This window comes from Balaenoptera musculus, chromosome 1 (genome assembly GCF_009873245.2).
Source record: "Balaenoptera musculus isolate JJ_BM4_2016_0621 chromosome 1, mBalMus1.pri.v3, whole genome shotgun sequence".
Taxonomy (NCBI): domain Eukaryota; kingdom Metazoa; phylum Chordata; class Mammalia; order Artiodactyla; family Balaenopteridae; genus Balaenoptera; species Balaenoptera musculus.
In genome coordinates this window covers 33,715,883-34,001,216 of record NC_045785.1, presented here as the reverse complement: position 1 = coordinate 34,001,216, position 285,334 = coordinate 33,715,883, and the positions used below count along the sequence as shown (strand labels likewise).

At 51.3% G+C, this 285,334-nt stretch overlaps 2 protein-coding genes and 1 pseudogene across 2 annotated transcripts; all 3 read left to right on the top strand.

Moving 5' to 3' along the window:
- Positions 1–93,688: 93,688 nt before the first annotated feature.
- HIVEP3 (HIVEP zinc finger 3) lies at positions 93,689–225,803 on the top strand. Its single transcript, XM_036833782.1, has 8 exons — positions 93,689–93,757; positions 124,317–124,514; positions 164,513–170,113; positions 173,975–174,120; positions 208,049–208,224; positions 214,619–214,705; positions 219,036–219,934; positions 221,048–225,803. Exons 3-8 carry the CDS (start codon positions 165,044–165,046, stop codon positions 221,858–221,860), a joined length of 7,191 nt encoding a protein of 2,396 aa, XP_036689677.1. The 5' UTR covers positions 93,689–93,757; positions 124,317–124,514; positions 164,513–165,043; the 3' UTR covers positions 221,861–225,803.
- Positions 225,804–248,531: 22,728 nt separating this feature from the next.
- EDN2 (endothelin 2) lies at positions 248,532–254,393 on the top strand. Its single transcript, XM_036823887.1, has 5 exons — positions 248,532–248,600; positions 248,949–249,111; positions 250,698–250,820; positions 251,794–251,892; positions 253,808–254,393. Exons 1-5 carry the CDS (start codon positions 248,537–248,539, stop codon positions 253,899–253,901), a joined length of 543 nt encoding a protein of 180 aa, XP_036679782.1. The 5' UTR covers positions 248,532–248,536; the 3' UTR covers positions 253,902–254,393.
- A 12,397-nt stretch (positions 254,394–266,790) lies between these two features.
- LOC118905472 lies at positions 266,791–268,063 on the top strand (annotated as a pseudogene).
- Positions 268,064–285,334: the final 17,271 nt, after the last annotated feature.

The window sequence follows — 285,334 nt, the reverse complement described above, 5'->3', positions numbered from 1 at the left end:
CTCCTGCTCTGAATGTCATCCCATCAACCCTCTGGCTCTTAGGGGTCCTCCCTGTTGTCCAAACGTCTTAAGAAGGTCCTCACTTTAAACATAGTATCCTCAGTCCTTGGGAATTGTTCTGGGGCCTCATAAAACCTGTGCATTCTGGGGCAAGCAGACATGGCTGGATGTGGCCCAGTTGTACTAACCCCAGATTTGTCCAGTTTGGACTGGAGGGTTCCACAGAACATTCTACACTTAGTTTGTGATTGTTTACTTTTTAAAAATGTATTTCTTGAACAATACATAATTGTTATTAAAGAGCAGAAAATACAAATTAGCGAAGGGGGATGTAATTAATTATTCCAAATCCCTCTACTCTTAGATAACTATTATTAATATTTTGTTGATAACTTTCTAGACTTTTCCTATGCAAATGTGTGTGTGTGTGTGTGTGTGTTTTATGTGTTTATTCAACAAATATTTATGGAGTGCCTACTCAATGTCAGGCACTGTACTGGGAGCTAAGAATACTGGTATAAATGATACAGACAAAAATCCCTGCCCTTAAGGAGCTTGCAGTATATACATTTGTTTAAACTTTAAAAAAAAACCAAAACTGTAGGCAGCTTTTAAGCAATCTTTTTCCCTTAATAGTATATTGCGAATGTCTTTCCATGTCTATCAATGAATATAGATCTGTATCATCATTGTAATGATCGTACACTATTCCATTGGCTATATTTATGATAATCTATTTAACCAATTATGTATAAAGTGGTTTGGCCTAGTTTTTCACTATTATAAACAACTTTGAGATGATCATGTTTATCTAGTGATCTTTGATGCCTTTAGACATTACTAATTTAGATATTACTGTTTACTTAGAATATATTCATAAAAGTGGAATTTTGAGGTCAAGGGGCATGTACTTCTTTTTCTGTTTTCAGGAAAGCTCTTTTTTTAAAAGACTTTTTATTTTGAAATAAAAATACAGGTTCACAGGAAGTTGCAAAGATAGTACAGAGAGGTCCCATGTACCGTTCACCCAGTTTTCAACCCTATGTTTGCATCTTACATAACTATAGTACAATATCAAAACTAGAAATTTACATTGTGACAATGTGTACATGTAGTTCTTTATGATTTTATCACATGTAGATTCATGTAACCATCACCAAATCAAGATACAGAACTATTCCATCACCCAAAAGATCTCCCTCCTGCTAAGCCTTTATAGTCATTCTCACCCCTCTCCCTCCAACCTTCCCAAATGCTGGCAACCACTAATTCGTTCTCCATGTCTGTAATTCAGCCATTCTGAGAATGGTATGTAAATTGAACCATACATTATATGAACTTTTGAGAATGTTTTTACTCAGCATAGTGCCCTTGAGAGCCATACAAGTTGTTATGTGTATCAATAGTCTCTTCCTTTTTACTGCTGAGTAGTATTCCATGGTATGGATGTACCACTGTTTAACTCTTCACCTATTGAAAGGCAGTTGTTGGCTTTTTAAAAGTAAGACTGCTATGAATATTTGTATACAGGTTATGTGGGCAAAAGTTTGCATTTCTCTGAGATAAATGCCCAGGGATACTACTGTTGGATCCTATGCTAAGTGTATGTTTGGTTTTTAGAAGCTTCCAAACTTTTTCAGAGTCGGTCTACCAGTTTACATTCTTACCAGCAATGTACGAAAGACCAGTTTCTCCACGTCCTTGCCAGCATTTGGTATTATCACTATTTTTTTTATTTTAGCTGTTTCAGTAGTTGTGTAGGGATATTTCATTGAGGTTTTAGTTTGCTACTGGCTAATGGCTAATGATATTGAGTATCTTTTCATGTGCTTATTTACCTCCTGTATATCCTCTTTGGTGAAATGTTTGTTCATATCTTTTGCCCATTTTCTAACTGGATGTTTATTTATTTTCACTGTTGGGTTTTGAGAGTTTTTTTTTTAATATGTTCTAGATACTAGTCCTTTGTCAAATATGTGGCTTGCAAATATTTTCTTCCAGTCTGTAGCTTGTCTTTTCATCTTCCTAATAGAGTCTCTTGCAGTGGAAAAGTTTTTCATTTTGATGAGGTCCAATGTATTGATTTTTTTTTTCTTTTATGGATCATGCTTTTGATGTTATGTCTAAGAACTCTTCACTGAGCTCTAGGTTTTGAAGATTTTTCTCCTATGTTATCTCTAAAAGTTTTATAGTTTTACATCTTATTTTTAAATCTGTGACCCATTTTGGGTTAAATTTTGTATAAAATGTAAGGTTTGTGTTGAGTTCCACTGTTTTTGCCCATGGCTAGCCAATTGTTCCAGCATCACTTGTTGAAAAGACTCTCCTTTCTTCATTGAATTGCATTTGCTCCTTCGTCAAAGATCTGTTCTCTTGGGACTTCCCTGGTGGTCCAGTGGTTAAGAGTCTGCCTTCCAATGCAGGGGGACGTGGGTTCAATCCCTGGTCAGGGAACTAAGATCCCACATGCCACGGGGCAACTAAAGCCTGCATGCTCTAGAGCCTGTGCACCACAACTAGAGAGCCTGCGCGCCTCAACTACTGAGCTCATGTGCTCTGGAGCCCTCACGCCACAACTAGAGAGAAGCCCACACGCCATAACTAGAGAGAAGCCCGCCCACGCGCCGCAACTAGAGAGCCTGCACGCTCTGGAGACTGTGTGCCGCAACTAGAGAGAAGCCTGCGCGCCACAAGCAGAGAAGCCGGAGCGCCGGAACGAAGGATCCTGTGTGCTGCAGCTAAGACCCGACACAGCCAAATAATAATAAAATGAGATTTGAAAAAGAAAAAAAAAAAGATCTGTTCTCTTGTGGAACTATTTCTGGGTTTGCTACTCTGTTCCAGTGATGTGTATATCTATGCTTCTGCCAATACCACAGTCTTAATTACTGTAATTATATAATAAGCCTTAAAATCAGGTAGAGTGATTGCTTGCACTTTAATTTTTCTTTTTCAAAATTGTTTTAGCTGTTCTAGTCCCTTTGGCGTGTACCTGTGAAAGGCCTTTGGTAACATATTGCCCAAGTGCCCCCAAAAGGTGGTACTAATTTAAACTTCCGCTGGTGGTGTGGGGAAGTGCTGTTTCCATACACCCACACCAGCCCTGGCTGTTATCATTCTTTTTAAATCTTGGCCTATCTGATAACTGAAAAATTATATCACATCCTTATTTTCAATTGCATTTCTTTGGTTACCTTTGAATCTAGGAAGGCAGCCAGTGCCCCCAGATCTTAGGGTATAAAAGTTTGGTATTCTTGTGAGAGGAAGCTTCACATTGAAGATTTCAGAAATGTCCAACAGAGAAAGCAGACAGGTTTGTGTGGCATCCATTGGTGACTCCTTTTCCTCCGATGAAGGCATTTCATACCCTCTTCCTAACGTGTTCTTCTCAGCTTCTAGAGATGAAATAATCTGTTCAGGCAACCGCACATGCCCATCTCCAGGCAGGCATCCCTCCACTGAAAAGCCCAAATGTACCTTCAAACCACATTCAAAAGTTGACCACGTCTCACCTCCATTGTCACTACCCTGGTTTGCATGCTGCCATCTCTAGCTTGGATGATTGCCAGTGGCCTCCTAACTGTGTCCCCACTTCTACACTTGTCCCCTAGCATCTGTTCTCAATAGAACCAGAGGGTTGTCTAAACACAAGTCATAGTCTCTCCTACGCTCAACCCTCCCTTCTCCCCGAGAGTAAAAGCCAGAGTTCCTGGGTGGCCTGCCCAGTCATCGTGCCCATGTCCTCACAGCCCCCGGTCAGTCACTCTGCTTTAACCACCACGGTGTCCCTGCTCTTCCTGAAGCACCCAAAAATGCTCATACACATTCTTGATTATTTTCTTAGGATTAATTTCTAAAATCCAGTTGCTGGGTCGGGGGATGTACATTTTTAAAAGCTCTTGGCAGTTATTTCTGCAGGAAGGCAGTATCAATTTCCATGCTTACCAGAAATGTGTGAGTGTGCCTTTTCCCCTACACACTCACCAACTCAGGGTGTTGTCATTTTTAGAAAGCCTTTGCCAAGTTGTTCCTTGCCACTGTACTCTCCATGTGAGTTTTATAGAAAGAGCTTTGTATAGCTGGATCAAAAACAACCATTTTACAGCAACTGAGAGATGGTCTTCCTGTGGATGTTTCTTGTAACCATCCTTGATATCAGCCAAGGGCAAGAGCCCAGAGATGGAACCAGTGGAGGAGTGACAAGCTGTCCAGACACAGAGCTTTCCAGGAGTCTGATACATTGTAAAGGGGGCACTTAGGGGTCTAGGGGAGAGAATGGAGGGCATATATTTTATATGCCACTTTTCTGAATTGTGGCTTTTCCCAGCCAGGCTCTGGAGAGGACCTAGAGAGCCGACGATTCAAGGTTTTGCTGTCTTCCAAAGGCCTGCCCTAGACCAGTGCTTCTCAAACTGAGACAGCCTCAGAATCACCTGTAGGGCTCATTAAAACACAGACTGCCGAGTCAGTAGGTCTGGGATGGGGCCCAAGAATTTGCGTTTTTAACAAGTTCCCAGATGATGCTGATGCTGTAAGTCCAGGAACCATACTTTGAGAATTGCTGGCCTAGAGTCCTGACGGTTGTTTTGTCTTTTTCCCACTGGTTCTTTTCCCTTCAGGCGAGATTAGGCACCAGCCTCTGTGCCCCGTGGAACCTCCATTAGGCATGGACCACATTGTAAGGCTGTGCTGTCTTTCCTGGGCCTTTCTCTCCTAGTTGGAGGTGGACCCTAGAATGGGGACCACATTTTAGTTCAGTCCCTCCGGTGCCTGTTGAACTTCTCAGCACACAGGACTTCACTGAAAGTTCCCCAGAAGAATGAGGAGGGATGGAGTGATCTCCACTGGTGACTGCGTAAGAATCGTGTGTGCTGGCCAGCAGATAGGCAAAGGGTGGAGATCACCCTGTGGTTTGAAAGTTGGAGGATTATCCCAGGATTCAGTCTCACTTCCTCTGGCCATCAGATCCTGATGTCATCAAGAAGACACTCAGAAATGAAACAGAAAACTCAGACAGTGGGCTTGTTTTACAGGTGAGGCAATTAAGGCCCCTAGAGGGGAGTGCCTAACTCAAGGTCACAACCCTGAGTGATGACACAGGTGAGACTTGAGCCCCTGGCTTGCTGGATAGCCCCCTGTAGAGGAAGGAGGTGGGGTGAGAAGGGGAGTGTGGTCTGGACACGGAGCATAAACTTGGCAACCGGCCTTGGCTCTTCACCCATCCCAGGCTTTGGACACCTCCCTTCATCCCTTTGGGCCTCTACTTGGTCACCTGTATCCTGAGTATGATACCAACCCAAGGATGCTTTTGTGTGAATTGAACTTGGCCAATTGTTGTGTATGGGCCTAGCATCGTGCCTGGTACCCGGAGGCTATTTGAGACGTTCCTGCCTCAGGTGACTTCTGCTGGGCTTTCCAGCAGCCCCCTCACCCCCTACTCAGTGCCATTGTTCTAAAGGGCACTGTGGTCTCTGGCTGCACTTTGTGAGTCTTACTCTCCAAGAAGGGGACAGGGGAGAAGCTGAAGAACCTTTCCAGTTTCTTCCAGGAAGAACACACACCTGAAGGTACAGATGGGACCTCATGTGATGTCAGCCCCCGATCACACTTTGTGAACTTCCCTTCCCTCCTCACCACATCCTCCTGGGGTTTTCAGTGTCAGAGCTCAAGTGGAAGGTGCAGGCAGAAGTTAAATATAGAAAGGCACCTACTCACGGTGAAATGCGTGGGCTGAGCCTCGGGTGAGGGGGCGTAAGCACATGCTAAATTTAGCTGCCCGACTTCCTCTCCTGGCCCCTTACAAGCCATTATGCAAACACGGATGCTTGTCAGTTTCCCGCCGAGGAGGACTTCAAGGGCTGAAGATGAGAACTTGGAAATGAAGCCTGCCCGTTAATCATGGCCCTCCACCCCTCCACGGCCCCATCTGTTATCACTTTTCACCCTCCCAGCAGTTCTGAGACCTGGGCATGGAGGGTGTTGGTGATCTCACTTCACAAATGAAGAGGCCGGGGGACTTGCCCAGCATCCTCGTGGGGTAGAGCCCAGATGTAAGCTCAGGGTTTCACCCTGACTCCCCTCTCAGTTCCTGAGAACCCAGCACAAGAGTGCTCTGGGCTTGGTTGTCCAGCGGCCGATAAATAACACCCAGTCTGCAGATGTTCCCCAGGGTCCTGAGGGGTTTGCTAACTGCATGTGGAAAGGCTGCACACTAAAGAGTATGACCAGGGATGGACCGAAGCCTTGCTACTCAAAGTGTGGTCCGTGGCCCAGAGGCATTGGCCTCACCTAGGAACTCAGAAATGCCGAGGCCCAGCCCGACTCCAGACCTGCCTAACCAGAGTCTGTATTTTAATAAGGTTCCCATGTGACTCACGTACATATTTAAGCTTAGGAAGCGCTGGCCTAGTACTTTGAGTGGTGCCCACTTAGAGAATCAATTCGTGGGATTTTTAGACGCCGGAAATGTGTTCTTTCACTCACTCCCTCATTTATTCAGCTGCCATTTATTGATTAACTTCCACATTTGAGGGCTTGTGTTAGAATCTGAGACAGAAAATAGCTAACACTTATAATTATTTGCCGTGTGTTTAGAGAGCTGTTTTAGATTTATTTGTTTGTTTTTAATTGAGATATAATTGACATATAACATTGTATTAGTTTCAGACGTAGGACATGATTCAATATTTGTATACGTTGCAAAATGATCACCACAGTAAGTCTAGTTAATGTACATCATCACACACGGTTACACATTAAAAGTAGAACTTTTAAGATCTACTCTCTTCACAACTTTCAAATATACAGTATAGTATTATTAACTGTAGTCACCATGCTGTATATTACATCCCCAGGACTTATTTATTTTGTAAGTGGGAGTTTGTACCTTTTGACCACCTTCACCCGTTTTGCCTGTCTACCTATCCCTTGCCTCTGATAACCACCAATCTTTTCTCTGTATCTATGAGGTCCATTTTGGGTTGCTTTCCAGTTTTTGTCTTTCTGATTCCACATATAAATAAGATCATATGGTATTTGTCTGACTTATTTCACTTTGCATAATGCTCTCAGGGTCCATCCGTGTTGTCAAAAATGGCAAATTTTCCTTCTTTTTTATGACTGAATCGTATTCTTTTGTATATAAATACCACATTTTCTTTATCTGTTCATTCATTGATGTACACTTAGGCTGCTTCCCTGTCTTGGCTATTTTGAATAATGCTGCAATGAACATGGGGGTGCATATATCTTTTTGAGTTAGTGTTTTTGTTTCCTTTGGATAAATACCCAGAAGTGGAATTACTGGATCACACGGCAGTTCTATTTTTAATTTTTTGAGGAACCTGCATACTGTTCTCCACAGTGACTGCACCAATTAACATTCCCACCAACAGTGCACGAGGGTTCCCTTTCCTCCACATCCTCACCAACACTTATTATCTCTTGTATCAGTTTATTTAATCATCACAGTGGCCTATGAGGTAGGTATGTGCAGTTCATAGATGGGAAGCAGGAGACTTCAGGCAACATGCTTGAGGTCATGGTGCTTAGCAAGTGGCAGAGCCAGTATTTGCTCGAGCATCTGGCTCTTAACCAGGAGGCTTGACCTCCTCTAAGGATTAAAGAAGAACCAGAGCAGAAGGACCTGAGCAATCGGCTGTGCGGGGGCTTTGTTTTAATTGTGGCTTTAAGCTATAGGGCCGTTTATTCAAGTAGCATCTCGTGCAGGTTCTGTGCCCTCTGGAGCTCCCTAGAGCACAGGCTGAAAGCTGCTCAGAAGACCAACTTCTTCATTTTGTAGATGCGGGAACAGGGGCCAGAGAGACGAGATGCCTTGTCCAAGATCACATAGCTAATGAAGACAAAGTGAGTCAGGGCTGTGTGGGGCAAAGGTGAGCTCTGTTCCACACAGGGGCCATTCCATTCCAGAGAGCGCGTTTCTGACTTCTGTTGTAGTGTTTCTAAATTTCCTTAGAAATTTAGGAACCCTGATGAGATCATGTTGACTGCTACAGGCCTTCCCCCCAGAATTATTCTCATTCATCTGTCTGTCTGTCTGTCTGTCTCTCTCACACACACACACACACACACACACACACACACACACACACACACACACACGGTATGTCATAAGGTCAGAGAGCCCCTGAAGCCCAGAAGGAACCCGGAACCCTGGGGTCAGGAATCCTTGTCTGGGTTTCCTGTCTTTGCTGAAACCTGTGCAGGGGAGGTGAGAGGAGCTCAGATAGGTGCTGGGTGAAGGGCCAGCCATGGACACCAGAGGGTGACCCACCGGGACCAGCAGTGCTGAGTGGGAAGTCACACATTTCAAACAAACCTCTTTTTACACCCACACCTCCCAGATGGTGACATTCACTACTTAGAACTTGTTGGAAGTTTGGAAGGACCCCCTGCTGGGACTGAAAATAGACCCCTCATTCAGTCTCTGGCCTGAGTGGAGGAGAGAAGGGCGGTGTGTGTTGACTGGAGCCTATCACCTTTGCACCAATATCAGGTTTTGCTAAAAGCAGGCAGCCCTCTTTATTGCTCCTGTCTGGGGTTCTCTGCCGGGAGAAGACCCACCCACTCTGCATGGGATAAGGGCTGAGCAGTACCCCCCCGCCACCCCATGCTCCTGTGCGTGTCCGTCCACAGAGAGTCCTCCACCAATCAGTGTCCCCAGGTTACAGGTAAGGAAACTCAAGTTTCAAAGAGGCTGAATCAGCGACCCAGAGGACCCCACTGGTAGGTGGCAGAGGGCGTTTTGCATTTGGATTAGTGGCCCTGGCTCAGAATGCGGATACTGGGTTTAGACCCCAGCAATGTTAGCAGGCCAGCTGGTGGGCCAGCTGAGTGACTTCTCGCTTCGCATCTCCAGTATCTACGCCACGTAATAGCGTCAACGCCAGAGAGCTAGCTTGAAGGTTAACGTGACCAAAACACTTAGAACAGTACCTGGTGGATAAAGAATACTCAACAAATGTTAACTGCCTTTATTATGGTTGCTGTGATGATGATGACGATGATTGTGTTACTTTAGAGTCTATATAGACGATCCCCGACTTACGATGGTTCAACTTATGATTTTACAATGGTGCAAAAGCAGTATTCAGTAGAAACTGTTTTTCTTGTTTTGAATTTCGATCTTTTCCCGGGCTAGTGACATGCAGTACGTGATGTCTCCTGATGCTGGGCAGTGGAAGCTGCAGCTTCCAGTTAGCCATGCGATCACCAGGGTAAACAACTAATACGCTTACAGAAAGTGTTGTTCACTTTCAATACAGCATTCAGTAAATTACATGAGATAGTCAACATTTTATAATAATGGGCTTTGTGTTAGGTGATTTTGTTCAACTGTAGGCTCATGTAAGTGTTCTGAGCACATTTAAGGTAGGCTAGGCGAAGGGATGAAGTTCAGTAGCATAGGCTTATTAAATGCATTTTCAATTTATGGTATTTTCAATTTATGATGGGTTTATCAGGACATAACCCCATCATAAGTTGAGGAAGATCTGTATTCAAATGTTACCACCCTGATTGCTTTTTGTAGGTGGGTGGACCACAGTTTCCCATTCAACAGTTGAAGGAAGTGGGGCAGGGAGAGGAGGAGTGGGTTCTCTATGATCAGGGACAAAGCAAGGATGCATCTGGTTTTGGTGTGTCATTTTTCCATAAAGCCAGGGCTTCTGCTCACCTGCCTGGCCCTTGGCCTCTTCACTGCTCTCCCTGAGACTGTAGGCCCCTTAGAACCTGAGGCCAGTATGCCGGGGTCCTAGTGTCAAGTCAATCTTTGCAAAGACTCAGACTTTTAACTAGGTTCCCACTTTGCATTTGAGACCAATCTCATACTTCATTCCACATTTGTAAAGTGCCAACTCCATGCCAGGCACTCAGGACAAAATTACAAGTGATATTTACATAGAAGTCATGTTCCTATCCTGGCCCCAGCCTCAAGAATGATGTCCTTCCATTGCTGCCTTGGTCCCTGTGTTGATAACACACCTGGTTCTCCAGGCCCTCTGGGTTCTCCATGCCAGCAGCCTTCTCTCGTCTGATTACTTTCTAAGGATGAGCAAACACTCCTGAGTGGAATCACTGGGTCAAAGGAAATGATATCTTTTTAAGACTTTTGATTCATGTTCTTAATTGGCCCCCAGAAAGACACCATCTTAAAGATGTTCAGGGGCTTCCCTGGTGGCGCAGTGGTTAAGAATCTGCCTGCCAATGCAGGGGACACGGGTTCGAGCCCTGGTCCGGGAAGATCCCACATGCCGCGAAGCAACTAAGCCCGTGTGCTCTAGAGCCCTCGAGCCACAACTACTGAAGCCTGCATGCCTAGAGCCTGTGCTCTGCAACAAGAGAAGGCACCACAATGAGAAGCCTGAGCACCACAATGAAGAGTAACCCCCGCTCGCCGCAACTAGAGAAAGCCCACACGCAGCAATGAAGACCCAGTGCAGACAAAAAAAAAAAAGATGTTCATTCCAGCATTGTTTACTCTACACCCAGCCATAGTCTATCAGTAAGGGATGATTTGCATTAAATGTGATCAATCTACACAGTACAATACCACACAGCTATTGAAGGGGGTGACATAGGTGGGCATTCAATGACTTGAAAAGGCACTGATATGGATAAATGAAAAACTTGGTACATCTAATAGACATAAGAAATAAACCCAAACTGCATTGTGCACAGAAAAGTGTATATCAAGAAGGACACCAAGTGTGAACAGTGGTGATCTCTGGGGTGGGATTATAAGTCATTTTAATTTTCTTTTTATACTTTCTGAAATACTCACAATATGTACTATTTTTATAATCAAGAAAAAAATTGATTCCTTCCCCTTTCCTCATCCCCCCGCCAGAAATGTGGGTGGGAGTTGCCAGCGGCTTTGGTGGTGGGCAGCTGCCAGATGAGGTCCTGGGTAACCAGCACCAACATGGGCGCATGGTGGAAGCTGATGGGATCAGGCCTGGGGGTGGGGCGTACCCTGCACAGCACCCTCTGGGTCCCAACTGGCCCCATGTGTCCTCAGCATCAAACATCTTGCTGGTCCAGGGTTCCCTCCCCATCTTTGGCCTTGGTTCTCATGAGCGGGGCTGAAGCTTCCTCCTCACTCCATCTTCTCCCCTGTCCCCTCCCCTCTCCTCTTCCTAACCCTGAGGTCTGCACATTACAGTTTACTGCTTACCTTACCCCCTTCCTTAACCTTCCCTTCCCTTCTCCTGTGGCAAGCATTTGACCTTTAAATCAGGCAGACCTGAGTTCACATCCTATTGCAGTCCTCAGTTTCCTCATCTGCAAAATGGGAGTCATAGTGTCCTCTTTGTAGGGTCGAGGGGTGATTAGTGCTGAGTGCGCTCCCTGGCCCACAGCTCCCCTGGCCTGCGGTTACGCCATTGCACCAGGTCGCATGCTGGCCCTGCCTGACTTTCTCATTACCTGGTCTGAGTGTCTGAGAGCTAGCCAGGGTATTTATACCGTGCGTCCATCAGCCAATAGTTAGGAGCTGGCCCCTGGGCGGAAGCACACTGACTCCCAGGCCCTTCCAGCCCTCTGCGCGGGCAGGAAAGTGAGTTCCAGTGGCTGAGCGCAGTGCTGGCTGCAGAAGTCAGGCTGGTGCACAAGGAAATGACAAAGGGGCCAGGTGGGATGGGCAGAGCACCGACAGCATCTGCTCCAGACCTGGCTGGTTGCCTTAGCCCGTGCCATCACCCCCATGGGATGACCCCACACCAGGCCACCTGTGGGTTACAGCAACCTAGGGAGAGGCGGGTGCCCTGAGGCAGGCGCCACCACAGCCCAACTGAGACCTGCCACCTTCATGTATAGCTTCCCTGGACAGTAGCTTTTGTGTCCCATGTTCGGGGACTTAAAGAATACTAAGTCCCTTAGACCATTCTTATCAGGAGGAGTGTGACCAGGAGGCTGGAATGGGAAGGGGGGTCGGTCCCATTGCTCTTGCTTTCCACAGCCACGCAGAGGACAGACTGAGGACTTCAGAGCCAGTCCCAGGCCCTGTTTCCTCAGCAAATGTGCCACCTGGTGAAGTCCCAGGTTTCTAATCTGAAAATGGGGTTGATGACAAGTTGGCGTGAGAAGTAAATGGATAATGGATGTGAGGTGATTAGTAGAGGCCCAGGCATTTGGTACCCATTATTACTGTTGTCTTTACGGAAGATAATTTTTGTCTAAATGTAATTAGTGGTTTATAATCTATGGCTCTTCTTACTGCATTAGCCACAGAGAGAAACCATGGGGCCAGCAGGCAGTACATCAAATTACTTATTTAGATTGGGGACAGGAGGGGTGGTGTAGCCACCTCAAATATTCTATTTAGGGCCAGAAAGGATTAGCATCATCTAGGCTGAGGGGAGTCACTAGTTCTTTGTGATGCAGCCATTTATTCATTCATTCACCATTCATTCATCTATCCATTCAACAAATGTTGATCGAGGATTATTATGTGCCAAGCACCATGCTAGGTACCAGATCTCCTAGAGGTTACTGGCAGTTGTTGATCCCCAGCTAGGAGGCCTGTGACACAGGTGCCACATCCCCCTTCTTAGGGGGTTTGTTGTATTCCCTCCAGTGGAGAGGGGAGAGCCTCTGGCCAGGACATTCTTCCCATATCCCCACTCTCGCAACCCCAGTCTCATTCAGGCTTTTGGTCCTCCACGTCATGCTGCCCTCCCTCTACTGGGGTCCTCCAAGTCATGGGCTGCCTTGAAAGGTGGGACCGAGGGCCACAACAGCCCCTCCCTTTGTTCAAGGAAAGCCACAAGGTGTGTCCATAGCAAGTTATGACTAGAACCCCAGGCCAGGATTCCTCTGCTTTGTGCTTCTCAATTGTGGGTGCCCATGTCCCTGGGGTCCATGCAGGGTGCCAAAGTCCTAGGGAACCACACGTAAACTTGGCTGATCTTTCAGTTGAAGAATTAAATGCATGCATATTTCATCACATGGAGAGATACATGCGTAGACTATGGAGCAGAATTGTATATGTGCATGGATTTTAGGGATAAAACAGGAGACTAAAGGCGTTTTGGCTTGTGGGGCCTGCTTTGGGTCATATCCCTGGAACTCCCGGGGGGGAACATTTTGGTGTCCTCCCCCCTTAGGGTTGCTTTGGTGGAAAGATTTGAGAACTTCACCAGGGTGATATTCAGGTGATGGTGACCCTGTGCTCCACCTCCTTGGTGGGGTGAGCATGGAGGAAGGGTGCCAGACTTGTGAGAGGATGGAAGGGAATCACTGTCTAGGGGTCATTTGGACTGAAAGTCCACAGAGAGGAGAAACTTAGGAAAAGAATCCAATCCCTTCTTTGGTTGGTGCTGGAGCCCCCAGCTTTTGACCAGAGCCCAGCACCTTCCAGAACTAGAATTCATAAGACCCTGGCTGATGTCGAAGCTCTTTTGAGATCTATGCTGCTGGCTCTTTCACTCCCTTCAGGCTCTGCGCCCATGGCACCTGATCAGAGAGAGCCTCTCCAGCCACCCTTCCCCCTTCACCTCGCCGTCTACCCTGTTATCTTCAAAGAAAGCTGGCCTGCTTCACGGCACTTGGCAGGTTAGATAGGTATGTGTTGGGATGTAAGCTCTGCAAGGGCATGGACTGTCTTCTTGTTCACTCCTTGAATGAACACACCTTATAAAACCAGGCTTAGCCGGGATCTTACTGAGCAATACCATCTACTGAACAGAATTTGCAGAAAAACAAAACCAAGACAAACAAGAAAATGCAGCTCAACACAAGAATATAAGCTCCTATTAAACATTTAGCCCCTAAAACATAGCTTCCGAGGAGTGTCAGGAACTCAGCCCCCTTTGACATAATCTCCTAAAGCTTCTTCATCCTGCGCGTCTGGCCACATTCAGATCACGGCTTTACTTGGTACCTGGCTCTCTCCCCAAAGACTGGGAACCTCCAGCATCAGGGACCTGGTTTGATTCAGCGCTTTCCACTGCATCAATAGGCACTTAGCAAAGGTTCAGTGACATACATTTCAAAAGGCTGTCTGGCCTCTGAGCTCCACACGATAGGGAAGGGCTCTATTTGTTACCAAGGAGGAGAGGAGACTAAAGATGGGAAAATGTTTGATGAGAGTTTTCTGGTTAATCCATTTCTGCTCAGAATATCCCCTCGCCCCTTCCCCTTCCGTTTCCCAAGGACTCTGCTTGATCGGGTGCATTCACATTAATGTGATGGTGCCTGATTGCATCCATGCAGGGAAGGGGAGAAAAATGCAACTGCTCAGATATCTGCCAAGCCTTACTTAGGGTCAGGTCCCCTGTGCCCAGGAACAGAGAGGGAAGTGAGGAGGATCCTACCGCCCATTCTGGTGGGGGAGAAGAGAGAAACCTTTATGAGCAGACAGTATTCACCAGTGAAAGACAGCTACCAGCCCCCAGGGACCGTCTCCAGCAGGCTCAGGCCTTGAAGGAAGGGTGGGACTAGGCATGCAGGGTGGGGCAGCTGCTCCTCCACCATCTCCCCTTATCCTGTGGTTTGGAGTTGCTCCTCAAACACTCATTGTGATTGGAATTGACGTGTTTCACCAAATGGCCACACACCGATTATTGATTGAACAGATACCATTCGTTTGTTTGTTTGTTCATCCAGGGCCTGCCATATGTTGGGCCCTGTCCTAAGTGCTGAAGATTTGGCAACACAGAACAAGACAGACAAGGTCCTTTCCTGCTCTTACGAAGCTTCCACAGCAGGGGACAGTAAACGAGTCACAGCTCACGTTGGGAAGATGTCTGCCACGTCAAGGCATTTTTTGTACAGAGCTCCTCAGTGGGGTACCGCTGACACTTTTAGGGGCAGCTCTTTATTGTGCAGGCTGGCTAGAATGTTGCAAGATTTAGTATCTCTAGTTCTGTGCTCTACTGTCAGTGACACTCTTCCCCGTGACCCACTCCAGTCATTGGAACACCCAAGTACCCATGCACAGTTAAATACGCCTTATCAGGTTATGGTCCTGCCCCCCAGTAGAAACACGACACGATCTCATTTCATCCTCACAACTACCTCGTGAAATTGGTTCTGTTACCGATCCCCAGTTTTACAGATAGTGAAACTGAGGCACAGAGATGTTCAGCACCTCTTTCAAGATCATGCAGTTGGAGTGATGGATTTGAACCCCAGGAGCTTGGCTTTGGGAACTGTACTCTAGACTGCTGTATCACATAGCCTCTCAAACAAGCACAGACATGGGAGATTCTAGGCTGAGAGGGATACAATGCTAAAAATAAATGAAGATGTTGTGATTATGAGATGAAGTGTTTCCTATGTGAAGCATTGTTTTAACCCACTGGGGAGAAAGGACAGAGTAATGAGAATCAGCCTCGGGCTCCTCACTATGCTTTGCACACAGGCATTCTGAACACACCACTAAAAGTGTGTGTGGGGGTGGTATGTGTGTGCACATAAGTGATCTGTACTTTAGTGAAACCCTCTCCCTTGTAGGGAATATCCTGCTCATTGAGGAATAATTATTCATGTGAAAGTCACTCACCAGGAGACTTACACGTGGAACAGAGGAAAGGCAAGGTTGAGCAAACCAGACTCTGGGAAGGGAGGCAGCCCTCTTTCTCTCTCCATATCCAATCAGTGGAAAAGTAATTATTAACTGCCTATGGTGTGGGTCTGAGCCATCAGTAGTGAGGGAAGCTTTGGAAGCTCGTTTTTGTTTAGTGCCCCCACTGTGGCTGGCATATAGTAGGTATTCAAACGTCGGAAGGATGGATGGATGGATGGATGGATGGTTGGACAAACAGAAGAACAGAAGGATGGATAAATGATGGATGGAAGAGTGCCGGATGGATGGATGGATGGATGGATGGATGAATGGGTAGGTGGATGGATGTGTGGGTGGGTAGATAGATTGATGGATGGACAGATGGACAGATGAAATTTGGTGCCAGTACCACACGAAACTTCTCGTTTCAGAGGCCAGATGTGTTCAGGGACCAATTCAAGATGGTATAGAATTAAGGGCTAAATTACAAATCAAGATCAATTCTAAAAAGCATTTGTTTATCTTTCCTCAAATCAAATCAAGAATAAGGAGAACATTTTCTATCACTTTTCTTGGCTGACCAATGTAAACGAACACCTGGGCCCTCAGTCCTCTTAGTACATCTTAGGCAGTTGAAGGGAACATCTAAGACTTGCTGAGGACCTACTTTGTGTCTGTCATTTAACAGACATCATGACTTTTAGTTTTCAAAGTAGCCCTGCATTTGACAAATCAGTAGGTTTAGGCTACTCAGATAACCCAAGCAATGGGCACAAGGTCATATCATCACTGGCTGAGCTGCAAATCAAAGCCAGCGTTGTCCATTTCTACAGCCCCACCTCCTCCCCTGGCATGAACAGGAAAGCAGACAAATAGGGCAATGTTTCTTCAAGCAGCAGACCTGTGTGGTTGCAACTTCGTGTGACTCACCTGTATTGTGGGTTATCTCCCAATGCAATGCAGCGCCTTGCCAGAGACCCAAGGTCAAGGAATTGGGGGTGAGGATTAAAGAGGAAGGAGCTTGGGTTTATTTCCACTGTGGAGGGCAGAGAGGGCAGCTTCATCAGCCCCAGCGCTAGTCAGTCACTGAGGCGAGGGTGGATGGGAATGTGGGGATGGGTCAGCATCGTGGGAGTGAGCAAACTCCCAACACAGAAAGCCAGCTGGGGACCCAGACTCTGCTTGGAGAGTGCAGGGGGGCGGGGTGGGAGAATAGGGGGTTCCCCTCTGGTTACGGCACTGCTCCTCCAGTTCTGTCTAACATGGTTTAGCTGTGGGGAGGGAAGAGGGGGAGGGCCGGGAGACAAGAAAGAAGGAAAGAGAAGAGGCGGCTTACCGTCTTTCTTTGAAGGCAAACAGATCTGTGTGCCTACTGCAGCCCCTCCCTGTTCCCGCTGTGTGATCAGGGGCCAGTCACTCTCCCTCTCTGAGCCTCAGTTTGGGCCTCCCTGGGTTATCTTAGAAATTAGACAAGATACCATATGGAAAATGCTTGGCCAGAAATTGGCTCCCCTTCCTCCCCTCCCTTCCCTGGCGAGTCTGATGAAGAGAGAAAAGCACCAGCCTTTGGCTGGGCACAGTGGGGACTGAGCACTCACTCCCTCCAGCTGCCCCCGCTCCTTCCTGCCTTCTCGTGGGCCTGGCTGCCCTCACCAAGGATGCTTCTGCCCACCCGAGGGCAGAGACCATGAGTCATGCCAGGTGGCATCAGAGAAGGGGCTGCTTCATGGACTCTGCAAGTGGACCCTCCAGAAGCCTCAGAGCTGACCCCATGGCCTCATGAGGGCATGAGGTTCACGTGGGCCACACAGTGGGGAATGAATGGCAGCGCCAGGCTAGCCCCAGGACCACCAAGTCCTCCCGTAATGCTCGCTTCCCGGTTTCTCCTGCCTCTCTGCCCTCTCGGCCTCTGTGTGGTTGGAGGCTTCTGGCTGCTGCTGGCAGGAGGAAACGCGAGCGCTCCTAGCCCAGGCCCGTGCAACGAGGGTGTTTATTAATGTTTGTAGAATGAACGAATGAATTAAAATGACCCCTCACCTAGAGCCAGGCTTGCTGTTCGTGTTAGTTTTCTCCTTCTTCCCCATTCTTTGCCCCCCAGAATGCTGTTGGGGGTTCACCCTGCCGGGACTGGAGAGAGAAGCGGACAGTGTCATTCCAGAACCTTGTTGAGCATCCCAAGGTCTGTTCCCTCCTCCAGGTTCTCCGGGTGTAGCTGCGTGGGGGTGACGGCCGAGCTGCAGAGGCCGGGGAGCGACGTCGGTGGTCTTGCCCAACCTGAGTGCCCTTGCCAGCACCTGGCTGCCCCACCCCCAGCAGGACTTGCAATCGCTGCTTTCTGGATGGCCTTGGAGGCAGCAGAAGCTCAGGGCCGTGGGGCCCGGGAGCACAGGGGAGGGGGGTCACACCGCCACCAGGGCCCATGTCTTCATCCCACCTCCTGGCCAGCAGTACGTTTCGGTGGACAGAGTATGGGGGAACTGGACGATATAGGCTTGAGTCCTAGATCTACCACTTTTAGCTGTGTGACCTTAGGCAAGTCATTGTTAACTCTCTGATCCCTTTTTGTCATCTTTAATGTGAGAACAGACAATTTCCCGCTTACAACAGGGTTGTGGGTTGGAAGGGGCTGTCCGTGACTGGATGTTGGGGTGACTGTGAAGACGCTTTGGGAACACCTGAGTCATGGTCCTGTGGGCATGTGGTTTCCTTGCCATTGTGCTGTTGCTGGTGGTCCCTCTTCTGAAGCAACCTGGGGAGCCAGACTAGAGAGCCGGAACTTGAGTCTTGGCCATAAGAAACTCACATGGTCTCTGAGAGCCTCAGGTATTCTCATTTGTAAAGTAGGCGTGATGACCCTGTCTGCCTCTCCAGGGTCATCTGTAAGCACGTGAGATAAGACTGCGAGTCTGTGGTTGAGAAGTACTTTTTAAACAGTAGGTGGATTTGGGTGCAGTTGGGGGAGGGTCTGAAGAAGCCCAGACTTCCTTCAGAGAGAGGCGGACGGGGGAGGGGGGAACCCTGACTCTTTCTCTCACGAGCTAAGTAACTACCGAGGTTCCATTACTCACACAGCCGGAGCCTCTATGTTCCCATCTGACAAGACTTACATGTGCCCAGGGCTCAATGGGCAGTCTCTAGGACAGCCTGTCGTGCTTGCCTCTGCTTCTGGAAGGAGTGGCCCGCTGACCCTGGGCCTCCCTCTCTGGCCACCACCCTAGGTCAGCAGAGTCTCTCTGACCTCACTCAGCTCCTGCCAAAGTGCTCCCCCAGCCTGGCTTCCTGGAGTTCCCTGGTCACCACCGATGCTCTGCTCATGTGATCTCCAGCTCGAGATGTCGAAATCCCACACCAGGCTGCCCGGAAACCCCTAGCCGGTGGGGCCGACGGGGCAGGGGCAGTGAAGGCTCCTCGGGTATTGCCACACGGGGAATCTATGCGGACACTGTTGTCAGAAGTTCCTGTTTCCTCTCCTAGGAGCAGTGGACGGCTGGGAGAATTTGGGCTTCTGGTGGCTCTGAGATTATTCTGAGCACAATATCATCCTAGGGATGCTGTATCTGGGGGCCCTCGTGAAATGCTGTGGTGTAAGGGTGCCACATTCCATTACAAGCAGAAGGAAGATGCTGGAATCCACCTTCTTGGGGGTCTGAGTGCTGATACGGGCATTTTTCTGCTCACAGGTTTCTTTACACTGTTCACAGGGACAACAGAGGGCAGGGAGGCTGGCTGTTTGTGGTGAGCCTATGAATCCTTACAGCATTAGCTCACGTGCTTCTGAGACTGTTGCCCCATTTTATTGATGAGGAGACTGAGGCATGGCTAAGAGAACTGACCAACCCCAGGCAGGACAGTTCATAAGCAGCATCACCTTAACTGGAATCCAGGGTTGTCCAACCACGGATCCGTTGGGCTCAGCCTGGGTTTGCTAGTTTATGTCCTATTCCAGGTGCTGGGAGCGAACTGGCTGTGTGACCTTGAGCCAGTCACCTGATATCTCTGAGCTCCAGTTTCTTTCTCTGTTTCATGAGAGGATTGGACTAGCTCACTATTTCTCAAACTTTTTCACAAAGAAGGTTAAATGAATTTCTTGGGAGTCTTGTGTTTTCCCTTAAACATTCTCATAACATTTTGTGTTCTCCATGATTCTATCAGGGTTTATTTTCATTTTTTAAAGTGTTGTGCTTGTTTCTCCCCTAAACCTTTAAGTAGACTTGTTGTTCTGAGATGTGTCGTGTGCTCCTGACACAATGCTGAGCTTCCCCCTTGGGCTGACCAGCTCCTCCTTCCTAGAGGGAAAGGCCTGGGGCAGGCCTGCTCCATTGGGCTTCCCTCCCATCAGCAGCACAGGACTCGGGCCTGGGCCAGAGCAGAACGGACGAGGACCCTGCCCTCCGGAGAGGTGGCCAGCACCAAACTTGAGTCTCAATGTTACCAGCTGTGGCCTTAGGCAAATCACATGCCTGAGCTTCCTGGTCCTCTACAGACACAGGCATGGATCCAGATCCTTCTTCACAGGATTATGGTGGCACAGAAGAGAGCAGGGGTGGGAGAGGTCCCAGTACGGGCCTGGCATGAGGGATGTGCCAGGACAGGTTAATGACGCCTGCTATATTTTAGGACCGCAGAGCCTCACAAATCTGTAAGCCATTTCCCCATAAAAAGCCCCTTTTCCAAAAATATCTCCCTCCCCAGTTTCATCACCGGCCTGAGGTCCTCAAGGTCACCAAGGCCTTAGGTGAAGGCCTGAACAGCCCTTGTTAAAATGCAATTGTTCTGCAGAAATGCTGGCGCAGAGTTCCACACCCCACCTTCCGTGTAATTAGCCACGTGGCCTTGGCAAGTCATCTGCTCCTTTGAACCTCTGTTTCTTCATCTGTGAGCCGAGGGTGCTAGAGCAAACAAGTTGCTGTAAACTAGGCTCATTTCATGGCGCCCAGAGGTTAGGGGACAACAGATGAGTCAAGGGGCCGATGCAGCCCAAGACAGTAAGTCCAATGACGGGGCATGTCACAGGCCCTTTGGGGGACACAGAGACACACCAGCCAGGCTTGGAGAGTCAGAGGCCTTTCAAAGCAGAGGTAGGGGTCTCCTCTGGGATACAAAGGATGGCAGGAGGTAGCCAACCAAAATGGGGCTTTGGGACATCGCAGACAGTGGGAACAGAGGAATGTGGGCCAAGGCACCACACTGAGCTCCGCCCTGAGCACTCAGCATCTTAATTAAGGCTCCAGACATCCCGCCGGTAGTTACCGTTCACCCCACTTTGCAGATGAGGAAATGGGGCTGAGATCCATTAAGCAGCTTGCCCGAGGCCACCTAGCTTGTAAGCAGCTCAGATGGGCTTCAGACCCGGACTGCTCAGATGCCAGAGTCTATGCTCCTAAGCGGGTAGCCCCTTAGAGCTGGAAACAAGGGGCCGTGTATCTCAGCAGATAAAGGAAAAAGTGAAGAAGGCCTCACTTTGTGCTTGGTGCCGGGAGGGTGGGTAGGGGTGGGCACCGGAGTCTGGGAAGTAGAGGGTGGCTGGAGCCTGGAGGGGTCAGTCCTGGGGGTGGACAGAGGGCCTCGGGTAGCCACATTGGCCTCTCTGTGTAGAGAAAGAGCCAGAACTCCTTCTGGTCCTTCAGTGTTTCCCCTCAAGGCCTCACTGTCTGATGGGCTGTTATGTCCGAGCTGCTGAAGGACACACATGTGGTCCTCTCTGTGTCTTACCCCTGCGCATCCAGGACAGGGTCTCGGAGTCAATGAATGTTTGCTAAAGGAAGCCACAGATGTGTATGCTGCTTTTCCAGTACTGCCTTTGCCCGTGGTGAATGCTCACAAAATTTTGGGGGCGTGAAAGGTTCAGCCTTCTCATTTCACAGATGAGAAAGCTGGGATCCAGAGAGTGAATGTTCTTAAGACCGCTGTTCAGATTACAGTGTTCCCGGGGTCTCCCTGTTTCCCTGGGGGAGAAGGAGCTGGGCGAGCAGTGAGCCCACCTCTCTCCTCTTGAAGCCAGGGTGCCTTGCCATCCCCGGGACCCCACCCCTTCCAGGGGGAGCTGAGCATTTGGCGTTTTGCCCAGGGAGCTTGACCTGATGTCATCCATGGGAAATGCACCTTCTAAGGTTCTGCGGGAAAGCCACCATGGGGTGCCCAGCCCAGAGCTGGACAGTTCTCAGGCATTAAGCCTGGGCGCTCCTTACTTCTAAGCAGGGTGGGATCAGAATTGCAGGCCCCTCAGTTTGCCCCTCATGTGGGAGCGTGAAGCTCCCAGACACCCCGGGCGGGTACCGGCTGTGATGCTGCCTCGTTAAACGGGGAAAGGAGGCTCCTCGGAGGCAACATGTCCCCCACGCAGCCTACAAGTCATTTTTCCAGTGAGTTGTCACTTGGACGATGGGGCTGAGTCTTGGCCCTGATTCAGTGTTGTTGCCTTTTCTCCTGCCTCCCTTCTAGGTTTTTTTTTTTTTTTTTTTCCTTCTACTTCTTCTTCTTCCTTCTCCTGCTTGCTTTCTTCTCTCCCCAGCCTCCACTTACTGGAAACGAAATCTCTCAGTGCGTGAATGGCAGGGAGGGAGGGAGGCACGAGGACAAAGAGGAGGCTTTGTCTGGCGGTGAATTTAGATAGCACGTGGGTGGCAGGGAGCACGCAGACGTCCTCCATCCGCCTGTCACGGAGCTTGCCTTGTGTTGGCAGAGGATCGGCAGATGGGTTCGATCCTCTGGCAATACCTGGGTCCCAAGGTACGGGGCTGGTAAGAGAGCCCCAGCAGGCAGCCCCTCGTGGGAGCAGGGCGCAGTGGTAGCAGGCTGCTGGTTGCGGGGAGGGACGCTCCTATTTTAGAGCAGTGAGCAAGCCCTGGGGATGATGCAGGCCTGTGTGTGTGACCTGGCCTCAGCTCCTCCTGACGCACGACCTCTCGGGCCTTTGCTGCCGTTTCCCCATAGTTAGGGGACCCTAACCCCTCACAGGACTAAATCAAAAGAGAGAAGTGGATTCTCAGCCCCACCCCCCTCAGCGCTGTCATCTTCCTCACCGTCATCACCACCATCATCACCACCATCATAGCAAGCATTTATATGTCGCCTACTGTGTGCCATTGTTAAAAGTGCTTATAAAAAGAAAGAATTGCCTGTACAGTAGGAGCGCAATCGAAATTATTTGCAGCTGACTTCAGTTTTCTGCTTGGTCGGTAACTTGTTGGACAAGATGATATCACCTCTCTGGGCCTCAAGTTTCTCAACCAGTCAAATGGAGACAATAATAGAGCTCTCTGCAAAGGATTGTTGGAGGATTAAATGCGTTGAAGCACATAGAATGCTTGAGAGAGGTCACGGTGCTGGTGAACTATTCACTAGCGTTAGAGCATGTTGGTGGGCAGTCACTTGATACTGGACAAGGGATGCATCTGGTGTCACAAACATCGTGCCTCACAGGCCGCAATTCGCCCTTAATGCCCTGCAAGCATCCTCTTAACACTCCCAAAGCCAAACATACCATTGCATCATCTTTACTGCCCACAGCCCTGAATTTGCTTTTCTTCTACATCCTACACCTCACCCCGCAGCCTCAGCAGCCACCGTGTCAGTGGATATTTTCCTCTCTTCTTCCCCCCCCCTCAACTCCATCCCAGTCCAGGGGGCCCAGGTACCGTTTGCTTTTGCCCCTAAGTGTCTCTAGTTAGGCTGCCTTCTGTCCACCCTGCCTGCCCAGCCTCCGTCAGGACCCCCTCCTCTCCCTGGGAGCAATGAAGCCACCTCCCCCCTGGTCTCTTGGCCTCTGCCTCCCCTTTCCCAGGCTGCCCCCCACCCTGGTAGCCCATGGGTCTTTCTACGGCACAGATATGGCCCTTAACTCCCCTGCTGAACGCCCTTCAGTGAAAACAGGTGATCCGTCGTCGACAAGCTGAGTGGCTGTCAGCTGTGTCCCACACCAGCCTGGGCCCCGAGCACGGGAGGGGATGACTGGAGACATTTGCCAACAACCCACTCGCTGCCCATTCACGGAATGAATGCTTATCGTTTGCCTTCTCTGGGCCAAATGCTGCGCCGTGCACATGCCCGCCGGCTCGTTCATCCTACCTGTCAGGGAGGCGTCATTGCTTCATTTTGCACATGAGAAACTGAAGCCCAGAGAGGTTCATGGGCTGGCCAAGGCCACACAGCTAGTCTGTGGGGTGGAGCCTCGATTCTGGTGCCCTGGTCTCTGAAGCCAAAGGCACCATCCACTCATTACTGCAGACAGCACAAGTGAGCCACAGAGAGACCCAGGGGCCTGGCGGGTGTAACCTCTGCCCCCTGTCTGAAAAGGGAAGGAGGGCTGGTGTGTGAGCAATGGTGGGATTAGGGCATGAGCTGGGGTTGTAGGGGCAAAACCGTGCCCTGACCAGCTGCAAGGCAGGGAGGAGCGTGGGTGAAGGGTGTGAGCTGGGCGGAGTGGGGGGTGGATTCTGCACCCACCGAGAGCCAGGGGCCCTTCCCCAGGTGACAGAGAGGGGGCCGGGGTCAGGACGGAAGGGCAACCGGAGATGATGAGGGTAAGTGTGCATGCAGGGCACCTGCCTGGTGGCTGAGTAGGAAGTTACAAGGATGGTAGAGGGACAAAGAGAGTGAGAGGCGACGGAGGCCTGCCCACCCTTCTCCAGTTCTGTGTCCTCCATGAAGAATCCCTTCGCGGCCACTGTCCCGCTGTTCCTTGCATTGGCAACGCGAGTTCACCTCTTGGGAAGCCTGCCTGAGCCCTCTCCCCGGGCACAACCATGCCATTCTGCGTCACTGACCCTGCAGCACCCGGGCTCTCTAGGCACAGGCGTGCCCCCCGCAGGGGCTGAGGCCGAGTCACGGGTCCCAGTTCCTGGCACAATCCATGTTTACTGAGTGATGGACAGGAGACAGGAGCTCCAGCTCCCATGTCTGGCTCCACCACCAACTCTCGCATGACCCTTGAGAGGCTCTGCCCTGGCTGGGCCTGAGTTTCCTCTTAGGTACAGGGAGGGCTGGGTGGTAGCCCCTGAGGGCCCTTCCCACCAACACCGAGGCCTGCAATGTGAAAGCAAGCGGTGGAGGGGGACACAAAGTGAGGCATTCCACTCCACTCTCACTGTCAAGCTTCTTGCTTTTTACAGTAATTACCACTTAGTACCTGGGTGTCGGGCAGTTGGCTGTCAGCGCTGGGGTTTCAGAATCCAAGGACATCCCATCCCTTGGCTCTCCCTCGGCTGTGTTCTCATCCTCCATGCTCCCACCCCCATCACTTGGTCTCAGCACAGCCCGTATGGCCTGCTGCCCAGTGCAGCCAGGAAGATACCAGCAGTCCCGGCGGGAGATGACAGAAGAGACTTGGATGGTCAGGGGCCAACATGAAAATTCACTGCCACGGCATTTCCTCTGTGTGATTTCCCAGAATGCTCTGAACGCTTTGTGTTTGCAGGATGGAGATTTGCTGCTGTGAGTTCATTCATTCCATGAACACGAATTGGACACCTGCTCTGCACCAGGTCCAGGGCTGGGTCCTGGTAACCCTGGGAACTAGGCAGGCTGGGGTGCTCTCGCCTTCTGTGGGGCTGGAAACCTGGATGCCCTGTGCCCTCCTGCCCACCCCAGGCCCCGTCTAACCCCAACAGGAGCTCTCTGGAGAAGACGGGGCTCTGGGCAATATAACTTGCTGTGCTTGGGGTTCTGTTGAGGGGCAGGCCTGAGCCAAGGGCCTGCCCTTGGAGGATGCAGCTTCCTGGTCCAGGTACTGTGTGATGGGAGTGGGCAGAGCCGTAGAAGAGAATTGTTCAGCCCAGGCATAAAGTTCAGCAGGAACAAATGGTGGGCATCCTGCAGAGAGGTAGAGCTCAGGTAGAGCTGAGGCTGCGCCTGGGGACAAAGCCACCCAGCCCTCGGTTCCTCACCCATCCGCTCAAGGCTGTGAAGCTCACAGGCTCACAGGGGCTCATGGGGCCCTGGGTGGGCTCAGGGCTTCTGGTAGGGGTTTTGCCACTGCGGTAGGCCAGAAAGCCGGACAGGTTGGTGGCCTGGAATTGCTAGAGGACAAAGAGGACCCTCAGGAATAGGACTCAGGACCTCTGTCTCTCGTGTCAGCCCCTTTATCCAGCTTCCTCGCTCACCCAGCCAGCACTCAGTGGCGCTTGCTCTCTGGACTGATGTGTGCAGCTGCCTCTTTCCACAGTCAGACCTGCTCAGAGACGGGCTGTGTGTCATTCTAGGAGGTAGTGAGCGCCCTGGCCCTAGGGGTATGCAGGCACTGGCTTCAGAGCCACTGTGCAGACGGGCCACCAGGGGAGATTCTGACAGGGCTTCTCTCAGCCCTGAATTTCTAAGATTCCCCACTTTCCTTGTGACCCGTGTACAGGGGTTGGGCCCTTGCTCTTCTTCACAAACATGCCCAGCCCCCATGCAGGAAGCCTCAGCTCACCCCCATCTGACCCCCTGAACGGGGCTCTGGGCTATGGAAGTTGCTCTCTTATACCGCCACCCCCTCCCCAACCTCCCACCTGTAGGATCTAAGTGCCCGGAATCCTGGCTTCCCGCCCATGCTGCCCACATCCCACTTGGGAGCCTTCCCCACATAATCAGGACCATTAGAGGCCTCCTAATGCCACCTGACCTCAGGTCTCTGATGGGCCCCACGCCGGCTGTCCATGCATTATTGATGTGCAGAGAGCAGAGAGAGCCGCGTGGATGTATTACACCCTGGCGTCCCCCGTGCATTAGTTTGCAGCATTGGTAACATCCGTCTGGGGGCCCAGTGATGCCCCCTTCCCAGATCGGCCCCAGGAGTGAGTGCAGATGGGGGAGCTGGCTTTCTGGGTACTGGGCACCTGCAGCAGCTGGGAGCCGGCAGCATTGACACCAGAGATGCCAGACTGGGCAGGCCTGGCACGTCCAGGTCAGGGAGGGGAGCAGGTTGAAGGGTCAGCTCTTCTACTTCTCACCTCTGCAGGGAAGGAGGGCAGAAGCCTCTGGAGGGAAGCAGTCTGTTCGAGGTCACATTGAGGTGGGGCAGAGGCCCAGGCTCCTGGTGCTCCCCCCACATTGAGCCCCCCTTGAGCAGAGCCATGTCAGCCTCTGAGCCTTAGACCAGGCCTCGCCAGGTGGACAGAGGGGAATTTCGCGCAGGCGGGGGCCTTCCTCATCTCTTCATGAGGAGCTAAGATGAAAGCCCCCTACTCTGCCATTGCATTTTCTAAGGTTAAAACCGACTGGCTGTAGGACCTTGGCCTAATCACTCTCCCTCTCTTGGCCTTAGTGTCCTCATCTGGAAAATAGGCACAATAATCCCTGCCTCCCTGCCTCCCTCCTCAGGCTGGTGTGAGGCTCAGCAGTGGTGAGACTGGAGGCTCATGTAACATACGATTACACATCGAAAGCAGGAACATATCTTCTCTGTCCTGGTTTCCAGTGCCTTGTACCTTTCAATGAAAAATCAGATGTTGAGCTAGTTGACCTATAGTTGAATTGAAATAACAAGAGGAATTGGGGCAGGGGCTGTGAGGCTCCAAGGACCGTAACATTTGGGAGGCCTTGGTCTCAAGTGTAGACCTGCTACTTACAAGCTACAGTCACAGCCTTTCTTCTCCCTCTCTTCTCAATTTCTCCTTCTGTAAAATGGGTATGGAGTCAGGAGGGGGAAGATTAGAAGCCTTCTAAAAATATTCCAACTCAAAAGGCATTGGGAGCTCATTTAGACTGAAAGGTAAATGACTAACCTCAGGTCCTTTTCTAACAGCAAGTTTGGGAAAGGGGTTCAGAGTCCTGGAAAGCACCTGGTTCCTGGAGGCAGAAGGAGGGGATGAGAGGATAAGCTTGTCACCTGCCTCTTTTTGCCTGAGGGCCAGTGCCGCTCAGTTTCTTCCCCACTTTGCAGATGAGTAAGCTGATGTATAGATGGTGGAGTGAGTTGCCTCAAGTCACCGGGCCAGGGTGAGGGAGAGAATGGGCCCGGGTCTGCCCAGTCCCTCCAGTGTGGTGGAAGAAGTAGATGGGCGAGGAAGGGAAGGGGCCCCCCCAGTGACTGATCCCCTCTGTGGGTTCTCTGCAAAGTGCGTTCCCTTCAGGACCTCCTGGGTGGTGGGTCTGGTTATTGTCTCCGTCTCACGGATGGAGACCCTGATGCCTGGGCAAGTGAGCGGAAGCGCTGAGGGTGATGGAGCCAGTGGTCTGATTGCTGGTTGTTCCTGGATGACTGTGTGGGGGGCCACGTGGCCACAGCAGCCTGGGTAACCCCCAGTCAGTGTGAGGGGCTGTGACCGAGAGCGAGAACGCAGCCACACGGAGGCAGGTGATGTGGCCCTGGAGCAGCAGCTGTCCTCTATGCAAACAAGGCCTTCAGCAGCAAGCAAGGGCATGGCTGATAAACCCCCTCCTTCTCCGCCTCCATGACCCCAGCCTGTGCCTTGTGACACCTTCACCACAGCAGCTGCCCTCGTTCTCGGCCTTGAGTCTCAGGCCAGACCAGTTCACAAGAGCCATGCGCATGCCCTGGGAATTCCCTGGGCCCATCTGGAGGCAGTCATAGCCCGAGCAAACGTCTGGCTAAAGGAGCCAGCCCTAGAAGCCTCTCTGCAGTCAGGGGCTGACCAGAGCATCCCCAGCAGCGTGTCTGTTTCACTTCTGGGGCCAGCCTGAGCACTGTTGGTGGAGCCTTGGCTTAGAGAGCTTCTTCCCCTGGACATACCCAGCTTCGTGCATCACCGCTGTACGCAGACACTTCACCCTCTGCCCTGCTTCCGGGCCTTTGCTCCTGCTGTTCCCTTTGCTGGACCCTTCCTGCCCTGTCCCCTCTCCATCTGTTCTGATACCTTTGCAGAGCCAGCCCCACATCCCTGCCCAGCCCTGCGTGCCCCGGCCCTTGGGGTTACCGGTCATTACAATGCTGCCCTTGTAAAACGCCCAGCTCCCCACCAGCCTGGGCGCTGCCTGGCTGAGGCTGATGGATTTGTTTCTGGCTCTGGACTGAGTGCTTTCCGCACAGTCTCACTGAATCCTCACAACCAAGGAGGTAGGTATGCTTCTCGTTCTCGCTTTACAGATGAAGAAGGGTGGTCAGAGAGGTCAAGTCACTTGCCCGACATGGCACAGCTACCAAGTGGAAGAGTCAGGATAAGGAGCTGGGAGTCCCTCCGCAGACCCTGTATTGGGACTAGACTGGCCCTTGTCAGCCTTGTATTCCCAGGGCCAACAGAGCACAGAGTGATTAAGGACCAATAGACGCCCAATAGATAAATGCTCAAGAATGAGACAGCAGATGCTTCCCCCCGTGCTCCCCACCAGGAGTGCCGACTGCACATCCTGCCTCTCCCTCGCCTCCCACGTGCTCCCCCAGGCCCAGGCAGGGCCCCCCAGCTGCCATTCTCCCCGCGCCGGGCTTTGGCTCGGGAAGTCCTCCTGGCAGTGTTGTGGGCTTGGGTGGTTATACCCATTTTATAGAGAGGAGACACGCCCAGGGAGGTCTAATCGATGTCCCGGAGCAGCCGGCAGGACACGGTCGGTCCAGCCTCCGGCCTGGGGTTCTGGGCTCTGTGTCGGTGCCCTATCGCCGGGCTGGCGGGAGGAGACCTTCCTTACCAAAGCCTCCCGGCTGCCTCTGGCCCGAGGTGACGAGGTGATAGCACAGCTGGTCAGCTGGCCCCCTAGCCCCAGTCTCTGAGAAGAGAGGAAACACCAGGCAGTGGGGGATTCCTCCGGCGGCGACACGCCCCCTGGCCACTTCCTCTGGACACTCTCGTTTTCTTTGTCGCTTGTTTTAGTTTCTGCTTTTCTTCCCTCGTTCCTTTTTTTCGAGGCCACTTTCATTTCCGTCTGTCAGTGTCTCCCCACACCACTCCCACCCATCCTTTCTGCTCGGCTGGCCACCCCAAACCCTCCTACCACCTTGGAATCCCCAGTGGCCCAGCCTGCCTGGGCCTCTGTTCCCGCAGTGGGAACACTGAGGCGGGGGGGCTGGGTCCCCCCAGGCTCTCTGCTTAGCCTCTCTGGGCTCCTCTTCTGTGTACTGAGGGTAAGAATATCAACCTCAGAGGACGTGAGGAGAAAAGGAGGTGACACATGTAAAGCTCAAATAACTAGTATTTAGCACAACTCAATAAATACCAGCTCTGTGTCTCCAGGGTCTGCCTCTGAGTTCACTCCCCTGTGTTTGTGGTCATCTCTCCCACAGCACATCTTCACGGGGCCCCACATCTGGCCAGAAGCAGAAATTACCCTCTGTGCCTTCTGTACAAGCCACCAAAGCCTGCACAGAGGAAGGTCTGGGAGAGGAAGAGAGTATTATCAGTTTTGCCCTCTACTCAGTACAGCCCTCGATCCAGTGCAGGAATTCCCTCCACCCTGCCCAGCACACAGGCCTCCTTCCTTGCCAACTGCCTATGGCAAGGAGCTTGGTACTGCCCAGGGCAGCCCATCCACTGCCAGACAGCTCTGCTCGTTAGGAAGTTCTTCCATCCGGTGAGCAGAGACCCGCCTGCCTTTACTTCCATTTCCACCTTTGGTCATCCCCAAAGGGACCACTGTTTTCTCCCCCATTGTTCCAGATGCTTGAATGTTGTCCTTGGGCCGCTCCAGTCTAGCCCTCAAATCCCTCTGCCCAAGCCTGAGAGGCAGTGTGGCAGAGTGGTTAAGATCTTGGACTCTAGAGCCTAGCTCTCCCAGTTCAAACCCCAGCATGGCCCCTTGCTACCTACATGCCATTGTATCTTCTACGCCCCAAAGAGGCAACTGTGGGACTTAGGTGAGAGGATGTATAATGTGCTAGCATATTATAAGCACCTGGTAAACATCACCTGCTACCGTTATTCTTGTTCAAGACCAAACATCCACAAATTCTTAACAGCTACACAAAGCTATATCAAAGGATATCATTCCCAGACCCCTTCTAAGCCGTATTATCTGCTGGGTTCTACTTGGCAAGTTCCCTCTTACAACTTGGATAAGGTGCCTTGATTCCCAGAGGGAGCGTTTCATCAAAAATAGATCCCTGGTTTGGGAATGAGACCTGTGTTCATATCCCAACCCCCACCCTGGACCTAAGCGCTAAGACATGAAAAGAAAAAGTTTGGATTACAAAATATGAAAACTGCTGATCAAAATGAATGTTTAGTTAATATATTCAAACGTAATTAATTGTTTGGTTTGATTTTTTTTTTTTAAACGGCCCTTCCTTTGGGGGTTCCAAGTGCTTTGCCTTGCCAAGGTTCCTGATTACAGACAGCGATTGCACAGAAGTCAGAGCCAATTGTTAATTTTACAAGTTACTCATTGCAAATAATTTCAAAAGAAAAATTATTGCAAAAATTCAGGGTTTCTTTTCAGCCAAAGAATACTTTCAGAATGGGATGTGTTTTATATCATGTGGGAGAGACCTCCAAAAGCATCAGCACTGAGTCTTAAAATGGCCCCGAGACAGGTCACTTTGCCTCTGAGTCACTAACTCCTCACCTGCAAGATGGGGACAATACACCTGCCTCCCAGGGTGGTTGATCCTCACCTGGATCTCTGGAGGTAAGTTCCTGTCTTTTGGGAACTGCTGGGGAAGGGGGCAGAGGACTCGTGACCCTGGCTTCCCAGCAGTTTCCATACAGACACTGGCTCCTTAGCTTTATTTACAGTTCTGTGCATCTGGCTCTTTCATCCAGGCTGCCACACATCCTACTTGGAAAGTAGCAGCACCATCAGCAGCAGTTAATAACTTGGGCTTCGGATGGTTCTGGGAGATTCTCAGTTATCCCTTTGCTGCTGCATCAGCTAGTTCCACACAAGCCCTTGAAGGCCAGATGTCCCTCCCCAGCCACAGCGGAATTCAGCCAGAAGACTTGTCTCTGCTCCCTCACCTCTCAACAGCTTTTCCTTGTAAGAAACCGTCATCCCTTTGTCTTTGTAACTGGGAGAGGCTCATGGCAGAGGCAGGGAGATGCCAGCTGGATGGGTGGTACCAGGTTAGAGACCCAGCTGCGTTTCTGCCTCTCCTGAAACATTCTTGGCCCAGGATGGCTATTCAGTGACTGAGAGGTGCTTTTATATGTGCCCAGTCTGCCTAGGGTGGGCTGTTTCATACAAAGAGGGTAGAAAACGTTGAGTCCTGGGTTTCAGTTCTGCCTTTCTCACCACTTGCTGTGGGACTTTGGACAAGTCACTTGGCCACTCTGAACCTCGGTTTCCTCCTCTGTAAACTGGGGAAACAAACAGCTGGCCCACCTCTTCCCTGGGTTGATGTGGGATTGTGAGTGGGAAAGGCTCGGTAGACCAGCTTTGTGAGGCTGCAGGGAGAGATGCCCGTCCTCTTCTTTGTCTTGGTGTCAGGGCCCAGCTTCCCTGCTTTCTGCTGGCCCCAGCCTGACTCCCACCCCAGGCTGGCCCAGGCCTGGGGGCTTGCCCCCATCAAGGAACATGTGTCCCTCCTGGGATGGAGCTTTTGGCCTCAGACAAGACCCAGCAGGTGACCTCAATGCAGACCAGGTGTCAGCACCTCTATTTACAACTCACAGATCCAGCCGCCTCCCCCTTGTCCCCCGCAGAGACTGTGTCTTTAAAAGTAGAATATGAATAATCACCAGGAAAAAAATACATCTCACAGATCAGATAAAAATAGTCATTTCTACTGTTCCCTTATCACCCCCTGGACATGCCCATAATCAAAGACAGGGATTTGTTAAACCAGAGAAGATCTTTGAAGTGATCCCGTGTAACCCAGCCTTTGTTCCCAGTCTATATTTGCCAACTGAAACCAAAGAGGTTAAGTGACTTGCCCAGGTTTGTGCAGGGCGTGTGTGTGAGAGCTGGGGCTGGGGCTCTGACCTCTGATTCTTTACACAGCACCAGATGCCTCCCAGACTGTGACCTCCGCTCAGAGCGGGGTGCCTCCAGCCTCCGCCGTGTCTCAAAGGGCCAGGGAGGGTGGATGTGGCCAGATGTTCAGGAAACCCCTGAGTGTGGTCATCTGGTGCAAGTCTCCATTCTCTGGTCCTCATTCTCCCATCTGCAGAATGGTGTTCTTCGATGAGCACTTTTTTTTCACTTTAGTTGGCAGCAGTTGTACCGCATGAAGCAAAAGCCCAATCCTTTTGTTCATTCAGTCCTCGGCCTTACATGTGAAGGTAGCCCCCTTCTCCCGGGGGAACCAGCCTCCCCCTCCCCAGCAGCTGTTCTCTCTCAGAGGAAGATCATGCAGGCAGTGTTCTGGTGGAGGTGAGAGCATATCGATTTATCTTAAAGCTGCATTTGCAGAGTCAGCACACTTTTTACCTAGATTTTGTGTTTGTTCTATAGATTGAATGTGTTCCCCTAAATTCATATGTTGAAACCTAATAAATGTAATGGTATTAGGAGGTGGGGCATTTGGAAGGTGATGAGGTCACGAGAGTGGAGCCCTCGTGAGCGAGATTAGTGTCCTTATGAAAGAGAACCAGAGAGCTCCCTTGTCCCTTTCACCATGTGAGGACACAGCGAGAAAACTGCCGTCTGTGGACCAGGAAGTAGGTCCTCACCAGGCACCGAATCTGCAAGCTCCTTGATCTTGGACTTCCCAGCCTCCAGAACTGTGAGAAATAAGTTTCTGTTGTTTATAAGCCACCTGGTCTCTGGATTTCTATTACAGCAGTTCAGACGGACTGAGACAGTTTGTTTTCTTGGAGTGGCTTTGGAAGGTGACAGTGGTGGTGGAAGGGAGGCAAAGGTCCACCCCAAGGCACTACCTGATGCTACCCCTGCAAACCTGGAGAGGAAGGTTCATGTTGGGGCTGCCCTGAGGCTGCTGTAATCCCAGGAGAAACTAAAGGCTGTGTTCTCTGGGTGGACAGACAGATGATGGCCTTCAGAGAAGCGGGGAAAGCTACTTGCTCTCCGTCCCTAAACCAAGCTGCTCATACCACCAGGAGGGGTCAGAGTACCCTGCTGGTCATTCATTCTTTAGCATGAACTACTTAAGCAGATTGCCCTCCAACCCTGACCAAGAGAAATCTATTGGAGGGCTTCGGCTCATGTTCTGAAAGCTGTGCTGAGATGTTCCACAGCTAAACTAAATTGATATCTGTCTCTTCCCAATTTGTATTAGAGAACAAAATTACTACTTAGAATTATCTCAATTTCACATTTTTCTCCCATTGAATTTCCTTAAGTTCCTGGCACCTGCTACTGCTTGACTGCTAATGAGTGCTCACAGGCAATAAAATGAAATGTACAAGTTGCCAACAAATATTAATGAGAATTATCAGAATCAGCCATTCTGCTGAGTTTCGCAGCATGTTTTTTTATGATGGATGTGCATGTGTGGGTTATGATTTCACAGTGTGGGTGCATTTTCTGCTAGTAAAGTTGTTCCCAGTTCATGGGACGGAGCAGAAGTTTAGTGTTGCATGGAGTGCCCCCAAGAATCCCGTGACTTCCATTTTCGGCAATGGAATGAGGATGGAGATGGTGGCAAAGAGAAGATGGGGCCCCCAGAAGGGATGGGAAGCCCCAAACTCAGGCTTCATCTCTGACACACCCTTCACCCCATCCAAGGTAGTCAGGTCCTGGTGACTCAAGATCTTTCAGGTGTGTCCCCTCCCTCCCTCCCCCACTGCTAACAACCTTGTCTTACTGGGATTTCTGCAGCTGCGTCTAACTGCCACCACCGCATCCCTGCATTCTGTTCTCCACAGTGCACCAGGGGGATCTTTCAAAAACACAAATCTGGTTGCATTGTCCCTCGCATAAAATCTTTTAGTAGCTCCCTGTGGCCTCCAGGGTTAAATGCCACATTCCTTTAGAGTGAGTTGCAAGGGCCCTTGGGATCTTACCCCACTCTTTTCCATCTCCTTTTCCACCTTCGTGCCATACCCACCCCAGAGCACAGTTCTGTGCCTCTGGGCTTTTGCAAATGTGGTTCCCTCTTCCTAGAAAGCTCCGGGCTTCACCTCCCTCCCCCTACCTGGCAGGCACATGCATATGCACACACGCATGCACACACACACACACACACATACACAGGAACTCAGGCTGTAGATTCCTACAGACCTCAGTTTAGATGCCACTTCTAGGAGGTAACTTGACTGCCTCTCAGCACCTAAGGTTGCCCATCCAATGTGCTCCCATGCCCCCTGGATTCACCCCATGCCAGGACTAGTCACACTGTAATTGTCTTTTTGCTGGTCTCTCTCCCCCACTGGACTGTGTGTCCCTGGAGAATAGGAATTGTCCTGCCATATCCCAGCTGTTTCATGTAGGGGATACTCAACAAATACCTGTTGAAAGTGAAAGGAAGGAAGGAAAAAAGAGGAGGTCAAATTTGTTTTGCCAGTGTCACAGTCCAGTCAGCGCCAGCCTGGGCATCTGCAAGAAATTCATGTCAATTCAACAGGTATTTCACAAGCACCAGCTACATCCCAGGTCTGTGCTGGGAGCTGGAGAAGGCAGAAGTGGGTGGAACAAGGGCTCTGCTCTGGAGAGAGTTGAGACAAGCCTACAGCTGTGACAAAGCAGACGGTGTCCACCCTGCAAAGGACACACACAAAGAGCCCTGGGAGCTTGCAGCTGGAGGAAGGGGACCTGACTGGATCAGGGCGGGGAAGGTAGGGATTGCGGGGATAGGGGCTCCTCCTGGGGCTCGTTCTCTACTGGCTTCCTTAGTCTTCAAGGGTGATGGGGCTTCTTCCCCACTGAGAGTCCAGGTCAGGCATCACTCCCTCGGATGGGGTCATTCACGCCTGCCTCTATACTGCCCGACGCACAGCTCTGTTTGGGAATATACTTCTGCTGATCAAGATGCTGCCAGTGTAGGGCTAGGGGCACAGCCTTGGAGCTGACTTCCTGGGTTCTGATCCCGGCTCTGTGCCTGTGAGCAGAGTGGTTGTGATGGTGGGTAAGTTACTCAACCTGTCGGTGCCTCAGTTTCCTCATCTGTATAGTAGAGATGATAATAATCCATCCTTCATAGTATCATTGGCAGTGTTAAATGAGTTAATGCAGGTTAAAAACTCAGAACCGTGCCTGACACAGGATACAGGTTATATGCATCTTTGCCACTAGCATTATTAATTAACCTGTGCACCTGTGAATCTATTGTTCTAGTTTATGAGCTTTTTTTTTTTCATTGTCATAAGAACACTTAGCATGTCTAACAAAATTTTCAGTGTGCAATACAGTACCGTTCACTAGAGGCATGATGTTATCCAATAGATCTGTAGGACTTATTCACCTTGTTTAACTGAAACCTTATACAGCAACTCCCCATTTCTCCCGTTCCCCACCCCCTGGCAATCACCATTCTGCTCTCTGTTTCTGAGTTTGACTATTTTAGTACCGCATGTAAGTGGAATCAACAGTATTTGTCCATCTGTGACTGGCTTCTTTCACTTAGCATAATGTCCTCCACATTTATCCATGTTGTTGCATATGGCAGGATTTCCTTTCTTTTTAGGGCTGAATAATATTTCATTGTATGTATATACCACATCTTCTTTATCCATTCACCTATCCATGGACATTTAGGTTGTTTCCACATCTTGGCTATTGTGAATAATGCTGCAGTGAACATGGGAGTGAGATCTTGATTTCAATTTCTTTTGGATAAATACCCTGAAGTGGGATCGCTGGATCATATGGTGGTTCTATTTTTATATTTTTTGATGAACTGCCACACTGATTCCATAGTGGCTGTGCCATTTTACACCCCACCACCAGTGCACGAGGGTTCCAATTTCTCTACTTACGAGCTTCTTGACATCAAAGCCTGGTTCCGGTTCCACCTGTGGCTCCTTCAACACCTGGCATAGGAATTGCACAGAATATGTTTTGGAAAAAGTGGAATAATAATAATAGTAATTCAGCGCTTGAATTGAGTGAGCCAGGACTGAATGAACACACTTTTTTTCCTAGAGGGACTCAAAGCTATTCTGAGTGTGTCCAAATGGAATCAACCTATGAATGAACCATCCTATCTGTGGGATGTTTCCGGTGAAGAAAACTACAGCGTCTCCCTTCTTCTTAGCCTTCAAGAGTTGCTGTCTGCAGCCTGGGAGCAGCCCTGAGGGCCTGCACAGAAGTGGTGTTGCAAGCGCATCAGGTTTAGCGAGCTGCTCTGGGAATGGAATTCCCTGGCTGCTCTGGAGACTTTCCAGTATCTGGGCCATAGAGGAGGTCCTGGGAGGATGTTTGAGGGTAGACAGGGGCAGCATAGGAAGGTCCAAGATGGCTTGGAAGGGACACTTGGCTGAAACCAGGGCCAGAGTCGAGGCTGGACCTCTGGCATGGTGGGTGTGGCTGGCCCCCAGCCAGCCTCCAAAGTCTGAGTCCTGTGTGACTGGGAATAAATTGCTTCCACCCTGAGCTTCTACTCTAAGGGAGGCTTGGGAATAGATATGGAGGTACTCTGTATGTGGCGGTGCTCCCAGCCTGGGCAACTTAAGGCAAGAAACAGCTTGGCCTGATGGAGAGGACTTGGGGGCTGGGAGTCACACTGTCCTGGGTTCAGACCCTGGCTCTGCCACTTAACCAGGTGGAAGACTCAAGCAAGACACGGCGCTTCTCAAAGGTTCACTTCCCCGGTATGGTGTGGACGTGAGTTGTCCCACCTGGGGCTGCCGTGAGGTTGAGGTGAAGCTCAGGAAGGATTCTATGTGTTCCTCTTCGGAGCCTGGTCACTGCCTCATCCTTCACTGATACTGTGGCTTTTGCCCCAGAAAGATGGATGTCTCGGGAAGCCCAAGGCTTTCAGATGAGCTAAGCCTTCCTGATGGGGACTTGGCCACAGGCCTCCTGAGCAGTACGGGCCAGCAAGGCCTGTCCTTTGGTCAGGAACAACTGCTCTGGGGCAGTCTCCCTCCCATGACAGGGATACACCCATTTGGGAGATGGAAACATTGAGGCACAGGAAGGAAAAATGACTTGCTTAGGCTGCCTCAACTTTTTTTAGATAGGCGAGTTATTCCCATGAATGAAGGAATAACTGTTCGCTCAAGGTAAGGTGAAAAGTGGAGGCGAAAGGTCTTCTTGCTCCACCTTCCCCCTCACATCTTACTTCCAACTTAGAAAAAACCTAGGTCGTCAATGGAGGCTCACTGTTGTTCTCCACCTCTGTGCTTTTGTACTTTTGTCTTGTTTCATTTTGCTTTCTGCTTATAATGCTATTTCCCATATTAAACAATGAAGTCTGTTTAGCCAAATCCTCCCCATTCTTCAAAGCTCAAATGAAACCCTCCTCTTTTTCCTCCTCCTCCAGGAAGTCCTCTGGGGTGCCTGGTTGCCCTTGTGCAGGCTACTCTCCACAGCTGCTGCAGCGCACTCTGACCCCTCTGTTGCAGCTGTCTGGCTTTGGTCTCTCACCATACCAAGGGTGTGTTTCTTATCAGTTCCACTTGGCTATGGGCTCTTTCCCCCCCAAACTTCGGGTAGGCCCTAGTCCCATCAAGGCTAGTTTCAGCACAGCCAAAAGGGAGGGTTGGAACACGCACCTAGATCCCTGGCTAGAATCCACCGGAAACTTCTTTGCTTCCCTTTGGTCTCAGCTCCCACTGCCCTGAGGTGGGTCAATGTCTTAGGGCTATAATTGCAGCACATGCCTCTGTGTGTATGTGTGTGTGTGTGTGTGTGTGAGAGAGAGAGAGAGGGAGAGAGACAGAGACGGAGACAGAGGAGGGAGTAGAAAGAAAGGGAGGGGAGGGGCAGGAGCAAGAAGCAGGCTCGTGCCAGGCCGCACGCACCATGTTTCTGTTTCGAGGTGACAGTGAAACAATCCTTCTTTTCCATCAGCTGTCATGCCTGGTAGACCCTCTTCAGGATACTAAGCCTGCGAGCTGGGGCAGGCCAGCCATTCTGATTCCAGAAGGGTCCAATCTCTGTCACCTACAAAGGTAAATACCAGTGTCCTTGAAGGTTCACTAATAATTATAACAACTGCAAGCATTTGGGGCATTTACCATGCTAAGCATTTTACATGTGTTATTTTAATTTTTGCAAGAATTACTTGAGGTAGATGCCCTGTTAGTCCCATTTTTCAGATGAGGAAACCAAGGTTCAGAAAGATTCCATGCCACAGCAAGCAAGGGGTGCAGATGCACAACCAGACTGTCTGGCCCCCAAGCCCATATGCTCATCTCCATTGCCCACAAACATCATGTTGGCCCAGGAACCTGGACTCCTTGGTGTAAAGGTCCTGGCTCTCCCTCTGGTTGCCATCTGTGGGACATTCAATGCACCAGGCCTCAGTTCCTCCCTCCTTAAAATGGACCAAATGCTGCTGAAGGGCCCTGCCAACTGTCATATGCTGAGAAGCTGATTCTGAATTCTCTGATGTTAAGATGCAATCATTTTCATTCTGCAGTTCCCAGATTCTGACCATAAATTCTAGGATCCTGGAGTCCTGTGATCCCCATATCCTCCAATCTTCACTAGAATGTGGGCTCCATGAGGACGTAAACTTCTGTCCATATATGCCCTGCTAGATGCCAGGGCCCAGCACAGCCAGCACTTGACATGTAGGCCATCAGTCAATATTTGTTGGCTGAATGACTGACCCACTCCCAGGTCTGCTTCCCCCTCACAGTCAGTAGTCCGTGCCCACACCCTGGCTCTAGCCCACATCCTGAAATGTGGCCATTTGCCTGTTCAGTGGTGGACAAGCCCTCAACCAGCAGGCAACAAACGTGCCCTCTGGCCCTGCTTGGCCACTAATCAGCAACGTGACTCCGGGAAAGTCACTTAACCTCTCTAAGCCTCTCTTTTCCCCAAGACTCTAAGATGAGGAGTCAGAGAAACATACCAAGCTCTTGCCTGCCTCATGACCTGTGCATGTACCATTCCCTCTGCCTGAAATACTCTTCCCCATTATTTGTTGACTGTTGTCTGTTTCTCCTATTCGAATTTAAGCTCCAAAAGGGGTTTTGTTTATCTGATTCAATGCCTAGAACACTGTCTGACACATAGTAGGTGCTCAATTATATTTGTTGAAGGAGGGAGAAAAGATAGAGACTAAGATTTTTGGGGTTGCCCCGGCCCTGAGATCTCTGCCCAAGTTCTGGTTCCCAGAACGCTAAGCCACTTAGCGTCAGCTCTCTGCCCATGGGCTAACTCAGCCTGAACTCCTATGAGGCCCAGGTTGAAAACATACCCATTTTCCATGACGTGCTGCTTGAAGTCTGGTGTCTGTTGCTGGCACTCACACAGCTGGGGAAGAAGAAGCATCCTATATTTGAGGGTTGGGGAAAGGAACGAGGAATTCGGTGTCTGACCCAGACTGGCTTCCTGAAACTGCTTTGTTCACATCTCCCCATCCTGCCTCAGCCCTTCTCAGCTCCCCACAGGTCTTCACTGCCCATAGGAGAATGCAGACTCAGCCTGGGATTCATGGCTTTCCTTGATCTAACACTGCCCGCATCTCCAATCTGCTTTCTCCCAACTCTCCTACAGGAGGCCTCAGCTGCAGTGGGTCCTGGAGCTACTTTCCCCAGTGCACTAGACCAGTCCCCTCGTCAAGCTTTAATTGTACCATACCGTCTGCCTAGAAGGCTCACCACTGCTCCTCCTCCAGGAAGCCCTCCCTGACCACGCCCACCCATGAGAATTCTTCTTTGTCTGGGCCTCTCCAGCTCTCCTGGACTTGCCTGCTTCTAGAGGATGCTTGGCAATCAATATGTAGCTATTCTCTACATGGTGGGTGACCCCAACCTATGGGAAGCCCTGTAGGCAGGGATGGGAGAGAGCTTGTCCCCTCTGTCCATCCTGGCTTGATCAAATGAGGTAATGGGCATGGGTACACCCTGTAAACTATAAAGCCCTGTCCCGCCTTAGCCCAGGCCCCTTTATCGCTGACCTTACTCTTGCACCAGCATCCCTGCCTCCGGTTCACCTGACCCATCTAGCTTCCCTGCTGAGCTAGACACGGGGTCCTTCTGAAACACAGATCTGATCATTTCCCTTCTCTAGCGAGCCCTCCTTGCCAGTAGGTTCCAGCCCAGTGAGCTTGTCCCCTGCTCTCAGACCCTCCTTGTGCTCTCCCTTCTCCCTGCCTTTGTTCGAGTCATTCCTCTGCCTGGAATGTCTTTCCTTCTCCCTCTCCTCCTTATTCTGCTAGACCATCCCCTTCCTTCAGAATCCCCTGACCCCTCCAGGCACATCCGGCCACCCTGGGGGCCTCCCTGGCCATCTCTCTGTGATGGCACCTCCCCAACTGTACCTCATTCCTCATTTATTCACACAGGTACCTCCATGGTCTTCGGGGTTGGCTTGAATAGAAAAGCGCTGAAGTAAAGGTTTCTCCTGGTGGGAGGCGCCATCCACTGAAGATATTCTGTGTGCTAGGCCCTGAGCTTTTTAAACTCCAGTTTATTGAGGCCCAACCACTGTCCTAAAAAAAAAAATCATTGTCTTTTTACCTATGGTAGGATTGAGGCCCAGAGATGCTAAGGGCCTTGCTTGAGGTCACACAGCAGTATGTGGCACATGAACCCTGGTCAGGCCGATTTCACAGCTTCCCTCCAAATTGCATGACCATGACAAAGGTAAAATTAACAGATCTCTTTCCAGAACGTGACTGTTATTGAACTGCCCTGAGGATTTTGTTTGTTCATCTTTTTGCTGTCTAGTTCTTCCATGTCTCCCATGGGTGCTTCCATCTCAGCCCTGACAAGCAGCTGGCTGGTGTACAAGGGGTCACAGTCGCCATCCACCTTCCTGCCCTTGGTCAGGCCTGCTGTGGGTCCCCTCCAGGTCACCTGGGCCCAGGCTCCAGACCAAGGTTAGACCTCGTGCTTCTCTCCAGGGCTCCTCAGAGAGCCGGGGCCACCCCGTGCCCGTGTCTGCCCAAGCCTGACATCCAGCCCTGACATCCAGGCTGCAGATCAATAAATCTGTCTCCTGCTCTTCTCTCCCGACCATCTGTTTTCCCTGGTGGTCCCCAGGGAGTCTGCCAGGCTGGCTGCAAGCTCCCAGGTTGGAGAGAAGAAGCTATTTTGGGGCCATCTGTTTGAGAGGTGCCTCCGGCTGGGGTTCCACAGCTGAGGGAAGCTGCCCAGGCAATGGGGAGCTGCCAGGAGGGGACAGCAATTAGGGAATGAGAACCACCTTTATCTTTAGGCTCGGGGCTGGGAAGTGCCAGCTCTCACAGGTAGACCTGTGAGATCCCAGGCTGGCTACATCTTGGACATGTCACTGGGGCAGCTGGTGCCAGAGGGAGCAGAGAAAACAGTCTGAACGTCGCCACCTCCCTCCTCCCCACACCCCCCTTTTAAAACACATACACACACCCTTAAAACTGGGTTGCCAGTGACAACCTGGCATATCATCTTCTTTTTATATTATTCTTAGCCCCTCTGTTGCCATAGCAACCGAACAATGCTTTTAAATATAGCAGTTAATTTTTTCATCTCCAGAAACAAAGTTCTGGCGCTGTCCAGAAGGCCAACAACTAGTTTCTCTCCTTGGGGCAGAGTCCTCCAGACTCATCTCACCAGATGTCAGCCCCAGAGTGTGAGCTGGGGCTGGGTATCCTCAGGCTGGCAGGGACCCACCTTCTGTGTTCCCTCACCTGATTACACTCCCGAGTCAAGGTGTGGCAGACAGAACCTAGGTTCTTTCTATATCCCCTCAACCCCTGAAACCCTCACTTTTCTTCTCTGAGCCTCAGTTTCTTTATCTGGGTAATGGGGATGATGGTATCTGCTTCACAGATTTCAATGGGACTTAAAAGGAGCTAAAGGAGGTGAAAGTGGCACCCGGGAGACAGTCAGTAAATACATCTGTGCTTTTTTTCCTTTCTCCTTCCCCTCCTCCATCCCTTTTCTTCCCTTCGCTTGCTTTTTCTGTCCTTACCTCCCTCTCTCTTTTGCATTTTTCTCAACCCCTCCTCCCCACTGCTTTGAATTATTGATGTTAAATTCCCAGCCAGTAACATCAGAGGGTTAAAATCCATAACCAGCCTTCCTCTGGCCTCCCCTCAGATCGACCCTCCCTCCATGGGCTGGTGAGCTCATCAGAGTCATTAATCATACATCATGGCTTGAGAACCCAGGGCCCTGTGGTCCAGCCGCTGAGCAACCCTAGGCAGGAGGCAGCCCGGACAGGATGTCTTCCGGAAGGGCTGGGCTGGCTCTGAAGCCTTGGGCAGAGTAGACACCATTAGTGGGAGCTTATCTGGGAAGGAGGAGCTGACCACTGTGGAGGGGCTTACATCAGAGAGCCTCCCTGGCCCAGTGATTACAGGTGTTATTTCCAGGTCCGCACCTCTCCCCAGACCCTCCCCCCCAGGCTTGCTCACCACCCACTCATCTCTCTGCATTCCAGAGCTCAGCATGGCAGGTCTTCAAACAACAGGCAGCAACGTTTCTAATGCTCAGTAACAGTCAAAACATGGCAGGGACTGCCCAGCAGGTAGTGAGTTCCCCATCATTGGAGACTTCAACTAGAGAAGGAAGCCCAGGGGCAGGATGTTGTGGAAAGGATTGTAGTACCGGGTTACAAGTGGAATAAACTCTGGTCTCAACCTATAATTCTATAATGCAAACAATAGTATTAAAATCACCGTATAATTTTGCAGAACCTTGGGCACTGATTATTATCCTCATTTACAAAAAAAAAAAATTGCCCAGGGTCATTAGGCTGGTAAGGAATCTGACTCTGAATCCACTGTTCTACCTTCCCCATGATTCTTCAAGTTCAGCTTTCCTGGCTGGAAGCTGCATGGTGGGGGGTGTTTATGGAGCAGTGCCGAGTGTGACTTTAAGCTGAGTCCACAGCCGGTGGCCTGGAGACATGCAGGAGCCAGCAGCTGCTCCGGGTGCTGGAGATCTTTTTCAGGGACCAACAGCAGACACAGGAAGAGAACACGAGTGCTCTGAGGGCTGTGGGAGCCTTGAGGAGGGAGGGATGCTCTGGGATGCGGGCCAGGCGCAGGGCGGGAGGGAGCCGATGCAGGAAGGGAAGGTGGCCGCCCTCTCCAGCCCACTGTGGGCCATGGACTCTTGTGGACACTTCACACCTCGCTTTATTTAATCCCCCCACGGCTCCATGCTCTGCTGAATTTGTCAAGGTCACACAACTCAGAAGTGGAGGGACCACGTGTGTCTGACACCAAGGCACCACTGACATCGGTGGGAGGTGGCAGGGGGAGGGACAAGCCTGCTGAGTCTGGATGGCCCAGGGTCTGGCTGTCAGTCTTCATTGCCTGGGGCTGGTGTGGGTGGCCTGTGAGCCAGGAAGTGGTGGCTGAAGGAGCCGGGCCCGCACCCACAAGAGGCCCTTGGTGCTTTCCCCAACCCCCAGGGAGGACGGAGCAGGGACAGTGGCTGGAGGCGCAGAGGGGCTGCCGTGCTGTACGGGGGACCACCTCTGGCCTGTGAGACCAGAGACCTGGGGCAGTTCCTGAGTCTGTTGCTGGTTCTCTGTGACCCCTGAGGCAGGTCATCTCAGGGCCTTGGTTCCCCTATTCACTCAGAAGGCAGAGCATTCATTGCCCTGCCTATTTCACGTGCTCAAGTTAATTTTTCATTGTTGGCATCCACCTGCCCATCTCTACCTAAAACATCCACCAGCGGCAGGTGCCCACTGTTCCCTTATCATGCAGTAGTTTTCTCTGTAGTACATGCCCTGACATTCTATCATACCCCTCTTCTTTTATCTGTGACTCCCTTTCTCTGCCATGAGACTGTAAACCCCATGAGAGCTGGGACTGGACTTTATTCAGGGCTGTGCCTCCAGCACCTAAGCAGTGCCTGGTACAGACGAGCCTTGAGCACATAGAGAATGAATGAATGAATGAATGCACGACCACCTGATTAGGGTGGTGTGCCTCCTTCCTGCTTCCGCGGCCCCATCCGTGTCTCCTCCTGGCAGTTGTCACAAGGCACTGGGATTGCATGTGTGCCTTCTGTCTCCCGCACACTGTCAGGTCCCTGAGGCTGAGCACAGAACCAAGCCTCAAAGAGGTACTTGATGAACCTTTGTGGAAGCAGTGAATCTAAGCCCTTTCCCCGCTGGACCTCAGCTTCCCCATTTGTCAACTGTGAGAGTGTTTACCCCAGAGGCTTTTTAAGTGCCCTCTCTCAGTGACATTCTGGGATTTGTCACCTGTTGGCTGGCGTTTCTGCACCTGCCCCTGGGTGTGTTTGCCACCCCAGTGCTTGTCCTGACCCTCCAGGGTTGGTCACTGGCCAGAGTCTGACTTCCCCTTGATGAGCAATTAAAACCCCAGAATAGCCCATTGTTCAGAAACAGGTGCCTGGACCCTGTATTTATCTCTAGCGTGCATGCCCAGTGTGCTCGGGGCCCTGCCAGCCACGTGGTGGGCATCGTTGGGACTGCTCAGGCTTCTCAGCACCGAGAGGCCATCCCTGGCATCAGGAGACAGCCAATGCCAAGGGGAGCAGGCGCCCCTGAGAGCCAGGCACTTGTTGAAAGCGTTTCACATTCCTCAGGAAGGCCTCGCAAGATCGGTATCATTAACCCCATTTCACAGCAGGGGGTCGGATGCTGAAAGAGGCACCATTCCCATGGACGTGCCTCAAGCTCGCAGAACTTTAAGGGACAGGACTGGGGTCTGAACACAGGACCGGCAAGCTTTTTCACTGTGCCACTCAGCTTCCCCTGGATGTTAGGTGCCAACAGCACCCTGAAGCTATAGCCCAGCGACTGCTGGTGAGTGGGTGAGAGATGGGACCAGCTCATGGGTGCGCTTATAGGGTCTACGCTTGCAAGTAACCAGACTTGATTTTTGGCCTCTTCTTGCCCCCCACCCCATGCTCTCAGCATGTTCTTCTGGGTCCTGTCAAATCTCACATCCTCTTTGAAGGACATGAGAGCAGCCTAAAGTGCTAGGGAGAGAGAGGCTAGGGACTTGAGATCAACCATGCCCACGGGGGTGGGGCAGGCACTCAAGGCCAGCCCAGAGGGTGGCAGTGGGAGAATCCAGTCCAGGCCCACAGCAGAGCAGAGTCCAGAGAAACGGCCAACGTGGGCTGGCAGGGGGACATCCGGGCACTGCCACTTACCAACCAAGTGACCTTTGGTAAACTGGCCTTCAGCTCCCTTATCTATAAAATGGGAGTAATGATAGCAGCTGCCTGACATAACCCTCTTTGGGGATTTGATAAAGTAATCCCTGTAAAATTCTCAGATGAGCACCTGGCAGGGAGCACGTGCTTCGTAAGCCACGGTTGGCCACCATCGTGTCACCACCCTCCTGCACAGTGCCAGCACTGGGTTTGTGGGGCTGCAGCTGGGCGCTGGGCCAAGGCTGAGGAATAAGGTGGGTGTCGGGTCTTGGGAACAAGACCGTGACAGTTTCCAGGAACGAGGCACAGTATTAGGGCAGGGAAGTCTGAGCTGGAGGTTCTTTAGATGATTATAATGATGGGTTCGAGAACCAGAGGTCGGACTAAACTTGCAGGTGAGTGCAGGGGACCCAGCTGTTGGAGGAAGAGAGATGGGGGGGGGAGGGTCAGACCCTCACTCCGACTAAGGCTAATGGCTACGGTTAAAGCCATTCCATGTGGTTCTGAAGAGTTAAATTACCATTTCACATGTGCTTGTCCTTTTGAAGCAGAACCATGGAATGTCCAAGCTGGCAGTGATATTGACCACCCAGGGTCACACAGCAGGTTAAGAGCATGCCCCTGTTCTCTGTGCTTCTGTCTCCCCTTTGGTCACTTTAGATGACGGTTTAGGATCTTTCCAGCCCTGCAAATGGCCCCTAAAGACTGTTCCTGTGGTTTGTTCAGTGCTAGGAAGGGGTGGTGGGGACTCTGAAGAGGCAAGGCACGCAGACCAGGATACATCGGGAGGCTGATCCCTTGGCTGATGCACAAAGAACAGGATGGGGGGAGGAGCACGGTCCAGCTGCTTTCCGCTTGGACTTGAACAGGGCTGTCTCTCTGAGGCACGGGGCTTGCTTGCACCCTATCAGACGCAGCCTGGCATAAGCTGGAAATCTCTCTGAGGCTCTCCAGGCTCCTGATGGTAGCTGCTTCCTGAGCTAAGCCTCTGTTAGTCCCTGACTTCTCCGCTCCTCTTTAGGTACCATCCCTCCAAAGTGCCTGTCCAACACCTGAGCCAAAGCAGGCAGGAGTGCCCAAGGGTTTGTCAGGGCCTAGAATTTGTCTGGTTTCCCTGAACTCTGCATCTGACATTCCTGTGGGTGGGGGCAGTGGAGGGGGAGTATTTACTGAGCTGCAGCCTCCCCTAAACTCTGCTATGTTGGTGACTCTACATAACTGGGTTTGTTTCTTTCTGCCTCTGTTTCCCTGTCTTAAACTCCAATTCCCTGCAAGGGTCAGAGCCCCACATGAAGTCCAGACCCTGAGACCCTGACTAGCTATTACCATTTCATCCAAACCCCACTTTGGGCTGGATCTTATTCCCTATACCCTCAAGCTTCTGGCTGGGTTCTTGCCCCCAACAAAGAAGACGGCCAGGAAATGGCACTGCCCTTCGTCTAGCTTCAGAGATTGCCACTGCCAGAGACTACCTGTGTCCACCCATGAGTGGCCCTGCTTGGACCCATCCACCCTCTGGATACTCCCTTCTCCAGGCTTCTTCCTGCCACCGACCCTTGATGCTACAATCCCAGCCTGCTGGTGGGAACACATTCCCAGGTCTGAAGCTCTAGCTGGGTACAGGGATGCTTTGGGCTGCAGGTAACAGAAACCCAACTACAAGTGGCCTAAACAGTAGGGGTTTATTAACTCCAGAAACCTGGAGGTGGGGGCAGTTTCAGAGCTGAATAACCCTGTGGCCCAATGATGTCAAGGATCCATCAGTGTCCAGCTTTCCCTCCTCTGCCCACCTTCCCACTGAGTCAGCATTCTTTCACTCTAAGTCATAAGATGATCCCAGGGGGCCATTTGCAGACAGATGGTAGGCGGTGGAGAAGAGGACCAAAATCTCCTTCTTGTCCCAGAAACACTGAGAAAGACTTCTTTTAGCTATAAAATGGGAGTAATAGGTCCCATTAGCCAGAATTGAGTCACATGCCCATGCCTGAACCACTCACTAGAAAATGAAATGAAACTACCCTTACAGGATTGGACTAATCACAGTTTACCCCCTGGGCCTGGGGAAGGGCTGGCCCCAATAAAGGCAGGCCTCTGTATTCCACTTGAACTTTTCCTGTTTGCATTTCATGCCAGAGCACCTGGTCACAGCCCTTTGTGGCCAAGGAAGCCATTTTGACTTCTTCCTCTCTGCACCCAGTAGGTGTAGAGTGTAAGTAACAGAAGCTGACTTTAGACAACTAAAGTGAAAAAGGATTAAGTTGGAAGGATAATGAAAATCTCATAGAACTGTTAGGAAGGTTGGAGAACCAGGCTCAAAAGAGGATCCAAGGCCCCTTTAGGGAGCAGAAAACAGGAACCTATTGCTGGCAGTCCTGTCATGGCTGCAGAGATGGAAGATTCAGGGGCATGGAAGGAGCATCAGATATACTTAGCTCAGTCTCATGCCATCCCTCTGGCTGCAGGAAAGCAGGGAGCCTTGCTTTACTGTCCAACAAGAGCGGGAGAACTAATTCCACCAAAATGAAATCAGGGTGCTATTGCAGCAGTAGGGAGTGAGGGGGTGGGCACTGAGTGGCCAAAACCCAGCAAATGCCCACGGTAGCCCATGATGCCTGACCTGAAGATAAAGCAGAGATGGCGTGCTACATGTCCCTCACACGGGGATGAAAGATGACCTTAACTTCACAGGGATGGCCACTCAGAGCAGGAGACACATGAGCACCCTGTCAGGCCCCCAGAAAGGCAGCCCCCCTCTGACATCACCCTGACAAGCAGAGGACTCTATCAAGTCCTTCTAAAGGCAACCTGAGCCGCTCACCTGGGGGGTGGCTACTCCTGGCTCTTCCCAGCTGCTCTAGAAATTCTTCTGTTCACCAATTATAGGAAACTGGTGACAGACTCAGAACATTCCCGAGTCTTTCCTCAAGACTGCATGAATCCGAGGCCAATGCCCAGGCTTACCATCCTCCAGGTAGGGCAGGTTTCAGGCTTGCCCAGATCTATTGCAGCAGATAGCAAGCCATTATGGAGCACCTTCTCTGGGGCAGGTAAGGACTAAGCACTTGGTAGGCAGTATTTCATTTAATCCTCCCAACCATCCTATCGTACGGCTACCATTTTCCTTTTCTACAGATGAGGAAACTGAGGTTTGGAAAGAGTCATTGATTTTCCCATGGACAAATAAGAAGCAGAGCAGGACTCAAATCTGATCCAGAGCCCCCTGTTAATCACTTCACCGTACTGTCCCACACCCCGCTGCTATCGATATCTTGTTCTTCCTGCTTCGAAGGGAAATGGGACTGTGGCCTTAGTTCACACATTTGTCCTCTAGGCTTATCCACTCACCAAAGACCCTCCTCACCTTGGGCATCAGCCCGCCACCTGTCAGAGCCTCGGATGGCTCCAGAATGCCATCCCAGAAAGCTAAGTCCTTTCTTACCCCACCCAAGGCCCTTCACGAAAGCCCAGTCACAAGTTGTACTTTTTAATGTCCACAGTGAAACTTTGTCTTTGCCCTCGTAGTTGTGTCTTCCAAGGACATGGCTCTGCCTTCTGTTGGCACAGAGCATCCTTTCTGCTGCCCTTGCCAGTGCCCTCAACCTGGCAAAGGACCAGGAGCTCTACAGGTCCCCAGAGGGCTGGTCTAATGGAGCCATTTGCCAGCTGAGCTCCAGGATCCCCCAGAGGTGCCACAGAACCCCTGCAGGAGCAGCCTTGGAGGGAGTTGTGGGGTAACATGAAACATAACCCACTCAGCTTCTACCAGGGCACCCCATCTTTATCTGTTTTCCACACTGGTCTTCAATGTAAGTTTTATTTTCTAAGAAAAAAACTCTCTGCAGAAAATTTATGGGTTCATTGGATACGTTGATGCTTTTTCCCACAAGATTCCACAAGGTTTTCCTTGAACTAAACTCCTGTATCACCCTTGTCACTAGAATTGTCTTATGGAATCATAGCTTATCATTTTCTCTTTGACCTCATTTGAAGGCCAGTACTTCAGGAATAGCCATATATGCAGGAAATACCTCAGCACACTAGTGAAAAATAGAGAAGTTGTCCACTGTGTTTCTTGGTACCCTTGAAATAAAGACCATGGTAACTAAGTCATCTCAGAAATCTGGGACAGGGGCTTCCCTGGTGGCGCAGTGGTTAAGAATCTGCCTGCCAATGCAGGGGACATGGGTTTGAGCCCTGGTCCGGGAAGATCCCACATGCCGCGGAGCAACGAAGCCCGTGCGCCACAACTACTGAAGCCCGCGCGCCTAGAGCCTGTGCTCCGAAACAAAGAGAAGCCTCTGCAATGAGAAGCCCGCGCACCACAACGAAGAGTAGCCCCCAATTGCCGCAACTAGAGAAAGCCCGTGCGCAGCAACGAAGACCCAACACAGTCAAAAATAAAATAAATAAATTAAAAAAAAAAAGAAATCTGGGACAGGAGGGTTTGATTTTCCTAGTTTCCTGGCTCCTTCCTACTACTGACAATAGAACCCATCTTGTTTTGCTCCTTACCTTGGCTACTAGAATGCCCAGAGCTGAGATATTCAACTATGCATCTCTCTTTTTAAAATGTGATTTTCCATTATATAGTACTTGTGTATTTCCTAAGAATTAGAAAAAAAGACAAGTAAAAGGAAGCCAAAACCAAAAATTACTTACTGTGTTTCTACTCCCCCAAAAACTGTTAATATTTTCATCTATTTCTCTGGGTTTTTTTATGTACAGTTTTCATGTGGTTTTTTTTGTAGGGTTTTTTCTTTTAACATAGGTGAAATCATTCTGTATATAAACTTTATAGCTTGCTTTTCTCAACCTGATATCTAAAGATTATCACATTCTTTCTTTTTAAATTGAAGTATAGTTAATTTACAAGGGTGTGTTAGTTTCAAGTATATAGCAAAGTGATTCAGTTATGCATACATATATATATATATATTCTTTTTCAGATTCGTTTCCATTATAGGTTATTAAAAGATACAGAGTATAGTTCTCTGTGCTACACAGAAGGTCCTCGTTGTTTACCTATCTTATATATAGTAGTGTGTATATGTTAATCCTTAACTCCTAACTTATCTTTCCCCCCACCCCTCACTGCCCCCTTTGGTAACCATAAATTTACTTTCTATGTCTGTGAGTCTATTTCTGTTTTGAAAATAAGTTCATTTGTATCATTGTTTTAGATTCCACATATAAGTGATATCATATGATATTTGTCTTTGCCTGACTTACTTCATTTAATATGCTAATCTCTAGGTCCATCCATGTTGCTGCAAATGGCATTATTTCATTCTTTTTTTAATGGCTGAGTAATATCACATTCTTAAAGGATGCAGAGTATTTCATCAGGTAGATCAGAGGTCAGCAAGCTTGTTCTGTAAAGGGCCAGACAGTAAATAATTTAGGCTTTTCAGGCCATACTGTTTCTGCCCCTACTGCTACGCTCTGCCTCTGTAGTAGGAAAGCAGCCATAGACAATAGGTAAATGAGTGGGTGAGGTTGTGTCTCAATAAAACTTTATTTACAAAAACAAACTGCCAGTGAGATTTGGCCTGCAGGCTGTAGTTGCCAGCCCCTGATACAGATGGAGTCTAGTTTTCATAGACCCGTTATCCATTTCCATGTGTTAGCACTTAGGTTTGCCTTCAGTTCTTAGAATTTGTGTCCCTTAGACTATATTCCTGGAAATTGAGATGACTGTGCCCCAAAGTATGGACCTTAGTGAGGCAAAGCTCTTGGTTCATGCTGTGAACTGTTTTCCAAAAGCGTTCCCCCAAATTCCGCTACCAGCAGTGATGTGACTGCGCCCATTTCCCCAAACTCTGTGTGCACTGGGCATTGTCCTTCAAGACATTTACCTCCAGCCTCCTGTGCTCCCTTATGTCTGGACTTTGCTTTTGTCTGATGTTTCACGCCTTGGTCTGCACTTTTATTCTTTAATCTTCCTCACTTTCTTTTTGGAAGTAGGTAAGATTTAAGCAAGCAGGGGTCAAGTTCAGGGGTTGGGGGAGCCAGGGAAGCACAGAGTCCTGAAGGGCCAGTGGCACTGGCCAGCAGGGCTGACAGCTGTCCTTCTCTGCTGGGTGAGGGACCCACTGTGGTGGGTAGACACTGACTAGAACTTCCAGAGCCTGCATCACTGTGGGTCAGATGGGGGAGCAGAGAGGAGGCTGCCATGGGGAGAAAGGAGCAACATGGCAGGAGGGGACAAAGTGGATTTAGGGCTCAGACGATGCAGGCTTCTATCAGGCTCTGTGTGTGAGCTTGAGCAAGTTATTTTACCTCTTGAATTTGCCCATTTTTTCATCTGTAAAGGGGATAAAACAGTCAACTGCACAGGACTGTCCTGAGGATTCAACAAGAGCCTTAATACCAGACCCTTGCACAGTGCCTGGTACAGAGAAAAGACTTAATGTGTCTCTGTTAAGTTGAATTGGCTTGAATGCTAGGGTCTTAGGAATGATGGGAAACAGATCATATGAATATTTTTTAAAAGAGAAAGAGTTTGGATCCAGTGCACAGTACAGGATGGGCCTTCAAAAAACAATTGATGATGAATGAATGGATGGGACTGTGAAGTCAAACAGCTCCCGCTTTGTCACCTGTTAGTTATACGATCTTGGACAGAGCACCTCCCTCCCTAGTGCTTCAGCATCGTTCTCTGCAAAATGGGTTTCCTGCAGGATATTTACCTAGTGCTCCCAGATGAGAAAACAATCATGGGTGGCTGAGTAGTTTGTTCAGGGTCTCCCAGCTGGTCCGCAGAGAGCTCAGGGTGCCCACCGGCCGGCTTGCTATGAGGATTACATGAAGCCAGGATTGTAAAGTTTCTGGCTCAGTAAATGTTCATTCCTTCCCTTAAGCAAGCTGGTTCGCCAGCCTGGGGGTCTTGGCCAGGGAAACTGAGCACAGGGCGGGGTCTGCAGCCACCTCAGGGACTGGGACTGCCCCAGAGGCTGCTGCACGGTGTCTGTGGGTTGCTGGCACTGGCGCTTGGGAGGAGCGCTCCAGGTGGATTCTCTGGAGATCACCTCTCCCAGGGGACCATTTCCCAAGAGCTGTCTCGCCTCCACGGAGTCCAGTGTGTGCTGCGGCCAAATAGAGAATTTGCCTTTTCTCAGCAGCCTTTTGGCTGAGAGTGCCGCCTAGGCTTTTCTAACAAGCCATAGCTCTCGTAGAGGGATGCAAAGCCCATGTGAGGGAGCATGTGGTAGGAGCAGCACTTAGCACAGGACGAGCTGGCCCATGGGACGAGCTCCATCACGGTCAGCTGCTGTTGACCTTGTTATCACTACTGCTATGGACCGGGGCTGGGTATAGGAGGCTTTACCTCCTCCATATGACATCTGATCAACCCAACTTCCCTTCAAGGAAGGTGTGAGTATCCCCATTTTACAGATAAGGAAACTGAGGCAGGTATGGGGAGGGAAGTACACAACTAGTAGTAACAGAGTGACAGTATAAGGCCTTGAATTTAAGTATCTGACTCTAGAGCCCATATTCTTAACCATTAGTCATATTTACTGCTCTTCATTGGACATAAAACCTCTCGGTGAAGGAGAAAGGGCTTTTAGTCCTGAAATGACCAATGTCCTTCCTTCTGGATTTGTCTGACCCAGGAACTAGGGGACCCTAGATTCTTTAAGGCCAGAACTCCAGCTACTCTTTTGACTGACTCATTCATACTGGAGGCACAGTTATTGAACTCTTTCCAGGGAGTATTTCATCAACCATCCAACAAATGTTTTTTAGGGATCTTCCCTGTGCCAGGCCTTGTTCACGGTGCAGGGAATGCATCACAAGTAATAATAATTACAACTAACCCTTACTATGTGCCAGGTACTGTTCTAGACACTGCACATAGATTAGCCCATTTAATCCTCACGATCCCACAGATAGCTGGTATTAGCCTTTCCTTATAGATGAAGAAATCAAGGCACAGAGAGGTTAAGTAATCTGCCCAATGTTCCACAGCTAATGAGTATCAGAGTCAGGATTTGAACCCAGGCAGTCTGGGGTCAGCATCCATACATTTAATTGCCCCTGCACTGTTGTGGCTCACATAGTCCCTGACTCACAGAACTTCTAGTCTTTCCTTTCCAACAGGCCTGTTCAAATAGGACCAAACTAGCTTAATTCAGTTTTGTTTGCTAAGAAGCAAACTGGGCAGTGAGAATGAATCATCCCGGATTTGTAAAGTGCTTGACATCATGGGGCCAGTGGGAAAGAGTCAAGGTCATGAATGGGACCCTGGTCTATTTTCCACCATGGCCTTGACTGCCATGTGCCCTTTGGCAAGTCTCCTCACCTCTCAGCCTCCATTTCTTTATTTGCAAAATGGATTGTCAGTACCTGTTCTAACTGCCTCCAGGCATTTTTGTGAAGACCAACTGGTGTGGCAGATGGAAAGAAGATTTAAAATAGAAAAAAACAGGCACTGGGCAAGGATTTGTTATTGAACCAAAGTGAAATTTTGGTCAGCTTGATGAATGAATGAATGAATGAATGGTCCTAGCAGGCCTGCAGATTGGCTCCCTGGGTAACAAATGGCTCTCTTTGGGAGGTCTGTTGGAAGTTTTCAGAGTCTCATCAGGGCTCTCTCCTTGGCCATGTCCCATGCTCCTCTCCCTTGAGTTATTTTGCATCTGATTTTGTGTGAGGCTCCAAGACTGTTTTGGCAAACATTCATTAATGTCTGTTGGGAGAAAGGCCTTGTGCTAGACTCTGTGGGGAGACTGAGATGAATTTTGAATGGTCTCTGCTCTCAGGGGCTCAGAGGCTAGGAGGAGAAGTAATAAGAATAATAATAATGATAATAACAATGACCAGCATTTACCACATCCCAGATATTGTGTTGAGTTTTTATATGCATTATTTCATTTAATCATTGCAACAATTCCGTGAGTTACTAAAACTTTTTTCCCATTTTACGTGAGGAACCAGATTTAGACAGGTTAAGTAACTTACCCAATTTCACACAACTCTGAAATTATAGAGCTGGGCATGAATTTGAGAAAGAATATGCGCATACAAATAACTCTATTATAAGGTGGAAACTACAGCGTATCCTACTAGAGGGGCAAGGACAGGCCTCTTGGCGTTCAGAAAGAGAAGGGAAACAGGATGATGGTGGTGACGACAATGGTGGTGCTGATGGTCTGTTGATGGTAATGATGAGGATATTCATGATGGTGGTGGTGGTGACGGTGGTGGTGATAATGGCAATGATGGTGATGAGGAGGGTGGCGATGATGACGATAATCCTCTAGTGCCCATTTGTTGAGCTTTTCCTTCGTGCTAGGCCCTGACCTGGGTGCTTCCTACTGTCTCATTTCATCCTCATAATGACTTTCCAATGTCAAGGTCATCATCTCCATTTTACCCACGAGGACTCTGAGCTAGAGACAGGCTGAGTGACCTGCCAAGGGCACGCATCCAGTCTGCGCTGGGCTGGAGCTTAAGCACGCCTCACGGCAGAGCCACGGCTCTTTCCCATACCAGGGTCCCTAACCCGTGGGCCATGGGGCCGGGCATCCCGGAGATGCTCCATAAATACCTACTGAGCAAATATTGAATGAATGGATCCCCAAGGGGTCAAAGCCTTAAACCCAGAAGACAGAAATAACATGCCTCGAGTGAGTATGTGTAACTGTTTCGTAAATAGATGTAGCAGTGCTGTGATCACTAAAATACAAGTTAATTGTAAAGCATTATGTTCATGTAGCTTTTGTATTGTCCTTTTTTTTTTTTTTTCAATGAAAAGATACTAAGTGTACAGTTAGGAGGAATTTTGAGAAATATTTTCACACAAAAAGGGGTCCTCGTGCTAAAAATGGTGGGAAGCGTCCTGCAGTCCTGCATGTCGTGTGAAGTGCTTTGCCCAGTGTCTGGCACAGAGGTCACTCAGAAGAGAGAGGAAACCCACCAGGCTGGGGATTGGGAGCTGTGGCATTTGTCCTGGGTCTACAAGTGACTTACTAGACCTGAGCTGTCCCTTTCCATGGCTGTCTCTGTAAGACCTAACACCAGCATCTAAGAGATTTCCCAAGTGGCTATGGAATGCTGACATGAATGAATGGATAACGGAAGAAAAAATGAGTGAATTACGACGAATGGTGCTCAGGGAGCCTGTGAGGGGATGTTTTCCCCAAGGAGTGCTTGAAAGTGAGAGTTTTTCAGCCAGAGAGCAGAAATAGAACACAGGGGGTTCAGCAGGGGCTGTTGACTCCAGACTTCCAGCTCTGTGAGTGGGGTGGTTAGGCTACGGCGGCATCCCCAGGGGGGTCTGATCTTGACCCTGTGATGACCCTGTTGGAGATGGGGTGGTGGTTGGAGCTTGGCTGCAAGGCTACTCTCAGCAAGGCTGTGCTCCCTATTTGGGGATACATTTTTCAAACTCAAGTGCAAGTTGACAGATGGCAGTGGTATAATATTCTCACATTCTCTACTTCCCACAGGCCTCCTTCCAACACAGCCCTGCGAGCTCTTAAAAACCTCTGTCATATCTCGACCATGAGACCACGGCTGGCTCTTGGCAGGTAAGCCCCCCATCGCTCCCTCACACCACGGGGCATGGAGCAGTTTCAGCACAGCCCTAAGACCATGGGCATGTTTGTGGCCAAGAGGTAGGTGGGGCTGAGTCCAGTCTTGGCAGGAGAATGGAGCCTCACACTCCCCCAGGACTTCAGGACAAATCTGCCAAATGTCCAGAGTCCTGCAGCGGGCATTTCTACCAATGGCAGTATATGGCGCTAGGAACGTGTCCTGGGACAGAAGCCAGGGAACTGGTTCTGACACCGTGTCAGCCTTTACTGCTCAGGAAACTCTCAGGCAAGAACCTGCCTTTCTGGGTTTCTGTTTCCCGGTGTGAAAGTGAGGGAATAGGACTCAGTGAACTGGACTCCGCGAACCAGCTCTTCCAGCCTCCGGCCAAGGCCATGGGCTGGGAGGAGGGACGGTGGGGACAGCAGCTGTCTGCCACTTCCCTAGGGCTCGTCTCCTGTTTGATTGCTCCATGGACCTCCATGGAGAGCCTGGGCTGGGCTTTGCGTGTGCCGTGCGTGTGCTTGTATGCATTTGGGCCCAGGACCTGGTCCCTTCCAGCAAACTGTGCTTGAAGTCGAACTCAAGCGTGGACAGTCACCAGCCCTGCACCTGCCCTGCCATGGCTGGACAGCACACCACGGTCACTGTAGGCTGTGGTGCCCAGATGGGAAGGGCGAAGGCTGCCCACATGCTGAGAGCATGGGCAGTCCCGCAGCAGAGTGTGGGTGTGAAGATCAAGCTGGGTGACGGGCAACACAGACTGGGAGACTAGGTTACCGTTAACAGTGAGGCCTTCATTTATGTGGGAGTGAGTGCAGGGCCAAAGCTCATGGGCAGATCTTCAGGGCAGGCTGGGAGAGCTGCCCAGGAGATGAGACCAGGAGGGCACTGAGGGCTAGAGGGGAAGAAAGCACATCATTGCCCTGAAAAAGCTTCCCATCCGAAGGAGGAGATGATGTGCAAATAGCCACAGTACAGGAAAACTGTGAAGGCAGGAGGGGTCCATTCTGTCTGGGTTTGGTTGTGGGGTGGTTCAGGGAAGACCATTTGAAGATGACACTTGAACTGGGCTTTGAAGGATGAATAGAAGTTCACCAGGTTAAAAAAAAAAAAAAAAGGAAGAAGGGCATTCTAGGCTGAGGAGACAGCATGTACAAAGGGGGAGTGGCTGGGATGTAGGCCCAGAGGAGGAGTGAGGAGAAGTGAGGCTGGGAGAAGTGGGTGGGCCTTTGAATGCCAGGCCAAGGAGCTCAGGGTGGGCCCTTAATGATCAAGGAAGGAGAGGAGATGGTCAGCTCCGTGGTGCCAAGAGAGGCCTCTGGGACCCAGGGAGAGGCTGAGAGCAAAGAGGAGGGGCTCATATCGGAACCTGCTGAACATCGGCCACGGGAGGCCCAGGGCAGGATGCCCCTCACTGAAGGGTCCGCGTCCCACCGGGGCCCTTCAGGTCTCCCGATGAAGAGCAGCCACAGGGGCGCTGGGGTCCCCGTCCTGTGCCGGGGGCCTCTCCAGTGGAGGACTGCTGGCCTTGCCATGAGAACCCCTCTTCCCGCCCCACCCAGCTCCCCTCCTCCCCCGCCCCTGAAGAACGGTGGGCCGCCTCGCCCAGGGCAGCAGTCACGTAAGGATGCAGTGTTGCTACCGAGGCCCTTCTCAGCCTCCTCCTGTCCTCTCCGCTGCATAACGAGGAGGCTCCCCTGCTAGAGTCGTCTTCCGTGTGGTGGGTAACACTCCGCAATCGTGTAGTTTTACAGTTTCCTCTCTTGGCAGAACTCAGAACGCCTTCACATCTGTTGTCTCTCCTGGGACAGAAGGAAGAGTAGGCTCTGGGACCAGAGAGCGCTGGACTCCGGCCCTGCCCTGTCCCTCCCCTGGGGAGCAGTGTAACCGCCTGTGCCTCAGGGTCTTCATCTCCTAAGTACCCACCTCCTCGGGTGGTTCCAGAATCAGATGCCAGAGCTCGTGTGAAAGGCCAGCTCGGTGCCCGTCGCATGGGGAACTTATATTCTGTGCTGCTCTACCAGCTCATGTCCCAGTGATGGAGCAGGCGGCCTGGAAAGGCCTGTGTGTTTTTTGGTTCAAGGGTGGCATGAACAGTTCGCACCTGTGCCTTAACAGGCAGGCAGGCCCATGGACTTGATTTTCCTTTGAAAAGTTCATTCAGCAGAACTTTCCTGACACCTCCTCCGTTCCAGGCACTGGCAGATACTGGGGGCCCTGAAAGGAATAAGACGGTCCCTTCTGCAGAAGGGATGTGTAAACAAATAGCAACACACTGTAAGAAAGGAACAGAGCCGTGGAACAGGGAGCGTGGAAGGATCAGTAGGGATTCGTCAGATCAGGAGAACCGTGGAAGGCAGCGAGGGCGTTCCAGGCAAAGGGGCCGGCAGCTATGCAAGCATCACCGTGGGAAACCTCCTGCTTGGTGGGGCATCTGTGTTAGTGTTTACGATGACCTGCTCTGCAGAGCTCCCCATCACAGAGAAGCATCCAAGGAAGCCTGCACCTGCCCCCTTGTCAGCTCAGGAGGCTCAGATCCAGGCCAGGCTTCACAGTTTAAGAGGAACATCAGTGAGCTCTGAGATACGGCCAGATGTGCAACTTCTAGTGCCCAGACAGCAAGGAGCTTCTGATGCTTTTCTTGCTTTGAGTTGAGGGCACGCGTTACCCACAAGCTCAGAATTAGTCAGGGAATCGTTATTGCTGTGTTTGTGCTGGGGCTTGGGATAGAGATGAATAAACATGGATCCTGCCCCAAGTACAGAGAAAGAGGTGGACAGACCTTAAAGGTCCATATCACATATCTACAGATGCTCTAACGGGGTGGGGAGGGCATTCAAAGTGCTAAGGGGCCGTAGAGGAGGGGCAGTCAGAAGGCAGGAGCAGGGGGCCGTCATAAGGAGGGAATCTGAGCCAGATGATAATAAGAATAAGAATACTTATAATAACTAATGATTATTGAGCACTTACTATGTGCCAGGCACTGCTCTAAGAGTTTTATATGGATTTACGTTTCACCTACACAACAATGCTATGAGGCAAGTGCTGTCATCATCCTCTTTTACAGATGAGGAAAACTGATGCACAGAGAGGCTGAGTAACTGTCCAAGGCACACACAGCTGGGAAGTGGCCTAGCCAGGCCGAACCTGGGCAGTCTGGCCTCAGAGCCCACTGTTGAATGACCTGGCATAGCCTAAACACTAAGCACTCTCTAAGAACTAGAGGCACCAACAGGGTTGGGACCGTGTCTGTCTTGCTCTAGCACATAGTAGGCACTCAATAAAAATGCGTTCACTAACTAGAATGCACAGATGCATGGATACGTTGACCCCTGAAAGAGCAGGGACAGAAAATGGGCACAGGGACAGGCACTGCAGACAGAGGTTGCAGCTGAAGCAAAGGCCTCAGGTACCAGCACGTGGAGTTGCTTCGAGGCTCTGCCAGGTCTGGAGCGCTGGAAGGCTGGAGGGGACCGGATAAGGAAGGCAGAGTTTGAAAGGGAGCTTCCCTGGCCAACCCTTCCTGTTCCAAAGACCTGGCACCTGCCCGCCTTCCCCTGCAAGCCTTCCCCACCCAACCTGTCCCACATCGAGAAAGGGAGGATGCCTTGGCCTTTGTGTCCCCACACCTCTCTGTCACCCGTTCCTTCAAAGGCTCCCAGAGGCAGGGGAGGCCTGCACCACCCAAGAGGGGCTTAGGAAAGACAGTTTAAAACATGCGCCTGTACGGGATGGCTTTCTGGATGTTTGAGGCTTCAGGGAGCCAGTGTTTTTCAAAGATCCTTCCTTCCTTCCAGCTCTGTGGGCTATGCATGGGAAACTAGGGCTGGGGCTTAGCTCTGTGGCTTCCTAGCTGGGCGCCGTTGGGTAAATCGATTCTGTGCCTCAGTTTCCATCTCTATAAAATGGGAATAAAAACAACAGAATTAAAGTGAGCAAGGTTTGGGGAAACTCCCATTCAGATCGCGGCTCAGTGAAACATAGTTTCTCGGCTTCCTGCTTTGCTTCTGGGGCCTCAGTTTCCTCCATAAAAGGAAGACTTGGAGAATGTTGATCTTTCCAGCTTGACATTCTAGGATTCAAAGCTGTCCACACTGGTGGACTAGATACACAGACACATTTACACACACATATGTGCTATATGACTATAAGTATATACAATTTAATCACTTTTATAAATTTAAAATGTATACTAAATTATATTTAATATAAACGTATAATTGACAGCATCTTTGTTGTGTTTTCTTCTGATTGAAAAAGTAATACGTATTTACTGAGAACATTTTGGAAAGTACAGAAAAAGAAAAAAATTCAGCCGCTCTTCCACATTTGACACTGCCTCTTAGATATTCAGGGAATTCCTCTCCCACCTTTTTTTCCTATGCACATACACAGATTTTTCAAAAACATATTTGAGATTGTACTCTGCATCCTATTTTTTAACTCAAACTGAGCTATGGAGCCAGGTGTCTGGGCAGGGCTGTCGTCCCCACGCCCGAGAGGAACCAGAGGCAGCTGCTACCACAGCTGTTCTGTGCCCGCTTCCCTGCTCCTGCCTGGGCGGCCGGCTACAAGCATCTGACCTTCGGATGTTCTGTGTCTCTGGCGGGTACACATTTTACACTAATTTTAGCCTAGCCTCTCAGGCCCGCTGGCCTTGGGGGCTGCACACAATGGACGGCTTATGTAGACAGCTGCCAACGGTGCAGGAAGAACCGTCCCACCTTAAAATGTTCCTCATCGCCGGCCAGTCCTCTGCTCTCAGAGAACAAGCCGGCTCCCTGTTCCTCCTCTCACCAGGAAGGGGCCAGTGTTGATGTTCCCAGCCCAGCAGGCTGGACCTGGCGGGCAGGTGGCCCACCAAACACATGGGCGATTGCTTCTCTGGATGGGGCCGTGTTTTTACAGGACAGGCTTGAATTTGAGCTGGAACAGCTGAAAGAGACTTCCCAAGAAATTGCTGGGTGGTGAGTTTGCAGGAGGGCAGCTGGGTGTCTGAAATGTCCCTGGTGTGTACAGAGAGCCTTCCAGAACCTCACCTTAATGTTTTACCTTTGTCAAGTGTGTACAAACGTACAATGTTCTTTGACATCCGGTTTTGTCCTGATGACAGCCCTGTGTATTGGGTGACAGAATTCCCATTTTACAGGCAAGGGAACTGAGGTCGAGATGGGGAAGTAATTTGTTCAAGGTCACCCAGCAAGTCAGTGGCAGGGACTTGAACATGAACGTGGGTCTCTCACCCCAAGTCCAGGGCTCTTTCCATTCACTGGCATCGTACAGGTAAGGGGTTCAGCCAGGTTCATATGCATCTGCTCTGTGTTTCCTTAGGTTTGGTATTGTTTTTGCAAAATGGAGGTACTTTAATTTTCACCTTAAAAGTCATACGTGTTTATTGAAAATAAATACACCTAGTTGGTCTGTTTCTAAAGCACAAATCTGATCGTGAGAGACTTGCTTCAAAATGTGTGACAGCTCCCTTTGTCCACAGAGTGAAGTCCACGTGCCTTAGCCTGACATCGAATCTTCACAGCTTGCTACCTGCTCAACCCCCTCCCCACTCTCTCCCAGTCTGGGCTCCCCCAGCACTTACATAGCTCTACCGTGGCACCAAGGTGGGGCTGGAAACTTTCCTTACGATCTGCCTCCTGAGCAGAATAGAGCCATGAGGCAAGAAACCAGTGGGTTACTCATCTCCATGTCCCTGGGGCCCACCCGGGACCAGACACGGAGCCAAGACCAGTAAATGTATTGGTCCCCAACCCACGGTCCTTCATGAGAAACTGGAGCTTTGATCTACGCTTAGAAGAAAGCCAAGGGCTGCCCGGCAGCTGCCAGCCCCATAAGGAAGTGGCTGCTTGGCCGGACTCCCAGGAGGGGCCTGCAGGGCCAAGTCAAGAAACACCAGCCCTGGGCAGGCTGGGAGGAGGAAAACGGAAGGGCGTCCCCAGATGTGTGCTGGAGACCAACCCCTTACCCCATGGCAAACCTTCCACCTCCACCCCCTCCCCTCCCCAGTCCCTTGGTGACAATACAGCCTGTGTAATACATCCGCAGCCCGGACAGTGGCTCTTTGACCCAAGTCCGATACTCTTCAGGAACAATCCATAGGCATCACAGCTGCTCTGGGGGAAGAAAAGTTCTCTAGGGACTATCTTGGCTCAGTGAGGGCAGGACCGTCTCTCTCCGACTCCGTGTGGGGCTCCTCTCTGGGCGTGGCCCCTCAGCCTCCCAGACTCTGGGCTCTGGACATTATTGTGAGAGAGGCAAGGCCTTCAGAGTCCCACAGCCTCAGCTCCTGCCAGTCCTGTCAGTTACTAGCTCAGGGCTCCATCTCTCTGAGCCTCAGTTTCCCCATCTGCAAAATGGGACTAGTGATACCAGCCTTTCGGGGTTTTTGTATCTTGCAGGAAAGTACTTTTCAAAAAGCCTAGCAGAGCAGCAGAGACACAGTGAATGCCTGTGCTCCTTCTTCTGGAGGGTTCTCAAGGCCTCGAGAGCCTTCCTGAGAAGTGCCAAGGCTGCTCGGTGAGGGTGGAGGTCTCTGGGGAGAGGTGCTGGGTCAGGTTGTACACGGCACAGCAATCTAGCAGCTACCACTTCTCTGATTCTGACATGGTCTCGGGGATTTAGCCAAAGACAAACATTTTGTTTTCTAATGAAAGCCCGTGGAAAAGTAGACTTTTATAACAGTTGTTTCACTTCACTTTCAGCTTTCTAGGAAGACGTCTTTCGTTCATTTGTTCGTTCATTTATTCGTTCGTTCTACAAATATCTCCATGGCCTTGACCACCTGCCAGATGAGGCAAGAGATGCACAAACAGGCCATGCAGGGCCCCTGTCTTCCAAGAGCCCACCGTCTCACTAATAATTGTCATTCAGGGTAAAAACGTAGGAATGACATGGGAAAGGCACAGTGTTGGGGTAGGGAGTGATCGTTTCCTGAAGGGTTGTTTGGAAAAGGGTCCATGAAGAAGGTGGCACCAAAATGAGCCAGTTAGGAAGCACAGAGGGAAAAGACCCCAGTCTCCAAAGAAATAGAAGCATAAAATTCCAAGAATAAACTTAGGAAGTCATTGTGGATTAGTCTATAAGTTAAATGAAATCCCAATTAAAATCTCAACAAAATTTTGTAATAAAATGATTATAAAGTACATCTGGAAAAATAAACATGGATGAATAGCCTAGAAAAATTCAGTGTTGGTAAAGTGTAGCTCAGTGGACCTGAACAGAGCACCCAGAAGGAGATGTAAGTGAGCGTGGTGTTTAGAATTACAGACAAAAAGGCAGATGATTCCTAACATGCTATAAAGACAACCAGTTAGCTATTTGTAGGTGGAAAAAAAAGAATGAAACTAGATCCATAATTCAGTCCTCACATCAAAATATTTCCTAGGTGAAGAAAAAGCATGAAACCAGAAAAGTACTAGAAGAAAAACAATGAGGGAACATTTATGTCATATTGGGATGGAGAATGCCTCCTTAAGTAGAAAACTAAATCCAGAAATCATGAAAGAAAACAATTAAAGACCCCATGGGCAAAAAACACAATAATCAAGCTTAAAAGATTATAACAAGCTAAGAAAAGTATTTCAATTTGCAAAAGACAAAATACAGGGCATGTTAAGCATATGAAGGGTAGTCACCAGTAGTCAAAGGATGTACATTAAAGAATCAAGATGTACGTTTGGGTGCCTATTTCTTTTTTTATAATTTTTTAAAATTTATTTTTATTTTTATTTTTTTAAATTAATTTGTTTATTTTTGGCTGCATTGGGTCTTCGTCGCTGCGTGTGGGCTTTCTCTAGTTACAGTGAGCGGGGGCTACTCTTTCCTGTGGTGCGGTGGCTTCTCTTGTTGCGGAGCATGGGCTCTAGGTGCACGGCTTCAGTAGCTGTGGCACGCGGGCTCAGTAGTTGTAGCTCGTGGGCTCTAGAGCACAGGCTCAGTAGTTGTGGCACACAGGCTTAGTTGCTCCACGGCATGTGGTATCTTCCCAGACCAGGGCTCGAACCCGTGTCCCCTTTATTGACAGGCAGATTCTTAACCACTGCACCACCAGGGAAGTCCGGGTGCCTATTTCAAAGCACGAGAAAACCTGGGGAAATGAGGAATGGGACACACGGACACTGGAGCACTGTTAGTGGATTGTGAATTGATACATTTTCTGGAGGGGAGGTTTAACAGTATGTACCAACATTTTCAAATGTGCATACCCTTCAACTCAGCAGTCCACTTCTAAATAGGTATCCTAAGGAAACAATCAAAAGGTGCCTGGAATTGTATGTATAAGAAGGCAACAGAGCACAGTGGTTAAGAGTGAGGCATCAGAGGTCAGAGAGACCTGGTTTTATGCCATGTGACCCTGGAAGAGTTACTTAACATCTCTAAGCATCAGTGCCCTCAACTGTAAAGGGGGCATAATAATAACACCACTTTCATAGGCTTGTTGTTAGATAATATTCAATGAGATGATACTTATAAAATTCATAAATATGATTTATATAAATGTAAATTTTTCTGTATACTTGTTTATAAATAAAATTCAGTGAGATAATACTTACAAAACTCTTAGCAGAGGGCTGGGCCCATAGTAAGCACTGAATAAATTTGGCTATTTTATTATTAGCAATAAGGCTGTTTATCATAGTGTTGTTTATAATAGTGAATAATCGGAAACAACCAAATTGTCCGTCAATAAGTAAAAGAACGCTCATGGAGATGCAGCCACCTAGAGACCCGTGTTTCTGGGTCTGGAAAGGTGTTTTTCACATAATAGTGTATGAATATTTTCTAAAAGGTGTCAAAAGAATGTGGAAGGTATGTTCTAAATGGTATACCTCTGCGTATGTAGAAAAGTACTGTTCATTCTTGTTATTAACAGTAGTTAAGTTCTATAACGTTCCACAAACACTGAATTTATATTGTGAGCACTGAACCATTGTTCCCAGGAGAAATACAGCATTGGTGCCTGCGAGCCTCTGGTCACAACTTTCTTGTCAACCTGTCAGTACGTAACCTTGTTGTATGTGTGTTTCTATCAAAACACCTTATTTAATATATACTGTTGATTCATTACCATTGCACTCATGGCCAACAGCCCTGTAAGTCTTGCCTGAATGAAGCGTATCTAACACATGCGTTGTCTCTGTAAGGCGCATCACAGTGAAATCACTGACAAAAAGCACAAAAATGCAAACATCATGACACTAAATAGACTGTAAAAAGGACACTTGTTGACATAGGGGAGCTTAAACAAGAAGGCAGTGTCGATGGACACTTAGGTGGCTTCCATGTCTTGGCTATTGTAAACAGCACTGCAATGAACATTGGGGTGCATGTATCCTTTCGGACCATGTTTTTCTCCAAGTATATGCCCAGGAGTGGGATTGCAGGATCCTGTGGTAGCTCTATTTTTAGTTTCTTAAGGAACCTCCCTACTGTTCTCCATAGTGGCTGCACCAATTTACATTCCCATCAACGGTGTAGGAGGGCTCCCTTTTCTCCACACCCTCTCCAGCATTTGTTGTTGGTGGATTTTTTCATGATAGCCATTCTGACTGGTGTGAGGTGATATCTCATTGTAGTTTTGATTTGCATTTCTCTAGTAGTTAGCAATGTTGAACATCTTTTCATGTGCCTCTTGGCCATCTGTATGACTTCTTTGGAGAAATGTCTATTTAGGTCTCCACCCATTTTTTGATTGGGTTGTTTGTTTTGATGATATTAAGCCACTTGTGGGGAGACTCAAATCTTTTGCTCTGCGCGTGTATGCAAATGACCACAAAAGCACCATGAGCATTGATTTCAGGATTGCAAACCAACTTAGTGAGTAGGTGAATTTACAAATGCAGAAACCTTGAATAATGACAATCAACTGTATCTAAAAAAAGATGGTCTTGTTAATGATAGTTATCTGAGGGTCAGCGTGGAAGGTAATTTTCCCCTCTTTCTTCCTTGTACTTATAATGCTTTAACTTTTTTATGGTGGACATGTGTAAGTAAAATCAGGCAAAGCAGTAAAGTTACTTTCATTTTGGGAAGAAAAACGTGTCACTGATGGCTCTCCATTGTCAAGATAAAAGCCAAACTCAGTCGAATAATAAAAACAGCTAATAATTTTAGATAATGCTTACTATGCACCCCACAGATTTCTAAGCCCTTTATGTATATTAATTCATGTACTCCTCACCAAAAGAGATAGGTACTATTATTATATTATCCTCATTTTAAGGTGAGAAAACTAAGGCAAAGAGAAGTCAGATAACTTGCCCAAGGTCAGAGCTAGTGAGAAGCAGAGTTCAGATCAGAACCCAGGCAGTCTGGCTCCAGAATCCATGCTTTCAACCAAAATTCTGTGAGCGCATGCTCAGTGCCTAGCCTGGCTCTGGGTCGCAGAGATGCCCAGGAAAATCTGACCAAGAGACTTGCAGTCTGGAGTGAGGGCAGCAACAAGGGTGCACCAGCACTGTAGGCTCGTGGCAGGGCGGTGGGGGGCTTCCCGGCCCAGCCTGAGGGCTCAGAGAAGGTGGCATGCTTTAGCCCAGCACTCCAGGCCCCCCCAGTCTGGCTCCCCTTCCTTTCTCACCTTCTTACAGGCACACCCTCTCTCCCACCAGGGCATCCCACCCCCAGCCCCATGCAACCATCCCCCTCTCTGAAGGAGCTCAAAAGTCATCTTTCTCAAGCCATCAGGAGGAAGCGAGGGCTCCTTCTCCCGACCACCCCTCTATTTTGGAGCCGTTATCTCTACTCACCTGTCCATCTACCCCCTCGAATGAACTTGTCTCATTTCATCTATCAATAAAAGTGTGTTAAATGAATAAATAAACAAACAAGTGGAAATACCTAAGATTCTGAGCCCCGCCCCGCCCCCCCCCCCCCAGCAAATATAGGCCAATGGGATTGTAGCGCAGTTGCTGTCGAAGGCTGCCAAGGCTCTGGAGGACTCTGGAGGGCTGCGCTGTCTGCCCCGGAGCCTCTGTGACCACAGGATCGGGAGGTAGAGCTGACAGGGCTGCAAGACCAACATTAGCCAGGGTGTTGTTTCTGTGGCTTCTGAAAAACCCCCCGCCCCAGTGGGAAAGACTAAGAAAGGTCCCATTCAGCTTCTCTTGGCATTTCCAAGGGAAAGGATGGGGTTTGGATTGGCTGGGCTAGGGACATCTTTTCTAAAATAGCCTCATGCATATTCAGCTGCTCCCTGAAATAGTCGGGTGGCTATTTTAAGCGGCTTCTACTCAGATGCCCACACATAATGGCATCTACCTTGAGCGTGTAAACCAGCAAGAAGAAAAGAAAAGGGTATGAGAGGACAGTGTTAGGAGGCTTTTGATGGATTCCTACCACTCCTCCCCCACCCCTTGGTGTGTTTTCCTCTCGGGGACTCTCTTGCATGAAACTGAAAGTCATGGTTACTATGACAACTCACTGGAGGAGTTTTCCCATCCAGTGACCTCACCCACCCGGATCTCAGAAGGCACAACTACACCAGGACAGCCATCACTTAAAGCACGATAACGTTAAGTCCATGACAGAAGTTGGTTAGTTTACTCCTGAGAGAGTCCCTTAGTACCCATTTCCTCCTGGTTTGTACACAGTCTAACAAGTTCCCAGCAGATTAGAAGTAGAAGCACTGGGAGGGCAGAGAGACCCTAACAGCAGGAGGTTGAGGTTACAACAGACAACCCAGCTGTGAGAGTAAAGAGAGAGCAACTCTATAAAGGACACATTTATTAACAAATATGTACTGAAGCATCAATGTGTACCCTTTTTGCTGCGGAAATAAAGATAAATAAGACACAGGTCATGGGATGAAGAGGTAAATAAACAATTGTAAGTGTATTTATCTAAACTCTAACTTTGTTTCCCCAGAAAAAGATTCAAAAAAGAAGATGGAAATACAATGTTATAAGGGCTGAATTCAGAAATACAATGTCATAGGTGCCAGGGTTGAGGTAAGGACACTGGATTTGCAAAGGAAGGAAACGGATCTCTCTGAGGAGGTTGGGAAGGTGAGGCTTGGGCAGAGGGATAAGAGCTCTTGGAGGACAAGCAGGTGGTGGCCTCTGTTCAAGGTGGCAGGCACAGCACGTGCAAAGGAACAGAGGTGGGAAACAGCAGGTCTGTTTGGGGACTTCCAGCTTAGGGTGGCTAGAGCGTGATGCTGAGGGGGAGGAAGGGAAGGGGGGGGAGGAGGGGGGAGGGGAGGGGGAAGAAAGAGAGATGACGAGAGAAGAGGTGGGAGAGGCCTCAGAGCCACGTCTCTGGGGCCTTGGAGGCTCTGCTCTATTAGAAGAACTCTCTGGGGCTCTTGTGTGTTCGGGCAGAGATTTCTACCCACTCCAGTCACATCTGAAGGTCTCCCTGTGTCATAACATAGCACGGTGATTGGAAGAAAATGAGATGATGTTAAAAGCTTCACAGGGAGAGGTGTGACTATTAAGAATGAGATGAAAGTTCATTCCAGCTTCTCAGGACATGTATCAGAAAAATAAAATGAACAGGGAGGCTGGAAGCCTGGGCCCCAGCAGGAGGGTAGTGATGAGGAACAACTGACTGGGGGCCCTGGCCCTCAGCCAGCTCAGCTGTATGTCAAGAAGAAGAGATGGCTTACCTTTATATGTCTGAATTTAGGCTTGCACTGTTGCCCCACAGTTACCCAGAAAAGATTCTGCTTTGTTTAGGGCAGCCTGGGAATGGTGGGAAAGTGTGTGATACGTTTTAGAAAGATGGTCACTCAGAGGGGCTGGACAAGAGCAATAGATGAAGCTTAAGGAGGGAAGGCATCCTCTCCGGAGGACACCTGTCCAGCAAGGCCTGACCACACGTTACATCTCAGTCGGCTTCTTTGAAGGCTTCAGGAACCATCAGCAAGAATCCCGGTGCCCAGAGGTGCTGTATGTCTGTCCTCTTCCTGCCTTGAGTTCCTCCACGTGCATGCAGCTTCTTTATTCTTCCCTTGTTTGTTCATTGATTCATTCATTCATTCCCTTGGAGCTACAGACTGGGAAACTGCTGGCATAGATAATGGTTGCCTCCCTGAATTTTCAGGGATCTGTGAAGGCCCTGAAGTTATAAGAGAATGAGTGCATATTCTGTGTTCATTTTCTGAAGAGATAGTGCATAGCTTTCAGCAGATTCTCAAAGGGGCAGGTGACCCAAAAAAAGGTTAAGAACCACTGATAGAGATAGGTATTGTTTCATTTTAAAACAAATGATTTCGCCTTTTGGTAGACGAGCAGGGCAAGGAAGTGCCAAATGAAATTCCTAGTTCTGTGCCAAGCTGTCTCAGATGATGAAGTGACACTGGGGACTCTGCCAGTGTCCCCGGCATCGCTGTGCACCCAGTGTGTGTGCTTGCTGCAGCTGAGCCAGGCCCAGAGGCCTTCCAAGCACCAAGGGAGGGCAAGGTCCCCAATCGAAGACTTCTCTCTGTTTCTCTCTCTACCCAACCACAGTCTCTCTGTAAGGCCCCTTTCCAGCCTGTGCTTGGTAGAACGTGCAGAGGTCCTCCTGGTTTGGGTAGATTTAGAAAGCTGGAAGAAATCTGAGAAAGGAGAAGGCATATGAGCTGGAGTTGCAGAGGTCTGAGTATTGAATAAGGCTTTGAAGCGAAGGAGCAGCTGAAGGGTATTGATCAGTTATACAAGTCAGGTTGTGTCAACCTGGAAAGCTTCCAGTGATTTCCTGTGTCTGAGTAAAAGCCAGAGGTCGCATAAATGCCTTCACAGGCTCCGGTGATGTGGCCACCAATAACTTCTCATACCCCATATCCTCTGGCCTCCATACTGTTCCTCAAACTCTGGCCTCAGGGCTTCTGCACTTGCTGTTTCCTCTGCTGGGAAAAATATGCACAGGGTTCACTCCCTCACTGCCTTCAGGTCTTTACCGAAATGGGTCCTTCTCGGTGAAACCTTCTCTGGCCCCTATTTCAAATGGCCATGCCTCCTACGGCCACCACCCCATTCCCTGCTTTGCTTGTCTTGATAGCATTCACGTGCCATTGTCTATATATTATTCCCAGTGCCTGGAACAGCGCCTGGCCCATGGCAGATGCTAAATTCATGTTCGTGGAATGAATGAATCGATGCTTACCGTGCTCTGAGCTAGTTGCTTTAACATACTATAACCTCATAGGGTCCTGTAGTAACTCAGCAGGGAGGCTTTGAGTCTCCCTCTTCACAGATGACAACCAGAGACTCGTAGCAGCTTGGAACCACTTCCTGGCTCTGGGGTCAAGAAGCTCCTGCTCTCTGTTTGTTCCCCGCCCCCACTCCTGGAAGCCTTTGATACTGCTTTCCCCAGGGCTCCTTGAGCCAGACAAGAGGCCGGGTTTGTACATGGTACAGTCAGTTGTTGAAAGTCCACAGCAAACTCTCACGATCCAGCTGTATCCAGGTCAGACAGTGTTTGATATGTCCTGGAAGTGGCCAGTCACTCTTATCAGAAGCAAAGTAAAGGAGAAAAGAAAACAACTTTATAGGGCTTTTAATGGATTCCTACTCCTTATTGCCATCCTGTAATGTATCTTAAACATCAGCTCACTTTGCTGCAAGAGATTACTTAAACGAGGACTTTGCTCTTTGAAAATATAGCCCAGAACCCAAAAGTAAGCCCAGAAGTGTGTCAAGATAGACACAACATGAGGCCACTTCCATATACATAAGCCAGTTCTTTTGCTCGTAGTGGAATCCATTGGTGCCCATTTTCTTCATAATTCTAACACACGCCCAGCCTGTGGGAGTAGGGGGTATGGGAAGATGGTGAAACAGGACACGGGCTGCATGGATGAAGGGAGAACCACACCACAAACCCCCAGAGGTGCCCTGTGCTGGTTATTGAGGTTTACAAATACGACACAGAACGTGCCTTTAAGGAACTTGCAATCCAGCTAGAGAAACAGATGGAAAACAATTAAGTGTATTTATTTATTCAAATCCTCCCCTTGTTCCAACAAGGGTTCTAGGCAGAAATAGGAAATATGATATAGTAATATGCTGCTATTGAGGTGGGGATGGGGGCTCACAAAGGAGGGGATGCTCTCTTCTCCCTGGGGAGTCAGGGGGTCTCAGACACAGTGGTGCTCGTCCACTTGGTGACCCAGCAGGTGGCCTGTGTCCCTGGAGCATGGGGCAGACAACCCTCCATCCAATGTATGTGCTGTGAGCCGGTCCTGCTCCTTGGGGAACTTCTGGTCCAGTGAAGCAAAGACCTGTGATGTATCTACAGTGCCTCCCTCCTCGCTCTCAGAGGCCTGTTCTCAGCGTATGGAAAGCCCCCAGGCTAAAGAGGCTGTGGCATTTCCTGTTGGTGGCCGATGGGCTTGGTCCTCCTGGACCCTCAGCTTCAGGCTGCACTGATCACGGTCCCAATAGTAGGTCTGGTTGCAGGGGTAACACCTCGCGTTCAGACAGCGCAGCACGGTTTGCAAAGCTCCAGGGCATCTCATTTGTTTGTGCGTGCAGAAGGCCAGGCGAGAGCCAATTTCCAGGGAGTGGATGGGACCACAGAGGCTCAGAGATTCCAAGTCTCACTCCCAGGAAGTGGCAGAGCCAGGACTGGAATCCTGGGGGAGGGGGGAGAAGCCCTGCCCACACAGGCGTGTAGCTGGTGGTGCGAACACCAGCAAAGGACCACCTAAGAGCAAGGGAAGGTGCTGTAACTGGCGGGGAAACACTTGGGCTCTGGAATCAGATTGAACCAGGTTCAAAGCCTGCCTCCACCAGCTGTGAGCTGGGTGCCCTCACCTCCCTGAGCTTTGGCCATCTCACCAGGTAACTGAGAACAATCTTACCTATTATACTTCGCAGGCTTGCCGTGAGAGTTAAATGAGACGATGCATGGCAATCCACCTAGCAAAGGCAGCAATGACAAGGGCCACCCTGCATGGCTTAGTTTGTGGCAAGCTTTACATGTATTATCTCAGCTAATCCTCCCAGCAACCGGCAAAATAGGTAGGGTCATCGTTTTTTACAGATTTACAAAGACACTGAGTTAACCACAGCACCCAGAGACAGCAGCTGATGAACCCTGAATACTGGCTCCAGAGCCCCAGTTATTAAACATGAGGCTGTAATTCCTCCTCATCTCATTTCACTCATGAGCCTTTGACCCACACAGGCTCGGCCACTCGCCAAGTCTGTGGAAGTGACCCCCTGACCCAGCAGGAGGGAAGCACCATGGGAGTCCCTGGAGACCTGGAGAGGTCAAGTGAGCTTGACTGTGGAGGAAATGGTCAGCAGCTGTGGCCTTGGGAAGGAAGGGCTAAAAGGTCACGGGCACCAGGCAGAGCCGCATGGCCAAGGTGGTTGGTGGTTTTGGACTAACAAAGTGGTGACCTGGAATCCAGCGGGCTGGGCTTCCCTTTCCCACTTCCTTCCCGTGCCGACTGTCTCACTGAGTCACCTCCAGGAAGTCGGGGCGCTGAGGTGGAGAGTGAGGAGCCCTGGGTCCTCCTGCACCCTCGCCGTCACCTCACCACGTGACCCTCAGGCACCCACTTCCCCATGCCTGGGCTCAGTTTCCACGTCTGTCACACAGGAGGCCTGACTAGATCTCCCAACTAAGGCAAAGGGCTTTTTCAGAGGGCAGTGCCTCCTGGAAGACAGTTCAGGACAAAGGCCCTCTCAGCTGGTAATCAGTTAGGGATTTAATAGCCACTGTCTGAAAATAAAAAAAAATATATGCATGCATAACTGAATCACTTTGCTGTACACCTGAAACTAACACAACGTTGTAAATCAACTATACTTCAATTAAAAAAAAAAAAAAAAAGGAAGAAAACAAAATAGTCATGGGGCCTCCTGAAAACAGCCCTGTGCTCCCATACAACTTGCTGGGTTCCGCCATGGGTCCCGAGTGTCACCATCAGGTGCTGGGACCAGGAGGTGGTAGAGGGCAGGCCCTCCAAATGCTGGAATGGTGATGGCCGCAAGGGGTAGCAGCCGCAAAGCTACCGAAGCCTCTTCTTCCTTAGCTCCATCCTTTGCCAGCCTTCTGTGATTCACGTTTCTGAGTTTTTACCGAGTCCTGGGCCCTGGCGAAGGTCCAAGTAGATCCTTCAGGATTCTAGTGCAGGTACAATCTTGTGGGAAAATGCACGGCCAACGTGGGCCTTCTCTCAGCTCCAAGCAGTGTCCCCTTGGAGCCCTGGGCCATGCAATAACCTTTTCACTCACTCAGACCCAAGAGAAGCTGCTTTGGCTAAATAAAGTTCCAAACCTGTTGATGAGACTTATCCCTAAAGACACTGTATTCTGAAGTCAACTCATTTCTGCAAGTAGCAATTCTTAGCACAGCACACGGCTCCTCCAGCTCTAGGATGCAAGGGCTTGTGAGTTGAGAAGAGCTTTTTCCAGGGCCCTGAGGGACTGCCTGGGTAAATGACAGAGCGGGGTTATGGCATCTATCTGGGCTTCCTGCAGCTCTGGAGACGGTGGGAAGACAAAGGAAGGAGGATTATGGGGCATATGGAGTCCAAAGATAAGGTTCTTTACCTGCAAGCTGGAGTCCAGTTGGATTAGCGTGGCTTTTGAGCCCCTCCTGTTGTGGCCTTGCCCCCCGTGCCAGCCTCCAAGTGCAGGTCCCCTCTGTACTGAGAGCTTCAGCCTTACCACTGGGCTTGTGCCATTCCCCATCTTGCTGTATCATTTCATGTTTCTGTGTCTTTGCATATTTCTCTTTTGCTGGACCACCACTTCCTCTCCTCTCCTCCCCCATCTCTAACTTAGTCCTCCTTGTAAACTCTCATTTAAGACCCAGTTTGGATGTCACGTCTTCCAAGATGTCTCCCCTGACGTCTCCCATCCCCCTGGGTGGCACCTCTGTAAACATTTCTGTTTCTTCCTTTTCACCCCATTTTACAGCTCTTTGGGTATATGTCTACACAGCTCCTTGAGCACCAGACTGTGTCTTGGTGGCATTTGTGTCCCAGGCTGAGCCCAGGGTAGTGGATTTGTTGCTGAGGAAATGAATACCCCAGAGCCTGTTACCAAGGTTCAGAGGCAGCATGATGGTGAGGAGAGAGGCCTGGGGGAGCTGGATCGAGTCCCTGGCTTTGCCACTAACAGGTGGCACCCTTAGCCACCACCTATCCTGGGCTGCGTTTCAGTTTCCCTCCTTGAAAAGTGGATTAATTTCTCAGCCTTTCTAGAGATGACATTTTGTGATGTTTCTGGGAAATCTGTAAGGCTGCTTTTACAGAGCTCCCCAAGCCACTAACTGTAGGGCATCCTTCCCTTAATTCACTGACCCCTTTCATCCACTTTCCCAGTGCCCACTCAGGGCCAGGCCGATTCAGGTCCTGGGGGCACAGGGAGAAATCTGACTTGTAGCAATTCTTAGCACAGCACACGGCTCCTCCAGCTCTAGGATGCAAGGGCTTGTGAGTTGAGAAGAGCTTTTTCCAGGGCCCTGAGGGACTGCCTGGGTAAATGACAGAGCGGGGTTATGGCATCTATCTGGGCTTCCTGCAGCTCTGGAGACGGTGGGAAGACAAAGGAAGGAGGATTATGGGGCATATGGAGTCCAAAGATAAGGTTCTTTACCTGCAAGCTGGAGTCCAGTTGGATTAGCATTACCTCTCCTTACCTGGAGAGGTCCTGGCCTAGTTAGGGAGACAGACGCATCCACGGTGAGCACACAGTGCTATAGGAACGAGGAGAAGGTCAGCCCCAGGCTGGCCTGTGGCAGTGTTCAGAGAGGACTTCCTGGTACAGATGGGCCTGAATGACCCAGGGCACTGTATTTCACAGTGAGCACAAAGCATGTAAGCCACTGGGCGTGGCCAGTGTCATGGAGAAGAAGATGTGGTCTCAGCTGCTCCAGGGTGCCTGGGTGTGTGTGTCCGTGTGAGAGAGAGAGAGAGACCACAGAGGGGGTTGAGAGGTAGGAAGGCCTGGGCTGGCACAAGTTATAACCCCAACTTCCTTGGGAAAGAGCTTTCCAATTAAAGGCTTGGCGGGTACGGGCTGGGTTCCCTTGATTATATAACAGCCAGGGATATATCGTCTGGGAGAGCATGAGAGGCAGGACGATGTGTCTGAGCAGGGCTCCACTGTTCCCAGAGGTGAGCTGGGAGCAGATCTGTAAATGAACCGGATTCGCAGATAGTGAAACATCCAAACCGGGGCAACCAGCCCATGTCAAGAAGAGAGGACACATCAGCCACCAGGTTGTGACAATGGGATTTGCATGGAGCAGGACACAAGGTGTCTCTCCCTGCTCCTCCCTCCCTCAGGTCCCCCCCTAGCCAGCTGGAGCATCTTCCCATCCCATCAGGGTGGTCTCTGGGAATGGTGGGTGGGGACAGGCCAGCTCTGCACCACGCTGGCCCGGAAGATGTGTGCTGGGCGAGCTTTGTCCATGGCAGAATGCAGTGCAAGGGCTCCTCATCTCCTGTGACCCCAGGGTCAGGTGGGCAGGAGGCCTGAAGCAGGTGAGTGCCAGGTGAGCACTTTTGCTTTGCTTGCTGGGGAGAGAGCACATCCCATTTTCGCATCATCACTTTGAATCGCCCCTGGACTCCCAAGAAACATCCTGAAGCCCGTTGATAAAACACACAGGTCAGTTCTCAGCTTCTGGGGGATGAGAAGGGCTTTAGAGTTAGATGGTCTCTGAGCTTCATTTTCCTCACCTGCAAAGTGGGAATAATATTAGTACTACTTCCTGGGATTATTATTGTGAGGGTTCAGTACACGTGGAATGTTCAGCTTGGAGGCTGGCACATAGTAAGCGCTCAATAACTGGTGCAGTGATTATTTCCATAAAAGGCAAGCTTCCACGAGGGGTTTGTCCTTTTTGACTTATAATCTGCATACTCTTTTAAAAGATTCGGGGTGCCCTCCATAGGGTAAGTAACCAGCATAAGAATGAGGTGGCACAAAGCCATTTCTGGGCAGAAGGACAAGTTGTATCTCCAGCACCAGCAGAAAAGACAACACTTCACCCCAGGCTGGGACTGAGACAGGCCGGCAGTCAGTTCAAAGAGAAATAAGATGGAACATGGCCTTGGCCTATAGGCTGGGCCAGGCCAGGTGGGCTCTGTGCCTAGGCTGAGACCCTGTACATTACATGCCTGGGTATAGCTCAGTGCCCCAAACCTTCCCACTGTTTTGGCACTCTGAGTGACACCCTGCTGGAGGTGGAGTTTGGAACACAGGAATTAGAGTGAGGGACCAAGGCCAGACATGGTCAACACCGAGGAGACCAGGGGTGGGATAGGGGCTCTCAGCAGCTTGGCCTGAGAGGTGTGGTCCAGTCTCCGGCCTGCTCCCCAAGCTGGCCCGCAGAGAAATGCTGTTGTCACAGCTGTGGCTGTCCAGGCCTTCGTGTGTGCTTTGGGTGTGACAGTCAGTGTCTCTTAGAAGGGGGCTCAGCAGTCCTGGCCCCTCTCCCTTCACGGCAGGGCCCAGACCTGGTTGCCAGGAGTATGAGGCACAGGGCCCAGCCCACAGACGAAGGGGCAGGTGCCAGACTCTCAGGGAAGTGAGCTGGACTCAAGTTGTGATGAGGGCAGCGGCACCAGCCTCAGGTCAGAACCCCAGAGAGATGCCCTCCCCCTCCTCCCAAAGCAGTAAAATAAGACCATGGCAGGTGAGCAGAGGCAAGCCCAGGACACCCACGGGGCATGTGGCTTATGGTGAGAAAATTAATTCTAGCCTTTGGTGGAACTGGGTTTCCCACATCCTCCCAGGCTTGGGTAGGATGAGCTCAGCGATGGGAGGGGCTGGACCTTCAGGTGCTGAGCCCAGGGACTGGGGCTGAGGGGAACTGCGGAAGGAGTGACGCCCTTGGCCTGCACAGCGCCAGCAGAGCCCCAGCTGGGCATGGATGCTGTGTGGGCTGGTCAGCTCCCTTCCGTTCCAGGGGTGCAGACTCCTCCCCGCCCTGCCGCCAGCCCCCTTCCCAAATGCATGCAGCTGGTCTCTGGACCACTAGGAGAGGGTGGGGAGAGACCAGAAACTTTCACTGCGAGCACAGGCACAAGAGTCCCGAGGCACCCAGCTGGGGCGACAGGCTCTGGCTTTTCTGTGTTTGACAGCAGCCATGGCACCATGGTGGCAGTCCTAGACTTGGGTTCTGACAAATGAGTCCAAATCCAGGTTCTGCCTCTTCCTGCTCTGGGACCCCAGGCATGGCCCTTGGCCTCCGGCAGCTTCAGCTTCCTCACCCCCAAAATGGGGTGGGGTTCCAGAAGGTCCACATGGTGGTAACTCTCAGACCCTCCAGAAATGGATGCATGTCAAAGGAATTGGGGAGTGGCTTTGGGGAGGTGCAAAAGCGATGGGAGAAAGAAAAGTATTTATCCAGCCTCAAGGGTGCCGCCTCGACAAGGGTCTTTAACGTTCCAAATGCCTGGTCATGACGTGAGCTCCCTTAACCAGGATCCTCGTGGCCCATCCCTGGTGGAACATCTTCTCCCGGGCCCTGGGTCCCGTACTGCAAACACCTCACTTTGTGCCCGGAAACATTACTTCCCCCCGTTTTTGTGGTTTCTCTGTCTTGATTGCCAGACCCAGATCCCACGGATCCATCTCTCCCCAGAAATCTGGCCATGGCAGGAGTAGAGAGCAGACTCTAGGCTGAGCTGGCTCAGAAGCAGGCCTGATGTTCCCACTTTTACCTACCTCCTCCTTGCAATTAGGAATGACCTCTTGGCTGGAGGGCTTCAGGATCCAAGCAGGCACAAACACTGGGCAGGCAGGGCCGCGGCAGCCCTAGGCACCTGGCCTCAGGGGGGTAGGACAGTCGTCACAATCGCTGTAACCAAGAGACATGGTATGCTCTGGCCCTTGGGGATGGGGTTTCTCTCAAGAGGGCTCGGGTGGGTGGGGGATGGGTGGGAGACAGTGGCCTTGCTCAGGCTGCACGGCGCCCGCTGTGTGGTGTGGCTCCAGGGAAGAGGTGAGGGGGTGGAGAGGAGCAGGAAAGCTGGGAAGAGGAAATGGACAAGGCCACATCTCTAGGCCCGCAGGAATTCCAAGCCCCTGGCCTAGAGCAGCTCAGCTAATTACAGTTTCCCCATAGTTGGTGGGAACAAGGCTCCTAGGAGAGCGCCAGGCTTGGCCAGTACTGGCGAAGGAGGGCAAGGTTGAGACAGGCAGTGGGGAAGGCCTGGTAGCCGGCTGCCTACTGCATCATCGCAATCAGACCCCCAGGAAGGGCCAGCCAGTTCAGCCTCTCTCTAGGGAGAGCGGTCCCAGCAGCCCAGGAGCGCGGCAGATGTTTGCCAGGAACCGGCCGTGGGGATCTCAGGGAGTAAACAACCCAGGAGAATCGACTTGCAAACCACACTCTGTGAAAGTCTCCCCCACGGCCACATCGCAAAAAGCAACCAAAATATTTATTCTGAGCGGCAGTTTTCAGAATTGCTCTTTGGAAGACGACACAGAGTTTCCAACTTCCCAGACAGCCCAGCCCAGAGGGACGCACCCCGCCCTCACTCCAATAAAGCCAACGACCCATTAGATGGGGACTTGGGGTCAAGGTCAGCCTTTGCAGAGTCCTGGCCTGTCCTTCCACACTGTCCAGGGAAACTGGAAGCAGCTTAGACACATCTGGAAACCATAAACAGGCCCCTTGCCTTGGTGACCTGTCACCACTCAGCTGGAGCTGCCATCCCTGTGGACACACCCTACGGCCCAGCATCTGAGGAAGTAGACCCATCAACCAATCCTGTGTCACCGCACAGTCGGCAGCCAGTGGCCAATGTCGGATATTAACTGGATGTTGAACTCTAGCTGGGAGGTTCTCACACATCCCTCTCCTCTTTTACCCATGGCCAACACTAATTCTTAGAAATGAGACATATAGAACTATCCTTCTAGAAAGGACTTCTAGATTGGACAGACTAAGCTAATGTTTATTAAGTCTCTCCTAGTCAGAAACACTGCTTGTTTGTTTTGTCTCACCATTCCCCATGGCAGCTTTTGATGTAGGCATCACTACCTATAGAGGAGGAAAGGTAAGCTCAGAGAAGTTAAGAAACCAGCTCGACATCACACAGCTCATGCATTCCAGGGCCAAGGTTAGAACTGAGGGCTTTAACACCCTATTCTAGTGTTCCTTATTGCCCATCACACCATTGTATTTCTCTATTATTACCTAGGCTAGTCGTGAGGATTAGACAGGATGACACATGTGAGGCATGTTAGAGTAGATGAGCATGACACATGCTCACCTTCACTACTGCTGTCCTTCTCAGAGATTGTTTGGTTAGTACTATGGGATGACTTTGGACCTGGGTGTATTTGGCAACATTCTTTCAAATGCAAGGAACAGAAACAGAATTCCATCTGACTTAAGAAAAGAGAGAGGAGGGGGAGAGGAAGAGAGAGATTGGGTGTTATCTCATGGTCTCATTTTACTGGATGGATGGACCTCAGGCATGGCTAGATCCAGGAAGTGATACAATGTCATCGGGTCATCAGACTCTTATTTTCCCCACGTTTCTCATCTTTATTTCTCATCTTTACTCTCTTTTTTGTGCTGACCTGACTCATCTACTGCCTTTGAGCTTCTTCTTCCACACAGTGTGACACACTGGGAGGCCTGTGAGGGGGACCCCTGCCAGAATCACGACTGAAGTTGGGGAAGACAGTTCCCTGAGGAACTCTTACCAGAAGAAAGGGAAGAGGAGATACTGGACAGACACAAAGCAATGGTGCCCATTACCCTGGGATTGGAAGAAAGAGCTGAGTCGATAATGTGATACAAAAATGGGAGTCATTCTGTATGGGCACACCCTTTCAACCCTGCAGATTAGGAAACTGAGGCTCAGAAGCATTATGTGACCTTGTCACACTCTGACAGTGAATTTCTGAGACACCCGAGGCTGGAATCTGCGTCCCCTGTTCTTCCACCTCACCTGGCTCGGGGAAGAGATTGAGGTCACAGTGACCCTCTCACCATCTTCTGCCTCACGCAGGGCCTCTCAGAGAGTGCTGGGAAAACTTGCGGGCCAGCAGCTACTGTGGCAGGTTCTGGGGATTCAGTGGTGAGCAGAGTACACACGTTACCCTAACCATGGCACTTGTATTTCAGTGAGGGAGTTGGTTATCAGACAAAAAACTTACACAAATAAAAAGGAGTTACAAATGTTGATACTTGTTGGGCTCTAAAGACGAAGCTTGCGGTGCTGAGTGAGTGTGTCCAGGGTGTGAGAGTACACAGGTACACAGAGAGTATGCAGAGAAGTTGTACACCAGTACACAGGGATCAAGGAGAGCTTCCTTGGGGAGCTGATGTGCAAGTTGAAATTGCAAGTTTGGAGAGGAGTTAACTGGTAAGGAAGGGGTATACAGGAAGAGCATTTCAGGCAACGGACATGGCATGTGCAAAGGCCCGGAGGCAGCGGAGACTGAAAGAATACCCCTGTGCCTCGAGTGGAGTGAGGAGGAGATGAGGCAGGAGAGGCAGGCAGGGCTGCTGAAGGAGGCCTTGAAGACCACACAAAGAAATTTGGTCTTTGTCTAAAGAGCAGAAGGAAGCCATTGAGAAGATTTAAGCAGGACAGGCCTGGGGCTCATGGGGGGTGGGTGTGGATTAAAGCCTGGAGTAGAGAATATTTGGGGTGTTGGTGGGAGAACAGGGATGCCTGTGGGAGGATGGGTTCTATAAATAAGCCAACGGAAGGCCTCAGGGGGGCCTTCTAGGCTACTCATGCCCAGAACTGTAAGATCTCTGTGTGCTTAAAAATTGGATACAGAGGATGGGACCTCTGGTGGAGGGAGGGGGAGTCTTTGTTCTTTTCCAATAAGAGCAGATTGAAAATGAGCTGTTTTCTTTACCAGCTCCCTTCTGGGTTTTTCACCTGCCAGGGGGTGTACACTGGGAATCTCCAGCAGGTCTGTGTAATAATCAGTGTTTTCCCAACATATTTGACCATAAGAAATGCTGAGGGCAAAGGCAGTCCCCAAAGTACTTGAAAAGTGACTTATCTGATCCCAATATGAGGACACTGTCCTGGCAGCCTGTGGCCAGGTCAGCTTGGGATGAGACCAGATATAAGAGGAGAGGTCCTGGGTACAGGAGAGTGAGGAAGCTCCAGAGCTGAAAGTCACTCCCTCTCTGCCCCATCCTTGTGCCCTTTCTCCTTTTCTCCCTGGTGCCTGCCCTGAGAATTTATTCCATGTCCTCAGAATATCCCAAGCTTAAAATCAGCACCCCAAGAGGTCAGAACAGGCTGTAAGCATGCGTCTCATTGACCAGGATAAAGTGTCACCAGGATAAATACATCAGTGTGAAGGCCTTCACTTGTGTCCACAAAACAATGGTGTGAGTGAGGGACGGAGGAAAGAGAAGGGGCGGGGATGCCTCCTTCCTCTCCACCCATTGATTTGTTTAATGGTCATTTAACAAACATGAGGCTCGAGACTGGACACAGGGGCCTGGCCGTGCATGAGACAGACTCGGTGCCAGCCCTCCTGACTGGGCTGGGCTTGTGTCTGTGTGGCATTTAATTCTCCTGACAAACCTGCTTCTGGTTAAGCCCTGGCCACTGTTGGGGAGGCTTGACCCCAGCTGGCAGGGTTTAGGACAAGAGCTCTAGCCTGGTGTCGGAGAGGCCTGGGTTAGGAATGCAGCGGTGTTCTCTTGGGAGCGTTACCTAGGCTCTCTGCACCTGTGTGTCCTTCTCTGCAGAAGAAAGGCAACTCCACCTTCTGCATATGCTGGGTGAAGGTCCAGGGAGGTGCCACACTCTTGGCATCCAGCACGACACCCAGCATGCAGTGGCTTCCCTTCTCATCCTCTCTCTTCCCGCCCAGGACCAGACCAAGCAATTGCTGATGGTCTAATTTTTCCCCACCTGAGCATTACAGACCCTCTCCCCCCAACTCAACACCACGTGCAATTTAGAGTCACAACCAAACCTGATTTATTTGTATTTGGGGAGTCCCCCCAAAACACTCTTCAACTTTGAGCAGCTGACACAATCCAGGGTTTTTGTAACTTTCAGAGTTAAACTGGACACAGGCTCACGTTTTTGGTTTGCTTTAAGCAGTGAGGTACAGTGGGACCAGCACTGGGTGTGTGACAAGGAAATCCAGGCTGCAGTCTGCTTTCCTGCCTGCCAGCTGTGCAGAGCGCCCAGCCCTTCCGAGCCTCAGTTTCCCCTCCTGTGGAGTGGGGGTGATCAATCCTTCCTAGCCAGGTGGCTGGGAGAATTGAGGGAGGTACAGAAGCAATTACGAACGGAAAGTGGAGCTGCATCTCAGAGCGTCTGCCTCCCCAGAGCTTCACAGTGTCTTCTCTGAAAGTACTTAGTTTCCCTCTTGGGAAACTGGCATCCCCAGTACCTCCTGCCACCTGTGACCACCCATCTGGTCTCTGGGAGACCCCAGCCATTCCTGACCCAGCTGTTTGGCTCTAACTGTCCTGTGGTTAGAACATCAGGCTGGCTGTTCTGGGAAGCCTCTTTCTCAGGCTGGGTCTCTAGGGCGGGAGCTGAGCCCTGTTTGGTGGGGAGAAGACAGAGGCTGGGGAGGGGCGGGGCTGGGGGAGGGCCAGCTGGGGTAGAAGTTAGGTGAATGCTGTGTCTTGTTTTTCAAATAACTCCCGGTCCACAAAGCTAAAAATGTGGTTTGGCCTTACGTATTGTGTGTGTGTGTGTGTGTGTGTGTGTGTGTGTGTGTGTGTGTGTGTGTGTTTGTGTGTTCCCAGTACATTTCCTTCTAATTTTTAAAACCATACGTAACGTCAGGGACATTTAATCCATATGGTTCTGATTCCTTAACACTTAAATCATCCAAATGTTGTTTTGTAGGATATATTTGCAAATCTCTTTACATAAGCTCTTAACTCCTGCTTTCTCAAGGGCATCGAGGTAAGATCTCTGGGAGAGGCTTCCTTTAATGCCAGTTTTCCACTCTCCACCCAAGTTGGCCAGAGGTCTTGTGACCGCCTGTGCTCCGGGCACCAGCTGCCCAGGCCCTGCCCTCAGGGCTGGAGGGAGGCTGGTGGCAGAGGAAGAAGGACAGACTGGGGTCCGTCCACCCCCCTACCACCACTTCCTGGCTGTGTGATCAGCCTCTAGTTCACCACATCAAACCCTTTTTTTCCTCACCTGTGAAAAGGGATAAATAATCACCATCTGAAAGGGTTGTTAAGAGGAATTAGACAAGGATGCCAGTAGAGCGCCTGTAGCCTGGAGATCAGGGTTTGCCGTCCCCTGTGCCACAGCGCAGGGCTGAGGTGAGAGCAGGCCAGGTCGGACTGCAGGGTCCTTCTGGAGGAATCTTAGATGGCAGTGCCAGGTGGAGAAGCCAAGTCCAGAGAAGCAAAAGGGGATCCTGCCCATGGGAACTGGGGATTGAGGCGAGGACGGAGCAGTGACTGCAGTGGCCCGGGCACGGGAGGTAAATGGCCTGATGCGTGGAAATGCGCAGCCCAGCACTCAGGTGGGAGTCTGGGAGGCAAGTGGGCACCCCCAGCATACCCTCCGTTTGGTGTGACAAGGGGTAGGGGGTAAGGCCACACAGGACCAGGCAGGCTATGGAGGGAGGGGACAAGGAAGGCGGCCCTCCCACTTTTAAGGGCCTGGGTTTCACTCCTGGAAGCCACCCACACTCATCTGTCGGAGCACAGGCTCCAAAGACCCCCTTCACGGGCTCTCTCACCTGCAGCCACCAGCCCAGTTCCTCAGCCTAGAGTTCGGCCCTGTGTCCCCAACACACCAAAAATCCCTACTTTCCCCTCCCTCCCTCCCTCAGGCCATTCCCAAACATTCGATGCTCTTTCAAGCTTTTGTTTCTTCACCTGTTTCCCCTCCTTGGGTGGCCTTTTCCACTGATAAACACCTACCCACTCTTCAAAGTCCAACTCAAAAGTCACCTTCTCTGAGAAGCCTTTCTGGGAAGATTTGCCAACAGTGGCACCTTCCTTAGTGCCATCCCTAGTCTTGGTCTTACTGGGCTGTACTTACTTGGGATGAACTCTTCAGGACCTGTGCTGGGAGCTGCGGGTAGAAGGATGGCTAGGAGTCCCCAGGAGGTCCTCCTGTTCAGGTGGAAGCAGACCCATGCTTAACCCACCCACTGGGAAGAATGGAAATCAAAGATGGCACCTGCAGGAATCCGTGGCTGTGGGCACGAGATGGGAGACCAGGAAGGGGGACCCAGATGTCCTGGTGTAGCATAGCTCCTGGGGGGCCTCCCCATGGCAAGGGCCCGTTGGCCAGCTCTGATCTGGACGCCACCAGTGCCTGTACCCATAGAACAGAATTTGTTTCTCTGGCAATTCCAGACGGAGCAAATCCCAGACAGAGCTGAGTCTCTGGGACAGAAGAGCAGATGCTCAGTCTAAAATTAGGCTACTGAGTGCGACTCCATCTAGGCTGAGGGAATGGATCTGCTTCTTACATCTGTCATTGTGTAGTGGAGGCAAAGCAGAGCCCCTGCCTCCCTGTTGAGGCTGAGTGGCAAAGTGACAGCCAGCCAGGGGGCCAGCACTCTACAGTCTACCTGGAGTGCTTTCCTGCCCCTTATCATGTTGACTCCTCACAAATCCCCTGAGAGGGGCATGTCCCCAGGGAGCTACCCCCCCCCACCCCCCGCTTCCCCAAACAGCTCTTAGGAGCGGGGTCTGACTTTGGCTTTGAACACATCCCCTAGGAGGTTAGATAACCTGTCCAGTATCCTCTCCACCAGTGGGGGTCCAAGCTGCTCTGGAACCTAACCTCAAATTCCAGCAGCAAGAAGACAGGCCCATAGGAATTATGCAGGTAAAAGCCAGGAGGTGTCTGGCTGAAGCTGAGGAAGATGGTAATCAAGAAAAATCTCTTCCTGCCTCTTCTTTGTCTGTTGTTCCTTCCTCCGTACAGGCATCCTCAGACTCTTTCACTGCCTGCCCAAGCTGGATCTCTGGGAAGAGTGGTAACCATTGGAGGACTGCTGTGGGGTCCCAGCCCCCAACCATAGCCTTTATTTCTCCTAAAGCTACAGTTCTCACAATGGCCTACAAGGCCCCAAGTAATATGCCTGACACACTCACCTCAGGGCTTTTGCACTGGCTGTTCTCTTTGCCTATATAGGTCTTCCCCCCAGTATCTACAGGACTCAATCTTCACCTGCTTCAAATCATTGCTCAAATGCCACCTTCTCAATGAGGCTTATTCTAACTATCCTATTTAAATTTGTGACCCACCTCCCACCCCTGCATACCTGATTTCCCTACTCTGTTCTACCTTATACTTTCCATTGTATATACTTCCTGCTAACATGTTATATAATTCACTTATTTATTCAGTTTCTTTATTGTCTGGCTCTTCCTTCTAGAATGTAAACTCTACGGGGGGACGGCTTTTTGTCCATTTTGCCCACTAAGGTACTTACTCTAAGTCCCCAGAATAAGGCCCAGCCTGTAGTAGGTGTTCACTGAACATCTGTTAGAGGATGCATGTGTTCAGGTGAGGCGGTGACACCTGGACCCGGGGCTGCATCCTTCCTTGGCCCCTCTGCCATCGGGACTGCTTCTAGGTCCTCTCTGGGCCTCCATTTGCTCATCTGGCAACTGGGGCTGACAATCCCTTTCCTGCCTCTTGCAGAGCCTTGGAGAGGACATGAAGGTACAGGTGTGATTGTGCCCAAATCTACCAAGGGCTACCCAAATAAGTGTGAGGTGTCTATTTTGTTCAGCTAGCACATTGAGCACCCACTGAGTGCTAGGCCCATACTCAGTGCTGGGGGTCCCCAGAGGAGTGACAGCGTGTGTCCATCTGCAAAGAGGCTCTCCCAGGTGAGCGGAGCCAACTCCAGATGTGAGGAGGTAGGAAATGCTCATTTATTGGAGAGTTGTTGGACAAAAGAGAAGCCAAATAAGGAATGTGGGACCCTCCTGAGATCTGGGGAATTTATACCTTCACCTTCTGTATTAGTTGGGGTTCTCTAGAGAATCAGAACATAGGATACACACACACACACACACACACACATATATATCAGAAATAGTATATATATATATGTATATATATGTATATTGTACATGCATGCACGAGAGAGAGAGAGAGAGACTGAGACTTATTACAAGGCTTGACTCGTGTAATTACGGATGCTGAGAAGTCCCAAGACCTACCGTTGGCAAGCAGGAGACCCAGGCTTGCCGCTCATGTAAATTCCAGTCTGAAAGCTAGCAGTCTGGAGACTCAGAAAGGGCTGATGTTTCAGTCCGAGTCCAAAGCCTAGAAGAAGCCAGTGTCCCAGCTCAGTCAGGCTGAGGAGTTCCTGCTTCCTCAGCCTCATTGTTCTATTCAGGTCTTCAGTGGATTGGATGAGGACCCCCACATTGGGGAGAGCAATCCGCTTCACCCAGTCTAACGATTTGAATGTTAATCTCATCCAGAAACACCCTCACAGACACACCCAGAGTAATGTTTGGCCAAATTCTGGGCACCACATGGTCCTGTCAATCTGCCACATAAAATTACCCGTTATCCCCTCCTCCCCACTCCCAGATTCCTCTTGACTCTTCACCTCCAAGCTCAGAACCAGCCACCAAATCCATGTGCCCACCTTTCCCTCCCCAGGTCTCCGGCTCTTCCAACCTGCCACCCTTGGAGACATTGCCTCTGCTCCCAACCTCCCCTGAGCCAGCCCCTTCTAAGTGGTACACCAGTTGCCCCAGGATGCTTGCGGGGATTCTCATCCAGTCAGATTCAGGGTGGAGTTGAAGGGGCAGGTTGCACAAAATCAGCAGGAAGGCCTGGGGGAGACAGGACCCAGAGGGCTGGTTTTCAGGCTGGAAGGAGCATGGCTGTGTTAAGGACCTGGATCTCCTGAGGGATCCATGGGGGCTCCATCTGTATCCCCAGCCAGAGTGGCAGATGCTTCCATGTTCCCCAGCTCTGGGACGTATGGGAGGAAGCCGTCCAGGTACTCTGTATGTCGAGCACCTACTAGGTGCCAGGCATAGACCCTCAGAGCTCTCCCAACCTAGTGGGGGCATCAGATACAAATATTTCACTATAATGGGATAGATGCTCTGATGATGTATGCAAAGCAAGTTACAGGAACGTTGTGGGGAGGAGGCTTTTAATTCTACTGGGGTGGGGAGGCTGGTCAGGAAACAATAATAACACCAGAGTGTTCGAAGGAGAGGGAAGGGCGGATGGGGGGATAGGAGGAGAAGGAAGGGCATTCTTGGTAGAGGGAAAAGCATGAGCAAAGACATGGAATGTGAACATTCCTGTTGCATTTAGGGAACTAGTGAGTGATCTTGCCCAGGCCAGGCCCTCCTTGCAGGAGGACTCCAAGGCCAAAGGATGGAGGATTGGGGTTCTCACCACCTGCCCTGAGAGGTCAGAGAGGCTACAGAGGGAGGGAGCCTGAGCAGGGGTGGAGTGAGACCATTTCTAGATTTCTTTGCTGTTGTTAGATGGAGGCTCCAAAAGTTAGCTTTCACACCAGGCCCCACCCCTTCCCATACGCATGTCTCTTTGCCATCCCTTCTGCATCATCTGTTGCTTTTATTCACTGTTATCGTAGTTATTTTCTGAGTGTGCAAGTTCTCTCTGGAGCCAGACTGTCAGATGCACAGGCCCCGTCAGGCCTCATTGGTCTTGCCTGGGGACTCCTTCCTGACCGCCCCCTGCCCATCCCCAGTCTCTCGCCCTGGGCTGGCCACATGGGTGATAGCAATCACTGTTGGATAAAAGTCACGCAAGGGGAGACAGCTTTAAGGCCATCCCAGAACTTCCCTTTTCTTCCTGCTGCTCCGGAAACTTTTTCTTGTCAGACCTGTTACTGTTTTTCTTGTCTTAATGTTAATGGGGTCCGATTAAATTCTCATTTCCTCCCTTCCCTCACTTTATGAGCTATTGTCAAAGACTGAGTCTCATGTATCAAAGTGCCCTCCAAAGACCTTGAGTGGAGGTGGTGGGAGGGGCTCCCTTTATTGAGCATCTACTACAGGCCAGCTGCTTGATACTCACAATGCACTGACTCCTTTAATTTTATCAGCTCTTATTTGATCTTCGTCATCCTTCCCTGAGATGTGTTATCCTCCCCATTTTACAGCTGTGAAAACTGAGACTCAGGAGAGTTAAGCAGCTAGTAAGGGTCAGAGCCAGGACCCGCACGCAGACTGCCTTAATCCAAGCCTTAGAAGCTGGTGCTCTCCTGCTGCACCTCCCATTGAAAGGCATGAAGCCATACGCAGAGTAAATAGTGCTTGTTATTGATGATCTTGCAAGTCGGCCCCTTGGCTTGGGGAAAACCTGTTCTCACAGCTGCCAGGGGGAGTAGTGACTAATCTTCTGATTTCCTGGAACCAAAGGCCCCACCCTCCCCACCTGGGGTTCACTGGGCCTGTGGGAGTCCCCAGAAACGCTGGTGAAAAGCCAAGAGTGAGGCAGACGTGGTGTTCAGGCTGAGCCAAAGCCTCAGTCTAAGTGTAGGAAAAAAGGATGCTTTTGTCATTTGGGGAAACTAGTCAGTGGGCTGGAGGCCATGTGGCCTCTTGTAGTTGTTTACTGGACAGGACGGCCAGAGGCACAGAAGTCCGTCCTTAGTATTCTCGAATACCTGTGACGTTCCTGGCAATGAGGAAGACGTGGCTGTGCATGGAGTTGAAGAAACTAAAGGGGCGACAGATAGATGAATGAAGTGACTGCACATAGTGGGGCACAAGCCTGGACATCTGTACCAAACGGTGGAGGTTCACAGAGAAGGAAGCAGCCAATGCCACCCAGGGACCAGGGAGGCTTTCACAGGGGAAGTGGCCTCTGAGCTGACCTGGAAGGCTGAATGGGAGCCGGCCAAGCAATATGAGTAAGGGGAACAGTACAGGGGACTAAATATGCAAAATGCACTCAGCAGGTTCAGAAACAGTGAGCAGTTCTGCATGGTGGGAGCGTGGGGTGGTGCAGAGAGAGGGAGGCTTGGGCAGGTGAACTGAGGCTGTTAAAAGAGGCACTAATAGACAGGGTAATTTAGCTGGGCAGGCACCCACTTGAATTTGTCTTAGGGAGTTTCGCCTATGTGGAGAATGGATGGGAGGGGGAGATGGGCAGGGGGATCAGGGAAAAGGCTGTTGTAACTGGGTGATGATGGTGGCCTAGACTGGGGCAGCAGGAATGGAGAAGGGATTCTGGCTCAGTCTTGGGATGATGGGCGCCTCCATTAATGAAGATAAACAATATAGGAGGAGCAGGATTCTGGATCACAATATGGGAACAAAGTAACAGTTGCTACCGTTTATTGAGCACCTACTAGGTGCCGGGTGCTCGATCAAGGGCTCTATTTCAGTTTCTTGTCAAATCTTCACAGCAGCCCTTTAAGATGAGGAAGGTCAAGGTCACCAACATCATGTAAACATGCCCAAGGTCACACAGTAAGTGGGGCTGGGAACTGAAGTCAGGTCCTTGTGGCTCCAAGGCCCATGCTGTTACCCACAGCATCAGATGAAGGATGAGTGAGTGCCTGACTGAGTCAGGAAGCTGGAAACACAGCCCTCAGGCTGGGGAGAGATGTTGGGACTGAGTCCACCGGCAGCCCAGGAGGTGTTCTCCATAAACTGTAAGAGTCCCTAGTTCTCTGTCCCAGGAGAGAGATGGCTACCTCTGTGAGAAGTGAGGACTGGTGTAACAGATCTGTCAAGAGAGCACAAACCACACACACACACACACACACACACACACACACATCGACAAACAGAAAAACACCACAAAGCATCTGAATCCAGGAAATCATAGCCATGGGGTCAGGAGGGTGGAGAGAGGGTGGCTGGTAAGTAAGTGCAAGACCCAAACATAAATTCCCTGGAGACTCTACTGGGTGAGTTGCTCAGCCCCACCTTGAAAGCTCTCCCAAGGCCACTATGGCAGTCCCCAGCCCTTAGAAACCATGGTGTATTCCAAAACTGTATCTGTAATTTGGTTGTTAGGAGTTGGAAACAAAATTTCACAGAGAGACAGCATCCTAGATGACAGATCAGATGCCAACCATCTCCCCTGCTCCAATCTCTTTTAGTCTGTAAATTCTCTACAGCATGATGTTGGCTTCACAGCAGAACCAAGCCCAGTGCGCGCGTGCGCGCACGCGTGTGTGTGTGTGTGTGTGTGTGTGTGTGTGTGTGCGCGCGCGTGCAGTGTTTCCATGGAAACAAGCATTCAGCAATCTAGCCGGGACACCTGGACCACAATCTCCCTGAATTGTAGCCCCAGAAGTAGAATGAATCTTATCTCTCACCTCATGTGCCCCTGCCCTGCCCCAAGCTTGGCAAACAGCACTGTAGCACTTAGCAAGTTGCACTGGGATGATCTGTTTACCTGCCAGTCTCCATCCTTGGATAGAGCTCCTAGAACACAGGTTTGTGTGTTGCACGTTCCCAGAACAGGGAGGAGCCTGATTCATGTTTGAAGATGAAGGAATGTGGGAAAGCCCCCAGGGCCAAGCTCTGGGAATTTCTCAAGACCTGGCCCAGTTATACGCAGGGAAAGGGCTGATAGGAAGGAACTGGCACCTGGCACCACCTGCCTTCTCACCTGGGGCCCATCCAGCTGCAGGATGGGAAAGGTGCCTGGGGCCCCAGGGTAGGGGTGGTGGCTCACGGAACAGAGTTGGGCTCAGGCTTCTAGCCTTGAAGCAAGGCTGCCTGCCTCCATCCTGTGTCCCTGAGCTCTGAGGCTGCAGTCCTGAAGACCTTCTAGCCTCCAGTGAGAATTGGCACCAGAACTGGGATGGGGGCTGAGTCTCAAGACAGAGGACAAGGAGCTTTGGTTGTAGGAGGAGCTGAGTGAAGGCTTCTGGGCTGACACTCCTGGCCTGGAGGATGGCCACAGCTGGATGGGAAGTGCAGCTTGAGGGGTAAATAGCAGGATCTTTGCAGGGTTCCAGAAAATCCAGAGTGACTATGTCTGGCACAAGAAGGTGCTTGATATAAAACACACTTTTCCTCATGCCTTCCCTGCTACTTTGCTATAGAAGGGAAGTATGGACTGTATGTTTGGGGGTTGGGATGGGAATGTCCCAGGCTGCCTAGATGGGGCTTCACAGGAGTTTGCTAAGGGAAGGGAGGGGGAAGACAAATCCCAAGCCACAGAAAGTTGAAACAAAGGAGCGGTCCAAGGAAAGGGCCTTGGCAGGGCAGCCTCTGCAGGGCTGGCACATTGGCCCAGCTTCCTGAGCATCCATTCCAGTCTGGCTGAGAACCCACCTTCCACCACAGCCCCTAGCCAGGGCCCCTGGAACCTCAGGTACAGCTCTAAATTGGATCACTCTGCCCCTCCTATGGTTAGCTTGTCTCTTGATTTGCCCCCCTGGATCATTCGTTCACTTAACAAACATTTGTAAACTTCTCAGTCTTGGCAGGAGAGAAGAACCAAGATGGAAATATCCTGGCAGCTTCCAATCTGGAAAGAGGGGAGACCTCTCCCAGCTGACTGAAACTTGGGGTGATGGGTACGTCTCTAGAGGCAGGAACCATTGAGTTGCCTGTGACAACATAAGAGGGTGACTGAATCCATTAGGAGTTTCCAGTGGGGCAGGGCCAGCCTTCAAAGCTAGGAGAGGGTCCTCATCCTGGGGCAAGAACAAGGCTGTCATCTAAGCCTTTGTGCAAATCACAAAATGTCACCCCTCTGGGCATATGAATTATAACAAGACACCCACTTGCTCCCACCTGGAGCTGCTCCCAGCCAGGAACAGTAAGCAGGGCAGAGAGGGCAGGGCAGGAGTGGAGTGAGGGGCAGGGTCCTATCCCACGGGGTACCCTGTCTCACTTGCCCTAATTAAGAGAGAGACTTATGTCAAGGGCAGGCTTGATTCAGGGTGTGAAGGACGCAGGAAGGGTAGAGAGGGCATTTCAGACAGAGGAAAGTCTGTGCAAAGACCCCCAAAAATGAAAGCTGGTGGAAGGTTGGAGAGAGTGCTGGCAAAGGATGCAGAGGGCTGAGCTGCAGGAGATGCAGCTGGTCGATGGGGCCTTTGTCAGAAAGGGGATGACCCAATTAGAGCTGGGATTGAGAGCTGGGAGCTGATGGAAGATGGGGGGTACTGGGCTGGTGGTGATCAACAGAACAGCTGGGAGCCTTGGCAACCAGCCAGCGGGTGTGCAATTGTGTACGTGAGTGTGCAGGCCCAGTGAGTGTCCAGCTGCGATCACACCTCCCTCCACCCCCTGCAGGCCCTGGAGCTGTGGTTCCCTCCCCAGGGCACCTAGGAGTGCAGTTCCCCTTGGAAGTCGGGGTTTCTCCATTAAAGCTGGTGGTCCGGGAGGGGTTTGTTTGCTTAACCTGGCTTTGGAGGGAAGGTGGAGGCTCTGCCAGAAGCTGTTGTATGGAGAAGCACAGAATCCCCGGGGCCACTAGCCCCTGGCTAGCTGGCCTCTGGCCAGAGGGAGCCTACTCCTGTGACTGGCAGGGCCTTGAATTTGAGGCCATCACTTTGGAGCCAGAGGAAGCCTGGGGCCTCCGAGGCCTCTGTGGAAGCCCCTGGTCAGCTTAGTGGTCAGTCACCCTGTGGGTACTTGAACTTCTGTGACCTGGGAGAGGAGTGCCTCCTTCAGCTGGCAACCTGGGCACTCAGCTTGCCTCACTCTCGTCCTGACTTTGGCCCCAGGCCCCAGAACCTCCTGACGTTGTTCCCAGCCAGCAGAGGCCAGGCTGGCGTAGCCAGGGTCAGCCCCTGTCCAGCAGAGAGTTGACCTCGGGTGAATCACCTGACAAGTCAGAACCTCAGGGTGCCGCATCTGTAAAATACAGATCCTGGTGAGGTCTCCAGGCCCCGGCCGTTCGCTCCCTCGGGAAGCAGCCCCGTGGGGGTCCCAGCTGGGAGCTGGCCAAAGCAGGGACCAATGTGCTCAGGTCCCAAACCCTGGGATCCGGTAGCTTCTGGCAAAGTCAGGCCGTTGGGGAGCCCCGGGGTGGCCCCACCCTCTCCCTGAGGCTGGAGCCCAGGGAGCCCGGCCAGGCCTGCCCCGCCCAGCGCTCCTGAAGGTATATTCCCGCCTTGGGAGGCGCGGGCTTCCCGGAGCGGGGCTGGCACACGAGAGCAAGGCGGGGACCGCGCACTGTGGGAACGACGATGGACGCCCGCCGGGCCGGCTGCTGCAGAGTAGGGGCCCCGCGCGGCGGCAGCGGCGGCGGCGGCGGCAGCGACCGGGGCTTCCCTGACTGCCCTTCCCGGAGGGCCCGGGAGGAAATGACAGCGCGGGAGCCGGGGCGGGCGCGGAGGGAGGGGCGGCGCCCGGAGTGACACGGCCTGTCACCGCGGAGGCCGCCTCGCAGACCCTCCCTGCGGCCTCCGGGAGCCGGGGATTCCCCAGACGCAGACCCTCCCCGGCGGCCGCCCGCCCGCCGGGACCCGGCCGCCCGGGGACCCCAAGCGGCGGGCAGCGAAGCCGGGCACGCCGAGGCCGAGCCGGCCGGAGAGGCGCCCCGCGCGGGCGCCGGGGTCCCCCGGGCTCGGCGACAGGAAACTCTGGGGAGTGAATGGAAAGAAGTGGGTGGTCCTGCCCCTGCGACTTCCCCTGACATCACTGCCCAAATAAGGAGCTTCCAAGCGGCCGCGGGGCGGCCCAGAGCCGCGCCCGCCGCCGGCGCCCGCCCGCCAGCCCGCCCCGCGCCCACCCCGCGCCGCGTGGGCCGCCAGCGAGCGCCCCGGGCACCGCCGGGCGGAGCCGAGCCGGGCGGAGCCGAGCGAGCGGGCGCTGCTGAGCCGCGCGGAGGCAGGGCGCGCAGCCCAGCGCAGCCCAGACCAGCCCGGCGCAGCCCAGCCCGGAGCCGCGGAGTCGCGGCCGCCCGCAGGTAAGCAGGGAGCGCCAGCGCCCCGCGCCCCGCCGCGGCCTGGCAGCAGGGAGCCGGCACCGCCAAGCGCGCCAGCAGCCCTGCCGGCCGGCAGCGGGATCACCCTTCGGAGCGCGGCGGGTGGGAGAGGGCTGGGCGCGGGCGCGCGTGCAGGAGCGCGTCGGGCCAACTCCCCGGACCTCCGGGACTCCTCCGCAGCCTGGGGTTGCCTGGTGCACGCGCTCTCCGCCTGCGTTTCCCAGACGCTACTTCTGTCACCGCCCCGGGGTGACACCAGCGTTCCCGCGTTCACACTTCTCTCGCACACTCGTGCCTGGTACAGCCTCACTCGGCCCCTGTGCCCCGAGCAGACCCGCACCCCGCCGCGCCTCCTGGGCCTCGCACTGCCGGACAAGGCGGGACAAAGCACCCCGGTGGGAACTGCCGAATGACTTTGGCAGCCCTAGCCACGCTTCGCCCTGGAGGCGGTGGCAGTTTCAGACTGTCACAGCAGACCGGCCTTGGGCTCCTCGGGTTTACTGGGAGTGAGTTAAACTAGCATTGATCTGGCCCCTCTTGCCCCCTTGCAGAGTGGCACCTGGCACCGGGGATATTGCCGAGGGGGATGTACCTGGCATGGTCAGGAGGGTGTGGCGACTGGCAGGGAGCTAGTCCCGGCCTCCCAGCCTGGGTGTTTCCAGAGCGGCTCTCACTCCATGGGCATTTCTCTGAGCACCCTCCCCTCCCCTCTCAACCAGTGCAGGCTACCTGGGATCCCGGACAGCAGTGGTGGCTGCTGCAGAACAGGTGCAGGTGTGTCCGCCTCGACATCTGGCAGGGGGCTCTGTGAAGTGGCTACAGTTGCTTATCTGTAAAATATAGTATGTCGTTATTGACGACTTGATCAAGGTCATAGGGAAAAATGATAAAGGCAAGTAATGGGTCCATCATTTAGTGGCTCTGGGCAGATTCCTTAATATCTTTCGGGCTGCATTTTATCATCTGGAAAATGGGGATGAGGGTCCTCAGAGGAATGTTGTCAGGGAAAATTGAGATCATATAAGTGAAAATGTTCTGTAGATATAGAGCCCTGTGCACATGCCAGTTCCTGTGGTTTGGATGATTCTGGGCTGGTATCTGCCATGGCTCTGCTCTGTGATTTAGGGAGACTGAACGCCACTTCTGTTCTGTCATCTGCAAGAAAGGGGGCATTAACAAGTGTCCCGTGTGCCTGCTAGCAGATTCCCCAAAGTATGTTCTGTGAAACATTAGTTCTCAAAGCTGTGCTACGAGTAAGATTTCCCTATCCTAGTAAGTCTGGCAAATTCTGCAAGCTCTCTCTAACCCTTCTGGCCAATCATAATCCATATTGGCAAATTAAAGGCTTTGAGAAGTACTGCAATAAAAAAAAACCCGTTTAACATTGTCAAACCCAGCATTTCCCTGGTTGACCCTGTAGCCCTTTTCGGGTTACACATGCTTGTTCTCCCAGGAAACAGTGCTTCTGGAGCTACCAATAGACATGATGTGGTGTCATCCAGTTGCTAAGTTCTACTTGCCTTCTTGAATGAAGAGTAAGCAGAGGCCCAGAGGAGTTGAGTTCCTTATCTGAGATCACAGCTAAACAGTGGCCCAAGATCACCCGGTAGTTAGTGGTAAAGCAGGGACCAGAACCCAGACTCCTCATCCAGTGCTCTCATCCCATTCGGTTACATCCAGAAGTTGACAGTTCTCTTCTGCTGCTTTATGTGGACACCCTGCAGAATACATTTGGCAAACATAAAGATTTAAATGGATTCAATGATGATCAGGTACCTACTATGCGTCATTTGTTGGGGGTGGAGGGAGACTTTAGTATGTAAAGTTCTACCAGATGTGGAGGTTGTGGTGAAGAGTAATGGCACCAGAGTCCACACACACACACACACACACACACACGCATGCACTCCTACACACTCACACGTCAACTTCCAAACACAAATCCCTATCTCCCTACGCTCTCACCCATGCTCACACACTCGACCCTGTATACTCATTCACACCTGTGCCCCTACACCCGCACACACACTCCTACACATGCACACACCTGTCTCTGTACATGCACATAGCCACTCCTGTACACACTCACACACATAGCCATCCTGTGTGCTCTAGGCTGCAGCCAGGAGGCACTAGTGGCAATGGGCACGTCCCCTTTTTCTCATGTCCCTAGAGCTGGGGGCGTGTGCCTGGCACCAGCTCCCCAAGATGAGTATTGAGCACGTGGGAGGCCCTGGCAGGGCCAGTCTGATGTTTGCATTTCCCCAGTGTTTTCCCATTTCTCCCATTTTCTGCCATACTTATCCCCCCACCTTTTTTCCGTCAGCTATTGTCTGGTCACACATGATATGATTGAAACAACTCTGGCTTCTCTTGTGTCGTTTGTTTTAATCAACTCTCAAAGCTCGGTTAGGGCAAGGGCTTGGTCTCATTAGTTGGATTGGAATCCCCAGCTCCTAGGAGTATGCCTGGCACAGAGGAGACGTTCAATAAGCATTTATTGAATGAGTGAGTGAGTGAGCGAGTGAGGGACTACTGGCTGCTAGGATGCCCATGACCCAGGCAGACATCCAGGTGGATTCGCTGAGCATGTTTGCTGAGTGCCTGCTGGAACCTAGGCACCTTTTTAAGGCAATGCTTGCATTCCAGTGGGAAGAGAGAATGAATCATAATGGACAAGGTAATGCTCACTGGTGATACACACCATGAAGAAACTCCAACAAGGCAGTGTGATGGAGAGTGTCAGGGAGGAACAGGGGAAGCCGGAAGACGGCCCTAGGGCATCCTCTCGGAGGAGTTGGCATTTATCCTGAGACCTGAACCATAAAAAAAGTGATAGCCATGCCAAGATCTGGGAAAGGAGTATTCCAAGCAGAAGAACAGCAGGTACAAAGGCCCCACTGCAGGAAGGAGCAGGGCTGAGGGTCCGTGGAGAGGCCACACTTGGGGCCACTGCTGATTCCCTTGCCAGCACCTTTGAAGGGGGCATTGGCTGGTATCTGGTCTGGGACCTGATTGTCTTCGTGGTACAATCACAAAACCAAACTTGGTCCATCCCGGGCTTCGGGGTGTAGGGCTGCCTCGGCTATCTAAGAGGGCTGCCTCCCCATCTTGTCCAACCCCACCCCTATAAATGAGGAAAGGGTTGGGCTCCTAAGACCCCTCCCAGCTCTGCCATAATAGAATCTGATGCTCTGTGTGCAGGAGATTCACAACAGTTCAGGTGGTCCATCTGGAGGGATCGTGAATTAGTTGTGCCGCTTCCATTATTAATAACCATGATGTCATACATTTGTGTGGTTCCTGATGGGCTGCAGAGCACTCTCTCCTGTGGACTCATCTGCCAAGTGAGGGAGGGTTAAGAAGGGGGGGATGGCGGCGGTGGGCAGAGAGACCTCAGATACTGCCACGTGCTGCTGCAGGCTCACCCCAAGCCGCTTCACCCCCGAATCCCTGCTTCCTCAGCTGCAGAGCAGTACACAGGAGAGCCTACTTCCTGAAGCCCTGGGGCTGTGAAGTGAGAATCAGCATGTCAGGGCCTGGCATGCCATCGTAGGCACTTGGTAGCTGTTGGTTCCCATTTTACAGATGAGGAACCCAGAGCTAAGAGCACTGTGGCTTTTCTGGTCCACTCCTGTATCTTCATTCTTCCCAGCACAGAGCTTTGAATAACTATGCTGTTGAATTGATTTGCCTAAGGTTGCACAGCTAGTAAAGGACTAACCCAGGACTTTGGGCTCCCAAGTCCTTTTCATAAACATCACGCTGTTTGGGAATAATTGTCATGGTTAATAAAGACAGACCGTCACACCCCATCTGTAGATGATCAGAATTATTGTTGCTTTGTTGAGAATCCTAAAATTGTAAGGTCTCGGGTTCTGAGGCATGATATCCTTTGTAAAACATTCAACGAATATGTTAAGAAACATGTTGGAACCTTCTGGAAGAGCATGTAGATGTGAAAGAATGACCTCCTGAGGAGAGTTGAGAGCAGTGGTTTAACCAAGAGTGTCCTTTCCTGTTACCTGAGGGCTTGTAACGGAAGAGTTCCTAGTTCTACCCCCACTGTCTGATTCAGAGCTTCTAGGGATGGCATCTAGGCATGTGGAGAAGCCCCCTGGTGCTAGAAGTTCAGCCTGGGGATGAGAAGCCTGGCCAGCTAGTTGCCGGGGAAGTCTGGCAGGCCCTCCATCTGCCTCCTTAGCTGTGGCTCTAACCCCTTTGTCCCCACCTCACATCAGCCATGTGGGAGGAGCACGAGCTGTGGAGCCCCACAAACCTGAGTTTGCATCTCCTGCTTTCTAGCATGTACCTTGGCCAAGTTCCTTTACCTCTCCCAAGCCTCAGTTTCCTCATCTGTAATATGGAATGCTCACTCTTCCCTACAGGGTGGTTGGGTGGATTACAGGAGACCATCTATGTCAGATATCTTATGAGATATCTGTGCCTGGCACGTAGTAGGTGAACAGGAAACAATAGTTTCAGTTATTATTATGAAAAATGAATTATAATAATAAAACAACTGCAGTATTTGTGAACTGGTTGCTACTAAAGGGTTCAATAAAAATAGACCAATTTGCTCCAAACACCAGACTTTTGAGAAGAGAGTCCACTCCATATTGTAAACACCAGTCCTTGGGTCAAAGAATTACCAGCTCCGCCATCTTCCCACACCTCTTCGTTGCTCAGTTCCGGCTCTGGTGGGGAGCTGCGGGCTGCGTGGGAACCAGGGCTGGCCTCACTCTCCACACCTCTGACAGATCCATGGGCTCAGAGAGGGGGACGTGGGGTTTGAAGGTCAGTGTTGAGTTCGGGCTGTGCTCACCTACGTCAGCCTGGTCTCCCGTTCCTGAGGTCACTATGTGGAGGCAGTTGAGAGGCAAGCACGTGGGCTTGTGGGAGTCACAGGACGTTGCACTTCTAACCTACTCTGTCATTCATTCATTGATTCTTCGGCAGTGGGTGGAGCCCTTCCGTGGGCTCAGCGCGGGGCTAAGCACTAGGAGCGCGCCTGCATCCTCGCGAAACTCAGAGTCTAGCCACTCACTAGCCATGTGGCGTAGACAAGTTGCATTTCCTCTCCAGATGTCAGTTTCCTCATCTGTAGAATGGGATTGTTCTGGCTACTTCACCAGAGGCAGATCTTGGTGTTTTGAGGCCCCACCCCTCTCTGGAGTGCTGTCGAGGTTTTAGAGTCTCTACTAGAGCAGGCGGGCAGAGGACAGGGCTTCGGAACCGGGAGGAACTCCACTCTGCTGCTGGCTCTGCCTTGCACTTGCTCTGTGAGTTGCTGCATTTTTCAGCTTCTCTGCGTTTCCTTTTCCTCACTTATCTAATGTGGTTATGGCACCTTTGTCGTAGGGCACTGTGAGTGTGAGGTGAGATGGTGATAAAGAGTACCTGTCTGTCAGTAAATGTGACCCCCATTTCCTTTCTGTCTGGCTCTTTACTGTCCTGTGCTTTGCTGCTTTTGGAACGTGACCTCTACCCACTGCTGCCCAAGACCATCAGGTCCCCGGGAATGGGCAGGGGCAGGCAGACAGCCATCCCGGAGCTCAAGGAAATAAGCACATGTCCCTTGGTGAAAAGTGGGCCTGGGGAGGTGGTTCCAGCCCAAGAGGAATCAGGGCCAGGATGCAGAGCCAGGAGTCCTGGGTTCTGTCCAGGACCTGCCACCAGGTCACTGTGTGTCAATTGCCAGTTCCCTCCCCTCTCTGAATCTCAGTGTCCTCACTGAGGCCAGTCTTCCAGATCCCCTGGCATCTTCCTGCCCTGAGAAGCCCATGGGCCTTTGATGTGCACACTGAGTAGCCTCAATAATGAAGCGGGCTGGTGGGGTATGGGGGTTTCACCAGTTTTTTCTAGCCTGGGCTCTACTGGAATTGATCCTGTGGAGAAGCTAGCAGACAGACTCTGGACAAAGAAGAGACTGTGGTTTCTAATTGGCAGAGCTGCTCATGGGAGGGGAGGCAGATGAAGGGACATTAATAGCATGAAATTAAATTAAAAGAAGGGCATCACTCCTTTTTTCTCCCTTAAAGAAGACCCAGAAGGCTCAAAGCCACCTGCTTCACAAATAGCTTTTCTCTCATTTGAATTCAATAGTGTGTTTGGATGGGAAGAATTTGTTTTCAGAGGATCGGGATGGAGGCAAGAGGTTGCAGAGTGACACTGGGAATCCAGTCATTTACTGAACGTCTGTTGAATACTTCCCAAATTCTAGGCACAGGGATGCAGCAGTGAACAAAACAGACAACAGTCAGTGCTCTCCTGGAGCTTATAGACTAGCAGAGAGAGGCATATCATGAACAAAGGAGCTCATAAATGTGTAATACGTCAAATGGGTTAAGTGCCATGGAGGAGAAGCAAGTAGGGTAAGAAGTTCAGAGAATGCCAGGGGAAGGATACGGGGGCTCTTGTATGTAGGATGGTCAGAGAAGTTATCACTAAAGTGACATTTGAGCAGAGCCTTGAAGGAAGTATAGAAATGAATACACTAATTTAAGCAGAGTTGTCTTTCTCTATGGTGTACCTGAGAGCCTTTGGAAAGATCTCATTTGAGGCTGAAATGGTCAGCTCAGTCAGGCAGCTCAGTCTCTGGGCCATCCTGCTTTAGATACAGGATACCAAGTCTAATTCATGATCATCGTTACACCCGCATTAATGATAATATCAGTGAGCTGGATACGACTCTTAAGTGAATGGATCTTTAAACCTTCAAAACGCCTGTCCACATAGACTGTCTTATTCAGTCCTCTAACAAGGTAAAGGTATCATCTCCATGTTGCAGATGTGGAACCTGAGAAATCTATATATGGAGTGACAAGCCCAGGACCATATCCCAAGTGAGGGACAAAGTGAACATTCAAACCCAGACTCTGCCACCCATGAGGTCTGTGTTTCTCCCTGCGGGGCAGCTGGGCACCCAGCATACCACCTTGCATGCAGCAGAGGATGATATTTATTTTTTTGAAAACAAAAATAAATCCATAGACTAAGAGGATATGATGACTAAATGCAATATGGGATCCTGGCACAGAAAATGGACGTTAGTGGAAAAACTGGTGAAAATATGAATAAAGTCTGTAGTTGAGTTAATAGTAATGTATGAGTGTCAATTTCCACTTGACAGAAGTACCTTGGATATGGAAGGTGTTAACGTTAAAGGAAGGTGGGTGAAGGGTGTATGGGAACTCTCTTCCATCTTTGCAATTTTGCTGTCAATATAGGATTATTCCAAAGTGAAAAATTTATCCAAAAATAAATGAATAAATCCACATACACTCCGACTCGCCAGCCTCCTCCAGGTTAATGAGGAGAGTCATAATGGGTCATCAGGTAATTGAATCCCTGCTGCTACTAGTCATCCCTAGAGTTACCTGTGTGAGAAGGAGCAAAATTATAAACCAATGCCTGTAACCACGCTGGAAGAGGAATGGAAGAGGTATCTCCCCCGGAGGCTGCCTCCAGGTGAACTTCTCGTATACCGTATAACCTATATTTTAGGCTATACCAAGTATGCCCTTTATATGTGATGAAAGGTCACCAACTCATTCTCACTTGATGCTGCAGCAGACAGATGGAAACCTAGTTTTATTTGTAGGGCTGCCTCATGTGACTCTATGAATCGGGGTGACTATTGGCAGTGAAAGAGTGGCGGGAGGTGGTGAGAACAGAATCAGAGAGGGAAGGTGTAACGCCGGTTTTCTCTTATGGTAGAAAACATCAGGGCCAGGGAACGGTGTCTCCTGGAATGAAGGAAAGAGAGCAGGGTCAAGGGCTTCCTTGCCGTGATTTCCTACTCACAAAGCAAGCGGGCTGGGGATCAGTCCCTCCAGCTGAAAACCACTGAGTCCAGAGCAAGTGATTGGTCCAGCCTCACTGTGCAACTGCCCGGGAGACACAGCTTAGCCTGTCTGGGTGACCTGGTCTCCTAACGGTTTCCAGAGGGCTTGTTCCTTGGCATGTGGGCATTTGGTTGGTGTAGCCCTGAAATATAGGACAGGCAGAAGATGCTCAAATGGACAGGAAACCATCACCACGAGTCTGTTAGAAAGCATCTAATGTTTAAAAGAGTAGGGCAGCCACTCCAAGATAGACTTTATTTTAAGCAGGCTCTGATCTTGTGAAATAAAGAAGTCCAGCCTTTCCCATAGTGTGTTTTCTAGAGCACAAGTGCCATGGATGGAAAGATGTGTTACAGGGAGAAAATAAAAGTGCTCTGTGTGCAGTTTTCCAAGCTTGATTGATCAGAGAACTCATATATATACACATACGGTTTTATATATATACTTATATATGTACATATAAGGAATAGATTTTATATACGTGTGTGTGTGTCTGTATAAGGAAGATGTATACATATATAAGATCGCTGAACTAGAGTGCTCTACAGAAACATTTTGGGAAACACTAAAGTTATCTGAGGTCAAAGCTGAAAAAAAAAAACCCCAAAATGAATGCTAAATTGTGACTCTTAAACTTGTTTCTGCATGTTCATTTTAGCAAGTCAGTTTCCCACATTTTTTTTTCCTATTTTGTTAACTTGACTGCCCTTTTCTCAGAAGAAAAATGGCAAATGGCACGCAGATGACCCTTCCCCCTCCGTTGTGTACTGTGTCCAAGGGAGACTGAAGTACTGCGTGTGTTCCCTGAGATGAGGGTAGCCAAGCCATGTGACAGCTCGGTGGTGGGTCTCTAACCCAGAAACCCTCGTGCGACATTGGTGTTTTGGGAGCTAAAAAAGAACCTCATTAAAAATGCCACTGAAGCCCCAAATTTGGCCTCTGTCAGGTGTGGTTTTCACACAAGGGATCCCCAGCACTTCCACAAACACAGGTGTGTTTGTCACCCTGTAAGACGAGCATCTTTACTGCTCCCAGTGCCAGGTCATTGGACATGCCAGGCTAGGTGAGATCGCTCTTTGACTACATGACGATTTCTAGCTAAGCTAATCCTCACCCCACTCCCTGGTACCAGACTTTCTCACCCCATGTTGCCCCCAGGGGAGAGTCCTGAAAACTGCCGACCTGACCTTTGGAAACTGCCTGCCAGCCCCTTCCCAGCCGGGGTCCCACCTCAGCCTCCATGTCCCCTGACTCTTTACTCCCATGCGTAAATTCTGCCCCCACCCAAATCCTACTTCTCACTCCTCCAGGCATGTTCCCAACATGTCCGTGTCCCGTCTAAGGTACAGGGTCCAATTCCATTTTCTGATTGCCTCTGTTAGAAACTGAACTTCAGTTTCCTACCTGGCATATTATATCAATGTGTACTTAGACTCCACAAATAAAGTAAAGGATAAGTAACAGAAAGAGGGAAAATTTAAGGAAGGAATTTTCTTTCTCTATAGGTTAGATGTCGGGGAGAGGGAGCTTTTCAGATATCTCATTTGAGGATGAAACGGTTGGTTCAGCGAGGCCCTCAGACTCTGGCCTGTCCCTCATCAGACATGTGTGACCTCAGACGTCATTTGAAGTCTCCGAGCCTCTCTTTGCTCGGCCGTAAACATGGATTGACGCTCCCACTTCCCTCTTGGGGTTTTGATTCAATGCTGTGAAACTTGCGGGGAGCCTAGAGCAGTGCCTCGTGCATAGGAAGCTATGTGTTGTTATTCTTAGGATGAGAATTCCATCAACCAACTGAAAAAACAACCAAGTTGAAAAAAGTGTGCAAAGATGTAAACAGGTAGTTCAGAGAAGTGAAAATGGCTCATAAACATATGACTAATGCTCTAGGTACTAAAAAACAAAGGATGATAAATAAAAATGCTTCTAGAAGGCAAAAATGTGAAAAAATAGAGACAATCTAGTGCTGGCAAGGGTCAAGGGGACTTGTGAGCCTAAACTGGTATCAATGAAAATGATAAAGGCACATACCTGCCCTGATCCCGAAATTCACCAGCTATGGAAACACACATGTACACAAAGATACACACACACACACACACACACACACACACACACACACACATATAAGGGTGTTCCCTTGCAGTGTTGTTTGCAGTTGAGAGAGCTTAAAAATGACCTCAATGTACATCAGGGACGGCGCTTTAGAAAATTATGGTGAATTTGTACCGTGGAATACTTTACGGCCATTTAAAAAGAAAGAAGTGAATCTATAGGTCCTGACATGGGAGGACATTTACAACATACTTTTAACTGGAAAGAGGTTTCTGTGCGTTATGTTTAATCTGATCCCATTTTTATACAGAAACAAACAGTTATATATGTGTGTGCACGTGTAGATGTGTTTCTGTGTTCATGAAAAGAGCATGAGAAAATACCAGGGAACTGTTAGTGGTAGTTTCAGCTGGGGAGTAGAAATTGGGAGGGTGAAGGGGGACTGGTCCACATTTTCCTTTAAATACTTCTGTGTTTTTAAAAAAATATATTTTTAAACAAAGAAAACAAAAAAGAAAGCCCAAGGAAATGAAGAGCAAAGACTAATCTTTATAGCACAGGATTATTGAGAAGATGAAATGAGATCATGCTTGGCAAACATCTAACACAGTGCCTGATGCTTACTAAGTACCCAATAAATGCTTCTGTCCTCTTGGCCCTCCCTCCATAGACTCTGGGCCACCCTGCCCCTCTGAGTCCATCCCGGTGTTTTCCCCAGACCGCGAGCTCAGTAAACACGCAATGGTGATCACAAGCTGGACAGCACACCAGGCGCTGTGTGCACCACCCCAGTGCCTGCCCTCATGGAGCCCCTGGTCTGGGGAACCCACCCTGTTTCATTTCCCAGCCGTTCCCTGGGTCCTTTCTTCTTGGTCTCCTTGTAAAAGGCTGCCTTCCTTCACTGGTTGCTGCCGGCCACACCTCCTGTCTCCCAGAAGGAGCCTCTCACCACCTCCCAGCGTGGGGCCGGCTTTGTCACCAAGCACATTCCAAGGGTGAATCTTATCATTTGGGTCAGGTCTGCTCACTGGTTTGTTTCTTTTCTGTTTCCGCTCACGGCCAGGCTTTCCCACTCCCGGGCGGGTGTGTGGGCTTTCCTGGGTCCCTTCCCCCACTAGCTTCCACCTGGCTTTGATGAATTCCATCATGTCTGCTTAAAATCATTTCACTTCCAATTTGCTAATTTAATTCTAGTCTTACAGAATTTTGGCAACCCTGCCAAATTGGGTGCCAGATGCAGATTTAATGAGCATATTTTCAGTTCTTTTTTTTCTTGTCTGCATGGAGATGCCGAAGAGAACGGGTTCTGGAACTAGTCCCCAGGGGGCTCCCTGGAACACCCCACCCAACGTTTGACCTTGAGGCCCCGGGCATGACCTTCCAGCCAGGTCTCTCCCAGTCTGACAGGTGGAGCTCATGTCTGCTCCCCTGGGAAGGGAGCTGTTATTGCATCATTCTCCCAGTCCTAGAAGCCTCAACCCAGTTCCCATCGTTTGGGCTTCACAGGAAGTGTATTTGGAGAAAATTACTTATTTCCTTCAGCCCATGTCTTCCAGCAGCCATGTGCAGCTCAACAGATGTTCACGGATTCGTCTCTTTTACAAACACATACTGAGCATTTTCTAGAGTGATTTCTCAAAGTGTGGTCTGTTGACAACCTGCAGTGGAATTCTGGGTCGGGGGTGGGGGAGGGGACGGATAATGCATATTCCTGGGCCCTACCCACAGCTGTAGCATCAGCCTGGATTCCAACCCTGAGGGGATGCTAGGGCCTCCAGCACTTCCAAGTGTTACCTCATTTCAAACTCATACGGACCCCTTACGGAGACATTTTCGTCTCCAAGAGAAAGACTCAGAGAAGTCAAACGGGTGGCTCAGGATCCACAGTGGCGAGTAGCAAAACCGGGACTTGGTGTGAGCCTTTCGGTTCTCAGTGTAGGGCTCTTGCCGTCTCTGGTCACAGTGGCTCAGGGCTGAGAGCTGTTGTTCTCCATCCCAGTGGATTCACAGCTGGCCTGTGCCTGCCCTCGTGCATCCACACACACCCTGCTTCACAGACGAGGACACGGAGACCACGTTCCCACCGCCAAGCCGGCAAGTCTGCAGCGCTGTCAAAGCAGGGGCCACGACTCACACCACATCTGGTTCTAAATTCTGTGCCAAGAGACGCAAAGGGCTGAATGGTGGAACATGGACGTTCCCTCGAGGACCAGGAGAAATGGGCAGAGCTCTCCGGTTCCGGCACGGAGGCCTGCCCTGCTGCTGGGCGAGTCACGTCTATTCCTGAGCCTCGGGCTTGTCGTCAGTACAGGATAGGGTTGGCTACGGTCGGTGATTTCCAAACTTCTTTGGAAAGTTCTCACTTCTTTGTGGCCGCAATAAAATCTTGTACAGTGTGTACAGAGAGACAAAACTGGAGATGCCTGGAGTGGCTCAGAGCTTTCCAGGAGGCAATTTGGAACATCTCATTTAGCATTAGCGTGGGCCATCTGTGTGCGTCCTCCGGCCACCCCGCCCCCCAACATGACAGGTGGCTACAGCCTAGCCTTGGGGTCTAGCACCTCGGGCTCCCGTCCGGGCCCTACCACGTTCTGGCTGTGTGACCCTGGCAAGTTGTTTCCCTTCTTTGAGTCTCCGTTTCTTCCCTGTGAAGTGGGGACCATAGCAGTTGAGGTGAGGATGAAATGAACTAGTGCATGCAAAATACTTAGCACAGTGCCTTGCATGTATCAATAGAAGGTATGGTGACTCTTGTTTTCCTTTGATGGGATAGGCTGTAAAACATGAGAAGTTAACAGTCATGGCAGAGATTTCCCAGGGCCCTAGAAACACCACGTCGTATGAGAGAGTGCTGTGGACGGTGAGGCCCGGATATTTGTGGGTCTGTATATTTCAGCAAATTTTTTAGCCCCTGCAGGGGGTGAGATCTTCTAAGAGAGAAACTCCCTGGTGGGGTGAGGGGCATGGTTTCGACCGAGATTCCCAGGTGGGAGTCCCAGAGTGGGAATGCCGAACAGGCTGGCAGGGCTCACCTGGAGCAGAGGCAGGGTGGGGCACAGCTGAGCTGGTGTGAGTGGGCCTCTGGCTGCTTCCTTCTGTGGGACCTGCTGCCTCAGGGCAGGGCCCGGTCACATCCCAGAGGCCCAAGGGCGGGGCAAGATCAGAGCATCATGGGCTTCAAGCCACGGGGGTGCCCAGTGGATCCCAGTGCTGGTGGCGAGAGGTCAGAGAAGGAAAGGTTGGGGCACTGCAGGGACCGGCTGGAACCTCCCGTGCCCACAGTGCCACAGGGCTGGGGACAGTGAGAGTGAGAGAGTGAGTGGCACCGAGGAGGGGATGTTTTCCAGCTCAGTGGGACTATTTCTGGCTCTGCTCCTGTTCCCGCAGTCACTGTGGAAACTGCACGTGCCCAGTTCAGTGTGGAAACATGACGAGTTTTTCAAGAGTGATGTACACTAAGCAGCCAGCCAGGAAGCTGCCGCCACTGCTGCTGGCAGGGTGAGAGTGTGTGTCTGCCCGCCCCGGCTCCCCACCCCACCCCCATCTCCTTCTCTCTCTGCCTGGGCTGCCTTTCTCCTGGAGCTGTATTTGGGGGAGGTGTGTTCTGTGCAGCGTGGTAGGTAGGCAGAAAAACGGCCTTCAGAAGACGTCCCCATCCTCATTCCTAGAACCTGTGAATACATTACATGGCAAAGAGGAATTAAGATTGCAGACGGAATTATGGTTGCTAATTAGCTGAATTTTTTTTTAAATAAATTTATTTATTTATTTATTTATGGCTGTTTCGGGTGTTCGTTGCTGCGCGCGGGTTTTCTCTAGTTGCAGCGAGCGGGGGCTACTCTTCGTTGCGGTGCGCGGGCTTCTCATTGCGGTGGCTTCTCTTGTTGTGGGGCATGGGCTCCAGGCATGCGGGCTTCAGTAGTTGTGGCATGTGGGCTCAGTAGTTGTGGCTCGTGGGCTCTAGAGCACAGGCTCTAGAGTGGCAGTAGTTGTGGCACACGGGCTCAGTTGCTCCGCGGCATGTGGGATCTTCCCGGACCAGGGCTCGAACCCATGTCCCCTGCATTGGCAGGCAGATTCTTAACCGCTGTGTCACCAGGGAAGTCCCTAGCTGACTTTTAAATAGGGAGATTATCCTGGATTGTCCACTTGAGCCCCGTGCAATCACAAAGGGCTTTAGATGTGGAAGGGGAAGGAGACTTATTGTCAGGGATGTGATGTGAGGGAGGCTCCACTGCCGTGGCTGTCTTTGAGGATGGAGGAGGGGGCCGTGAGCCCAGGAATGCAGGCAGCCCCAAGAAGCTGGAAATGGTGAGGGAATGGACTCTCCCTAGAACCTCCAGAAGAAACAGAGCCCTGCCAGCACCTTGATTATTGCCCAGTGACCCGTTTCAGACTTGTGACCTCCAGAACTGTAAGAGAACGCGTTTGCGTTGTTTTAAGCCACTGCGTTTGATGGTTGTATGTTACAGCAGCAGCAGCAGGCAGTGACCGGGGAGGCTGAGACTATCATGGGGAGAGGTCCGCAGAGAGGAAAGCTGCAGCCACGATCTTTTGTTTCCCTGAGGTCTGATCATTGCCTGTTGCCTCACTCTGGACACAGGTCCCCTCTGGCCAGCTTGCTCTCTGAGTGGGCAAGTGACTGTCCCCTCTGTTTCCTCCAGGCTTCCTGTCCTGTCCGCTCTAAGTGACTTCTCATTCCTCTGACACTTGGTGCCACTCCTGGGGCTTGTCACTTGGGGACCTTACGTTGTCTGCTTTAGCCACCAGCACGCTGCTGCCCCTACTCCCACACCCCTCCCCCGCACCAGCCACTCGCTGGGCATTGCCAGAACCTAGGGGAGGAATTAGTGACTTCTGCCTGTTGAAGCCGGTTGTGCTCCCAACTGGTCGGAGCCACGCTCTGTGCTGTGTGCTGAAAGGGCCTGGACTTGAACACAGGGTGCCTGGGGTTCGGTCCTGGCTGTGGCACCCGGTAACTCCAGCCCTCGGCTGATCACGTCCCTCCTTCCTCATGGAGAGGCTGGAGGGAAACAGGATTGGTGTGAAAGCCTTTGACAACACTGCTGTCCGGGTGAGCGTGGCTGTCAGTATTACTTTTCTCTCCCAGAGCTGAGTCCAGAAGTAATAGCTCCTCTTCCCACTGTGGCATATGTCACCACCCTGCCTGGAGCCCTTCTCCCTTTGCTTTAGACACTTCCCGCATGCCTAGACCTGGGGAAGCCTAGAGAAAATGTGGAGAACCAGGGCTGGGATGTGGGTGAGGCGAGTGAGGTGCCCAGGGTGCAAAATTTCAGGAGGTCCTCACCCTTAGCGTCACGCAAACGTGGTAGGGAAGTCTAACCCCACACTCCCTTAATAGACGAGGAAACTGAGGCCTAGAGAGTGGAATGCCTTGCTCCAGGGCACATGGGGGGCTGGCGGTAGAGCTGGGACCAGAACCCAGGTCTCTCCCCTTCAGCTCCAGGGCAGGTCCGCTCTTCTTCCAATTAAATGCATGAGTGAGTGGCTGAATGACTTTATTACTCCAGCATATATTTATGGAGTGCTTATTCTGTGTTAATAGTGTGCTAGGGGCTGGGCTTCAGTTTGGGAACAAGGCAAGCAAGGTCTGGTCCTCCCCTGAGAATTTATATTCTGTGAGGAAAGAATAAGTAATGAGGCAGTTAGTTCTTTAATTACAACGATGATGAATGCTATCCAGGGGTTGGAAGTCATGGGCTGTGAATGGTTGTGCAGGTTGTGCACTGCACAAGTGCATGTAGCAGTCCTACCGTGGGGCCTCCATTAAGGAGGTTACAGTATAATTTGGAAGACAGGACTAGTATATCCTTAAAGTACCAGTACAAAATCATGAGTACTGGTTTTAACCACCATCATTGTGTTTAAAAAAACAGGCTGGAAGGAGGGCCCAGAATTGCAGCCCTTGTTCCTTCTTCTCCAGGGCTCTGGGCCCTCACCTCCTTTCCTTCCCTGTTTGATAGTCAGATCACATGCAGTCAGCCCTCACTGGGAGTCTCAGAGGAGGAGCCCTGCAGCCAGAAGGGCCTGGGAGACCAGGAGGAATGAGGCATTGCCCTCTCTTGGGGGGCAGAGCTCCTGTTGTCCTGGACAGGGTTCAAAGGCAAGGAGTCCTGTGATGGCAGAATAGGCTGGAATCTTCAGAAATAAAAGCTTCTCTGCCTGGACAAAGTCCAGCTCTCAGCATCACCTATTTTCTAGAATGGTGGGCCTGGAAGGAGTCTGGCTTCTAGGAATTAGGTGTCTCCCTGCCACCAGCGCACTGCATGGCTTTGCACCCTGCGCATCTCTGGATGTTTCCACAGGCATGGAGAAAGCGTGTGGAAAAGCATGGGGAGGTGGGTGTTGCTTTACTAAAGTATCTTGCCTGTCTGTCAGGCAAGGCCAGCTCCTGGGCAGCCGTGGTGTGATGTCCTGGGGGCCAGCAGCACCCCTCCCACACACTAGTTGGGGGACTTTAACAAGCCCCTCACCTCCCTGAACCTCACTTTATCTGTAAGACAAGAGTGAGAAAGACCTATCTCACCCAACTGTTAAATTTGAAAAGAAGGTCCAGTGTGTGCAAGGGCGTTTTAAGTCTCTGGTTTATGAGGACACAGAAATTGCCACCAAATGAGGGCATTCCTTCAAGAATCAAAAGGCCATCTAACTGAATAGATAAAGAAGATGTGGCATATATATACAATGGAATATTACTCAGCCATAAAAAGAAACGAAATTGAGTTATTTGTAGTGAGGTGGATGGACCTAGAGTCTGTCATACAGAGTGAAGTAAGTCAGAAAGAGAAAAACAAATACCGTATGCTAACACATATATATGGAATCTAAAAAAAAAAAAAGGTTCAGAAGAACCTAGGGGCAGGACAGGAATAAAGACGCAGATGTAGAGAATGGACTTGAGGACACGGGGAAGGGGAAGGGTAAGCTGGGACGAAGTGAGAGAGTGGCATGGACATAGATACACTACCAAATGTAAAACAGATAGCTAGTGGGAAGCAGCTACATAGCACAGGGAGATCAGCTCGGTGCTTTGTGATCACCTACAGGGGAGGGATAGGGAGGGTGGAAGGGAGATGCAAGAGGGAGGGGATATGGGGATATATGTATATGTATAGCTGATTCACTTTGTTATACAGCAGAAACTAACACAACATTATAAAGCAATTATACTCCAATAAAGATGTTTAAAAAAAAAAAGAATGCATTGTAGAGTTGCAGTAAGTTGAAAACTTAATTATAAAGATTTAAATTATTCTTGAAAAAAAAAAAAAGGCCATCTAACATATTTCCTTAGTGAGAGGTCCATCCTGGCTTTCAGGAGGAGCACAGAAAGACACGTGGTACTCTGTTTGTTTTTTTTAAAATAAGGAAGAATTATTCTGACTGGTAAATAAATCAACTCCTTGGCAAGGAGTTAAAAGAGAAGGGGTCCTTAGAGATGGGCTTGTTCTAGTCTCTGGTTTGACAGAAGGGGAAACTGAGGGCTAGAGGAGAACATGATTTTTCTTTGGTCACATGGCTGGTTAATGGCAGAGCTGGGGTCCTGCCCACCTCCTGTGCCACCCCACACCCTGTCCCATATTCTGGGAATTTAGCTATTTAAAGAATAGTAGGTAGAGACAACCTGTCAGGGAAACAGGAGGGTGACCCCGGTGAGAGTAAGAGGATAGGAAGGTGGGCACAGTCCGGACAGGGGGTGAGCAGGATGGGCAGGAGGGAAGCAACAGCATGGAAGGTCTTGGTTCCGAGTGGCCAGAGGCAGAACGCCCTTCAGATTCCCCTCCTCCTGGAACCGCCCGAAGCCTCAGCCCATCTCCGGGTTCCCAGGATGTACATCTGCCACAAAGGTAAGCCTCAGGCTGTTTGGGGTCCTAGGCTGCTGCACAAAGGGTGATGTTGGGGACCATGGACCTGCTGGTTTGGCAGAGTGACATGTTGCTTGTCCTGGAAAGTGAGTTCCTGAATGTGGTGATGTCAGGGGCAACACCCTGGAAGGCAGGCCAGTGGGGGTGTGTTTACTGGCTGTTACTCATCACTCATTCACTCCGCACGCCAAGCACTGTGCTAACAAGCACCGGAGGTACACAGACGGTACACGTTGTTCTTTCCCCAAAGGCGCTCGCCGTCTGTGGGGAAGACAGACACACAGGAAGATAACTATCACAGTGTGGTGGGGTCGGTGTTGCAGCAGAGCTCTGGCTGGAGGGTCAGGAGCAAGAGAGAAGGGGGTTCCAGCCCGGTCCCTGGATGGTGGAGGGGCTAGGGGAGAAGGAGGAACTACCAGGACCGAGCTTTCAAAGAATGGGTGGGAGTTCGCCTGGCAGAGAGAGGAGGGAGGATCTTCCTGAAGAAGGGTTTGGAACCTGGGAAGAAGGTGGCGTGTCCAGGTATTAGGTAGCTGAAGAGCAAGGAGTAAGGAAGAGTGTCAGGCGATGGGTGAATCTGGAAGGTCACGGTGGCCGTATGGGGAAGAGGCTCTGACACCCACTTAAGGAACCTGGATTTCTAAGGGCGGTCAGCAAGCACTGGAAGTGGTTATGGCGCACCGTGATACTTGCTTACTCTGAGATGCAGAAACATCGCCCTGCGTGGCGGGGAGAGTGGGCCCAGTGGCGGTGGGTGGACAGGAGTCCAGGGGCTTGAGAGACTCTTACGGAGCCGATTCACTGAGAACCTGGGGACACATGGAACGTAGGGGGTGCAGGAAAGGGAGCAGTCAGCCACAGCTCCTGGACTTCTCAGGATGCCTCGGATGCTTTGCAAGACACCTATGCTGAGGTTCAGCGTTCCACCCTGGGCGGTGGGCTGCTTACCTGGGACAGCAGTGGAGCCAGGGCTGGGCTGGAGCTGTGAGCCCCTTGAGGTCCTGACTGACACCCCATCTGCTGGTTCCCTCAAGGAGAGCTGAGAACATGTGGATGCTCTGGGGCTGTTGACTCATCTTCACCAACATACCTACGCTCAGGCGTGGTCAACTGAGAGAACTCAGAGTTTATCCCCTTGTTCATTGTCGTGAATTATACTCAAAGCTCTGTGAGTGACACAGAGATGTGTCACACACATCCTAGTCCTGTCCTCAAAGGTCATGTGGTTTGTCTGTGATGCTGACAAACATTTGCATAAGTATTATGTTCCACATATACAGGGGAGAAAAGGGAAAGGCCACAATAAAGAGACCACGTGCTGTAAATGAGAGATCATTTCTGGCCAGAGAGGGGAGGGCATGGAGGGCTTCATGGAGGAGGTGGCATATGAGCTGGGCTCACATGGGTGGATGTGGTTGGATTTGGCCACAGTGAAATGGAGAAGAGCATTCCAGACAGGCAAAAGTGCACAGAAGCAGGCCAACTGTGAGCATGGTAGTTTGGCAGGAGCAGGGGTTCTATAGGGGAGCATTGATGTCAGAGGCAGCCTGGCTATTAGTAGAGGAGATCTCAAGTGTAGACTTTACTCTCCAGGAAGAACCACTGAAGAATTTGGTACAGGGAGGGGCGTGGTGAGAGCTGAGTGTCAGTTTATCTGGCCTAGTGGAGAGGGTGACCTTTCAGACGCTGCTATGTACTGGTCCAGAGGAGAGGATGACTACTGAGGTCTTAGCAAGGGTGATGGAAAAAGAGGCCTCTATCCATATTTATTGACGTTTATTGAGGCTTTAGGCCAGCCACTGTTCTAAGCACTTTATGTGGATGAACTGAGTCTCCCCAAGTCCAGCCATGCGGGTGCTACTGTTATTCCCATTTTACAAATTAGTTTACCGCAACCAGAGATGTTAGGTAAATAACCTGCCTAGGCAGGTCACACAGCTAGGAAGCGGAAGAGGCAGAGATTCGAACCCAGGGGCCTGTCCTCTTAACTTCCACCCTAGAAATGGCTTCCCAAGGGGACAGAGCAGATGAAAGGTGGCCCTGCCAAGGTTGGAACGGTTTCTCCCACCTGTCAGACTCCCCCCGGAATGGTGGGGCTGTCTGGCTCTGAGGGCTGACCCTGGTGCTCTTCACCCCAATAAGCAGTGGGGGCCCCTCTGGGCCTGATTGGTTCACCGATTCGAAACAGCCTACATATAGGAGGTGACAATGTAAATAACTGATGCAATGGAAACTTTCTATGGAAAAAGGTACCCACTCAAACAGCTACAAAGTCCAAAAAAAGGAAGAACAGCAGAGCAGACCCAGAGAGCTCTGTAGCAAACAGTTTCCTTTGGCACAGCCTTTTCTGTCTGCCTGAGGCTCTGAGCTGGTGGGGGAGGAAGGCAGCAGCACTGGACAGGTGGCGATCTAGACCAGAAGCGTGGCTGGATCCCTGGAGGGCCCGGGGTCATCAGGCTTCCCCTCTTAGCTAAGGAGGTAGCCATGTGGGTGCAGAAAGCAATTCTTGCTCCAAACACACACCCTGGTTCTCAGTCTCCTCCGAAGGCCTTGATTGGGGCCCCTCCCCTCTGCGGACCAGTGGTTGAGGTTTTGCAGTCCCCAGTGTCTCCCAGGGCTTCAACCTGCTTTTTTTTTTTCCCCCGTGCCCTCCCTGTCAATAAGTTGCATCAGTCTTGTTATGGGATCTGAAATCTTCTTATTTTAGCACACAAAATCATTGTAAATATAAGTAAAGCTAAAAGATCAGAAATAACCAAAAGAGGAAGAGGAGAAGGCCATTTTCTGGAAAGTTGACTCTGTATTATTTAATTCTTACACCGACCCGAGCTCTGCACTGTTGCTCCCATTTTAGAGATGAGAAGACTGAGACTTGAAGTGTTAAGTGACTTGCCTGAAGCCACACAGCAACAGAGACCAATGGTGCCTGGTTTTATCTAACACTAAAGCCTGGGGCTCTCCTTCTGCTGTGCAAGGCTGTCCACATCTCTGTTTCCTCAGCTGTCAGATGGTAGCATCAGTGTGACAATGAGATAATAGAAGGACAACACTGGCACATGGTAGGCACTCAACAAATGTGGGTTTCCTTCCCTACCCCTCCCTTATGCCTCTACAAACTGGGGAGATGTGATGAGCCTTCTTGTGGGGAAACAGCCTGAGTCTGGGGATCCTTGGGAGGAAGGGAGGTAACCACTGATTTTCTGGCCCGTCTTCCCTACTTGATCGAGAACACCCTGTGGCAGGGGCCAGCACTTCTTCACCTTTGCACCCTGGGGTCTAGCCCAGTGACAGGGAGTGTCTTGTCCAAGGTGGCTGGATGCAGCTGGACCTCAAAGGTGGACCAGTCCAGTGGGCTATTTATTGCACCCGGCTGCAGGAGATTTCCGGTGAGAGGGGGCCATCACTAGGTGTGGCCTGGTATGGCAGGAAACAACTCCTCTACCCTTCTACCCGTGGCAGCTGTCAGCACCTCAACCTCACGTGCAGGCCCTGGGGTTTCATCTGCACTTTCTCTTCCTGCCACTCTTTATTCTCTTAGACTCCTGGGCTGGGTGCCCTCTATGTGCATTCAGGGCCTCCCTCCCCCCTTCCCTGCAGTGTCTTAAAACCATGGATGTTTCTCCTGCTAATCCCCATATAGAGTTTGTGAGACCAGATATTCTTGCCTATCACTAAACGGAATCCATTACCCTGCACTTGAAGTTCCTCTTTTTCTGTCCTCAATACAAATGGAAATATATCACCATCCCCTATTTTTAAAAACTCTGCTTTTACTGGAAAACATTTCCCAGGTCTTCTCAAAGTATGTCCTGTCCATATCAAAGGCTCTGAGCTCCACTGCCTCTCTGCTCATTTTTCTTGTTTGGGACACCTCACTCACTACTCCACGGGAGAGAGCAGCTTCTTGTCTGGAGAATGGGGCGAGGAACCAGGAAGGATCCAGAAGCAGCCCGTGAGCTGTCCAGTGCTTGTGGCAGTGTTCTCAGCCTGAAATGCAGAAACGTGAGGCAAAGGAGCGCATCCCAGGAAAGGGAGAGCCCGAAGCCTACCACAGGGAAGGAGGCGGGAAACCTTGCAGAGCCAACCCCAAAACGGGATCCAGAAAGAGGAGAAGTGGACAGAGGGAGGACGACTTGGATGGTCTCCCACTGTAACTGAAGAAGAGCACAGGCATTAATTGAGTGCCTTTTGTATGCTGGGTCCACATTGCATCTCTCACACACTTTGTCTCATCCAGTCCTCACAACAAACCCAGGGAGGGGTGATGTTCTTCACTTTTTACTCATGAGGAAAGAGGCTCAGAGAGGTCAAGTAATTTAGCTGAGGTCGCACAGCTATTAATAGGTGAAACGAGGGTCTGAAACCAAGTTCCTGTGATATCAGGGCTGTCTCTCTGTGCTTTCCTGTGCTGCTTCCCTGGTGTTAGGTAAATGAGGCAGTAATTCTCCCCATTTCCCCTCCCAATTGCTAAGTAGCCCCACGTGATCCCCCGAGATTATTCCATGTGATTCTGCCATGTGAGTCCTGGTGTCTTGGATTTTTGTGTTTTCTTATTGGTTTACAGACCACCGTAACAGAAATAAAAATAAAAATGAGAAAGATCCGTCCCACAATTCCCTGCCCCAAGCAGATCAGACTCAGCTTATCCGTGTACCAACCCCATCTGCAGATGTCCCATTCACAGTGGAGGGACAGTCTGTGTGTCAGGAGGGCAGCCGTGGCCTCAGAGCGGGCCTTGTCTACTTTCTCTGGGATCAGGGTGTGAGGCCCCTTGCTGGAAACCCAAGCCCCCAGGCTCCCCTGCCAGCGCTTAGAAAGCCACTGTGTTGTGACCCAGTGAGGCTGGCCCCTGCAGGCATCCGGGGTTTTTCTTTAACCCTTCATCAGCTGAACTTCCCCTGCAGTGATGCCACCCCAGTGCCCAGGCCGGATGTGAGGCGCCCTCCACCTGCCAGCGGAGGCCGTGCTGTGATGCTTTGGTTCCACAAGGAGGGTGGGGAGGGGAGAGGACGGGCCTCCCTCCTTGTGGTTTTGGGTGGGGCCTGCAGAGGAGCTGGCCCTGGTCCTTCCTGCCCTGGGTAGATGCCACCTTGCAGATGGGCCCCTCTTGCCCTAGTGGGCCTTCCATGTTCAGCTGCTTTCTAAACACAAGACAGTTTTATATCATTTTAAAATTGAAACTTTTAAATTCTAAAAGTGATACATGCTTATTGTAAAAAAAAAAAGAAGAAGAAGAACAGTATAGAAATGTATAAAGAAGAAAATGCATGCTCTGAACCCCACTCACTGCACAGTCCCACCCCTAGGATGTGCTGACTACTTAATCCTGCAGGTCCTTTGTGGCATTAAAAGCTACACAGAGGGCTTCCCTGGTGGCACGGTGGTTGAGAGTCTGCCTGCCAATGCAGGGGACGCGGGTTCGACCCCTGGCCTGGGAGGATCCCGCGTGCCGCGGAGCGACTGGGCCCGTGAGCCACAATTGCTGAGCCTGCGCGTCTGGAGCATGTGCTCTGCAACGGGAGAGCCCGCGATGGTGGGAGGCCCGCATACCGCGATGAAGAGTGGCCCCCGCTTGCCCCAATTGGAGAAAGCCCTCGCACAGAAACGAGGACCCAGCGCAGCCATGAGTAAATAAATAAATAAATAAATAAACCCAAAGTTTAAAAAAAAAAAAAGCTACACAGATATGTGTGTGTCTGTGATGTTGCTTTTCCCCTTTTCTCACGCCGTCCCATTGAGGGGAAGTGTGTGTAGCAGCTAAGTGTGTAGGCTCCGGAGTCAGACAGGAACCAAGGTTCACCACCTGTCAGGTCTCTTAGCCTCACTAAGTCTCATGTGGAAAATGGGACCAGCAATAGTGCCTTCCGTCGAGCAGGCTGTGAAAAGTAAGGGAGGTCACTGTGAGAAGTGTTGAACCCAATATTCAACACATAGATAAAGTCACAACAAATCTCTATTATTGGTAGAAGTATATATTTATTTCTAATTAAGAAAAGTTATTGTCCCATTATTATACCATTGGGTGGATTTATCATCATTTACTTATTAGGCCAATTCCCTGCTGATGGGTATTAAGGTTGTTTCCATATTCACTGATAAAAATAATGCTGCAGCCATTGTGTGTGTGTGCATCTGTGTGTATGTTGTGTAAGATGTGTGTGTATTTGTGTGTGTGCACTTGTGAAGCTGCTGGTTCAACATAAATTTTGGTCAGTCCTTCTCTCCAACACTGGATGGTAGCAGTCATTTTCGTCTTTGCCAGTCAAATCGGGGAAAAGGTGATATTGACTTTTAACATATATCCTTTAATTATTAATGAGGGCAAGCATCTTTGCATCTTTATTACACATTGTAATATCTTGAGTAATGATCTGTTTATTTCCCCTCTCCATTTCATTAGCTGTGCATCTTTACTTATTGTTTTGTGGGTGCTTTTTATGTGTTATAGATATTGACCCTGTTTTATATATGTTGCAGATATTCATATCTAGTCTGTCATTTGCTTTGTAACTGTTAATGGGGTCTTTTGTTGTATGTAGTGCTTAATTTTTTTATGTAGTCAATTTTATTAATCTTCTTCTTTAAGAGCACTGAGATCTACTTCAGGCTTTGAACGTTATTTTCCAACACTAAATTATGTAGATATTCTAACAGTTTTGGTGTTTTCATGGATTTGCTTATATGTTTTGTTTATATCTCTAATTCAAATAAATTTTGTTGTAAGTGTGGTACATGTACTCTATTTAAAATAGAATTCTACACCCTCCCTCACTCTGTATCCCATTTTATTGTCATGCCATTTATTTTACCTGCATGTTTGTTTCCTGCTCATCTCCCCTGGCTAGACCCTCAGCTCTACAAAGGCAGGGACCCCTTCTGTTTTGTTCATTGCTGCATATCCGGTGCCCAGAATAGTGCCTAACATATAGTAGGCACTTAGTAAATATTTGTCAAATGAATATACAACCAGCCAGTTGTCACAGCTCTCTTTAAGTAATCCATTCTTTCTCACTAATTTGGAATTCTATCTTTGGTAGCCTTTTCTGTTTCTTCTTTTGTTATTGATCTATTCAGATTTTCTCCCTCTTCTTTAGTTTTACAATTTATGATTTTCTAGAAGATCATCAATTTTCAAATCCACTGACATCAAGTTATGTGTCACATTCTCTTAAATTTAAAACAGTGTTAATATACATGATTGCAATGCCTTTCTTAATGCTTATTTGTGATTTTGCTATTCACTGCTAGTCAGATTAGCCAGTGGTTTGTCCGTGTTGTTTGTGTCAGAGAACTAATTTCTTTTGTTGCGGTTGCTGTACTTTTCTCATTCATTCATTTTGTTTTCAACTTTATTCATTTCTTCCTTCTAGATTATTCTGGTTTATTTATTCTTTTCAGCTTCTTAGGTTAGATGCTTATTAATTCATTAGTTTCAATCTTTCTTCTTTTATCATAAAAGCATTTACGGTTTGTATTTTCCTCTAAATGCAGCTTTGGTTATATTCCACGGGTTTTTTAAGTAGGTTTCTCAATGTTGTACGTTTATAAATATTCTACAGTTTCAGTTTGCTGTCCTCTTTGACTCAAGTTTATTAAGAAAAGCATTTTTAAATTGTCCTGTGCAGAGTTTTTTTTGGGGGGGAGGGTTTGTTTGTTGTTTCTTTGCTACTTGTTAGTTTCCAATTTTACTGTATTGAGAAACTGAGCCTGTGATATCCATGTTGGAATTTGAGATTTTCTTGTTGTCTACTACAAAGACATTTGAGATTAAAGGTGTTTTGTTTCTTGAGTATATATGAAGTTAAGCTTACTATCTTCAAATCCTCTATATTTTTCTTATATAAGGTTACATGTACCATCAATTTTGAGTAATGAGCTCAAGATCTCAAGATTTTCCTGGGTTTTTGGTTTGTTTTGCCTTCTCCTTGTGGTCCTAAAAATGTGTTATTTCGTATACTTTATGGTTCTGTTGTACAGGGGGTGACGGTAAAGGTTCATGATTTTTGTGTCTTCTTGGAGAAACAGACTCATTAGCAGTATAAAATGCCCCATTTATTCTAACAGTTTTGCATTTTGACTGATATTAATATTGACTTTCTTGCATTCTTTTTGTTACCATTTTGTCTATTGATGTCCCTTTGCCATTTCTTTGATTTCAACCTTTATCAATTTGTGTGTTACTTCCAAACGGCATATGGCTGGATTTTTTTCCCCCAATCTAATCTGTCCTAGAGTAATTTCATTTATTCATATTCTTGTATTTATGATATGTTTGGTCTTACTTTCATCATCTTACTTTATGTCTTTTGTTTGCTATACTTTTTCCTTTATCTGTTTTTCTTTTCCCTTTCCTAACTCTTGCTGAATAATTGAATTTCTTTGCTCCCGCCAACAGTTTTTAAATGTCTGTATCTTATTTTTCTTCAGAAATGGTACCCTTAAATAAAAAATAAAACCCATACTTCTCTGTCAATGTCAAGAACTAAATGGTATCTAATTTCCAACAAGATGAGACCATTATTATTAACATTTGTTTAGATTTGACTGTGCGTTTTTTCTACTCTTAGTGTTCATCATTGTTTCCTGTGTATCCTGTCTTGACCTTTCTTGAATTACTTATTCTGATACAGTTTTTATTTTGTTGGAGTAATTCCTGGAGTAATTTTTTTTTAAGAAAAGATAAGTGGGTGGCGTACTATTTTTAGTGCTTCTCTGTTTGGCTTTGAGACTTGGCTGAGTAAGGGATCTTAGGGCTTTAACCGTTTTTCCTCAGAGCTCTGTAGTCTTGGCTCTGTTGCCCTCTAGCAGTTAATGATGCAGATGTCAAGTGCAAAGTCAATTTGATTCTCAAAATTTGTATAGAGACTGTCAGAGAGGAAGCTGAGTTTATTGCTCACTGGGTAAGGGGGAACTTCACCTCCATGGAGCTTTGGCATATCTGGGGGAGCGAGGCAAGGTCAGGATTTGTTGAGGATTGGAAGTCTCTAAAATGGGTATGTCAGCATGGGGCTTGACTAGGATTGTGTAAGAAATACAGTACAGCAGTTGCGGACCGGTAGAAGAAACAGTGAGGAGGATTTTGAGGCAAGCAGGGGATTCAAAGAGCTTACGGAGCCTTCAGCACGTTTCAGTAATGAACAGTCAAGCCATTTGCCAGGGCTAGAGTCTCGTGAAAGCACTAAGTAATACTCATGAAGACAGTAAGGTGTGTGGGCAGGTGGTTTCTGTCCCCCGCCCCCCCCGCAACTTTGGTCTCTCTGGCAACCTGAAGGATTCACTCATTATCCTTGGATTTCAGGAATTCCATCCCTCCTGCCCTGCCCCAGCTCTGCTGCCTCTGTGTGAGTTTCCTGGGTGTTTGGCAGCTGGGCCTTTCCCTTGCCCATGTTGGGTGAGGCTGGCTGAGCTCTGATTAGACTCTCTGTGCCTCCCACTTGTCTGCTTTTCCTCAGACTTGCTGGCCAGCTGGTGCTACTATGGATCTGTTCTTACTTGTACATTTCTCTTTTCATTTCAGTGGTGTCTGGGGAGAAGACGTAGACAGATGGGCCCAGTTTGCCCATAAGAACCTCAAGTGTGTGTGACATTCCTGGTGACCCCAATGCAGGTGTGTCCGCTGGGCTCTCCCACCTGCCACCAGAGGCCAGAGTGGCATTTAGATTACGCTGAATGAAAGAGAGGAGAGCCGTGGCTCCCTCCTCCCACCTCATCCCATCTTCTCCTCTGGCCACACCCCTGGGCCTGACCACATTACCTCACTGATTTAAAACGGTTTTGGTGACCTCACTCCCCTACAAGATCAAGTCCAGACTATCTCATATACCAAATTCTTTTTTTTAATACTTTTTAAAATAGATTTATTTATTTTTATTTATTTATTTTTGGCTGTATTGGGTCTTCATTGCTGCGCACGGGCTTTCTCTAGTTGCGGCGAGCGGGGGCTACTGTTCATTGTGGTGCGCGGGCTTCTCATTGCGGTGGCTTCTCTTGTTGCGGAGCACGGGCTCTAGGCGCGCGGGCTTCAGTAGTTGTGGCACTCAGGCTCAGTAGTTGTGGCACACGAGCTTAGTTGCTCTGCAGCATGTGGGATCTTCCCGGACCAGGGCTTGAACCCGTGTCCCCTGCATTGGCAGGCGGATTCTTCACCACTACGCCACCAGGGAAGCCCTATACCAAGTTCTTTCCCTGCCCAACTCTTCCCTCATGAGCTATCACTGCCTGTTACCTCCAGCCATATGGACCCGCGTTGCACTTCCTTGAACCTTCAGTCAGTTTGGGGTCTCCTGTCTATTTACACTGCCTTCCTTTGTTTGAGATGCCTTCTCTCTTTCTCACACATTCAGACACCATCAGAATTGACTGCTCTTTTCTTTACGCCTTCCCATGTAGCAGCTTAGAACCAGCGATGCTGTAATGCATTCCTTTGATTTCTTGCCCCTCACCATCCCCACCCCAACTGTGATCCCCTTGAAGGGAGGGAAATAAATCTTTGCTGTCTTTTATCTCCAGGACTTACTACCCAGCCTGGCCCCAAGTAGGCACTGAATGCACATCTGTTAAATGAATGAACGGCCGAATTAGGTTCTAAAGAGAATTGTTCTGTGCTGTGTGTGACACACCATGCCTGGCTCTAGGGGTGGAGGGATGAGTCAGACCAACCTGCCCCAGGCGTAGGCTGTCTACCGAGGCTTTAAGACTCCTGGAGTCTCTGTGCACAGGGGGTGCTGTTACTTACCCTAAGAGGCCAGCAGATGTGCTCTGGGCATTCTGGGGAAGCAGGACTTAAGTCCAGTTTGGCAGGAGCTGGGTGAGCCTTCTGAGGAAGGATGGGTAGGATTTGGCCAGGCAGACATGGTTATGCGGGGAGGGGAGTAGCATGTGAGCAAAGGCTCAGAGGTGGGGAATTGTGGACTGTGTTTATAGAATAACATGTTCTGGGACATTGGTGTTTCTATACGCGGAGGGATAGAGCCAGCTGTTTTTATTAATAATTTGAGATCTGTTGGAGGGCATGAGGTCAGATGTGGAGATGATGGAAAAACATGGAGTGGTGAAAAGTTTGGGTGCTTTGGACAACAGAATTGGGAAATCATAGACAGGAGCCACAGAGCAAGTTCAACCATTCCGCTGTGTGGTGGTGCGATGCTGCCCTGGGGTGTGGGACGGGGCTGGCTGGATTTGAGAGCAGCAGGTATAGCAGGGAGGGGACAACAGAGGGGCTTTGGTTAGCTGTGCATTTGTAGGAATCAGCAGTAGGATGTAGTTGCCAAAACATTAACTATTCCAAGGCTGTGTCAATATAAAGCATGGTGCCCAAGAGAAGGAAGGTGACAGTGCCCCAGGCGTGCATGCAGGTTACCCCAGACCTAGATCACTAGATGCACTAGAATAGTATCCATAGTATGACATGGGCTGAACCACGTGCCAGGCATGGGTCTAGGCCCTTTACATGTACTGAATCGTTAAAACCCTGGGAGGTACTTGCCATTCTTAGCCCCTCTCATCAGGCAAGCAAGGCTCAGCAACTTTCCAAAGCAGAGGTAATGAGGAGAAGGCCCAGGCTGGAACCCAGGTACCCCGGCCCTAGGTGCCCTGTTCTCAGCCATCACTCCACACCACCTCCAGCAGACATACCAGAGTACAGCTCAAGGCAGCAGCGTGGATGTGACACGCCGTGCTAGAATCAACTAGAACAGCCCAGGCTTTCTAGATCATGAAACATGTTCCTCTGTATTTTCTTGTTTGATTCTTACCACAGCCTGGTAAGTTGATTATTAAAAACTGGCGCAGTAAACGTTGTTGCCTCCCTTGGCCCTGAATGCTCTGTTTTGTTTGATGGTTTGGGGAATACAATGCGCACTTATGTCTATTATTGCGTTTAATTCTCACCCAGGCCCCAATAGGGGTCACTTTTGCAGGTTGTCTGGGTTTTTCTCTTGCCGTGTAACAAATTACTGCCAATACCGCGGCTTGAAACAACCCTCCTTTGTTAGCTCTCAGTCCTATAGGTCTGAAGTCGGGCACGGAGTGGCTGGGTTCTCTGCTCAGGGCTGAAATCAAGGTATCCGTAGGCTGAGTTCTCACCTGGAGGCTTAGGGGGAAATGCCGCTTTTCCAGGCTCATTCAGTTGCTGGAATCCAGGGCCTAGGGGGTTGCAGGGAGTCAGCAGGAGGTTGCTCTCAGCTCCAAGAGGCTGCCCTCAGGTTCCTTTCCACACGGCCCCCTCCACCTGCAAGTCAGCAAGTGCATGTCCAATTCCTCCCCTTGATTCTAAGCCCTATGACTTCCTCTTCTGTGACCAACCAGAGAGAACTCTGCTTTTAAAAGACTTTCTCAATTAGGTCAAGCCGAGGGAATAATCTCCCTATTTTAAGGTCAAGTGCGCCCTATAACAGAACCTAATTGTGAGAGTAAAATCCATTATATTCCACAGGCCTAAGGATATGCGTGATGTGCATACACCAGGGGGGTACAGGAAACCTAAGGGCGTCCTAGAATTCTGCCTACTTACTGGTGAAGAAATAGCCAGCTTATAGAAGTTAGGTGCCAGGTACAAGGTAGAATATGGTAGGCGCCAGGGCCGCCACGCCACACCGTCTCCCCAGGGACCATGGAGCTCTGGCCTGGAGCCAAGACAAGCGGCCTGGGGAGGAGTTGGGGCCTGGGCTTCTGGGACCAGGCAGACACTGTTCTATGTCTAAAGAAGTTGACCAGACAAACTCTTTGACCGTGTTTTTCGACCGTCCCCTGCAGGATTCGGGGTACGAACCCGGCAGCCTCAAACTAGTTCATGGAGGAGCCTCAAGCGACACTGGCCAGGAGAGCCCTCCCTTCCAGAGGGGAGAGCAGAGCGTGAGAGGAGGCAGCTGCTGCAGGAGTGGACATGAATGCTGGTTTTCAGAGAGAACAGCGTTTTAGTTTTGGTCATCGAAAGTGGTGCCTTCAGCACAGGTAGGAAACGGGCGGTCGATGAATATGCTTGCTGGGGGCTCCATGTGGTCTTTCTTGCCTGAACTTGCTAGAGTCCTTCCTCTTTAAAATGGATGGTGGTGGTGAAGATGATGGTGGTGATGATTGCCTTCCTTGAGCCTCTGTGAAAGTTGGACGTCCTCGGGACTTCCTTGGTCAGGAGTAGAAACCTTGAGGGCCAACACTCTTTCACTGCCCCACACTGTCTCCCCCAAAATGCAGTCCTGTCTCCCCAGTCCCTCAGTTTCCATTCTGTCCTTGGCAACAACACTGCTTAAGGAACCACGGCCTCCCTACATGCCAACCCCACCATGCCGTCCTGCTGGGCAGCTCCACCCACTTCTCTGTGCCCCACCTCTGCCTCCCAGGATGGCTCTTGCCTAAAGAGGCCCTGCCACCCCCTCCCTAGTTAGAACATCACAGTGGGTACTGAAGACAGAGCAACATCTTTCAGGGCCCTCCCAGATATGAAGAAATGAAAGGATGTTGGGTGCTCAGCCCAGGCTGCATATTAGAATCACCTGGAGTTTTTAAAAATTCCCATAGCAGGGCCCCATCTCCAGAGAGACTGCCTGAACGGCCCTGGGAGAGGGCCCCAGCATGGCTATATATATGCTTATTTAATTTGTTTTTAGCTCTTCAGGTATGAGTTGTGGTTTCAGGTTAGAAGTTCAGGCTGTGATTCAGGTTAGGTGTGTGGTGTTAGAAGCTCTTTGGGTTGGGAATATGTCTTTGGATGTTTCATCTGGCCGTGGAGTGCATCAGAATCACCCAGGGAGAAGGAGAGGGGAGGGGGAGAGTACCTCTGTTAAAAAAAAATAGACTCCTTGGCCCACCCAGGCATGTTCTCTGAATCAGGATCTCAGGAGGTGGGGACACAGGCATCTGTATTTTTATTCTGATGCAGCCAAGGTTTGGGTGCTCTGGGGCCTCTGGAGATACTTGTCCTGTGTTTGGGTCTGTGGGCTCTGCTGTGAGTCCCAGTGGGTGCTTCCCAGCCTGGTGTGCCGTGAGCAGTGCCCATTCCCTTCGTCCAAGCAGAAGTGTTCTCACTTACAGAGAGGAGGACAGGGACCCAGGCAGCCTTCAGAGACAGCATCTCTGTAGCTGTCTGAACTGCCCGGTTGCTGGGCCTGGGCCTCTGCCCACAGCTCTGCCGTACCACGTGGACCCCCTAGACCCAGGCCATGATCAGGGTTCTCCAGAGGAGGTGGAGGAATCATCCCCTGGACTCTGATGAAGAATGACTGGGCATCTGAACCTCAGTTTGAGGGCATGTTTGATGTGGTACCTAATAGTCGAGGCTCTGGATCTTCCCAAGTTCAGATTCCAGTTCCAGCCTTTACTACTTCGGGAGGCAGATTGCTTAGACTCTCTGCCTCGTCTTTCTTGCTTGGAAAATGGGAGAGTCATGGCTCTTGCCTTACAGGGCTGCTGGCGAGATACAGGTGAGGCCCTGGGATGTTGCCAGACACCTAGCAAGGGCTCCCCAACATGAGCAGCCCTCTGACTCATGCAGGCAGGTCGACCGCCACTCCGCCCTCCTCACTGCAGCACTGTGACAGGTCTGCCATACTCTGCCATCTGGTCCCGGTGCATGAGTTCCTAAGAGAGAGTCAGGGTGAAGTTAAGGGCCAATGCTGCACATGGGGCCTGGCGCTTTGCAGACAAGACTGAGTCCTGCAGAAACCACAGTGAGGCTGGTTCTATTGCCTCTTTTGTACAGGAAACTGAGAACAGAGAGGTGCAGTAATTTAAAGACAGTCACACAGCTAGTAAGGAGCAGAACCTCTGGCTACAAAAGACCCAGTACTTTCTTCTCCACTAAGATGCTTCCAAAAGAAAGGCAGTAATAGCTTCAAGGAGGACTTCTCCCCCAAGAGTATCTACCTTTTAATAGAAATCAGTAGCACCATAATACAAACGAATGGGTCCCCCTTCCTCAGCCTCCTGGGATACCTCATTGTACCTCGATTTAGCATTTGTCTCCTTGTGCACGTATCACAGTTAGCTGTACATGGTCTCCTCCACTAGCAGTCTCAGGGCAGGGTCTGAATTTATTCAGCTAGGTGTGCAGTAGACACTTGAACTATGCTGGAAGTAGAAACTTCTGAGGGTTGCAAGCAGAGAAATGGGGACACTGTCATGGGAAATACAGATGGGGGAATCCTCCCCAGACCTGGCACTTGTCCTTCCCTACTTCACTCTCAAACTCTCTTTTTTGTCCACGGGGGCCCTGGCAGCTGCATGGAAGCATCTGTAGGGGATGGGACCGGCCCAGAGGGAAAATGAGCTGTCAGTTCCAGTGAGAAATCTGGTCCCCACCCCTTCCCGTGCTCCCTCTGGGGAATACAAGTATATGTGATTAATGGGGTGCTGACTCAGTGCTTCTGGAGTGTCCAGGCACTCAGGGCCCACTGCTGGCACAGCTTCCCCCAGCCACCAGCGGGGAGGCTGGAATATATGGCATCTGAACGAGGTGGAGGGCTCAGGCCCAGGCAGGCAGGCAGGGGTGCCAGGTAGGAGCTGGCCGCGTGCCGGTCTTCGGTGGCCTGGCAGAATCCCCCGTGCCAGCAGGGCCCATTAATACCATTTGAGGCTTGGGAACGGGAATGTTGGAATTATTTGAGGGCAAGGAGTTGTGGAGTCATGGCCCTTCGCCTTTAGTACAGGCCTGGACTGGGGCTCTCTCCAGAGTAAAGGTAATTTTTGAATAAGCGATTGGAGGATGAATCTAATTTGAAGACGGGTGTGAAAGCATTTTCTTAGCAGCAAAGCTTTCTGCTAGTACTTTTCAAACTTTTATAGTTTTAGAAACCATTTTAAAAAGTCAAATCCTGCATGGAATGCGAAGTTAAAGTGGTAGTTTATTAACACACATTTATTTTCTAAGTTTAAAATGTTATCATCTATTTATTATGAGAATCCATTAACAGAGCAATGACTCAGCTTTGATGCATAAAAACATTGAACGCTCAGGGTCTAGATCAAGTGTCAGCAAACTACAGCCCGTGGGCCTAACCCAGGCTACCGCCTGATTTTTGTAAATGAAATTTTATTGGAACGCCGCTATGCCATTCGTTTAAACGTTATTTATGGCCGCTTTCCCACTCTAATGGCAGAGTTGAGTAGTTGTGACAGAGACTGTCTGTCCCACAAAGCCAAAAATATTTACTGTTTGGCCCTGTATAGAAGAAGTTTGCTGATCTCTGTTCTAGATGATCATTGTATCGGAATATCAGCTGTAACATCCAGGATTGCTTCGTCATTTTTGTTTTGTTTGGCTTGGTTGCACGATATTAAGAAAATTCTAAATAAGACAATGTGAATTGGTAACAGATTTCTCATAGCTGATCTTGCAGCCCAGGATGGTCTTCAGTTCAATGTTATGTAAACATTTAAGGAGGAGGAGAAGGGAATTCTGGTTTGCATCACTAACAGTGTCAAACAGTTTCTTGGATTCCTTCTTATTACAGCACTCAGGAAGCACACAACCATTTATGACATCTTCATGATAATCCATGTAATCCATTCTCATATCACTGAAAGCTTTAGCATGTACTTGTTTGTGTGGTTTTACAGAAGTGTGTACAGTCCTGAATTTTAAAAACAACAACATAAAGATACCCAGTTAGGGCTTCCCTGGTGGCGCAGTGGTTGAGAATCTGCCTGCCAATGTGGGGGACACGGGTTCGAGCCCTGGTCTGGGAAGATCCCACATGCCGCGGAGCAACTAGGCCCGTGAGCCACAATTACTGAGCCTGCGCGTCTGGAGCCTGTGCTCCGCAACAAGAGAGGCCGCGATAGTGAGAGGCCCGTGCACTGCGATGAAGAGTGGCCCCCACTTTCCGCAACTAGAGAAAGCCCTCACACAGAAACGAAGACCCAACACAGCCATAAATAAATAAATAAATAAATAAATAAATAAATAAATAAACACAAAGTTAAAAAAAAAAAAAGATGCCCAGTTAGAAGCTCTAGTCTTTCTAGTTGAAGACACATCTCAATACTGAAGTTCAAGATCCACCCCGGCCTTAGTCCGAGGTCTGTACAAACCACATTCAGCTGGCCGCCCCCGTTGGCTCGACTCCGTGTTACAGTGTGCCGTAGAACATGTTTGGAAGTTCAGGTCCGTTTTCCATAACAGTTTTAATAGGAGTCAAACTATATTTTTAGAATAAAATTCTCACACGACATTTGAAGAACCTCTGAAACACCTCTGCAGAACACAGTTTGAAAACCGCCCCTTCAGCAAATATTAGTGTTTCTCGTTTCTGTGCTGAAGGATAATGGAGGAGCCAAGGATGCTGAGTCGGGGTTGGGAGGCAGAGGAGTAGGTAGTGAAAGACGGTGGAGGAGAGCAGTGAGGGGATGCTGTCCATGGTGGAGAGGGTCACGGGCAGGGAGCGGGGGTGGTCAGTAGTGGGAAAAGTACTTGGGAAACACAGAGAAGCCCAGGCTCCTGCCAAAGCTGGAGGTGTCTCCTAACAGTTGTTGGTGACTTAAACAAGCTCTCCGGAGCTGCTCTAATAACTTCCAGCCATGGGCTTGGGAGAAGAGGTCCAGAAGATTAAAATATGCTCAAAGACATGGTGGGGGAGAGTGTGGAAGGCTCTTACAAATCGCTTCTAATCATCATGCCAAGGACCTCTGAGGCCACTCAGCAGATCCAGGCAGGGGAGGGGGGCAGGGAGAGGGAGAGGGATGGTCAGAGGGGTCCTCTGGGTCAGCATGCCAAGCTGGTTTATGCAGGAGGAGGACACGTGAGCGTGGTGCAGTGCTTGTGAGTGACCTGGATGGGGACAGATGTCAAGGCCCCGAGGAGGTGGTGACTGGTGTTGGGCAGTGGCTTTGGGCATTCGAGGCAAAGCCCACATAGCCAGGAGTAAAACCCAGGAGTCCCGGCTCCCAGGCCCCCTGCCTTCCCCTCGGAGGGTGCAAGGAAGGGAGGGGCAGACTGGTGGCTTCGGGAGGCTGTGGGCTGGAGAGGGCCTCTCGGGGATAAAAAAGCACAAGTTCTTTCTGAGGTTTTGCTGCTCACCCCATAGAAAAAGAACATTGTTAGATTTTAAAAGGGTGACCTCATTTTTTTCTTATTTACATAGCCCTGTTTGTTTATATAGCCCTTTAGAAATAGCAAACGTGTGCTAAGCTTAGTGCTCCCCCCACCACCAGCGGCAGAGCCACTGTGTGGGGAGAAACACCTTTTCATCTAAGAGAGGGCAGCCTTGTTTCCGAGGACAGATGGGAACAAAACGGGACAGGTAGGAAGTTTCGTGGTTTTTCGTGTCGCTTTTCCAAAATAGCCACATGCCTGCCTCCCACTTCCTGCCTGGCTCGACTCAGGGTAGATTTTCTCCTGCAGAGGACTTGTGTTCTGTGAATTCTCAGAGATGCTTGAAGGGATCCGTCAACAAGCAAACAGGCTCGACCCCGGAGACCTTGAGCTTGGCACTTTGCGTCCCGCCTCTGCTGCTTACCAGCTGTGTGACCTTGGGCAAGCTGCTTCACCTCTCTGTGCCTCATCTGTAAAATGGGGATAACAACACTCCCTGCGGTGGCTGTGCAGATTAAATGAGGGAGTATGTGTGAAGGGCTTAGCCCAAGGCGGTCACACAGCAACTCTTTTTTTTTTTTTTTTTTTTTTTAATTTATTTATTTAATTTACTTTTGGCTGTGTTGGGTCTTCGTTTCTGTGTGAGGGCTTTCTCTAGTTGCAGCAAGCGGGGGCCACTCTTCATTGCAGTGCGCAGGCCTCTCACTATCGCAGCCTCTCTTGTTGCGGAGCACAGGCTCCAGACGCGCAGGCTCAGTAGTTGTGGCTGACGGGCCCAGTTGCTCCGCGGCATGTGGAATCTTCCCAGACTAGGGCTCGAACCTGTGTCCCCTGCATTGGCAGGCAGATTCTTAACCACTGCGCCACCAGGGAAGTCCCCCACACAGCAACTCTTAATGAATCTCTTAATCCACAACAGCAATTGTGATATCCATCCCCCGCCTGGACAGTTAGTTATGGCAGCCTCCCAGCCACCTTCCCTTCCTGCCGGCTTGTCTGCTCCAGCCCATCCCTATGTTGGCCCAAAATAATAGATAAAGCACCAATCTGACCGTACTGTCCCTTCCTTAAAATCCACCCAGAGCTTTCAAAGCCTGTGGCCAGGATCCGCGAAACTTTCTTTCGAAATGGCCAGGTGTAAATCTTTTAAGCTTTGCCAGCCGTACAGTCTCCTGCAGCTACTCACCTCCATTGTTGCTACGTGAAAGCGGCCATGGACAGTGTGTAGAAGACCTGGCGTGCCTGTATTCCAGTAAAACTTCATGAACAAAAACAGGCAGCGGGCTGGATTTGCCAACCTCTGACCTACGAGTCGGGTCCAACTCCTTAGCTCAGCATTCTTAGTCCAGCCGTTCCCGTCATCTCCATCCTTCTTCCTCCTCCTCCCTGGCTCCTGTGGAACTCCTCACACTTTAATCCTTTGCGCATTCTCTCTGGAATTTCCTCCTCTGCCTCCTGTGGAACTCCTCACACTTTAATCCTTTGCGCATTCTCTCTGGACTTTCCTTCTCTGCCTCCTGTGTGCCCCTCCCCTGTGGCATTAGGAAACTTTGCTCTGGGATTCCGTGGTCCCCTATCTTTACTTCTACTCTGTCATTACTGTTAGAGAGCACCCCCAGGCAGGAATTCTGCCATTCTCCTATGACACTGCAGTGCATGTGTTGGTCTTTGTAGATGCTCAGTAAGTGTTTGTGATCAAACACAAAGATCTGCGAGAAGACGGTTGCCCTCAGGGAGCTTACAGGCTGGTTAGGAAGCTAGGATGTGAGCTGGTGAAAAGCCAGCCAGCAACCCAGGCAGGAAACGAGAGTGCATGGATTTGTCGGGATACCAATGACAAGTTGGAGGAAGGAGAAGGCATTTGAGTCGGACCTTACAGGATGGAAAAAAGACTAGCAGAGAGAGGGAGGTCAGGAAGGCTTTCTGTGCTGGGGAAATGACAAGAGAAGAGCAGACTCAGGTCTGGGTTCAGGGTGATGAATGGACAGACCAGTAGGGTGAGGGTCTGATCAGGGGTTGGGTGGGTGGTGAGGGAGTTTGGACTTAATCCTGCGAGCCAGAATTTCTCTAAGTGTGATCCACAGCTCCCTCCGCTCCAACAGAATTGCCTGGGGTGTTTCTTTAAAATGCAGCTTCTGGGGCTCTGTCTCAGACTGGAGGCTAGGAGCTGCAGGGGGTTAAGGCCACGGTCTAGAAGAAGCTGCAACATTGTTGGGGGTGATGATCATGAATATTCTTCAGATTGACGTCACCTGCGGGCATCACAGCCAGGCTGGGGAGAGTTGAGGTAGGGATGCTTGATCTTCTCCCAAAGCAGATGAGGACACCCAAACTCAGACATGGCAAGTGACTTGCCCAAGGTCACACTGTGAATTACTTGCAGTTATGGGCCTGACTAGTTCTGGAACAGGGCCTGGGGTGGTCCTGGAGGTTCCACAGAGGTGGGTGGGACAGGCATGGTGACTGTCCCAGTGCCCAGAACAGCCTGGTGCACACTGGTACTTGGTCAGCAAGTGCTGAACAAATGAGGGCATGGGTGGGGTGGGTGGGTGGATGGATAGTATGGGGGCAGAGGAGAGTGGAGGTAGTTTTGAGATAGTTCTGATGTTGCAAGCCTGAAGGTTTAGGAGAATAGTGATACCAGAAGCATAGGAGAAGAAAAGATGAGTTTGGTGCTAAGCATATTGAATTTGAGAGGCCAGCAGGATGGCCAAGCCAAGAGGTTGACAGCTGGAAAGGCAGGGTTGGGGAGTTCCGGGGACAAGGCAGGTGATGTGTGCAGCTGTGGAAGCTGCTAGTAAGACAAGGTGAGAAATGTAGAGAGAGACAAGTAGGGGATTAAGGACCAAAACCTGAGGAACGAGCACAGGCATCCAGGAAAAAAAAGGTTCGGGTGAAAGAGTCAGAGAAGTGCTCAGAGGGCCAGGAGCGGAGTCGGGATGGGCCGGGGCAGACAGAGAAAAGAGAGATTTCAACAGCCAGTCACCCGGGTAACTCAGCTTGGGCCCCTCTTTAGAATAAAACCAGCCAACCTCAAAGAAATTGTGCCATAGGTAAATAAAAATGTCAATCCAAATAAAACCAAAATCACGAGTTTCTGTTTGCTTGGGATTTGTGCTCCCTGCCGGCAGATCTGCAGGTGTGGGAGAGTGGGCGAATCCTGGACCCGCCTGTCCCACCTGTCAGGACAAGCCCTGCTGTTTTGTCTCTGCCCGGTTCTGGTTGGCATGCTTCCTGGGGATCACTCTGTTGCTTGGAGCCTTCGCCTTCCTCCCCTGTGCCTCACTTTCCCGCTTCCCTTCCACCTCTCTCTTTATTCATCCAACAGATATTTATTATTGGGAATAAAGCTCTGTGCAGAGGAGCTCAGCTGAGGCCCCTGAACACAGTGGGGCCTGTAAGTCACCCACTGGAGAGATTTTTAAAAAACAGAGAGAGATTCCTGAACTTGCAAATTCAAGTTGCCTAAAAGCAAGAAGGAGCCAGCAATGCCTGGGTCCTCACAGCCCCGTCTGGGCCGCTTCTGTGTGGCTGCTTCTGTGAATGAGCCGTTCTGGATCAGCTCTGCCTGGGCTGTGGGTCTGGGAGGCACTGAGGCCCAGGTGTCAGGGTGTTTCCCCCATAAGGCCCTAAAGATATAGCATCTGGGCCAGCTCTAGCTGGCCTCCCTGGAGCTTTCAGAGTCTCTCCTTTCATTGATCCTGCTTGTGCCACCAAACTTGTCCCCTCCCCCCACGCCTAACACACAAACTCACACACACTATGTCACAGTGACACCAGGACCTCCGTCACCATCATCCATCCTCAAAGGGGTAGATCACCTTTAAAATCAGCCCTGCCTGGACAGATGGTGCTGCGTACCGTTTTAAGTGACAAAACACACACATTCCTGCCTCTGAATATATTGTCACCTTATCACGTATTGTTTTGTGAGATATTAAAGATATGAATGTATTATCTATAAAATAAATATAAAGGTATTATCTTTTACTTATATAAAGTATGTAGTAGGTGACAAGATGACATCAGGAAAGGAAAGGAATCACGCGGTTAGGGCGGGCTCACCAGAGAAGTGGCATTTGAGCAAAGACCTGAGGGGTGAGAGAGTGAGTCCTGGGGCACCTGGGGAAGAGTGTTCGGGCAGAGGCGGGATCCTGCCGGGTGGGAACAGCAAGGAACAGCAAGGAGACCAGTGTGGCTGGAGGGGCAGGGGTGGGGGCGGAGGAGGAAGATGGTGGCAGAGGGTGAGTGTGTGCAGATAATTGAGAAGCCGCTGGAGGTCCAAGCCCTGGAGTGGCCTGATCTGCCGAATGTTCTGGAAAGCCCAGCCGGCTGTGTGTGGAGACCACACTGCAGGAAGCCAGGGCAGCATGGGAGGCTGGTGCCAGCATCAGGAAGCGATAATGTCGCAGACCAGGGTGGCAGCTGTGGAAAGTGGTTGGATTCTGGGTGTAGTCTGAAGGCAGAGCCGACATGATCCACCGGCAGATGGGATGTGTAGTGTAAGAGAAAGAGATTAGGGAGGAGAGCCCTGCTGGTGCTCACATTTGCTCACTCTGCTCTCAGGCTAGTCAACCTCTCTAAGCCTCAGTTTCCTCATCTGGAAAATGGGGCAGTTGGATCGATAACTCCCCAGATCTCTTCTGGCTTGAAAACTCACCACTTCAGCTTAGGTCACTGGTGGCTGGCTTTATGGATGTGGGGTGGAACTCGTGCTTTAAAAAGGGGGCTTAGACTAGACACAACTGACAAAGAAAGAAAAGGGAGACGGGCATTCCAGGCAGAGGGAACGGCAGGAGCACAGACTAGGGGGCCGGGTCAAGAGGCCCAAGAGCGATGCTGAGGAGCAGTGAGCAGACTCCATGGCTGGGGCCGAGGACCTCGGGAGGAGGATGCCGGCGGCTACAGGGACGGGCACGCTATGCCCTTTGGAATAAACCAGCAGGTTCAGGGCCCGAGCGTTTTTTGCAAATACTGAGGCCCTCAATTTTGAGCCTTTTCAGATGGATACACTCAGGCAGGAAGGAACAAGGCTTGGCTGCTGTCCGGGGAGAGTTAACCTCCTGGCCCAGCATTGCATAACCGCAAAGCCTGCTGAGCGCAAGGAGACTCTTCTGTGTGGCAAGCCCGGTGGCTCTGGGCTCTGGCACCGTCCCGCAGCGGAACAAACAGCCCTCCCTTCCTAGATAATGGCCCTCATTGAGCATTGTGTCCATGGCCAGCACCCAGCGCAGGGCAGCTTAGCCTGGGTAAGTTTCCTCTCTTGGCTGCTTAGCAAAATGTTTACACTAAGCCTTTCTAGTAAGACGGTTCCTACGAACCAGCAGGCGGAGAAGCTAGAGAAAAGTGCCCCCCAGCGACCCTGCTCCCGGCTCAGAGAAATGCTTTTGCACACCCCACGTGTGAACCTGGGTTGGTCATTGCCCTCCAGGTCTCTTTTGTAAAATAAGGCATTGAGCTGGAAGATGCGTGAAGGTCTGTCCGGTTCCAAAATTATTGGCGTTTTCTCTAAGTGAAGAATGAGTCCATTTTCTCATTGGGTGGGGATAGAATTAGTCTGTCCTTTAATACTTCACAAAGGGCCTTTTTCTCAGGAAGGCATGTGTGTGATTGGGGGGAGCTGAAGATAAGAACTCTGAACCCTACCGACTTGGATCTCTCCTACTGCACCGTTGGCATCAGCAAAGACGCTGCCCCTCTGTGCGTGTGTCCTTCAACGGGGAGGAGGTCACCCCAGAGGATGCTGTACTTTAAGAGGTATCTGGACCAGCCATAGGGGACACCAAACCACGTGGACAGAGGAACATTTGGGGAAACTGGAGTAGAGAGGACTGTCATCAACCATCCTAGGGGTCATCCTGGAGAAGAGGGGTCAGAGGTGTTCTGTGGGGTCCTCAGGACAGAATCAAAACCAGTGAGTGAAAATCGCATGGCTCATCCTTAGGAAGACGCCTGGAACAATAGGCCCCATAATAATCCAGCCCAAAACACACATACCCTTTGACCCATGGTCCCACTTCTGGGAATCCGGCCTATGGAACAATAGCACCAGTCCGTAAAGATATGTGTACAAAGGATGTTTATTGCAAAATTCCAGTGGCAAAAAAATTAGAAAAAAATGTGACACTCAACAGTAGGGAAGGCTCGAAGGTATTATATTCAACCCGTGGCCCATCATTCAGCTATTAAAAAAGAATGAGGGGATTCCCTGGCAGTCCAGTAGTTAGGACTCTGCGCTTTCACTGTTTCACTGCTGAGGGCCTGGGTTCAATCCCTGGTTGGGGAACTAAGATCCCATAAGCCAAGCTGTGCGGCGTGGCCAAAAAAAAAAAAAGAGAGAGAAAGAGACAGACCCTGTCTCTGTTTAGAAAGGCAGTGAGTGCAGTGGTTAGGAACACAGAGGCTGGAGGCAGACTGCCAGGGTTCAGATCCGGATCCCGCAAACTGTGTTCCATGACTCTCTGACCATCAGTCTTCCCTTTGGTGAAGCAGGAATTATAATAGTGCCTGCCCTATGAGCTTGATGCAGGTGCCTGGTATATAGGAACTGCTCAAAAAATGTTGGCCTTTGACCTAGAAAGATTGTCCGTGAGAAAAGCAAGGTATGGAGAAGTGTACACAGGGTGATTCCATTTTTACAGAAACAAAAAAATGCTTCCCCCACCCGCCTTGCAAAAAGAGGAGAGCAACGGCTGCCGCCCCAGGTCTTGAGTGGCCTCCTGAGCGCAGTCCCTAAGGGAGGCTTGCGTCGTGGGCAGGAGCGTGCACCAGTGCTCTTGAAGGTCCCTTCCAGCCCTGAGACTCTGAGACGTTGTAGGCCCATCTTGGCAATCTCAGCGTACATCCTTGCCTGGCATTTGACCCAACCAAATAGTCTGCTGTTCACTATATATATGCCAGGGAAGACTTGCCATTTTCACAGACGAGGAGCAAGGACACTGTTGGTGGCTTGGTTTTATAAAAATGCTCATTGCCCCAGTGTGGTGCTCCATCAGTGGGGCCCATGTGAATCCAGCTGGGACTCTCCAAGTGCGGCCCAGACCCCACTTGGCTTGTGTGAGCCACACCAAGGATGCCATGGCCTAGGCTGGAGATGGACTCTGCCTCGGTCGGCCTCAGACACGCTCAGATTCACCCCCCCCCCCAAGTGCCACAGGCTTCAGGAGTCGAGGGAGAGGTGGCAGGCTGAGAAGACCCCCAGCTGGGGTGTACCTGACATGGAAATCAGCACCATTTCCTCTGCTCCAGTTAGAGCCGCTTGAGATGGGCACAGAGCGTTATATTAGCAGAGAGAAAGCACACTTGTTTAAAGGGCTAGTACTAGATTTATTCATGTATTTAACAAATACATTTAAATTTTTAAAAATATTTCAACCAAACAACGACAGCAAAATACACAATAATAGAACAAACAGTGGTAAAACCCACTAACCGGCTTAAAAAAGACTTCAGCAAACACAGCAGAAGCTGCTGCATAGCCTTCCATAATCGCAGGTCCCTCCCCGCGCCCCCCAGAGGTGATCATCCTCCAGAACTTGCTGTGAACATCTCAGGGTTGTTCTCTGAACACCTACTATGTGCCAGGCAGAGTGCTGGGTGCTGATTCACCCTGGGGAACAAAACAGACACGGTTCCTACCCTCATGGGACTTGTGGAGTTGGGTGAGACCCCGGTCCCTCTATTAGAGGCCTTCGATGAGCGCCAGTCTTTGGTTACGTAAATGGTCACCTGTCCATCTGAGGCAATGACAAAGGCGAGCCTGGAAGAAGTCCTGACACCTGCCCTGTCACCAGCCTTGTGACTGGGGGCAAGTCTCCTGAGTGTCGGTCTGTCACACATGAGCTTTGAACTAGATGACATTCAAGGGCCTTCCAGCTCCACGATTATGGGGGGCATGGGGGAGCCTAAACCACATCTGCCCAGGGACCCACTCCATCACTCTGGCAGGTGGAGGGGATGAGGGGGAACTTGGCTGCTCATGAAAGGGGGGCGCACCCTCGTGCATCCGAAGTGAAATGGTGGCGGGGGGGGGCTTTTGTGCAGGACACAAACCACTAGTAGAACATGAGGTAGTTTTAGGGGAACATGGGTGAAATCCATTTTTTTAAGAGTAATTTCTTACTATTAAAACAGTTAAATAAACACATAGAGTTGCCAGTTACACCCATGATCCCTACTGCTAAGATGAGGCTATGTTTTAACAAGTCAAATTCAAGTCAATGTAAATTAAAGTTTTATATAAATAACCGTACAGATGGTATGTGTTTCTGGCGAAAAGTGACATGGTGGTCACCAAATGGCACAGCATTTCCCAAACAAGAGCTAATGATGTAAAGGGTGGGGCCCACCTGGCATCTTTAGAGGCCAGCAGAGCCAGCCTGGAACTGGCACGTCACAGCCCAAGAAGTATTGGAGGAATGACTTCATGAATGGCTCCCTCTTTGAAACAGCAGGAGAGAAATTCCCTTCAGATCTTAGTGCCAAGAAGAGCTGCGCTGTTTCTGAGAAACTGCTGTGCTTATCGTCAGGACACTGAGAAGGTACGACTAACTGTGTTGTCCTTCCTTCTTTTACTGCCAGGAAGCCTTACCCTGAACCTAGGGCCCAAACAGAGCCACCACATGGGGCTCCTAAGCTACTTATCCATGTTCTTTTACCCCTTCTCCTGTAGACCTTACGTCTTCCATTTCCCCTGGGTTGATGCATCATTTTTAACCCAAGCTCCGATTTTGTTTGTGCAAACCACCTCAGGTCCTCTGTGGAATAAAGCAAGTTAAAATTGGGGAAAAAAAAAAAAAAGGAAATTAAGTAATTAATTAATCAATTCCTGTACAAACTGCCTAAGACCAAAGCATTCTTGGCTCTACTTAGCCTGTTGGGATTTCCTGCCAGGAGGTGCTGCTTCCCGGCTAATGTCTGGGTTAGACAGAGACGGTGGCCACTGTCGGTTCTGCACCCCTAGATCTGAACCAGCCAAGCGCTGGGGACCCACTCCTCCAGGAGTTGAACTTCGAGGCCACCTCAGAAATGGGACTCTCTCTCCAGACTCAGGGCTGGGCATGGCTCTCTCCCTACCAGAGAATCGGGTTTGCAGGCAGCTGTTCCCTTGGGCATTCCTGAGGGCACTGCAGGGCTCTCAGTCCCCCTGTGTGATTGGTTCCTACCAGCTGGTTCTGCTGCTGGCCCCAGACTGTCCAGACTGTGACAACATCTGTCTGACTCCCATACTGCCCAGTCCTGTACATCTGCTGCCAGACCCTATGCTGTCCTGAGGGCTCATAGCGCCCACTCCAAACTGTATGGTCTCCCTGGCATTATGGCCTCAGAACCTCTGGGGGCCAGGGTGCTCTTAGAAGCACCATGAAATACTAATATTTTTAAAGCAAATGAGTAAAAACATTATGCTAAGTGAAAGAAGCCAGACACAAAAGACCATGTATTGTATGGTTCCATTTATATGAAAATGTCCAGAATAGGCAAATTCATAGAGACAGAAAGTAGATAAATTAACAGTTGCCAGGGGCTGGCGGGGAGGGGAATGTGGATTGACTGCTAAGGGGTATGGGGTTTCTTTTTGGAATGATGAAAATGTTCTGGAATTACATAATGATGGTTGCACAATCTTGTGACTATACTAAAAACCACTTAATCATACATTTAAAAGAGTGAAATTTATGGTATGTGAATTATACTAGATACCGTCTAATGGAGCAGGTTCCAAAAAGTTATGTTCATGAGAGAGACACTCAAAGTTTAGAAAATTCTATTTATTAATAGATTAATATAGTCACTAGTCTTGAAAATGAATACACCCCCTTTTCCAGAAAGGAATCAAGGTGACTTCTGTAAACTATCCGTTAGCTAAGGTTTTCCACAATTATAACTTCATTCATTCATTCGTTCTTTCACTCACAGACACCCATGAATGCCTACCATGGGGCAGACACAGAGAACGTCAAGGGAGTTAAAACACAGTTCTGGGGACTTCCCTGGTGGTCCAGTGGTTAAGACTTTGCCTTCCAATGCAGGGGGTGCGGGTTCGATCCCTGGTTGGGGAGCTGGGGTCCCGCATGCCTCGCGGCCAGAAGGCCAAAACAAAACAGAAGCAATATTGTAACAAATTCAATAAAGACTTTAAAAATGGTCCACATCAAAAAAAAAAAAAAAAAAAAACTTAAAAAAAAAACCAAACAGCTCAGCTCTATAAAATCTGTAGCTGGAGATACGACATGTGAAACCATCAGTACAGTGAGGGGTACAATAGAAACTGTCTTGAGCCCAGCATGTAATAGTAAGCATTCAAAAATTGGCAGTGATCTTTGCCACAGGAGAGGGGAGCTATGAGTGACCTGGACGGGGAGATGGGTGTGATCCTGTTTGGGAAAGAGAAATCGCTCATTTGCGCCAAAACCCATTAGGAAACCCATTTGGAGAGGTTTGTGGCATGTTAGAAGGACTTGGAGTTCTTGGGAAGGGAGTGGGGAGTCCCTGCAGGCCAGTGAGCAGGGCTCTGCCTTGCCTGGCACCCAGGGGGGTGAGTCAGCAGCCAGCGGTCCTGGCTGCCCTCCACCACTCCCTCCCCGGGGCATCCCTGTAGTTCCCTCTTCTAGGTGCCCCAGAGCCTCCCGGTCTGTGCCCTGGAAGGGGGCACTGTATTAATCCTGCCAGACTCGTGGGGACAGCAACTAGCTGAGGCCACCCCCTTTCTGCATCACAAACAAGAAACACCACTGGGTCTCCTGAGTTTCTGGGTGAAGGAAAAAGAGACCAGGATTTCAGGTCCCACCCCTGCCCATCTTCCAACCCCTGCCCATGTGTCTTTTTGAATTATGGTTTTCTCTGGGTGTATGCCCAGTAGTGGGATTGCTGGGTCACATGGTAGTTCTATTTTTAGTTTTTTAAGAAACCTCCATACTGTTCTCCATAGTGGCTGTATCAATTTACATTCCCACCAACAGTGCAAGAGGTTTCCCTCTTCTCCACACCCTCTCCAGCATTTATTGTTTGTAGATTTTGTGATGATGGCCATTCTGACAGGTGTGAGGTGATATCTCATTGTAGCTTTGATTCGCATTTCTCAAATAATTAGTGATGTTGAGCATCTTTTCCCGGAGAAAACCATAATTCAAAAAGACACATGCACCCCAATGTTCATTGCAGCACTATTTACAATAACCAGGACATGGAAACAACCTAAATGTCCATCAGCAGAGGAATGGATAAAGAAGATTGGTACATATATGCAATGGAATATTACTCAGCCATAAAAAGGAACAAAATTGGGTCATTTGTAGAGACGTGGATGGACGTAGAGACTGTCATACAGAGTGAAGTAAGTCAGAAAGAGAAAAACAAATATCGTATATTAATGCATATATGAAGAATCTGAAAAAATTGGTATGGACGATCTTATTTACAAAGCAAAACTAGAGACAAAGACATAGAGAACAAACGTATGGATACCAAGGGGGAAAGCGGTGGGTGGGATGAATTGGGTGATTGGGATTGACATATATACACTATTGATACTATGTATAAAATAGGTAACTAATGAGAACCTACTGTATAGCACAGGGAACTCTACTCAGTGCTCTGTGGTGAATGCTCTGTGGTGACCTAAATGGGAAGGAAATCCAAAATAGAGGGGATATATGTATACGTATAGCTGATTCACTTTGCTGTACGGTAGAAACTAACACAACATTGTAAAGCAACTATACTCCAATAAAAATTAAAAAAAAAAAAAGATGAAAAGTGGGGATGGTGCTGGCCTCGTAGGGCTCTGGATGGGGGCACTTAGGAAGATGATTCTAGGCCCTGATGAATTAATTTTTCACATCAACATACCGCTCCTGGTTCCTGAGTTCAGGATACCATGTTTGTCAGGGCTAAGATGGACCAGGAACACAGAGTCAGATCCTGGGTGCAGATCAGGGAGCAAGGTACCCTCGAAGAACATTGGTCTGAGAATGAGAGGCTTGGGCTGTGGATCCCGCCTGGTTACGTTCCAGCCCTGTGTCTGGGGAGTCCTTCAGCCTCACTGAACCTCTGTCTCCTCATCTGCAAAATGAGATGATAAGGCCCTAACCAGAGGGTGGTCTTGAGGAACTTTTCAATTGTGAAGTGATGTTCAGACCTTGTGATTACAATCTAAGGGGGGAGAGGGAACATAAACAGTAGGTCGTCTCTGCAGGGAAGAACCTGGTAAAATCAGATGAGAGGATGACTATGGAAGCCTTTACTGAGCTGTAATCATGGCACCCATACAAGGTAGCATTATTCATATTATTGTTATTATTTGAAATAGAGGTGTAAGCACAACCCAGAGGAAGGGGGAAATTGGTTCTGTCTGGGACACTGGAGGAGACCCCAGGGAGGGGCTGGCAGCGTTGACAAGTAGGATTTAGCCAGACAAAACAAAAGGGAAGAAGGGGGACCAGACAGCAGGGCCGAGGGAGGGGCTTGAACCCTGGCCAGGAGGCAAAAAGGGTCGGGGGAGTGGGGCACAGGTGAGAGGGAGTGGGAGTAGGGGGCTGGGAAGCTGGAGAGGTGGAGGGCATGGGGCCCAGGGTAGAGCGTCACAGCCAGCAGGAGGGTCAGGTACTGTACAAGAAGCCTGGAACATCCTGGGGGCGGGGTGGTCTGTACCTACACAGGCCTCATCAGAAGGCTTGTTTGAGGGCCAGACTCAGGCCTTCTGGGGGAGTGGGCCTCAGGGCAGCTGGTAAGACCCAGGCCAGGGAGTAGAAGCATCCAGGGCGGTAAAGTCCTTAGAGCCCAACTATGGTCAATACCCTCTTTTTCAAATATGGGAACAGGCAGCACAGATGGGGGACGACTTGCTCAGGGAGCCCAGTGAGGCGGGGCAAAGCCAAGTCTCTAGATCTCCAGGCCTGAGCAAAACTCACGCCTTAAGCAAAACTCCATTTTTTCCTATTTCCTCGATTAAATGTGCCGGTGCCATGCGTGGAGGGTGTATGGGGAGGTGGCTGCAAGCAGGGCACACGCTCGGGAGCCACCTGCTTGCCTGGGCTCCCAGCCTTTATTGAATGTGTGCCCCTGGGCAAGTCATGTGACCTTGTGTGCCTTACCTGCCTCATCTGTCAAATGGACTTAGGGACATTACCTGCCTCGTGGGGCTGTGTGTTTCAAACGCTTAGCAGAGTGCCCGGCACGTAGTCAGCGCTCAGTGACATCAGCAGCCCTTGAAGTTATCCCAGTTGATTCCCAGTTTGTCTCGTTGTCACAAAATCCGATTCATCCTTCATAAATCACCAGCCCCTTTATCAGTCTCCAGCTTATCTTTGCTTCTGGCTCTTTTCCTTTTTCCTGAGTTAAATGCTCTTGGCCTGAGCTTGTTTTATAGGGAGGAACTTGGGGCATGTTATAATCCATTCAATTTAGCATCTGTCTGTTTTATTCATTCACTCATTCGTTCGTGCCTGATTCCCTGGGCAGCCAGTGACCTGTGCTTAGAGCTTTGGGAAATACAGAGCCCTGATTCCCAAAGGGTTTCACCTCCTGCCTACACCCACAGCCCCTGACCTTCTGCCAGGTGGAATTTTCAAAATCATCTGGTTTGGATGGAGAAAAGGATGTGTGGATTGCAAGAGCCTTTCTTTTTTTTTTCCCCTGTAATGCAGTCTTAGAAATTATGCCTGACTATGTCTTCTTGCTTGGTGAGGACAGAGCACGAGAGATTTAGGGGGTGGGGGTTAGAGAAGGCTGAGAGTCGCTCCCCTCAAGGACACAACAGTGCCCCCCAAGTGCTTGCAGAGTTCAGTTGTCATCAAAAAAGGAAGACCCAGATCAGGACCCAAAGTGAGACTTCCTAACAAGAAATTGAGGTTAGAATTCAGTGAGTATTAAATTAAACCCAGCTCCCTGGGGCCCGAGAAGCTGGGCTGATTTTACACTGGCATACGGGTTAACCTCCCCTAGGTTAAACTCACAGAGGCCCCCACCCATTCAGTGACCTGTATTTAGGAGTGGGGCTGTGAGCCTGGTTTTCAGGAACTAGTTATCTTGTCCCTCTCTGGCCTATCTTACAGGGTCTCTTTCAAGAGCCTGCCCTGATCCCTTTATCCAGTAAGACTCCCCTAGCCCATCTGCCTTGACCCTCTCTTGTTCTCACTAATTTACCCACCCTTTGGCCAACATTAATTATTAAGCACCATTTATTTGTATGCCTGCTACTGTGCTAGGGATATAATGGTGAATGAGCGAGGACCTTGGCCTAGAAGAAATCTGTCTCTTAGGGGAGAGAAGCCCATAAAGAAATAAATTACAACATGGTGTGAGATGTACAGAAGTGTTTGACTGAATGCAAGAGGGTTGCAGAAAGCTTGCCGGAGGATTTGATGTTTGGGGTGATGTATTAGTCGGGCCTCTCCAGAGAAACAGAACCAGCAGGACTTAAATATATATAGAAAGAGATTTATTTTAAGAAATCAGCTCACACGATTGTGGAGGCTTGGTAAGTCCCAAACCTGCAGGGTGGCTGGGAGGCTGCAGACTCAGGGGAGTTGCACTTGGAGTCCTAAGGCTGTCTGCTGGCAGAGTTCCTTCTCTCTGGGGCAGGTCAGTCCTTGTTCTGTTAGGCCTTCAACTGATTGGATGAGGCTCACCCACATCATGGAGGGTAATCTGCTTGACTCAAAGTCTACAGCTTTAAATGTTAATCTCATCTAAAAAATACCTGCGTCTTGAACAATGTTTGACCATAAATCTGGGTACCATGGCCCAGCCAAGGTGCCATCACAGGTGGGTTTGGAGGACATTGAGACATTTGCCACATGTCTAGGAAGGACAGGGCATTTGGGGCAATGGGAACGGCATGTGCTCTGAGAACTCTTCAGCTCCCTGTGGCTAGAACACACAGATTGGAGGGAGAAGGGAGAGAAGAGCCTGGAGACGCAGGCAGGAGCCCACTGAAAAGACCTTAAAAGCCACACCCTGGAGCCGAAACTATGTGGGGAGCCTAGAGGGTCTTGGGAAGGGGAGTAACTACGGACTAGAAACAGCCTCTGGAGCCCCTTCTCCCAGCACACTTAGTGTCGACAGCTCCATGGCCCTCAGCTCCTGGGCGACAGTGGGTGGCAGGGTACAAGGGTTGGCTAATTAGCTACCTCCAAAGGCTCTCCCCAGAATCTGAGAGAAAGCAAAAGAGCATGCCAGGTGCCCATGCAATGGCTTGCAGGCCTCTCAGACAGTCAAGTCATTGACACTACCTGGTGGGCCACCAGGCTGCCCAGGTGAACAGGACCAGCTGTTCCTGCCCTTCATGGAACCTCAGTGGGGAGGCTGGAGTTGGGAGCATTGAATGTGCTCTCTGCAAGAGTGGACACTGTGGGCCCCTCAGCTGGAAGGGCCCATCTTCCCCTGGTGTGTCAGTCTCCTAGAAGGGCCATTGGCCTCTCTGCCAATGAGTCACAGCCCAAAGATTTCCTAACAGCCAGAGCACAAGTGTCCACCTCCACATGTACCCTGAGAATTATTAGATGACAGAGAAAGCCATATTTGAAAGGATGACATCATAATATTGGAAAACAAGATAGAATGCCTTCCATGAACCAAAAATGTCGATAAGTCTTAGGAAGATAGGAAGCCCATGAGATGGGGTAGATGGAGAAATCAGAGCAGAAGACACTACAGCCAAGACTCTAGAAGCCTGAGTGATTTTTATCCCAGAGAAGCCAAGTATAGGTCAAGCCAAGAGCCAACAAAACAAAGAACAGGAATGGGCTGCCAGGGTTGCAGAGTCCCTTGAAGAGCTTTTCAGAAGAGGAATTCCAGTGCAACCCCTCTCACTTTCTACATGCAGAGGCAGGCAGCCAACAACAGGCCAAATCCCAAGAAATGCTCTCTAAGGAAAGTAACGGGGCCAGGATCTAAGAGACAAGCCCAGCTGAGGGAGTTCCAGAACTCCCCAGGCAACTCAGTGTTGTGGTCAGGGACAAGCAGGGAAATATGGCAGCTCTGCCTTGGAGTGAAGGATATCGCTGTGCCCAGTGTGGAGTAAAGCCCTTCTTTTGGCAATTGCAGGAGTCCACTGGCCAGCTTCCCCTCCACAGTCCTTACAGGGAGACTTGCCATCATAATGCTTTACTCTTTTATAAAGAACCCTAAATAGGATGGGTTCATGATTCCATCGTCACATTCAAGGGCAAGCCTGTCAGAAAAATAGACCAAAGACCTCATAGGAAGCTCTGTCCAGTTCATTGTTGCACCAGTATCCTTTTTCGCTTCTTCTGCAGTAATGAAAATTTTATCAGGGTACATGGCCACCCAGCTAAAGACTACACTTCCTAGGCTTCCTTGCAGCTAGGTGTGGCTCTGTGGCGGCTGTGAACCCAAATCACAAGTACAACTCCCAGGCTTGCCCTCTCCTGTCTCTTTCCCTCTGAATAGGGTGTGGACAAAGGAGATGGAAAGCAAATGCTGTGGGTCACAGAAGAGATAGGTCAAAGAAAGCCGCACTGTGAAGCCACCATATTAGCCCACAGCCATTTACACTCAGACTGTTACACAAGATGCAAGTAAACTTCTCTCTTGTCTAAGCCACTCTTACAGTTGGGTCCTTGTTACAGGGGCTAGAACCTGTATCCTAACATGTATACTATCTTTACAACACAGTTCTTCATTTATAAATATGTATGGACAACCGGGGTCACCAAACTTTAGAAGAAAACCAATAGCAGAAAAAGAAGGCCCAAAATGGAAAAAAAGAAGAGCTCACTCCAAAGGAAGGGAGTTCAAACGTAAATGAACCCTAAAATAAATTACCATTAGTATCCTTCGCAATAATTGAGGGATTATCTCATTTAATAGAAAGGAATCAGTAGCTATGAAGATGGAGCAATCAGAGAAAAGGAAATAATTATTGAAAATTTAAAATATGACTCCTAAAAAAATGCAGTGGGTGAACTGAATAACACAGTGAATATAGAGGAATACCAAATTGGTAATCTAGAAGTTCAAACTAAGAAAATATCCCAGAATGTAGAGCAAAACATCAAGGAGAAAAAGTTGGTGGATAGATCCAGGAGGTTCAGTATCCATCAAATAGGAGATCTGGAAGCAGTGATGACAGACAGTGGCAGAGGGAGAGGGAGGCATGGAAATAGTCAAAGATGTAACAAAAGAAAATTTCCCTGGGTTGAAGAAACATGCACAGATTTTAAAATTGAAAAACCACACTGAATTCAGGACAGGAATCAGTGAAAAGGAATATTTAGACATTCAATCTTACTGAAACTTCAGAACATCAAGGATAAAAAATGAAAAGCTTCCAGAGAGAATCAAAACTTACATCGGAGTCTCTCATCAGTAACACAAGATGCCCAAGGACAGTGGACCAGTGCTTTCAAAATTCTGGAGGACAATGATTTTGAACTAAGAATTCTATCTCCTCAAACTTTGAAAGCAAAATAAAGGCTTTTTATGTGTAAGAGTTTAGAAAGTTCAGAAATTCCCTGGTGGTCCTGTGGTTAGGACTTGGCGCTTTCACTGCTGGAGCCCGGGTTCAGTCCCTGGTTGGGGAACTAAGATCCTGCAAGTTGCGTGGACAAAAAAAAGAAAGAAAGAAAGTCTATCATTCAGCCAGTCGTTCATATTTCTGGAAGAAAAAGAAAAACCCTGGAGTTATTTCTATCAATACAAAAAGGAATCCAAAAAGATGATGACATAGAATTCAAGAAGTGAAGGAAGCCATAAATACTTTGTAGGAGCATTGCTTGGTTCTTAACTTGTGGAAGACTTTTCTTCTTGTGACAAAGTCTTGGTCATGTGGAATTACATTTCTTTCTCTTGGGTCTATTCATACGAAGTGGTTCCCCAGGAAATGATCTCTTTACAATCATATTGTTTATTAGTTTCAATTTTTAGAATTAACCTATAGACTAGACAATTATAATATGGAAGAAAATGTAAATGTTATGAAACTTGACAATATAAGGATACTGTAATAAATGTATAACTAACAGGAATTTAAAGGTGGACAGAAGAAAGGAGGTGGAAAGGTGGGAGAGTGCACGAATTTCTTCGTTGTTCATAGAAATGAATAGATCCTGTCTAAAGTTGACAGACCAGGAAATAGCAATTTAAGTATATTATTGGAAGATGTTAAAGGCAACTGCCAGAACAACCAAAAATATATAATGGTGAGATGGTGTGGAAGAAGTTGGGAGAGAGTGTAAATACAAAAAAAAAAAAACCCTCAGCGTTCATAGGAGAGTCAGTACTGTAACTGAGTGAGGATGGTTTCTAATTCTGGGACCTGGAAGACGTTGAACCAAAATTCAAAGGGAAATTAACAATTTTAGAAGAAACGGGCTGCACAGCCACACCGGGGCTGTATCTCATCAGTACGTGTTGCCATGCAAACATGCCGTGCCTGTGACTCCAAACATCAGATGTGTCGTGACTGTGGGAAGGCTCATTCATTCACTCAGCCAGTGTTATAGGGAGCTCATTTGAATAAACAGATCTGAAGACTGACTTGATTCATATCTTCAGCTTCATGTCCCACCACTAAGCTCTACACCCCCGACCCTCTAACCACACTGACCTACCTTCTCACACACTCAGGGTTTCCTCCAGCATCATCCTGCCTTTGCTCGCACTGGTCCCCTTTTCTGGTTGGTGAAATCCCGAGCGTCCTTCAGAGCCCAGTGTACCTTCTCTAAAGCCTCCCCTTCCTCCCCACCCCCAGCCTGTACTCAGAGCAGCCTCTTTCTATCATGGCATCTACCACACCTTATAATCTATTTTTGTTTGTGTCTCTCTTCTCATAGGCTTTGTATTTTTCAAGTGCAAAGTCCATGTCTTTTTTAAAATTGCGGCATAACATACATATAATTCTGAACACACATCATAAGGTTACAACTCAAATAGTTTTTACATATATACACTCATGTAATATATATGTAACCAAATCAAGATGTAGAACATTTCTATCACCCCAGAAACTCCTACATGCCCCTTCCCAGCCAATACCTACCTGCCCCACCAGAGCTAACCACCATTCTGATTTCTAATACAATAATTAGTTTTGCTAAACTTTAATTAAATGGAATCATACAGTATTTAGCCTACTGTGTCTGAACTCCTTTGCTTATTATTTTACCTGTGAGATCCATCTGTATTTTTGTCTGTAGCAGTATTTTGTCCTTTTTAATTACTGTGTGATAATCCTTGTATGAATATACCACAACTTATTTATCTATTCTGTTTGTTGTTGGCATTTGGGTTGTTTCCAGTTTTTTGCTGTTTCATAACATAAAGCTACTATGAACATTCTTGTTTGCATTTCTTGGCAGACATTTACATGCATTTCTGTAGGAAACGTTCTTAACAGTGGAATTTTTAGGTCATGGGATAGGTGTGGATTTGGCTTTGAAGATTTTGCCAATCAACTGTCCAGATGGTTGTGTCCATTTACTTTCCCACCAACAATGTACAAGAAGAGTTCCAGTTGCTCCACTTTCTTGCGTTTGGTATCATTTTGTTTGTTTCACCTTAGCCATTCTGGTGAACGTGTGGTGGATTTAATTTATATTTCCCTAATGAGTAATGGTGTTGAACACCTTTTCATATGCTTGTTGACCATTTAGATGACCTCTTTTTTAAAGTACTTGTTCAAATCTTTTGCCATTTTAACAAAATCATGGTAAAATACACAAAACATAAAATTTACCATCTTAACCCTTTTTAAGTTCAGTAGTATTATTTTCACATGGTTGTACAATATCGGTGACTCTCCAGAACTCTTTTCATCTTGCAAAACTGAAACTCTATACTCATTAAACAACAAATCTCCATTCCCCTTTCCCTGCCAGCCCCTGGTAACCACCATTCTTTTCTGTCTCTATGAAGTCAACTCCTCTAGGTACTTTGTATAAGTGGAATCATATAGTATTTGTCTTTTTGTGACTGGTTTATTTCACTTAGCATAATGTCCTTGTGGTTCAACCATATTGTAGTATGTGTCAAAATTTCCTTCCTTTTTAAGACTGGATAATATTCTATGCATGTATATACCACATTTTGTTTATTCATTCATCCATCAGTGGACACCTGGATTATTTCTACCTTTGGGCTATTGTGAATAATGCTGCTTTGAACATGGGTGTACAAATATCTCTTTGAGGCTCTGCTTTCAATTCTTTGGAGTATATACCCAGAAGTGGAATTGCTGGATCATATGGTAATTCTATTTTAATTTTTTTTGAGGAACCACCATACTGTTTTCCAAAGAGGCTGAACCATTTTGGATTCCCACCAACAGTGCATAAGGTTTCTCTACATCCTTCCCAATTCATGTTATTTTCTGGGGTTTTTTCTTTTTTTAGTAGCCCTTCTAATGTGTGTGAGGTGGTTTCTTGTAGTTTTGATTTGTATTTCCCTAATGATCAGTGATGTTAAGCATCTTTTCATGTGTTTTTTGGCCATTTGTATATCTTCTTCAGAGAAATTCAAGTCTTTTGCTCATTTTTTAATCTGGTTGTTTGGTTTTTGTTCTTGAGTTGTAGGAGTTCTTTATATATTCTTCATATGACCCCTTATCACATATATGATTTGAAAATATTTTCTCCCATTCTGTAGACTGCCTTTTCACTCTGTGGATTGTGTCCTTTGGTACACAAAAGTGTTAAATTTTGATGAAGTCCAGTTTATCTATTTTTACATTGGTTTCCTGTGCTTTAGTCTCATATCTAAGAAATCATTGCTAAGTCCAATGTCATGAAGCTTTTCCCCTATGTTTTCCTCTAAGAGTTGTATAGTTTAGTTCTTATGTTTAGATCTTTGACTCATTTTAACTCTGGCCATTTTTAATTGGGTTGTGTGCCTTCTTAAAATTTATTTTTAGGAATTTTTTATATTCTGGATGAGTCCTTTGTTGAGTATGTATTGCAAATATCTTCTCCCAGTCTGTGGTTTGTCTTTTTACTCTATTATTGGTATCTTCTGATGAGCAGAAGTTTTTCATTTTAATGAAGCCCAATTTATCAACCCTTTCCTTTATGATTATGTGATTTTGCTTTTTGTGAACGGTGTAAGAAGTCTTTGCTGGCCCCAAGTTTATGAAGACATGTTCTTTTGTTTTTTTCTACAAACTTTATTGTTTAATCTTTTGTATTCAGGCCAATCATCCTTTTCACATTAATTTTTGTGTATGCTGTAGACAAGGTTCATTCTTTTCCATATGGATATCCAATTGCATCAGTACCATTTGTTGAAAAGGCTAACATTTCCCCCACCAAATGCAATCACACCTTAGTTATAAATCGGGTGACTGTATATGTGGGGGTCTGTTTTCTTACTCTGTTGTTTCCACTGATTTTTGTTGTTGTTGTTGTTCTCTCCCTTGTGTTGATGCCACACTATCTTGATTACTGTTGCTTTTTATAGTAAGATCTATCATTTATGTCTGTTTTCATATTACTGGCCTGGCATTGAGAAGATCCATGTAATACTTGCAGACTGAGTGAATAAATGAAGAAATGAGTTGCAAAGCAATCATTGTAACTGCTGTATCATTACTAGTATAGTTTATAGCCATCTTGCCACATGGGCAAGAATGGTGGAGATCATAGGTATTCTCTACTTTTGTCATTGCCCACTTTGGAATACACTTTGTATGTCACCCAGTCTCTCTGGTCATTTGTCCTTATAGAGTTTATGATGTGTGCATATGTGTATTATAGTGTGTTCTATATATTACCCTTTAGAGTGGACCAAAGGACCTTAACTACCTAGGAAGCTTGTAGGCAGGTGTGACTTTTGTACCATGGGCGTTTGCATAGAAACAAAATGACATCAAAGGAACAGCTAGACCTGCTGGACACCCATGAGAGAGCAGGCCATTGGGACAAACATGGAGGGCAGGTGTTTCTTAGGACTGGCAGAATGCGAATGGCTGGAAGACAAGTCTGCCTGACTGTGCCCGGCTTTCATTTCAGGCCTTGTTCTTCCTTAGGCTCTTTTACCCACAAGTACTTCCTGGCCCATTTAAGATAAGCAGGTCGAGTTAAGTTCAGATGCTCACCAAGTTCTTACAGGTGTCCAGAAGCCTCTTTTAATCCTTACTGGAGCAAGGCGGTTATAAATAAATAACGAGATAGGTGGGTGGATAGATAACTAGATTTATAACAGTAGGTAACTTCATAAATTAATTAACTGCAAGCATCTGGGTTTCACTGGGCCCTTGTTGAGTTCAGGCTACAGTTCCTGATCTTAGTTCATTTTCAGTCTCAGTGGGAACAAGACTTAAACACAGTAGCTACCTTTTTCGGTGAAAGAGGGAAAAAAGAACTCTTCACAAGGCCAGTCCACAGGATGGGGAGGAATGCTGCTAGGAAGAGTATTTGGTTACCTGAAGCGTTAGGACTGTGATTCATATCTGAGTCCTGTCTGCAAGGCTGGCATGGCTCCAGCTGCCTTGAGGGTCTCCACGGCAGAAGTCACCCGATGGCCCACGTTTAGGTTCCAGCTCTCCCATTACCAGCTTTGTGATTTTGTGTCTCAGTTTCCTCATCTGTAAAATGCAGATGATAATGGTCCCTGCCTGATAGAATTATTGTGTAAAACACTAAGAATGACCCTGACACATAGTAAGAGTTCAGTTGTTTGGTCTAGACACAAGGCATTGGTTAGGACCACCTTTGCCTTACTTATCACAACCACAAATAATCAGGCTAAGTCTGGGCTTCCAAAGGTCTGGCGGAGTGGAGTTCTGGCTGCATTGTTGTTTGGTCTTGACTATAAAACCTGTTCCTGCTCTCCTGGAGATGTCTCTGGAGATGGCCCCTCCCCTGTGATGTCAATTCCACCTCTATCCCTGGGCTTTCTAACAGGAAGACAAACACCAGCCAGTTATAACTCACCCGGGATTACCTAGATTTCTCTTTGCTATGAATAGAATTTGCTTCTCGACCAGTGTGTGCAAGTTCCAAGCCTTGTCTGGGTCTTGGGGTTGGAAGGGAGGAGGAGAAGGGAAAGTAGGAACACAGAGACAATCATCTAAGGGAAATGATTTGGGAGCTGCCCAGACAGTGAATAACCTATCACTCATTGCTGATAGAAAGCATTTATCAAGAAACTCAGCCCTGAGGTTAACAGGGTCATGCAGAGTGATTGCACATAGAGAAGAGAGTGGTGTAAGCGGAGATGGCTGTGGTTAACTGGAAAGACTTCCTGGAGGAGCTGGATGCTGGGAAAACAGGCAGAATCCACCCAGGGCCCTTCTGACCAAGGTCAATGCTCTTGGGGGTTTTCTAGGCAGTGGCCTGAACTCAGGGTTCAAATCCTACCTCTGCCCTTCCTTGTATCATCTGAAGCAATTAGCTTCACCTCTTTGAGCCTCAGTCCTCTCAAAAGGGCATCTGTGTGAGGATCAATATGTCAATGTTTAGTATAGTTTGGGCACAGAGTAGATGCTCATTTAAGTAATTTTAAAATATTTTTAATATTTTACTCAGTGCTGGGTCCAGTGCCCGGCACTGAAATACAAAGGTGAATAAAACCCAGCCACTGCCCAGTTCAGGGAGAGACAAGTTTCCCAGGAAGATACTGATGAACTGGTTAAGCCACAGGTCTGACCCAAGGCAGACATCTCAGGCTTCTCAGGGAAGCAGCACTATTTGACCTGTTGGACTAGTGGAAAACTTCTTCTTCCCAGCATAGGCAATCCATCAGACCAGAGGGTGTGAGGGGCTGGTCACCCTGGAAACCTGATCCAGCCCAGCAGCACACCCTGGGCCACCCCATAGGACCAGACTGTGCCTTCTACCTGCTTTCTGAGGGTCAGTACTGACCCCAGCTCAGTTGGAAGATCTGTTTGGCAGAACTGAGCCTTCACAGTTTGGGGCTTTTTCTTGTCATTCTAGGACCTAGGAGGGAACTTTTGAAATCTTCTGCCCACACCCTGAACGGCCTGCATACGGGGCTCGGGAGCCCCAAGACCCTGGAGGGGAGAGAGGCAGCAAACTCACCGTTCCCTGTGACCACATTCCGGCCTCCTGAGCACTGCATGTGTTGAACCTCCCCGCTAGACTACAATCCTTTTCTTTCAAGTCTAACCATCAAGATTTTCCCCATATTTCAAGGCCTAGTTCAAGCACATGTGCTTTCAGGAAGCATTCCCCGACTCCTCTGTAAAATCAACCTCCAGACTCCTTTCTCTGTCTGTTCCCTGGGGAACAACACTGTGTTCAAGCAGAGAGGTCAAGAGCCTGTAGGTTAGAGTTAATGCAAAGTGAAAGCGCTGGGTGGAGAGAGGAGGCTGGACAGGCTGGGCGGGGCCTGATTGGGACGAAGCTGAAACACCATTGGCTGCATCTCCCTGCAGTTGGGAGCTATGGAGAGTTCTTGACAGAGAGAGGGGCCTGGTGAAGTTGGCAATTGAAGAGATTTCACTTTCCACAGTAAATGGTGGGGTGGGGTGGAGGAACATTGGGGGCCTAGAGGTAAGGTGATTAGTTACAGGAGGCAATTAGAGGAGTTTCATCAGTTTCCCCAAATATGGGGCTGTAGAAAAGTTTATGTCAGATTTTTACAAAGGGAGTTTTGTAACAATACAGATTCTGAGGCCGTTTTCCCAGAGATTCTGTTTCAATGGATCTGGATGGGGCTGGAACCTGTGCTTTTAGAAGATGCCCCAGGACATTTCAATGGAGTGAGGGTGGACTATTCAATAATGATGTCAGGACAACTGACTAGCTATATTGAAAAGACACTAAGCTTTATCTCTACCTCACTCCTTACACAAAAATAAATGCCAGATGGAGCCAAGATAGAAATGGAAAGGAAAGGAGGGAGGGGAAGGATGGAAGGAGAAACAGAGGGGTGGAGGGACAGAGAGAGGGAAGAAAAAATTAAATCATAAAGGGACTAGAAGAAAAGTGGGCGACATTCTAAAAAATAATCTTGGACACGAAACCTAAAAGTCATAAAAGGAAAGATTGATGATGCATTTGGCCACATAGAAACAAAATTTTTCTGTTCAGCAAAGTTAAAGATTAATAATAAATAGAGAAATATTTGCAGTTTATATAGAAAGGATTAATATCCCCAGTATCGAAAGAGTTTGTATAAACAAATAAATATATAATTCATTAGAAACATACACAAAGGATATGAAAAATAATTCCCCGAATGAAATAATTGTTTGACAAGCTTATGCACAGTTCTAAGCCTTGTTCTAGAGAACAAGAAATACAGATTTAAAAAGTAATAAGATATCTCTGTGGTAAGCAGACTAATGATTACCAAAGATGTCCACATCCTAATCCCTGGAACCTGTGAATGTGTTGCCTTTCATGACAGAAGGAACATTGTAGATGAGATTAAATCAAGGATGTGGAGGTGGGGAGATTATTCTAGATTATCCAGGTGGGGACCAACATAATCACAAGAGCCCTTATAGGTGAAAGAGAGGCAGAGCAGTCAGTGTTGGAGTGAGTCGATGTGAGAAAGATGTGGCCAGCCACTGCTGGCTTTGAAGGTGGCAGGGGCCAGGAGCCAAGGAGTGTAGGCGACCTCTAGCAGGTGGACAAAACAAGAAAATGTTGAGGATCACACAACAGAGCTGTGTCAGGGGCTTCCTGCTATAGGTAACTGGGTCCCATGCAGTCAGAGTGACTCCAGGCCTCTCCCACTGCCCTTGCTGGAGGAGACACACAGAGCCTGAGAAACAGGGTAGCCGACTATGGTGAGGAGTCCAGGTGCTCTGCCCCCTGGCTCTCTTCAGGTGCCCTACCTGCCATCCTACCTGCAGCCCAGATCTGTCTTCTCCTGAGGAGCTCCCAGGGAAGCTGAATCAGAGTCAGGCAGTCCCTACCATTCAGGGGAAATGGCCCCAAACAGAGAATTGGAGGACTCAGGAGTTTTCTTCCGTTTGGCCTGAACACCTCCTAGCTGGCTCTCCATGGGCAGGTCATGCCTCTCCTCTGGGCCTCAGTATCCTCCCAGAAGCAAATTAAGATGATGGGTACAAAGTGCTGTGAGTCTGAGGACAGGATATTCTCATGCAATTCATCCATTTGGCTGTAATGGAGGCCAGGATTCAGGCCCCTCTGAGAGCTGTCCTGCCCTGGGCCTCACTGACCAGTCACCATTTCACAGGAACCCAGTGACCAAGAGGTACACTGGAGGCTCCAAAATCTCCAGCCTCAGTAGGAGAACCACCTAGTACAGCTTTCATGGAGGCAGCGGGATGGACCAGCCCATCTGGGAAAGCTGTGTGCCAAGATTGCAATGACTTAATCCATGAGTATCTTCAGTTCTAGCTTGAGCCCTGGGTTGGTATGAAGCATTCAATCTGAAAAGTGTCCCAGGAAGTCAGGTCCATAAGACCTGTCACCACCTGATCACTTGCCTATGCTTTTGTCCCCAGTGCTATTACCACTTGGCCCTGCCCAGCTTGGGAACCAATACCTCTCTTGTCTGGGGGACTTAGAAAGGCTATACCACTAGCTGAGTGGTTCAGCATTGTGTTAGCTTCTTTGGAGGCCCTGCTTTGACCTACAGATTCAACATCTGCTCTCATTTTTCGAGCACCAGCTGTGTACCAGACACAGGCATACCTTGAAGATGTTGTGGGTTTGGTTCCAGACCACCACAGTAAAGCGAGTCACACAAATGTACTGGTTTCCTAGTGCATATAAAAGTTATGTTTACACTATACTGTAGTCTACTAAGTATGCAATAGCATTATGTCTAAAAAAAGCAATGTACATACCTTAATTAAAAAATACTTTATTGCTAAAAAATGCAACCCTCTTCTGAGGCTTTAGTGAGTCATAATCTTTTTGCTGGCGGAGGGTCTTGCCTCAGTGCTGATGGCTGTTGACTGATCAGGGTGGTGATTGCTGAAGGCTGGGGCAGCTGTGGCAGTTTATTAAAATAAGACAACAGTGCAGTTTGCCGCATTAATTGACTGCTTCCTTTCATGAACAGTTTCTCTGTAGCGTGCAATGCTGTTTGGTAACAATTTACCCTCAGTAGAACTTATTTCAAAATTGGAGTCAATCCTCTCAGACCCTGCTGCTGCTTTATCAACTAAGTTTATGTAATATTCTAAATCTTTTGCCATTGTTTCACAAAATCTTTTCGATTTTGTCTTCACAAAATCTTCACTAAGAGTAGATTCCATCTCAAGAAACCACTTTCTTTACTCATCCCTAGGAAGCAACTCCTCATCTGTTAAAATTTTATCATGAGATTGCAGCAATTCAGTCACATTTTCAGGCTTCACTTTTAATTCTCTTGCTCTTTCTACCACATCTGCAGTTACTTCCTCCACTAAAGTCTTAAACCTCTCAAAGCCATCCATGAGGGTTGGAATCAACTTCTTCCAAACTCCTATTAACATTGATACTTCGACCTCTTCCCATGAAATCACACATGTTCTTAATGGTATTATAATGGTGAATGCTTTCCAGAAGGTTTTCAATTTACTTTGCCCAGATCCATCAGAGGAATCACTGTCTATGGCAGCTATAGCCTTATGAGATATATTTCTTAAATAACAAGACTTGAAAGTTGAAATTACTCCTTGACCTATGGACTGGAGAATGGATGCTGTGTTACCGGCATGAAAACAAGATTAATCTTGAACATCTCCATCAGAGCTCTTGGGTGACCAGGTGCATTGTCAATGAGCAGTAATAGTTCGGAAGGAATCTTTTTTTCTGAGCAGTAAATCTCAACACCGGGCTTAAAATATCCAGTAAACCATGTTGTAAACAGATGTGCTATCATCTAGGCTTTGTTGTTCCATTTATAGAGCCCAGGCAGAGTAAGATTCAGCATAATCCTTAAGAACCCTGGGATTTTTCAGAATGGGTAAATGAGCATTGGCTTCAACTTGAAGTCACCAGCTGCACTGACCCCTAACAAGAGAGTCAGCCTGTCCTTTGAAGCTTTGCAGCCAGGCACTGACTTCTCCTCTTCAGCTATGAAAGTCCTAGATGGCATCTTCTTCCAAATAAGGCTGTTTCATCTACATTGAAAATCTGTTGTTTAGTGTTGCCACCATAATGAATTATCTTAGCTAGATCTTCTGGATGACTTGCTGAAGCTTCTACATCAGCACTCGCTGCTTCACCTTGCACTTTGATGTTATGGAGACGGCTTCTTTCCTTAGACCTCTGCTAACGTCAACATTTTCTTCTGTAGCTTCCTCACCTCTCTCAGCCTTCATAGAATTGAAGAGAGTTAGGGCCTTGCCCTGGATTAGGCTTCAGTTTAAGGGAATATTATGGCTGGTTTGATCTTCTATCCAGACCACTCAAACTTTCTCCTTATCAGCAGTAAGCTGTTTCGCTTTCTTATTCGTGTTTTCACTGAAGTAGCTCTTTTAATTTCCTTCAAGAACTCTTCCTTTGCAGTCACAGCTTGGCTAACTCTTTGGCACAAGAAGCCTAGCTTTTGACCTATCTCAGCTTTCAACTGAGATGCCTTTCAATGCCTTCCTTACTAAGCTTAATCATTTCTACCTTTTGATTTAAAGTGAGAGACGTGTGACTATTCCTGTCACTTGAACACTTAAGAGGCCACTGTAGGGCTATTAATTGGCCTAATTTCAACATTGTTGTTGTCTCAGGGGATAAGGAGGCCCAAAAAGAGGGAGAGAGACGGTGAATGGCCTGTTGGGACAGTCAGAAAGAACACACAGAACTCTTATCCATTAAGTCTGCCATCTTATACGGGCATGGTTCATGGAGCCACAAAACAATTGCAGTAGTAACTTCAAAGATCACTGATCACAGATCATCATAACAAATGTAATTATAATAAAAAAGTTTGAAATATTATGAGAACTACTAAAATGTGACACATAGACAGGAAGTGAGCAAATGGTGTTGGAAAAATGGCGCTGATAGACTTGCTCGATGCAGGGTTGCCACAAACCTTCAATTTGTAAAAACTGCATTATCTGCAAAGTGCAGTAAAGCGAGGCACAGTTAAATGAGTTATGCCTGTACTTTCTATACGTGATAATCACATTGAGTGCTCACAACAGCCTGCGGCCTAAAAGCAGCAGAGCCAGGATTGGCATCCAGGCCAGTGCTCTTTCCACAAGGCCAGGGCAGCCCCTCAAACAGAAAGACTTCCCCTGATAACAGTGATGGCCATTAGTTCTTGACTGTTTACTACATTCCAAGAGGTACTATACTAAGCATTGCATATGAATTAACTCAATTTAAACCACATGTGGTACTTTTATTGTCCCCATTTTATAGGTAGGGAGACTGAGGCTTAGAGAGGTTCCCAACATTTCCAGTTAGGAGGTGGAGAAGCCAGGATTCAAACACAAGCTGAGTTGCAAAGCTGCCTTTGGGATCGCATGCTGTGTTGCCCTGTGTGTGGGCTTGGTGACCGGACACCTGCCCCTTCGCAAGAGCCCATCATGTCCTTTAGGCCTGGACCCCGGTCTGTGTTGCTGCATTTCCCTGTATCCCAATGTTCCCAGGCCTGGGCTCTGTCAAGCTCTTATTAGACTCCCCAGGACTAATATTGCACTGCAACCGCCTGTGTGAGTTAGTGTGTTTGTTTGACTGCTCTAAAAGGGACCGAGTAGATGTGGCTTAAGACGAGCTAGACGGTGTCGTTCTCTCATGGGGGCAGGTGACTCTGCTTCACGCCATCCCTGGAGGTCAGGTTCCCTTCCATGTGGTCAGAGTTGGCTTACCACCACTACTACTTCCATGTTCCTTCCTGAGAAAATGAGGACGTGGAGGGCAGACACCTTTCTTTCTGGCCATGACCTACGAGCTACATCTGTTGGCCAGAGCTAGTTGCAAGGGAAGCTGGTAGATACAGTCCAGCTGGGTGACCACAGATCCAGCTGATACTCCGGGGCTTCAATTACGAAAAGAAAGGGGAGCAGCTAGTGGGAGACATTTTCAGTCTCTGCCACATTCCCCATTCCCAGCCAGAGCCCCACCATTGGCCTTGGCCACTCTCTGTCCAGACTTCCTTCGGTGGCTCTCTGACGACCTCTTCCGTTAGTCTCCAGACCCACATCTTCACACTCACCCTCTTGCCACCAGCTGAGCCCCCAGCCACTTTTACTTTTCTTTGCAGCAAAAGAATTCTGCCCCATCTTGTACACACACACACACACACACACACAGTGTCACACACAGAGATTCTCAGAAGGGGCACTGGTTTTGGTGTTGGGTCCTTAAATAAAAACACTTACTGTTTGCCTCCTGTCCAGCCTGTGGCCTTCTGTGCTGGGTTTCAGCTTTTGAAAAAAAGGCGAAGGCTTGCTTTCCTGGTGTTTTTAACATCGGTATGTTTTATTATTTATGGTCAGTAAAATTTTGACCAGATGTTGGCATATTGGGATGCATGCATGCATGTATATGTGTAACAAAATTATAAGAACTTTATGCCCCAAGTCTGGGGCAGATTGACCTAATAGCCCCTGGACATCAGGCTCCTGTCCCTGTCTTGCCTCAGTCTTCTCTAACTTGGCTGGTGACCCAAGCTCCCTAGTCTAGAGCCCGTGCAGATTCAAGTTGGCCCCCTGCCAGGACTGGTGGAATTGACCACCTGACAGAGCCCACCTCCCACCTCCCCTTTGGGAGCCCTCTGGGCGTCCACTCTGGGCTATGGCCACGTTGTCGCTGCACCTTGGATACGAAAGTGGTTTCCAGTTTGGTTTCAGAGCTTCAGGTCCCCTTGCCTCGGCCCTGTTGGCTCCTCCCTCACTTCCCACTCCCCTGAGGCCTTTGTGACTCCAGCCCCAGCACCCTGCTCTCTTCCTTGTTGGGCTGTCCTAATAGCTAGGCCTATGGAAGCTTACGGAAGTGGGAGCCAAGTTGTCTGATATGCTAGCCAACTTGATCTTGAAACTCAGGTTCTCTTCATGGTTCTAAGCTGGCTTCTAAGCTAGAGCTCTGAAGGCTGTGGCCTCAGAGGCAGGCAATGTGGACCCCAGAGCCATTCTGCCACCATCAGCAGAGGACATCCATCCTCCCTCTGGCCTGAGGCTCGGGCCCCTGTTGGCCCAGCTTCTGGGCCCTGTCAAGAAAACCCTCTACCTCTGACCTCATGTCACTGGTGACTTTTACAGGTGTGCTCACCAGTTCTCTGCAGAGGCAGCTTTTTCTTCTGTTACTTCAAGTTTATACTAAAACTTTACACATACCTTCAGAAGCACAGAAGATAGAAAAGAGCCATTTTCTTAGTGTCACTTGGTCACAGTGATTGGAAACAGTCCTTCTAAAGGGATTAAAGAGTTAAGTAAACAAGTGATGATGCCAGTGTGAACTGTAATCCATTCCAAGGCTGAAGCCTTCTTAGCCCTCCTAGGTTTGCCCCAGGTCTGCACCCAGTCCTGCTGCCCCCTCCCATTGCCTCTCGTATGAAGGACCCCTGGCCTGTCATGAGGTGTGGAGCAGGGAAGTAGAGAGCACTGGCCCAGGAGCCCGGGGACCTGTGTGGCCTGAAATAGTCATTGCCCCCTGCAGCTCAGGTGCCCTCTATGCAGAACGAAGGGGTGGGCCTTTCGGCTCTCGGGCCTCACTGACCCACTCCTTCTGGGTCGCCGATGGTGCTGACATGTCCTGGCTGCTCCTGCCCCAGAGGGTGCTGGCAGGAGGGCCTCTTGGGAAGAGCCCCGAGCCCGGCTCACAGGTGCAGCCTGGATGCTGACCCCAGGCAGGTGGTGCTGGCCCAGTGAGTCACCTGATGACACAGTAACCACCTGTCTCCCTCATCCACCCCACCCCTCCTACCTGGCCTGGGACTCTCCAAACCCCAGCCTCTGGGCACTTCCCCACCTGCCCCTGGAGAGCCTGTGGCTCGGTGAAGGGAGAACCACAGGACTCGATGATGTAGAGTCCTCCTTGGCCAACTGACCCCCACCCAGACTGATCGTTCACCACCCAGTCATGTGGAGGGTCCCTTCCATCCACTGGAAGAAGCAAAGCTTACCACTAGTTAGTATTTTGGGGGTGCTTTGAGATCCTTGCATGAAAGGGTCACTAGAAATAGTAGGTAGCGTCAACCCTTTATTATCTATACAGAGTACCCAGGGGCCTCCCCCTCCACAGCCCCCTACAGGTACAGCCAAGCCTGGGAGTTGCAGACCAGTCCGGAGCACAGTTCTGCATCTACACGGCAGATGCTGGCTGCCTCATCTGACTTTTCCATGACTCAGCACTACTGCCCACATTAGCTTGGATAAATGAGGCCTGGGGGTAATGCCACCAGGATGGACTCCCCAGCCTGCTCCCCATTTCTCCTGTCCGGCAGCCACAGTGAGGTTAGGACATACGTTGAAAGGCCCCCTTGATTGTTAAGCCTCTGCACGCCCACTGATGCTCATTGCCAGGGATACAGCCACGTCCTGTAGGACCAAGCCGGTGCCTCCATAGAACAGGGAGCCATAGACTGCAGTGCCCATTGTGCCACAGTGGTCCTAGGGGGCATTTATTCGCCGAGGTGGAGATGAGCCCTGGCCAGGGGGTGGGAGGCGGAGGGTGGTCTGCCTCAGCTACCATCACCGTGCAATTTTTAGGGAAAATCACATCATCCTGCTAGGCCTCAGTCTCCTAATCTGTCAAGTGAGGGGATGAGACTAGGCAACCAGTCTCTAGGAATCCACAGGAGACCATGGTGTCATTTCAGTCCTCACAGCAAAGACCAAAAGTTTGTACCAGACCCCCAGAGATGGTACTTGTGCCTGGTTTGGGTCACAAGGTAAATATTGACTGTAAGGGTAGCCATTTGTTCTGATTTGCCTGGGACAGCCCTGGTTTATTGCTGTTGCTCCTCCATAATTATTAGTTGTACCTCTTTCCCTCTCAAAAGTGTCCTAGTTTGGATGATATCTTACATGGCCACCCTATTGACAGTAATATGATGAAATGAGATTTCCCTGCTTTGGGAGGATACTCTCTGCCGGAGTCAAAGGAGGGCTTTGACTGCTCAAAGAATAGCCTTTGCTGAGTTGTGACCTTCCATTGACAAAAATCAATCACTGCATTTGCTTGGAGGGATGTCATTTGAAGACATAGGTGATCTCATGCATCATTCACTGCCCCTGTCTGAAGTACCACATGAAAAAGTTCTTTTCAATCAATCCTCTGCTTCCTGCAAGGAACTTATATATTTCTTCCTCTCTGGATATAAAGACCCTGTAATGGACCATATCTCTCTTTTCTCCTTGACTGCCAGGAATCTCAGATATAAGTGTATAGCTGAACTATAGAAGCACCGTAAGCCGTTATGATTGTTATACCAATATTCTTTCCATCCCACCAATCCTGACCTCCTGCCTTATTTACATTTTCCTTTGTTCTGATTTGTTATTCTTATTTACAACTTTCTTATATTATTTATAGCTTGTCATTCTTTTAAAAATATTTATAAAATTTTGTTATAGTTACATTGAAGTCTCTGTAGAACCAAGATGGAAAGGAAACAAAAAAGGAATAAATTTATAGAATATAATTTTTAGTTAGTTATTGAACTACCTGCCATTCCATGGCATGTCACTATGTCCGAGGTCCTGCCATTTGAGCGAAAATTATTTGAGTCTTTCAGACTTGTTAATTTTCTGAGCACTCTGTGAAAGTAGAAGAAGGAAACTTTTCAACACTGCATCAGCAAACACCCAATGAAAATAAAGGTGAGGTCATGAAGGGAGCCTGAGATCAGGATGCCAGGGGCAGAGCAAGCCCGCAGGAGAGGGAAGAAGGCTGCAGAGACACGGTCACCGCCCCCCCAGACCCTCGCCCAGGGGACAGACACCTGCAAGGTGACTGGGGAATAAAATCTGGCCGTGGGGAGCCTGAGTTCAAGTGCTGGCCCTGCCTCTTAGGAACATAGGACCTTAGCAGGCCACCCTCCCTCTGCAGTCCTTAGTTTTGTCCACTGGAAAGTAAGGTGGCTGGCGAGACAAAGTTCACAGTGACTTCCAGCTTTGAAATTCTCACCATGCTCCTGGGGAGAGTGGCTCTGCAATGCCCTTGGAGCCCAGGAAGCCTAGGCTGCCTGACTTTTGGCTGGCCCTGGCAGGGCACACACACTTGGGGCTCTGCTCTGATCAGCTTTGCCCCTCAGTTTGGCAAGGACCCCCATTCTGAACTACTTCCAGGGTATCCCTGGGGCACTGACTGGACAAGGAAAGGTTGAACACCTGGAGGAAACTTCCAGAATGACCCTCCAGCTATTGCTTGGCAGATCTGGTGGTCACGCTGTGTTAGACTGTGAGCTCCCACAGTCTGGGGCAGTGGTTTTAGCTTTTCTATGAAACACTGGTTTGGGAGGTGGGTTAGCAAGGGTTAGCAAAGCCATGAATGATGCCCTTCCTGGACACCCTCAGAACCCAGGGCCAGAGAGAAATACTAACCCGAGAACGGTCCCCCTCTTAGAAAGCTCATCTCCAAATAACCCACCGGCCCCAACTCTTGCACCAGCCATGGGACCGGCCGGGATTCATCCTACAGCATCCACATCCATTTTCATGTTGGACCCCACTGCAGCCCGAGATGCACTTGAGGCAGGAATTGCTGTTATCCCATTTCATAGATGAGGCAACTGAGACTTAGGGAACTGAAACCCACTTGGAGTCACTCTCTGAGCAGGGACTGGAGCCCAAGCCTCCCATCGCTAAGTGCCCTGAGGTTCCCAGAGCCCCCCATGCCTCCTGCTCCCAACGCTCCACACAGCCACGGTCCTCAGAACCACAGTGGGCATCACTGGGAATGCAGACAAGGGAGGTACCAGCAGTGCTTCAATGCACAGAGCCTGGAGCTCTGGGTTCGGGTCAGGTCTCCCTGGTTGACCTGTAGGGATCTCACCAGGTCGGAGCTGCCTGAGCTGTGGATGAGTCACAGTAACTCTCGCTTCTCTTCTCTTCTATTTCTGTGTGTGTTTCTGTGTGTGTGCTCTCGTCAAGTAGAAGAGCGTGACTTCCCCTCCGCGGCCGTTCATCTCCAACACGGGACAAAAGAGGAGAAGAGGCGGGACGGAGCTGCCCGCGGCGTCCAGCGTGGCTTCTCTCGTGCGGGAACCAGGGATGCCTGGACCATGCACACAGCTGTCTCCAGCCGTCAGCGGTTCACATAGCACACAGGGGACTTGTGGGGGGCCACTTGCCACTGCCAACTGAAACAATACAATGGCAACACTGACATCCTTCATGACGTTTCCACGACAGACATTCAGGCAGAAAGTGCTGGCGCGTTTTCTGTCTGCAAAGTAGAGGGCCATGCCTCACTGATGTGAACAGTCTGGGCCCTGATGACCTGCTCTGAGTCCACTTGCACCCAGTGACACTTGCAAAAAAACTCCCAAAACCATCTTGGGTTTGGCTTCCATAGCTCTTGACCAATGTGGCCCAAGCCAGACGCCTCCTTGGGACGCTTGGATTATTCGTAAATGCGGCCTGCCCCGACCTTCCCTGAATAGCATCTGAAGTCCCGTGGAGGTCATGGATCCTGAACAAAGTGTCAAGGGCACCAAGAAGGCTGAGGGAAGTCCCCGGAAGCGGCTGACCAAAGGAGAGGCCATTCAGACCAGTGTCTCATCCAGCGCCCCGTACCCAGGCAGCGGCACGGCTGCCACCCAAGAGGGCCCCTTCCAAGAGCTCCTAGCCCCACAGCCCTTCCCAGGCCCCTCATCGGTTCTTAGGGAAGGCTCTCAGGAGAAAACAGGCCAGCCGCAGAATCCCCCCAAGAGGTCCTCCATCGAAGCCTCGGTCCACATCTCGCAGATTCCGCAGCACCCTCTGACACCAGCATTCATGTCGCCCGGCAAACCCGAGCATCTCCTGGAGGGGTCCACGTGGCAGCTGGTTGACCCCATGAGACCCGGCCCCTCAGGCTCTTTCGTGAGCCCTGGGCTCCATCCTCAGAGCCAACTCCTGCCTTCCCATGCTTCCGTCATTCCTCCCGAGGACCTGCCTGGCATCCCCAAAGTCTTTGTGCCCCGTCCCTCGCAGGTCTCCTTGAAGCCCACAGAAGAGGCACACAAGAAAGAGAGGAAACCACAGAAGCCGGGCAAGTACATATGCCAATACTGCAGCCGCCCCTGTGCCAAGCCCAGCGTGCTCCAGAAACACATCCGCTCGCACACGGGTGAGAGGCCCTACCCCTGTGGCCCCTGCGGCTTCTCCTTCAAGACCAAGAGCAACCTCTACAAGCACAGGAAGTCCCATGCCCACCGCATCAAAGCCGGCCTGGCCTCGGGAATGGGTGGAGAGATGTACCCCCCAGGGCTGGAGATGGAGAGGATCCCTGGGGAAGAGTTTGAGGAGCCCACTGAGGGGGAAAGCACAGATTCGGAAGAGGAAACAGGCAGCACGTCCACTCACCCCGCAGAGCTGTCCCCGAGGCCCAAGCACCCCCTCCTGTCCAGCGGTTTGTACAGCTCTGGGAGCCAGGGTTCCAGCCACGAACGCTGTTCCTTGTCCCAGTGCAGCTCAGCCCCGTCGCTCGAGGACCCTGCCCCCTTCGCAGAGGCCTCATCCGAACACCCCCTGAGCCATAAACCCGAAGACACCCACACGATAAAGCAGAAGCTGGCCCTCCGCTTGAGCGAGAGGAAGAAGGTGATCGACGAGCAGGCGTTCCTGAGCCCGGGCAGCAAAGGCAGCACCGAATCTGGGTATTTCTCGCGCTCCGAGAGCGCCGAGCAGCAGGTCAGCCCCCCAAACACCAACGCCAGGTCCTACGCCGAGATCATCTTCGGCAAGTGCGGGCGGATCGGGCAGCGGACCGCCATGCTGACGGCCACCTCCACGCAGCCCCTCCTGCCCCTGCCCACCGAAGACAAGCCCAGCCTGGTGCCTCTGTCTGTGCCCCGGACGCAGGTGATCGAGCACATCACCAAGCTCATCACCATCAACGAGGCCGTGGTGGACACCAGCGAGATAGACAGCGTGAAGCCCAGGAGGAGCTCCCTGTCACGGCGGAGCAGCATGGAGTCGCCCAAATCCAGCCTCTACCGGGAGCCCCTGTCCTCCCACAGCGAGAAGACGAAGCCCGAACAATCACTGCTGAGCCTCCAGCACCCGCCCAGCACCACCCCCCCTGTGCCTCTGCTGAGAAGCCACTCAATGCCTTCTGCCACCTGCACCCTCAGTACCCCCCCACACACCTTCCGAGGCAGCTACTCCTTCGACGACCACGTCGCCGACTCGGAAGCCCTGAGCCGCAGCAGTCAACTGTTTACCTCCCACCCCCGGATGCTCAAGCGTCAGCCGGCCATCGAACTACCTTTGGGCGGGGAGTACAGTTCCGAGGAGGCGGGGCCGAGCAGCAAAGAGGCAGCCTCCAAACCCGCAGATGAACCGGAACCCAGGGAAAGCGACCTCACCAAAAAGACCAAGAAGGGTTTGAAAACGAAAGGGGTGATCTATGAATGTAACATATGTGGTGCTCGGTACAAGAAAAGGGACAACTACGAAGCGCATAAAAAGTACTACTGCTCGGAGCTGCAGATGGCAAAGCCCGTCACCGCAGGTGCTCACGCGTCTCCGGAAGCCGAAAAGAGCCAGGCGGAACACGAGCCCTGGTCCCAGATGATGCATTACAAACTGGGGAGCACCTTGGAGCTCACTCCACTGAGGAAGAGGAGGAAAGAGAAGAGCCTCGGGGACGAGGAGGAGCCGCCCGCCTTTGAGTCCACAGAGAGTCAGTTCAGCAGCCCCGGGCCATCTGAGGCTGCTCGGAACCTTCCCTTGGAATCCACCAAGTCACCAGCAGAGCCGAGTAAGTCAGTGCCCTCCCTGGAGGGATCCGCCGGCTTCCAGCCAAGGACTCCCAAGCCAGGGTCCAGTTCAGAATCAGGGAAGGAGAGGAGAGCCACGTCCAAAGAAATTTCTGTCATCCAGCACACCAGCTCCTTTGAGAAATCCGACTCTCTGGAGCAGCCCAGCGGCTTGGAAGGGGAAGACAAGTCTGCGGCCCCGTTCTCATCACCCCCGCCCGCCCCGCATGGACGCTCGGCTCACTCCCTGCAGCCCAGGTTGGTCCGTCAGCCCAACATTCAGGTTCCCGAGATCCTGGTGACCGAGGAGCCCAACCGGCCAGACACAGAGCCGGAGCCGCCCCCTAAGGAGCCCGAGAAGACGGAGGAGTTCCAGTGGCCCCAGCGCAGCCAGACACTTGCCCAGCTCCCAGCAGAGAAGCTGCCACCCAAGAAGAAGAGACTGCGCCTGGCGGAGATGGCCCAGTCATCCGGGGAGTCCAGCTTCGAGTCCTCCATGCCTCTGTCTCGCAGCCCGAGCCAGGAGAGCAGTGTCTCTCTGAGCGGGTCCAGCCGCTCCGCCTCCTTCGAGAGGGACGACCACGGAAAAGCCGAGGCTGCCGGGCCCTCGTCCGACACACGCTCCAAACCCTTGGGCACCCACATGCTAACTGTCCCCAGCCACCACCCGCACACCCGCGAGATGCGGAGGTCAGCCTCAGAGCAGAGCCCCAATGTTTCCCACTCCACCCATATGACCGAGACACGCAGCAAATCCTTCGACTACGGCAGCTTGTCCTTGACAGGCCCTTCTGCACCAGCCCCAGCAGCTCCAGCGGCCCCAGCAGCCTCAGCAGCCCCACCAGAGAGAAGAAAATGCTTTTTGGTGAGACAGGCCTCTCTGAGCAGGCCTCCCGAAACCGAGCCAGAGGCCACCCACAAGGGAAGACAGGAGAGTGAGGAACCAAAGCCCTCATCCAGTAAATCTTCGGCCAAAAGCCCATTGCCCCCGATTTCCTCTGCAGCCACCTCACACAGCGGGCACCCAGGAGGCAAGAGCCAGGTGCAGGACAGACCCGCGCTGGGGGCCACTCCACCCTACACAGAAGCACTGCAGGTGTTCCCCCACCCCATTGCTCAGCTCCCCTTGCAGGAGAAGCCGTACCTGCCCCCGCCCGTCTCCCTTTTCTCCTTCCAGCACCTCCTACAGCATGAGCCAGGGCAGTCTTCAGAGTTCTTCTCCACCCAGGCCATGTCCAGCCTGCTCTCCACACCGTACTCCATGCCCCCGCTTCCTCCCTCCTTATTTCAAGCCCCCCCACTTCCTTTCCAACCGACTGTTCTGCACCCAGGCCAACTCCACCTCCCCCAGCTCATGCCTCACCCAGCCAACATCCCCTTCCGGCAGCCCCCTTCGTTTCTCCCCATGCCTTACCCTGCCTCCTCAGCACTTTCTTCTGGGTTTTTCCTGCCTCTGCAATCCCAGTTCGCCCTTCAGCTCCCTGGTGATGTGGAAAGCCATGTACCCCAGATCAAAACCAGCCTGGCCACACTGGCAACGGGAACCCCTGGCCTCTCCCCCAGCACAGAGTACAGCAGTGACATCCAGCTGCCCCCCGTGGCTCTCCCATCCAGCTGCTCAGCACCCACGTCAGCCCCTCCGCTGGCCCTGCCTGCCTGTCCAGACACCATGGTGTCTCTGGTTGTGCCTGTCCGCATCCAGACCAACATGCCGTCCTATGGGAGCGCCATGTACACCACTCTTTCCCAGATCCTGGTCACCCAGTCCCAGGGCAGCTCAGCAACTGTGGCTCTTCCCAAGTTTGAGGAGCCCTCATGCAAGGGGATGACTGTGTGTGGGGCAGATGTGTACGAGGTTGGGCCCAGACCGGCTGGGGTAAGTGAAGAGCAAAGCAGAGGTTTCCCGACTCCATACCTGAGAGTGCCTGTGACATTACCTGAAAGAAAGGGCACTTCCCTGTCATCAGAGAGTGTCTTGAGCCTGGAGGGGAGTTCATCAACAGTGGGAGGAAGCAAACGTGTCCTTTCACCAGCTGGCAGCCTTGAACTTACCATGGAAACCCAGCAGCAAAAAAGAGTAAAGGAAGAGGAGGCTTCCAAGGCAGATGAAAAACTCGAGCTGGTGAAACCATGCAGTGTGGGGCTTAGCGGCACCGAGGATAGCAAGAGACTAGAGAAGTCCCACTTGGGCAGCCAGGGCCAGGGCAGGAGGGAAGTAGAAACACTGTCCAGCCTGTCCTCAGATCCATCCGACCCAAAGGAAATTCCTCCCCTTCCTCAGCCCTCATTGCCCCGTGTGACAACCCCGGGCTCAGAGGCTTTGAAGGAATATGCCCAGCCGTCTGGTAAACCTCACCGAAGAGGGTTGCTCCCACTGAGTGTGAAGAAAGAAGATTCCAAGGAACAACCTGACCTCCCTCCACTGGCACCTCTCAGCTCACAGCCTCTGTCAGAAACGTCCCCCAGGCCAGCCAAGTTGCAAGAAGGTACGGACTCAAAGAAGGTACTGCAGTTCCCCAGCCTCCACACGACCACTAATGTCAGTTGGTGCTATTTAAACTACATTAAGCCAAATCACATCCAGCATGCAGATAGGAGGTCCTCTGTTTACGCTGGTTGGTGCATAAGTTTGTACAACCCCAACCTTCCGGGGGTTTCCACTAAAGCTGCTTTGTCCCTCCTGAGGTCTAAGCAGAAGGTGAGCAAAGAGACATACACCATGGCCACAGCTCCGCATCCTGAGACAGGAAGGCTTGTGCCATCCAGCTCCCGCAAGCCCCGCATGACAGAGGTGAGTTCAGCCTTGTTTTTCTTCTCCCCACTGATTTTAAAAGTCTTTGCTGAGCTTTTAAAGCCACATTGTCCTCAAGTTCCATTTGCAAAATGAGAGCCAACTGAGTGGGCAGATTTCCTCTCTATCAGCTGTGACTGATCACCTTATCTATTGGGTTTCTTTGTCAGTGTCCCTCATATCATTGGACTAGATACATTTCAATAAAGTGAGCTTTAAAGTGATCCACTTTCCCATTAGCTTCTATTGAGAAATCAAAGACACAATCTCAGCCAAAAGACAGTTGGAAAACTGCCACTCCAACATACATTTCTCCCTTATCTGGTTAGTCTTTTCCTATTCTCCACATCTACCATTTCTGTTCTCTGGTGCCACTTGAAATCTTCCCATTGTCAGAGAGTCTAGAATTTGATGCAAATGACTCCTGAAATATTCCTTCTTTCTTTTCTGTGAGTAGGAGAGCAAATAGAGCTTGGCTGCAGTATCCCTCTTTACCAGTAGGTGGCAAGGTCACAGCTTGACTCATCTATGCTAGTGGTAGCACACAGCCCCGACTAAGGGCTCATGTTTACTCCTCCATTGCCTCTGACTTGAGGCTGCATCAGGAGGCATAAAATGAACTGATCCCTGCAAGTTCAGGAAGATTGACATTTGATAATTCCAGGTTTGCTTCATACCAGTGACACCTCCGTATCCTGACAAGGCCAGCGTAAGGATTTAGGCCATGATGTGCTATGCTGACTTGATATTTGTGGAATAACAATTGGTCTTATTGGTTGAGTAGCCTCACTGTGCCAGGCATTGCTCTGTGCCCATGAATCCAGTTGATACTCATCTCCACCTGTGAGGTAGCAGTATCATCTTCATTCTGTAGATGAGGGAACTGAGGGTCAGAGGGTGAGGGAGGTCCAGGTCACATGGCAAATATTTGGCAAACCCAGAATTTGAACCCAAACCTGTCTGACTCCAGAGAGTCTATTTTTCTTCTTTCAATTATTTGAGGAAAGAAAACCTTAAAAGTGTCTGCAAATTTAGAGATGTTCATTAGTGTGTCTTCGGACCAGATTCTTTGACCAAATAAGTCCCCTAAATTCCTATTGTAGATAAATGAACAAAACTATGTTCGATAACTTCTCCTATATTTGTATCCTGCTCTTTTATTGAGTGACTTTTGTGCATTGAATTTGTCCTTAGCTCTACTTGATATTCTTCACCAAACTGTTTCCCAAATTTATTCTCTAAATATCCTTGTCAGTCTACAGATATCCTTAACTGAGGTTTCCACTTTCGCCATAAACATCATGACTGATTTTCTCTCCAGTGTCTCTTACTGGCGATGGCTACTCCCAAGATGCTGTTGTAATTATATTCACACTTAGAACTTATAGTGCACTTACTATGTACCAGGTACTGTGCTCAGTGTTACTTTTATCCTCACAACCACCTTGACAGGGTTCTATATCACTATATGATTGATAAAGAGACTAAAGCATAAAGAAGTCAGGTAACTTGCACAAGGCCCCACACACAGTAAATATCCTGGCTTCAAAACTAGATCTCACTCCAAAGTTCTTTTGGATGCTCAGGACTGCTCCTCTGTTTTAATGATTGAACACTGAAAGGTGGTTTAAGAAAAACAAAGAGTTAATTTGGCTTAACTGCGTTTGACAATCATTTGTTTAAAATGCTGCTTTCCTAAAATGAGCTGAACCGTGCACACTTTTTCCTGGAATATTCCATTTGATTCACTGGCATGTTGCCTACCAGAAGCTCACCAGTCTGGTCCGTTAATGTAACTGCATGGCCCACTGATTGATGCCTTTCTATAATTACACCTCTCTCTGGTCTCAGCTTGCGTATCTCCAGTGACTGGGCACTCACCACCTCTTAGTACAACCCAGCCCATCTTGGGACAGTGCTTTAAGAAAGTTCCCTATTATACTGAGCTGACATTTGTCATCCCATAGCTTCCATTCCCTGTTAGTAGCTCTGAAAAGGCCCTTTGGGCTATATCAGCATTTCAAAGCTCTTCCTAACCATCTTTGTGCAGGTCTATGCCACCCAGTCAGGTTTGAGTTTGGTCACACACATTTTTTTTCAATTTAAACCCTGGAGAAACCCAAGCTTATACAAGAGTTCACTTTGCAGCTACATTTCATCCCCCAGGTTTCTCCTTCCTTTTTTCTCTTTGGGGATCATTTTGACAACCACATGCACTATTGCAAAGAGATTAAGAGCAAGGGCTTCAGTGCCAAGTTGCCCGAATTTGAATCCCACTATCTCACTTACTAATTGACCTTGGGCCAATTACTTAACCTCTCTGAACCTTGGTTTCCTCATCGATAAAATAGAGACAATAATAATACTTGGCTCATAGGACTGTAGAGGTAATTAAATGAGTTAAAATATGCAAAGTGTGTTTAGAACAGTGGCTGGCACATTGGCACTTGATCATCATTCTCTGCAGTTATTCACATTATTATCATTAAAAGCTAAAGTGGATCCCTGGTCTGCTGCTCAATTCCAACAGTGTTTCCTGGTAGAGTGGCTCCTGCCACCAAAACCAGCCTCCTCTAGCTTGGCCCTGACATCACAGCTGGTTGTGAGACAGAAGTCACTCATCAGCCTGGGGGAGGCCTCTTGGTCCTTCCATGGATGGCCCAGATGGCAGGCTGAGATGGAAGTGAAAACAGCATGCTCTGGAAATCCCTGGGTATTGCATAAAATCACCTGCCTTCTGCCAAAGCAGCAGTCCATAGCCTCACTTGGTTTCCACTCCCCATCTCCAATTCTGAAGAGATTTTTTTTTGGGGGGGGGGGTCACTGAATCATAGAAGTTGACCCTGGAATGAATCTCCAAGATGGTCTCATCCCCTCAGACTCTGAGGCCCAGAGAGGTGAAGTAGTTCACCCAAGGGTGGCTCAGCATGCAGTGGCCTATGTGGTGCTAGAACTCAGATTCCCTGATTCCCAACCAGCTACCTTTCTGCTGAGCCCCAGCCCATCCTTGTAGGGGCAGGTGTGGTGACTGGCACAGGGACTTCTGTCCTTAGATTGTCCCAGCACCGGGAGACAAGGTTGCTCCTCCTGCCGGCTATCAACAGTGCAGTTCCTCATGACCTTAATGACAGTGGCATGAAGTAGGATAAGGATCTCACTGCTGGCCCCAGCCCCCAGCCCAGCATCGCCACTTCCTATTAAAGGGTGCACCCACCCCTGCCACCATCAGAGGATCTAGGGGACGTGTTATCCAGCCAGCTGTCACCACCGAGGCCCATATCTCTTGAAGAGAACAGGTTCCCTGAGATGCACGCCCGCCAGGCCCATGCCCATCAGTGGGCGGCACAGCTTCTCTGTGTCTGGCTCAGGGGCGGGGGACTGGGTGGGGTGCTATTGGTCAGGGCCTTCAGGAGACCTGCGTTCTGCTCCCAGCAATGCCCTTAACTTGCTGCGTGACCTTGACTTTCTCATCTATAAAAGAAAATTGGGCTGGTTAATCTCCAAAGGTGGAGCCTTCATTTATGTATTCAGCATTCCTCAAATGCCTTCTCTGAGGCTGGTGTGACCGAGGAGACCAAGATGAGGACCTGTCCCCAGAAACCCCTAGACTAGTGTGAAAAAGAGAGCAAACGCAGCTGTCATGGGAAGGCCTGGTCTTCTCCTGAAAAAGACCTGGTCCGAGTCCCAGTTCTGACTTCACCTCTCTGAGGATCCGTTTCCCTCCTTCTGTAACGTGGGACTAATAGCACCTCTTCACTGGGTAGAGGGAGGATGAAGTGTAGATGTGCGATGCCATCAAAGGCATCATTCCGTGACCACCTGTTAACCAGCCATGATTTTGTCATTCCTGCGGTGGGCCAGGTTCGCCTCCCTTCGCTGGTTTCCCCGGAAGGCCAGAAAGAGATAGCTAGAGTGGAGAAGGAAGAGGAGAAGCGAGGGAAGCCGGAGGAGGACGCTCCTGCCTCCAAGAGAGGGGAGCCGGCGAGGATCAAAATCTTCGAAGGAGGGTAAGAATCACCTTTGGTTTGCAATGTCTGCTTCCCATGCAGTAAGAGCTCGCGCCCGCCCGAGGGCTGGGGGTGGTGTCATCTGCGTTCAGAGGTGGTGAGCATCTCAACGGGCAGGGCTGTGCCCACAGGAGCCCTGGGCTTCCGGCCTTCCAGGAGGTGCCATCTTTGTGGGACTCGCTGACCACCTCTGTTAAGGAATGGGGGCTCCTTGGTCGGGGGTGGGGTACGCCAGGTATGTGCTGGGGACTGGCGCCGCCTGGGTCTTCCCCCAGCCTCTCTTTCCTCACATGCTGGCTGGGTTCCTAGACCCCGCATTGGGATTGATAGTGATTCTCCCAGGTCCTGTCCGGACTGCTGTTAACCTTGGTGTATGTTCCCCAAAAGTCACCTCTGTCCTGCCTAAGCAGCCACCATGGCAGGCCTGGTGTCCCACAGGGGCACTCAGGCTCTGCTGACAAGGCTGTTTACAGGGCTGATAGCGCACTGCACATACCAGCTGTGTACACCGGTCTCTGTTCTGACTGGCCGGAGTCCAGGACTCATTGGTTGGTAAATATTTAGAATAATACTCCTGGTTTTTCACCGTCGGTGCTTTGTCTTTGTAAACCTAATGATAGAAACATCTCAGAACTCTCAACTGTGGGGCTCCCCGGGCTCCAGCAGGCTGCCTGGTTTCAGACCTGCTTTGTGGAAGTGTTGTGCAAGCTGTGTTCTTTGTGACCACGTGTGTGCTTCTTGGGACGTGGGTGTCTGTACGCAGGTCCCGTGGTGTCTGTCTCAGGGTCCTGTGTCTGTGTCCCCAGTGTGATCAATGCGGCCCTCGTCCTACCCAGTCCTGAATGATAACAGCACGGAGGAAAACCTACCTCCCAAGGAGGATGGTCCCCATGAGCCCCAGCCAACACCGAATGTTATGGGACCTACGATTCTCCAGCACCTGCGGTGCCTAACTCACAAGGTCAAAGTGGGAGGTGCTGGATTCCTCTGTAGCGCGGGGAGAGCAGACACTACCCAGCTCCCCAAGGCCACCAGTGGGCATCCTCCGGTGGCACTGACCAGCAGGGGCTCTCAGGAGAGGGAGTGTTTGGAAACTGAACTTGGGGGGTTGGCTTGTCATAGTGACAGGGAGGGGATCAGGGAGGGCAAACATCCTGCAGTGGCAGGGACACGTCCCCCGGGGGGGAGAAATATCCTTTTCAGAGTTCCAGTAACTGCTCCACTGAGAAACACTAGACCAGAGGTTTTTCGAAATATTTGCCCTCTTTCCATCTGGGGACTGACGGGTATCCTCTTCTGCTACTTGGTTAGAGCGCCCCCGTGTGTCTCTGTGTTCTCATATCATTGGGGTCCTCCAAAGGCCACATAAGACTTCATCCTGGGATTGGTGCATCGGTCACAGCCTTCTCCCAGCAGTTTCAAGGACCATCTGTGGGGCCCCAGGGGGGAGGCTGAGTGTTAGCAGCCATGAAGGAGGGGATTTGCTTCTGCCCTGAGAGGCAACTGTCCCCAGACTGGAGATCTGGTTCCAGGCGGCTCCCTGCTGCCCTCATTCCCCCCCGGGAAGCCTGAGCCCCGAAAAGGGCAGTTGGCAGGAGCCTCTCCCCACCCCAGTTAGTTCACAGCTTCAGCCACCGGAGTCTCTGCCACGCGGTCTACCTTCAGCTGAAAGGTGAAGGCCACACCTGAGTCCCCTTCTCCTCTTCCTACAGCCTAGGCAGGGGTCCTCACTGTAACCTACCCCCACCGTCCCACCCAGGTCATCATTTAATCCTACCTGCTCTGTTCAGAATCTCCCTCTCTTCCCAGGTCCAGCATCCCTGCCCCCGAGCAGCTCTCCCACTTACCTGTTCCACTCAGACAATCCCCTCACCTCTCCAGCTCTGCTTCCCATCTGTAAAAGGCGATAATTACATACTTTGTGGATGGTCAGGGGATCGTGTTGCCGCCCCGTGTAAAGGCTGCAGTTCATGGTGCTGACAAACGGGCATCGGAGCATTTTTTCACCACTGTGTCCATCGCTTTTATCCCCTCCAGGAGAATCTCACTCTGTCTGTCAGCTGCGAAGAACGTCATCCTCACTCTCTCTACTTGTCACATCTAATTTGAGCGCTTTGGTGGGGGGGTTATGTAATGCCGCCGGTCAGGTCATCTTCTCCTGCAGCCCCGCTGTCCCATCTGGGCCCCCGCTGTACCTCCCACCCTCCCTTCTGGAGACCCCTCAACATTTACAGCTCTCTTGGGGCTGGTGTCACCCCCAGGAGCGTTTGCAAATGTGGGCATGAGAGTTTGGGTTGTCACAGAACTGGGGGCACCTCTGGCATTTCATGGACAGGGCTGGGTATGTGACCATCCTATCACCAACCACAGAACAACTTGTCCCACCCAAAATGCCAAGGGTGCCCCCCACCCAGAAACACTGAATAGACCCTTCAGGCACACCCACCTGAGGTCACCAGGGCTTTGCCTTTGGCCCATTTCTTCCTTCCTTCCTTCCTTCCTCCCTCCATCCCCTCCCCTCCCCCCTCCCTTTTTTTCTTTCTTTCTTTTATGTTTTTTTTTTAACACAGCAAGTATTTGTACTTCACTCCAATACCTGTTTGACAAGGGTCTGCAATGGGGTTCTGTTCCTGGGAGTCACTCAGAGATCCAGGCCAGCCAAGGCCGAGAGGGTAAGATGGGACAGTGATGCCTTGTGCACTGACTCTTCAGGCTTCCACCCAGAAGCTTCTGCTCCCATCTCATCTGCCAGAGCAAACCGCAGGCCTCACCCAGCTCCCTGAGAGTGGGGAAGCACAGCCCTGCCAGGCACAGGGGAGGACCAGGGCTCTTTGGTAGACAGCACTGACTACTCCAGAGGATTTACCATACATCTGCAACTTGTTGTTTCTACTCAGTGATGTTCTGAGATGTAGTCAGGTTGATCCATATAGATCTCATTCGTGGCCGTGAGTCAAGAGACCAGACAGCAAGAGTAGATGCTGGATGAGTCCAACAGGCAGGAGTCTTCATATCACTAGTCTCCTTACTATTCTTCTTGACGTCCAACCAGCAGTTGATCAATCACTCAATCCATCCAGGAGGAGCTATTTATTCAGTGCCTTATGGGTGCTCTGTGCCAGAAGATGCCCAGAGCCAAGGGGGTAAACTGTGGTTCTCCTCTCAAGGAGCTTGGTTCAGGTGCAGCACAAGGCCCGGTGCTGAGGTGTGGACCCCCAATATTGAGATGCTCACAGCAGGCAAGGACTCCCGAGGCTGGAGTAGCCAGAGATGGCTTCCTGGAGGGGGAGGGCTAGGCCTGGAGGGTGCATGAGACTGGGACAGGCAGAGAGGAATGGTGGGTCGGTCGGCAGTCTGGGTATAATGGTGACTCACGCACCTGGTCAGTCAGACTGGTTTCTTCTGGCCTTGAGTGGTCTCCCTGGTTGCCGTCATCCACCTCCTTGGCTTCAAACCTCACTGTGCCAAGGACACTAAATGTGAGTCTCCAACTAGGACCTCACTCCTGAACTATAGACCATTGCTTCTGATGCCTCACAGGCACCTCTGCCTGGGAGACTAGGGCACCTCGAACTCAGCATGCATTGGACCAAGCCCTCCAATTGCCACCAACGACATCTCCTTCCACATCCGGAGCCCAGATGATGCGCCCAGCCCTTCACACTCAAAATCTTAGTGTCATCTTGGACACATTCTTCTCCCCCAACCCTCCCCCTTCCAATTAGTCCCCAAAGTCTGGTGTCCACACCAAGTGGTCCATGACTCAGAGGTGGTCTCTCTGCACTCCCTGTACCACGGCTCTTACCCCCCTCTCTCCAGGCCCCCATGTTGGTGCTATTGGGTGTCTTTGATCATGGTTCTGCCTGTGTCACACCTCTGCTCCAGAGCCTTCTGTGGCTGCCTTACCTGCCAGATCCAGTTGCAACTCAGGCTGGTCTTCCCGGCCCCACAGTCTCACTCACCCCTGTTGTGCTTCACCTTCTGTGCCTGCTGGGCTCTGCCCATTGCCAAATCCTAACCACCTCCAAAGGGCGGTACACAGCCCTCTCCTCTAACTAACCTCTCAGATACCTCCATACTCCCTAGTTCTCTGCGTTACTTCTGGAATAACAATGGTACTGAAATCCATTCCTGTCTCCCCTGCAAGTCCCCTCTTGGCTTGGGTCCCAGGGCCATGCTTTGTCCACGCTATACATGCGTTCCTATTTACCGCATTGATTTCCGGCACCCAGCCCCCACCCTGCATTCCCCGTCCCTTCCACACCCGAACGCAGTCTACATCTTCCAGGCAGCCTCCGGGAGTGCCCATCAAGAGCGTGTTGACTTTCTCACCCAGCATCCCTGCATTTGCCTCGGTTGTTTTAGAAGGGCTCCTTTGTTACGAGAATGTTGATTTTACACCTACAAAGTTATACGGTTCATTGAGGGTAATGCCTGTGTTGTCCTAACTCAAGTTCACTTGTTGCAAGGAAAGGTGAGAGCTCAGCCCAAAGGGCTGGTGTGGAAGAAGAGGCTAGAATGGATAGGAGCTACCTGGATGCCATAAGTGATCATCCAGGCCCAGCTGGGGGTGCGGGGGGGGGAGGGGTCGGTGCTTAGGCCTGAAGGGAATGATGAGATCAGAGGGTAAAACCATGGAGGCCAGGCCCAGCTGGGGTGGGGAGTCCTCAGAAAGGTGGCCATTGTCAAGGGGCAAGGGGTGGGCTGGGTTTAGAGAGGCAGCCCAGCCTCAACTTGGAACTGGAATGCAGGGCAGGGGACAGAAGCCCAGCTGTGGGCTGGGCCAGTGAGTGTGGGTATGGTGACTCACAGGCATGGGGCTGTCCGGGGCTGCCTCCCAAGCCCTTCAGGCCTTCAGTAGAAGGCATCCACGCCAGACCCTGCCACCGCCAATGGCAGGACTCAGCCATTGAGGGAGGACCATCTGTGCTCCTGTCCAAGGGTACTGACCCCCATCTCTTCCCAGCTCTCCAGTCCCGCCCAATACATCCCTCCAGCCACTGCCTCTCTCCTAGCCCGTTCAATTCAGCACATCCAAACTTAAAGTTTCCCACCTTAAAAACATTCCTTTTACTAAAGGGCTTATTCATCAGATTTTTCTGTTTCCCTCAAAAGGAAAACTCCGGAAAGCGATGACTATACTTGCTCACGTCTCATCTTTCCTCCCATCCTCTCTCAGACTCATGCCAGTGGGGCGCTGGTCTCATCACACCTCAAAAGCTGCACTTATCAAGGTCAACAGTGACCTCCAATGCTGAAGAATTCTGTGGTCAGTTCTCATTTCTCTTCTTTCCTGACCTGCTGGCAGCATTTGACACAGGTGACCCTTCCACCCTCCTCAAAACACTTTGTCCCCTGGTTTCCAGGTGGCCATCTTTCTTGACCCTCCTCTTCTTTGCCAGCAGCACTTTCTCATCATCTTTGGTGATTCCCCTCCATCTCCTGATCTCTAAACATTAGGGCCCCCAGGGCTCAGCCCCTGGGCTTCCCCTTTTCTCTGTGTAAACTCACTCCCAAGGTGGCTCTGTGTACCATCTATAGGCTGATGACTCCCAGACTCGCATTTTCCGCCGGACTTCTCCTCGCAGCTCCGTGTCAGGTCTCAGCCATCTGTGTGATGGTCACCTGGGCGTCCGATGAACCCATCCTTAGAACACAGCACAGCAGATGCTGAAGAACCACTGTGACTCCTGGGGCTTTTGGTATATTTGTTAAAGAAATTATTTTGAAAGTTTGCTTAATTTGGTACAGTTCCACTTGAAGGAGTTATATTTTTAACAGGTGTGCTTTTCTATCTCATGTATTTTCATTTCTAATAGCTGAATTTATTTTTACTGAGGTCTGAGAGTTTATGCAGTATATCCACATGTGGTTTATTGTGTACCTATATTTTTAAAAGCAAGCACGTGTGCGCACGCATATGTGTGTGTGTATTTATGAAATAGTAGCTTGGAGAGAATAGTTTTAATTTTTAAAAATTTAAAGTTTGTTTGCTAATAATTTTTCACAAACCCATTTCTTCTTGGACTTTGAAACCTAAAAGTGCAGCATATTTTCTATCCTAAATTTCTAAATTTCTACTCTGTGTAGCCCCATCTTACTGTGAACTCCAGATTAAGGATGTTGTTGAATTATGCCTTTGGGGATATTTGTTACCTCTGTATATTTATTGGGGACCAAATTGATTAAACTATGAATTAAATACATAATAATAAGTTGGAGGTTTTTGGATAGGTGTAAAGAATAAACTCCGCAGGTAAACCACTCTAAAAATCCAAACTGGAACAAAAAAAGCTTACTACCGATGTGTTCATAACGTAAAGGTTGTGAAATGTAAACATAGGCAGAGAAACTGTGTGCATTTGCTCATTCACTGAATGTCTTTTTGAAAGTTTTTTGAGTGGCCAAAGAAAAAAAGATATACTTTGAAAGAAGGAAGCAAAATCACTTGTTCAAACTCTGCACAGGCAACTTCATTTTTCCTGTCTTCAGGCCCCAAACGGCTCTGTCTCACCTCCATTAACAAATCCTGTCAACTCACCCTGTGAAACCATATCCAGAATCTGCCCATTTTTCCCACCTCCTGGGTCAAACCACTGCCACGATTCATCTGGTTTGTCACAGTGTCCTGCTGTAATCTCCTGCTTCCACCCTTACCCACTACAGTGTATTCTTAACCCGGCAACCAGAATGATCCTGTTTAACATCAGCAGACCCTGTCACTCCCACTCTGCACCCTCCACAGCCCACAAGTGGCCTGCGTGTGCTGGCCCCGGGTCCTCCCTGACCTCTGCCTACCCCTCTACCCTTTGCTTCCTGTGCTCCAGCCGGGGATCTCTTTGTCAGACATGCTTCTGCCTCAGGGCCTTTGCACTTGCTGTGCCCGCTGCCTTGAACGCTTTTTTTTTAAATAAATTTATTTATTTTATTTATTTATTTTTGGCTGCGTTGGGTCTTCGTTGCTGCACACGGGCTTTCTCTAGTTGGAGCTAGTGGGGGCTACTCTTCACCGCAGTGTGCGGGCTTCTCATTGTGGTGGCTTCTCTTGTTGTGGAGCACGGCCTCTAGGCACGTGGGCTTCAGTAGTTGTGGCACGTGGGCTCAGTAGTTGTGGCTCGTGGGTTCTAGAGTGCAGGCTCAGTAGCTGTGGCATACAGGCTTAGTTGCTCCATGGCATGTGGGATCTTCCCGGACCAGGGCTCGAACCTGTGTCCCCTGCATTGGCAGGCAGATTCTTAACCACTGTGCCACCAGGGAAGCCTCTGCCTTGAACACTTTTTCCAGGGTCCCGCAGCTCCCTCACTTCCTTCAGTCACACTTTGGTGAAGCCTTCCCAGGCCACCCTCCCACATGTACCCTCCTCTAGCATTTCTTATCCCCCTTCCCTTCCCTGCTTTATTTTTCCCCAGAAAGTCACTAGTTTGTTTCTGTTTCCTCCACCAGAATGTACACCCTGTGAGAGGACAGGAATTGTGCTTTATTCATTGCTGTATCCCCAGTGCTGAAAATGGTGCCTAGCAGTGCTACAGAATGTTTATTAAATGAAGGAATCTCCCTTTACCTGAGACCTCAGGTGAGGGGCCGGATCCCTGAACTCAGCAGCTCTCAGAATCCGTGACAGGGTGGACGCTCTGGGTCTCAGGAAGGAGCAAGGACACAGAATCAAGGCCGAACCAGGCCGGACAGGACCAACCCACCAACCTGGAGTCAGGCTTGGTCTGGGAAGGTGAAGTCCGGTGGCCTCGGCTATGGGGCAAGCACCTGGGGCTGGGAGCCAAGGTCGTTTGCTTGCTGACCTGCCTTGCAAGTGTTACAGGTAAAAATGAAACATGATTCCAAAAGGGACCAGCTCATGGGCTGCCAGCTCCTAGGCCAGTGCCTGCTCTGAGCTGATCCCTTGTGTCTCGGGGGCCGGAGAGAAGTGGTCTTGGGCACCCAACTCTGGATAGAGGCTGTTGTCCTTCCTGGGTGAGTCCAGGCTGCCAGGGCCCTGTCTTCTTCCTGATCCAGTGCCTTGGTTTCTCTTTAATTCTCAGACTTCTCCTTGGAAGTGTAGACATGCAGCTCTGAGTGTGGCCCCAGTGGGCCGGGAGTGAATTGTCCAACCTCCATCACATGCGCCCACACTGGTTTTGTTCTCTTTCTGTTGCCCCCAAATCCTGTTGTTTCATCTCTCCTAGGGAATGTGACCTGAGCTTTGAGAAGGGGGTGGGGGTAGGGGAGGGTGGGATATTGCAGAGTCCAGGTGCGACATCCAGTGGCTCAGACCAGGGAGACCACGTTGGAGATGGGGGTGGAGCTAGGGGACTTCTGGTGAATTGAATATGAAGGGTGAGGACGAGAAGCTTGGAATGAAGAATGACTGCCATGTTCCTGGCTCGAGTAACAGCTGGATGGATGGTGCTGCCATTTACCGAGATGGGCAGGGATGCGGAGGAGAGTAAGAAAGGGGCTCGGGGAAGGGGAGATCAAAGCTTGGTGGACATGTTCACTTTGAGATGCCAGTCAGACATCCAAGTGTTCAGGAAGGCGTGTGGCAATTGGATATGTGAGCCTGGCCTTCAGAGGACAGGAAATACACATTTGGGACATGCGTTTGTCAATGAGTAGATGCTGTTTAGGAGGATGAGACTGCATGGGGTCAGTTGGGGAGAGGAGAGGAGAAAAAAGAATAGGGCATCCAGGACTGAGCCGGAATATGCCAGCAGTCAGAGGGCAGGTAGAGATGAAGCTGCAAGAGTCTGAGAAGGAGGAGCCAGAGGAGTGGCGGAGACCTGGCAGAGTGAGAAGTCATGGAAGCCAAGGGCAGAGGGAGTTCAAGGTCATCTGTGCTGAGGGCCGCTTAGAGGCCCAGGGCAGGGAGGCCAGGCAAGTGTCCACGGGATGTGGCCACATGTGGGTCACTGATGGGACCTTGATGGGCGCTGTTTTGGGAGACAGAGATCTGAAGGCAGCACGTGTAAGTAAACCTGTCCCAAGAGGCTGGCTATGGAGGGAAGGAGGAAAAAACAAGGGGGTGAGGGGTGGGACCTGGGTGAGTGTGTATGAGGCTGAGCAGGTGGGTGTTTACACAGAGAGATCTTCAGTGTGCTTGTGCTGCTGGGGGCGTGGAGGTGGTAGGCGCAGATGACAGTGCCGGGAGAGAAGGGGCCGAGCGCAGGGCGGGGTTCTAGAAGAGGTGCAAGGGGTGGGGCTGAGCTGATGAGAAGGGGGTGCTTCTCCTAGAGTAACAGGAGGAAAGACAGATGCGGGTGCGCTGCAGGCAGACTGATGGTTTGGGGGGGGGAGTGGGGAGGGTTCTCTCAGCCCCCATCCAGACCTCTTCTCACTGTTCCTGGACAGCTACATTCCCAGCAATAGATTCGTGAATGGCTGTTTTGAAAACAAAAAAAGGAAATGTCTGTTCCTAGGAAACCACTTAGATTCTTGGAAGAGTTATTCCTTTGTAAAGATTATCCTCCAAATAAATATCTCAGAGGTTAAATTGTCTAGTTAGATTGACTCTTTGTACTGGCCTAGCATCTTTCTCCTGAGCACTCAAAAGGCTTCCCAGGGAACACTGGCTCCAGGCATTAGAGAAAGCTGATTATGTCACTATGAAACCTAAGTCACCAACAGTGGGAAAAAAAAAAAAATGAAAAAGAAAAGACATATTGATCACGAGGCAGACTGAGTGTCTGAGTATGCTGGGGCCAGAGTCCCCAGAGCCCTGAGGATGGTCAGGGAAGACCTAAATGCATCCTATTAAAATTTAAAGGAGAATCCATTTCTCAAGCAGACACTGCCTCTGGTTGCTGTAGGGGGTCTAAGGCAGCAAGGGGCTCAGCCTGAGGGTTTGGGGGTGCGGGAAGTGGAGTCCTCATGCCAGCAGGTGGTGACCCCCGGCGGCTACAGCGAGGACCAGGCATCCCCTGGGCCTGGACAGCATCTGCCTGAGTCCCAGCCTCCTTCCTGTCCTGGGGAATCAGCCTGGGCACCCAGGAGGAAGCTGGCTTCTCCCCTTCTCTTCTGTAGGCGAAGCAGCCTCTTAGCCAACAGTGGCACGTACTCTCTATCTCTCTTTCAGTTTTTATTTTTATCAAAATTGCACAGAGTTGAAAAAGCCAAATACTTTTACAAATTTCGTTATGGAAAACAGCAGCACCCTTCTTTCCCCCACATTTTCTGCCCGGCCCCCCACCCCCAGAAGCAATAACTTTCATCTCTTTTAGCTGATTTTCTTGGTTGACCTCCATATCTCTAAATAATGTGCCTGGGTTGCTACTACCAGGCGCTTCAGATTAGGTATTAGCTAGTGACTCAAGAGCCTTTCCTGGTCCACATATGCCCCCTCATCCCCCATCCTCTCATTAGACTGTACCATTTATGCTTCATAGCTCTGTCACGTAATGAACTGTAGTTACTTTGGCTTTCCTATACGGCTTTTATTTTCTCTAGGAAAAATTGTGTATGTGTTAACTTCATTAGTTTTCTATATATGTATTGCTAATTCAATCCCCCAATTCTCACCTCACCAACTCTTCCCTGCAGATGTTCAGATGCAGCGGGTCCTCTGTAAACTCATCTTGCTGACACAGTCCCTCCCTGAGGGGTCCAGCTGGCTCCTGGCCACACGGGCTGCTCCCTTTGCCTGGGACACAGCTGCCATCCCAGGGCTGCCTTCACTCTCGCCCTGGAGATTCTCTTACCTATGTTGGATCTCCTCATCGACTTACGTCTTCCTTTTCCGCGGTTTACTTCCTCATTGTCACAGAGACCATCCTTCAGCATGGTCTTCTTGAGAAATGGCCCATGAGAGGTGAGCTTTTTGATGCGTCACATGACTGAGAATACTGGAATATTCAATTCCTCCGTTGATTGAAGTGTCAAATTCCGGGTTGAAAGAGTTTAGAGAGCATTGCTCCCTTGTCCTCAAGCTTCCAGGTTGCTCTCAAGAGTTCCCGATCCATTCTGATTTCTGTTCCATCCTCTGCAACTGTCTAAGGCTCTTCTCTTCCTCCTTAGAGCAGTGACATTTCACAGGCATGAATCTCAGTGTGGGGTACTTTTCATCACTCAGCGACTCTTTTAATCTGGCAAGTCAGGGACTTCTGCTTTAGAAAATCTTCTTGAATGGTTTCCTTGATGATTTCCTCTTCTCCATTTTTCTCTCTCCTCTCTTTGGAGCTCCTGTTATTTAGGTGTTGGACCTCCTGGCTTTTTTTTTTTTTTTTTGGCTGCATTGGGTCTTTGTTGCTGTGCACGGGCTTTCTCTAGTTGAGGCGAGTGGGGGCTACTCTTTGTTGCGATGGGACTTCCTGGCTTGTTCCTCTAATTTTCACACCTCTCTGTCAGAATCCCCACCTCTTCGTATTTTTGCTCCACTTTCTGGGTACTTCTCTCCATTTTGTCTTCCAGCCACTCATGTTTTCATTTTTCAAGAGTGCTTTCTTTTCTCTGAACATTCCTTGTAATAATATCCTATTCGTATTTGGTTGATTTCAGTATCTTCTCTCTCAGAGGCTATTAACTTTAGTTGGCTTTGTTTTGTTTTTAGTGTTCTTTTCCACTTGGTTTCTGTTTCCCTCAGGTTCCCTTCATCCTTGTGTTTGTTTAGTCTCTTCTCTCAGGTGTCTGATAACCTCTGCTGTCTTCCCATGTTAAGAGTGGGAGGCCCAGAGACAGCTGGGCGCCTGGGTGTGAGAGTGAGGCTTCCCCGTGACTGCCCATCTGGGCTGTTCCACTGGGGAGGCTGCAGTGGCAGAGTCTTAGGTCGTTCTTCTTGGGCGAAGACTCCAGTTTCACGCCTGAAGATGGCAGTGTTCATTTCCCATAGCCTGGGTACCACAGAAAGGAAAAAGGTGGGAGGGGAAAGGGAGAGGAGTCTCAGCCTCCAGTGATGCATTCACTCCATCCCTTCATTTCTGTGTGATTCCCCTGCCCTGCCCTTACCTGGCCTGATGTCCCCCTCAAATGCCTTCCATCTCCCCCTTTGCAGAGAATAATCCTCCAGGCTTTCTCAGGGGTGGTCTCCTGGCTGCTGGAGTTGAGGAAGGGATGGGGTCTGACTGCTTCTAACAAGACTTTCCACTAGTCATCCTTATGTTGGTTCCCCCCATCCCCACCTGCAGAGTCCTTGGGGGGCCCTGTGGTGTAAATCGGGTTGGTTCTCATATTCCCTACTGTCAACTTAGATTCCGTTGTCTTGAGTCTGCAAAGTATTTTTCACCCATCCATCTCTTTCCAGCTTCCACAATTTTATTGTCAGTCTCCTCTCCTGCTCTTTTCTTCTTTGTGGGTTTATTATGCCAAAAGAGATGGGGGGCGGGGAAGAAAGAAAGAAAGAGAGAGAGAGAGAGAGAGAGAGAGGGAGGGAGGGAGGGAGGAAAGAAAGAAAGAAAGAAGCAAGGAAGGAAGGGAAGAAAGAAAGAAAGAAAGAAAGAAGGGAAGAAGGAAAGAAAGAAAAGAAAGAAAGAAAGAAGCAAGGAAGGAAGGGAAGAAAGAAAGGAAAGAAAGAAAGAAGGAAGGAAGGAAGGGAAGAAAGAAAGAAAAAGAAAGAAAAGGAAGGAAGGAAGGAAGGAAGAAATGAAAGATGGAAAGGGAAGGGAAAGGAAAGGTAAATAAAGAATGTTTCCCCACCACCTTCAATAACAGACTCCTAGTAGGGTTGTTTTTTTAGGCACAGAACTCATTCTTCCAAAGAACTCTTCAGGGAAGGTCACCCTCTCAACCTCCCCCACAGGTTCCTGGGGCCCCTGTGGCACCTTCCTAACTTCTAGGACTCAGAGGAGCACAGGGGAAAGGGCCAGTGTTGTAAAAAGTCTGGAAAGTCCTTGGGCATTGGCCTGAGACAGAATCAGATTCTAGGCCCACCTCCAGCAATTACTGGCCTGTCCCTAAAGTAGGACAGTGGAATCTACTTTACAGGCTCCTTGTTAGAATTGAATGGTAAGATACTATGGGCTGTTTTCCCAGGCCTGGCGTAGAGGAAGTGCTCAGCAAAGAGACCACTTCCTTCCTTGCTTCCTTTCTTCACTGTCTTTACTTCCTTCCATCTTACTTTCCTCCCACCCCCTTCCCTCCGCCAGCATGATTGTGATCTTCCCCAGGCTCAGGTAGTCTTTCTTCCCAGTCAGTAGAAAGCCACTGAAGGTGTAAGCCAGGCTATGTCTCTGATGGCTGTGTGTGGACAGCACATCAGGAGGGCAAGAGTTGGAGTTTGATCTATGGACGATAAAAATGAAATCAAAAAAGAAAAATGACACATGGGTTGGGCAGATGGAGAGTGTGACACTAGGGTCCACCTGAATTTTATTATCTGCAAATCACAGGAAACTTTACCTTTTCCATCTTTGGGTGTTGTTTGAAATGAGGCCTCACATGGAGGGAGGTAAGTGGGGTGAGTCCTGGAGCTGAAGACTTTGGGCAAATCATGTTTCCTCTCTGGATTGCAGTCTCTCCATTGGTAATTGGGGGATATGGGAAAGGGCTTGGGTCTTGGAGTCCAGGGCTGGGGACTGTGTCCTTACTCTGCCTTTACTAGAGCTGAGGCCATGGACAGGCCTTTGCTCCTTGTGAACCCAGGTTTCTCATCTGTAGCATGAATGATGGCCATGTGGCTTGGGTGAACCATCTCTGGCTCTTGTGATGTGCTGTGCAGGATCTTTCCAGCTGTTGTCAGTCGATGAGCCATTTCAGCTCTGCACTCAATACTTGAGGAAGACATTGCTCAGAGGCAGCTTACAGGGAAAGGTCTGGGCGAGGGGGCTGTGCGGGCTGGTTGCAAGCCCTTGTCTCTGCCTCAGAGAAGCTGCCTTTTCTAAAGATCAGAGAATCTAAGCCAAGCTCATCTGCAGGGTACCGCTTCCTGGGCAGGAGACCTTGACAGTGTGCTCTGGCCTGAGATAAGACATCTGTTGGGAAGAATTTCCTCTTGGAGCCCAGAGTTGGGCGTTGGGTATTGCTTGCCTGGACACACACAGGTGAGGAGATGAGGGGGACAAAAGACATACCAAATCTCCAGAACCCACTAGAAAAATGAGGAGCTTAAAAAAATGAGGAGAGAGTCGGTCTGGAGTCTCTTGGTCTCTTGGAGGAGGGGTCCCTGCTGTGGTCTGTCCCCCAAGCATCAGCTGCACCTTGCTGCCCAAGGGGTGAAGGCCCAGTCCCGGGAGACACTGACACCCTCCAGCGGCCACATCCCACCTGCGCCTGCCCACCTGGGTGCCTTCAATCATGCTCTTCGGTGCCTCTCTGGAGGTGGAGATACCTCTCGGTGCTGTTGTGAATGTTAAGTAGAATCAGACGCGTGAATCAGCTGTCCAGGGTCTGGCCCTCTCCGTCCCACCGCCCTGCCAATCAGAGGGGATGAGTGGCATCCTTCATTCCCGCCTTCTGAGCAGGGCTCGTGTCTCAGTTCAGCAGCAGAACATGGTGACAAAAGCACGGCTTTGGCATCAGCCAGACCTGGGTTCAAATCCTGGCTGTGCTACTGATTAGAAAGTCACTTAACCTCTCTATGGCTCAGGTTTCTCATCTGAAAAATGGGACTAATAATAGTAACCTATCGATCAAAGTTGCTGAGAAGTAAAGGAAACGAAGATGTTGGTGTATAATGTACCCGGCACAGTGTCTTATTCTGCCATGAATGATCAATATTTCCTTACATGATTGCCTCTTCAAGGAAGGGGTCAACTAATGTCTCCCCCTTCTGCAAGCACATTGTGGCAGAGTGTAAACACTGAAGCCAAACCACCCGCGTGGGAATCCTGGCTCTATCACGGCGACCAGCTGATCTTAAGTGAGTTATGTAATTGCTCTGTGCCTCAGTTTCCTCATCTGTAGGATGGAGATGATAATAGTAATTACATCTCAAAGAATTCATATGAGGCTTAACTCATGTAAAGAATTTACAGTACATGATGAATAATAAGCACTTAATAAAAGTCCACTGGTATCATTATTATGAAAGCGTCCCTAGAAATCATTTGATCCAAATTCCTCACTTTGCCAATGAGGAAACCATGGCCCAGGGAGGCGTTAACACAGCATAGGAATGATAGAAGCCGGTCTCTTGGCCTTCACTCAAAACACACCAACAGGAGGAAGGGAGGAAGGCTGTGTGGTGAGTGTGTATGAGGGTACAGGACCTGTGCCGTCTCACCGTGACTGTGGTGATGGCAGGGAGGTGGCATTGTGGTGAATCAGGCTGGGATTCTGAAGCACTTTCAGCTCCCGTGAAAAGAGACGTTCAACTCCAGAGGATTCCTTGGGTTCAAGAGATAACAGGGTGGCCTGGTTGGGGAGCCAAAACCAAGCAGGTTAAGGAGGGCCTCCCCTCAGGGGGCGGACCCTGCACGGGGAGTTAGAGCCTGACCAGGCAGGGAGACCTGGCATGGCCTTGGATGGAAGCAACATACCCTGGAGAATTCAGGGGTGATGCTTCATGGGGTTGGCAATTTACGCTTAAACAGTTCAGGAAAAGGAATTTTTTTTTTAACTATACTTTCAACTTTTCTGTATGTTTGTGATTGTTTCAAAATAAAAACTTAAAATAAAAAAGAGAGAGAACCAGTTTGGCTCAGAAGAAGGGAGACCAGGGGAGCCAGGAATTGAGGAGAGTTTAAAAGGGCAGAGGCTGCCAGGGGCCGCCGGGCAGATCTCTGAACAAGTGGAGTCAGCTAAAGGCATCAGACCAAGGAAGGAGCAGGGCCTGAACTCCAAGCAGAATTTTGGATCTGTGCTGTGAACAGGCGTCATCTGTCACCATGGGTGGCTTGCAGACCAAAGAAGGACAGCCCAGCTGGCGGGAGAGTTTGGGTCCCCGGGAGAGTGTGTCCCGGGGCACATCAGCCAGCAGAAGGCAGATTGGGCTGGAGCCCGGGCAGCAGGGGGCGGGCGTGCTGGGCAGGCAGGCTCCCAGGAACATAGTGGCAGCAGACAGGGCGGACACAGGAGCCAGAGTGAACCTAAGGCTGCCAGGGAGAAGCCAGGCTCTGAGCAAGGTCTTATAACCCGCTGGCGAGTGTGGCTGGCAGACTGGGGCCAGGAGGCCGCCAGCCAGGGGCGAGGCTGGGCTTCTGGGGACTGAAGCCAGGAGCAGGCAGGGCACCTCCCCAGGGAAGACGGCAAGGAGTGGAGGCGGCCGGTGGGCCCGAGGGCAGGGAGGCTTGTCCGCAGGCCGTGCTCTTCAGCCGGGGGCCGGAACTTTAGGGGCCAGGGAGGAAAGTGTGCTCGCCCAGGGGGGCCAGGTTGGATGCAGTCTGGTTCAGGAGGAAGGGGAGCCATCCCCTAGTAAAGAGGAGGAGACCAGTTCCCGTAGACTTTCAAAGCGTCAGCAGATCTAGCAGCTGGGCTGCCTCAGATCCGTCTCTTGGAAGTTTCTGGGACTGCTTAGCTCAGGAGCTCAGGTCCAGACTCTATAAACCATGATTTTCCTGAGCTCTGTAACCTCCTAGTGGCTGCCTTCTGGCGGCTCTGGTTTCACCGTCAAGCGGTAAACCCTTCCCGTGAGGAGGGCAGCTGGGGACTTGTGTCCCCCTCCTTCATGGTCAGGGGTGAGGAGGGAGGAGCCCTTGGGGTAGAGTGGAGGTGGGGAGTTGAATGGGTCTGGACCAGGGGAACAAAGTGTCCCCAGGGAGCCAGCCACGGGCTGAGCAGTGACCCAGGGGCTCCAGCTGGAGCTGAAGGAGGCAGCTGTGCCATGGATTCATACTGGGCAGGGGGCCGTCCCCCGGCCAGACTCCAGCGCGGTGCCCGTGGGGTCCGGTTGCTGCAGGAAAGGGCAGAGCAGTGACCACAGCTATCCGCACGCTGGTCCAGGCTCTCTTCCTTCCCCCTTCTAGGGGCCAGAGTGCCATCAGTCAGCCCGCCCTTACCTGAGGCAGGGGAGAGGCTACTGTGAACGCAGTGGGGCTTTGCCTGGGGTCTGACAGCACTGGGCCTCCGTTGTGCTCGCTCAGATCCTCACAAAGCGTCCTCACCCTTCACCCTCTTCCTTGGGTCTCCTCTGCTCAGTGTGCCTGGAAGGGCCCTCCCAGCAGGGACAACACACTGAAAGCAGCCAGCTGGGCTCCCCCAGATGTCGGGCCAGCCCTGGCAGGAGCCCGGCCTCCTCACTTTTCTCCCTAGTACAACCATGAGATGCACGGATGAGGGTCAAGCACCGGGTCCCCGCAGGAAGGAGTGAGGAGGCGGTCTGGTTTTCAGCAGGCTCTGCACACAGGCCTGACCGTCCACCGTGGGGCCGGGCACCCTCTCAGCACCCCACCTGCTGGCTGGGCCTGGGTGCTATCCCTCTGCTCGCGAGGAATCAGGGTGATCGCGCCCATATCATGCTGGGAAGGTTGCTTCCGTCCTTGCAGGAATCCCTCACGTGTCTTGTCCCCTCCCTGGACTCCTGGGCCTTTGGCTCCCATCCTCCCTGGCCCACTTCATACCAGGTGCATCATGCACCTGCTTACCCAGATGAAAGCGTCCTGCAGGCTGTGATGCAAACCGTCAGGTTGATTTCAGGCGGCACCTGGACAAATGCTCCTTATTACATTTGTCATGTTTTATTTTAATGTCTGTTAGGAATTTGTAACCTGCGCGTGAACCTGAGATTTTGTGACTGTGAGCCCTCGGGGTGAAGCTTCGCTGGGGCAGGAACCTCAGGCTTCTGCTCAGGCAAGCCCGTCTCTGAGCTCAGACTCCTGGAAGGCCCGAGATGTGGGTCCCTGGTGTGGGTTTCGAAACATGACTCTGAGGAGCGTCACCTCAGGCCTTTGTGCAGTTCACAGGAAGATCACTTCCTGCGGGTCAGGTGTGGCGCTAATCGGGAGGGAGACCGGGCACGCTGGCCTGGGCTGTCTCCTGCGGTCTCAGGGAAGATCACTGCGTCTGGAGTCTGGCAGACCTGGGAGCCACCCTGGCTCTGCCCTGCTGGGCTGTGTGATGTGGGGCGGACTGTTAGCCCACCTGTGCAACCGCTCCTCACCTGGAGGGTGATAGGAGCAGCGCCACCTCCTGGGGTTGAGGTGAGGACTAAATGAGAAGACGGCCTCGAACGCACCGCCCCAGCAGCTTGGAGCCAGCATGTGTCTGGAGATGGAGCCTGGCATGCCTGGAAGGAAGCTGGCAGGGCAGGACAGAGGCAGGGATGGGTGGGGGTCAGGAGCGTGGCCTCTGGGGCCGGGCCACCTGGGTTGAGTCCTCGCGCCATCACTGCTGGGTATGTGACCTGGAGCAGGTTGTTCAACCCCTCTGTGCCTCCCTTTCTCGTCTGCAAAGTGGGGAGAGTACTGATGACACAGCCAAGGGCTGTCCTGGGGACTGAACGCTCAAAAACGGCAGCTTGGTGAGTCCCGCAGCTGCGCTTCTGGCACCTCCTGGCTGGCTTTGCACCTGTGTCCATTGACCAGGAGGGCTGGGCAGTGCTCAGGAAACACCGCTGAGGACATAGCGGTGAGCTGAGCCTGAGGACGAGGGGCAGTTAACAAAGGCAGAAGGCGGGGGAGGGAAGATTGTTCCAGATGGACGAACTGGCCCAAGGCTGGAGGACCGGGGTGCTGGTGAGGCTGAGGCTGGAGGGGGAACGGGGTGGCAGTGAGTGGGGGGCGGCCTGAGAGGACGAGAGAGATGGGTAGGCTGGGAAGGGGCCTGGGATGGGGTCACAGGTGTCAGTGGGGGATGGGAAGGACCACTGTCCCTTTTCCATCAAATAGAAGAAGCTATATCATTCATCTCATTTTTTTCGATGGGAAAGTGGGAATGCACAAATGAAAATAACTATAAATTGTAAACACTCCATGCATTTGGGGCTATTTTTAAATCCCCAAAGCCTGGTATTCCTGTAACTCCACCAGACAGTTGGCCTTAAAGCCGGCTCAGAAAGAGCCCTTACTAGCTCCCCAGGTCCTTCCAAAGCACGCTGTGGTTGATTAGGCCCCAGACTATCTCACTAGGCTCCTCTCTCGGCCCTAGCCCGACCCTCCATACATCCCAGGCTCCTCTGCCTCTGCTCCTCTGCTCTTGCTGTTCTCTCCACCTGGAGGGACCTCTCCTCCTCTCCAGCTCCCAATCCCCACAGTGGACTGTCCTTAGAGCCCAGGTCAAATGTCCCCATTCCACGGAGTCTCCCAGACCTTTCCCCACCCTGCCACTGCCTGCCAGACATCGCCTCTCCTTCCGAAGCCCCCAGACCTGTTATCTCACCTTGTCTTGACATTTATTATTTTCTGTTTGGTTCAGACAGATGGATGTTTCCCCTGATGGCCAACGTTAGAGCCCACGGGCAGGGGAAATCCATTTCGTACAATGCGTGTACCGTTTACAACGTGTAAATTTTAAAATGTAGACGGTGGGCCGATCAGAACGATCTGTGGCAGGCGGTGGTGCCACTTGCTAGCTGTGTGGCTGAGGGCAGGTCTCTGTGCATCTCTGGGCTCAGTTTCTCCATCTCTGGAGCAGAGGCAGCTGTCTCCGCCTCCCAGGCTGTTGTGAGGCTGGAGGACACGTACGGCACCTGCCTCCACTCCCAGCAAACACCAAGGAGATCTGCAGGAAGCCTTAGCAGGCTCTGTTCTCATTCAGCTGCTCCGAGCTGATTCTGCATCTCATCTGAACTTCATTCTAGCCACGGGGTCGCCTTCTTGCCGACGGTTGCTCTGAAAGGCCCTTCACATGCTATAGATAGCGGTTGTAAGTGATGCCCCAGCCAGGCAGGGCCAGCGCTGCTGGAGAGCTGCCCTCGCGCTTTCTGGAGACACGGTGTGCTGACTCAGTTCTCTACTGGCACCGGGCCTGGTGCGGGGAGGTGCGTGGGGATGGAGTGGTCCTTTGTGAGGAGGTCACACCCAGAACCATCAGACCCGGACCCAGTTCGGGGACAGCAGACTCTGGCCGTCGTAGTCCTGGCTCTACTGTCAATGCCTGTGTACGTTTGAGGGGGGACTTCAGGCAACTTACTGACCTCTGGTGACCACTGATTGAGATGCAGCACGTGGCCTCCTAGACGGAGCCCTGTCCCACCTGGCAGTGCCCTCGCCCTGCTGCCCCTACCCTTCCACCAACCTCCCCTACCCTCCTTTGTAGTAACAGCAGCCGTGGTCTGTTGAGGGCCTGCTGTGCCCCAGGTACAGAACTCAGCACTAAGCACTTCACGAATATAATTTCTAGTCCTCATCATCCCCTACTGAATAGTGAGGTGGGTAATGGCATGAATAGTACTTATATGTATATACACAGACACCCCCATTCTCCAGATGAGGGGTTGAGGCTCAGGGAGACGAAGGAACTTGACCATGGTCACTCAGGTAGTGAGACACAGAGCAGGGATTCAAACCCAGACCTCTGTGGCTCCAAATCCTGTGTTCTTTCCTTCACAGCCCCCTGCCACTAACTGGGCACCCTGCCTTCTGCATCCTCTGACTCTCAGCCACCTGTGGGGCAAACCCCAGCTGAACCCTGTTCTTGCCCCTCCATGTGCCCATGGCCAGGCCCTGAGTGGCCCCCAGTGAATGCTTATGGATACAGATGATGATGATGGTGGTGCTTCCCCAGGGTCCATGGTGGAGGACGGAGTTGGCAGGGGGAAGCGTCCTCTCCCCTCTCCCACTATCTCTCCATGTGCTGGAGAACATTCCTCCCATCAGCAGCTTCTTCTCCAGCCAGAAGAGCCAGAAGGGTGCGTAATCCAAAAAGGAGCCTTGAGAGATTGGTGCTCACTGGCTGTGTGACCTTGGGCAAGTTACTTTACCTCTCTGAGCCTCCGTGTCCTCATCTGAAAAAGAGGAATGCCATTACCCACCTCACTGATTTCTAGTAAGGGATAAATGAGGTCCTATAATTTGGAAGATGTCCAGTAAGTGCTGAAGGATCACAGATGTTTGGTTTGTATTATCACTGCTGCTCTGTCCAGTGCAGAAAAGGGCTGAGCAGTAGTGTCAAGTCCAGTAGCCACAGGCAGAGGCATCATGGGCAACTCTGTCAGACTGGAGACCTGATCATAAAGGTGACACGGAGCTCTGACCAATGAGAGTGTTGCTTCATACTCAGGCAGACCATAAAGAAGACCCTTTTGAGACTGTGTCAGAAGCTGTAATCTTTTGAGACTTGCAACCCCAGGGTGAGCACTGGAATTAACAGAAGTGAGGAAACCGGTTCCCAGAGGTGAAGGCTGTTAGGGGACTGAGGAGAGCAAAGCGTGACAAAGGCCACACAGGAGATGACCCGCTGTGTGAGGTGTAGTTCCCAGTCCATGAAAAATGTCTTCAAGGAGGTTCAGAAGCTTCTACTTGCCCTGTACATCAGATAATTCCAAAAGGGCATGTCCCTGGTGACCAGCACCTCATTTTCGTACTCTGGGTTTGCTTTCTCACGTCCGGCGCCTGGTCACGTCAGGTTCACTGCACTGGGAACAGATGAAATGTTTTCTGCTAAGTGGTCAGCACATCTGCTAACCTCTGACAAGACTTCATAGACATGGCATTTCTGAAGGCTAACCCAGCCAGCGGTGGCAACAGTCTGATCTCAACGTACGCGCTCCGGAAGCTTTCAACAGCCATACCTCTCACCCTGTCTCCCTCTGTGCAAACTATCCAGCCCTTCTGTCATGCTAAGAACTGTCCAAAGCATAGAAAGCTTTTAACTGAAGGGGAGATGAGATATGATCAGTCGGCAGGAGCTCACGTCGTCCATGGACCATTCCTGCTTGTGTCTGTGCCATGACCTCAACCCCACATTCCAGTGGTGAGGACACTAATTTGGCTGCAGCTTTGGTCAGTCATTTAAGGTGAGGGGCTGGTGAAAGGCTACCTGTAAACATAAAGCTCATATGGTCCAGTCTACCAGCCCTCCCTGGGAAGTCTTGTTTCCTGTTTTTCAAATGCAAGTAACCAAATCCCTTTATTCTTAAACTTGGAATTTCTTCTAAAGCTGCTCCCCATCTTGCACCTCTATCATCCTGATATAAATCTGACAGTTTGGTTAACTTCACTGAGGCTTTCATGACCCCTGCATTTTCTTTACTGGGCCCTGATCCTTTATCGTACTGATTTCCATTTCAGTGACTGTGCTGTGTCCATTTAGATTCCAACTAGACCCATTTACCTCCAGTCCAGCCTCCCTCCCAGCATAGGAATCTATTGATATTTTGCCCCAAATCTGAGAGGTCATTTAGTCTGTGCTTGCACACTGTCCATGGCCGGGAGCTCACTACCACTCAAGCTTGCTTTGTTCCAAGTTTGTTGCTCTGGGGTTGGAAAATTCTTTTTTAAAATGAGCCCAGATCTTCCTCCCTGTCTTTTTTTTTTTTTTTTTTTGGCTGTGTTGGGTCTTTGCTTTCTATGCGAGGGCTACCTCTAGTTGAGGCGAGCGGGGGCCACTCTTTATCGCGGTGCGCGGGCCTCTCACTGTCGCGGCCTCTCCCGTTGCGGAGCACAGGCTCCAGACGCGCAGGCTCAGTAGCTGTGGCTCACGGGCGCAGTTGCTCCGCGGCATGTGGGATCTTCCCAGACCAGGGCTCGAACCCGCGTCCCCTGCATTGGCAGGCAGACTCTCAACCACTGCGCCACCAGGGAAGCCCTTCCTCCCTGTCTTGGTTCTGCTTGTGGACTGAGCTACCTCCCAGGAGGCTGGCAGTGGTTGCACCTGTGACCTAAGGTATCTGTGGGCAGATTTTCCATGAGCCCGGCTTCTCTTCTGCTCCCAGCTGGTGGGGAGCAGATCTACTCAGAGCAAGGGCCAAGAAGGTGCCTGCCATCATGGGACAATTAGAATGGCCTCTCTTTCCTTCTCCCGTAAGATTTGAGTCTGTAAGTCTGTGGCCTGAATACACAGCCCACTTGTGTGTTCTGCAGGTTGAAGCAGCCAATGATGCCAGCCACCCCCTTCTTGAGAAGGGGTCTGATGTGCCTCACAGTAGCTACCCCAGTGCCTTCAGATGTTTGGGACAGCCTTGCCACGGTCATTACCTCACAGGTATTCCCCAGCACAGAAATGATGCCTTGCATTTATTATGGGAATTTAATACAGTTCACAGCCTTTTCTCATCTTATTTGCATCTCAAGGCACATGAATTTCTGAGCACTGAGGAAACACTGAGGTTTCCCAGGGCGTGGTGACACAGCAACTCATAGCCATTGGCCCACAGGCATTGATCAGGCACCCAGTGTCTACACACATTTCATCAGCTGCTACCACAGATGGCCTCGGTCAGGGTCCCCTCAAGCTGCTGCTGCACGCAGCCCCAGAGGGCTGCTTCCAGAGCAGGGCTGTAACTGAACACCTTCCCCATCCCCCTCTGCCCATAAGATACAGGCCAGGCTTTTGCGCCAGCCCCTGAGGTTTTTCTAAGCCAGCCTCCATTCTTGCTTCTTGCCATATAGAATCATGCCAAGGCTTCCACAGTATAATTCCTGTAACACACGCCTACCACAGAGTAAACACTCCACAAATGCTAGCTGTTTCTTTTTCCATGACAAAAGAAACACCTCTGACCCTGGCTGACTTTCTTTTTAGTGTTTTTTTAGTAAAGAATAAGACATGCATTCAATCTCCAGGATCTGGTCACTTCCCCATTCTGGGCCTGTTTCCTGTCTGGGGAACAAGGAAGTGAAGCTGGGAAACTAGCTGACCATAGTCCTGCATCAGGCCAGGCTGGCTCCAGCCACAGTGGGTGGCGGGGTGGTGGTTCTCTGGGTGCTCTGGGCCATCCCATCTTAAGAAGGACAACCTGGAGAGGTTGGGAAAGTCTGGGGAGGAATCTGGAATCCATCTTGAGTGTGCCTGTTTGAGGCCTGGAGCAGAGAAATCTTGGGTAGAACAGCATCCTTTGGAGACTGTCTTGTGCAAAGAGGGGTTGCACTAAACAGGGCTCAGACTACAGAAGGTCATCAACTTTAGCTTAATAGGGGGAGAGCTGCCCAGAGGTGGAAGGTGCTGCCTGGGACACCGAGGGACCCCAGGTGCCAGAGGTAGATGCACCCGTGGTGGGGTGTGGATGGGCTGCCCTGAGAATGACCACATCAGAGGATGCATGAGGCCCCTCCCACCCAGGAAGTCAGAGGTTTTAAGGTCCTTCTGAGCATGGATGTGCTTTAACAGTAATTTCAAATTGATTTTAAATTCACAGAACCCTTTTTTACAAAGTTCGGTTTACATAGATGCCTATTCTGAAAAGCAACTCAGTGTGGTGGGGCAGGTGAGGGCCCAGAGCCCTGCTGCTCTGTCTCCCCCTCCGTGAATCCTGAGCACAGTGTGAAAGTCATTGTTCTAGACCCTGCAGGTCAGGGCCTGCTGAAGGCTGGGGCGCCCCCACGTAATGGGCACCTTTAAGAAGTCCACTCCTCCTCGGTAGTTTCATTTCTCTGAACGCGACAGGCCCAGCTTCTGGCATCCTGTCTCCCTCCCTAATCTCGCCGTCTGGTCGGAAACGGGGCCTTGGCTGCATTCTTTGGACCTGAGCTGGCTTCAGCGCAGGTTGGCTGCCTGCTCGGTGGTTCTTAGGCTTCTGCACTTGGTCATGCACTGCACAGCGTCTCAGCTTATCGTATCAATTTCTTTAGAATAAAAGTCACCTCCTCTCCTTAGACCGGTGCTGGGCATCAGACCCCTGAGCTATACTGTCTTCCGGGTAGTTGATGCCGATTGCTGATGTCCCCCTAGAATGAAAACTCACACCAGGAAAAGCGAGGAAAGGGCCCAGATGGCACAAACGCAAACCTGCAAAATGAATGCAGGCTGGCCTCCGTGGTGGGAGTCCTGGAAGCTGTAAAAGAAGGCTCCTGACCGGCTCTCCCATCCTGCCTCTGTCAGACAGCCCCAACTTCTCAAATCTGTGTCCTCTTTCCTCCCGCCCTTGCCTCTGCCCCGGCTGGGGCTCCAGGCAACTACAACACCTCTCCCCAGCTTCCAGGCCTGTCAGCCCACACCGTCCTCCACCCTGCACCAGACGGGGGCTCCCAAAGCAGGAGTCTCACCAGTCAGACCCGACTCACCCAGAAAGACCGGGATGAAAAGCACTTCTTCTGCAAAAGCCACCTAAGGCCCACCCTGCTGGTCCTCCTCTGATCCTCCATGGCACTTTGTGCGTCGTCTGGCTTACGGATTCTACCTCTTTGTTTTACAGTCTTTTAAGTACCTGTTATTCACACTCAAGACTGAGGTTAGAGTCTTATTTAGCTTTGCGTTTCTGGGCCAGGCTCAGACCAGGCCTTAGTAAGTATTGTTGAGTAAATACAAAGAATACTGCTTAAAATAGACCCTCCGCTGGTGGGCTCTGAGCCCGTGCTTGTGTTACATATGTGCCGTGGAATTCCGGGCACAGCAGGCCTGTCCCTGGACAGCACATTAAAAGCCCCCCATCCCGGATGTAGTGATGTGATATGATTTCTGCAGAACCCTGACAAAACGAGAGTCTGGGATGTGCCCAGAACCCGGTGTGAACTTCCCCCATGACCCACAGCTCAGCCTCCCCAGTACATTTGTCATCAAGGGGTATGTTCCCGACCTCTTGGCAACTGAATATTTTTAGCAAATACACAGCTCAGTGCCAACTGGCACTTGCTCCTCTTCCCACAGACATCCCTTCCTTTTTGAGCTTCACCCGGAGAGCAGCGCGTCACTGCAGACAAGCTGGTGGGCTCGCTGTGGCCGGACCTCCTGGGGGCCAGTGACCCCCCAGGAGCCGACCCTGAGCCTCACTTCATGGGACACAGGCTGCCCGCAAAAGTGGGCCTCCGAGCAACAGTGTGGACATTTCTGGTCGCATCTTCCTCTCACTTTGCATGATTATATCCAAGCTGTATGCCCCTGGGGGAAAGCATATTTGGCCACAAGATCATAATAAAAACAGAAATTTGACAAGACTTTAAAATATCCAAATTTGGAGAAGAGGTGACAGTTTTATGATAAAATATTGATAGATGAAAACGTCAATAATATACATACAGAACAGCCTCTAGGAGCTCAGATTAGGAAGGTCACTCAGAGGTCATTGAGTTTATCCCCTCATTTAAGAGAAAAATGAAGCTTGGTGGAAAGAGAAGTCATGGGTTTGAAGGTCAGACAGGCATCTACTAGCCGCATGACCTTGGGGAAATTTCTTTCAGCCAGAAGTTTAGCTCTGGGCTATTTCTGCCTCTCCTATTTTATTTGCCTTAAACTGTGTTTTTAAAAGAGGAGATTTTTTTTTTTAATATTTATTTATTTATTTTTGGCTGCGTCAGATCTTAGTTGCGGCATGCGGGATTTTCATTGCAGCTTGCAGGGCTCTTCGTTGCAGCGCGTGGGCTTAGTTGTCCCGCGGCATGCGGGATCTTAGTTCCCCAACCAGGGATCAAACCCATGTCCCCCTGCATTGGAAGGCGGATTCTTAACCACTGGACCACCAGGGAAGTCCCAAAAGAGGAGATTTTAAGTCTTAGAATTTCATAGCAATTAAGCACCTGAACTTTGTAACACGTGACCTGGTTTCAAATTCTAACTCTGTTAACTTACCGGCTGTGTGACCTTTGGCAGGTTACTTAACCTCTCTGTGACTCCATTTTCTTATGTGTACATTGGGATGATTAGAGTCCCTGCATCATGGGGCTGCCTTGTGGTTTAAATGAGGAAAGGTATGCAAAGCATTTAAAATACTGGTTGGTACCCAGTAAGAGCTATATAAGTGTATGCTAATATTATTAGTTTTTTAAAAATCTGGATTTGTGGTTTTCTTGAAAACCTGGAAGATCTGACAGCCTCATACAACACTTGGCTGGAAAGGTGTGTCCACTGTTCCTTTAGAGAGGGACTGTGCACTGCCTTCCAGCTCACTTCAGTCCCGACCCCTCCCCCCTCCTTATACCTCCTCTGTTTTGTGCAGTCATGTGGCCAGCTCACCCCCCCCCAACCCCGCATCTAGTGCCCTGAGGCTCCATTTGGTCAGGAATGAATATATCTATTTATATTTTTTGGATAAATATGGAATATTTGAAGGATAAATATATGCGTTTTACAGCATTGTTACAGGAGCAAACAGGCTAATCCACTGAAAGCTGCCTCCATCAGTGAGCTGCCATAACCACTCATTCCCTCCTGCTCTAGGGTCTCCCAGCCTGGCCTCTGGGTGAACAGCACTAGTGATGGGGAGCTCACTACCTCATAGAGCAGCTTCATCGCTGAGTCTTCGTCATATGCAGAGTCCAAGAACAAAAACTCACCCATCATCTTGCCTGAAATGCCATTTAGTTTCCACCGCATCCCCTCTTCTGGAATCTGGAGCAGAGGGATGTGCCACCTCCTTTGGGAGCTGTGATCTGAGTTCCTAAGTGCTTGGTGGAGGCTTCAGGTTTCAGAAATGCCTGCCAAGAGTCTAGAGCCACAACCCAAGGGGTCACGTGCTGAATGATCAAGAGTCAGGCAGCTCAGCATCTCCAGTTGCAGGATTGGAAGAAGAGACGTGGCTGAAGGCAGGAGGGCAGACTGTGTCACGCATAAGAGCGCTGGGGTCAGACCTGGGTTCCAGCGTCTGCTTTGCCACTTTCTAGCTGCCTCGTGACTTTGGGCAAGACACACAACCTCTCTGTTTCTGTTTCCTTCTCCGTTAGATGAAAATAATAAGACCCTCCTGATTAAGGGGTTGTGCAAGATTCTTTTTTTTTTCCTTTGAGTCCGTGAGTCTTAGACCTGCAGCATAAGAATGAAAAGAGACCCAGAAGATTCTGGCAACTCCACACCCCTCCTGGCAGCCTCACTTACCTCCTGACCCAAGGCAGTGGAACAGAAAGTTGCTTCCATGGGAGGGTCCAGGACCCCTGGTGCTGCGTGACCTCAGGCCCTCACAGCCCTGGGCCTCAGGCAGTCAAGCTCAGGGCCCCTTTAACTGAGACATTCTGGAATCCACAGAAACAGCTCTTTTTTTTTTTTTTTTTTTTAAGAACAAAACCAAGCATTTTCCAGACTGGCTGACATCCCTGGCTTGTCAGATCAGCAGAAGACAGGCAGGTGGTGGGGCTCAAAGAGCCATGAGTCAGCTGTACCCAGGCGGTGAACTGTCTTGCAGGCTCAAAACAGGCAGGAGGCTGGGCGGGCGCTTCTTCACCGGATGAAGGGCAACCTGTGGCACAGGCCTCCAAAGGGCAGCCTTGGGTGGAGGGTGGAGGGGCCAGCAGACCTAGGAGACACGACCATGCCCCTGGGGGTCCCACCATGCTTTTCTGGCTTCCTTTCCTGGCTCTTTGCATGGCATTTTTCTGCAGCTGTCAACACCCTCGGTCCCACCCAGAGCTGGTGGCCTTTCAGGAAGGGCTGTGGGGAGAGTGATGCCGTTCTCATCTGTCTGCGGTGTTACAGGCCCCTGAGAATCTCCATGAAGGATGGTGCTAAGGAAACTTGGTCAGCATCACCTAAAAGCATTCGTGCAGTGTCTGTGCGGGGATGGAGATAAGTGGAAAGATCGCTGATGGTGTGATCTTGACCATGTCACTTGAACTCTTTGGGCCTTGGTTCACATTTCTATAAAATGGGGACAATGGCAAAGGGCTGATGGGAGGACTGAATGACGTCAGGCATGTGGCGGTGGTTGGTGTATCTAAGGGCAAAGTTTGACTATTCCCAAGGGAGGGGAAGTGACTTACCCGAGGTCACCCAGCAAGTTCACGCAGGAGCCAGAACTCAGACCCAGGTCTCATGCTGACTTCTACCCTATGAGCACAGTGGTTCCTACCGGAAAGTGGGGAGTGTTCAGCCAGCCAGTCTACCATGGTTACGGGAGGACTGGCTGTGTGCCGCGTCCATGGGGAGCCCACAGTGTCAGGCTGAGCTTGTGCTCAGGGACTCTTGGAGTGGGAGCGTCTCAGCTGAGAGTCTCTAGGAGACACGAGGAAAGAAGGCCTTGGCTTGGCTTTCCTCTGTGCAGCGGTGAGTACCGAGCATTTGCTGGGTATCAGGCACTGAGCTAGGCCCTGGGGATGCGCTAGTGAAGGAGGCAGATGTGCCCTCCGCGTGGGGTTAACGGGGACTACATTGTGAGAGGCCACACGGTACACACAGCTTGACAGGCACCGTGAAGGAGGAGTGGCGGGACCCCCAGGCCCAGGGGTGTGGGAGAGGGCTCTGAAGGAAGGGGCCTTTTGGCAAAGCCCTGAAGGAAAGAGGAGCTGGTCAGACAGTAGCAGGCGGTGGGAGGGGTGGACGCGGGGGAGGGAGAAGGCCAGAGGAAAGGGACTCGGAGGCACTGGATGATGTTCAGTGTTGTTGATGGGGAAGTGCAGTTAAGAGAAGAGCTGGAGAGGTAGCTGGGCCAGGTGGTGCCCGGGGCCTTCTGCACCCGTTGAGTGAGGGGCAGGGCTTTATCCTGAGAGCAGGGGGAGGAGCATTGAATGGGCCCCTGGGCTGGAAGGAGTGGCAGGACCGGATGTATTTGGGGAGAGCCCGCTCTGGATGTTTTGTGAGGAAAGGATGCTGCAGGTTAGGAGAGGGGATGGTGGCCTGGGCTAGTGGTGGCAAGGAGGTGGGCCTCCCTGGAGCATATGTGGGATGCGGCATTGACGGGCTGTGGTGGTGGATTGACAATGAAGACTGAAGGAAGTAGAGGCACCAGGGACGCTGGCCTGGCCACCACGGGATGTGCATGCCGTTTACTGACGCGAGGACCCAGGAGGCGGTAGTACAGGTCGGGGGACATGGAAACATGGTTCAGGGCATGTGGGCTGTGAGGTGCCTAAAGACCACCAGGGAGATGCCGAGGGGGCAGTTGGATGTAGAGCAGAGGAGTCAGAGCTGGAGAGAGAGACAGGGAAGCCATCAACATCCAGGTGGAAAGTCAGGCGTGTGCGGGGAAGCTCACCTGGGGGAAGATGTGAGGGGAGAAGAGTGCAGGTTGGTGCCTGGGGAGCACCAGCATGGGAGGCGGGGGTCAAAGAAGGAACTTGCGGAGGAGACCCGGTCACCAAGCCAACAGGTGTCTCCAGAGGGCGGGCAACAGGGCAATAACGCCTCTGCCACTTGGGTTTAGCAGCCTGTGTTGTTGGCAGGAGCAGTCAGCAGGGGAGCTGGGCTGGGGCGGTGAGGAGGCGTGACTCTGCCAGCGTGATGGCCCTTTCCAGACTCGGGCTGAGAAAGGAAGCAGACAGAGCAGTCGCTGGAGCGGGCTGAGGTCCAGGGGGACTTTGGGGTTGGTTGGTACCGAGAGAATTGAGCTTGCGTCCGTGATGGTGGGATGTGTCCGAAGGCGGAGGCCTGAATCTGCTGGGGAAGGGGTGGGACCTTATAGAGAGGGGCCTTGCACAGGCTGGAGGGGCTGACCATGAGCTGGGAAGGGGAAGAGGGTCCAGCTCACACTGGAGAGCTGCCCCATACCTGTCCCTGGACTTGGCCCTTTGGGAACCACAAAGCTATACAACCCCAGTGGCCTTCAAGGAGCAGAGAAGTCAGCAGGCTCCAGGCTGGCCAACCAGGACTGCCCTCTTCAAGTCTCAGGACCCCCAGTGGCCACCCTCCTCCAGATATCCACAACCTGGACCCCCCTGGCTGCCTCCTCCTCTAACCTCTTTTCTCTGGCTCCCAAATCACATTCTCTCCTGGTTCTCTACCAGGAGATCTCTGCTTGGGGGTGGCTTTTAGTGCCATCTTTCTCCCCACCCTTACATTTGGGTGCCTCCTGGGCCCTCTCACTGCCCTCTTCCTGTTTTCATACTCTCTTGATCTGAGCCTGCCTGCCCCAAAGCCCGTCCATCCCCCATGAGGGGTGACACGCGCTAAATCAGTCTGCTAGGAGGCCACCCAGACACGCGTGTGAGGGGAGGGACGAGGGCTTCATCATTTCCCAGTCCTCAGAGTCTGGAAACCAGGGGCCCTGCACTCTCTCCCCCGTCCCATCTCCAGCTGAGCCAGAAGCTCTCAGGACCCAGATTCCAGCCACCTGGCCTCTCACACGGCCTCCGGGGGTCACTTGGGGTCATAGTGGGAAGTGCCAATAGCTTTCAGGAGCCTCCTGGGGTGGCTGGCCCACCCGCTGCGCCTCAGCACAAATCTACATGTCCCATCCTGAGTCCCATGGATTTCCAGCTGTGTACTGGACATTTCCTCAACTCACTCTCAGGATCATCTCACACTCAGCAGTTAAGGACAAGGGTCCTGTATCGCTTCTGTCTAAGCCTGCAGATGGTACCACTTGAGCTGGCCAAGTTGAAAACTTTCGATCTTTGTTACTCCTTCATGGTGGCCCCTGCGTCATCCAGATGGCCACCAAGGCCTGTAGATTCAACATCCAGAAGGACTTGAATCTCTGTCCTAGAACACGTGCCTTGTACCCAGATTCTAAGTCTCTCTTCTTCCAGACCATTCCCCATGGTGCCAAGGAAGCATCTTCTCTTTAGACTTTATCTTTAATAAAACTTTGATCAAGTCTCAGCTTCTTAGCGTGGCATTCAAGGCCAGTGGTGATCCAGCCTGTCCTGCCCTCAAACACTCCAGGCCTCTTAGCACCCGTGCCTTTGCTTCTGGGCTCCCCGCCTGGGGGCCTCCCTTCCTGCCTCCGTCTCTCAGCATCCTCTCTGGCCCCTTCCAGCCCAGGCTCCTCCTCTGTGCCACCCAGCAGGTTGTGCACCTTCCATGGAGTGTGACGAAGTGGTGTCTGGGGTTACATACATGCCTCCTCACCCCACCCCCAAGTCAAGGCACCACCCTTGGAGGGTCAAGCAGAGTCCTTTCTCTGTGTGTGTGTGTGTCTCCATTCAGGCGACCGCAGGTGGTTTAAGCTCACTATGGAAGGAGAACGAAGGGGCTGAGAACAGCCAAGGTAGACGGACTCTAATGCCTTCTTCTGAATTGGTTTAAGCACAGGGGGAATCCCACATGTGGTAGAAGTCAGAGCGGCTGTGGGCCTGGGTAGGAGGAGGTGAAGGAAGGGGGACCCCGACGGCGCCATCATCGTTGGAAGGGGGGGGCTGTCATGGACCCGCCAAGCAGAGCCAAGTGGAGGCTGGTGTCCAGTGCCAAGGGGAAACCAAGCCATTCGCACTTCTTTCTTCTCCAGATGGGAAAAGGGCGCCCCAGCTCAGACTGGGTCCCAGGGGGACGAAGGGACCTAGGAATTAAAACCCAGGTAGCTGGTTGAGGTCTGGGGGGCGTGCTGCGTGAGGGTGAACTGCTGGCACAGGGAGGCAGACACCCCCTGCTTGCCCGCAGGGTGCTCTCCCTAAGAGCAAAATGAGTCCCTCTCCCCTTAGCCCCCCATGGCCTTCCATGCCTCCCCTTGAAAGCAAGATGGTGCTTTGCCCTGGATCAGGGCAAGAGTTGGCCCCCAGCCTGAGGACTGGGTGCCTAAAAGTGGCCCATCGGGACCCGTAATAGGAAGAAAGCGTGGTTTTAGACAACTTGAGAGGCACCGGTTGGCCAAAGTTGAGGCGATCCACTTGTACTCTTGGACAGCAGTCCGTGCGTGAGTGCGCGGGCACGCGTGTGTGTGTGTGTGTGTGTGTGAGAGAGACAGAGAGAGAGAGAGTGTGTGTCACTGCATGGGTGAGGGTGAGTGTGCCAGGGTGTGTGTCAGTGTGTGAGTGTGAGTGCATGTGTCTGCGTGTGAGAGTGGGGAGGTGATGTGAGTGTGTGTGAGTGTGTGTGTATGTGTGTTGGTGATCGCTGTGCCGCTGCCTGCCGGCTCCCTCCCTCAGAGTTCCCTCCTGCAAGCCCATCCTTGTGGTGTCCTCTCAGCTGTAAGCTGATGGCCCCAGCGGAGCAGGACTGAGTCCCAGCCGTTGTCACGGCCTCACCTCCCCCCAAGCCCCTTCCTGCCTCTCTGCACCACCCCACCCCCGAGTTTGGGTGCCAACTCCTGGGCAGGGGGTGATGTGCGGGGTGAGTGTGGGCACAGGCAGGCCTCCTGCAGGCCAAGAGACCACACCTCTCCCAAGGCACCCGTGCCTTCAGATCCCCAGGCCTCATGAGTCAGAAAGCTCTTCTCCTGGAATTACGCCAGGATCCCCTCCCTGGACCCCGTCGCAGCCTTCCACGTCCCCATCGAGACACTCACACATCCACAGCATTAGACCAGCACGGCATTTTGACAAGGAGGGTATCAAGTGAGCCTGTGAGACTCGTGGGTTCCTTCCGAGTGGAAATAAGAACATTCTGATTCTGGACCAAGAGCGCAGTGGCGCTGAGGCCCAGCGGGTGGGCCAGCCACCCCAGGAGGCTCCTGAAAGCTATTGGTACTTCCCGCTATGACCCCAACTGATCCCTGGAGGCCGTGTGAGAGGCCAGGTGGCTGGAATCTGGGTCCTGGGAGCTCCCGGCTCGGCTGGAGATGAGACGGGGGAGGGAGTGCAGGGCCCCTGGTTTCCAGACTCTGAGGACAGAGAAACGATGGAGCCCTCGTCCCTCCCCTCACACGCGTGTCTGGGTGGCCTCCTAGCAGACTGTTTCAGCGCGTGTCGCCCTTTGTGGGGGATGCACGGGCTTTGGGGCAGGCAGGCTCAGCTCAAGTTCTGTCCCTTTCTGGCTGTGGGAGCCTCAGGCTCTTAAGGGCTCTTTGTGGAGGTTGTGATTGAATTCGGGCAAAGCGCCCAACACAGAGTGAGCACTCCGTCAGTGGTGGCTGCCAGAGCTGTGGTCGTCATCTGTTTCACTCTCTTTGTCACACGGTGGCCCAGAGCGGCTGCTCTTTGGGAGCAGAAGCTGGCACAGAGGCCGGGTCTGGACCGGAGGCCCTCTGTGCCCCTGTGGCTTCCCTCCTGGCAGGTAGCACCAGGGTCTGCCGCCTCCGAGGGAGAGAAGGGGGCAGCCCCCCTGTGTGAGGGCAGGGCAGGTGCAGGGCTCCCTGGCGGATCCCCCCACCCGTGGTTCTCTCTGCTCCGCGATGCGTCCTCCTCTCCCGATGCCCCTAAGGGCCGGAGGCAGCCAGGAAGCGCCCCTGCATCTTCTGAGGTGGGAACCTGCCTCTTCTCCTACTTTTTTGTTCCTTTACCATGACGCCTGTTGCTCATAGGTACAAATCAAACGAAGAGTATGTATATGTGCGAGGCCGCGGCCGAGGGAAATATGTTTGTGAGGAGTGTGGAATTCGCTGCAAGAAGCCCAGCATGCTGAAGAAACACATCCGCACCCACACTGACGTCCGGCCCTATGTGTGCAAGCACTGTCACTTTGCTTTTAAAACCAAAGGTAAGAGACGGTCAGCGGGGCACTGGCCCTGCCCGCCGCAGGGAGCTCCCCTCTGGGAGCCCCAGCACAGAGCCCGGGGCCCGGACCTCTCTGCCTGGGGCCTGGGCACCCCCGATTCCTGGGCTCCCCAGTGACAGAGCAGCCGCCTCCAGACTGGGCAGTGGCACCCCTCGGCTGCCCTGCCCGTGCTCTTGGATCCCACGCCGGCCCCTCCGCCCTCCACCCCTGCGATTCCCACCACGGCCAGGCGGTGGCACTCTCGCACACAGTTCCTGGTCTTGTATTTGATCTCATCACCCCTTCCTTTTGCATGTCTCCTTAGCCCTTTATCCACCGACCTGATGAGCTCCAGCATCCACACTGGTCACTGCCGCTCTTGAGTTTGGAAATCCATTCCACCCCGAGCCACTTAACACACTCGCATGGTCACCTTTCATGCCAGACTTTGCCCCTGCCTCCACCCCGCCTCACCGCTCAGACCACGTTCCTGCTCCGTCCAGCTTCTCTGCAGCTCTTGACACAGGGCCGGGCTCTCCCCGACCCCCGAACGGCAGCCCTGTCATTCCTGCCCCCGAACACTGCACAGCAGGGTCAGCTCAGGCTCTGGCAGTCACCTGTGAAAGGAAGGAAGGCTGGCCGGTGAGGGTACGCAACCAGAGCGCTGTGATGGGTGATGGGGGCTGGCCAGGGCCACTGCAGCCACCCAGGACCCGGGTGTGGACCAGTGAGGCCGTGTCCACGAGACTTGGACCGAGTTCTTCTCTGCTGCTTCCGCTGGCTGCTCCCACAGGGCAGGCAGGAAAGGCATCGCAACCCACTTCTTCCTTCCTGGTAGCTGAGCAGACTGAGGTGCCTCAGGGGGAAGCCTGGGGCTCTCGAACCCCTGGTGGCTTCAGCCTCTCGTGCTTCGCAGTTTCCTGGCTCAGGGTTGGGCACGAGGGTCCTGCCTTCTCCTCTGGGCAAGTTGGGGGCCTCCACACCAGCCCCCACCGGAGCCACATGGTTTTTCAGTAGATGGAACTGGAGAGCTTTGACGCCTGTTGACCTTCCTTTTGTTGGTAAAGCTGCTCCCAGAAAGAGCAGTGGGCAGTGGCTCTGAGGAGGGCCCCTCGGGTCTTTGAGCCTTCCTTACTTCCTCCTCCTCTTGCTGACCCCTTACATTCTCTTGGTGCTAGGGCAGGGGGCAGTTGATCTCATCCCCTCGCTCATGGCCCCCTCTCTGACCGGGTGCCCATCTCTGGTCTCCTGACCCCGTTAGGCTGCCCTCCTCTGTCCTCTCACCATCATTCTCAACTGGAGCTCAAACCTTCCCACCAAGGTTTTGGTTTGAATAGAGGTGATCATCCTCCTTCCTCGCCCTGACCCTCTTCTTTCTTGGTGTCTCATCAGCAACATTCCAAAGGGCATTCAGAGAGAACTGATAGGCCTGGAGCCCTGCCATGTCCAGGACAGCTCACCTAGCAAGTCTCGGTCCTGGTCGTGGGCTCTGTCCCACACACGCCCCCTACAACCCCACCTTCTCTGGCCTTAGGCGGCCCGTTGGGACTTTATGGTGGAGAGAGATGGGAATAATCCACCAACAGTTCAAATAACGGCCTTTGACTCTGAACGCCAAAAACCTTTTTGTCCAAGCCCCACTTGGTGCAGAAGATGGGTCCCTCGAAACAGAAATGACTGTTAAAGCCGGAGCTGTAACTATAAGCCAGGACCCCTGCCTCCTGGACATCACCCCCACCACCTTCCTCTCTGTGAGCAGTTGCCCCCTTGTCTGGAAGGAGTGGCAAAATCAGGTGGCCAACCAGGTGGCCTCCAGAGTGGATCACAGCTGCTGGCCCTGCTCCCAGGGTGTGTCCAGGGGGCCCCACCATTCTGTTCTCAGCATGAGGAGCCCAGTCCTGAGAGGGTCTCCCAGCCCAGGGCCATGAAGAGCTGCCCACCACCGTGGAGAACCGTCATCCTGCCACGTGAGACTGGAAGGACCCATGGGGCTGAGTTCCCAGGCGGAGCAGTCTCCCAGAGCAATCCCTATTCGATTCCCTCTGACTTTATTGAGAGGAAAGGCCTGGTCTTTTTCTGTCAGGTCTGCGAGAGGCCTGGGTCCCTGGCAGGAACACCCCTTTTCCAGGAGATTCCTGCATTGGAAGCCACGTGCCGCGCTATCTGCCGTCCCTTCCTGGGTTCCTCTGAGCCAGCACACAGCCCTGGAGGGTCCAGAGCTCCTAACCTGAGGGGAGGGTCTGCAGGCCCTCTGAGTGCCCTGGGGGTGGAGCCTGGGGTGGAGCCCTGAAGGCCCCTCCCAGGAGGGTTTGCTCTCACCCTGTGATTGGGGGAGGGCTGAGCTCTCTGCAAATGCTGCTAGAGGCTTCTGGAAGATGACACCTTCCAGAGCCGGAGCAGTGAGCACATCCAAAATCGTGGAATGTCAACCTCTGGGACTTAGAGAGGGGCCAGTAAGGGTGGTGGCAGGTGGAAGCAGAGCCAGCTCCCTCTTGGCTCTCTCTGAACGAGGCGGGGAGCGAGGGAAGCCGCAGGACACTGACACTCCTGTTTCTCCCTGGAGTCATGGACCCTTCAGCCACCAGCCCAGATGCCAAAGGCCTCCTCCTCTCAGGGTTCCTGCCTCCACACAGCTGCCTCCATCTCCTCCCTCCCCTCATCCTCGGGCTCGGGCCCAGCCAGGCTGCGTGAGAGATGAGGCTGGGTCAGGTGGTCCTCAGGGCCCTCCGTCACCACCACCTGGCTGCACCCAGCCCGGGAGCCCTTCCTGTCTGTCTCTGTCTGCCTGTCTGTGTCTCCGTCTCTGTGTTAGACATCGTGGCAGCAGCTCCGGCCCCTGGGCGCTAGCAAGGGGTTGTCTCAGTGGGTGTGGCCAGGAAAGGCCCACTGGGATGTCCCTGTGGGGGTCTGGGGTCCCATGTCATCTTCTCAGAAGGTTCCCAGAGGCCAGCAGAGTGGCTGTGCTGGGTACAGGCCGTTGCACCGATCGCCTCGGGACAGAGCTGGCAGTTTGGGGCAGGCCTCAGGGACCGAGGGAGGGCGGTTGGTCAAAACCCAAAGCTGAATGGGGCAGACAGGGTCACCGGCTGATGCCCTCAGTGGAGGGTCCGCCTCTGTTCCAGATGCCCATCATTTTCCATCCACTTGCCTTTCCTCCTTCATTCCAGGATTGTCGGGGTTTTGGTGGGGGGCCGGGACAACGGTGAGAAGCTGTGGACTCTGCTTGGCAAGCCCAGGCTCTGACCCTTGACAAGGAAATGGTGTCCAGGCCAAAGAAAGACACCTGAGGTCATTTGGTACACCTCCCTCAATTCACAGAGGGGGAGGTAGACCCACGGAGGGGAAACCAAAGAGGGCGCCGGATAACACTCAGGGCTGCGCATCTGGTCCTGTAACCCCGTGGCCTATCTGGGCAGCCACTCAGACTCCCACCTCCTCCCTGCAGCCTCCAAGGGCAGGGGCAGAGGAGAAGCTGGCGTCCAGGGGCTGCCCGGTGCCTTCTCCTGGGGGTTCCTGAGCCCAGACTGACTGGTAAAGCCAGCTACAACACAAGCATCACCTCAGTATCTCTCTCCTCCACACCCCCGTGACTGTGGCAGAGTCCCCCGGGTGCTCAACAAAGAGCGATTACTTGGGGGGGGGCACACAGTATGGGAAGGAAGGAGGTTCCACGTGGTGGGCATCTGCTGTCTGCCAGGCACTCTCTGCTGTCACTCTACATGTTTCCCCATCAGCTCCTCCCAGCATTCCCAAGAGGTAGGTATTACTTTACAGTTGCAGAGACTGGTGCTCAGAAGGTTAAGAAACTTGCCCAAGAGCACACAGCTAGCAGGTGGAAGAGCCCAGACTCAAACCCAAGGCCATCAAGCTCCTACACATGCTGGTTCTGTTCTGCCAGAGTGGAGCAAGCAAGGTCTCTGGAGTCCTGAGACCTGGTTCCACGTGGGGCTCTGCACTAGCTAGCAGTGTGGCTTTGACGGGTTGGTTCGCCGTGTTGGTGAATGGGAGCCCTCCCACAGCATCCCGTCACCTGATAATCTCGTCTAATGGCATCATCAGCACCAGGGCCGGGAGTTAGAACAGAAGCAGGAAGACCCTGGGCCTGGTGGGTGTGGATTACATGGTCTGTGAGGTTCCTTACAATACTTTGCTTCTGTGATGAGAAGAGCATTTCCCACTCATGCTTATTATGCACCCATTGTGTGCTCAGCATCTAACTTGGTTGAGTAGAGACCCGAACCTTCCAGGCAGAATAGGTACAACAATAACGTCATAGCCAGAATGAGCAGTGTGCATAGTCCCCTGGGGTCTGGGATAGTCAGGGGATGGCGGGCTGGTCTCAGAACCTCAGAGGATATTCAGTTTCTCTGGCCCGTGGAAGACCCCAGCTGCCTTTACCACCCCCTTGACGTCCTGCTCAGGCTTTGCCTGCTCACAACAGTGAGGGCAGAGGCCCATGATGTTGGACAGGGAATGTTGGGGACCCTCCGGCCCTGGAATGACTCTGGAAGTTATGGCTCTGCTCTCCATTTGGCCAGGAGTAGAAGATCCAGGTTTCTGTCTAGTTAAAGGAAGAAAATCTGACTTGGGAAGGATGGAGTCACAGACTAGGACTAAGGGAAGGAAAGAGGAAAGAAACAGCTTCTCTCCATCCTTGCCGCCCTAGACCTGCACACCTCAGGCAATCTCAGCTTAAGGTTCCCTTTACCCTCTCAGCAAAACCCTAAGTTTCCTTAAAATTCTCAGAATGATTAAGAAGCACCCTTTGGTTCATCCATGGACCCTCTCTCCCTATTCACCCATCTATCCACCCATCTATCCTCCTGTTTATCCATTTCTCCCATCCTCTCATCCGAATAGTTGGTCTTCCTATCCATTTATCTTCCCATTTATTTTCTCATCTTATCTGTTCCTCCACCTCTCCCATTTGTCCTCCCACCAATCCGTCCTTCCATTCACCTGCCCATTCTTTTATCCTCCTGTCTGTTTGTCCTCCCATGCATTTGTGTGTGCTGCGTCCAGCCAGCCAGCCAGCCAGCTATTCTCCCACTCACCCAGGTCTCCTCCTCTCCCATTCTCCATCCTCTCATATGTTTATTGATCCATTTTCCATCTATCCTTCCATTTATTTTTGTCCTCCATCTGTCTATCCATCTGCTTATCTACTCATCCAGTATCCCATCCATCTGTCCAGCTCCTTCCCGCTCATCCTGTTCATCACTCCATATTTCCTCTTACCCACTTATCCATCCATCCATCCATCCATCCATCCGTCCATCCATCCATCCATCCATCCATCTCTCTATGCGTCTGTTCTTGGAGTCTATTCTTCTCTCTTCCATCTATCTGCTCAAACTTGCTAACTGATAAGATTAGTGAGACAGAGCACCTGACTCAAGGAATTTACAATTTATTGTATGAACTACCATATGGAAACTCAGCAATCGACAGAGCAACAGTGAGCACATCACAGTGTGGAGGCAGCTGCTGAGCCCAAAGGAACACCCCGAGGCATCTGGCCTGCATCCTTCAGAGTCAGGCTGGGGGTCCTCCGCTGCTCCTTCACAGAACGTGCCTGCCCCCAGGGCTTTGTGGCCTGTGAAGTGCTGTGCGCACGTGGGGGGGAACTGGTGTCACTGTCTTTCCCCTGATTCCACAGAGCGGCCACCTCTGCTCTTCAGCCCACTGGGGACAGAGTCAGCCGCGCCCCGAGGGCTTCGTAGGCTTGGGGAGGGGCAGAGCCTTAGTTCGGCCTTCCCTGCACGCACCACCACCCCCGGCCGTGTCTGCACGGCAGTGACCTTGGAGGCCCAGGAAGGGGACATGACTCTCTAAGGAAGTCAGGACTTGGGCCCCAGCCTTGTGGCGCCCAGGTCCGGGTCTAGCAGATTTCTGTACACCTTCTGCCCTCTCTCCATTTCTAACAGTAACTTTGTCCTGGTTCCTCTTCCCAAACCCTAAGATTCTTCCCTGGGGGCTGCCCTAACAGGGTCCTCAACCAGAAGGGCACCCTCAGCACCCATCCCCCATGCTGGGTTAACGGGAGCCCTGATCTCATCCCGGTATTTGAGATGGCCGGTAATCCTGTTTGATGAGTGTCACCAGCTCCTGGGCCCAGAGTTAAAGGCAGGAAAAACTTATTGCACATGACTTGTCTTTTAATTTATTTTTTTGTTTGTTTTTTTAATCAGCATCTCACTTCTTCATTATACCCTTTGTCCCCTCACACCCCTCACCCACCCTACCCCAGCTCCTCTGTACCATCCTGCACGGGGTCTGTGGCTGCACATCCCACCTGAGCACCTGGGCGGAGGGACGTCCCAGCACCTGCCAGCCAGGCGCCGCCCTGGGCCCCTGCCCTCCAGCCGAACCTGAGTCTGTTCTCATTCCTTTCCAGGGAATCTGACTAAGCATATGAAGTCGAAGGCCCACAGCAAAAAGTGCCAAGAGACGGGGGTGCTGGAGGAGCTGGAAGCCGAAGAAGGTAATGAATTGCCAACTCCTGCCTCCCCCTTCTCCCTCCTCCCCATCTCCCCCTTCTCCTCCTGTCCCCCTTGCCCTCCCCTTGCTTTCTGTCCTCCTCTCCTCTGCTCCGCCTCCTCCTCTCCTTCTTCTCTGCCCTCTCCTCTAGTTTTCCCAACTGCAGGGAGACAGAGGTTAAATTCACAGGATGACCGCTCCCCCTCACAGCGCGTGCTGGGAGCCATAGCTGTGGTGCATTAAGGTCTGCCAGGCAGGTGGCAGGTGGAGCGCCCGGCACCCCGTGGGTGCTCAGTGAATGTACGATGAATACATTAACACATGAGTAATTACAGTCAACATTGATTGAGCACCCACTCTGTGTCAGGCATGCTCTAGACACGTGCCATGATTATCTTGGCAAATCCTCACGGTGACGCTGTGAGGTACACACCCACACTCACACTTACACACTCTGGGCATGAGCCTGACACCCGGGCCTTTTAGAGCTAGAGGTTTTCAGACAGACCTGACAGCCCCATGTCACCTCCCAATCCCATCCCCTATCCCAGCACCGCACCCTGACCTCAGTCCCCCGTTAGCAAGATTAGAGCCACATTAGAGCCAGTTTCTGAGAAGACAAGGCAGGGTGTGTGGCTGGGCCCTGCCCAGCCTCAGCATCCAGGGAGGAGGCCAGAGGGGCTTTTTTGGCAGGTAGATGAGCGGCCAGAGGTACTCCTCCCGCACTGGGCAAACCTTTGACCAGATTCCCTAAAATCAGAATCAAGAATTACAGTGTGACAAAGAGAGGTGTGTGTGCCTGTGTCTCGTTTGTTTTTGTTTTTCTGATTTGGGAATGTGTCTACAGTCTTACAAAAGAGTTAGGTCACATTTCCTTTTAGGTGAAATAAATCACCTTTATTGAACAGAACACAGTGAACTTGGGGCTGTACCCCCGAAAATGAGGATGTGGGGTTACCATTCTTATCAAAAAAGCACATAAGGCTATTTACAGATGTCTCACTGAGTCCTCATAACTGTGGTAGAAACTTGTGTTGCCCCGTTTTCAGTTGAAGACATTTAGTAAAGCTCAAACAGGTAAAGGCAGTTGCCCGAGGTCAGACAAAAACGCTGGCTGCAGTGCCTGGTGGGCTGGATGGGGCAGCTGCACCCAAGCCCAGAGCCCTCCATGGGTGGGAGGCGGGCGTTCCGACTAGCACTGCACCGGGGGTCCACTGAGGGACCCTGAGCGGTCCCTGCCCCTCTCCCACCTTCATTTTCCCAATGAGGCCAAAAAGGATGACCTTATTTGAGGATGAAATCAATGCATTCGTTCCAGAAATAATTACTGAGCACCAGACCCGTTCTAAGCCCTGTTCTAGGTGCTAGAGATTCTGCAATGAACGAAACCTAGTTCCTGTCCTGGGGAAGCCTGCATTCTAGAGGGGAGCTGGGCAATGAACAAATGTGGAATAGGGCAAGGGTGATGAGTCTGAAGCAAAGCATCTGTGAGGGGCTGGGAAGCGTGGAGAGTGGCCTCTCTGTTCGGGTGGTGTGAACAGGGAACAGGAGGCGAGGTGTCAGGAAGCCAAGTGGGGCCTGGAGAAGGGCTCTCCCTGCAAAGGGAACAGCAGGAGCAGAGCCCCTGAGGGCCGGAGGCGGGGGGATATGAAGTCTGAGAGAGCCGTGGCTGTGAAGGCCAAGGGATGGACTTGGCCGCCTGGTGGAGCAACGCCCTCTGCCGTTCCCTGACTCTGTATGCAGAGGATGGCCGGTAGGGGGCGCGGCTGGAGGCAGTGATCCAGGCTGAGCACGTGTTGGACTTGGGTGGGCCGAGGGAGGTGGGGAGACGTGGTCGGACTGTGGATACATTCCGCAAGCAGAGCCGAAGGGGTTTGCTGACGTAGTGGGGCGGGGGGCGGGGAAGCAGGAGGGAAAAAAATAGCCAAGGATGACTCCGAGGTTTATGGCCTAAGAAACTGGAAGGATGGAGTTGCCACTTCCTGCGATGAGGAAGGCTCGGGGAGGAGCTTGCCTGTTAGTCGCGAAGTGACGGTTGGGAGCACAGCTTAGGAACGACTGCCTACGGGTGGCCGGGCGGGCGCCGCAGCCTCGCCCCTGAGGTTGAGGAGGTTGAGCACCAGCGCCACCGTGTGGCCGGACCCCGTCGGCGCCCCAGCGCGCTTCATTCCTCCGGTCCCAGGCCGCAGAAGGGCGGAGCTTTGTGGAGCCTTGACAGTGAGGGGCGTTGGGAATGGGCCGTCCGGCTGGGGCATCCCATAGAGCCCTGAGCGAGTCCAGATGTGGGGGGCTTTGCGAACCCTGTGCTGGGCAAGGGACCCTTGGCTTCCATCACTCCTGCTGGGTGCCTGGGGCAGGCCACTGGCCCTCTCTGCCCCTCAACTTCCTCATCTGTAAAAAGGGACTTTAGGATCCTTCCTGGTGAATATCAGGAGCCTCTGGTCCTGACTCGGACTAGTAGCACTACCCCTCTGACCTTCAACTGCAAGATGAGATGCTCTCATTGCTGCCTGTCTGCTGAGGTTGTGAGGTACTTGGGATGAGAATAGCTAAGGTTTATTGGGTACTTAATAGGTGTCAGACCCTCACGATCCTCCCGGCAGCTTCATGAGGTGGCTTTTATTAGTCTTACTCACATTTTACAGACAAGGAAACTGAATACAGAGAGAAAAACTAAATTATTCAACATTATACAGCAAGGAAGGGGTGGAACTAAGGTTCAAACCCAGACCATTTCCTGCTTCTCAATGCATAAAAACATTTTGAAACTGGCAGTGTCATAATGCAAGGGTTGTAAACCTTAGTCCTGGGCTCTCTGGGTGATCTTGGGGAAGCACTTGCCTGCTCTGGGCCTGGATTTCTCCACATGTAAATGAGAGGTGAGGCGAGGTGAGCTCCAGGGCCCCCGCTAAAGTCTTAGGCGGGAAAGTAAATGCGTGGGGCAAAACTTAGAGATGTTTTGCACCCCCTCGCCATCCCTACTCCTTTACCAATCCCCAGCCCCTTCCCCACTCTCACTGTTCTGCTCCTAGCTGCCAGGAGGCCATGCCCTTGGCCCCATGGCCCTCCCTTCACCTGCCAGCTCCAGCTCCACCCCATAGTTTTTGACCTACATCCTCTTGAATGCCAACTGTCATCCATTGCAGGCATCTTACTGCTGTGTGTTGAGCTGTTTGGAAGCACAAGTGCTGGGCTTTCTACCCCCAGGGCAGCTCTGCATGGTGGGGTCCAGAAGCCTGGTTGCACCAGTGGCCTGAGTCAGCTTGTGTGTCCAGCTCTCTTGGTCAGTAGTTGAGTGGGTACTGACATGAGCTTAGTGTTGGGCCAGCGGGGCCCAAACCCTCAGGAGCCTGCCAAGTGGGCTAGATGTTAGCGGAGCTCCCCCTGGAGTCCTGATTGCTGCCGATTTCATAGATCCCCAAACTAGGCCTGTGTCCTGTTAGCGGTGACCCAGCTGGTTGGGCTGCCCCACCAAAAGCCAGACCAGGAGGCTGGTATTTCAGAGCTCCATTAGCCCCCCAGCTGAGAGTACCAGGGGTTCTGCAAAGACAGTACCTTCTCTGGACATGAGTGGCTGGAATGAGGCCCTGCTCTGCAGCCAGCCTGAGGCCAGCTTAGCCAAACCCCCAGAGAGGCCAGGGCCTGCCACCTGCCAGATACCATTGTATCAGCCGGCAGCAGCCTGGCCACAGTGGCAGACGTGTATGTAAACTGACCATGCCCAGTGCTGCTGGACTGGCCAGCAAGGCTGCTGTGTCCCAGAGTAATAGATTTCTTCATGGATGTATTGAGAGTGACTATAATTATTTGAGCCCTTGCTGCGTGTCAGGAGTGTGTTTCCTCTGCCTAGCAAACCCTGTGAGGTGACTGTCAAGTTCATTTGACAAAGGGGGAGACTGAGGCACAACAGGGTGACTTAACTTGCTCATGGTGGAGCCAGCACTGAAATACTAATGAAAAAGAAACAAAGAAAAGACCTATCTTGTTTGCTATGGTTCAGTCCCAGCCCTACTACTTACCTTACCTGGACAAGTGACTTCAACTCTTTCACCTTGGTTCCCCATCTGTAACGTGAAGATAAGAATAGTGCCGACCTGGCGGGATTATTTGAGGACTAAGTGAATTAACACACGCAGGCCCTAGAACTGAACCTGGCACATGGTAGATACAAGGTAATTTTTGCTGTGGTTATTTACAAAGCGTTCCCATCCTCTCAACGATCTTGTGCCATTGCTGTGGCTGTCAGGCCCCGTTTGCAGACTGGGACTCTGGGACTTAGAGCAGAGCAGCCTGGGGCTGGCTCTGACCTCGGGTCTCCTGTGTCTGCCCCTCAGGAACAAGCGATGACCCGTTCCAGGACTCGGAAGGGCGAGAGGGCACAGAGGCCGTGGCGGAGCACCAGTTTTCAGACCTGGACGACTCGGACTCAGACTCGGACCTGGACGAAGATGAGGATGAGGACGAGGAGGAGAGCCAGGACGAGCCATCAGGACCGTCCTCGGAGGCACCCCCGCCCGGCCCGCCAGCCACGCTGCCGGCAGACTCCTTACCTGTTCAGGGCCCCCAGCCCCCAGATGCCACCTCTGGCAACGAGGCCACCAGGAGCAGCTCAGTCTCAGAAGCCGAGCGCTTGTCAGCCGGCAGCTGCTCCATGTCCAGCCAAAGCATCCTGTGCCTCCCCCGGCTGGGACCGGCCCCACCGGGCCCCATGGAGAAGGACACAGGCTCGGCCCTGAGCTCCAAGGCTGTGTCCCCAAGAAGGCCGTGGTCCCCGAGCAAAGAAGCAGGCAGCCGCCCACCACTCGCCCAAAAACACTCACTAACCAAAAGCGACTCGTCTCCCCAGCGACATTCACCGGCCCGAGAGCCACTGGCCTCGGCCCCGAGCCCACCTGGCCCCCAGACGGGCCCTCTCCCCCGTGGGTCTCCGAGACTCGAGCTGTCTCCTCTCACCCCCCACCCCCTGGGTAGGGAACTGCCCCCCGAACGCGAGGGCGCCACAGACCCAGGCCCTCACAGACACTCGCCCACGAGGAGATGGTCTCCAGGCCAGGCCGAGTCACCGCCACGGTCAGCGCTGCCAGGGAAGTGGGCCTTGGTGGGGCCGGGCAGCCCCTCGGCGGGCGAGCGCGGCCCAGGCTCAGGGCTGGCCCCAAGGGCTCTCTACCCACCCGCGCCTCTACCTCACAAGCTTCTCGGCAGAAGCCCAGCGGAGACCTGCACCTCCACGTGGGTGAGTTCCCGTCTCCGGGGTGGCTGGGCCGCTTCTCGCCAGCAGGTGGGGGGCTGTAAGCTCACACCTCCCTGAGGCCTCAGACCTGGAGCTACACCCCTGCCAGCTCAGCCGTTACCAAGAAGATGTGTACTGGGCACCTCTTATGCCAGGCACTGTGCTGGGTGCCTGAAACCAGTTAGTTTAGTGTCCGAAGCAGCAGAGCACGGACTCTGGAGCTGGACTACCCAGGATTAAAACCAGGTTCTGCCACATATGAGCTGTGTGGCCTTGGATGTGAGTGTAAATACTTGTGCCATTTCCTCCCCCCGCACCCCCATCCCCACGTATTCTTTAAGCAGATGGCAGAGCTCAACCAAAATCATCACATCTCCAGCATGACTGCCACCAGCACCCTCAGAGTCACTGCAGCCAACACCATCCCTGTCACACCATCAGCACTGTCACTGTCACATCACCACTGCCATCTGCCATCATTACACTCCAGCCACGCCATCAGCTTGATCACTGTTATCACAGCGTCACCATCACCACCGCTGTCATGATCGCCAGCACTGATATCATTGTCATCGTCAACTTACCTTTCCCCTCCCAACACCTTTTCTGTCACCAGATTGTCATAACCCAACACCACTGCTCACCACCAGCAGAGATTCAAGCTCCAGGGGGAACATGATCTAGGAATCTTAACTTGATTTTTAATTTTGGGGTCGTGTGAAAATTCCTGGAGGTGGGAGAAGGCCAAGAGCCTGGAGTAGGGACTCATGTTCTAGGGTTAAGTTGGGTCAGTACCATTTGGGGAACAAGAGAAGCCGCAGAACCGAGACAGAGGGCCAGGAGCATAGGGGCCAACCAGGCAGCCCCATCCTCTGAAGACAGACAAGCTGGCTGGAGGCGTGGGGACCGTGTCCTGAGTGCACCCACGGTCACCGTTCCAGAGAGGGCGCCCACACAGGGCAACACCGTAGGCAGGGGTTGGGACTCGGTTCTGGGCCAGCTCAGCCAGGACTTGCTCTGTGATCTCAGCGAGTCCCCTCCTCACTCTAGGCCTTGGGGTCTCCGTGTGCCCAGCACATAATCCTCGCCTCACTCTGTCTTATTTTCTGACCCCAGCAGAAGGCCGAGTCGCCAAGTCCCTCCTGTTCACCTGGCCCTGCTCATCCTCTCTTCTCCCGACCCTTCTCCGCCCCCCATGACTTCCACGGCCACACGCCGGCCCGGACAGAGGAGAACATCTTCAGCCATCTGCCTCTGCACTCCCAGCACTTGACCCGCGCCCCGTGCCCCCTGATTCCCATCGGCGGGATCCAGATGGTACAGGCCCGGCCGGGGGCCCACCCCACCCTGCTCCCCGGGCCCAGCACGGCCTGGGTCAGTGGCTTCTCAGGGGGTGGCAGCGACCTGACGGGGGCCCGGGAGGCCCAGGAGAGAGCCCGCTGGAGTCCCACCGAGAGCTCATCGGCCTCCGTGTCCCCCGTGGCTAAGGTCTCCAAATTCACACTCTCCTCGGAGCTGGAGGCCAGGGACTACCCCAAGGAGAGGGGGAGGACGAGCAGGGGCCTGGGCAGACCTCCCGACTGGGAGCCCCACGCAGCCGAGGTGCCCGCAGAGCCCGTGCCCACGCACAGTCCCCGCACCCCACCCGAGGCCTCGCCCCGGCCACCCCAGGGCCGCCGGGCAGGGTCCCGGAGCCCCCGCCTGGAGTCACCGCGTGCGCTGGCCAACCCCTCGGCCTCCGCCACCCCGCCGCTGGACCGCAGCAGTTCCGTGGGCTGCCTGGCCGAGGCCTCCACTCACTTCCCAGCCCGGAGGAGGAACCTCTCCGGAGAACCCAGGACCAGTCAGGGTTCCCCCGAGCCCTCGGGAAGTGGGGGGCCCGGGGCACCTCCACACCCTCCCGAGGACCGGGGGCCCCGGAGCACTTAGCCTCTCCCCGACCGCTTCAGCATCTGGCTTCCGGTGTTTGGCAACAGACGTTTCCAGCCGACTTCCTCGAATCATCTTGCTGTCACGGGCTCCCTGTCCCATCTGTTGTTCTGTCCAAGAAGCTTCTGCTCAGCCCCCGTCTGTCTTATCTTCCCACCATGTATGCAGTTACCTGTGCCTTTTTCTGTGACCTTTTGTTGCTTGAAAAGATACAAACAACACACACACACACACAAACATTAAAAAACCCCACGAGGTATTTGAGGCTGTGAATATTTAGGTGGGGCTTCCCCTTGGGCCACTGTGGTCAGCAGCCACCCCGAAGGCTGGCAAGAGGCGGTCAGTTGCTAAGAGAAAGGGGAATGCACTGAAGCAGAGAGAGAGAAAAAAAGAAACTTTAAAAAATATATAATTAAATGTAAAAGCAAGCACTCCTATGTACAGTTGTTTATGGTTCCTATTTATTGCTGCTTTATCCCACCCCAGCTAGTGGCCTCCCCCGGCTGCCAGCAGAAGGGCCAGCAGCCCGAGGCAGAGGGACAGGCAGGGAGACTCCACGGGCAGGCCCAGAAAACTCTGACTTTCTTTTTCCTAGGACTTCCAACACAAAATATTTGGAACGGGTAGAAGGTAGGAGCTGGTTGGTTCCCCAGGACTCCCAGACGTCCAGGTGGTCTGAGTCGTGATCCCATCCTAGCATTTGACCGGTAGACAAATCCCCCTGCCCCCCGCCCCAGCACCTCTGCTCCTTACCCTCACCCTCAACCTCCGGGCTGGGAAAGGAGTCCTGTCCATCCATCTCCTGGTTCCTGAGCACCTGACCTCGGCCTTGCTCTCAGGGCCCCAGCCACTGGCTGCCGTCCTTCTTCTAGAAACTACCCACAAGGCTGAAGTGACAGGGCCCAACCCCTGGGGGTCAAGATCCAAGGTGCGTTGCCTTGCCATTCCTGAGGCCGGGCTTGGGCTTCATTTTACATTTGGTCCCTGGGGTACAAAGGGCCCTATTTCCTCCGTGGCTGGGCTTTTCCAGTGCTCAGCACTGGAAGTTTGCAAGGACACATTTCTGGACCACTTTGCAGCGGGACTGGTCCCCCTGTCCCCGTCCCACACACCGTCAGGCCTCCACTACCCCCAGGAAGTACCCAAACCCATGACTGGTGGGAACTGCCCAGGCCTCCTATTGGTTGGCTTAAATCTCTTTTAAAAAATAAAATTAAATATATATATGTAAACCTGGAAAGACAATGGTGTTTGATATTTCCCCTAGCCTCCTATTGTCCAAGGTCATTTGAATTCTTCTCCAAAGCAATCAGTAATAGTTAGTGCCTCCTTCCTCATCCCCATCTCCTCCTTTACGAAGCTGCCCTGTGTTTCCTGGTGCAAAAGCCTGCTTTGTTTAAAAAAAAAAAAGACTAGAAATTAAAATCCCAAGTTGAAATGTGGAACTTGAACTCTAGCATGTTTACCCAGCCCTGGGATGGGTGGGGTTTTCCACAACAACCAGAAATCATTTTCTTTAGTTTCTACCAGGGGGAGAAAGCACAGGGACCACGGTCATGGCCCAGCCAGGCTAGGTGCTAATGCTGCAGAGCAGAGACCTCCTTGGCCAGTCCCATTCCTCAGGCAGGCTGCATGAATCGTGTGGCCGTAAGGGGCTCCTGAGCTGTTGTTTCGACAGGACACCATAAGGTGCATAGGGCTGGGGCACTTCTGTGAGCTCCCCGCCCTCCGGCATAATTCCCTCTTCTGCCCGTTCAGGACCTTTCCCTGCTTGGCCTCTGCTGCCAGGACAAACCAGCCACAGGTCAGCCTCCAGCCAGACCACCTAGTTCATTTCCCTTTGGCTAAGACAAAAAGGGGACAATAGGGAAGGACCTACCTGGGGGTCTGCTGGGCTCCAGGGTACAGGGGCTGGGGTTAGCCAGCACTTCCTGGCTGTCTGACCCAGAGTCTGGGGCTCTCGGCCACCCTGGAAGAAGGCCAACGAGCCCAGCCTTGGCTGTACTGGCACTGGTCAGGTCTGGCAGGAGGTGGGAAGGAGCCTGAGCCCCAGTCACAGCCTAGGCCAGAGGCCAGGGCTTTCCTCATCATTACCTTCCGGCCCCACCCCAGGGGCTGCCCAAGGACTGGAGACTTCAAGCACTGAGGCCTGGGAGCTGGATAAAGGGCATTGCTTCAGCCCAGGCTTGAAATATTCCTGGGCAAGATCTTCCAGTCCCAGACCTACAAAGCAGCAGACTGGGCTCTGCTAGACTAGCCCGTGACCTTGGGGGTGGCCGGGCCCCTCCCCCAAGCCCTGCGCCCCAGCTCTCCTGGGCATCATTCCCCATGTATTCAGACAGCCCAGCTGCCAAGGTTTCCTTCCTGGAGGCCTAGTCATGGCCGGTGTGGCCAGCAGGGGGCAGTCCTCACGGCCACTCGGGCTCACAGGCACAGGCAGAGGGGATGAGGGCCAGGAGTCACTGGAGATCCATTTCTCAATGACAGAGACACACTGTGCAAGCAATCTGGCCAAAGGGCTTACTGCCCCACACGGGTGCCCAGAGAAATGGAATTGATGCCACCAGCCTGGGCCGTGTGTCACTGAGCATGGCTCTAAGCCCCTCTGCCAGCCTCTCTTCCGGCTCCCCCAAGCACAGAGCTCCCAGCCCACACACCCACCCTCATAATGTAGAAAAGACTCTCACCCCACACTCTCTCCCACCCCCCACCCCGGGACCCAGTGCCCTGCTCCCAATCACTTGCACATTTACAGCTTGCCTGTGACCCTGTTGTCCCTGTTAAGGGACACGGTAGAGAAAGCAGTGCTGATTTGTTGCCACGGACACCTGTCATGTGCTCTGCTGAAATGTGCCGGATGGCCATTCCTTGGTACAGGCCTGCTGTGGTCCTCGGGTGTCGGCAGGGTTGGGGGGTGTGGGCCAACTTGCCGAGGTTTCAGAGCCAGCCCTTGCCTTGGGGATTCCAAGCCACCTGCCCCCCAGGGCTACCCTCCAGGATGCCCTTCACCCTCAGCAAGCTCAGGGCCATTTTGGGTACTAACCTTGCTCCTCTCCAAGGCGCCTTTTTACAAGCCTACTGCCCCTCCCCCCGCCAAAGCCCTGACCACTGCGACCCTCCAGGAGGCTGACAGCAGTGAACTTCCCACTCTCCCACCTCCAGCAACTCCAACTTCCAGACCCAGCAGTCCCTCCTCGAAAAAGTCTGAAAGAATTAGTTTCCGGACCCCTCTAACTCCTGCTCCATCCTCACCCGGCCCTTTTGAATAGGAACAAGCAAGATAACAGAGCTGAGTTGCTCTCTAGTCCTTTCTCCAGGCAAATCTTCTTTAAAGCAAAAGTCCTCCCTGGGCAGCCATACATGGAGACAGATCCGCAGCACTGACCAAGGGGAGAAAGTTCCTAAAGACCTGTTCCACCAATTCTGCTTCTGCATTGCGAATCCCGTCTGCTTTCCATTGGAAAACCGCTTTGGCACTTATGATCACTTTACTAAACCTAGTGTTAAAAAAGGAAGAAAAAAGAAACCGAAAAAAGAAACGTGTAGGCAAATGTAAGATACATGCTCTCTGTAAGATAAAAATTTGCCTTTTTTTTTCTAAAAGGTGTATGTATTCTGTATGTGAAATTGTCTGTAGAGAGTTTCTATGTTCTTAAATGGCAATACATTCCAAAAATCGTACTGTAGATATGTACAGCAACCGCACTGGGATGGGGTAGTTTTGCCTGTAATTTTATTTAAACTCCAGTTTCTCCACTTGCATCTTGCAATGTTGGTATGGTATATATCAGTGCAAAAGAAAAAAAAAATCTCAACAAAAAATCCTGCAGGTCTAAAGCACAGAGTCTGATGTACAAAAGGAAAAAACTGCTCAGTATTGATGTGTGTGACCTTTGTTGTAAATTACATCTGTACTGTGAATGAGAAGTTTTTACAAGTATAATAATTGCCTTTATTACAGCTCTGGCTGAGTGTTCAGCCTGAGGATATTTTTTAAAAAAAACAGCACGTTGGAATAAATTTGAAAATCCCAACAGAGGCTTGCTTGCCTGGCTCATGGTTTTTCTTAGGGTTGTAGAACGGAGAGACACTTGGAGTCCCAAGTGCTTCTTTTGCTACGGAGAATCAGGCCCAGAGAAGGCAAGTGAGCAGGCCACAGTCACACAGCCTGGGATTCAAGGGGCCCCTCCCTTCCAGGCCTGGCAGGAGGCACAGGTACATTGTCATGTGGTTTGGGGTCTATATTCATTTCCTAGGGCTGCCGTAACAAATTAACAAACTAAGTGGCTTAAAACAGCAGAAAGTTATTCTCTCACATTTCTGGAGGCCAGAAGTCTGAAGCCAAGGTGTTAGTTCCTTCTGGAGGCTCTGAAGGAGAATCCGTTTTATGCCTCCCTCCTAGCTTCTGGTGGCTGCAGGCGATCTTTGGCCTTTGGTTTGTAGCTGCATCACTCTCATCTCTGCCTCTGCCTTCGTATTGCTGCCTTCTCTGTGTGTCTCTTCTAAGGATACTCGTCATTGGATTTGGGGCCCACCCTAATTCAGTATGACCGCATCTTGATCTAAATAAGGTCACACTCACAGGTTCCAGGGGTTAAGATATAGCTGTGAGTCAGGCTATAGCAGTCACATTTAATTTTGAGGGGTCACCATTCAGCTCACTACAAAGTAAGACCTGGAAACTGATCATGACACAGCTATTTACTGCCTGTGTGACATTGGGCAAGTTACACAACCTCTCTGGGCTTCTGTTTCCTAATCTGTAAAGTGGAGGGTTGTTGTGAGGATTAACTGAGACAGTGTATACAGCATGGCTAACAGAACCTTGAACACAGTAAGCCTTCGACAAATATCCTCTGAGCGGACCTTGCACAGGGTGCTGGGGTTACAGAGATGAAAAAGACAGGTATAGGTCCCCACCTTTTGTATTCAACAATGGCTTGCTGAGCGCCAGTGAGGGACTAATCATCGGATATAACAGTGAACAAAACAGACAGTCCTGCCCTCAAAGAGCTTACATTCTAACAGGAGAGGCCATCCTTAAGCAAATAATGACATCATGAATTACTCAATCGCAGTGGCCATAATTGCCGCTTCGGGAGAGAACAAAGCTCTAGTCCAGAGTGAGTCTGAGTCATCTGGAGACCTTTCTTGGAAAACTCCTGAGAGCCTGAGGATGGGGGGTGGGAGTGGGGGTGGCAAGGGTGGGGGGATGGTGGGGGTGGGGGTGGGGGTGGCAAGGGTGGGGGGATGGTGGGGGTGGGGGTGGGGGTGGGGCATGGTGGGGGGTGGGGGCGGGGGTGGGGGTGGCAGTGGTGGAGGGGATGGTTGGGGGATGGGGGGATGGTGGGGGGTGGGGGCGGGGGTGGCAGGGGTGGAGGGATGGTGCAGGGTGGGGGTGGGGGTGGGGCGATGGTGGGGGTGGGGGGGATGGTGGGGGGGTGAGGGCGCCGGTGAGGGTGGCAGGGGTGGGGGGGATGGTGGGGGTGGGGGGATGGTGGGGAGGTAGGGGCGGGGGTGGGGGATGGTGGGGGGCGTGGCAGCAGGGGTGGGGGATTGGCAGGGGTGGGGGGAGTCCAGGAGAGGGAGCAGAGGAAGAGGTAGATGGACAATCAAGAGAGGTCCTCAGGGTAAAATGCCGCCCACAAGTTCAGCACTAAGAACCTAAGAGGGCCTGCTTGTTTCAGCAGCAGGGAGATCATTGCTGACTTTTAGGGAAAAGTTGGCCTAGCCAGCTCCTGGCCCACGGGAGGCCCTTGGTAGACACTGCCAAGTGTTGAATGAATGGTGGAGGCTGGGGAGTGAGGAGAAGGGGGCAGTGGGGACAGCAGATCCAGACACCCTCCCAGGGGCCTGTAGTGGAGAGCAGGGGACAGCTGGAGCAGCAGCTGGAGGGGTGTATGGGGTCCAGGAAAGAACGACGCTGAGTGTGGGAAGGAGGTGGTGAGACCCCAGCCTGCTTGATTAGGAGGAGATGCAGACACCTCTCCCAGTCTGACCCAAGGGAAGAGGCGCAAGCGACGTCAGTGACAGAAGTTGAGGACATTCTCTCTGTGCAATGGAGTGAGGTCATCTGCTGAGAGAGGAGGAGGAAGCTGCAGGTGAGGGAAGATTGGAGACTTAAGGAGGTGTGAATGGCCTTTGAGGGGAGCGGGAGAAAGCTGGCCAGGGAACGGTGTGGCACCGCTCCTGCTCAACGTGTGGTTTGTCCAGCAGTGCTCAGAGGCCACGCTGTGAGCGTGGAGAGGTGGCCAGGTAGATTCATTCCAGGGGTGGGGGTGGTTTTGCCCGGCCACGGGACAGAAGGAGTGGGGTACGGGAGGTAAGAGAGTTGGCCAATGAAGAGGTGACGTTATGGACCCCTGAAGTCACGAGCTCGGAAGGAAGCAAACGGGTGGCTTCCACGGAGCAAGTCCAGTGGTCAAGTGACTGGGGATTTGGATGAGAACAGAGGAGAAAAGGCTGGGAATTGTCTTAGCTCATTTTTCCAGAGGCAGGACAGTTGTGGATGAAGGTGGTGTGGACCACAGGTGTGGGTGCTGAGCTGGAAGGAAAGAGGACACGACTGGAGATGAAGAAGCTGGGAAGCGAGTGTCCAAGATGCCAAGTGGGTCGTGCAAGTGACCTGTGCAGTCATCTCTGATGATTGCAGGGCTGGGCTGGAGACCTGAGCTGTGAGCCAGGCTGTATCAGTCAGGATGGGGGCTGTCACGCTGCAGAAACAAGCAACCCAGAAGCTCAGGAGCTGAAAACAATGAAAGTTGAGGTTTTCCCTTCTGCTATATGTCTGATGTGCGTCAGCAGCAGAACTGTACTTGTCCTCATCACTTGGAGACCTAGGCTGACGGAGGCTTTATCCCGTGCTCCCATGACCTCAGAGGCAGAAAAAAGGAGGCAGCTGTGAAACATTGCATTGACAACTAAATGCTCTACCTGGGAACAAACATTCCTCCTTTCACATTTCATCAGCCAAAGCAAGTCACACGGCTGTGCCTAGCGGAAGAGACGAGGAATATATGAATACAGCACTAATGACAATCACACGAGGCTAGGACATAGTGTCAGAAGTGCCTAAGAGCTGAGCAGATGTCAGCAATGGGACAGGGGAGGGGCAGGGCCTGATGGCATTGGCCTCAAAGGTGCTAGGTTTTTACAGAGAGTGAAAAAAATAATGGCGTGGAAGGAGGCCTGGAAGCGAAGATGGCACCTGGCGTTGGAATCATGGGATGTGGAAGGCGAGGAGCAGCTGCCTGGGAGCAAGTCCTGAGGGAGAGCCCAGGTCTCAGTCGAGACCAGTGGGAAAGTGGAATCCCAAACAGGCCCAGAAGAAGGAGAGCATAGTATCAGCCAGGCCCTGCGTTCAGCATTTACAAGCCCCATTTGTAGTCCTCACAACAACCCAGGGAGGTGAGAGGTACAGTCCCCATTTCTACCGAAGAAAACAGGAGTTCCAAAAGGCCCCCACCAGCCAAAGGTGCAGGGCTAGGCAGAGGCAGTGTGAAGACTGACTCTAGTCCGACTCCAATGCGGCGCCCCCGAGGACCCCAAGTTCCTCCCTCTGCCCTCCAGCCTGCGCTCTGGCCCCAGGGGAGCCCTGGATCTCGGACTCTTCACCTCCTTCTGCCCAGGCACCAGTGGGACAAGGCGGGCCCTGGCCAGAGCTTCTTCCCAGCGGCTGCCTAGCTGCTCAGCAATGCCATCTGGTAGCCACGTGGATCCCCGTGTCTGAGGCTGCAGGCACAAGGATGGACTTAGCAGACCCCAGGGCTGCGAATCCAGTGCTCGAGAGCGTGGAAAGTGAGTGTGAATTCTCTGAAGGACCAGACTCCCCAGCAAGCTGCAGGGCCCAGGGCCCACCAGTCACTCACACCAGGCCTCCCACGGCCGCTCTGGAGTTCACGAAGCCGTTTCCCTTTCGGAGCGAGGCAGGTTGGGGCACACATCCCCACTTCACAGAAGGAGAGAGCCCAAGATCATACCCTGGCGAGGGGCAGGGCCACCAACCCAGGTTACACCCGACCCAGAGCCTCAGGGAGGCTCGGGCTGCCGCCTGTTGCTGCTGAGGCCTGAGCCGAGCCTTGCTGCTCCCCCTTGGGCCCTCACCCTAGGCCTGGACGCCCTCTGGGTTCAGGACCCGGAGGTCACACTCGGTCCGAGAGACTCCCAGGGACAGACCGTTGCCGGCAGGGTGGTCTCAGAAGGCAGGCCAGCCTGAGATGGGCATGAGCAGAGAGAAACGGGAAGCAGGAAGAGTCCGGCGAGGACGGGGGACGACCGAGGAGGGAGCAGCAGGGGGCTACACCGCGTGAGGCTCATCACGGCCCCTGGTCCACGGACAGACTTATCACCTCATCACCTTGCAGAGGAGGAAGACAGGGGCTCAGACGGGTGACACTGCTCCCAAGGTCGCAGTGGTAAGGGGCAGGGCAGAGACGTAAAACCAGGCCCCCACATTCAGGAAGTGGTTGGTTTCCTATGGAAAGAGAACCTGGGCCTCTTTTCTACTTAGTAGTCCTCAAACCCGGGTTGGGGGACCCCAGCGGACATAGCCCCCAATCTTGTCACAGCATCAGCCACTTTAGGGAGACCCAGCTACTAACCTCCCCTTTTTAGAGATGAGAAAACTGATGTCCAGAGCCGGGAAGAGCTTGGCCCAAGGCCAGGGCCAGGATTCCTGAATCCTCAGCGGAGGCACCTGCACCACTCTGCCCACCCCTCCTCTACCCCAGGCCCAAGTTCACCTGCCCGGCTCTGCCTTTTTAGGAAAGGAAAAGAGCAGCCCTGGTGGTGGGCAGGTGGGCAGGCAGGTGGCCATGCTAATCCACCGGCTCCCGGCGGCTCTGGTTACCGTAGTTTGGGGCCCGGGCAGCCCTGGCTGGGAGTGCCAGCCCAGCCAATGGGTGCTGCCGCTGAGCTTCTCTGCCAGAGCCATACAAGGCTTTGCTGTAGCCCAGTCCCGAGCCAGCACAGGGCAGCCCCAGCGCCGGCACCCGCCCCGCCCGTGAGCCTGCCAGGCCGGCACGTCCTCGGACTCTGCCTAATCCAACCTGGGAGCAGGCAGGGCTGCGGTGCACGTGCACCAGGCCCAGGGTTCCCCAAGGTCAGGAAGGTAGCACTGCCAGGGCAGAGGCCAGAATCAGGGCAAAGACCTAGCCAGCCATGGTGATCCCAGCTGGGTTCAGGGGTGGTGGAGCCCAGGGCTGGTCCAGGCTGAGCCATCTCTCAATAAGATGACCTTCTGTTCCCATCACCCCTTGGCCTGAATGGCCACTTGTCCTTCCTCATTCACCTCTGGGAAGGGTCTCAGCAAAGTGAGTATCTGGTTCCTTCTGGGGTCTTCTCAGGGTCTAAGCTTCAACTCGTCTCATCTATCCTGGATCTAAGGCTGCATGCACCTCTCGGAATTGGGGTGTCCATTACTGAGTGCACGTTGTGAGAGTCAGGTATGCATAGGTCCCCTCGCGGGCCTTTTGTGGGTCCAGTGTCCCTGCCATGGGTCTGGGCCTGGGATTGTGGAAGCAGGTGGGGACAGGCAGCCCCTGCCCACCAAAGCCCATCCCATCTGTCAACTCATAACACCTCTGACTTAATGCTCACAAGATCCCTGGGGAGTGGGAACTATTGGCCCCATTTGACAAGCAAGAAAACCAAGTCACAGAGAGGTTATTTGCCCAAGGTCAGGGTGCCAGGATTCAATCCCAGAGTGGTCTGACTCTAGACCTCTGCAGCTTGCAGACTTCCTCCTCTAGGAATTTCAGATCCTGGAGGGACAGGGGACTGCCATTTAGACCAAAGTGTGTATGGAGGAGCGAAAATCATTGTCTGAGATAAGAGGGTCCTTTGTTCCAGAGCGGGGAAGGGCTTTTCCCAGGCCCCCAGTGCACCGCCATTGCCCAGGCCGTGGTCACGGCTGCGCACGTGTGCGGCAGCCCCTGTGGAGCTTCCCAGGCCACCACTGACAATTAGGTTTGTCATGGAAGTCACTGGGTTGAAGCATCCTTGTGTGTCCTATGTAGGTCGAGCTGAGCTCAGGGCCACGACTGCGGTACTCCCCAGGGCCACCCAGCAGGTGAGGGAAACGTGCCGGCACTGGGGGGTGGCAGGCCAGGCTGGCATCGGGCTCTGTTTGCTCACCCAAGAAAGGAGGAGATAAATATAGACACAGGATTACTCAGACACAGCCAGGGAAAACCGGCTCTGAGCCTCAACTTCAGCCCTGGCCCAGTCTCACCTTCACCTGCCTGCCCACTTGGTGCCTGCTGCCAGGCCTGCCCTGCCTGTTCCCAGGACTCCCTGACTGCAAACTTTGGGACAGCCCTTCCTACCTGCTCTCTGGGGGCGGGGCAGAAACTGAAACCCAGAGAGAGTAGGGCCCTTGCCTCAAATCCCACAGTAAGTTGGGAGTGGGTGAAGCTAGGGCTGCACCTGGCATCAAGAGTCAACTTTTCAGGCCCAGGCACTACAGCAGCCCAGACTCAGTTTCCCCATCTGTGAGATGGGGGCCTGGTACACCCAGCCCTCAACTTCCTTGAGCCTGCATGGAGGATCGAGCTGGAGACCACCCAGCAGAAAGGGGATGAGACTGGGGTCTCAAGCACTAGGAGATACTGGCCCGAGCGGCATGTGTAGGGCTTGGGCACTGGGACTCTGGAACCAGACAGCATGGGCTCAAATCCCCGCTCTGCCATTTTCAGCTATGAGATTTGGGGGAAGTTACTTAACACATTGGTGCCACAGTTTCCTCATTTCTAATTTGAGAATAATAAGAATTATTATTCTATACTATGATACAAATATTATATATAGTATTATTTACATATAGTATAATAATAATAGCCTAACAATAGCACCGGCCTCCAGAGTGTTGGTGAGGATTAAATGAGATGAGATTGGTGCAAAGCACTTACCCAGGGCCTGGCACAGAGCAACTACTCCATGCATGTTTATTATGATATATCCAGCCAGAGTAGGTTGGGGGCCAGGTACAAGAGGCCTGGGTGGGTAGCTCGAAGTCTCCCACCCTCCAAGGGAGCAGCCCAGCCCTGAGCTGTATGGTGCACTGGTCTCTTCTGTGCTGTGGCCCCTGCAGCAGCTCCCTGCCCTCCCTGCCTGGCCTGAAAGCTTCAAGAGTCAGGCAGACATGGATTTGAACACTGGCTCCACCACTTACAGGCTGTGTGACCTTGGGCAAGTGACTGGCCCTCTCCAAGCCTCATATCCCACTTTTATCCCTCCTGGGATTGGTGTGAGGGTTAAATAGGGGAACCTGTGGGAAACACGCAGCTCAGCCAGGCAAATGGACTCTCCACACTTGAGTTCATCCTGAGCCCCTTCTCTTGTTTCCTCCGGCTTCTTTCACTGGCTATGAGCTCGGCCCGGGAGAGGCCACCTCTAGGTGCATGACCCTCACACATGCAAGGCCCTCGGGTATGGGAAACATGCACCAGTCCCCACATCATGCATGAGTGCAGGTCCCTCCGCATGGGTCCCTGGGACCCCCAGGGATCCATAAGTTCCCCCTGCACCCCTCATGCACTTATGCATGTCCACACAGGTGTCTGTGCCCCTTCCCCACATACCTGCACACACACATGCACGCATATATGGACACATGGGGCACAGCTGTGCATGCGCTCAGAGAAGCAGGTGCACGCAGGTGTGTCCCTGCACACCTCGCTCCCACAGTCAGGGGTATCCCAGCCAGGCCCGGCCCTGAAGTGGCCGTCTTCACAACAGAGGAATGCAGACAGCTGGGGATGCTCTGCCAGCGGACGTGAGGGAGAGGCCCAGGGGAAACCACACGGGCAGGAATCCGGGCAGGTGTGCCAAGCCGAGGCGGGGCCTTAGGGTGCCAGGAAGTGTGTCAGGGGGCGGGGCATGTGCAGACACTGGCTCACTCTAGTCTCCTCTCTCATCACCCCCTGTCCTCAGCCTCTGGGACTTGGAGGCCAAAGGGTCTCACAGACCACCATCCTCTACCCAAGGCAGCGAGCAGGTTCTACCTGCACAGCCTTGCTGCATGGCAGGGCACTGTGTCTCTGGGCTGCAGTGGCCTGGTCTAGGCTGTGAGGGGCCATACTGGGGAGTCTTACTCACTGGGGACCCAGAAGAATCTATGACCACAGAGATAGACAAGAGGAGGAGTGTTGTCATTGACTCAAGTCAGAGATGACAGAGACAATGTGGAAGTCACTAGAACGCTTCAGGTAGGATTCATGCTGACTCAACCGCCACTGTGTGCTATGTAATGCACTTGCATCTATCAACTCCCTGAATGCTTACAAAGGGACCCTGCTCCCATTTACAGATGGGGAATCTGAGGAGCAGATGTGGCATAACCTACTCAGGTCCCAGAAGTGGCTGATTCCAGATACCAGTCTCTAACCACTGTGCTGTGTGACCTCTGCTGCAGGGCACATCTCACACCCTTGTGGAGTGGTTTGCAAGTGAGGCCTAAACACTGCAGGCAGCATGAAAGTCACTGTCCCAAATGTAGGGATCTCTGGCCCAGGGGGCAGCGAGGCCTTCTCAGGCCCCTGCAGCATCAACCTTCTCCAGGTCGCAGCTACATACAGGGGAGGGGGGCAGGCTGAGAGCCGTCTGGGGATTTTGGCCTCTTCTGCCAGCATCCGTCCCTGGGGACCAGCTGAGCCTGGGTGGGGGCCATGTCAGGGTTCCAAGAGAGGGCAGGCACTAAGGTGGGGACATGCCCTCTGCAAGTTCAGCCCTGGGGTGGAGAGAGGTCATCCTCCATCTTCTTTTGCATAGGAAACATGGCCTAAGGGGGACAGAAGCCAAAGAGTTCCGAGGAGACTGAGCAGGGGAGGGGCTAGCAAGGGCCCCAAGGAGAACCTGCCCAATTGCTGAGTCTCTGAAGTCAGGGCTGACGCTGGTGGCCTCCTGTGAAAGGGCCCCAGGCCAACTAGGAACCCCACACTCCAGATCTATTTGCTGGGTGGGACTATGGGGGAAGGGCAGGCTATGCCCTGATCTCCAGGACCTCAGGATGAGGAAAGGAAGAAAGGAGTCAGTGCATGAATAAAATCCATCTGGGGACCTTCCCTACACCCCAGAAGCCACTCTGCTTGCCCCCTGCAGGTTCCATTCACGGACTTGCCCATTTACTTCCTAGGGGAGCTAAAATGGGGAAATGACAGTGCAGTCATGGGAGGAACAGGAGGCAAGTGACATGCCCAAGCCCACACAGGGCAGAAGGATTCTGACTCCAGTCACGACTGCTCCTTCTGGGGACAACCAGACAGACAGCCTCAAGGCTTCATGCTACACTCACCAGGGCTGGCCACATCAGCAGCTCCTGGAAGCCTAGGGAGCCCCGCCTGGCCCTCCAGCCCAGGAAGAGAGTCTCACTCTCAAGAATAAGGGTGGCCGAGTCACACTGCCTCGGGTTCCCACCCGCTCTGCAGTACCAGAGCGTGGCCTGGGGCAGATGACTTCGCTTCTCTGAGCCTCCAATTCTTATAAACAGCATGCCTACCACTCAAGGTTGCTCTGATCGTTAGATGGCATTGCACTTAGAACGGTCAAAGCATGGCCCGGCACGGCACACAAAAGGCCTCACTGTAGCCACCTGTAGTTTCCAAAGATTTCTCAAGGCCCCTGCACTCCTTTCCAAAGCACATCTAGACTTGAGAACTCATTAGAACTCGGCACAGGACTTTGGGGAAAAGCAAGACAGACAGTGTCATCCCACTTGTCAGCTGGACAGACCCAGGCCCAGAGAAGGGGAGTGACTTGGGGGAGACACACAGCAAGAAGGAGTCAGGGCTTGGAGGCCTCCTGCCCTGCTTCCTTCTCCCACACCAGCCTCATGTAGAGAACGGGCCCCGGACCCCAAATAGTGGCCCCAGGGCACCCTGAGGGTCTTGCTGCGGCTAAGCGACCTCTCTGTTCCACCCACTGGCGCTTCCCCCCGGTGGTTGCTGCCCTGTGACCTACGCAGGGCGCTTGGGCTGCCAGGACCTGTTAGAGCCAGAGCCGCTGAGACTTGGGGAGGGGACCGGCCTCCCCGAGGTCTCCTGGGGTCCCCAGCGGGGGAGCTGAGACCCAGGTCCCGGGCGGCACGTGGCGGCGCTGCCCGCGCGGTGCAGTCAAGCCCCGCCGCGCCCCGGCCCGGCACGTTTGTTGGCAGAGCCGGGAACAAAGCGTCCTGCGCATTCCTGCGCGCTGACTCATCGCCTGCACGTAGCGCCTGCTGCCGCCGCTGCTTTGCCCAAAATTGGTCGGGAGGCGAGGGCGGGCCGAGCGCAGCCGCTGCAGGTCCTCCGCTCGCTTGCCTGCTCCGCGCTGGCCGCGAGGGCCCCCAGTCCTAGGATTTCCTGAAACAGGCAGGAGAGCGAGAGATACCGGGGCCCCCGCTGGTCCCCGCGATGGCCGGGCAGAGTCAGGCAGTGGGACCAACTCGTGGGAGTGAGGAGGGTGATAGGGCGCAGGCGGTGGGCTGGGGATGAATTCCGGCCCGAGGGCACTGCTTACCTTTGAGCCTCAATTTCCCCATCTGCCAAATGGGGATGTGCCAGGCATGGTTGCAAGCACTTGGTATGAGTTGTCTTCCGGAATTCTTACATCAACCCAGTGAGGAGGTACTATTATTACCAGCGTTTTACAGGTAGGGAACCTGAGGCATGGACACTGATTTACACGAGCTCAGGTGCCAGTGAGCTGCAAAGCTAGGATTTGAACCCGGATTGTAAGGTTTCGGAATCTGCATGTATCCCCTTTATGCTAAAGTGCAGATCACAGTGTCTGGCGCGCAGCGGGTGCCCTCCCCGCCCCCTGTCCCTTGGTGGTTGAGACCAGGTCCCTCACTTCACCTCACTAAACCTCCATTCCCTCACCTGTAAAGTGTGGGTGCCTGCGGAAGGGCGCCCTCAAGGGGTTGTCAGGGAAATTACAAGTGAAGATCCAAGTGTGTTCTGCGAAAGAAAAGACAGATTTGGCTCCACAAGACTTCCAACCACCGGTTCCTGTGGTCATCTGAGCCACCACCAAAGTACAGAGAGGAGCCGAGCTATGCCTGGGGTCACCAGCCAGGCCAGGCTATACTGGGCTGGGCCTCCTTAGGGCGCCCAGGAGGCTGGGGAGCACGGAGTTGCCTGTACCCCTTGGGAAAATGAGGCAGTGGGAGGATCCCTGCCATGATCCCTCTGCCATCCTGGCCTCTTTCCCCATTGCAACCTGGTTTCAGAGAAAGTGGAGCTCTTTGGACCTGTGGGGTGTCGGGGTCAGAGGCCTGCCCAGATTTTGCAGGAATGAGGTGGCCACCAGGTGGCTTTGTTCTCAGGTGCAGAAATAGACTGGGCAGCTCTTCCCCCGAATGTGATGTCCCCCACCTGGGGCTTGTCTGATAGTCCAGGGAAGGCCCTAGAAGGAAGTCCCCCCCAAGCCAGGACTGGTGTGAGTCCCAGCGGGCCTGGGCCACCACGGCGCAGATGTGAGCTGACTCCACTTTGAACTCAGAAGGAGGTCAGCTCCGGCGTGACGTGCAAAGCCTATAGGCAGGCCTCCAAGCTCCTCTCATCCCTGGGTCCCTTACAGTGTTTGCAGCAGCTCCTAGGACACGCCATGCTCTTTCAGACCTCCCAGCCTTTCCCCATGCCGTTCCCCTTGCCTGGAATGCTTTCTCTGCCTTCAAAGCCTCACTCAGATGTCTCTTCTGCTGGAAAGCCGTCCTGACCCTCCCGGCAGAGGCAGGCACTCACTCCTCTGGGGTCTGGTAGCTCCTTGTCTGTCCTTCCCTTTTGGCCAACACAAAGCCAGACACAGAGCACACACTGGCGCTTAGGGCCACGGCCTTCATCACAGACGCTCCCAGGTCCCTATTCCAAGGAAATGCCTTCAGGTCCCCTTTCCCCAAATCCCAGCTGGGCCACAAACCCACAGACCCAGCCCAGATCTGGCAGGGCAGGCTCAGCCTGTCTACTGCATGACGGCAGAGGGCACGGCCTTGGGACCTGAAGACCCTTCTCTTCTGTTCCTGGCTGTGTGACCTTGGGCAGCTCATGCAGCTTCTCTGAACCTCACTCCCTGGCCCTGCCCTGCCTGCTTCCCAGGTCTGTTCGGAAGATCAAATGAATGAAGGCAGAGAGAATGCTTGGCATGTGGGCACAGCTTCCCACACAGCTGTCATTATTACGGACCTGCCTTGTGCCTGGGGCCTGGGTTCCAAGGCTGGGTGGCAGGCGGGCAGGCAGGCAATGAACTCAGAAGCAGCAGCGGCCCCGGGCTGACTCAGGCTTAGGAGGCACTGGGAGAAGTGGTCGCTTTATGGTCAGCCTGAGCCAGCCCAGCTCTGGCCCTCCCTCTGGCCACCCCCAGGCGTCACCCAAATCTGAGGCCGCAAGGCCTTCCAGGCCCATTCAGGATCTCTTATCTGGGGAGGTAAAGGCCCTTCCCCTTGGATGGTGGATCCATTCAGCTGGCTTCTGTGTGACCTTGGCAACCCTCACCCTCTCTGGACCAGCCTTGGGGAGTTCAGGGCCGGGGGCAAGCCGTGGCCTCCCAAGGCTCCCAGGCGTGTCTTCTAGGCAGGCATGGTGGGGGGCTCCCCACTGCTTCTGGGCCCCAGAGAAGTGGCTCCTGCTCCTTCCCTCCCTGATACCTGGCCCACGATGGTGATGGGAGCTCCCAGCATCCTCCTGAGAGTCTGGGGTGATCATTTTTATTTGACACATGAGGAAACTGAGTCCCAGAGATCAGAAGGCCCTCACCCAAGGTCCCACAGCCAATAGCCAGGACACTGGTGTGTGGCTCTGCAGCCAGCGTCATCAGGGACCATCTACTACAATCCTCCATTCTCTTGTGGGCTCCTGGCTGGCGATGGCTGCCTCCCCGCCCCCCATCCCCCAACACCCTAGGACAACAGCTCCGTGCCAGGGTTTGGACAACAATCACCAGCTTATGAGATCCTCACATGAATATAAAACAAAGGAGGAGGTAAAACCTCAGAGAGCTGGAATTGCTTGGCCCAGGTCACAAAGCACAGCGGTGGAGTGAGACTCAGTTTCCCATACCTCTGCTCTGCGGCCTATACCAGCTGCTTTCCCAGTCTGGCAGGGGTTCAGGGTTCCAGCAACACCAGACCTCAGGGAGCCTGCAGGGAAGCCCTCTGGTCTCCAGACACCCCCTGGCTATGGGAGGCCAAAGAGGGGTTATACCTGTCCTGCCAGGGTGGGCCCACCAGGCCCACCTGGGCCTGAGGCTCCTTGCCAGGCTCAGATGAAAGCGTGAGGTCATTGGGCCATCTCAGCTCCCTGTTGGATCTCGCTGCTGTGACTCGGCCCTGCCTTCCCCAAACCTCCTCCTCCAGGGAACTCCAGCAATGGGCTGGTCTGGCCTGGGCTGCTCCCACTGCCTGCCTGCCCACCCGCTCAGGGCCTCCCACCCTGAGCCACCGCTCACCTCACCACCCAGCACAATGCTCACTGCGTAAACAGACTACTCTCCTCCCCCAAGCTCCCAGAGTTCCGCTGCCTACAGCCCAGGAGCTAGGCTGAGGGATGGGGGCACTTCTCCTGCTGCCCTCAGACTCAGGCCCTGAGGTCAACCCCCAGGACCTGCTTTTGGGGACTCTCTGGCCTTGACAGGAAAATCTAGAATTGAGATTGAGGCCTCAGGCCAAGGGCTCAGACTGACCTGAGTTCAAATCCCAGCTCCTTCCTTGCTAGATGTGTGACCTCCGACAAGACACCTCAGTTTACCCATCTGAAGGAGGAGGGCAAAGATAATCAGCTGCATCCCATGAAGATTCCATATGGGATCCCGATGCCAGGATAGTGTTTAAATATGCAGGCAAATCTAGATAAACAGTAGCTGTAATTAATTCTTAAAGTGCCAGGCACTAGTGATCCCAGGATGGTTTCGACGAATGATGGGGAGATGGAGAGAGAAGGTCTGGCTCTTCCTTTGATGATGGAGTAGCATCAGGGAAGGGCTTCCTGGGTTCAAAAGCTCCAGAGTCCCTTCTGCAGGCTGAGCACCCAACTTCCCTCAGTGGGTCCAGAAGGCTCTCCGAAGAGGTCTTTCTGGACTGTGGCTGGCCTCACACTTTACAGTCTCCAGGGCACCCAAGAAGCACCTCATTTCATGGAGGGCGAAGCTGATGCTCAGACAAGAGAAGGGGCTTGTCTGCAGCCACCCAGCTGGAAGCTGAGCCCCAGCCTGCAGCTCCATGTCCCCCTCTTCCCAGCCCAGGATCCTCCTCCTGGACCAGGGACACCCTCACCTCCCAGTCTCAGAGAGCACTCTGGGAGATTCACAGAGCTCTTCTGTGCACTGGGGACTCTTAGTGGCCCTGCTGGAAACCCAGTTTCCCAAACTCATTCGGTAATAGAGTCCTACCTGCTACCAGTGTTTTCCTTGGAACGCACGGCAGGAAACTGAGTTCTGCAGCCATCAGCCCAGGAAGCCCTTGCCTTTATCTTCTCCCATTATGCTTGAGAGGCAGCTGCCTGAGCCACGGGGAGCCGGCAAGCCTGGACTGCGGACAGTGGAAGAAGAGAGGACCCAGGAAAAACTTCTCTAGCCTCCTCATTTCCAATTCAATGGGTATCTACTGAGCATGAAATCTGAAGGAGGGGACAGAGGCTAGGGAGGTCACACAAGTGAAGGGCAGGGGGAGTAGAAATAGCACTGACCCTGGGGTCAGACAGACCTGGATTTGAACCCTGACCACTACAGGTCAAGCTCTCCAACTTCTCAGAGGCTGAAGTTGTGTCTGAAAATGGACACACTGACATACCTGGAAAGGTTATAGTGTAAGGATGAAGTGAGAGCAAGAGCGTGACCAGGTTATGTAAAAAGCTGTGGCCAGTAATAATTATGATGACCACTGATGGAGCTCTTCCTCATTTAATCATTACACAGCCATGGTACCGTGATTATACCCATTTTACAGGTGAGGAAACTGGGGCTCAAAGAAGGAGGAAAGGCACATGCGATGAGAGGCAGGCCTGACACCAGAATCAGAGCTCTTAGCCATTAGCCTGCCCTCGGAGACACAAGATAAGGCCTAGCCAAAAGTGGCTATAGATGAGAATAATGTGGGTGTTCAAAGGTGGGTTAGAGCTCATGTCTTGGATGGAGTTGGGAAGGCTTCCTGGGGGAGGCAACATTTGTGATGGGCCTTGAGGATGGGCAGAATAAATCAAGTAAGATTGGAAGGAGGAGAGGAGGCCCCACCTTGCACAGAGGCAGGGAGGCAAGAAAGTGTGCAGCGTATCCAGGGAGTGACAAGCCCAGTGGGCTGGTAGGCCAAAGCCATGGATACCCAGGTCAGCACTGGTGGGAGAAGGAAGGCAAGATACCTCCAAGTCAGATCCCAAGCAGACCTGATGCCAGGGTGGGCATTTGGGCTTAACAAGATGCTTCACCCTGATGCCAGGTCCTGGCTGCAGAAGCCTGGTTTTCATAGGAAGGCAGCACTGATCCAAATCTCAACACACCTCAGGTCTGGTGTGGTGCCATGTGGTGTGCCAAAGCAAACATGGGTGAGGGGAGCAAGCCAGGCTGGCCTCAGGTGCTTGGAGGGACTGTGTAACCCAGGACAGAGTAAGGGCCACTCATGGTGCATCTGGCCCATGGCGTGAAGATGGCACAATTTCTACTAACATCCCCCCAACACAGTCACGCACACACCACTCCTTTCCAGGAGTGCGTCCGCACCAAGAGGCCCCACACGCCCTGCAGCCCGGGGTGAGGAAGGGAGGGCAGAGGCTGGCCAAGAGAACCCCCCGCGCCAGGCAACGGGCCCAGCCTTCCGTGGGCTCTGCCACAAAGCCTCCCAGCAGCTGGAAGATAGGATTTTTCTACTTAGATGCCTCTGATGGATGTGGCCTCTGACACTCAGGAAGATTAAACAGTGGTGTGCCCTCGGTCACACGGTTGGTGAGCAACGAAACCAGAGCCCAGACTGGCCGCCCCTGCCCCGCGCTACTTCTGGCCTGACACAGTGCTGGGCACTTGTCCACGGGGGGCAGGGGGGAGATTGGAGCCTGAGTCACAGGGCTTTGGAGCTGGCAGCCAGACCCACCGAACCTCAGAGATTCCAGGGTGGGCTGGCCCCTGACTCACCCCCATACCCTGAGCCGGCCCCAGGCAGCGGCTTCAGCTCCTGGCCGCCCTCCTGCCTGCCAGAGCCCAGCTGTGCCCCTCCTGGGTCGTTCATGGCTCAGGATTCCCAAGAGCTGGGCGGGCAGGCCGAGGCCTTTAGGCAAGGAGGTATCCCAGGCCCGTCTCTGCTCAGGAATGTCAGCCTAGAATCACAGCGGGAACCCCAGGCCTTGCCAGCCTGATGATAGAGGCACTAGGCACTTATATTTAGCTAACATTTAAATGAAGAACAAAATACTGTATTTCTGCGTGGACCAGCCTCCTGGTGGCTCACCCCTTCCCAGAGGGAAGACAGCCTCCTGGTGGGGCACTGGGTGTGCCCTGGAAAATATGGGTTCCAGGCAATGGGGTGGGTGTGACTCTGAAAAACTATTAGCTGCATGTCTTGGCTGGTGGTGGTGGATGGAGGAGAAGACTGGGGTTCCAGCCCCTCCAAGTGCAGGGGCTAGGCCTCACAGAGAAGAGTCCAGGCATTCTGGGTTCCCAGGATCCAGGTCTGGTAGGGTGACCTCTGGCAGGCTGTTCCTCCTCCCTGGACCTCAGTTTCCTCGCCCAGGTATAGGCCAAGGGCCTTTCCCTCTCTGGCTGCCTGTATTTTTCTCTTAAAGATGATGTCAAGTCTTCATCCTTAGAGCATTTTGAAGATGGTATCAGGCAGAAAAAGGGACCTAAATCTTCTTCATCAGAAGGGGTGTCTCTGCAAGAGCAGGGTTTGTCTGGTGAGATAAAGTCATCTTGTACATTCACTCCAGCGTTGGGCACAGACCATGTGCCCAAGCCTTTGTGCTAGGCCCTGGGGTGGGGATTCCAGAGAAGACTATGTCTCAGTGAGCTCATCGGCTCAGTGAGGTGACACCTCTCCCCAGGAAATAACCAGATGTTTCCAGGACAAGTTTAACACACCATTCAGAGCTCTTTGACCTTTCTAATTTCTCTAACCACATCTGTCATGAAGGAAGATGGATGCGTGGGAGATTGGTTGTGTAGATGTATGGATGGAAGGATGGCTAAAAGGTTAGATAATGGATAAACGGATGGATCAGTACAAGGAAGGATGGGTGGAAGGATGGGTGGGTAGATGGATGGATGGATGGGTGGGTAGGTGAATAGATGGGAGGATCATTGGATATGTGTGATATAGGCTGTTGGTCCCATAGCAGACGAGTATAAGGGGAAAAGTTCTAGCCCTGCCTCTTGTTCATTGTGTGACCTTAAGTCACTTCTTTATCTGTAAAGTGAGAATCTTATCTGGAAAGACCTCATCTGTCAAGTGAGAGCCATGAGCCCAGCCTGCCTCCCAGTTCTGTTTTGTGTATCCGGTGAAATAGGTGGAGACTGCCCATGCCTACCTAGCGGCTGTGACCAGGCCTCAGCCACTGGCCTCTCAGGCAAAGGCAACATGCTGTGTTTTAGCTGTGGGAGTGATGCACCCCTCACCCGCCATGGATGCAGGCCTGTTCCTGGGTTTCCCACTTCCCCAGGCTGCACAGGGCGCTCTGCTGGGTTAGGAGAAAAGAGGTGACCTCTGGAGAAGAGTTGCTGCCAGAGGGCTCCTCATGGGCCGTATTTTTAAAGGAATAGTTGATGTGTCCTCTTTGTTATTAATCTAAGTGTAAACAGAATAGGGTCCGCGAGGGAAGCACACAGGCCTGAGGGTTAGGGCTTTGGAGTTACACAGTGTTGGCTCTGCCACCTCCTAGCTGTCTGACATTGGGCAAGGCATGAGCCTCAGGTTCCTCATTTATAAAATAGGAACTAATTATAGTACCCACCCCTCAGGTATGTTATGACAATTAATGGAGATAAATGTATGTAAATCGCCTAACACAGAGCCTGGTATATATATATTTTTTTACATCTTTATTGGAGTACAATTGCTTTCCATTGTTGTGTTAGTTTCTGCCGTACAACAAAGTGAATCAGCTATACGTATACATAAATCCCCATGTTTCCTCCCTCTTGCATCTCCTTCCCACCCTCCTTATCCCACCCCTCTAGGTGGTCACAGAGCACCGAGCTGATCTCCCTGTGCTATGTGCAGAGCCTGGAATATATTAAACGCTCACGAAATGCACACGTACCCCAGTGGGGAATTGGGCCCTTAGCACTTGGGAGGTAACTCCAAAACTTCAAGTGCAAAGATTTCCATCCTGGATGCTGAGTCTCTGGGTTGGTTTTCTTATTTCAGAAAGTCCATCGGGACTCACATGCCTCTTGACAAGGGAGCCCTTACTGAACAGTGTCTGTTTTTAGCTGAAATTCCAGCAGTTCCATGGGCCTCGCTGACCCTGTTCTGATTACCCTTAGATTAATAACAGACAGGGCACATGAATTATTCCTTTAAAAGCAGTTTATGTGGGACCTATAAATCTTTCCAATGGGCTGAGCTGGAGGGAGGAGGAGAATTAGGAAGGGGGTGTCCTCTGAGGGAAGAGGCAGAGACCAGGGGAGCTGGCCCCACAGGGCCGAGGCCACGCTTGCAGGGACCCAGCATGGGGACGATGCTGTAGGTGGTGGCAGGCCCTGCTGGCTCAGGGTGAGCTCTGGCTGATGGCAGGAGGCCCAGACCACCCACCGGAAAGACGCCCTGAGGCTGAGTGGCCCCAGGCTTAAGTGGGGGCAGTCCTGACCCGCAGCCATGGGGACATAGCTTGGGGACAGGTCATGATGGGAATGTCTTACTTCCCTCAGTCCCCAAATCCCCAACTCAGGTTGGCTCCGGAGCCAAACCCTCCCCAGCCCCCTCTTCCCTGTAGGCTCCAGACATCTCCCCCTGGCCAGCCCCATCTGCCCCACTGCTCGCTCTGCTAAGCTGCCTGCACGGTATGTGCCTGCAGCTGAGACTCTGTGTCCCTTCTGCTGGGGCTGCAGACAGAACTTCCTGAAACCTGGTGGGACCAGGTGGCAACAGGAGAGTGACTGGTTTTCCAGAAGGTGAGAGAGCGAAGGGTTCCAAGCTGGGAGCAAGAGCGATAGTGATGCAGTTACAGAGTCTGCAGGGCTTGCATTTGGGGAGCTGGAAACTCAGGGCAGGTTGATTCTGCCTGTTGTAGGCTGTCAGAGCTGAGAACACCCCCCACGGTCAATGGGAAGGGAGGAAAGCTGTCCAGGGAAGCCAGGGAACGGACAGGACTTGCCCAAGCCCACACAGCATGAATAGCAAAGCTGGGGCCGCTCCTGCAACACCAGGCACCTGCTCCAGCCCTTTCCTGCCCTGTTGGACATCACCACAAGGACGTTTAATCCTCACTCCTGTGCATCCTCCGTCCCAGTCAGCTGGACAGCTATTCGATGGGACCAAATTTACTACTAGTGCAGGGGTGATAGAGGGAACTTTGGGGTCCACAGGAAGGTAGCCTAGACCCGTCCCAGTGCCCCAGCCTTCCTGAGATCCCAGTGGGATCCTTCTCGACAGTCCTTCTCAAAGGGACCCAGGGTCTTGGGCTCAGCTTGGACCCCTGGGAGCTTCACTGCTGTGCAGGAAAGGGTGGGGCTGGATTAGTAGCCGAGAGAACATGTCCAGCCCATCACTGTCTTGAGCAAGTTCCTCCTCCTCTTGGACCTCAGTTATCTCATCTGCCAAATGGGAGTGAAGAGCAGAGACGATTTCTAGAGGGCAGTTCCTAGCACGGTGTCTCACCCAGAAATACACCTCTTCTGCCAGCCTGCCCTCCCCACAAATCTCTCCTTCTTAGATTAGGCTGGTGCCAAGCATAAGTGGAGCAAATTATTTTGTGTGCAAAACAATTCCCTCCAACTTCTGACAGGGTGACCTTCCGTGAACCCCTGCCCCTCCACCTGCAGACTTTATCAGCCCAGGCAGGTAGCGGGGCCAGGTGAGGGTTGAGGCAGTGCTGCAGAGCAGTTGGCTGGGGCAGTTGGAAGGAGCCAGAGCAATGGGATTGGGGCGTCCGTGCAGCCACACCAGCCAGGAGGCATAGAGGTGACTGTCGCGGCCCAGGCCAAGAGATGTAGGGGGATGGGTCTGGCTATTTTTAACTCAGCTTAATTTTCTCTACCTGGAAACCAACTCTTGCCAGTGGGGTAACGTTGTTCCCGGAATTCTTTCACCCCATAAGATCTGGGCTCGCTCAGCTTCCCAGGTCCGGCCTCTCCATTTCAGAGGAGCACTGCTTTCCTGGCTTGAGCTGAGGGCAGGGAAAGAGGGAAACTGGAGTCGGGCACAGCTTCCTGAGCTGACCCTGTGTTGCCGGGTGGTGGCCCCTGCCCTGTCGTCATCCTCCTTTCACACCAGAGAAAGATCCTGTCCCCTGGTCCGTTTAATTCTTCTATTATGTTTCCCAGACTCAGAGCCTCTGGTTGCCTATTGTCCTGAGCAGCCACTTTGCATTTGTGTAAAGATTAGACACGTTAGAACCTTCGCTCTCACTCCGATGTTCTTTTCTCTTTTACTTTCTCAAATCCAAGATCTTTCTTTCTCGCTACACTCTGCTTCCTTGTCCTCTCTCTCTCCCTACCTGTCTTTATCAGCCTCCCTGTTTATTTTCTTCCCCTCCCTGATCCCCTCCTTCTCCCCGCTGACCTGCTTTTCCTCTGTCTTCTCTTCACAGTTCAGTAGTTCGAATCCTCTTTCCCCCCCCCCCGACCCCAAGCCTAACCTCCCTTAATTCCGTATTTATATTCCCTTGGAGACTCATAGAAATGACTGAGAGCATTGCTCACCTCATTCCAGAAATATTCTTCTAAATTCTTAGAGAGGCACCAGGCAGGGTAGGGCATGAGCACTGGGAGGGGAGTCACTGTGGTTTACTGGAGATACCAAGACCCAAGTCCCGATCCGGGCTCTGCGTCCACCAGCTGTGTGACCTTGGCCGGGCTGGGCTCCTGTCAGAGTCTCCATTTTCTCCCAGGCAGCAGTGGAGCTGGTACCCAGATGAGAACAGCTGTGTCCCAGGGCTGTGAAGGAGAGGGGTTTATAGTGCCCTGAGCACACAGTAGGTGCTCAGAAATGTTTGTTTCTGCTTCCACTGCAGCCTGAGCCAGCCTAGGGGAAGGAAGTATCTCCCTTCTTTGTTCCGTTCTGCCCTGCTCTACCAGGATCGCATACATACGTGTGTACACACACACACACACCCTGGGAAGAAACAAAACTGCCTGTTTTTTCATGGTCATCTATTTCTCCCTTCCTAAATGTCTAATGGTAAAAGACCAGCTGAACGTAGGAACTAAAACTTAGGCAGCCTGGGTTCCTGAATTTCCACAGTTCAAATCCAGGTCTTTATTCATTCATTCCCCCCTCCCTCAGAGAGCACTCACTCAGAGGTTCTTACTGTGTGGTAGGCAGGCTCCAGGCCCAGCTGTCTCTGGAGTTCTGGACCTCGAGATCATTGAGAAGATAAGCCCAATGTCATGAGTCAGGCATAAGAGCACGGGTTCTGGCAGTTCCGAGAAATGAGAGGGCCTTTCCTCTTGTGCCTGAAGACAAGGTCCCTGAGAAGGGTGGATTCTGAGCCGGCAGAGGGGCAGGAGCAGAACACTGGCCCCCAGGGAGCCCCTCCACCACTTTGCCTTTTTTGCAGAAAGACACAGAGGTGAGCCAAGACATCCTGTCATGTCCGAGATGGGAGGGCTTCTAAGGGGCACTTGGTGTGTGTGCCCACCAGCCATCTCTCTGGAAAGGGCTCTGAAGGCCCCTTCTTAGTATCAAGGGAGTCTATGAGCCCAACAGGTTAAGCACCCACCATTTTGGCTTTGTTTTGCAAACAAGGTAACTGAGGCCCAGGAGAGATGTCCTTGGCAGTAGCTGCTCAACTGAATAGGTTCTGGAGGGGACCAGAATTCCTGTTCCCAGGCCCCGGGGGGTGGGGCTGGGGGCTGGGGAACAAGGGAAGAAGGGCGCTTCCTGGGGGAGGGGGGAGGAAGCAACTCCACGCTGGTCAGAGGTCAGGGGTGAGCTGTGTCCCTCACTGGGGAAAACAGGCCCAGAGAGGGCTCTGACTCGCCCAAGGCCACACAGCCTTGAGCAGATCTTTTACCTCTCACACCACCGAAGGGACACCCACCACCTGGTTGGCAGTAGGCGGGCAGGAAAGCAGGGTCTCCTCCAAGGAAAGGGAGGTTTTGCTCATGGGACCTCTCACTCCAAACTCTCAGCTCCGGGCAAGACCTGTGGAGCAGCCTCGGAGAGTGAGGGAGGGGGCTCAGGACACTTGGGGGATTATCTGAGGAGGTCCAGTGGGACTGGGAGGGGTCCCTGGGGGCAGCAGGGGAGCCTCAGGACTCCGGGAGGTGCTCCAGGCTCAGCGGGAGGAGCAGGGGCCTTCCCTCCCCCCTCTTTCCTCCCCCGTCCCGTTCCCCACACCGCGGGGGCTGGGGCGGGCCAGGCGCCCTGGGAGGAGGCGGTGCCCCTGGCTCCCGGCCCACCGGTGCAGCGGGGCAGGGCGGACGGGCAGGGGCGGGGCCGCGCCTGGGGTTATAAGTGGCAGCCAGGGCACCGGGGGCAATGAGCTATCGGCTCAGCTTGGCAGCAGGACGCTGGCAACAGGCGCACTCCCTGCTCCGGTCCAGCCTGCCCACTCCGCCACCACCATGGTCGCCATGCCCACTGCCTGGTGCTCCATCGTTCTAGCCCTGCTCGTGGCCCTGCACGAAGGTGAGCCCCCTGGCCTCGGCTGCTGCAGCAGCCTCTGGGTTTGTTTGTGTGTCTCCCCCTGGGGCTGCTGTGCCCTCCAAGCCAGCTGAGGGCATACAGGGGCAGAAGCCCCGCAGCACGGTGGCTGCATGGGGCTGTGCAATTAGAGGTGATGCAGTCCCAGGGCAGCCACTAGCCTTTCCCACCCAGAGCCGCTGGGGCTTCCCCGGGCTGTCCCGGAGCTCCTGAGCAGTGAGAATGCCAACTTCCTCAATTATGCAAGAGGAGGAGCCCGGCGGGTCCCCCATCCCAGCTGTGCCAGGCGCCCTGACCCACCTCTCCACCTCTATCTCCCTCCTGTGCATGCAGGCAAGAGCCAGGCCGCTGCCCCCCACGCCCCAGAGCAGCCAGCGCCCTTGCCCCGTGCCCGAGGCTCCCACCTGCGGCCTCGCCGTTGCTCCTGCAGCTCCTGGCTCGACAAGGAGTGCGTCTACTTTTGCCACCTGGACATCATCTGGGTGAACACTCCCGGGTGAGCTTCCCTGGGGATCCAAGTGGGGCTGCAGAGGGCAGGGGTAGGGGGTGCTGGCATGCCAGGGAACCTCTGGCACACTACAGCTCTCCCCCGGGTATTGGGCTAATATCAATAGCAAGCAGCTATTGCTTCAACTCCTACGTGGGGGCTGCCTGAGCAATATAGAGGGCTGTCTCATGAGAATCCTCACAATAGCCTGGTAAGAAAGTATTGGCTCCATTTTCCAGACCAGGGTACTGAGGCTCAGAGAGGTTAAGTGCCTCTCCCAAGATCACACAGGAAGGAGTAAGTGGTAGGCGGAGGCTCCATCCTAGGTCTGAGGATGCCAGAGCTCACAGCGGCTCTGCCTTGCTGCCTCTGCATAATGTTCCAAGAATAATACGATCAATGACAGCACCCACGTCTTGACTGCACCAGTCCCTACGCCGAGCACTGCTTGTGCGTTATCATCTCATGAGCCGCCCTCCACCCCCGTCCTCCCCATGAGGCAGGTACTGCTGTTGTCGCCAAGTGACAGATGAGAAACCTGCTCTGTGTCACCTGGCAGAGCCAGGGTGCGGGCCCAGGGCTGTCTGTTCTGTCTGCACCCGCACTGCCTCCGGGCCACTGCATACTTCAAGTTGAAGTTTCTCTGTGTTTGTGTTTTTTTTCCCTTCCCCAAATTACAAAAGACAAGAGAAGCCCGGCACGTAAGCGTGTGTGGAGCTAATCCGCATCCAAACACTGGCTCAGGGCGGGAAGCCTGCCAGTCCCTGCGTGCTGGGTCTACCTGGAGTCTTTACAGCTCCAATCACATCGTCTAAAATTAGCACTGGCACCCAAGGTGCTGGTCCAACCGGCCACAGGGCCCCTGTCCTGCCCCTGGCCCTCCTTGGCCAGACTGAATCTGAACTCGATCTCAGCTGATCACACACACACACACACACACACACACACACACACCATTTTTAAGTCAAAATTCTAAGAAACAACTTTGCTGTATAGTAGAAACTAACACAACACTGTGAAGCAACTATACTCCAATAAAACTTTAAAAAAAACAACAACAGTAAAACAGACTCTAAGAAACATTTGTCACCCTTCCAGGCAAGTGGTGACCAGGTGGGGGCAGCTTAGCTGTGAGCCTGTGTGTTTACTTCTGTGAGACGGCATTTCCTCCCCGCCTCCAGGACAAGCTGAGGGTCTTCTCTGAGAACAGGGGGACCAGCTGCTTCCATCAGCTCACGTTCCTGTCCGGGAGGGCGGCGAGGGGCAGGAAGGACAGCTTCCACGCCCTCCTCCCCATGCTGAGGGTCCTACTGAGCAGGACCGGGGGAGTTGAGGGGGAGCAAAGGCCCAGAGAGGGGAAGGGTCTTGCCCTGGGCCACCTGGCACTGAAGGAGGAGCCCGAGGTGGGACTCCTTGAGGTCAGGAGCTGGTTACTTTTGCTGCCACCCTGGTGGCATGGGTGGCCACCTCAGTGTGCAGTGTGGACAGTCTCAGCTTGCCAGTGGTCCTGGCTTATCTAATCCTCTCTCTCAATTTCTCTCTCTCTCTCTCTCTCTCCACCCTACACCACTACCTTGCTGGCTGCCCGCCCACAGACAGACAGCTCCTTACGGCCTGGGAAACCCGCCAAGACGCCAACGCCGCTCTCTGCCAAGGCGCTGTGAATGCTACAGCACCAGGGACCCTGCCTGTGCCACCTTCTGCCATCTAAGGCCCTGGTAAGTGGGCACCCAGCCCGCAGGGCCCAGGGGTGGCTGCTGGCCTGGATCTGCCCTGGAGGGCAGGGTGTCTGGGAGGCCAGCAGAGGAGCAGAGTGGCGAAATGGGGGCGGGAGGAGCAGGGTCCTAGGGGCCCGGAGGCTGCCCTGGGTTGTTGGGCAGCATACCTTCCTGCGGGGAAGCAGTTGCCCCTGAGTCCCACCCCCCTCACTGCCCAGCTCTGGGGGCTTCTGAGAGCATTACGTCCCTACTCCTGGGCAGGGGGGATTCTCCCTAGGTGACAGCTGAGGCAGCTCAGGCCCAGAGAGGGGACAGGACTTGTCCTGTCAGGCCACACAGCTAGTCAAACGGAGAGCTGGGCCTTCAGCCTTGTCCACTGGGTTTTGGGTTCGGATCTGAGGCTCAGGGAACTTCGGAGCTTTCTCGGTTGAGAAGTAACATTCGGAGTTGGGAGGCCATGGCACCTTCCCAGAGTTGCCACAGAGCTGCTGGGAGAGCCTTTGCCAAGTCTCTGAACCCTCTGGGCCTCAGTTTTCCCGTCTATAAAAGGGATGGAGACTTCCTTCCTTCCCTCCTCCACTTGGAGCATTTGGGAAAGTAGAAACTGACTTCACGATCCCTAGCCTCCTGTTCCCATGACAGTTTACGAGAAACTCCTCCCCTGAGACTCCAGCTGTGGCTCCACCCCTGCCTCAGTTTCCCTTGCAAAGGGCCCGGCTCAGCTGCAGGTGGCTGGATTCTGGGAAGGCCGGCCACCCAGCTGCCTCTTTCTGAGGCTAAGAACACATTCCCGGTAGCTCAGTTTTCCTCAGTCGCCACACCACCTGGGAAAGGAAGGATGCCAGGTGCACAGGGTAGAAATGGATCTGCTCCTGAGGGCGGGTTGAGGGGTGGCGGCTGGGCCAGGCCTGCAGCCAGGTGGCCTCGGGGCCCTGGACAGCCCCTCACTTGGGCCCTAATGCTGTTCGTTTAGGACTGAAGCTGTGGCAGTCCCAGGCAGCGGGTCCTCTGCAGACGTGTTCCAGGCTGGCAAGACATGGGCCACAGCAGGAGAGCTCCTCCAGCAGCTGAGGTGAGGGGCACCTGCACTGATTGAGCGTCTTCTGTATGCCTTGCACATTTCCCAATAGAAGCTCAGAGAGGTGAAGGTGTTTGCCCAAGGTCACACAGCAAGCGGTCATCTGGCTAACTCCAGAGCCTGTGCTCTTAACCACTATGCTCTTTGTTACCACCAGACCTGGAAGTGGACTTTTATAGAGGGTTCGAGGGCTTGTGACTGTGGAAGGTCCACAGGTGTTCATTCAGCCTGTGTCTGAATCAAGCATCTCCCACATGCTGGGGTCCAGAGGGGCCAACTACCCGGCCTGCTCCCTCTCTGTGTCCCAGACTGGATTGCCTCCCTGGCGGCCTCAGCATGGCTCAGCTCAAGGCTTGGCACCCAGGAGGTGCCCATGAACGTTTGTCCAACCAAACTGACTTGAGAACAGAAACCCCACAGCCGGGCTTCCCTGGTGGTGCAGTGGTTAAGAATCCGCCTGCCAATGCAGGGGACACAGGTTCGAGCCCTGGTCTGGGAAGATCCCACGTGCTGTGGAGCAACTAAGCCCGTGCGCCACAACTACTAAGCCTGCGCTCTAGAGCCCACGAGCCACAACTACTGAGCCCACGAGCCACGACTGCTGAGCCCACATGCCACAACTACTGAAGCCCGCGGGCCTAGCGCCTGTGCTCCACAACAAGAGAAGCCACAGCAATGAGAAGCCCGCGCACCACAACAAAGAGTAGCCCTGCTCGCCGCAACTAGAGAAAGCCCGCGCACAACAATGAAGACCCAACGCAGCCGAAAAGAAAAAAAAAAGAAAGAAACCCCACAGCAACCATGCAGCACAGTGGCTAAAGGGGCAGCTTCTGAGCCAGAACTCCCTGACTTGAACCCCAGCCCTACCACAAACAAGCTTTGTGACCTTGGTCTTATCACTTAACTTCTCTGTGCTTCCAATTCCTGTCTGTGAGGCGGGGACAACAGCGCATCCACCTCATGGGCTTGTTGTAGGTTAGACGAGTTGACACACATGAAGACACTCAAACAAGGCCTGGCCTGAGGGAGCTCTGGAGGCCTTTGCCATCCCCACCTCTGTCCCTGAGGGCTCCTCGGGTCTGGCCATTGCCGGGGTGCAGCCTGGCCCCTCGGGGGCTCCCATTTCTGTGGGGAGGCAGAAACATAGGAGAAAAGGCAGGATGGTGGGATAGGTAGGACACAGCATATACTTAGGAACTGTCTTAGGATGAAAAAGTTCAAGACAGGACTTTGCAAGTGTTTGGCACTTCGTCATCAGCAAAGAGTTTGCTTTGCCAACCTGTACTCAGCCTCACACAAGTTGAGGCCTGATTTTATTTTACAGACCAAGAAAGGGGCTCAGGGAAGTTGAGACCCTTGCCCAAGTTCCCATAGCTGGGAACCAAAGCCAACCTCCTAGCTCCCAGTCTAGAATGCCTTGAGCCAGGATGAGGCCACTTGGATGACACCAGAGTCCCCACCAGGGTCTCAGCCAAGTTCAAAGGGCAGCTAGGACCCGTACATGTCTGGGTTGGACCACCTTGAGCTGGACCTGGAGGAATGGGAATTTTAGGAGGTGGAGTCTAGGTGAGCGGAAGGTAAACAGCCTGGAAGGAGCGGCGCGGACAGAGCTGTGGAAGCGGGAAGGCGGTCGGGGGGATCCGCTGGGCTGCTCTTAGCCGTCCAGTCACTCTGGTGGCACTTGATGTTGGACATCAGTTCTGCCAAAGCTCCCTGTGGGCAGAGCAGCTTCTAACCTGGTCTGGCCTCTCCTTGACGTGCAGACCTTGTTTTCAGGGTCCGCTGTGGCCCCCCGCTGACCCCATGGCTGTGAGTAAGGGATCCGTCCCCTATGGCCGCTGTCTCTCACAGGGAACTCTCAAGTGATCTATATTTCCTGAGATGCTTAATTGACCTCTCTCGATTCCAGGGACATTTCTGCAGCCCAGATCCGCTTTGCTAGGCAACAGCAGAAGGCAACAAGGGAGCCCAGGTCTACCCACTCCAGGTGGAGGAAGAGATAGCTCTGGAAGCTGGAGGAACTCTGGGAAGAAAGCCTGCGCGGAGCCGGGAGGAGAGGGGCATCCTAGGGCTGGGAGACCCTCCGCCTGTTTCCTGGGCCAGGAAACCCACCTGCTGGAGTTGGCACAAGCTCTGGCCTCCTCGCCCTGTGGAGGGGGCCTCCCTCAAGGCAGCTCCATGCCCTCCCACTGCCCAGGAAAGCCATCAGCCCCCAGGCTGCAGCCTGGACCCCCATGCTGGCTCTGGCCCGACAGCCCTGCTGAAAGGAACGGCGTGGGGAGTGCGCTAACCTGGGGGCCACATTCCAAGAAGTGTCCTGTCTAGTGGCTGCAAACCAGGAATGATGTGCGGTGGTGGACGTTCACAACTAAGCCAGCTGTAGAGGCTGGATGGGTCTATCCAGGACTGAAGTCCCAGTTGCGCCCCGTCTGTCCCCTCCAGCTCTCCCTCCCCAGAGTCCTTGTACCCTCATACCCGGGGACACTCCTGATGAGAAGGGCCTGGTCTGCTTCACCTGTCTGTATATAACTTATTTGCTCTGAGAACTTTGAAAATTGTGATTATTTATTTTAATGTATTTTTTTAGACTCTCAATTATTTACCTGTGAACTTGTGTTTGTAATAAACAATGAAAGGGTACTCTAGTATCTTGTCTTGGCTGAGGAGGGGGTGGGAGGCATCTCTCAGGAAGGGGCTGCTTGGAAGTGAAGGGAACACAGGAAGGGGAAGAAAAGAGCCTGGGGCAGGTGGCTGAAGCCCTGAGTTCCACGCCCCTGTGCCCTGGCTGGGCATCTCTGGTTGCTAACCCACCCTCTCTGGACTTTTGTCTGTCATGTGCCTGGACAGCCATTTGCAGTTTTTTTTTTTTTTTAAGTTTATTTTATATTGGGGTATAGTTGATTAACAATGTTATGCTAGTTTCAGGTGTACAGCAAAGTGATTCAGTTATACATATACATGTATCTAGTCTCTTCAAATTCTTTTCCCATTTAGGTTATTACAGACTATTGAGCAGAGTTCCCTGTGCTATACAGTAGGTCCTTGTTGGTTATCTATTCTAAATATAATGGTGTGTATATGTCAATCCCAAACTCCCAATTTATCCCTTCCCCCCACCTTTCCCCTTTGGTAATCATAAGTTTATTTTCTAAGACTGTGAATCTGTTTCTGTTTTGTAAATAAGTTCATTTGTATCATTATTTTTAGAGTCCACATATAAGTGATATGACATGATATTTGTCTTTCTCTGACTTACTTCACTTAGTATGATAATCTCCAGGTCCATCCATGTTGCTACAAATGGCATTATTTCATTCTTTTTAATCAGCCATTTGCAACTTTGACATCCAGGGTTCCAGGACCTATGTTTCCATCAGGCCAGTAAGCGATGGCCAGACCTTTCCCAAAAGCATGTTTGGAAGGAGTCAAGACTATGAGGGTGCCAGGACCCACTTCTGCTCTAGTTGCCCTGTCCCGCCAGGGGCCACCCCTGAGGTCTGGAGCAAATCTCTCCAGTGAGGGCTGGGGTCGGAGGGCTTCCACGGCTGTGTGCAGCCCTACTGGCCGGTGATGAGTGTTGTGATGGAGTCACAGCCTGGCCCTTGTCCCTCACCCTGGGCCTGGGACAGACCCTGCTGGGGTCATTCAACACTTCTCTGACTTAAGAAGCCCAGGGCTCTAGGACCGGGTTGACCAATCATGCCAAGGCCCAAGAAGCTGCCCACCTGAGTCCCAGGGATGGCCAGAAGCCAGGGCCACCCCTGCTAGCAGCTGCCTAGACCCATAGCCTCCGTTACTGCCAAATCCCCCTGCAAGCAAGCTGTTCCCTTTTCCCCCGGCCGGCCTCTGCTGGGAATGGCAGGCTGTGGCCTGGGCCAGCTATTGAAAAATAATTCTTTACACACTACTGTAAGCCTGCCTTGTCCATGAAGCCAGCCCCGACCCCCTCATGGGAGAATAACATGTTGACACATATTAAACTCCTACTGTACACTGGCACTTTACCCAGATGAACTCACTTCATCCTTGCCACAATCCTATGACATAGGTACCTTTATTATCCCCATGTTACAGATGAGGAAACTAATGCATAGAGAAGGCGATTGACTTGCCTAAGGTCACACAGCAAGTAAGTGGCAGCATCAGGATTTGAACCCAGAGTCTATAGTACACATGTACGTATGTACGTATTGAATAAACATTTGTTGATTGAATTCATGGATCACCACTGTAATATGACATTGAACAAATCTTTCTCTTTCTGAGCCTCAGTTTTTTAATCTATAGAATGGAAAACAATAGTCTGCACCTTGTAGAGCTGGTGTGAACCCTAAATGGATAAGTTATGGTGCTGGGCTCAGTCGTGGGCCTGATACGAGGCAGGAGCTGCTTGTCAGGCCATCAGTGGTGATGATGTAACGAGTGGGACAGGCACAGAGCTGCAGGACCTGAGGGGAGGGGAGACTGGGGCTGGCTGGGGTGCAGAGGAGTGGTCAGAGAAAGACTCAGGACTAAGATGCTACTGCCATGGCCTCAAAGAAGAGTGAGACTCAAATCAATAGAAAGAAAATGGAGAGGGAGCCCCAGACAGAGGAGACAGGAAGGGTAAAAGTTAGGCAGTGGGAGTGACAATGGCATTCCCCATGGAGGACCCCATGTGGCCAGAACATGGTCAGGGGAGATAGCAGCAGGACATGAAGCCAGAACACCCTGGAGGCCAAAGTAAGGAGGCTGGATCTTCTTTCATGGGCCCTGGGGACCCATGAAAGATCTGCCAGCACCGGGGACCTGGTCAGAGCCCGGCTTTGGAAAAATGCCACCAGAGGGCCTCACAGGGCAAGAGCAAATGAGGAGACAGAAGACAGAGAAGCAAGTTCACTACTGGCCCTTAGGGGTCCATTCTGGGTGGTGAGGGTTGGTGTGATGGAGCTGGCCTAGTCACTTACTTCCTACTGCAGCCCAGGATCCCAGCACACCTCTCAAATCTCACTGAGCCTGACGCCAGGGGAATCTCACTCCCCAGAGGCCCAGCATCCCATTCAAAATGACCCTGCCCCCTTGGAAATCCCAAAGCAACAGCCAAAGGCCAGGCTAGGCAGCTGTGTGGGGCAACCCCAGCATGGCAGGTGCGATAGAGGCCAGGCAGAGCAACGTAGGTTGAGGGTGTGTCAGAGGCCCAGGGAATTAGGCATTCACTGCCCTGGCCAGAGTCCAGAGATCAGCGACCCAAGTGATTAAGTGACAGAGATGATTAAAGGGAGGAGAGGAGGTCCAGGAAGCAGGTAAAGGCAAGAGGATAACATAATCCCCTGGATCCTGATTTTCAGGAAACGGGGGCCCCTGGCTTGGGCCCTGCACTAAAGAGAGTCCTGCTCTAGCCCTCCGCCAGCCATACCTCTCTCCTGAGATAAGAAGTTTGCAGGGTCAAGGGTCGTGGGCACTCAAAGTCTGAGCCTGATTCTAGACCACATTCCAGGTAGCCGGGGCCCCAGAAGTGTGGGGGAAGGTGGGATAGAGTTTAGAAGAAGCAGAGGAAAATTTACGAACAGCAGCGGTCAAGTCAAATTGAACCCTGGGAAGAAAGGTGTCAACATTTTAGAAAGTTTGTCTGGATTTTGTGGGACAAAATCTCCCCCTTTTCCTGCCCTTTTCCGCCTTTTCCATCAACTCTTACAGGTTTTGTCAAGGCTTTCTGAGCCAAGTTTGTGTTCCTTTTGATTGGAACACCAGGCAGAGATAGGCCAGAAGGGGGCACAGTGTGACCCAGATTTATTCGGGTCACACGCACAAGCGGAAGCAGAGGCAGAGGGGAGTCCGGTACCGTGTCCAGGGCTATGTGGCCTGATACATATCTAGGCTACAAACCGGCCCTTTCCTGCCCTGGGCTGCCTCTCCCTCCACCCCCTCACTCAGCCAAGAACCCCAAGGAATTAGTTTCACTCTTGCTTTCTCACTCTCTGAATCTCAGGGTTTTAGGTTGAGAAAAGTCATCTGCTTATCAGAGCAATGAATCTTTGGAATGTGGCCATCCATACATTTAACAATTATGAACAATCACCGTTCAGAGACTCATGAACAAGACAGACACAGCCCCTGCCCTCACAGGCCAAGAGAAGAGCCCTTCAAGAAAGCGCTGTTAATAAGAAGATAGAAGTGATAGCGAACATTTATTAAGTGCTCACTGCACGTGAATTCCTTGGTTCCTCGCAGCTACCTTACGCAGCAGGTTCTATCATTATTATTCCCATTTTAGAGAAGAGATAACGGAAAGGATAAGTAACTCACCCAAATCTCACAGCTAATATGTGGCTGAGCTGGGATTTAAATCTCAGGCTCTCAGCTTGTATGCTGTCCTGCTGCTCTAAGAGGGTAGATCCACAGTGTGATGGAGCCCCTGGTGGGGGAGCCCGGGAGGCTTCCTGAAGGAGGTGATGTCTAGGCCAAGCTCGAGGGAATCAGTCAAGTGAAGGAGGAGGGTGGATAAGAGTGTTCCAGGTGGAAGGAACAGCAGAGGTGAAGGCTCTGTGGGGAAGGGAGCTATTCTCAGCCCCTCTCAGGGAGCAAAACAAGAAGGGGGCATGGGGAAGGCTGGAGATGGGCAGGCAGGAATGGGCAGTGCCCTCCCGAGCGCCTGGCAGGGGGAGGGGCTACGAGCAGGGAAATCCACAGCAGCTGTCACCACCACCTGCCCCCAACCTTGCCACAGCCTCAGACAATTTCTCCCCGGAGAATATTACCATGCCTGAAACACGCCTTTGGATCAAACCACACTTGCTGCCCTTGACGTCTCACAGGCTGGCAGGGAAGACAGACAAGGGCAAAGTGAAGGGACAGGAAGTAGGTAAGTTGTGGGCTGCCCTTCCAGCTGGGGGGTGGGGAGGGGAGGGGAGGGTTTGGAGAAGGAGTAGGGTTTGCACATGCTGGGATGAGGGAAAGGGCTGGAGCATGGAAGGATCCGAATGGAGGCAGCCAGCCTGATCAGCAAGGGCCAGTCTGGGAACAGCATCCAGTGCCAGGAATTCGAACTCGAGCGATGGGAGCCAGCGAAGGTGGCTGGTCAGGGGAGAGAGCCAGGACAGGAGCTGGCCTTGGGCGGCTGGCTTACCCTTGGCCCTTCCCGCCTCCCCAGCCAGTGCTTCCAGCTCAAAGGGGCCCTCCCAGCCCCTCGCAGGGGAGAGCAGAGTGTGGGCCTCTCCTCTGCCTGCCAGGGACCTGAGCCAAGAGCCCTCAGCAGCTCGGAAGGGGGCCATGTGTGGGCCCGCCAGGAACTCTGGAAGAGGAATGTGGCCTAATTAATTCTCCAAAGCTCAGAGGGCCTCGCCTTGTGGGAGCAGCTGCCAGGACAGGCCTGCCAGGACGCCACGGGCCCAGCCCGTCTATCACTGTGTGCGGGGACAGCAGGCTGGGAGGCCCAGAGACAGGGGCCCAGGGGGCCAACCCCTTGCCTCCAGGCACACACGTGTCCTCCAGCCCCTTCACAGTAAATAATGCAATAATAGTAACAGTAATAGCAACAGGCCTTGAGGGCTTAAAGTGTGCCAGGCCCTGTGCGAAGCCTGTTGTACTCACTTCTCATCTAATCATTACAAGGACCAGTGAGGTGGGTACTGTTATGATCTCCATTTTGCAGATAAGGAAACTGAGGCTCAGACGGGTGAATTTCCCGGACCAGGATCCTGCAATCAGAAAGCACAAGCAGGGAAGCTGGGATTTGGACCTAGGGAGTCCGGGCCCCAAGACCATGTTGTCATAACCACCATGCTGGGCTGGCTCAGCAGGGGAAATCGAGGCCCAGGGAGGTGGGATGCCTTTCCCAAGGACAGTCGATTAAAAAAAGGCCCTGGGATAGTGAATGGGGTAAGTACCTGCAGGGAGAAAGGCCACGCCCCTGTCCTCTGCTTGGATTGCCTTCTCCTGAGGTTTCTTATGGGGCTCTTCCTCTCCTGGCCCATAGGTCACCCATAGGGACCTGTGATTCGCTACTCCAGGCAGGCGGGGCTGGAGGAAGCGATCTTGTCTCCTGGAGTCTCCACCCATTTGGTCCCAGTGACATGGTAACAGCACCGCCAGCTGGGCGGCATGTTCTCAAAGACTCCTCCTAGCGACCCTATCCCCGCTCCATGGGCTGGGGGTTGAGGGTACACCATGGCCAAGAGAGACTCAGAGTGGTGCAGAGACGGGCTGGACCAGGGCCTTTCAGCTAGAAAGTGGCAGACCTAGGACAAGATGGGCACCCAGACTGGCCTGAAGCCAAGACTCTGCCCTTCCCCGACAGCAGACAAGAAGGAGGGCAGTGTAGCCACATCCCATCCCTTCTCTGAGCCTGTTTCTCATCCGCTGTATGGCGATAAGAGGACCAGCCTTATAGGCCTGTCCTGGAGTTCATTCATAACAGCTCACACACTATGGGTACTTCTTGTGTCAGGCACTGTCCGAAGTACTTTATTTAATTTTTAAAAATTTTCCAAAACAAGATTTTATTCGTGGCTATATAACATATCACCATAAGGCTGTACCATATGTATTTGTTACTCTGTAGGTGTATATTTAAGTTTGTCCCATTTCCCACCAATGCAATAAATACTGTGTGCTACATTTATACATAAATTTTATATTCATTCCTAATTCCTTTTTTGCTGCATATTTTTTATTGGGACTTAATTCACACCCCATAAAATTCACTCTTTTAAAGTGTACAATTCAGTGTTTTTTAATATATTCACAGTTATACAACCATCACCACTATCTAATTCCAGAACATTTCCATCACCCCAAAAAGAAATACCTCACCCTTTAGCAGTGACTCCCCATATCCCACTTCCCTGGTCCCTATAAGTTAGGAATCTACTTTCTGTCGCTATGGATTTGCCTCTTCTGGACATTTTATATCAATGGCATCATACAATAAGTGGCCTTTTGTGTCTGGCTTCTTTCACTTAGCATAATGTTTTCAAGGTTCATCTATGTTGGAGTATGTGTCGGTATTTCATACCTTTCCATGACTGAATAATATTCCCTCATAGAGACAGACCACATTTTGTTAATCCATTTGTCTGCGTTGTTTCCACTTTTTTGGTTTAAGCACGTTATTTTAGCCCTCAGCGACCCTCTGGGGAGATGCTGTCTTATCATCATATAGACAACAAGATTGAGGTCCAGAGAGGTTAAGTAACCCACACCAGGTCACTTAGCTAGTGAGTAGCAGTGGTGGGCTTTGCCCCGGAAGTCTGGCTACAGAGACCATGGCCTTAACCACTAAGCATCACTGTCTCCTCAGTCAAAGTAAGATAGTGTAGGTCAGCACCCACAGCAAGCAACTGCACCAGAGGTGGCACCCATAGGGCACTTAGCGAAGGGTGGCTTTCCTCAGCAGCATTTCTGAAGGTGGCAGAGCCAGGGTCTGCCAGGAAGAGCCCCAAGCTAGAACAGGGGTGTCAGTACACCCAGTGATAAAGGATTGCTATCTCGGCACACAGGTAGTTCTCCCAGGGGACATCTCTCCACACCTGGGGGGAGCTGCTCCCTCTGCAGCACATCTTTGGCCTGCACCCCAGAGCCCATCTCTCCACCCATCCCCACCTACGCAGCCATGGCTCCTCTCAGGGCCCCAAGGCCCTGCCACTGGGCAGCTGAGGTAGGATCCTTGGGTGAGGTCAAGGTCAGAGCTGCAGTTGAGGTCGTGTGGATGGGTCGCTGCCTCCTCTGGCCTCCATCTACTAAATAATGAGATAAGAAATCTTAATACCTTCTCTTTTTTTAAATTACAAAGTTAGGACAATACATACACAAGAGCTTGTGGCTTTAAAAAAATGAAAAGAATATGGGAGCTTCTAAAATAAAAAGTTTCCTCCTGACCTCCCTCTCCAAGGCAACTACTCTGACAGTGGGGTAAGTAGCCTTTTCCTATGGATTCAGGTATATGTTTTCGAATGTTACAGAGGTGTTTAAAATAATAAATGGTGACATGAGTCACCCTATTCTGAGACCTTCGTTTCTCACTCCAAAGGTGTCTTTCTAGACCAGTACACAGAGATCCACCCCCATCTCAATTTTAACAGCTCCACGTGGTCTCTGGCATGGACAGACTGTTGTTACTTGACCATCACCCGCTGATGGCTTTTGGAAGGCCTCCATTTATCATTTTCATAAACGTGCTGCAGTCAACCCCTTGCTTATACATCTTTGTCCTCAAAGAACCGATTTTTAGACATGACATTGCTGGGCCAAAGACAAGCACATTTTAAATATTCTGCCAAGAATGAGGTTCTAATTTGCAATCTTGTCCCCACTAGGTGCAAGTGCCCTTTTCCTCACAAGCCTTCCAGCACAGCGTTTTATCCATCTCTTGTGGTTTGCTGCTCTGATAGCGAAACCACTTCTTCACAAACAATCTGATGTGCAAAAGACATATGCCTGATGCCACCAGGATTGGGGGGGGTGTGGGGCCTGGAGATGCTCCATGTCCCACCCTATCCCCTGGTGCAGAGGACCCCTCTAGGGTCTTCCAGTGCTGCTCTCCAGGATCCTGTTTGGCTGCAGGCCTGTCCCTCTGAAGCTGACGTGAGCCCGCAGCCCCTCAGTCCTGCCCAGTGGTTTGGCCCTGCAGGGAGCTAAGGATGGAGGCGGGGCTGGCCAGTCTTCTTCCTCAGCTGACCCCACCCTTCCCACATAGATGCGCCTTTGAGTAGGGCGCTCCTGGGGACAGCATTGTCATGGCAAAGCACGTGTGGTGGGGGAATGTGGGCACCTGAACCTGCAGATGTTTTGAGGAGGGGGATCCTGGGGAGTCCGGATTCCCCCTCAGCCTGCGATCCAAACTAGCCTTTTAGAAAAGACTGGATCCTGGTCTTGCCTCTGCCCAGGCCTTGCTGTGTAGACCCAGGCAGGTCACTGTCGCTTCTGGGCTCCAAGCTCCCAGCTGCCAGGCCGGGGAAATCCCTCTCACAGGGTAGGTGCTGAATCTGCTCCCTCTGGAGACTCCACACTTGCCATGCGCATGAGTCACTCCCCAGGGGGAAGAATGGCTCCTCCTGGGAGCTGGCAGACTCAGGGCAAGGGAGGGGCACGGGGAGCAGGGGAGGGGAGACTCCCTCCCTACAACTTTGATGCTGCGTGGTGAGCTTGGCACACTGGAGTCCCACCTGGCTAATGTGAGACCGAGTGTGAGCACACGCACGCAGGGCACACCAACGTGTGAAATGTATTCTTGTGTGCCGACTGGGGATCCTTCTGCTGGTGTCCAGGCATTCAGGTTTGTGTCTCGTGTGATGGGTGCCCATACACAATCCACCTGTGTGCACGTCGACATGTACAAGTATGTGTACCTGAGTGTCCCTGAGAGTGTAAGTCTTTGCCTGGTTGTGGCTGCCTAGATGTGTGTGCATACATGTGCCTACATCCGTGTGCATGCGTGAGAGTGCAGGCGTACCTGCAGGATGTGCATGCAAGTCCATGATTAGGGATTACAGGTGTGTGGGTGCACCATTGACATGAGCGTACAAGCTAATGTGTGTATTTGTGTCTGAGCATGTGTCAAAACACATGCATAGAGTGTCCATAAGTGTCGATGGTGTGCATCCACATGTGTGGATCTAGAGGTGCTTCAGTGTGCGTGTGGGCACAGCTGTGTATGGAAGTATTGCAGTGTGACTCTCTGCTGATGCAGATACACACAAGTGTGCATTTGCACTGCAGGAGGTGCCACCTCAGCGTCCGCAAACGATGACATCTCCTCCAGGGCCCATCCCACATGGCCTGGATCTCTCTCCTCTGCGCACACTGAGGAACCAACAGAGGGACAGTGTCATTGCTTTCATTACAGGCAGATTGATTATTTTAGTAATTAGTAAGTCATTATAAACCTTACTGAGTTTAAGTACAAACATGGATATATCATAGATGCAAAATGCATATGGAATCTGAACACAAAGCATGAAAGTGAAGGATTTCCCACCCCAGTCTGGGATGGCAGTGGTGGATAAGTACACGCAGGGCTCAGAAAAGCAGGAGAGGGAGGGGGCAGAGCAGAGAACCCCTGCCTCCGTTTCCAAGGCTGCCCAGCCCTGACCTCCATCCCCACCCCCACCAAGGGAGATATTGTCCTGGGCCCAGATGTCCCCAACTCTGGCTTGAGTGGGAGTGGGGGAGTGAGGGTGTCAGACCATCCCCTGCTCTGACAGCAGCCAGGCAAGGCAGGTCCCTTCTCAGCCTCCCTCTGTAACTCAGGGATAATCATACCTACTTGGGATTTCTCAAGGAACCTCAAAATATAAGCTCCGATATCTACCCACCTCCTTCCTCCCCTCAGAACAATTTCTACCCGCCCACCCCAGCTCCTCCGCTTCTCTCTCAGCCTGAACTGCCTCCTTGCCCCAGGCCTGACCCACGAACTGCTACCCGCCTGTCCAAACCCACGCCCGTGCCACCACCCAGCCACACATTTGTCATCTCAGCTGGACTGTGAACTCCCAGGGTAAGGAAGGCTCAGGCATTCCTGGGTCCCTAGAGCCCACCCCAGCCTGGCACGGCTTAGATATCAGGCACGATTTGATTTTAGAAACTGAAGATAAGGGTAGGGGAGGGAGGAGGGCTCTGGGAGTAGCAATGTTTGGTAAACACGGCAGGTCGTTGAGTGCCCCAAGACTGGATGAGTCAGCCTGACCCTTGGCCTGGAGGACGGAAGGAAAAATCATTTATCAATCTCCACCAGGTGCCGGCATCACCCATGCACTTGATCCCCACCACGCACCTGGGAGGTAAGCAGTATTTTTATTCCCATTTTATAGATGCAGAAACTGACCCTCAGAGCAGAGGAATCAGCAGCAGAGCTGGGACTCAAGCCCTCCTAACTCAGCACCTTCCCCAGGCTCTCCCCTCATGCTCCATCTCTCCTTCGCAAGCCCCGCCCACATTCCCAGCACTTAGCAGGAGTCTGTGGCTCTATCCCAGGGGCTTTGGAAAATGCCCTCAGGAGCAGCCCTTGATCATAAAGGATAGGGGTGGTGGATAGATACCCCAGCTTCCTCGCGCCATGGGTGGGGCGACCCTGAGGCTGGTTGCACAGCGCCTCCCGGAGGTCCCCGGTGGAGCTGAGCCCCGCTTTCCACCTGCTGCTCACTAACTTGCCTGGGTTGGCTGCCCTTCCGGTCTTACTTCCACGTCCTTTATAGCTTCCTGGAATCACCTCGAAAATAAATCCATGCCCTTGAATCCTAGTTCAGGTCTTCTCCGAGGGCCCCAGCCCAAGACTGAGGGGCAGCAGCCATGGGGGCTATGAGTCCCTGGGAAGCCAAGAGGACCTTGCTGCAAAGGGGTCTCTGCCTCAGAGGCCTTGAGACACGTGCAGGGCCAGAAGCACCTCAGCACAAGTCTGGGGCCATGGGAGGAGCCCCGGCAGGCGGGAGGCCAGCCCGGCTGCAGCTCTAGCGCTGTGCACAGTGTCAGGTCGGGGTGCGGGGCTGCAGGTGCACCAGGGTAAAGAGGGCAGTAGGGTGTGAGTGCAGCAGCTGATGGGAGCAGGGCTTATCTTACTGCCCAAGACCACACCCGTGTCTCCCTCCCTTCTGCAGAACTGGGCCTGGGACACCTATGCCCTGGCAGGCCCCAGGGCAGATCCCGGCTAGAAAACCCCAGAGCCCCCAGCTGACCCTCTCCTGCTCAGTCCCTCTCCTGCTCAGTCCCTCTGGTCTGGGTCCTGGCAGAGCAGGGAGGCTGCCTGGGGAAAGTCCTAGACGGGGATCTGAGCAACTCAGTGCCTCTCTGGGCCTCAGTTTCCCATTCATGAAATGGCACAGGGCCCTGGTGGGGCTGAGGAAGTGAATGAAGGGGTCCCAGCACACCTCAGAGGGATCCTGTTCTCTGATTCTGCCAGGAAATCTTTTGCACACAAAACATTAGATGTGGCATATCTTACACCCCTAAACCTTTCAGAAGAGGGTACTACTTAATGTAGAGGAGTCAAATTCTAATGGTGGAAATTCAAGCATTGGAGAAGACATAGCTTGACTTTGGGGATCGGCCTTCCTTACACCCCTCAAACCACACCATGTCAACCCCCAGACAGGCAGTGGAAAGAGCACAGGCTTTAGTGCCAGACAGACTTGGGCTCAAATCCTTGGTGACTCAGAAAAGCCCCTCAACCTCTCTGAGCTTCAGCTTCGTTGGCTGTGAAATGGGTTGACAACGCCCACTGACCCAGGTAAGCATCTTCAGTCTCCTTTAGTCCTCAGTCTGGTGAGGAAGTAACTCTGATCCCCAGTTGATGCAGTAGAGACCCAGAGAAGAGCAAGCAGGTGCTAAGGAGGCCAGCCCCTGCTCACGTGGGTCCACAGTGGTCCAGGACCTGCCTGCCCCTTGCCCAGGGACCCCTGTGGCCTGGGCTGTGCCCTGTCCATTCCAGCCTTCCCCTGCTTGGCCCAGCCCTGACCCGAGGCTCACCCACTGCCCGGTTCCTGCACCTGGCCCATGAGGCAGCCAGGGCTGGGTCTTCAGTATCGGCATTCCTCTGGGATAAATACCTTTGGCCTCAGGAATGCTGGGGGCTGGGTCAGGAGGTCAAGGGTCCATGACCTTATCCTACTCTCCTGAGAAGCTCTTAAAGCCTCACAGCACCTGGGCGAGGCAGGCATGGCCCAGCCACAGAGGGAAACCGAGGCCCCTGACTTCATCCAGAAAAGGAAACCAGAGGCCTCCTTGGTTATCCTCAGTAAGGATCAGGACAGCAGAAGATGAAAAATGAAATTAAAGCAAGCAATGGATTGGCAATTCCACTTCTGGGTATATACCCCAAAGAAATGCCTAGATATGTTCAACAAAAAATGTTTACTAGAATGTTTAGCTTTTCCTATGGGAGCCACCGGGTTGAGAGGCGCGTGGTCTTCTCCTCTCCCTGCCATGGCGTGTGCTCGTCCACTGATATCAGTGTACTCCGAAAAGGGGGAGCCATCTGACAAAAATGTCACTTTGCCTGCTGTGTTCAAGACTCCCATTCGACCAGATATTGTAAACTTTGTTCACGCCAACTTGTGCAAAAGCAACAGACAACTCTATGCTATCAGTGAATTAGCAGGTCATCAAACCAGTGCCGAGTCTTGGGGTACTGGCAGAGCTGTGGCTCAAATTCCCAGGGTTCGAGGTGGCGGGACTCACCGTTCTGGCCAGGATGGTTTTGGAAACATGTGTCTTGGGGGCTGCATGTTTGCACCAACCAAGACCTGGCGACGTTGGCACCACAGAGTGAATACAATGCAGAAGCGATATGCCATCCGCTCTGCACTGGCTATCTCAGCCTTACCAGCGCTGGTCATGTCTAAAAGTCATCATATAGAGGAAGTTCCTGAACTTCCTTTGGTAGCTGAAGGTAAAGTTGAAGGCTACGAGAAGACCAAGGAGGCTGTTTTGCTTCTGAAGAAACTTAAGGCCTGGAATGATGTGGAAAAGGTCTACGCCTCTCAGCGAATGAGAGCCGGCAAAGGCAAAATGAGAAACCGTCGCCGTATCCAGAGCAGGAGACACTGCATCATCTGTAATGAGGACAGAGGTATCATCAAGGCCTTCAGAAACATCCCTGGAATTACTCTACTTAATATAAGCAAACTGAACGTTTTGAAACTTGCTCCTGGTGGGCATGTGGGACGTTCCTGCATTTGGACTGAAAGTGCTTTCCGCAAGTTAGATGAGCTGTATGGCACTTGGCGTAAAGCTGCCTCCCTCAAGACTAACTATTGATACAACCTCCCCATGCACAAGATGCTCAGTACAGACCTTAGCAGAATCCTGAAAAGCCCAGAGATCCAAAGAGCCCTCCGAGCACCATGCAAGAAGATTCATCTCAGAGTCCTGAGGAAGAATCCACTGAAAAACCTGAGAATCATGTTGAAGCTAAACCCATATGCAAAGACCATGCGCCGGAACACCATTCTTCTCCAGGCCAAGAACCACAAAATCCAGATGGATAGGGCAGCAGTGGCACTAGAAGACAAATCAGATGAGATGGATGTTCCAGGCAAGAAGCCTGTGGTGGGAAAGAAAGGAAAGAAGGCTGTTGGCATTAAGAAGCAGAAGCGTTTGGTGGGAAAAAAGGTGGCAGCGACCAAGGAACCAACAGCTGAAAAGAAGCCCGCAGAAAAGAAACCCCACCACAGAAGAAAAGAGGGCTGCTGCATAAACTTAAATTTGTTTATTTCGTAAAGGTCAAATCATTTTGGACAGCTAATTTTGAATAAAGACCTGATGAAAGAGACAGTGGGAAAAAAAAAAAAGTGTTCAGACTGCCCTGGTGGTGCAGTGGTTAAGAATCTGCCTGCCAATGCAGGGGACACGGGTTCGATCCCTGGTCCGGGAAGATCCCACATGCCGCAGAGCAACTAAGCCCCTGCACCACAACTACTGAGCCTGCGCTCTAGAGCCCACGAGCCACAACTACTGAAGCCCTCGCGCCTAAAGCCGATGCTCTGCAACAAGAGAAGCCACCACAATGAGAAATTCGCACGCCGCAACTAGGGAAAGCCCGGGTGCAGCAACGAAGACCCAACGCAGGCAAAAATGAATAAAATAATAATTTTTTAAATGTTCATAGCAGCACTATTTATAATAGTCTCATACTAAATGAAGTAAGTCACAAAGAGAAAGACAAATATATGATATCACTTATATGCGGAATCTAAAAAAATGATACAGATGAACTTATTTACAAAACAGAAACAGACTCACAGACTTAGAGCAGGGGTCCCCAACCCCCGGGCCATGGACCGGTACCAGTCCGTGGCCTGTTAGGAACCAGGCCTCACAGCAGGAGGTGAGTGGCAGGTGAGCAAGCGAAGCTTCATCTGTATTTACAGCCACTCCCCATCGCTCACATTACTGCCTGAGTTCTGCCTCCTGGCATATCAGCGGCGGCATTAGATTCTCATAGGAGCGTGAACCTTACTGTGAACTGTGCATGTGAGGGCTCTAGGGTGCACGCTCCTTATGAGAATCTAATGCCTGATGATCTGAGGTGGAGCTGAGGCAGTGATGCTAGTGGTGGGGAACGACTGCAAATATAGATTATCATTAGCAGAGAGGTTTGACTGCACGGAGACCATAATAAATCAATTGCTTGCAGACTCATATCAAAACCCTATCAGTGAGTGGCAAGCGACAATTAAGCTGCATCTGGTGGCAGGCGTTATAGTGGCAAGTGAGTTGATGTACTTCAATTGTACAGCTGCATCTGGTGGCAGGCTTTAAGTCAGAATCTGACACATTTTAGTCTGTGCGTGGCCCGCCCATTATTTTATTTACTTGCATCCGCGCCTCTTTCCTGCATTGCGCACTTGCATCAGTCACAGTTTTGGTAAGCCCACAAGCTAACCCTAGCCGGGATGCGTAAAAAAACAAACGTCACTGGAGAGCTTCTTTGAAAAGGAGGAAAGACCCAGTGATGAGACAGCAGAAGACTCTAAGACTGCCAACAAAAAGAAAGCTACATTTAAAAGAAAATACCAAGAGTCCTACTTAAATTACGGGTTCATTGCAACAGGTGATTCACATTCTCCAAGCCCGCTTTGTATAATATGTGGCCACCGGCTATCCAACGAAGCCATGAAACCTTCAAAACTGCTTCGCCACATGGAGACCAAGCACCTGCATTGAAAGACAAGCCTTTGGAGTTTTTCAAAGGAAAAAAAACATGAACACGAAGAACAGAAGCAATTATTCAAGGCCACCACGTCATCAAATGTATCTGTACTGAGAGCATCATTCTTAGTGGCTAACCACATTGCTAAAGCTAAGAAGTCCTTTACTACCGGTGAAGAGTTGATCCTGCTTGCTGCTGAGGACATTTGTCATGAACTTTTAGGAGAGGCTGCAGTTCAAACGGTGGCACGTGTTCCTCTTTCGGCTAGCACCATAACTAGACGAATTGATGAAATAGCAGAGGATACTGAGGCACAATTGTTAGAGAGGATTAATGAGTCACCATGGTACGCAATCCAGGTTGATGAGTCTACCAACGTTGACAACAAGGCAACAATGCTTGTTTTTGTGCGATATATTTTTCAGGAGATGTGCAGGAGGATATGTTATGTGCAATTTTGTTGCCAACCAGCACCACAGCTGTGGAACTATTCAAGTCTTTGAACGATTACATATCAGGAAAACTGAATTGGTCATTTTGTGTCGGTATACGCATGGACAGAGCGGCTGCCACGGCTGGATGGCTTTCTGGTTTCACTACTCGGGTCAAAGAGGTCGCTTCTGAAAGTGAGTCTACGCACTGTGTCATCCATAGAGAACTGCTGGCTAGCTGAAAAATGTCACCTGAACTTAACAATGTTTTGCAGGATGTGATTAAAATTATCAACCACATTAAAGTACATGCCCTTAACTCACGTCTGTTCGTGCAGCTCTGTGAGGAGATGGACGCAGAGCACACACGTCTTCTCTTATACACAGAAGTGAGATGGCTTTCTAAAGGTAGATCACTGGCCAGAGTTTTTGAGCTATGAGAGCCGCTCCAGAGATTTCTTTTAGAAAAACAGTCACCAATGGCTGCACATTTCAGTGACACACAATGGGTCACAAAACTTGCTTACTTGTGTGACATATTCAACCTGCTCAACAAACTCAATCTGTCATTTCAGGGGACAATGACAACTGTGTTGTCATAAAGTGGCTACATTCAGAGCCAAACTGGAATTATGGGGGTGACGAGTGAACATTGGGATTTTTGACATGTTTCAAACATTAACAGAGATTTTGAAAGAGACTGAGTCAGGGACTTCTTTCTCCCAGCTGGTGCATGATCACATATCTCAGCTTTCAGAAGACTTTGAGCATTACTTCCCAACCACAAAAGACCCCCGAACTGGGAAGGAATGGATCTGTGACCCATTTGTGAATAAGCCAGGTGAATCCACTTTGTCTGTGCTAGAAGAGGATCAACTGCTTGAGATCGTAAATGGCTGTGGCCTTAAAAGCATGTTTGAGACAACTTCAAATCTCCATACGTTCTGGATGATAGTCAAGGTGGAATATCCTGAGATTGCCACAAAAGCACTGAAAAGCCTGCTTCCACTTCCAACATCTTGTCTTTGTGAAGCTGGGTTTTCTGCGGTGACAGCAACCAAAACGAGATTACGGAGTAGATGGACATAAGCAACGCACTTCAGGTGTCACTGTCTCCCGTCACCCCCAGATGGGACCATCTAGTTGCAGGAAAACACGTTCAGGGCTCCCACTGTTTCTGCATTATGGTGGCTTGTATAATTATTTCATTATATATTACAATGTAATAACACTAGAAATAAAGTGCACAATAAATGTAATACACTGAAACATCCCAAAACCATCCCCTCCCCCTGATTTGTGGAAAAATTGTCTTCCACGAAACTGGTCCCTTGTGCCAAAAAGGTTGGGGACTGCTGACTTAGAGAACAAACTTATGGTTACCAAAGGGGAAAGTTCAGGGGGGGAAGGATAAATTGGGAGTTTGTGATTGACATGTACACACTGCTATATTTAAAATAGATAACCAACAAGGACCTACTGTATAGCACAGGGAACTCTGCTCAGTACTCTGTAATAACCCAAATGGGAAAAGAATTTGAGAAAGAATAGATACATGAATATGTATAACTGAATCACTTTGCTGTACACCTCAAACTAACACAGCATGGTTAATTAACTTACTCCAATATAAAATAAAAATTTTTTAAAAAGCTGTATACTAGAAGGTTCATAGCAGCACTATTTATAATAGTCTCAAACTAGAAACTATGCAAAAGGCCAGCAACAGTAGAATGAATAAGTAAATTGAACTACAGCTAACAAAATAATATGGATGATCTCACAAACAAAGTGTATAAAACAAGACCCCATCCCAGGCTTCCCTTGTGGCACAGTGGTTAAGAATCTGCCTGCCAATGCAGGAGACATGGGTTCGAGACCAGATCCGGGAACATCTCACATGCTGCAGAGCAACTAAGCCCATGTTCCCCAACTACTGAGCCTGCGCTCTACAGCCTGCAAGCCACAACTACTGAGCCCATGTGACACAACTACTGAAGCCCACGTGCCCTAGAGCCCGTGCTCTGCAACAAGAGAAACCACTGCAATGAGAAGCCTGCACACCGCATTGAAGAGTAGCCCCCGCTCACCACAACTAGAGAAAGCTCCCGCGCAGCAACGAAGACCCAACGCAGCCAAAAATAAATTAGTTTAAAAAAAAAAGAAAAAGAAAAAGACTCCATCCCATAAGATTCCATAGATATAAACCTACAGTTTTAGTGGTGTTAGAAGTCAGCAAGGTGGTTTCCCTTGGGGGGATGGGGGCAGGCAGTGACCAAAAGGGGACAGAAAGGGGGCTTCTGGGGTAGCAGTTATGTTCCATTTCTTGATCAAGCTACAGTCTGCATGGGTGATCTCAGTTTGTGAAAATTCTTCAAGTTGGGTGTCTATGATCTGTACACTTTTCTGTACAAATATTATGCTCTTGAACTTTATGTTGGAATCTTATGGTATGCTCTCTTCTGTGTCTGGCCTCTTTTGTGCAACATTTTGTTTTGACATTCATCCATGCTGTGACATGTAACAGGATTTCTTCTTTTTCATTGCTGTGTAGTATTCTACTACCTGAATGGCCCACAATGTGTTCATCCATTCCACTGTTGATGGAAGTTGAGCTGTTTCCAGTCTGGGAGCTATTACAAATAGTGCTGCTTTGAACATTTTTTTTGCACCTGAGTTTTGATGGACGTATGTATGTATTTCTACTGGGGGTATACCTAGGGGTGGGACTGCTAGGTCATAGGATATACACATCTTCAGCTTTGTTAGACCCTGACAGTTTTCCAAAATGGTTTACGATTGCACACTTCCATCAGCTGTATATGAGAGCTTCACATCATCACTAGCACCAGCATGGTTACGCTTTGTCTTTTAGCCATTGCAGCGGGTGTGAAATAATTTGCATTTCCCTGCTGCCTAGTGAAGCTGAGCATCTGTCTTAGTTTGGATTCCCTAGGAGCTGACCCTGAGACAAGGATTTGAGAGCAAGTAGTTTCATTGGCAGGTTGTTCACCTCCTAGGGCTGCCGTAACAAAATACCATAGACTGGGTGTCAAAACAACAGATATTTATTCTCTCACAGTTCTGGAGTCTGGAAGTCCAAGATCAAGGTGCCATCAGGGTTTGTTTCTGGCAAGGTCTCTCTTCCTGCCTTGCAGATGGTTACCTTCTCACCTCATCCTCACATGGCCTCTTCTCTGCACATGTGTGGAGAGGGGGAGAGATCTCTGGTGTTTCTTCCTCTTCCTATAAGGACACCAATTCTATCACATTAGGGTCTCAAGCTTATGACCTCATTTAACCTTAATTCTCTCCCTGAAGGCCTGATCTCCAAATACAGTCACATGGGAGGTTAGGGGGACACAATTCAGTCCATCTCAGCAGGCGATCCTAGAAAAACTCGTCAGGGAGTGAAGAAGCGACAGAGGGGCAGGGAGGAGGCTCCTGAAGTGTGTATCCACAAGCAGATTACCACCTCGGGCATCTGGAGGTTAATGCCACAGGGAGACTCTGGGAAATCGCATAAACCACACCCCCGAGAGTTATCCCACTCAGGGGACCAGGGAGCTGGGTTTTTATACACCGACGCCTGTCAGTCATTGGTTGAGGGCTATTTCAAGGCATGAGAGGGGGTCAGCTCCCTGGCATCTCCCAGGCTCACAGAAGCCCCGAGGCTCAGAGCTGTGGGCGCACACGCTACAGCACATCTACGCATGCTAGTCACGGTCGAATTCTCACTTGTGTGAAGTGGTTACTCTCTTGAAGCTGGATTTTGAAGGATGTGTATTGAGTGACCAGGGAGGAGAGGGCATTCCAGCAGAGGGGACAGCGTAGACAAAGGCCTAGAGAGAGGGACCGTAGTGTCCAGCTCGGACTATATAGGGAAGGGGAGGGGGATGAGACTGAGGCGGGGTCAGCAGAGACTCTACCATGAAGGTCGAATGAGAAGATGCGCCATCCATATGTGTATCTGCTCAGACACCCAAGCTAGGCTGTGTCCCTAAGACCATCTCAAAATGCTGTTTTCCAGGGCCCCCCCCAGTCCTCTGACGATGCACCACAAGCACCCCCAAACCCCAGGATGCCTCCCATAGCCAGAGACACAGATGTAACTCCCAGCAGAGAGGCTGCAAGCCAGGGCCAGAGCAAAGACGAAGGGGCCAGCAGAGACCTAGGCCACAGCATGGGAATCAGGAGTGTCAAGGGCTGACCCCAAGATTGACCTTAACAAAGGACCTTGAGCTAAGGTACAGGTACAGGGTCCTGAAACATTGAGAAGGACCCACTTAGTACCTAACCTTATGCTACCTGAATTCAGACTGTGCTGCTCTTCTAAGGTCTTCTCACGGGTCAGAAAAGCTGTGTGTGTTTGCACTGTCTGTGGAGCCTCCATAAATAAGGCAGAGGGTCAGGGAGAGGCTGGGCCCAGGGGTGTGGCCTTGGATGAGCACCCTCCAACCACTGTTTTGGCCTGAGGGGGACTGGGAAGTGGGAATCTAAGACAGGTCTGGGCAGGGTTTGACTGCTCTGCAGTCAAAGTCTGCTTCGCTCTGCAAAGCTATCAGTTTGGAGTTCAGCCATATCCAATTCTGTATCCAAATAACAAGCATCTTCTCTACAAAGGTGTAACCCTGACAGGGACCAGGCCCCATGAACATCTGTTTGTCAGTCCAGCCTTTCTTTGGCAAGTTGCGTCTCCCCCACTAATCCTGCTCTGTCTGTGTGACTCAGGTTGGGCAGCCTCCCCACACCCAGGCAGGGGGACTTATGAAACATGCCTGGCCAGCCAGAGTCCCCGCCCCCAGACACCATGATTGGATAAACACATGACCCAAGCCAGGCCAATAGGAGTCTTCCTTGAGACTTTTGTTAGCGCTTTCTGGAAACTCTCTCATCATCTGAGATCATGAGCTGTAAAGAAGAGATTCTAGCAGCTGGTGGACAACATGCACCATGGAGAAAATCTGCCCAGCCGAAAAAAAAAAAAAAAAAGGCAGGCCTAGCTGGGAGATGGAGAGAGAGACAGTCTTCATGGTGTCAGTTAAACACCTGGATGCAGCATGTCTGAAGTTCCTAGACTCCTCATTTGCATGAGCCAACACATTTCCTGCTGTGCTTATGTTCCATCAGGGTTTCTGCTGCTTGCAGTCTAAAATGTTCTGTTTAAAATACTAGGTGAGAACACAACCAAGCCCTTTCTGCACCTTCATACCTCAGAGATATACAGAGATGTGCAGGGAGTTTCTTTAAAGGGCCTTTGCAATTGGAATGTTGCAATGAGGCAAAGATCCCTGTCCTGCTGCCCTTCTTTCCCAAGTGACAATTGACTAACTCATAATGGAGTAAACACTGCCAGCAATTTACGTTCAAGAGTTCAGAATGCTACTCCCACTGGAAGGGCCAAGTCCTGGCAAGCTGCCCTCCACCTGACTTCCCAGAGTGTTCTGGAAGGTGCATCTTGCTGACCAACAGTCAGAATTAATTACTTTTTCATTTGCTGAAATGTGGGGGTCAGAGCTATATAGATTTAGGAGAAAGGAAAGAAAATATTGCATTTTTGCAACTCCAGCTTGAATGGGCAATATTGCACATTGCTGGACTTGATTTGTTTGTTAATTCAATGAGGCTCAATAATCCACCCAAATTTATTTAACCATAGGGGTTTAGTTAAATAAATTATAATGCATGGATTTAAAAAGAAGTAAGGTAGATCTAAAATATACCATCATAAAAATATGTCTAATGTATGAAGCGTTAAATGCACTTTGCACAATCGCACCTCAATAAAGTGGTTTTTTTAAAAAGCGATTTGCAGAGTAATATGTATAGCATACGCCCATTAATAAAAAAATACCTGGCACTCCTATCTCTTGCAGGAGGCTTGTCATTTATACAATTAGATGGGGGGTGGGAAGGGAAGGAAAAAATAAGCTATTTGCAATTAAAGGTAACTCAGTTTCTTTGGAGGATTCAGTCCGTGCAAACTTCAGTTCCCTATCAGAGCTATTTCACCTTCACAAGGGGTCCCCCTCCCAAGATGGGGGTCTAAGAACTAGAAGCTTGGGCGTCCTCAAGGCATCAGGGAAGGGCCCCTCCTTCGCCTCATGTTTCTCTTGTCAGAATGTCTCCTCCTGTTGGTTGTGAGCCTCGGTTTCCATCCCAGCTGCCATTACCTGTGCAGCAGGGGGAGCCCAGGGCCGGTTTTGACTTGGCAAAGACTGTGGAAACTCCAGAAGAGGGGGGCTGATCAGAATCCCTGCAGTCTGGCTGGGACTTCCGGGACATTGTGACCCTGTCCAGGGTCCTGACTGGCAAGTGACCCACCAGAACCCTGAGTGACCTTCTGTGGGCTTCTGTGTCCTCCCATTGTTGGGGTACTGGGAAATTGAGGTATCCCTTCCACATCACACAGAAGACAAGCGTGACTAGGGACACTATCCCTGGTCTTCTCTCTGCCTGAACTCTTAGCAATGGGTTGAATGCTGACCCCCACAAAAGACATGTCCACATCCTAACCCCCAGAACTTGCAAATGTGATTTGGCAAAAGAGGCTTTGCAGATATAATTAAGTTGAGGGTCTCAAGATGAGATCATCCCGAATTATCCAGGTGGACCCTAAACCCAATGACAAGTGCCCTTTAAAGAGAAAGTCAGAGGGAGGTCTGACGCAGAAGAGATGATTCAGAAACGGAGGAGAAGGACATGTGAAGACAGAGGCAAAGACTGGTGGAGTGATGGGGTCACAAGAAATGCCAACAACCACCAGAAGCCAGAAGAGGCAAGGGACAGACTGCCCCCTAGAGCCTTCAGAGGGAGCACAGCCCTGCCAATACCGTGATTTCAGACTTTTGGCCTCCCAAACTGTGAAAGAATAAATTTCCGTTGTTTTAAACCACTTGTTATGGAAGCCCAAAGTAACCAATACACATTTCCTGCTGTCCTTTCTATTCTACTGTGGGCGTGGACCAAACATCCCTCCAGATAGCATCTACAGAGTTCTAGAGTTCTAGAAGTGGGCAGAAGTCCCCCTCTGGGGTTCTATCTTTTCCACAACCTCTCCCAGGCTGGGCTCAGAGGGAAGGGTGGGGCACAGGATCCCTCAGGCAGCCTCTTCGTGTCACTCTTTCCTCCTCCAAATCTGTTTTTCCAACTCTCTAGTGGCTCCTCTGAGAAATGGAAGCACTGCCCACATCCTCCCAAGGTGAACAGGCGTTTCCCCTGCGTTGTACCCTAAACTCTTTCTACCTGTGCCTTAGAGTATAAAACTCCACATTCAGTCCTCTAAGTTTGCTCTTGACAAAGTTCTGGGAGCAGAGAGCTCTGCTTTCTCTCTCTTATAGTAGGTGGTGCTGATTCTCTACCTATCTTCTGTTTCCCTGCTCCTCCTCTTAAAAACACCGTGGTTTTCATTTCTGGAGTCTGTCTTACCCTCACATCATCCTCATGCTTCTGGGGAAGCTGACCCCAACCTCAGTTCCAGGGGCAGTTCTAACTGGTGTCATGGAATTCCATCCCACTTGGTCCAGAAACTCAGGCCTAAATGCCAGTGCAGGGCGCACTTCTGGCCACAGGAACAGGCATGTGACCTTAGCCAAGATGAAAGTGCTGGGAGCTTCTGTAAAAGGTGTTCCCTTGCTCTTAAGAAGGAATCACCAGAAGGGATGTGCTCTCCTTTCCCTTGTGTCCTGGTGGTAAATGTGTGGCCCAGACATCTGACAACTCTGAGGGAAGCTAACCCATGGATGAAGCCATCAGACAGAGGAGGGCATAGTCAAGGGACTGCAGAAAGATGGGCCAGAGTTGCTGGATTAAGCCAGTCCTGAAGCCCACCCTATCTCTGGAATCTAGTTACCTGAGCCAGCACATCTCATTGTTGAAGCCAGTGTATGTTAGACTTACTATTACCTGCAGCCCAAAGCATCTTAACCAATATGTCACTTACCCAGGCCAGTTTTTAAGACTATTGTCTTATTATGGACTTTGAGATCTTCTTTTGGGAGTCAAAAGCTAACTAAGCATTGTTCTTTATTCCTCTTATATTACTGCTCTAACAATTTGAATCCTCCCTGAGGCAAATGGATGCCTCTGGCACAAGGAAACATGAGAAAAAATACACATTACTATATTTCAAAGAAATTATCCATGTTACCCTAACATTTGGACAAAAATCTGGGGGAAGAACTTCTAAACTGTTAGCAGTAGTCACCTCTGGTGAAGAGAACTTGGGGGAAATGGATCTCCCTTTCTAGGTTGGTATTACTGTAATATTTGAATGGGCTCACGCTTCTCCTGCAGGAAGGATGCCGCATCCTCCTTGGACGGAGCTGAGGACCTTCAGCATCTCTGGAGAGGTCTCCAGGCTCTGGGGACCAGAGGCCACAGCCCAGACCCCAGTGCCCCTAGAGCACCCTGATCTGCCTCAGTGTCCCCGTCATTCCCTAAGGGTCCTCTTCTAAGGTTAGTCCTAATGCAGCGTTCAAGCCCAACGCGCCTGTCTCTGGCATTCCCCCAGGCTGATGAAGCCAGGAGCCCCAGGGTGAATGGAAGGAGCCTCTGCCCCAGCCAGGAGAAACCCCAGGGCTGACCCCATACCCACCAGTAAAGGCCAGAGAGGCTGGGCTCTGGGCTCAAAGCTTGGGGAGAGGAGGAAGAAAGATGAAAGAGCTGGAGAAGAGACAGTTTTCCAGCACCTGCTCACCCCTGCCCACCACCCTCTCTTCCCTGGACCTCGTCCCAGGACTCTGTCCCTCTCTAGAGCCTCTGGCTCCAGGATCAGAAAAAGCCTCAGTGCGGGCCCCAATTCTAGAACCTCCATTCTCAGAAAGGCTAGTATAGGGAACCTCCACACTCCCCTGCCGCCCCTGCCTGGGAGTGGGGTGGGTCTGGATTTCCCCCATGCTCATCCCCTCCGTGAAGGGCTGGGCACCTGCTGGAAGACATCCTGTTCCCCATGGGTACCCAGAGCCCCCCAGATGTCCTGAACTTCCTCATCCACCTCTGACCCCTGCCTGCATGGGCAGCAGCTACCCCAGAGTCTCTTGCCCAGTCTGACCCCTTTGTGGCTTCCTGGTCCCCAGGGAGCCACAGTTACCAGGCCCTGTGCTGGACATCACGTTCAGAGATGAAGGCGGGTCCCTGCTGCAGGGCAGCAGGGGGGCAGCGGGTGGACGGATGCCCACATGAAAGCATCCACTGTGGCTGCCATAGTTTGCACAGCTGCTCAGCCCGATGCCGGCTGGGGACGTGATGCTGAGTGGACGCCAGCCTCTTCCTCGACAAGCAGGTCAAGTTCCCAACAGCGATCTGCGTGGACACCCTCGCCAGACGCGGCATCTCTCGCAAGTGTTGCCTCCTCAGGAAGGTCCGCCCTGAGCACACGATTTAACAAGCATCCCCTGCTCCACTGTTCTTTAAAGCACGTATCGTATCGCCATCTAGCACTACATGCTCGGTTTGCTTTGTCCCACACTGGAACATAAGCCCTTTGAGGGCGGGTGTCTGTGTCGTTCTTCCATCCCCAGCCCCTGGGATGCTGCCTGTGCACTGACTATGTATTTGTGGATTCAGTAAATCTGCATGAAGGGTGGGGTTGAACACAATTCTTGTCCCTCCCTCTGCCTCACCAGTCACCTAGCCAAGCAGTCCCCAAGTCCTGCAGAAAGTGTCTCTTCCCCTGTTCTGTCGTCTCTCCTCCTCCCCCTCCCCAAACTCTAAGCCCAGCCTCGCCAGCCCTTACTCGGTATTTCTTAACCTCCAAGGCCCGGTTCAGATGTCACCTCCTCTGTGAAGCCAGCTCAGATGCATCTGCGGGCATGTTGCATATTACGTGATCATGGCCCCTCTTACTCCACACCACAGTCATTTGTTTATAAGTCTGTGCCTCCTGCCCCCTTGCCCTCCCCCCCCCCCACCAACTGCTGAATAGATCTTCAGAGCTGGGCTGGGGCCCAAATCTCTGTGTGAGTCTAGGGCTTCTGCAGAGGGCAGGACTGGGTATAATATCAGAGCTCAGGAACTGTCTGTTGGATGAATTAAGGACTGAGTGGAGAAATGAATGGATGAGCTCCCCGTTAGTGAGGGGTACCTGAAGGCGCAGGCAGATGCATGAATGAGCGAGGGAAGAAGTTACTGAGTGAATGAGTCAGGGACTGAGGGGTGGCGTGGAGGGAAGGGTGAACGAGCCTGCGAAGGAGGCAGAGCCGTGAGGATTCCCAGCCTTCTCCAGCAGCCCTGGCAGCAGCCAGCCCCCACTACCCCTGGGCCTGAGCTCCGTGCCAACCAGACCTCCAATGCCTCCCCCCAGAACCAGCTCCCATCAGCGCTGCTCAGCACACGCTCCCGATGCTGGCCAGACGCTGCACCGGGCCATGAATCAGACAGGGCCTTGCCCCGGGGCTTCCGGGACCGGGGGGCAGACAGACAGCCTCATAAATAAACTCGATGCCATGCTGGGCAGACATGTGTTCCGGCAGAGAAGTGAGCTCAGGGTTGGCTCTGGCGCCTGGGGCAGGCAGGGCAGAGCCTGATGGAGGGGTCTGGGGGAGCCTCAGGAAGAGGGACCTCAGAGATGGGCCTGATGGAAAAAGGGCACCAGGAGCAGGAGGGACCAGCTCTTGCCGGTTACTCTACTGGAACCCCCTCACCAACCCTGCCAAGTGGATGTTGCTTTCCCCATCCCTGGATGAGGCCTCAAAGTTCAGAGTGTGAAGGACTGGCTGAGGGCACACAGCCAGTGATGGGCCCAGGCACTAGCGTTGCTCCCAGGCCTGTTCCCAGCCCCGTCCCAGGTAGGAACAGGCAGCTCTGTTCTACAAGAAAGGAAGCTAAGGCTCAGAGAGGGCAAGTGACCCAACACCACACAGCTGATAAGCAGAGAACTGGAGTTTGACCTCAGGCACTGGGACTCCAAACTCTGGGACCACTTCCCCACACTGCCACCTACTGACTGGGAAACTACGGATGAGTCATTTAGCCTCTCCAAGCTTCCTGAGCGCCTCATCTGTAAAATGGGGTTAAGATTGTCTGTTGCATATGATGGTTGTAGGGAGGATTAAATGAGTGTCTGGCCAAAAGGAGTGTCACCATGTAAGCAGTGATAACAATAATAAAAATGACAATACCAGTAATACTACTACTACTAATAATAGTTTATACCAATGGGACAGCATTATGCTGAGAAAGGAAAACTTGCCTGGAAGTTAGAAGGACTGGCTGCAAATCCCAGCTAGGACACACCCCTCTCCTCTCTGGGCCTCAGCTTCTCCACCTATAAAATGGGGGAAGGGCAGACTTGAAGATGTTTCCTGACCTGGTGGTCTCTGAGTCCAGGGACCCTGTTGTCTTTTCTTTTTTTTTTTTTTTAACATCTATATTGGAGTATAATTGCCTTACACTGTTGTGTTAGTTTCTGCTGTATAACAAAGTGAATCAACTATACGTATATATATATCCCCATATCCCCTCCCTATCCCACCCCTCTAGGTGGTCACAGAGCACCGAGCTGATCTCCCTGTGCTATGTGGCTGCTTCCCACTAGCTATCTATTTTACGTTTGGTAGTGTATATATGTCCATACCACTCTGTCACTTCGTCCCACCGTACCCTTCCCCCTCCCCATGTCCTCAAGTCCATTCTCTACGTCTGCGTCTTTATTCCTGTCCTGCCCCTACGTTATTCAGAACCGTTTTATTTTTTAGATTCCGTATATATGTGTTAGCATACAGTATTTGTTTTTCTCTTTCTACTTACTTCACTCTGTATGACAGACTCTAACTCCATCCACCTCACTACAAATAACTCCATTTTGTTTCTTTTTATGGCTGAGTAATATTCCATTGTATATATGTGCCACATCTTCTTTATCCACTCATCTGTCGATGGACACTTAGGTTGCTTCCATGTCCTGGCTATTGTAAATAGTGCTGCAATGAACATTGTGGTACATGACTCTTTTTGAATTACGGTTTTCTCAAGGTATATGCCCAGTAGTGGGATTGCTGGGTCGTATGGTAGTTCTATTTTTAGTTTTTTAAGGAACCTCCATACTGTTCTCCATAGTGGCTGTATCAATTTACATTCCCACCAACAGTGCAAGAGTGTTCCCTTTTCTCCACACCCTCTCCAGCATTTATTGTTTGTACAGTTTTTGATGATGGCCATTCTGACTGGTGTGAGGTGATACCTCATTGTAGTTTTGATTTGCATTTCTCTAATAATTAGTGATGTTGAGCATCCTTTCATGTGTTTGTTGGCAATCTGTATATCTTCTTTGGAGGAATGTCTATTTAGGTCTTCTGCCCATTTTTGGATCGGGTTGTTTGCTTTTTCGATATTGAGCTGCCTGAACTGCTTGTATATTTTGGAGATTAATCCTTTGTCCGTTGATTCATTGGCAAATATTTTCTCCCATTCTGAGGGTTGTCTTTTCATCTTGTTTATGGTTTCCTTTGCTGTGCAAAAGGTTTTAAGTTTCATTAGGTGCCATTTGTTTATTTTTGTTTTTATTTCCTTTCTCTAGAAGGTAGGTCAAAAAGGATCTTGCTGTGATTTATGTCATAGAGTGTTCTGCCTATGTTTTCCTCTAAGAGTTTGATAGTGTCTGGCCTTACATTTAGGTCTTTAATCCATTTTGAGTTTATTTTTGTGTATGGTGTTAGGGAGTGTTCTAATTTCATTCTTTTACATGTAGCTGTCCAGTTTTCCCAGCACCACTTATTGAAGAGGCTATCTTTTCTCCATTGTATATTTATGCCTCCTTTATCAAAGATAAGGTGACCATATGTGTGTGGGTTTATCTCTGGGCTTTCTATCCTGTTCTGTTGATCTGTATTTCTGTTTTTGTTCCAGTACCATACTGTCTTGATTACTGTAGCTTTGTAGTATACTCTGAAGTCAGGAAGCCTGATTCCTCCAACTCTGTTTTTCTTTCTCAAAATTGCTTGCTATTTGGGGTTTTTTGTGTTTCCATACAAATTGTGAAATTTTTGTTCTAGTTCTGTGAAAAATGCCATTGGTAGTTTGATAGGGATTACATTGAATCTGTAGATTGCTTTGGGTAGTATAGTCATTTTCACAATGTTGATTCTTCCAATCCAAGAACATGGTATATCTCTCCATCTGTTGGTATCATCTTTAATTTCTTCCATCAGTGTCTTATAGTTTTCTGTATACAGGTCTTTTGTCTGTTTAGGTAGGATTATTCCTAGGTATTTTATTCTTTTTGTTGCAGTGGTAAATGGGAGTGTTTCCTTAATTTCTCTTTCAGATTTTTCATCACTGGTGTATAGGAATGCAGGAGATTTCTGTGCATTAATTTTGTATCCTGCAACTTTACCAAATTCATTGATTAGCTCTAGTAGTTTTCTGGTAGCATCTGTAGGATTCTCTATGTATAGTATCATATCATCTGCAAACAGTGACAGTTTTACTTCTTCTTTTCCAATTTGGATTCCTTTTATTTCTTTTTCTTCTCTGATTGCTGTGGCTAAAGCTTCCAAAACTATGTTGAATAATAGCGGTGAGAGTGGGTAACCTTGTCTTGTTCCTGATCTTAGCAGAAATGGTTTCCGTTTTTCACCATTGAGGACGATGTTGGCTGTGGGTTTGTCATATATGGCCTTTATTATGTTGAGGTAAGTTTCCTCTATGCTTACTTTCTGGAGGGTTTTTATCGTAAATGGGTGTTGAACTTTGTCAAAAGCTTTTTCTGCATCTATTGAGATTATTATATGGTTTTTATCCTTCAGTTTGTTAATATGGTGTATCACATTGATTTGTGTATATTGAAGAATCCTTGCATTCCTGGGATAAACCCCACTTGATCATGGTGTATGATCCTTTTAATGTGCTGTAGGATTCTGTTTGCTACTATTTTGTTGAGGATTTTTGCATCTATGTTCATCGGTGATATTGGCCTGTAGTTTTCTTTCTTTGTGACATCTTTGTCTGGTTTTGGTATCAGGGTGATGGTGGCCTTGTATAATGAGTTTGGGACTGTTCCTCCCTCTGCTATATTTTCAAAGAGTTTGAGAAGGATAGGTGTTAACTCTTCCCTAAATGTTTGATAGAATTCGCCTGTGAAGCCATCTGGTCCTGGACTTTTGTTTGTTGGAAGATTTTTAATCACAGTTTCAATTTCAGTGCTTGTGATTGGTCTGTTTATATTTTCTATTTCTTCCTGGTTCAGTCTCGGAAGGTTGTGTTTTTCTAAGAATTTGTCCATTTCTTCCAGGTTGTCCATTTTATTGGCATAGAGTTGTTTGTAGTAATCTCTCATGATCCTTTGTATTTCTGAAGTGTCAGTTGTTACCTCTCCTTTTTCATTGCTAATTCTGTTGATTTGAGTCTTCTCCCTTTTTTTCTTGATGAGTCTGGCTAAAGGTTTATCTATTTTGTTTATCTTCTCAAAGAACCAGCTTTTAGTCTTATTGATCTTTGCTACCGTTTCCTTCATTTCTTTTTCATTTATTTCTGATCTGATCTTTATGATTTCTTTCCTTCTGCTAACTTTGGGGTTCTTTTGTTCTTCTTTCTCTAATTGCTGTAGGTGTAAGATTAGGTTGTTTATTTGAGATTTATTTTGTTTCTTGAGGTAGGATTGTATTGCTATAAACTTCCTTCTTAGAACTGCTTTTGCTGCATCCCATAGGTTTTGGGTCGTCGTGTTTTCATTGTCGTTTGTTTCTAGGTATTTTTTGATTTCCTCTTTGATTTCTTCAGTGATCTCTTGGCTATTTAGTAGTGTATTGTTTAGCCTCCATGTGTTTGTATTTTTTACAGTTTTTTTCCTGTAGCTGATATCTAGTCTCATAGCGTTGTGGTCAGAAAAGATACTTGATACAATTTCAATTTTCTTAAATTTACCAAGGCTTGGTTTGTGACCCAAGATATGATCTATCCTGGAGAATGTTCCATGAGCACTTGAGAATAAAGTGTATTCTGTTGTTTTTGGATGGAATGTCCTATAAATATCAAATAAGTCTACTTTGTCTAATGTGTCATTTAAAGCTTGTGTTTCCGTATTTATTTTCATTTTGGATGCTCTGTCTATTGGTAAAAGTGGGGTGTTAAAGTACCCTACTATGATTGTGTTACTGTCGATTTCCCCTTTTATGGCTGTTAGCATTTGTCTTATGTATTGATGTGCTCCTATGTTGGGTGCATAAATATTTACAATTGTTATATCTTCTTCTTCAATTGATCCCTTGATCATTATGTAGTATCCTCCTTTGTCTCTTGTAATAGTCTTTATTTTAAAGTCTATTTTGTCTGATATGAGAATTGCTACTCCAGCTTTCTTCTGCTTTCCATTTGCATGGAATATCTTTTTCCATCCCCTCACTTTCAGTCTTTATGTGTCCCTAGGTCTGAAGTGGGTCTCTTGTAG

Coding starts and splice junctions, on each gene's coding strand:
- HIVEP3 (XM_036833782.1), top strand. CDS start 165,044: ATGGATCCTGAACAAAGTGTCAAGGGCACCAAGAAGGCTGAGGGAAGT. Junction 208,225..214,618: donor CTTTGCTTTTAAAACCAAAG/GTAAGAGACGGT, acceptor ATTCCTTTCCAG/GGAATCTGACTAAGCATATG. Junction 219,935..221,047: donor AGACCTGCACCTCCACGTGG/GTGAGTTCCCGT, acceptor TTCTGACCCCAG/CAGAAGGCCGAGTCGCCAAG.
- EDN2 (XM_036823887.1), top strand. CDS start 248,537: ATGGTCGCCATGCCCACTGCCTGGTGCTCCATCGTTCTAGCCCTGCTC. Junction 249,112..250,697: donor ATCTGGGTGAACACTCCCGG/GTGAGCTTCCCT, acceptor GCCCGCCCACAG/ACAGACAGCTCCTTACGGCC. Junction 250,821..251,793: donor TTCTGCCATCTAAGGCCCTG/GTAAGTGGGCAC, acceptor CTGTTCGTTTAG/GACTGAAGCTGTGGCAGTCC.